The sequence below is a fragment of the Melitaea cinxia genome, chromosome 28 (assembly GCF_905220565.1).
Source record: "Melitaea cinxia chromosome 28, ilMelCinx1.1, whole genome shotgun sequence".
NCBI classification, from domain to species: domain Eukaryota; kingdom Metazoa; phylum Arthropoda; class Insecta; order Lepidoptera; family Nymphalidae; genus Melitaea; species Melitaea cinxia.
The window spans coordinates 3097509-3385866 of NC_059421.1; the positions used below are offsets into that span (position 1 = coordinate 3097509).

Below are 288358 nucleotides of genomic sequence, written 5' to 3' on the forward strand. Positions count from 1 at the left end.
ATAGTTGCCGTGACGACAAAGCTCTTCGAGATAAACTATAAACTAGATTTAGTTTGCTTCCTGGCCGATCACTTTTCTAAAACTCACTTACTTAGCTTCTTTCTCGTCTCCTCCAAATCAAACCTTGGACACCACATTTCTGCTTCCGTCTAACGTCATGTACCTAATATTATAATAAAACAACTTTTTCGGATTTTATCGCGGTTTATTAAGTTTTTAGATGCCCGACGTTGCATGTTATATTGATCATTTTCATGTAATTCAATCATTGTCATGTAATATTGGCCGTACCTACCACCATTTAGTGCATACAGGTTAACTAAAAACACGCAGACAGCTACTCGACCCATAGAATAGCTTCTGTTTACTAAGAGTTGTAGCGACATGTTTCACGGCCTATCTTTTTCTAGTTATTCGTCTATAACTAGAATTCATTTAAATTATTAGTGAAATCTTTTTAAGGTATATAAAGAAAGATGTGATATGTTATTAAATTTCGATATTCACTGTTTCTTATCGACAGCAATTTCTAAAAAAAGTACAGACATATTTAAATTTAATCGAGATCTGATTATAACTTTTGGAGTAATCTTTGATAATGCGTATTTACTTGACTATTTTTTCGTCTACCTACGTTGTATTACTCGTCAATGTAATTGAAGTCGGTTTTTTTTCGTTTCTCAGCAAACACAATTATTTTAAAGTCGATTAAAGTTTGAGATAACCTTATCACTGTATCTATTTAGTTCGCCAGATTTTTTTTACAATTAATTTATTTTTTTTATTTTCCAGGTACAGGTTGTTTGCCATGTAGGTAATTAGTCAAATTTGTTTCTTTTAAGCCGTAACGCTAGGAACTGTTTCTTTTATCTTAATTTGTATTTAGGTTGTCGTCTTGTCGGAGCGCTGTATATTATGTAGATTTGTAATAAAATTATCAGTTTGAAATTTTGTTTTATTGGAAGACCTCTCGGCTTTTTTTTCTAGAAAAAAAATCAAACAAACTCTTGTCACAGAACTGTTGTACTCGTAAGCAGGAAACGGAACCAGTTGCGAAAAAGTGATTAAACTAAGTGTTGAGTAGTAGTGGACTTAGGGAGGAGCCTTGTGTAACTTCAGATGTACAACTGACTTCTCCTGGAACTATGCTGTAAGTAGATGGAAATTATATAAAGGTAGCAGAAAATTTCCATTAAATTATAACTAGCATCATTATATGATTTTGGATGGAGACAAGGGAGATGGAGGAAAAATGAGGTGTTGAGGGGAGTCGCTGTGAACAGTTTGAACTTGACCGAACAAGTTACTATTAAAACTTGTAATATTTAATTTAAAAAAAATAACAATAAATCAATTAAAAGTGACAATTTAGATAAATGAGATCAGTCTTTACTTTCATATATTATATTCAGAGATATTACAAACAGAGTTTCCACGTAGTAACCAATATCATTAATTAGTTCACAAATTCAAATCAGTCTTTGATTGATTGATTGATTGGTTTAATGGCTTTCAGTTGTGCCAGAGAAGCACGGTTGATTCCGCCAATGTCACGTAGAGTGGAGAACACACGTTCTATGAAATATAAAATCGGTTTATATTATTGACTATTCACATCTTACCCTCAAAAAGATTTTATGACGAAAGTCATTTACAATACCAACATTGTATCTATTTTTAATATGTAACTTTAACGTTAATTAGTCAACTGTTAAGAAATATTTCATTATTATTATATATTTATTTATTATTAATTATCGTCCTTTAAACTATGTAACATCAATTTATATAATAAAAATGTAACGGGTTGCTGTCATAAATAAAAAAAGTTATGCCAATTTAAAGAATCACGTTGTAGGTACATATAAATACCCAAAACGCGGACGATGTCGCAGGTACAGCTAGTAAATACTATATTGTATGCAACGGTCTGGAAGATGTCGATGTGGGTGCTAGATGTCGCTAACAAAAGTTAAATTTTTAATTTCTTAACTACTGGCGTTACAAAATTCATAGTTAAGTCTCCCTGTGGAAAAACTCCGATATAAAATGTTAAGTTCCATTGGGGATCCTGATAGATCTATCTGGATTGAAAAATGCCCGGATAGTAATTGTATTTAACGTTATTACGTATCAAATTTGAATAAAGCATTTGGAATCCCTGTTTCAAACACAATAGTTTACAATAACTACCCAAGAAAGTTTTTTTTTTGGTTCTACTTGGAACTTTCAGTAGGGCTTCTAGTCATAAAGTTGCAATCCATGAGATAAAATGAATTAGCTTAAATTGTATAAATACAGCTGTCTTAAGTAATGGTATTCAATGACTATAATGTGGTTTATATCGTATATTTTTAAGTCAAATAAACTGCACGTAATCATAGTTCTAAGTGTAACAATATGTTTTTTTTTTGTTTATTTAATAGGCGTGTTACATACACTGAAACACAGCATAAGAACGTTTTTTTTTTTTTTTTTTTTTTTTATATAATTCTATACCTCCGACATGTGGGTCGGAGCACGTTTTCTGCAATTACTCTTTCATTCCAGTTCTCGCTTTCATGCCTCTCGTACTTTCATGCCGCATACTTGTTCTTTCTTTCATACATCTCTCTCTTACTCGGGGTGGGTTCCCCACTACTATTTGGCCTACTTTATTTTGGTTACCTTACTTATTATTTCTAGCTCTAAAGGTAAATGATTACACAGTTCAATTTATATATTATTTTTGTTTAACAGGGCTGTTTCTTTAGTTGTTATTTTGTACATTGTAATTCTTTATTTGTCTTGGTGATATTACCATTACAAACATTTTTAATTTTGACAATCTCTTAAAACTACAATTGTAACTCTTATTCCACAGGATCTTAATTCTATGCTTAAAGTTATTTTACAAATTTTTATATTTTTAATTTATACGTGTACTTACTTTCTAACAATTTATTTATTAATCTTAAACTTAGGTTTTATTACATTGAAACTTTGACTAAATACTAGAAACTTACTTGCAAAAACTGATGACTAATTCCAATGCTAACAATTTACTACTTAACCTATGCTAACTACCTATATACTTATTATATAGAAATAGCATAATTGCCTGCCTCTTTATTGAAGAGCGACTAGTTTAAATGCCTCCGTGTTATATTAAATATAGGACTCGTCACCAAGTTCGCAGACCCTTTGTAGTGTAAGCTGCCCTGTTCAACTGTTTGCAGGAGTTCTGTGCGGTGGTCGGTGGCCACGTGCTCCCCTCTTGCTCTGCGCGGGTCTTGTTCCGCAACAAACATATAAGTTTCCTCCGAAGCCAGGACCCACGCAGACCGTCCCGCGCGTATCTCGCCAGGGGGCTTGAGACTACTCGTTCGCATGCCACCGCGCCATAAGAACGTTTGAAGGTATCATCAGTAGTGAGCACACGTGTTACGCATTAAAAATGAACATAAAAAAATCTGAACAAATACACAAGACCTTTCAAAATGATGTTATTTATTGTGTATTTAGTTGAAACAAATATAAAGATTCTATTGTTCTTTATCACAGAGAGGATGCGCGACTCAAGTGCGTAATTAATGGTAGTTGTATCACGCGGGTAATTCTTGTTTTTTAGATCACCGACCACCGTTAAAAAGGAAGTTTATTCTTAATTCGATCGTATATATTTTTTATGTGTGTTCGCGGATAACTTCGTAGTTTGTGAATCGATATTAAGGAATCTTTTTTTGTTGGAAAGGAGATATCTTAAGGGAGGGTGGTACTATGATAAGGAGACCAGGATCTGATGATGGCATCCCAGAGAAATCAAAGTTAACTTCAAAAATCGTAGCGACGACTAGTGCGTTTGTTAATGTTGTTCGTCTATACTTACGTTGTATTACTTGTCGATGTATTTGAAGTCGGTTTATTCTTCGCGAGCAAACAATTATTTTGTTAATAAATCTTGTAATCATATAATGCGAAAGTGATTTTGTTTGTATATTTATTCCACTTAAATTTCAACTACAATTATAGTAATATTAATTATACAATTTTAGTAAGAAATTTTATCATATATTAATAATGTATAAATAATTCAATGATAAATAATCTACAGTAAATGTTAAAAACATAGGTACTTCAACACTATGTTCTTGCAAATAAACAATTATTATTAATCGCTCAATGACTTCCAATAGCTATGAAATTTAGGGATAAAGATAGATCAGGATCACGAAAAATGTCGTAATGATATTTATGTATCTTTTCTTATTAATATAGTTAAAGATAATGAAGTGATGGTTGTCTAAAGCAATAGGTAAAAGCACAAAGTTTTACAATATATTATCGTGGGATCATAAGGCAATAAAGAAACAATTGCTTGGATGTATTAGTTTATTAAAAATATAAAACACACATTAAGTACATCTAAGAAGGTAGCATTATAAAAAAAAAAAAATTATATCCGAGGTCCGAGTTCCGAGGTCTTGTGTCGCGGGTTGAAAAACACCCAAAACACAATCACAAACACGTTGGCCACGACGAAGTAACATTGTAAAGTATTTGGTCCAATAAATAAATCATTATTATTATAACCTTCCGTTATGTCACACGTGTAAAGTCTACGCCGAGATGTTTCACTTCTTTCTATTCCATACACTTCCGGAGCCATGTTCTGTTGAAAACGAAAATATTTAAAAACCAGTAATTAAAAAATGTGAGTCGTCACGTGACGGCTGGCAGATGTGAAACATTTAATAAACATTTATCTTCTTTATAAACAAAAAAAAAAAAAAATATCCAAAAATTTCTTTAAAATCGCGACATCTCAATTATTATATAGTAGGTATGCTAAATATATACTATTAAATAGCGTGGCGATTCGTCGCCACGGCCTGTATCGCCACACAATCAATCAAGTGTACCCTCGCCTATAGATGTTAAACAAAAAAAAAAAAACAAAAAAAACTAGTTACGAATCGCAGTACTGCTTGATTATTATTTTTTAATTGTGTTTATCGCTCAAGGACCGGCCATTTAGAATTGAACGATTCAATGTAATTATAATTTAAAAAAAGAATGTTGTTTTATCATTTGAAAAAAAAGAACAAGAATTAGCCAATAATCTATTAGATAAAAATTAGTTAGTTGAAGTTATGTGAACAAATAAAAAGTATTTTATTAAAAATTGAAAATTTAAATGAATAATGTTAGGTTTTAAAATCGACATCAACGGCGTTAGCTCAGCGAGATATTAAGCAATTTAAAATGACAGTATACATACCTCAGTCCTTTTGTTGAGCTTCTCACTGCACCACATTCTCGATTGCTGCTCAACATTCTCAACATCATTATATTGCACGTCACTTCTGTAGCGTCAAACCCCATCTGCATCACTATTTTCGAATTACTTTTCAATATCAATGTTCAACTTTAAATATGCGTGAGAGCTTTGACATCTGACAAGTCCCAGTAGAACCATCAATTGTGTAAGCTTTTATCCCGTTTAACGGAACCAGGTTTTGCTGAAAAAATGATTTATTATCAAGAAATTATGTAATGATTTGAGTTATTATAAAAAAATCGGCCAAGTGGGAGTTGGACTCGCGCATCGAAGGTTCCGTACAAAAATTATTGAAAATTCTTTTATTATATCGTCATATACCGTACCTAAAATTTTATGCTTTCCGGAATTTTCCCTTTATCTGTACTATAATTCGTCGCTTCGAAAAAAAAAAAAATTCAATATTCTGAGTGCAAGGGAAGTATTCTCTAGATTTTGATTCCCTCGCGAGTGTCAAAATGTGCAGCATAAACGGCTGTATCTTTTGATTGCGTTAACTTAGAAGTTTAATTTTTTTCACAGCTGCAAGGAGCAGTAGACTTGGGTATTTGATATAAATTTAAGCTAGACACCTTTAAGCGTTCCTGAAAAAAAAAGGGTCCTGACAGACAGACGGACAACAAAGTGATCCTATAAGAGTTTCGTTTTTTCCTTTTGAGGTACGAAACCCTAAAAACCATCGGTTTTGAGGTACGGAACCCTAAAATCATCGATATTATCAAAGCTTGGAAACCGATGATTGATTATTCAATGCTGGGCCAAGCTATCCGAGGCACGGTCGGCAGACCTAAAATGACAGGCATCTGGCAACCAGAACAGAAACAAATATTGTATAACCCGCGGTCGCCGGCGTTTAAAGCTCCTACACGCTCCCCTACACCAGCGCGGTTTTCGAATGAGATATTAAAAAAAATCATAAAATAATATACATACTGAAGGTCCTCTGCTGAGCTTCTTACTGCATCACATTCTCGATTGCTGCTCAACATTCTCGACCATCATATGACCATCTCGATCATCGTATCATGAAACACTATCTGCATCACTATCTTCTAAATGATTTCGTATACCGGTGATAAATATGGAATAAATATGCGTCTTTTATATGCGTTGAATATGTGCTGCGATGCATTTTAGGCGCTTTCAATTTTCCAAATGATTTCGGTCGACATGCAACCGCTTTATATACGCAAAGTAACATTATCAAACTACCCCACAACTCTTTGTAAAACTTTAGGTCTACCTACCACTTGTTTGTATGAAAAAAATCTATATTTTCTTTTTAGGTTCTGATGAGGTCTTTTATATTGTCAACTAAGTATTTATTTCCTTGAACTATCAGTTTGTTAACACCTATTTATATAGTGAATACCTGGGTAATATATCTATTTCAATTCCATCGATAGACAAAAGCTTATTCGCAAAAAAAAAGAAAGAACAAGGAACAAACAATAAGGAATTCACTTTTTAATTTAAATTACTGTTGGGATATTTTATTAAATATTGTATTTTCTCGAAATACATACTATTAAAATTAGAGTATTAAAACTGAATTTTACACTTTTATAGTTTGTTTAGAAATACCCACATTGTTACATGAATTAAACATATTATCAATATTATATCAATAAACAGTACCTAATCTAATTATGTTCGCTACCAGAAGGAAAAAAACTGAATTCAATTTACATCGACAAGTAATACAACGTCGGTAGTCGAGAAAATAATTAATTAATTGTACATTATTAGGGGATAGTCCAAAAAGTACCTACTAATCAGATTTCGACAAAATGTAAATAGTACAATACGTCACTGGTACCAGCTTTCGGTTAAAAAAGAATTAAAAATTGGTACACACAGTAAAAAGGTAATGAGTATGAGGTAAAACAAATAAAAAATAAAGCCGAATTAAGAACCTCCGCCTTTTTGAGGTTGATTAAAATATAACGGAATGGTTGTAGAAGATTTTATACAGATAATGTAATTAGTACGAACAAATGTAAAGATTCTTAAGCAATAAGTATTATTTCAGTACATTGTTATTGTAATTTTAATAATTTTTTGTAGATTGCGAGAATGCGAGAAAAGTGTATGTAATTAAAACTAATTTATTGTGTGGGTAGTTTTAAGTAATTGAAGTAATTGCACCCCATTGCAAAATACTTATAAGACAAAGTATAATTAGCCTTTGATTGCAAGCCTTGTTCAAAAGAGGATCTAAATCCATTAAAAATAATAGGTAGGTAGGTAGATATACATCGAGCAGGAAGTAGAATAGGCCATCAGGACCTATTTCACACCAATTAGTAAACTACAAGCTTAAGATTCATATTTTGTGAATAGAAATATTATATCTCATAAATACAATGAAATACGACAGTGAAATAGAATAATAGTATACATCAAAAACTTTTCTCTTTTGGATATCGTCATGCGTCAAAAAATAGCGTTATCAACAACTTGTGAAATAGACCCTAAGTGATTCGCGCTTTTTATTTTTATAAATAGTATACCTACATTTTTGAGAAATTTATATAATCACGGTAGATGGAAAAAGAAAATAAAAGCAATACGTATGTTTCGTCGTTGGTTAACTTTACTTAATCTTTAGTTTTGTATTTAAGTATTAAATATTTAGTTAAAATGTTAATAGAAGTCTATATTTTTTTTTTATATAAGGGCCGCAAACAAGCGTACGGCTCACCTGATGATAAGCGATTACCGTAGCTTATAGACGTCTGCAACACCAGAAGCATTGCAAGCGCGTTACCGACCCTATCCCCGATTTCCCCCAGGAGCTCTGGTCACCTTACTCAACAGCAGGAACACAACACTGCTTGAAAGCAGTATTATTTTTTTGTGATCTTCTGTAAGGTCGAAGTACTTCCCCAGTCGGACTGCTCCATATTTGAACAGGAAATTTCCTGCTGCGTCTTACCTCAGTAAAACTTACCGAAACTTATCGAAACAAGGGTAGATGAAAATGAAAGAAATATATGTCTACCAATAGTTAATTTGTGTATGTACCTATTACAAAATTAATAAAACCAATTTTAGCAGGAATTGTCTGTCAAGTTTGATGAAATTGTTCTTTTAGTAATTTTTTTTAAATAGTTCATAATTTTTATATATTTTTACTAGGAACATTACCTAAGTTTTTATGTATCTAAAGCTTAATAGATGTAACCTTTATATTATTAAAATTTAAATTTCATCGAGATCTGATTACAACTTTTGGAGTAATCTTTGTTAATGCGTATTTACTTGACTATTTTTTCGTCTACCTACGTTGTATATTACTTGTCGATATAATTGAAGGCGGTTTTTCTTCGTTTGCCTGCAAACACAATTATTGACGTTCATTAAGTGTGTGTTCACCTTCTGGCAAAATAAATATTTTCATTTCATTAAAACTTAATTCAATTTTATATTTGAGTATTACAAATTTAATGTAATCAATATTAATAGTGGATTAAGCTCTGATCCTTCTCCTAAATGGGGAAAGAGGCGTATGCCAAGCAGGGGGCTCTTACAGGCTGAAGCAAATCGATGGCTCCTAAGTATACTGAGTCAACTGACAACTTTTGACTATTTCATTTTTTTAAGATATTAATAACATTTACTTCATTTCCTATCTACCTATGTAACAAAAAAAAAAATAAAGTTATTAGAAGTAGAGTTGACTCAGTATACTTAGGAGCCATCGAAATGTTAATAGTAGGTTAATTACCGATCAAATCGCTTTTCAGAAAAGTATATCTCCAAGTACAATATATTATATACAATATCTTCTCTTTTCCACATCACACCTTATCTCTTCTACATGGAGGTTCTATAACAAACTGCAGTTTGATAATATAGTTTATTTTTTGTATTATAACATAGTCGATAAATTTGAAGACAAAAACATTATGGTAACGAGTAATGACGGTAGTTGGAAAACGAAAAGAAGAAAATAAAATATCGTAATAATTAGCTTTATGATTCTTATAGTATTGTAATTAATAAAATCAATTATTAAGAGATAGGCTATTTTATATTTAGAGTAAAACTCATCGAGGCGCCGATAGGTAGAAAATTAAAAATCAAAGAAATATGTTATATCAAACTTTATTTATTCATGCATGTTCAATAACAGAGCGACATAGTTGCCGTGACGACAAAGCTCTTCAAGATATACTATAAACTAGATTTAGTATGCTTCCTGGCCGATCACTTTTCTAAAATAATACACTTACTTAGCTTTTTTCTCCTCTCTTCCAAATCAAACCTTGCCCACCGTACCACCATATTTCTGCTTCCGTCTAACTTCGTGTAATATTATGAAACAACTTTTTCGGATTTTATCGCGGTTTATTAAGTTTTTAGATGCACGACGTTGCATGTTATATTGATCATTTTCATGTAATTTATTAATTGTCATGTAATATTAACCGTACTTACCATAATAAAGTGGCTGTTAATGCATACAGGTTAACTAAAAACACGCTGATCATCTAATACATAACATTTAAAAACGTATCAATCAAAGCCTTAAAATAAAATTGGAGTGTCTGTTTGTAATATTTAATTTATTAACCGCTTTTTACTTAATGCATGTGGATGTATACACGGTACATCTACCAAAATAACATTTTTTTACCATTTTTGTCAGTCTGTCTGTCTGTTTGTTCCGGCTAATTTTTGAAACGGCTGGGTCGATTTGACGGGACTTTCACTGGCAATTTATTTATTTTAAAACTGCAAACTGAACAATGACTTTTTGTTTAAATTCCATGCGGACGAAGTCACGGACACAGCTACTAAATAAATAAATTTTAAACATTCAGCCTGACTTCGTTTTATCTCTCTTAATTTAAACTTTAATGACAGCCAGACTAAAGAGATTCTATAGGAATTTCTGTATAAATATAAAATGTAGTTACTACATACTTTGACTAACACAAAAAGGTACAGAACGATTTATACTCGTGCCAGTGGCGTAGCGACCTTAACTCGCGCCCGTGGCACCACATCTTTTTAGCCAACAATTTTTAGATTTGTGGATCATTTGTCGCGCCGTTGAGTAGCGCCCGGTGCATGATGCCCCCTTGCCCCTCGCTACGCCACTGACTCGTGGATAACTTGTATAATGTGATGCACGTTTGAATATAAGCCGTTTGGTCATTTGTAGATATAAAAATTTTGAGGGTCGTTCGTTGATAAATCAACAACTTAAAGATTACTGGTATTTTTAAGTGTATTAATTGTTTTTTCCTCTATAAACAAAATAGAAATTAGTAAAAGAAAGACAAGGGTAACAATTTACCATGAAATTATTTTTAACAAATAACACGCGAGAAGCAGTAAAAGTTTAAAATAAAAACAGAAAATTAAAGTACCCACATCGTTGTATGAAAACAATTGTAAAGTTATCAGTAAATGTATTATTAAAAAATCGACACCTACTTAATTAAACATTAATTGAAATATTGATTGATACAGCCTTTAACATCAACAATAACATAACACAATTGAAAAATAATGAAACGAATATACAAGACCTACCATACCGGTATTTTATATTGTGTGCAGATATCTAAATCTTCCATCATCTTTAAGTAAATTACCATTTTTAACCGACTTCCAAAAAAGGAGGAGGTTCTCAATTCGACTGTATTTTTTTTTTGTTTTTTTTTTTATGTATGTTACATCAGAACTTTTGACCGTGTGGACCGATTTCGACAAATGTTTTTTTAATCGAAAGGTGGTGTGTGCTAATTGGTCCCATTTAAATTTATTTGACATCTAACAACTACTTTTCGAGCTATATCTAACAATGCGTTTTTACTTGACGCTTTTTTCGTCGACCTACGTTGTATTATACCGCATTCTTGAAAATCCGCAATAACTTTTTACTGGGTGTACCGATTTTAATAATTTTTAATTTAATCGAAAGCTGATGTTTGTCATGTGGTCACATATAAATTTCATTGAGATCTGATAACTACTTTTAGAGTAATCTTTGATAACGCGCAGTTACTTGAGTATTTTTTCGTGGATTTACGTTGTATTACTCGTCGATGTAATTGAAGTCGGTTTTTTTTTCGTTTGCGAGCAAACACAATTTTTTATGTGGATAACCACTATTGTTTTACAATAGTAAATGCGATTAAAACGCATAATTATAGTTAGCAGTGCCTATTTTATCATGTGGGTAGTTTTAAATTAATTATAATTTATCACATTATCTTGGATCATATGGAATTTTAATATACAATAAAAGTAAATTGTATGTATAAAATTCAAGGGTCTAGTCTTTCAGTATTATCAAACTCTTTTGACAAATTCGCTAATTTGTAAAGAACACTAAATTTGTAACTTTTTTTGAATTAATTAATAGCAGCGTTTTACCTGAAAATAAAACGCTTATTAAATACTTACCTTATTTGAAGCTTACTTGTTTGAGATTCACCTCTCTTTCTATCCTATATGTCTGTCTCTTTCGCACACATCCCCACCTACCACCAGGCAGGGCCACGACATTTGATGTAACGGTCGGAGGCCCGCTCGCGTTATTGGATCGAAAAACACCAGGCAGAGTTAAAAATGTAAGCTTCAAATAAGGTAAGTATTTAATAAGCGTTTTATTTTCAGGTAAAACGCTGCTATTAAAAACCTGACCGTTATTTGAAGCTTACTTGTTTGAGATTTGTTTGTTATCGCCTGGTGGTAGTGGACGCCAATGTGAATGATAGCCACATAAATTAAAAGGAACACAAGAGAAAGGTTCACGAAATGGGATGTGTGATAAAAAACTATTTATTGAAAACCAAGTATACTATATTATACCATATTAACTTTTACAAAAATAAATCTTTTAAGTTCTTCTTTTGAAAGCTAATAGTTAAATAAACTTTAAAATTGGTATTTAATTATTGTAATCGATGTATAACCAAAACAAAAAATACTCAATGTATTTAAAAAGTAATGTGATTCAGTAATTTTCATTAAAAATAATTATAATAATTAAAACGATATTACTTTAACAAAAAAAATCAGTCAATTGGGTTAAATAAACTGGTAACACTACTGTTAGCTGGTTGTGGTTGGATTTCGCGCTTATAAAACCGAGCAAATGTGTTACATGTCTTCCAATTTCCTCGTGATAAAATTTCGTCTAGAGGAAGATTATCAGCCCAATTTCTAGATGCTACCGCTGATCTTACGCTACCAGCCGAGGCAGATATACCAGCTTCTTTCAGCAACGATTTAAACCAGCCGGCAATTACGGTACGTGAGGCTGCTTTAGGTTTGCCTCTGATATTAATGAAAAGATTTGTACAGTTGCAAGCTTGACGTTTCGGTTCAAGAAGTTTCATAGTTTGTTTAACCCAAAAAACTGGATCTAACTTTTTGTTTTCAGAGTTAGAAATCAACCTCCAACCTGACTGCCTATGCTCAGAGCTATCCGTCTTTGACCCAAAAATTGGCCACATCACTAAACTATTATTGTTTTCGACTAAATGCTGTGAATCTATTGAAAGTAATGTTAGATCGTGAATTCGTCTACCGGAGCATAACAACAGTAGCGCCGCCGTATGTCTGGACGTATCGAAAGTATTGTTTTCATCTATGGGCATACTCTGCATGTAATCAACTAGCACGTTGATGTCCCATATAGGAGGCTTTCGATTAGCTGGTTTCTTTAAAGCTATCGACTTGATAATGTGTTTAACTAATGTATGAGAACTTAAGTCAGTAGGCTGGTTCGCATTACAAAGTGTAGCAACTACGGATTTATGTAGTAAACTTGTGTTATAAGACAATTTCTCAATTATATGCAAGTCAGCTAGAAATCTAGCTAATATAGAACCATCCGGTTGAAAAGGATCTAATTTATGTTTCTTAGACCAGCTTAACCATCTATTCCAGGCTGCTCGATACGTTCTGCGAGTTGAAGGACGCCAGGAAGATAAGAGTAGTTGCCTTTGATTTTTACTCCACTCGATTACATTCCTTGACCACCCCCACACTTCCAGACCTCCAAGGTCATCTCCTGGACTTTGGGAGGTGGAAGGTTGGTCGTTGTATCTATGAGGTTCTGTTCCAGTTTGTATATCGTGTACGGAGCTGCCAGCGCTCGTGACTTTAGATCGGCTCGCCAAAAAACTCGTTCCCAGCGTGGGACCACTATCAGGTACACTCCGATCGCCGAGTTCAAATGAGACAGGACTTTCGGAATTATGTATGGTGGTGGAAATATCCAAGCTAGGCTGTAGTTCCATACTTGAGAAAAAGCATCGTGATATAGGGCTATTGTATCGTTTATCTCCAGTGACACATAGTTGGCTACTACATGCGCCCGACGAGATGCGAAGAGATCCACTACTGGTGTCCCGAACTTGCGGAATATCTTTTCTACGCAATGTTCTAGGAGATGCCACTCCGGCGGTAGCCGGTGCCTCGATAAATGATCGGCATGGCTGTTGTAGAGACCGGGAATGTGATAAACCGACAGTTGAATCTGATTGAGACTGATTAGGTGAAAAACCCTGGCCGTCAGCTCCAACAGAGGAACAGATCTTGTTCCGCCTTCGTTCCGCAAGTAAGTCACAACTGTGCGATTGTCGCATTGGAGTAACGTCGTCGACTGACGCAGTAGGTAACCTTGGTTCTCTAGAACTTTCAGGACCGCAAGCATCTCCTTGATATTGCAATGTAAGGCTTTTTCTTCGTCGGTCCATGTCCCTGATATTGAATGTCCGTCGATTTGTGCTCCCCAGGCTAGATCGGAAGCATCTGTCGTTATGAAATGGGTCGGCGGTGGTAGGTGAATTGCTGAACACTGATGACAATTTTGGAGCCACCATTTTAGGTCTGTTATAGCTTTTTCTGGTAACTGTGCTACTACTGCAGGCTTGTTCAGTAAAGAGTTGAGGAATATTAGGAGTTCTCGAAAATGCAACCTGCCGTTGGGCACAACAAAACTTGCAAAGTTTAAGTGCCCCACAACACTCTGTAATTCTCGAAGTTTTACTCGTTTGCTTTTCAGCAAAGGAAGTATCTTGCTGGTTATATTCTTCATTTTTTCTTCTGGAAGGAATTTTTTGTTCTTCCAAGGATCCCAAAGGATACCTAAAAAGACTAGACTCTTTTCGGGAACAAGAGAGCATTTTTCTAGATTTATCTGCCAGCCTAGGTAACGCAGGTGGTCTAGGAGCATTTGTACGTGAATTCGTAACGTGGATCGATCCTGATGGACTATTAAAAAGTCGTCCAGGTACACAATTATTCGTAGACCCTTCTGCCTCAGAATTTGAGCAATCCAATTGGTCAATGAAGCAAATACTTTCGGAGCCGTACTTAGGCCGAAGGGAAGGCAAGTCATTTGTAGCAGTTTTCCCTTGTAAATCAGCCGAAGAAATAGCCTGTGACTTTATTTTATAGGTAGATTAAAGTAAGCATGTGAAAGATCCACTTTGCACAGCCAATCGTTCTGTTGCAGGAACTCTGGTATTCGAAATACATTTATCAATCTGAATGGTTCGGTTATAACATATCGGTTCAGGGCTTTTAAATTGAATATAGGCCGGTTCGAGCCATCGCTCTTTGCTATCAGAAACATCGTGGACAAGAAACTTGGGGAGAGCTGAGCTTTTTCTAAAATTCTCTGAGATTTCATCTTTTCTATTATCTCCGTCATTGCATCTGATTCTGGAGTGCAATAAGCTACGCTTGTGATGCTGGGGAAGACTAAGGGAGGTTTTTTGCGAAAGGGTATCCGATACCCTTTTATTATCTGTAGTAAAAACTTTGGAGCTCCCATTTCTTCCCACTGGCGGTAGTAATGAAGCAGTTGCCCGGCCTTGAACGTCGAGTCAGTATTTTCGTCTTTTGTTATTGGAGTCGAAGTCGGTTCTATTTCCAGGGCGCTTTCGTTCGTTTTTATTTTGACCTCTGCTGCTCGTGTTACCTCCTCGCGAACGAAAGGAACCTCTAGTCGCCTGTGCTGTGCGATTTGTTGCATTTAGCGAAGGTTGTCCCTGCGAGGGACGATTATAGTGATAGCCCTGCGAGGGCTGGTTACAGAAAATACCCTGCGAGGGTTGTTGATTACAAAAATGTTGCGAATGAGCTCGGGAGGAGCAGCATCCTTGATTTGTGGTACCCTGCGAGGGCCCATGAAAAGCAGCCGACCCCTGCGAGGGGTGGCGTATTGACCTGCTGGATCCTGCTTGCGAAACAGGGCCAGTATTGGTCTTGTTCAGTGGCATAAAGACTTTTTTGACACCGCTGTTCTTTTGCAGAAATGTAGTGAATAATTCCTCATTAAAAAGGTGCTTATTGGAAGGGGGTATTTTACGTAAGGTGTTTTTCAGCAGTGGGTCACGTACTGAATTAATCAAACCTTGCCGACGCATCTGTATGGCTTCGGCACGATGTCCACAGACTAATTGTAATAAATCCGCAGAAACTTTGGCATATTCACCTTTTGAGAATAAGTCGTTAATTTTATCATGCATATTTTCAACACTGAAATTCGTTTCATTACTAGCCCAGGAAATTAAGTCTTTAAGGCTGGCTTGCAGGGCCTCCCTTTGTTTAAGAATGCAAAAAGAAAGAGCCGCATAAGCTTTATCATTATATGACAAATTACGCAATTGATCATAAGATTTTACTTCATCGTTTGTTTCTAAATCTACAAAGCCCGGTGTGTGGTTGTATAATTTTTGTACTTCTGCATAACGCACTTCAGACCATTCACTTTTATTAAAATATTGAATATCATCAAGAATTTTTAAGAAATGTTGTGGTGTTTTAGGTATAGCAGATTCTTTTAATTTTGTTTCAAAGTCGAAGTTAAATTGAAAAGGCGATTGACTTTGCTCAGCAGGTTGTTCAAATTCGCTATACAAGATACCACTTACATTATCGTCTACAATTGGTTCTTGGTCATTGTAAGAACTTTGTTCGTTGCTAGGAGCACTAAAATTTAAATGTCGGCGCAGTTCGTCTATATCCTGCGTTAATTTATCCAGGCGGTTCTTATCATAACTATTTTTTCCTCCCTTCCTTTTTTTACCATGCTTGCGTTTACGGCGACGAGATCGTTTTGCTTTTGCATCGGAAGATGATGTAGACAAACTTGAACTACTACTACTTGAACTACTACTACTTCTTGATGACGCGCTACCCACTGACCTGGCTCTTTTAGATTTTGAAGCATCCGTGGGCTTAGTACACCGTCTATCTTCTGCTTGTTGCCGTGTCTCACGCGTTGACGTTGCACTTGTCGAAGCCAATGCAGGAACGTACTCCACATTTTGCTGCGCATCGATAAAGTCGTCCATCCTATACAAATATTTCCGTTAAATACATACTTTAAAATCACATGTATGGCTAAAAAAAATAATAAGAGACGGGTAGTAAAATATCGCCTTGAAAAATCTTGTTATAACATTTTAATAAAAATAAAAATTTTGAGGGTAGAAAGTAACATGTACAATCAAATTAACTTTTGCAAATTAATGACTAATTAATTTGTACCGAATGATAAAATTGTTATATTATTCTAAAATCACTCAAAAACTCAAAGCTGTACTTACATTTCACCGCAATGAACCCACCTTGAAGCACAGAAGATATTTTACACTTACGTTCAACCAGAATTGAACACTTTTGTAATACGCAGATAAAGGTGGTATCTGACTTCCTTTCTCGACGGAAAACAGGACGCCAATGACGCGAGCGGGCCTCCGACTCCGACATCAAATGTCGTGGCCCTGCCTGGTGGTAGGTGGGGATGTGTGCGAAAGAGACAGACATATAGGATAGAAAGAGAGGTGAATAAGACGGAAAACAGTGGAGGGGCCTATCTCAAACAAGTAAGCTTCAAATAACGGTCAGGTTTTTAATAAAAAAATAACTGAAAGAAATCACATAAGAAAAATCCGAATTGATTTATTTAATAATTTGAGATTTAACGATTTATTTCGATTTGCGATCGTATTGTTTGCATATATGCGAGGGTAGGTATATATGTTTACCTACTTATTATTTGTTACAAATCGTAAACTCCAGAAATCTGGCATCAAGTACCGTACTCGTACCGCATTCGTACAAGTAGCCTGTAAGAGATCACTTACTAAAAAGGCTGTCTTTGCACCGTTTACTTAGTTGTTTTATAATTTTAACCGACTTCAAAAAAGGAGGAGGTTATTAATTAGACTATTTTTTTGTGTGATCTTGTAAATGCAATAAAATTCGATGGTGAAAAACAATAATACATCAAAAAGTTATCTATTGGATATTGTCATCCGTCAAATAGCGTTATCCACAACTGCTGAAATGGATCCTAAATCTACCCGCGAGATTGTTCGCTTATAAGTTAAAGTTAGGTAACTTTATTATAATTTCTTTACTTGTCAAGTGAAACCTATCTCAATATTATACCACAAAAACGAGTGTGCTTTAGACCACACGACTGAAGTAAAACTTTTTTAGCAATAGGCCTGCACTGTGTCTTAGATATACGAAACGTAAACTGGCTATGAGAGGAAAAGGAAATGTGTGCTTGCATTTCTCTCTTGCTCCGTTCGCCTCGCCCGATCACACTTTTCGTAACGCTCGTCACTCATTCACCAGCATACTTCCAAAGTCATTCATTCATTCAGCGTAATGGCTTCCAACAGTGCCAAACTAGCACAGATGATTTCGCCAATGTCACGTAGAATAGAGAAGACACGAAGGAGATTAATAGGTGCGGTTGAGAATACGGCATCAATAGACTATTGAAGGTCGTAGTAATAGTAGGTATTTAATAGTTAGCCCGTAACCTAAAACGACACAAACATACAGAGTACAACAAACACATCCAAACATTGTACTTCCAAAGTCAAGCGTGCGTAAAGAAGTTTTACTTCAAAAATGACAAATGACACTTGTATGAGTAGAAATTAATGTCTAAATTCAATTATTTAAACTTATCACAACAGGTGACGCTATTACTGCAAAGGGGAAAGGGAACGGGATAAGGTAAACAGATGAAAGGATAGGTAAATTTGCTAAACTAGCTTTAAAACTAAAGGGTAATGCAATCTTAACTTGTACTAAGTGTGTAATTAGTTTTTTATGCAGAAATATATATCACAAAGATAACTGTTGACAGTGTCATCATTTTTTTAAATATTAAGTCGATTACCGATGAATGCACGAACTTTTTATATCAAAGTAACATGAAGTGTATATTTCTAGCTATAAACTTAGTTATTTACTTCAGAATACTATCATATATATTAATACGCTAAGGTTTAATGTTTGCCTCCCTTTTTAGAAAAAGCCTCACAATTATTCCACATTAATTATACATCATTTTATAGATGATTGCTTGCTCTACCGGCATCCGCAACTTAAAATTTATTATTGGTTTTGATTTTGTTAATTAATTATTAAAATTAGATATAGGACAGTTTTAATTTTGAAACAACCTCAATAATTGACGGTCGATAATTTTTTTTCAAATCAACTCACGTATACTATTTTGTAATTTTGTAAAGTGATAATTGTCATAAATAAATAAATTATAACACTTATTTAATGCAAAATATGCGCACGGGTATAGCTAGTTTAAAGTGTTGTTTAACCTTTTGACCGCCACGCCTCAAAACCATTCCCGTGCCCTGTACGCCAAGGCCTAAAATAAACAAAAATACCTACGAAAAAAATAGTGCTGCCAAGAGTCGTTATCGAGTACCACACAGTGACTTGTTTTTGCTGGTTTTTATGCAATAAATGACTACTTATATAATCTAGGAAGGTTTATTTTTTAATATTTTTCTTGTGTTATCTTGCACTCGTTATATATACTTACAACAACATAAATAAAAAACAAACATTACAAAAATAATCGTAATAAAGCACAACACTCTTTTCTATCGCCATGACGTCATTGTCACGACTGGACGACTACGGCGCAGCTGACCTACGGTTATGAAACTCTCTTTAGAGACGTGCTGTGTCGCACGCAAGGAAGCCGCAGGCTATATATCGATTTCGAATCGAATCGATATATACATGAAAAGTAATTTAGAAAAAAATTAACCGAATTCAAATTTGTAATTTTTTAACCGACTTCAAAAAAGGATGAGGTTACTCAATTCGACCGATTCGATATATATTTTATATTTTTTTATTTATGTTCGGGGATAACTTTGTCGTTTATGAAACGATTTTGATAATTCTTTTTTTGTTGGAAAGGAGATAACCCCGGTGTAGTACCATGCTAAGGAAACCAGGATTTGATAATGAGATCTCGAAAATCTGCATAACTTTTACTGGGTGCACCGATTTTGATGATTTTTAATTTAGTCGAAAGCCGATGTTTATCATGTGGTCACATATAAATTTCATTGAGATCTGATATCTACTTTTTGAGTAATCTTTGATAACGCGTAGTTACTTGACTATTTTTTCGTTGATCTACGTTGTATTACTCGTCGATGTAATTGAAGTTAGTTTTTTTCGTTTGCCTGCAAACACAATAAAAAAATAAAAATTATCAAAATCGGTACACCCAGTAAAAAGTTATTACGGATTTTCAAGAGTCCCTCGATTTCGCTGGGATCCCATCATCAGATCCTGGTTTCCTGGTTGGTACCAAACTAGGGATATCTTCTTTCCAACAAAAAAAGAAATCAAAATCGGTACATCCAGTAGAAAGTTATGCGGTATAATACAACGTAGGTCGACGAAAAAGCGTCAAGTAGCGTTTTTCAGTAGATCTCAAATAAATTTAAATGGGACCAAATGACACACACCACCTTTCGATTAAAAAAAAATTGTCGAAATCGGTCCACACGATCAAAAGTTCTGATGTAAAATACATAAAAAAAATACAGTCGAATTGAGAACCTCCTCCTTTTTTGGAAGTCGGTTAAAAATGGAATATTTTTCTATTCACAGTTCCATCGTTGTCACGCCGCCATATTTCACTACGTCCTAGTTTGACCCAGGACGCGCTGTAATTGGTCGAAGCGTTACCACACGAATTAGTTTAGAATTCAAATTTTTATCGACACTGTTCCATAGTGCTCCGTGTTCCATTGTTCCTCAACTCAGTAGTTGATCCGATGAAGCAAATTAATATAATTGGTGCGGCCGATGCCAGCCTTAGTTTGAAAGAAATATTTACATGTGTTAAATATTTTTTTGCTTAGGTAGCAAATAGTACTAAAACAGTACTGAGTAAGTAGCAATATTTCAAATCAAATATTTCACGACACACGACACGACATGGGTCTCAGAAAAAAAGCTTTTATGAGGGTTAGAGATGATATTGATGCTGCCAGAAGATTTTGATAATGAGAAAGAAAATCATAATTTCGCTCTTAGCCTCAGATAAAAAAAATGAAAAAAAATATTTTTTTTTTTAATTGGTAATTGTATATTATTAAAATCATCGACGCCTTCCAAAATGCGACGATGTTCTAAGGTATCGCTCGTCTTGCACTTCACTAGTTTTCTCGCTATTCGCTTATGACGTCATCAGCGTGTCGTCTATACTTGACAACGACGTGTAGAGAACGGATTAATGACTACGCGCTAGAGATGCGCCAGATTTGAGATATCAGATTTATTATGGCGATTTTATTGATTTTAGTTGATTTGATTTTTTATTCATTTGCTATTTATGTGTTAGCTGATGATAGTTTTATGTTTTTTACCTTTTGTTTTATTCAAATATCAAATTATTTATAGAAAATATAACACGTTTGAGTTGAATTTTGAATAGCTAATTGCAAAAATGACTTGTAATAATGATTTTTTTAAAGTGCAATAAAGAATATATAAATCATCTATACCATTTTGACTAGCCCGTTGGCGCAGTTTGTAGTGACTACAGGTCAGCAGGCTTTCTGCTCCGGAGGTTGTGGGTTTGATTCCCACCCCGAGTCTGGGTATAATATATATTTATTTATATATGTATTATTTATATGTATGCTTATCAAAAAAAAAATATAGCTATACCAGTCAGTTGTTACCTATAACACAAGCATTAAGTTGCTTACTTTAGAAACAGATGATCGTGGGTGTATGTTGTAAATATTTATTTATTTATACCTCTTGCGTCACATCCCTAGCGGTCAACTATAGACGACTTCGGCGTTCTGGACAAATCATTTATGTGGAATAAGAATGCATGTTTTTATTTCAATGTTTGTCAGTACGTGTAGCTCTAAAAGACTTGTTTTTTATACTCAAATGTTGCGGGGATATTCTATTTTCATAAATGTTGAATTAAAATACTAGAAATATTTTTTTTATAATTTTATTTAATATTTTTGTGGTCCGGGTTTTTTGTCACCTATAGACGTCGCTGGCGCACAGGACTCGCGAGCCTTTGTCAAGTATAGGTGACTACGGCGGTCAAAAGGTTAAAGGAACGTAAATAAATAAAACACAAAATATAAATATGACATTTTTTTTACGTCATTGAAGTAACAATACTTTGTAACATACATAATAATGCAATACGGAAAAGTTAATACATTTACGGGCATGTACGCGTTCTAAAACTTGTGCAAAATGCAATACTACGTGCTCAATACACAGAACGAACACAATAACATTTAAGACACTTGACGGCAATATAAAAATACCTCGATACTTGTCATTTTTTTTTGTATATATTCTCTGCACAGAGCTAAAAAACGTTTTCATCGCGCTATGCGAATAGGGCAAAGGAATAAAAATTTACTTTTACTTGTATTACTCAAGTACTTACAAAACGTTCGTTCAAAATAGATTACACTAAATATATTATGCTTTTATTATTTAAAAAAAAATATAAATGCATTTAGCATTGTATGTAGTTTTACCAGAAATAGAAACTAAACACATTTTTAAACTGTAATAAAAGTAACATATGTATAAAAAGCTTAATTCTTTGCAAGTTGTCTGTCCGCCTGCGGCATAAGGCAACCAACGTACACGCCGATTTATTTTAATAATATTTTTACTTCAACTTGAGGATGGTGTTCTTTAGCTTGTCGACGTTAGCGCCGGAGAATTCTTCGAGTTTCTGTGAACTCTTAATAAAGACGAAGGTGGGCATGGCGTTTATGTTGTACTCGGCAGCGACGTCCTCACACTCGTCTACATCGACCTGGAAAACAATATTATATTACATTATTCATTTGTAACATTTTTATCATTGGAAACCACAAATAAAGTACAAAAGTTTACATTAGAGATTGTGTGGTAGGTAAAACAAGGTTCGTAATCAATGGATTACGGCCAATTAACCCCTTTTTTATTTAACAAATGTTGAGAATAACTTAGCCTCTTTTTTTTTAGAGGTAATGAGGTAAACATATCTATTTTGTTATTAATCAACCGACAGATGCGATAAAATTTAATCTAATATAATAATTCATATACACATTACTTATTGCTGTATTCAATACTATTTTATCTTTCAGACTATACGTTCTTACGTATTATATTTATTACGTATATTTTTAAATATTTGTCTGTTGTCTACAATAAAACGATATTCCCTAATCTGTTCTAGCGATAATTGTTCATTCATCGAACTATTTATTGTATTTTCATTTTATTTGCGTAACATTATTGCGATTGATTAAGGAGTTTGTAGATTTTTCTTTTACCAGTAATGCCTAGTCATGTTTTAGTTAAAATAAAACAAGTCATGCTAGTACGAGACATTGATAAGATTTTTATGTACTAAGTATATAATTACACGCAACAAAATGTTACAATACTAGCATTTTTAACTACAATAAAATTACATGAAGCATAATTGCTTTTATTTTTATAGATATAGAATATGTAGGTCATAAGTTTTTTATATTTGCCTGAATTATGGCATGTACTCAATAAGGCATATTTCTATTCTCATGGTATATAGTATATACATGAGGAATTATAGAATAAGCTTTCGAGAGCAAATCGTATCCATCATCAAGCACATTTATCGATTTTCGAGCTAATATTCCCGACCTACATAACTATCTAGAACAGTGCTTCACAACCTTTTTTCGGTCCGTACCTTTTAACCATACTTTTCATTTTTTTAAGTACCCTGATAACTCCAAACGTACTCCTAAAATGTTAAAATATGGACTACGAAATATAATTAGTGAATAATAAGCGTCTCCTCTCTCATAGCCCAGCAGGTCAGTAAGTTATTAGTCATAAGGGTAATTTAAATTATTATTATAGATTGCAGACATTACTATTACGGTTCAACCTGTAACATGCTATGCCCAATGCTGGGCATAGGCCTCTTTCTCCATGTAGGAAAAGGACATATTATAATGTTTATACTATAAACATTTTTATTTTTGACACTTAATATAAAACTATAAACTTTATAGCTTTATATTAAGTGTCAAAAACTTCTCAGTATCTCCACTTATTACCAATATATAATTTTTACTTACCCTCCAGGGTTTTATTATATGGGGTACGTACAAAAGGCTCCAAGTATTCCCATTGGTGCCCATTCATTAGTTTGGAAATTGCTGCTATTTATATTGTTAATGTTCATCAGTTGTTAAGAGTTTTATCGTGTGCTCTTTTGATAATGAAACTATTAGTCATATCACATCATATAAAATTGTAATTTTTAATCTGATTGAGTGTGTTTTAGATAAACTTGGTCTAATCGTTATGGGTTTTGTAACTGCCTCAATTTGACTATCAGTTTAATACTTTTTTTATCTGGGATATTCTTTAAAAGATTTTTTCATAACTTAGTAGATAATTGTTAGTAGTTAGTTACATGAATATGCAAGATATATAATTTTCCATTTTGTATGCACGTGTGGCAATTTCGATGTTTATCAAGAAAATCGTTTAATTATATCACTTAAAATATTTTGATTATCTTCAGGGACTACGGAACGAAAAATTCATTTCAAAAAAAGGTATAAAACATTTAAAGTTTTACGGGTTTTACAGTTTACCAGACAGGGAAACGTCGGTCGGGGAAGGAAAAAATGTACACAAAAAAAACCTTATTTCTACATAAGTTATGTTATGTAAATAGTACAATACAAAATAAAGTAAGCTACACGTAATATACATTCCTTATACAGCATCGGGGCGTGTTTGAACAATTTAGGTCACCGTCATTCAATCTAGCTGACTTTCAATCAACCCCTGTAAATTAAACAATGAGACATTTACTTCTCGAGTCTAGCGATACTGTTTTTATTGCGTAAATAAATTCAAGACTAACAAAATTCATTTATCATTGTTTTATAACGCTTTAAGTACTTTTGATTTAATTACGATGATGGTAAATAGGTATTAAATTTTCAGTGACAGACTATTCTTTTTAACCGGCTTCAATATAAGAGGAGGTACTTAATTCGATTGTATTTGTTTTATGTGTTACATCATAACTTTTTATTGGCTGTAGTGATTTTGATAATTCCGGTGTTTTTCACGTTTATGTCCCTTTTAACTTTGATCGAGATCTGACGGGTAGTTTTTGAGTTATCCCTAGTAATGCGTATTTGAATATAATTTTTATTATTTGTCTTTGTAAATTGATGTTTATTCATGTGCGAGCAATTAATTATTTTACACTATAGAGGAGATTTGTTTGCTATCAAAATGTAAATCAACCGTACTTTCCGCCTGTTACCTCAATATCTTTTGAAGTTTCCCAAACGTTTTATTTAAATGGCATAATTGGCAATGGCAAATTACATATCTATGGCGTATATTGTGTCCATATAATACTTTAGTATTCTTAGTACAGTATTCAATGTACGTAAAAAGTTAGTTTTAAGTTACCTTAAGTACGACAATGGAGTCAGCCAGCTCGTTGGCCAGTTCCTCTAGTTTGGGCCCGATCATCTTGCAGGGTCCGCACCAGGTTGCCATGAAGTCAATCACGACGAGCTTCTCACCGGCTTCAGAGAGCCTGTTCTTGAGGTCGTCAGCGTCCTTGATGTGAATGGCCATTTTGATACTGAAATTTAATACGAAAAATGTATCATTAACATATAAATACAATATTTATCAGCCAGTTGGAAAAGTTTTTTTCACTTATAGAACTAGGTTGGAAAACAATCCTACGGCTCATCAGACGGTAAGCAATTATCGTAGCTTAGACGCCTGCAACACCAGAAGCATCGCAAGCGCGTGCCCTCCCCAGAAGCTCTAATCGCCTTACTCACCATAGGAACACAATACTGGTTAAAGAAGTATTATTTAAATCGGAATCGAACGCGCAATCGCCGCTGTCTGAGCGCTCACACGGCGAACGCAACATTGCACTAAGAGCCGCTGTCGATGAGACTAACACGGGCTTCTTTTAATCCCGACATTCCCATCAAAAATTACGCGAGTTTAATAGCGAGGCCTATACAGTAATTTATGAACGTTTAACACTCGTCATGATTTATTTTCATTATCTAATAAAACTTATCATTATATTGTGGTTAGTTTGCACAAAGATAAAATATCATAAGCTGTTTCACGTTCACGCGAGTGACCCTCACCGCGATTGGAACACATCATAGCTTCGTATTACACATTATCTATATTATTTGACTTTTAATAGATAAAGAGTCATCGTATTGTCTGAACGTTACTAAGATTATCTTTGAGATGTTTTTTACAATAAAAATGTAGAAAATGAAAAAGGGAAATGATCATGGGACAGTACTAGATATGTAATTACTAATACAAGATAAAATATTAAAATGCACTTGCATTGTTATTTAAATGAAAACACTAAACAAAAATGGGTATAATTAAAAATCCTTGAATCAAGTTCATCTTCAAGAACTAAAACTATACTTTAAAACATCGATAAAAAGATCACAAATAATAGTGCTAATAACAGCAGTTTTTACAAAACATTGAGCAAACTAGTTTCACGGTCAAACAAGCAAAAACAAGGTCGGCACTTACCTATACAAAATATATACCTAACTTGACAAAAACGCAATAACAATTATTTACGGTGGGTTTTATTAATAAAATTATAAAACTTAATAAAACAGGTCCTAATGCTACGAGTTTTTATTATGAACTGAGCGTTAACGGGATGAGATAGATATACCTATGTAGGAAAACACTAGACGAAATGACTAATCTACGAATTGTGACGTCATTGTTTAAAATAATCGTGACTGGTAAGTAATACATTAGCGTCTATACATTCATATACATATCCCATGATATAATTATATTTAATTTGTCGCGTCATTTAACTGTGTTACCGCATAACTATTCACTGGGTGTATCGATTTTAATTATTATTTTTTTAATCGTAAGCTGGTGGTACTTGTCATGTGATCCCATTTAAATTCGATCGAGATCAGAGTGCCTAGTGCGAGTTTTATTCACAGAAACATGAGAAACGCGTTTATACGTGAAGATTATTTTGCATGGGAATTTAAACACTGCAGCCTAGACGATAAAGAATAGTATACGATACAATCGATACAGCGTCATCTACCGGCAAACGCAAGAACTAGGTTGAAATCCCGAATTTCCCATACATAATTGTGTCTGCTCGCAAACGAAAAAAACCGACTTCAATTACATCGAAGAGTAATACAACGTAGATCGACGAAAAAATAGTCAAGTAACTACGCGTTATCAAAGATTACTCAAAAAGTAGTTATCAGATCTCGATAAAATTTATATATGACCACATGATAAACATCAGCTTTCGATTAAATTAAAAATTATCAAAATCGGTACACCCAGTAAAAAGTTATTGCGGATTTTTGAGAGTTTTCCTCGATTTCTCTGGGATCCCATCATCAGATCCTGGTTTCCTTATCATGGTACCAAACTAGGGAATCTCCCTTTCCAACAAAAAAAAAAAGAATTATCAAAATCGGTACATCCAGTAGAAAGTTATACAACGTAGGTCGACAAAATTTTTTTTGTCGGCCCACCCGGTCAAAAGTTCTGATGTAACATACATAAAAAAAATACAGTGGAATTGAGAACCTCCTCCTTTTTTGGAAGTCGGTTAAAAATGAAGTTAAAATTTACGCCCGTTATTGCGAGACGGATTAAACAAAACTCGCACTAGGCACTCTGATGAGTGCTGTTTGAGTTATGCCTAAAAATGCAGATTTAATTTACTGTTCTAATAACTACCTACGTCGTATTACTTGTCGGTGTAATTTAGTTTTTTTTTTTCTTTTTTTCAAGTAAACATAATTATGTTCAAAACTTAACATTAATCTAAACGAGACTTTTAAATTTAATCTCTATTCCGAAAACATAATACTGAAAAGCGTTTGCATGTTAAAGCAACATAAACTTGTTGTTGATGATTGAGAAACAGGGCCGGATCTACCATATGGCTTTTTGGGCTTTAGCCCAGGGCCCCGTATCTAAGTCAAAGACTAAAAAAAAACGATAATGTGAAAGAATCAATTATTTTATTATCCGTCTCGCAATAACGGGCATAAATTTTAACTTCATTTTGTATGGGAAATTCGGCATTTCAACCTAGTTCTCGCGTTTGCCTAGATGACTCTGTATCGATTGTATCGTATACTATTCTTTATCGTCTAGGCTACAGTGTTTAAATTCCCATGCAAAATAATCTTCACGTATAAACGCGTTTCTCTCATGTTTCTGTGAATGAAAATCGCACTAGGCACTCAGATCGTATGGTTTGCAGCTCTGCGAATCCTACGATTAATAAAACCCATTCAATTCATTTAACTCAAGCTACGTTCGGGTGTTGGTACTTCGAAATGACAGTTAAAATTTTCGGGTGCTTTTACACATTCAACTCAATCGTGATCAAATTAGGTGGGCCCCTAAGTAGTATTACCCCAGAGCCGCCTAAGCTCACGTTCCGGCCCTGTTGAATAAGATTTAGGCCTATATAACGTTACCGTGACTCATAGTTTTGACTAAGCAGAAATATCATACTTGTACAGTCATTTATTCATTTGGACTAATGGCTTTCAACAGCGCCAAAATAGTACGATTCATTTCGCCAATGTCACCTAGAATGGAGGAAATACGAAAACATACCTAATACTGCGTAGTATTACGTCATTTTTCACCCTCGTTTTATAGGTCGCGTTAGTTTAGGTTTCTAGTTACGGGTAAACTTATGACCCAAATACTCAGATTTAAAACAAAAGTTAAGTACTAAATAAATCAATGTAATCAATCACTCTACTTATATAATGAATGTAAAGTTTAGATAGATGTTTACTCTTTTTTTTTCGCATAATTTATAGAACCGATTGTAATTAAACTTATTACGTAGATAACGATTAGGAATATTCAGAATAATACATAGAAAAAACAAAAAAAAAATAGACGAATCTCTGCCTTTTTTTAAGTTGGTTAACAAAGAAAGATAGGGTCATTATTATTAAAATATTTATATTCGGAAAACTTTATGTAACCGACTATTAAAAATTCCTCAACACAGTTTACTTATCAGAAAACCTGTTTTTTGTTAAATACATCTGTGGCGACATCTATCGCGCGAAATACGAACGACTACAAACTACGTAATTAGAGAAAAACTGACGTATGCTACATCGCGCTATCAGAGTTTTCAAAGTGATTAAGTATATATACAAGATCCCGACAACAACCGTTGGGCCAGTAGCCCGCCAGACACAACAACCGTCTGGTTAGAGGATCCTCCCTTTTCGATGCCCGACGTGATTCTTCACACCATGTTTCTCACGCAACCCCATACATCTTACATTCTTTACCAGTGTTGCTAACGTTACTAATTAAATAAAAAAATTACATTGACAATTACGCGTTGTCGTACTAAAATCATAAACATAAAAATAGATTTTAAAATCACTTTTGAATCGTCATCCCACAAATTATGTTTAAAAATAAATTTATTATTTAAAAAAAAAAAACAAAAAAAAAAAAAAACGCCTGTGTGAAGAACGATAGAAAATCAACTGAACAGGCTGTCACTGTAAATGAGGGCTGTTTATGGATGTTTGGAACCTATATTCTAATTAACATATCTATAGCACACTGATATTATGTTTAAACAATGACATGCATATTATGATGGCATAGCGAAAATCACCTCAGAAGCAATATTACAAACATAAACATGCTGAGTGATAATGACATTGACTTAGTTCACAAATTGCATAATATTACAAAAAAAATCTTTGCTTTATTACATAACAGTTGACCCGACATAATACATGTCGTGCAAATGCATCATGTTTAAAAAATGATGGAATGTGTCACATTGCATAGTCTAGAGGCAATTTTAGTAATTAAGTTTATTTGATGTTGGGGTATACCCTTACCAACAAATTTATCAATACATTTTTATTTATATAGAAGCTTATAATTATTATTACAAATTAGTGTTATTTCAGTGTATCTGATAAGTAGGTTAACGAATTGACCACATCAATCTACTTAGTTCCTGTGTGTTAAACACTAACTGGCTTATGCTTGACTTTGTTTATATAAAAATTTTCATATGCTATCAAATGAAATAATTTTTATCTTATATACAAAATTCTTATCCCCAATGTTAGTTACAATACTGCTCCAAAACGGCTGGACAAATTTTTCTGAAATTTTGTGTGCATATCGGGTAAGTCTGAGAATCGGCCAACATTTATTTTAAATACCCTAAAGTTAGCGGGGGGGGGGGGGGGGAATTAATAACATATATGGCAAAATGTTTGCGTAGTCAGCTTAGTTTTTCTGTTTAGGTCATGGGGGACACCATGTAGTCGACAAACAATTTTTCCATTGGTGCCGCAGGGAACCATATGAACGCGTGCTAGAGTCTACTTTCAAAATATGACTTAGAAAAATATGTCATATAGTATAAGGAAAAATAAGTAAAATCTTTATAATTGGTATGGTAGTGCAATAAAAACTTTTAAGCTGGCCCCATAGACTAAACAAGTGAGGCCCCGCTGGTGTCCACTATGGCATTCAACATTTTATATTTATGACTCTTGCACTAGTGTCCTGCTGTAACATCCTTTCTCACCACCATGAATACGCTGGTAGAGATCTCTTTTAGAGATAAGCTCGTCCTTGCCAAAACCTTTGTAAAAATGATTTAAAAGTATATTTTTAAAGTGCAATAAAAATTATAGACTACGATTTCTATTGGTCTGAGGGTTTAATTGATATCGTTTTGCTTATAATCTTACATTATACATAAATTGTTTATTTCAAGAAGTGTCAGGTACATGTTGTTTTTCTATAGGTTATTTACTTCTTTATTGAGGTAGATAGGTAGGGAGAGATGAGGTAGGCTCTAAAATAGGAATGATATAAAATAATTACCAATTAAAAAAAAAAAACTGTTTTCCCTTTCCCTAGAATAGCTGTTGGCCGTTGTAAATCGATTTTTAAAACAACGTTTTTTATTTATTAAGTAATTTTATATTAATTTATACATCAATAGATTTTTGTAATAGAGTAGATAAGGATATGAGAAACTAAAAATGGTTTTTATGCTTTTAAGTAAAATAAAGAAACGCAATTATATACTTTAATTGATGCTAAATTGTGTAGTTAGTAACCAAAGTATGCCTATTAGAAACTTGTAATGTTTGATAAAAACTTACAAATTCATCATAAGAATTCATAATTAGCTGTTTTCGCCGTCAACGTAATAAAACCTCTTTACGAAAAATTCCGCAGAGTTCCGTATAGTAGTCGTCGTAGATTCTCTCATCATAATTGCTACAATGACTCATGCTATATCTTGAAATCCAACTATCATTTTGAAGTACCAATAATACAGTTATTCTACTCAATGACCGCATAATTCATATCTTTTCATCCATATCAAGCATATATTAAATAAAAATATACTTAATTAATGCCTAGCCACTATGCAGAACGCAATAGAAATAGTAGTACATCAAGCGTTGTAGGTATATAACTAAAAATCAATGGAAATTCCAAAGATTTGTTCCGACAAGGTGACAGTGTATGTCTTATAGAAAATAACACTTTTTTAATTATTATCTTGTAGATAGGTCTAAAGTCGTATAAAATACATACAAATCAAATGTAACATTTACCTTGTTTAAAAGTTTTTGCGATGAAATGCTTATAACCGGCCCGACACGCGGTAATTGACACAATCCACTAAAATGAAAACGCCATCGACAGAATTCACCTTAGGAAAATATATATCAAGCTCTATGGTCAGTTTTTTTAAGTATTTAAATATAATTATACCAAGATTTTATTCCAACCAATAGAATAGAAACTTATTAAATTACGACCAATTGTAGACCAATTACGGTACGACATTTGTTTTCAATCTCAGATTTGATAATTAAAAGCACCATGGAAGCACCTTAGAATGATTAGAAGCACTAATTTATGAATTTTAAAGACAGCAGGTTTTTTTTAGAATATTAGAGTTTAAAGCTATAGTAATAATAGAATATTTTTAAAAATTCAAATATAATGAATTAAGAAACAAATATAATTTTATAAGACATTTTTAAATATCCTTTAAAATATTCTTAAGGAGGTATTAGATGCTCACGGGATTATGTTTATCGGTTTATCCTCGTTCTGTTGATATACGTTATTATATATATATATATATATGTGTAGGTATTAAACTGTTTTTTACTTTTTAATTTCATTTTTAAAATGTCATCTTTTTATGGTATCAAAACCAGCTATCACTTCAGCCTATTGCAGTCCACTGCTGGACATAAGCCTCCTCAAGTTCGCGCCAAAAATGGCGTGAACTCATGTGTTTTGTCCGTACCCTGCTGAAAATTCCAAATAAAAATAAATGAGAATGATTTGTATGGGAAGTTATCGTAAACTATTGTATATTTGAAACAGAGATTCCAACATTTTCGTACAATTTTTATCTTTTTTATCTGAATCAATATAGCTCTAGATCTATCTGGAATCCAAATAGCCCAGATAACTGTGAGTTTTTAGTAACTAATAAATGTAATTTTATTCCTGTAAAACTCAATGCATTGATTATAAAAAATGGGCCAGGTAAACCATCGAACGTTAAGCTGAAATATATACAATAAAATAAATGAAATATATACAATGCTGAAATATACATACATACATACATATAATCACGCCTCTTTCCCGTAGGGGTAGGCAGAGACCACTTCTTTCCACTTGCTACGATCCTTACATACTTGTTTCGCTTCATCCACTTTCATTATTCCCTTCATACATGCTCGTCGGTTTAGGGTACTCTTGACCTGGCCTTTTTTCAAGACGTCCCCGATTTGGTCTTGAAATGTACGCCTAGGTCTACCCCTTCCAACACTTCCACTCACACTCGCCTTATACACTTTTTTCGTCAGTCGTTCTTCATTCATTCTCTCGACATGACCAAACCATCTCAGCATACCTTTCTCAATTTTTGTCACTACATCTTCTTTCAGACCACACCGTTTCTTTATCTCACTATTTATCATCCTGTCACTCAGTTTAACTCCTATCATACTTCTTAACGCTCTCATCTCAACTGCATTTATTCTGCTTTCATGTCTCTTCTGCCATACCCAACTTTCACTTCCGTACATGAGTGTCGGAAGCAACACCCCCTCATGCACAGCCAAACGAGCCTTTTTAGACACCTTCCGACTGCTCATAAAGGAGTTCAAAGCTCCGTTCACCATGTTTCCTGCATTCACTCTTCTTTCAATATCACTCTCACACTTTCCATCTCTTGTAAACTTCGAACCCAGATACACAAACTCATTCACCTGTTCAATTTGTTCATCTCCAATCACGATATTACAGTCTGTCACTACCTCATCTCTTTCAAACACCATCACTTTCGTCTTCTTTACATTCATCTTCATTCCCTTTCTAACAAAAGCTCCACTCATAGCAGTTACCATCTCCTGCAACTCCTCGGCCGAGGACGCAAGTAGTACTTGGTCATCAGCATAGAGAAGACATTTGACGAGTAACTCACCCATTCTCAAACCACTTTCATTCTCTTTTAACTCTGTCAAGCAATTGTCCATGAACAAGTTAAACAGCCACGGTGACGCTACACATCCCTGCCTAACACCTTTTTCGATATTAAACCATTCAGTGTATGCCCCGTTTATCCTCACACAGGCACTAGAATCCCTATAAAGAGATTGTAGTGCTCGCATGAGTGCGCCGCCCACACCGTACACGGACAATGCTGACCATAATTCATTCCTCACCACTCTATCATAGGCCTTTTCCAGATCCACGAACGCGCAATAGACCTTTTTGTTTTTTGCTAAAAACTTTTCGGCTATGCACCGCAAGGAAAAGACCTGATCCGTACATCCCATTCCCTTTCTAAATCCCGCTTGTGCATCCCATACTTTTTCATCTGTTTCATTCACAACCCTTTCAATGAACACTTTCGCATACAATTTACCAACGACGCTGAGAATGCTTATACCGCGGTAATTTATGCAGTCCTGCCGTGACCCTTTTCCCTTATACAGCGGCACGATTACGGCTTTGCACCAGTCTTCCGGTACTTGCCCATTTCGCTAGCACAAATTGAAAAGGCAGTACAGCTGGCTAGCCACTATACCCTGTCCAGCCCTCAGCATCTCGACGGTGATCCTGTCATACCCTGCAGCCTTACCTAATCTCATACTTTTCAGCGCTTTCACTATTTCATCCATGCTTATCTCACTTTCATCGACATTTATACTACTCTCAATGGAAGGTGCCGGATGTTGTACCTGCACTTCCTCTCTTTCAAACACACTTTCAAAATACTCTTTCCATCTCTTTAACACACATTCTTCTCCATTTATAACGCTCCCATCTTGACTCCTGATTGTGCTCAGCTCCGAGGGAGAAATTTTTCCTCTGGCTGTTTTGATGGATTTCCAGAAAAACTTAATGTTTGACTGGAAATCTTCAGTGAGCCTCCTATCAAAATCATCCTTTCGTTCTTCTTTCTTTCTAGACACAACTTCTTTCGCTACTGATTTCAATCTTTTATACTTCGTTCTTGCTTCCTTTACCTCGTCATCCGTTGCCTTTTGAACCTTTTGGTTAGCTTTTGTTGCTAACCAATCCAACCACGCTTTCTTCTTTTCTTGCACAGCCTTTTGTACATCTTTATCCATCCACACATTATAGTTCTTTCTTCCTTTCCTTCTTTTAGCTACCCCGCACACCTCAATAGCACTATTCACGACCCCTTTCTTAAAAGTCTCCCACAAATTCTCAATCACACCTATCTCTTCTATGCCTTTAAAACTTTCTTTCAGTTTCTCTACATACTCATCTTTCTTTTCTTTTCCTTGTAGATTTTCCACTTTTATTCTGGCTAAAACACTCGTAGGATCGGCCCGTCGGTGGCGCCATCGTTTAAAGAGGCCACGTATTCGGGCTATGACCAGGAAGTGGTCTGTGTCGAGACCAACACCGCGGTATGCCCGAGTGTCAAGCACTTTCTTTCTCAGTCTTTCATCCACAATTACAAAATCAATCATACTTCTAGACTCACCCTCATCTCTTGTATACAAATGGATCTTTTTGTCTTCAAACATTGTGTTGACCACGCAAAGATTGCATTCCAAGCATACTTCAAGCAGACTTCTCCCATTGTCATTCACTCTTTCGTCCCCAAACGTACCCAGAACTCTTTCATACCCATCACGCTTTACTCCAACCCACCCATTAAAGTCCCCTAACATTACGATCCGTTCATTTTCTCCGCATTTATTCAAGACCTCTCTCATGCTATCCCAAAATTCCTCTCTCTCTTGTTGGTCTTTTAATGACCCACCTCCGCGCAGATCCGTCGGTGCATAGACCCCAAGGATAAACAAGCGAGTGAGTCCGACTTTCAACCTAATCCAGAGGAGTCTTGGGCTTACACATTCATGCTCCATCACACATTCAACCATTCGAGAGGAAAGGATCACACCAACTCCCTGACAGGCTCGGCTGGTTTGGGGGACTCCCGACCAGTATGCCGTGTAGGGTCCATGTACCGTGGTGTCACACCCTTTCCTCTTGGTTTCATTCACGCACAAAATATCTATGAATCTTTCATCCATCATCTGACATACTTCATCTACCTTACCATCCATTCCTCCTCTTACATTCAACGTAGCAAAGCGGCTCTCCATGGGCCGCTTTTCGCCCCCGCGAGAAACGAGACGTGATGGGTGGCGAACCACACCGCCGCCATTTTTGTGAATAAAATTTTTTCGGTTATCCATTGCGTTCCCACGAGTAGCTAGGGAAAAGTTTGTCCACCCTGGCAGAGCCCCGCATGCCAGGGTAAGGCTGGCCTTATTCTGGGTCGCCGGTCCCAGGGCAATATGGCACGCTTACGACTAGGCTTGCCCCTAGCCATGCATCCATCCGCGCGGCAGACGTTGGATTGGCGGGGAGGGTAGGAATAGGGAAAGGGAAAGGATAGGTGGTGTGAACAAGGAAGATTGGTAAGTTAGAGTGGGAAAATAGGAAATGTAGGATATTACCACCCAGGAGTGCAAGGGATAGGGCAGTAATAGCTAGGGAAGCCGGGGTCGCATACCCGTATACCATACCACAACTACCGGACAGGTAAGTAAAGTGTAAACAGATTTTCATATTTGGGTAAGCCTGTAAGCATTAAAACAAGGATTCGTCATCTCTGCTGCAGCGATTCGTAATTCTTAACAATGATAATTTGTTTACAATTACATTATTAGCTTCAAAATAATATCAATCAATTATCTAATAGTATGATAGTCGCTAATACCAGAAGTATTGAACCTAATAAAAGAATATGACCTGGCGAACTTCATATCGCTTTATTGTTTTCTTAAATATAATAATAGGGGATCGGAAAAATTTTCAGAAAGCATTTTAAAGTAATCTTAATGGATATTTAATTCTAGAAAAAATAAATTTTTATTTATTTATAGCCTTTTAGGTACTCAAAATAATGTTTTAATATTTTTGGTTTAAAAATCCCGCCAAAACGCCACGTTATGTCATCTGAGAGCGCGTGACGTCATTTGTGATTATAACAAAGGCCGCGTTCCACCCACCCACAACGCCATCGATCGTGACCGCTGAAATTGCCGTTCCACTAAGACTAACGTAAAAAAAGCTGCTTGCATTGTAGTGGAATTTTATAAGTGGATCGCATATTTGGCTGCTATCAGGTGTCAGCTGTATGCTTGCAATATGGCTGCATGGTGGCAAATATTTCGCATAGACTGGAGTAAAACTTGATTGAACATGTATTCCCGAAAATATATCGTTGCATTTTTGCTGAATAGAATGAGAGATAACATTCACAACAGAGAAATAACACTGACAGTTATTTTTTAAAATTCCCGCTACGTTTTGCTGAAAGCCAACTCTGACCCACCTATATTTTATGGGCGAAATGGGCGCGACATGGTCGCGAAAAGTGACGTCATCTATGACGTCAAGTGATCTCTCGCGATGACCACGGACTTTAAGTAAATCGATAGAAAGGGCTTTACGGTCGTTGTAGTCGCTAAGTGGAGCGTGGCTTCTAAGTAATTCATCCTAGATTTTTAACAGTCAGACCATAGTCAGACTGTCATTGTATTTCATTGTAATTTGCATAGAGCAACACTCCGTGTTGCTCTTTGGTAATTTGTAAGCACCAACTAAGAACGGTCTTCTAGACAGGTCTTGCTACAACAGTAGTAGTGTTACGTCAGCCTAAGGCCTTAAAGGCATAAACTAACTGAATTTGGGCCCACTTTTTTCGATTTTTGAATATTTTAAAATATTTTACGATTTATTTATTTTGATATGTTTTATTTGTTCATCGTTTGTTCGTTATTGTTCGAATGTAACAATTGTTTGTTCGTCTGATATTTATAATAAGTTATTATAATTACTTAAATAAATGTTCATACTCAAGTTGAACTCCATTACAAAAACTATATAAAAAAACAATTTCGCTCAGAATAATTAATTTTTATTAATTATCGTTTGTTCGACTACTATTGATGATTATTCGATCATAAAGACAATTAAATCCACTGCGGAAAATAGGCCTTTTCAAGTTCACGCCAAAGGGCTAGCGTTGTCGCACCGAAGACGCTACTATCCGTCTTCGGCTTGTGTATTTCAAAGCCAACAGCTGGATGATTATCACGCCATCGGTTGGTCTTATAAGTTCCAAGCTAGTAGTGGAATTATCCCTTACTAGCTTCTTACGACAACCACGGAAGAGAGGGGATGGATATATTCTTTACTAAACCACACAGCACGTCCAGAGCCGAAGACGTCACGGAACGATATTTCATTACACAAATTGATGTTTCGAAGATAAAAATTAAGAATTTAATTATTTTCATGATTGAACAATCATCAATAGTGATCGAACAAATGATAATTTATCAAAATTAATTCATCTGAGCGACAAAAATAAAGATACAAAGCGACAAAAATAAAGATATAAAATAAGAAAGATAAGATAAATATAAATAAAAGACGAAAAAATATTTTTTTACATTCGAACAATAACGAACAAACTACGAACAAATAATTAAAAAATAATAAAAAAATCGAAATTAGTGGGGCCAAATTCAGTCGTCGGCTCGGCATTAGGCTTACTAGCTCTCACCATTGAAAATTTGAAATTGTACTCCGTTGCAAGACCTGTATATAAGACCGTATTTGTAAGTCAAACTCCTTGACTCTGGTCACAAATTATTTGTAATTTTGTAGCACTGCAGCTCACTTGTCAGATTGTATTACAAAAAATTCGAAATTTATTTGAAAACAAAACTTTGGATTGCGGACCCAAAACATTTAAAAAATAAAAAAATGACTCCAGACATAAATGAAATTGGATCTAAAAAAGTGAAAAGTATTCCTAGCGGTGAGGTGAGTAAAATTTAAATATTATGAAATAAAATTAATTAAAAACAGTTGATTTATTTTATTTTATTAAATTTAAATACTTATAAAACAGTTTTATTACTAGAAATCATGAATTTTAAGTTTTAGAAGTTTATTGAATATTGCATTTGGACGTAAGTTAGGCGTTCTTTGACCTAAAAATCTATACACCTTGAAGTGCAATAAAAATGTTTTCGTAATTATACGTTTGTTTTTCATAATTTTATTTTTATTGTGATAGTATGATTTTTATAATTATTGCGTTAGTGTTTTGAGAAATCCGTTTAACGCAGCACTTAATAATAAAATACTGTGATTATTATTATTTTTTTTATTATTATTTTCGTATTTTGTTTATAAATTAGTTAATAATAGCTTTTTGAAAATTATATGATTTTAAGAAAAATTATCTGTAAAAAAAATGGTGAATGACTCCAGTCTTATCAATAATTGTACTAAACAGCTCATATTTTATGCAATAGATATCTGATATTAGACATACTTTAGGCAGATAACTTTTTTATCTTGCTGAACTTTAAAATTAGGTCTCATAAACATTACTTAAGTATTTTCACGATAAAATTGAGCAAAATATTTCTTTATTAAATTGTATCGTGAGGAGGACCCAAATTAATTGTTGTTTATAAAAAAATTGAATTAATAAAACTTTATTTTTGGAAGCATTGAAAAGTATAATTTGTACTTTGGTGGTCACTTGGAGGCTGAGAAACCTCCTCACAATTCAGGCTGTTTCAAGCAACACTCCCTTTTGAATCTGACTCTTGATCTAACAGTCAAGTGAGAGTTTCTTAAGGTGGTTGAAACTCTTCTCTAATAGACCATTGACCGACACAACAATAGAAGAAACTTATTGTTGAGTCTACATTTCACATACACTAATCTCGTGGGCAAGGTCTAAATATTTACTTAATTTTTTTTTCTGTATTTACGAGATTACCATCATATGAAACTGTAACAACAGTTTTGTCAACTGTCAACAGTTTTGCTCGGTATGTTTATTGTTCTATTAGCATTATTATTTTTAAAACATATATTAATTATTTTTATTGTTATAATTATTATTATTATAGCATAATAAACAACACACTTAAGTCTTAATAAATTCATGATTACTTAAAAAAAATTAAAAATAAATAAACTTATGATATCCACATGTATAGGTACTTAAATATCTGTTTATTTTTGTGGCTATAATCCTCGAATTACTACATTCTTAATTTTTGATTACTTTTAAAATATCTACCTACCTTACTTAAGCTATTTTAAACATTATTTGTTGTATAATATAAATACTTAAAAAAAACAGGCTTTATATACCAACATGGGTAGGCCTACAATAAAAAAAGAATTATGAAAATTAGACTTCTGTAAAAAGTTATGCGTGGTCATACCTTACAATCAGTGAGTGAACAATCAATCATGTTTACCTACCCTTAGGGTTGGGTTTTTATTTTAAAATTTTGGGACCAACTTCGGGGTATACTCTTTCCAATAAAAAAAGAATTATCAAAATCGGACTACTCTGTAAAAAGTTATGCGTGGTCACACATAACAAAAATATACGCGTTGACTTGAGAACCTCCTCCGTTTTTTCGTCGGTTAAAAAAAGCAGGAGGTTCTCAATTCAACTGTATTTTTTTTTGTGTGTTACCTCAATTTTTACTGTACCTCTGGTGTACCGATTTTTATGATTCTTTTTTTTAAACTTTAAGCTGGTACTTGTCTTGTGGTACTGTGTGTAATAATGCGTATTTTATTGACAATTTTTTGGACTATCTACATTGTATTACTTCTCGATATAATTAAAGTCAGCTTTTTAAATTTTTTAGCAAAGAATTTATAATGTCTATGGTAGATGTATATAATACACAGGCCAAAGACGGGCAGCAGCGTCTTCGGTGTTTCCTAGTATAGCTCCCCCTACACCCTCCGCCCTCCACCCCCAAAAACCCCATAATTCGGTTTTACTTAATCTAAAGCTTAGCCCACACATGAGTTCGCGACATTTTTGGCGTGAATTTGTGGAGGCCTATGTCCAGTAGTGGATTGCGATAGGCTGAAGTGATGATGAAGTGATGGTAGTGCGTAGTAGAAAATACGTGCAAAAATGTTACAGTAAAACAAAGTTTTGATTATTTTTAATATCATGTAGTATCACGATAGTTAAAAGATCGATACAAATGTGATAGCCCATTATCTCAAGGTATGTGTCCAATGCCTGATAACTAGAGGTTTAAATTGATAACCGAAATATTTTTAACTAACCCATTTTACGTACCTAGGCGACTTCAATTTATTTTATTGGGATTACTTAAATTTTATTTAAATATCTGTTAATCCTTGTTATGTTTGTTTGATTGATTTATTCGGCCTATAACATCCTACTCTTGAGTATAGGTGTAAGAAAGATCTCGAAGAGCTTAATTTTCCACGCTCCTTCACTCCGGCTTGGCGGATATATTCCCCACTGTGAGTAAAGATCTATTTATCTATAGGTGTCTATGATAACACGTGGGAAGTATAACGTGCTCTCTGGCGTACAATGGGTCTTCCACAAGGATGAACATCCTGCCCGAAAATAAATATTTGTACAAATACAACTACACACACACTGTATACAGTCTCTCCAGCTACTACCGATACTATCCCAGCGTTCATAGAACTTGCAACTACCTTCGGCACTCGGTGTGAATAACACAAAGTTGTTATTTCCTTTTATTATTCCCAATAAGATTTATTTTATTTTCTATTGCAGTCGGTCGAGATAAAGAGTTTTTGGCAGGATCAAAATGTCGCCATTATTTTCTTTCGTCGCTGGGGATGTATGTTCTGCAGGTTGTGGGCTAAGGAGGTGAGTTTATATATTAGTAATAATATTTGTACATTAGATTTTGTTTTTTAAATCTAATTTCTGTCGAGAATTTAACTGAATGAAATTAAGAAAGAATGATATTATTCAAGTAGACTATAAAAGCCCTTTGTAACCGTCATTTTACAAATTAAAGTTAATATGTTTATATTAATAAATTATATTTTAAGTTAATTTACCACCGATTCGAAACGTAGATTCCGCAGAGATGAAACTCCGCAGTTACTTTTGTGAAAACTGTCTTCAGTTGAAGAAGACCTTCCGTAAAAAAATGTTCCAAGCTCGGCAAAAACCAGCTCTCTAGGAAAAGGGATGTAGCTATTCACCACGGTTCTACAGTGCGGATATTTGGTGGATTGTTTCTCGATCATATGTAATGATTGCTATCCGGGGTCTATGATAACAAAAGGGACCGACGGCTTTTAGTACTTTTTTAGCTAGGACCACTTAGACTTGAATACGAATATTGAAAGTGATACAAATTTTCTATGTTAAATTTCATAGTCCTTTAAAATCAATATTTTCGTGACATTTAATAATTAATTTATTAATTGTTAATTTAAAGTTTTCGTTTTTTTATGTATATTTTACGTATATTACAGTTGGGAGAAATCGCACCGATCCTCAAGAAGAATAACATAAGACTTATCGGTATTGGTGTCGAAGATGCTGGTTCTAAGGAGTTTATCGATGGAAAGTTTTTCGATGGAGGTTCGTATTGGGTAATACTAAAATAATTAAACAAGCTATAGGTATCGCCGTATCGGCACGGATATTGAACGCTTGGTGACAGAGTGATTTGTTTTTTTTATTGGTTTGCATCGGGCAGAGGGCGGAAAAAGAAAAAAGCTTTGTTCAGTGTTGTTTGCTCACAAACGAAACAAAACCAACTTCAATTAACATCGACGAGTGATACGATACAAGGTCGAAACATAATCATTGAAATACGCATTATTAGAAATATGTTGTTTTTGTAGTTTTAGGCGAGTTACACTCATTATAATGAAACAACTTTTTCCGAGGATTCCCGTGATAATTGTTGCTGTAAAGTATCCGAAACGTCGGGGATATAAAAAACCTAATAAACCTTATAGTTGTTTGAAAAAAATAATCGCCAATATCGGTACACTCAGTAAAAAATTATGAGATAGTTATAAAAGTTAGACCATAAAAACTAGTAACATACCTATTTATATTCATATTTAATTATAAACTAATAGTACGAGATCTGGCATAAGGAATATAAGTGTTTAATGAAAATGATCCTGTACGTACTACGTTAACTAAGGTAAGGGCACATCAGGAAATTTCCTGCTAAAAATATGGAGCAGCCTGACTGCGGAAGTACCTTACAGAAGATCAAAGCTAAATAATACTGATTTCAAGCAGTATTGTTTTTTGTTAGTGAGTAAGGTGACCAGATCTCCTGGGAGAATGGAGAATAGGGTCGGCAACGCGCTTGCGATGCTTCTGGTGTTGCAGACGTCTGTAGGTTAGGGCAACCGCTTACCATCAGGTGAGCCGTACGCTCGTTTGCCGACCTAGTTATATATAATATATAAAAAAAAGTGTGCAAGGTAATACGATCGACATATATCTGAGAGGTTGCCTAATGAACTAGCGTATAGGTTGCCTAGCGAACTAGGTAATTTAGTCCTACATAAATCGTCCCACGAGCGTGAAAGAACTGTTATGATTTAAAATGAAAAGACGGTTTATGCATGTCTAACTTACCTTTTTATCTAGTTTTTTAATTAATTTACGTTGTCTGAACGCGTTTCAATTAGGCAACGTATCAGATATATGTTGATACATGTATTATCTTGTATATGTTACTGGATTATTTTCATTAAATACATGAGGGTTTATTCCTTAAGCCGGATCCTAGACTATAAGTAGATTTATGACAGTCAGTGTTGCATGCAAGACAGAAAACAGGTTATTCTTTTTCCTAGTTAATTGTTTTTAATTGTAGCGCTTGCGCAATATGAAGCTCGGATAATTTAGGGCTGTCAGATATAAAAAAAAACAAGGGAGAAAATTCTGGTCATTGTATTTGAAATTTAAGAAATAAATTATCTAATATATAAAATTCTCGTGTCGCGGTGTTTGTAGTTAAACTTCTCCGAAACGGCTTGACCGATTCTCATTAAATTTTGTTTGCATATTGGGTAGGTCCGAGAATCGAACAACATCTATTTTTCATCCCCCTAAATGTTAAGGGTAGTCCACCCCTAATTTTTTTTTTAATTTTTAGATAAATTGTTTATTTTTTATTTTATTATGATTTGGTGTTGAAAAATACATACAACCCTAAATTTTCACCTTTCTACCACTAACCCCTATTTTTAAACAGCGTTTAGCGGCAAGATAACTTTTGCCGAGTCAGCTAGTATAGTCTATAATAAAATAAAGCTTGTAGCGGGTGGGGGGTAGTATTAACTATTAATCGAATCTGTTTTTCCTGTTTTAAGTTACTAATATTATTAACTTCAAATAAGTATGCTATTACTACTCTACTATATTTGTACTTTAATTTTAAATGTTAGGCAATCATTTTTCAAACATATTTTGTCATGTGTGCTACTTGTTGAACTATGAAACTATTTTCGCAACTTAGAGTCTGATAAGTTTATTGCGACAACCCTATTATTAAAAACGTTGAATCGTAATTAAAGCATTTAAAGTAGAACTGTCTGATGTTGATGGTATAGGTATCTAGTCTATATTTAGATTCATTAATGGCTCTGATAGGGAAAAAGAGGCACATTTACATTAGAAACAATAAAACTAACGCAGCGGTACAACTTATTCTTCTGTAAATGAGAAATGATAGTCACGGACACATGATTTCGGATCTTGAATCAAATAAAAAAAAACCTTTGTTGAAATAGATTAAAGCAGTTAGAAAGGAATAAAAAATGATTATATACAAGCTTATTAAAGTAGAAGTTAGGCATTTCTTTAACTGGCCAGAATATTCAATGCATCAGAACGACCAGACATGATACAGCGTGTGATATAAAATTATTAACATACAGATACATTCATAACAACCGCTAACATCATAACTACCGTAAGCTGTCGGTCCCTGTAGTTATCATATACACTTGATAGCGATCTTTACTCATAGTAGAGTATATATTATAGGATATATATCCGCCGAAGAGAAAACCGAGAAAAACGCCTATGCCCAGCTGTGGGATGTCATAGGCTGAATCGTGACTAGGGTTGCCAGATTCAAGCAATTCATTTTCGGGATAGTTCGAGGATTACGAATTCGATCGGTTCAAAAATATACGAAAATTGATAATATTTTTTGTAAATTGCTAGAAAACTAGTAGTATTCGAAATCCGCGACAATCAACTATAAATCCTGGACACGGAAAAAGACACGTAATTCCCGGCCAAATGGCAGCCGTAATCGTGACACATACGGTTTTCTGTTCCTAAAATATCCGGCTTATTGTCTGTGTTTTAGCCAAAAGCCGATGACCGATGTACATTTTTTGTTATATACATACATATATATATATATATATATATATATATATATATATATATATATATATTATTCCTAAAATAATGTATACAATATAAATATATGTAGAAATTACATCCAGCGTTAGAGCGGAAATCGAATCCATACATCCTAAAACCGAAAGTAGGGTCAGGACCAACAGATAACAAAAACTAATTGTTGTATTTTTTTTTCCAGATCTATATTACGTCGAAGATAGGTCAACATATCAAATGCTCGGATTTAAAAGATTCAACGTGGTTTCCATAATCACATCGTTGTTCTGGAAACAGTCCAGGGAGGCGATAGCGAAAGGGAAAAGCATGGGTTTGTACATAACATTATTATATTACATAACTATATTTATTTTTGCAATAAAATAGCCCAGCATATTAGTAGACAGGCGTGTATTGTGATCCTTCGTCCATAAACATTTATGGCCAGTTTCAATACTCTATCTATCTCTAAATTTGCTTACTAGAGATAGAATTTTGACGTTAACTCCATATAAATTGTGTCAAAAATCTATCGCTAGTAAGCAAATTTAGAGATAGATAGAGTATTGAAACTGGCCATTAGAGAACCGGAGATTAATCTTTGGTCCTTAAATGTGCTATAACTGATTAAATGCGATATACCTAGAATTACTCTTAGAGCACGCCTGCACTTTTTAACCGACTTCCAAAAAAGGAGGAGGTTCTCAATTCGACTGTATTTTTTTTTTTTTTTTTATGAACTTTTGGCCGTGTGGACCGATTTCGACAATTTTTTTTTAATCGAAAGGTAGTGTGTGCCAATTGGTCCCATTTAAATGTATTTGAGATCTAATAACTACTTTTCGAGTTATATCTAATAATGCGTTTTTACTTTACGCTTTTTTCGTCGACCTACGTTGTATTATACCGCATAACTTTCTACTGAATGTAACCGATTTTGATAATTCTTTTTTTGTTGGAAAGGGGATATCCCTAGTTTGGTACCATGATAACGAAACTAGGATCTGATGATGGGATCCCAGAGAAATCGAGGGAAACTCTCGAAAATTCGCAATAACTTTCTATTGGATGTACCGATTTTGATAATTCTTTTTTTGTTGCAAAGGGGACATCCGTAGTTTGGTACCATGATAAAGAAACTAGGCACTGATGATGGGATCCCAGAGAAATCGAGGGAAACTCTCGAAAATCCGCAATAACTTTTTACTGGGTGTACCGATTTTGATAATTTTTAATTTAATCAAAAGCTGATGTTTATCGTGTGGTCACATATAAATTTTATCGAGATCTGAAAACTGCTTTTTGAGTAATCTTTGATAACGCGTAGTTACTTGACAATTTTTTCGTTGATCTACGTTGTATTACTCGTCGATGTAATTGAAGTCGGTTTTTTTTTTCGTTTGTGAGGAAACACAATTATTATCTTAGTCTTCTTGCCCAAAGGTTGTTTTTCTGTGAAAATGTGGTTTTTTCTCTGTTAACTCAGTTTCATACGAGTTAATCTATATTTGATTAGCTTTGTAAAATTGAGGCCCATTTTGTACTTTAAAGTGTAAGGAGTTAATTTCAACAATGATAGGTTTATACAACGATTTGACGGGTGATGGATTACAAAATGGCGGCGCCATCTTGATGAAAATTGGCGGGAAAATATTAAACCATTACGTACAGAATACACCTACAGAACGTTTAAGAAATTTAGTTATTGCAAAGGTTATTTATTATCAAAGACCTTATTTTATAGAAGTAAGCCACATGGTAGTAAATTGGAAAGATTTTCAAATTTTAGTTAACCTTCTCTTATGTGTATAATACAGACTATGTTGGCGTATATCAAGATGTATACTTAGTTCCACAGAATATTAATTTAAGGCCAGTTTCACAGATTGTGGATAAAGTTTATCCTGCACATAAGCTACGAATAGAATCAAGGCAAGGCAATCTGTGAAATAGGCCCTTAGTATTTTTTTTTATATCAGTGGTATTATTAGTATAGACTCAATTTGTATGTAGTTTTTAAGTAGTTTTGTATTAGTTTTTTTTTTGTCTGTAATTAGGACTAGGTGGTGATTTAAAAGGAGATTGGGTGCAGACGGGCGGTGCTTTGTTAGTGGAAAAGGGCGGGAAAGTCCTCCGCCATTTTGCGCAGACGGGACCGAGTGATCATTTGTCGAATAAAGATATTTTGAAGGTTAGTAATGTAGTCTTGTATGCTTAGGTATAATTTTAGTTATTATTTTTTATTATATCCCTGAATTGTATAAATAGTTTTCCGTGTTTCATTTTATTGAGTTATTTTTTTGTTTTTATACATTTTTATTACTATGTACTGTGTGGGTACGGTACTAAGGAATATAGCCACTCCCTCTCTTCCCGTGGGTGTCGTAAGAGGCGACTAAGGGATAACAAGGTTCCACTACCACCTTGGAACTTAAAAAGCCGGCCGATGGCGGGATAACCATCTAACTGTTGGCTTTGAAATACACAGGCCGAAGTTGGGCTGCAGCGTCTTCGGTGCGACAAAACCAGCACTGAGGTCACCGACCCGCCTGCCCAGCGTGGGGACTATGGGCAACACACATGAGTTCACGTCATTTTTAGCGCGAGCTTGTGGAGGCCTATGTCCAGCAGTGGACTGTATAGGCTGTAATGATGATGATGATGATACATTTTTATTTTCTTTATATTGAACTACACGATTTTTTATTATTTCATTTGTTGTACTGTATACATTTACAGAACTTTTGATGTCTGTGACTTGTGTAATTTTTTCCAAAAAAAATCTTTCAAAAATTCTTTCAATCATCCTTAACTGCCCTAGATAAGTTCTGTCTGTGTAAAGCTTTGACGGTAAACTAGTATTTCTAGATGTATTTTGAAGACAATGAATGATATTTTTAAAATACTAAAAATAAAATCACAAATTGATCTAAAACCGTTTTTTTTTACAGCTATTCGATTTGGAAAATGAATATAAAGCAGAGACAATGGCAAACCAGAAACGAGAAGAGATGGAGTGCAATGTATGTATATTTATTGTTATCAAATTATTCTTGTGTCCTGCCAAGTTTTTAAATGCCTGATTCAAATCGGGATAAATATAAGTTTTTCTTTAATTTTTGATATTAAAATAAGGAAAAAAATATTTTTACGATTATAGTGATAATTTATGGTTCCGACGCTTCTCCTTTACAGGAATAGGACCTTGGACTAGGTGGGACATTAACAGGCTGATTTAGTTAAATTAATTTCAGTCTAATTACTTTTAATTATATCTTTAACATTTTAATTACAAAAAAATATCTACTATTAAATTAACCAATTTTAGTAGAATCATGGCATTAAAGTAGAAAATAAACAACCTTTCCTGTGGAAAAACTCCGATATAAAATGTTAAGTTCCATTGGGGATCTTGATAGATCTATCTGGATCGAAAAATGCCCGGATAATAATTGTATTTAACGTTATAACGTGTCAAATTTGAATAAAGTATTTGGAATTCCTGTTTCAAATACACAATAGTTTACAATAATTTCCCATAAATCATGGTTTGTCAGGGTCTATCTATCTTTATAACATGAGGTCGATTGTAGTTAGATAATTAACGTGGTATCACAAACTTTCCAATTTTCAGACAGAGGCGGCATCATAAGCCATGGCGAATGATTCTACGGGAGTGCCCTCTTACTCCCATACACAATATATGGGCTGAGAGACGATGTAAGCAAAGCCAGGTCTAATTACTAGAGTATTAATCTAATTTTATTAAAAATTAAATGTGTTTTATACGGTGATGGTGTAAATTATACATTTGTGGCCGTGCAAGTGATATCAAAGAGACGGTGTGAAGATTTAATATTAAATATAATGCTAAAATATTTAACAAATAATTTGAAATTACTTGCATCTATATTATATTCAAGGTAATGAAAAAATTAAAATGTGTATTATATGGCAATGGTGTAAATTATACAATTATGCATCTGTGGTCAGAGATCAAAATGTTTTGTATAAAGAAATGTATTGTATGTTTATTAATCAAAGAATTTTAAGTTGCTTTACCTATGTTTTCTAAATAGTCAATGTAATCTATACTATATGTACTGCTATCGACATTTATCGACTGTTATCGAGACCTATCGATTATAATTTTGACCTACTTGATAGTTTTCAATGAAAAATTGAAATGTATATTATATGATAAATTATGTAATTATACAAGTGTGGAAGTGATATTAAAGTGGCGGTGAAAATAAATATTTGATTTGATAATTAAAATTATTTACCAAAGAATTGCCAAATTGCTTTCACTGATTTGATAATGACTGATATGGCCAAAGATAATTTGTTTATGTTGAACATTTTAATATGTTTCAGCAATAAAAATTGTACTATTTTTTTTAAATTAATATACTATTAATTTTTATATATTAATTTTAACTTACCAAAAAAACAACTTCCAAATGTTTTAAATTGTTGTCTAAATACTTAATAAAATATATATTTTTTTTGTTTGAGACTGAATAAAAATTTTGACTAAAGAAATCATTTCTATAAAATTAATTAAAATTTTAGTATATACTATAGTATTTGTTGTGTTATTTAAAGAAAAAAAAAATTAAAATATATAATTGAGGATTAAATTATACAATTATACGTTCATGGCGGTATTGTAAAAAGTATTTTAAAAATGTTAGACTTGTTTTAACGGTTGCCGTTCGCTATTTGATGTATGACGATTCAACATATAAATGTTTATGAAGTATTTTTCTATCACACCATCCAATACCAGTTTATTTATTGGATATTTCTGTTCGTGTAGTTTATTAATTTTGATGAAATAGGAAGTAATGGTTTGTTTTACCTCCTGTTATTGTCTATTCGGAGCTTATATGCAAGATAAAATTTTCCTAGAACTGGTGAAACAGATCATTATTGATTAAAATATGTTACACAGCAGAATATACTTTGTAATAATGTTCTTGTTTCATTATTATTATAATAATAAAGGAATGAAATTGATGAATTTGATTATTAGGACAAAATTTTTATTATGAAATACTGTTGTAATTGATGGTACTATTTTGTATACAGGGCTATAATAAATAGTTTATTTGTTACTTCCTTTTTGTTTTATTTTCTATCCTTATTGCTGATAATTTAGAAAATTAAAATCTAGAAAATTAATCTATCAATCTTAAATTAATTTTTATATATTATACTAGCTGCTGCCCGCGACGTCGTCTGCGTGAGTGCTATACAGCACCAAAAATACCTACGATTATACCTTTTAAAATAACATTCATTTACCTGTTTCTTCTTTACATTTCATATCTACAGAAAAATCTTATAGATGGCGCTGCTTTAAAATTGTCTTGTCTACTTATATTTATTTAATAATGTTTATCGGTTTATTTACTTACTATTGCGTGATTTTTATAGTGTGAAGCTAGCTTATAGCATGGTTATTAACATAATAACAACAACATTTAAATATGCGTCGTTAGATTACACGTTGTTACAGAATGCGTTGAAGAAATAAAGGTTCACTGCTCGTTCCCCGTAGGTGATAGCGTAATAATTTGTAGCCTATATGTTGACCCGACTTCTTAGTAATATTCGTGCCAAATTTGAAGTAAATCCATGCAGTACTTTTTGAGTTTATCCCGGACATACATACAGACAACCTTCTAATCTCTTAAAAATTCTAAAAACTATATTTTTGGCTTCGGTATCGAGTCTAGATCACACCCCAAGTATTCTTTTAAAAAAATATTCAATGTACAGTTTTGACTTTCCTACTATTTTATTATATGTATAGATAGATTATTATCTCTGCATCAAATATTAAACAACGGAAATATGTGATTAATATTTTAATGGCAAAATTTTTAAAAATAAATATACAAAAAAAAAAGAAAGAAAAATTGCAAGTAAGTTATTATTCCTCACACGTGTTTCGGCACATTTTTCCTAAACTACATCATTGAAGGTTGTTTGGAAGAGAACGCTATAAGCGATAAGGCCGCCTTTGCATACTCCTTTGTTTTGTATCTAATGGTTCTAAATCATCTTTTTTTGTGTGCAATAAAGTTTTAATAAAAAAAATAAAAAAAAAAAATGTTTATAAAGTTATTAAATGTAATATATTAATGCTTTATTTCTATTAAATTTACATATAAAAATAAAAAAAGTGTGTGTCAGCTCAGCCGCACGACTGGAGTTTGCTCCTTTAGCTCAACTGTCTAAATAGGTACAAAAAAGGCTTGCTAGTTTAAGAAAAAGATTAATACCATACCAAATGGTAAATAAATGAATCAAATAACGCCATCTATCGGAACCCAATGGGTTTGCGTTACGAGAAACGCAACGAAGTAATTAGTTCAGTAGATTTTACTTATCATATTTTTTTTTCATACCGGGGGCCTTATATGATAATCGATTTTTATGAAGTAAACTTCAAAAATAAATAAATATTTTATAACATACACACGGTCGTCTATTCCTATGGTAAACTTTGTATTTACTGGACCGATGTTTTTTGCTAATAAATGGCACCTAAATATGTGCCCTACACACAAACATTGCAAGTAACAGTCAACCGACTACACATTTCAATGTATATTCTACATAATTCTTGGATATAATTATTTTGCCTCCAAGTCACAACACTTATATTATTTTAGTAATATTCTTGATGGAAGACGAATTGTCCTTTTTATGATTTTTGTGTTTCCGAGACGCAGTAGCAATAAACATTTTACGATGTTTACCTCGTGCAGCGACACTACACTTGTTCAACGTAGGCGAGAGATAGAATAAACTTCTATTCGTTGCGTCATAGTAAACAATATTATTGTCGCCATCAAAGACTAATTTGAAAGGCGATATTTTGTTAAATGCACCAATTTCTACTAATTTGCCAGTCCTATAACTTAAACAGTAAACACCTCTCGTGTAAGGCTGTATGAAGTAAGCGTTCCCATTATTATCTGTGGTTAAAGAGTATATTTCATCCTCGAATATTTCAGCTTTTTTCGCGCCTTTTCTCAAAACGCGTGTGACGTAATTGCTCATAAAATAAATATCTCCTTTTTTATCGATAATAAAGTCGTCGATTTGGTACTCAGCTAATTCTGGAATATCCTTGAATTTCCTATCTACATACGTGTATAAGCCTTTCTTTCGGAATTCCGTGTAATACAACTTATCTTCGTACTGTATATGCCATATTGTTTTATCTTTGATTCCGAACAGAGCTGTGGTGTTTTCTATAGGGTTATATTTATAAATTCCTTGGGCTCCTGATGTATACAGATCTCTCGTGGATTGGTCGACAGCTCGACCAAAAGTAAAACCTGTGTTGGGTATATTAGTTAATTTAACTTTTTCTAAATCGAAAGCTCCAGTAAAGTCCATTGATTGGTTGTTTTGATAATGAAAATAAAGAAGATTTACGTTCCTGTCAACGGCTAGTTGTCCTGAGAATTTGTGCCCTTTTAAAATTGTCGAGCGTTTGTAGCAAACCGAGTTTAAGCAAGCGTGACAGGATATTCTTCTGGCGGATGTTATGTATGTAATGTTGAACAGAATCGATAATGTTAGGAATGATTTCATTTTGAATCTGTAATAGAAAATATAATCATTAAGGTATAAATGAAAAAAAAAATGCGCAGTATGTATGGATGTGTTAGAAGAACACGAAAAAAAAATTAGTAAGAACAATTTATTTTTACATAAACTACTACAGTATTATATATTTATAAATAATGATGTAATGCCCTTTACATTCAAAGGTGACAACTAGTGGGGATCTAACTTGTGACCGCCAGCTTAACTGCCAGTGCTATTGCGCAGCGGCCAACGAGACGTCAAAATACAAATAATGACGTGAATGTTATTCGTCTACAAGTTTGATATACGATAGTTATAATTTTAAATTAGTATTTTGCTTAATTTAGGCGATACCATGCAAATACAAAAAAAAACTGAAACGATTGAACTTTTAAAAATTAAGAAAAAAACGGAGCAACTTACTGATACACAAATAAAAAAAAATTAACAATATTTCACAGAACTATTACACCAATTTCAATTTCCTTATAATTTATTAATTTAAAATTAGGACAGAGCGAACAGAAAAGGTTCCACAACAACGAAAAAAAAAAAAAAACAATCAACACTTCAAAATAAGAATAAGCAAATTTTAAAACTATCTACCATTATGCAGCGTAAAAATACTAATATTGAATACAATAATTCAAGATCAAACACGATACTAAACTATCAAAAGAACGGGAGTATTGTTTTGAAATAATATTTACTTGACATACGACCTCTGTGTTCAGCTTATCGTAAACATGTGTTTACTTTTGAATTTGCCTGTATTACAAAATAAATTATATATTGTTTAAAGAAGACAAATATTTGTAATTTTTTTATTATTATCGATCTAAATTTCTATTATCATGGCACGAAGTGTCGCAGGACCGATGGCCGTTGGAGCAGACGTGTCCTGGAGTGGAGACCGCATCTAGGCAAACTCAGTGTGGGACGTCTTCCGGCCTGCTGGACCAACGATCTACATAAGATTGCCGGTGTAGGTTGGATGAGGATTGCGGAAAACCGGGATGTCTGGCGCGAATATGGGGAGGCCTATGTCCAGCTGTGGACTAGGATAGACTGAAGTGAGTAAGTGATGGCGCGAAGTCGATCGAAAAAGCGCCATTTTTTAACTTTCCTTCATTATTTTTGTATACGTTTAACATCACATAGTCATCGTCTGTTGCTAGGATAAGCATTTTTTTAGTTGTGTTTTAGGTAACAGTCGACTAATCTGTCAGAAGAGAGAGAGTGAAGACTAATAAATACTTACTGTAAAGTGAAACAAATTAGTATCATGTAAAGAGTACCACAGCGCGCTTATAATGTATGAATTATCCACTAATTCAAAAGCGACTTGTCGCAGTAATCTCTAAATAATGTCGCCATAGTACAGCATGCTTTTACGACCCCTCATAACTCGTGCCGATGTGCTATCAACGCAGAAAACCACGTGAGTAGCAATCCGACATATGTTATATTTTTTTTCCAGTTCAAAGACCTTCTTTTATAATCTATTATAATGTTGTGTGTGTCTTTTGTTCGTTCCCAAATACCAAATTAAATTTATAGCGACAAGTGATAAAATGTGAAGATCTTAACATTGAAGTCAATTAAATACGCATTATTTTGAACAAAGCAAACTCTTATCTAGCTTTAATTTAAATAAGATCATAAATGACAATCATAATCTTTCGAATACAAAAAGAACCATTAAAATCGGAACACCCAGTAAAAAGTTGAGAAGTAACATACATAAAAATTACCATCGAAATGAGAACCTCTACCTTTTTTTGAAGTCAAGAACAGATTGATACAACTGCGTCGTGGGAATTGTATCTCAATTTTACTTTAGAACCTGGGTACTGGAACGCCGCAATGCAGTCTGTATTTGCAGTGTTCGAGAACGATCAATCAAATTAAACGCGACGTATCACTAACCAGTTAAAATGGTATACTATGGCTCAAACTGTATAAAGCAGTTTGTCAGCTCTTGGTATAAGCTTTCTTAAGACTTGTTTTTACACAACATAATTATATCTGCATAAGTTCATAGATAATACGAACAGCATATTTAATTCATAAACCCGCCCAAACGCCGCCTGCCTGCCTGCCTGCCTGCCTGCCTGCCTGCCTGCCTGCCTGCCGCCTGCCGCCTGCCGCCTGCCGCCTGCCGCCTGCCTGCCTGCCTGCCTGCCTGCCTGCCTGCCTGCCTGCCTGCCTGCCTGCCTGCCTGCCTGCCTGCCTGCCTGCCTGCCTGCCTGCCTGCCTGCCTGCCTGCCTGCCTGCCTGCCTGCCTGCCTGCCTGCCTGCCTGCCTGCCTACCTGCCTGCCTGCCTGCCTGCCTGCCTGCCTGCCTGCCTGCCTGCCTGCCTGCCTGCCTGCCTGCCTGCCTGCCTGCCTGCCTGCCTGCCTGCCTGCCTGCCTGCCTGCCTGCCTGCCTGCCTGCCTGCCTGCCTGCCTGCCTGCCTGCCTGCCTGCCTGCCTGCCTGCCTGCCTGCCTGCCTGCCTGCCTGCCTGCCTGCCTGCCTGCCTGCCTGCCTGCCTGCCTGCCTGCCTGCCTGCCTGCCTGCCTGCCTGCCTGCCTGCCTGCCTGCCTGCCTGCCTGCCTGCCTGCCTGCCTGCCTGCCTGCCTGCCTGCCTGCCTGCCTGCCTGCCTGCCTGCCTGCCTGCCTGCCTGCCTGCCTGCCTGCCTGCCTGCCTGCCTGCCTGCCTGCCTGCCTGCCTGCCTGCCTGCCTGCCTGCCTGCCTGCCTGCCTGCCTGCCTGCCTGCCTGCCTGCCTGCCTGCCTGCCTGCCTGCCTGCCTGCCTGCCTGCCTGCCTGCCTGCCTGCCTGCCTGCCTGCCTGCCTGCCTGCCTGCCTGCCTGCCTGCCTGCCTGCCTGCCTGCCTGCCTGCCTGCCTGCCTGCCTGCCTGCCTGCCTGCCTGCCTGCCTGCCTGCCTGCCTGCCTGCCTGCCTGCCTGCCTGCCTGCCTGCCTGCCTGCCTGCCTGCCTGCCTGCCTGCCTGCCTGCCTGCCTGCCTGCCTGCCTGCCTGCCTGCCTGCCTGCCTGCCTGCCTGCCTGCCTGCCTGCCTGCCTGCCTGCCTGCCTGCCTGCCTGCCTGCCTGCCTGCCTGCCTGCCTGCCTGCCTGCCTGCCTGCCTGCCTGCCTGCCTGCCTGCCTGCCTGCCTGCCTGCCTGCCTGCCTGCCTGCCTGCCTGCCTGCCTGCCTGCCTGCCTGCCTGCCTGCCTGCCTGCCTGCCTGCCTGCCTGCCTGCCTGCCTGCCTGCCTGCCTGCCTGCCTGCCTGCCTGCCTGCCTGCCTGCCTGCCTGCCTGCCTGCCTGCCTGCCTGCCTGCCTGCCTGCCTGCCTGCCTGCCTGCCTGCCTGCCTGCCTGCCTGCCTGCCTGCCTGCCTGCCTGCCTGCCTGCCTGCCTGCCTGCCTGCCTGCCTGCCTGCCTGCCTGCCTGCCTGCCTGCCTGCCTGCCTGCCTGCCTGCCTGCCTGCCTGCCTGCCTGCCTGCCTGCCTGCCTGCCTGCCTGCCTGCCTGCCTGCCTGCCTGCCTGCCTGCCTGCCTGCCTGCCTGCCTGCCTGCCTGCCTGCCTGCCGCCTGCCGCCTGCCGCCTGCCGCCTGCCGCCTGCCTGCCTGCCGCCTGCCGCCTGCCTGCCTGCCTGCCTGCCTGCCTGCCTGCCTGCCTGCCTGCCTGCCTGCCGCCTGCCGCCTGCCGCCTGCCGCCTGCCGCCTGCCTGCCTGCCGCCTGCCGCCTGCCTGCCTGCCTGCCTGCCTGCCTGCCTGCCTGCCTGCCTGCCTGCCTGCCTGCCTGCCTGCCTGCCTGCCTGCCTGCCTGCCTGCCTGCCTGCCTGCCTGCCTGCCTGCCTGCCTGCCTGCCTGCCTGCCTGCCTGCCTGCCTGCCTGCCGCCTGCCGCCTGCCGCCTGCCGCCTGCCGCCTGCCGCCTGCCTGCCTGCCTGCCTGCCGCCTGCCTGCCTGCCTGCCTGCCTGCCTGCCTGCCTGCCTGCCTGCCTGCCTGCCTGCCTGCCTGCCTGCCTGCCTGCCTGCCTGCCTGCCTGCCTGCCTGCCTGCCTGCCTGCCTGCCTGCCTGCCTGCCTGCCTGCCTGCCTGCCTGCCTGCCTGCCTGCCTGCCTGCCTGCCTGCCTGCCTGCCTGCCTGCCTGCCTGCCTGCCTGCCTGCCTGCCTGCCTGCCTGCCTGCCTGCCTGCCTGCCTGCCTGCCTGCCTGCCTGCCTGCCTGCCTGCCTGCCTGCCTGCCTGCCTGCCTGCCTGCCTGCCTGCCTGCCTGCCTGCCTGCCTGCCTGCCTGCCTGCCTGCCTGCCTGCCTGCCTGCCTGCCTGCCTGCCTGCCTGCCTGCCTGCCTGCCTGCCTGCCTGCCTGCCTGCCTGCCTGCCTGCCTGCCTGCCTGCCTGCCTGCCTGCCTGCCTGCCTGCCTGCCTGCCTGCCTGCCTGCCTGCCTGCCTGCCTGCCTGCCTGCCTGCCTGCCTGCCTGCCTGCCTGCCTGCCTGCCTGCCTGCCTGCCTGCCTGCCTGCCTGCCTGCCTGCCTGCCTGCCTGCCTGCCTGCCTGCCTGCCTGCCTGCCTGCCTGCCTGCCTGCCTGCCTGCCTGCCTGCCTGCCTGCCTGCCTGCCTGCCTGCCTGCCTGCCTGCCTGCCTGCCTGCCTGCCTGCCTGCCTGCCTGCCTGCCTGCCTGCCTGCCTGCCTGCCTGCCTGCCTGCCTGCCTGCCTGCCTGCCTGCCTGCCTGCCTGCCTGCCTGCCTGCCTGCCTGCCTGCCTGCCTGCCTGCCTGCCTGCCTGCCTGCCTGCCTGCCTGCCTGCCTGCCTGCCTGCCTGCCTGCCTGCCTGCCTGCCTGCCTGCCTGCCTGCCTGCCTGCCTGCCTGCCTGCCTGCCTGCCTGCCTGCCTGCCTGCCTGCCTGCCTGCCTGCCTGCCTGCCTGCCTGCCTGCCTGCCTGCCTGCCTGCCTGCCTGCCTGCCTGCCTGCCTGCCTGCCTGCCTGCCTGCCTGCCTGCCTGCCTGCCTGCCTATTTGCGAAGATGTTTTTATAAACATGATATTAATCCTTATCTAAATAAATACGTTATTCATCACAAGTATTTAATTTAAGACAAAATTGCCTTTTACATAATTCGATTTCAATGAGTATCTTAAGAGTTCTCTGTTCCACGCGGATGAAGTCGCGCGCAGAAGCTAGTATTAATCTATAACTTTTGTATTCCCAGAGTACTAGTAGAAATTTATAATAAGTTTAATTTGAGCAAAAAAAAGGAAGTGACCGGACAATTGTGATGCAATCTTGTGGCCTATTTTATCAAAAAAAGTGTAAGTGACAGCTGCGACATGTGTCCGTAGTTAACTCCTTAAGAATGATGACGGTGATGTTTAAAAATATATCTAACTCTTTCTCGCAAGAGTTGTTTCGTGGTAAAACGTAGGTATCTCTCAGTGATATACCATATAGTCTCTTGTTATTTTTTTTGTTGACTTATTTCCGGCTAGTCACACATGGCAGACAACATGAACGAATTCTTACATCTAGAGTTACCTGCGCACTTGCAAATGGCGGAATATTATCAACAAACAAACACAATTTTCATATTATGTAGATTGTTTATTTTCTATATCACAATTAGTAAATAGTGCCTATTTCAAATTAAGGGTAAGGGTTGACATCTGGGGACGACAAGTGTTTGTATTGCGACCATTGAGAATTGTAAGTCTCTATTTCTGTTATTAATTAATGATTGCTGTCTTCAACAGTCCTCTATTAATCTAAAAGTTATAGCAAAAAGAACCATAAATAATGTAATTTTCATAAAAAGGTCCATCCACGGCTTACCTGTCTAAATATTGATATGTAAAAATGTCGGTATAAAAACCTGTTGGGTATAAACCAAATTGCATCGAAATCCGTTCATTCTTCTGTCAACGTGAAACAAACAAAACATTCAATCTTTTGTGGTGGAAATCCAGCGTACGGTCTGCTTGATGGTAAACGATTACAGTAGCCTGTGGACTTGGTACTGGCTCTGTCATTCTTCCTAAAAATAAATAACAATAACAGTTGTTTAATGCTGCCAAAACTAAAGTGTAATAAATTTATTACATTGACCATTAATAATTATAAGTATTACATTGTTTTAATAAACGAAAAAAAAAAAAATTAAAAGTGCATTTCGTGTCAACATTCATACCGTAACAATGTTATTCCACGTTATTTTTATCGCTTAACATGAAATTTGTGTTAGTGTTCGCTATAATTAATTCACGAAAATTTCATAAAACGTTGGAAATAAGTCAAGAGATCCTTGTCTGGATTAAAACACGCCACGGTGGCCGCGTGCAGCTAAGTTCGCTGTTTTAAATTGAATATAATTACCAATAATGAATAAACTAACTATGGTACATAAAATGTAATAAAAATGCGGTTTTGAGTTATTGTTTCATGATTATATTGTGAACATTGGTCGCTAAGAGCGGGTACTTAACCAGTCCTTTACGGAAAATAGATGAGTTTTGTTCGATAACTAAGTAAACAGCTCCTGATTCCCATTATCAATTCATTCTTACATTCTAATTAGAATTAATGTATTTCACTATTAATAAGAAGAAGATGATTTCGCCAAAGTCACGTAGAATGGAAAAGACACAAAGGTAAATCTCCTCTTTGATGCGGTCGAGGCTAGAAGCTAGGCGAGAAATACCTAGTAGATAATTAGATATTATTTATAAGTTATTTAAAATAAAGTATTTAGTAGCTACAATATGTACCAATTAATCTTGATATATATATATACCAAATGTATACATATTTGTCAATATTGATTGGGTTTTTTATTTTATTTTTATACGTATATTTTTTATACGTAAACAGTATATTTTATATTAATCGTGAATAAAAAAGTGACATCAAAATTAAGCAATTCTTTTATTAAATTAGTTTTAACATGACGCTTTTATTATTCTGTTAAAAGGGTTGAATTATGAATGAAGAAAGTTTGACATAGTCTGTGCGGCTCATTATTTAACTGTAGGGTAACAAACAACATTGTCCAGGACATTTATTATTTTCGGTCACAAAAATAAAATAACAATTAAACAAATTAATTGGTTTTGTTAGGTTTAAAAAGTTACTTTAACACTACTATTTGAATTACAAAGTTGTATAACTAAATTAAATCAATCATAAATAAAATGTTTTGTCGGATTAGATTGATTTTTTTGTTGAAATTCTAATGAAAATATTAAAATTTCGTCAGTGACATAATATATATATATATATAAAAAAAAAAAAAATTAAAATTAAAAAAATCTTGATATATTCGTATCATTAAAAATGTTAAAGTTTTTTTGGACTTAAAGGAAAATCATGAGTTAAAATTTTAGAACCTTCATACTGCAAACTACGATATTTGACACTTTTTTATTCCTTTCCTTAGTTCAGTTCCAAGCCAAAACAAATAACTGCAAGCGATGTTGTGGGTATAGTTAGACAATACTGAATTATTATAAAGAGCACCGATTTGATACTTTGTTTGTTTGTCACCAGTAAATTTCACGTTATCTCTGAATCAGATAAGCTAAATTGTTTTCACGGAACAGCTAAAACTATGTTAACCACGTGGGCAAAGCCATGCGCGGAAAACTTATTTTAAAATAAAATAAACAACAAAACAATTAACCAAAACTTTTGACAAATTAAAGGCTGGGTATTTAGATCATTCATTTTCGTTTTTCAAAATAATACCAAACCATTAGATTAAAAGTCATAAACACAAATCATGGTGAAACTAAATAAAGGGAAAATCCAGGAAATGAAATTATTTCGGCCTCTTTCGTCGGTCCCAGAATTTTCAGTTTCGGCCAGTGCACTTGATGTGGGTCGAGATTTTAACGAATAACGTCGTTTCGTCGCGTTTCCATTACAAAAAATTAAAAAAAAAACTTGTAAAAGTGTCATGACATCAAATTTCAGAGTTCTAATTAGATAAGTTGGTTCTTTTTACAAGTAGGGAGTATTGCAATATTACCATACTCTTCGGATCCATGTATAAAGTTAGAAAAGGAAAAATGAAATTTCATTTAATTCATTTCAAAGTTTGAGCAGGCTGTAGAATGAAATGTCATACTCGTAATATGTTTTTTTTTTATGTCACTAGGTCGGCAAACAAGCGTACGGCTCACCTGATGGTAAGCAATTACCGTAGCTTATAGACGCCTGCAACACCAGAAGTATCGCAAGCGCGTTGCCGACCCTATCCCCAATCCCCCCCAGGAGCTCTGGTCACCTTACTCACGAACAGGAACACAATAGGTACTGCTTGAAAACAGTATTATTTAGCTGTGATTTTCAGTAAGGTCGAGGTACTACCCCAGTCGGGCTGCTCCATATTTTGAGCAGGAAATTCCTGCTGTGCCCTACCTCGGTTAAATAATAGAAGGTTAATTAAAAACAGCCTTAGGAGTTTTTTCGTAACCATAAAAGTAACAACGTAAATATAAACACCGTGACATCATATTGTCCGAGGTCGGGTTCGATTACCGATTCCGATCTCGTCCCGGTCAATGACGTCGCCATTACTCGCCAACGTGTCTTAATTTAGATATATATTCACAAATTATAGGCTCGTCAGGGTTGATGAGAGTTTTGAATAATTTACACACGTAGTACCGAATACAACAAAAGTTTTCCTGCGAAAGACAACCTATTAGGCTATTCCAATGTTTTTTTTTTTTCTGCTAAGATGGTAAACAAGTATACAGTCTGTCTATTGGTAAGTGGTTAGTAAAGTCTGTGGACGCTTGCACGCACCTTGTAACGCACTTGCTGACCCTAATACCCTAATGCTCTACATTGTCAAGGACCCGGGATTTTCGATTTCAATACACAGCATCCTCAGGAGCTCTTGAGAGTAGTATTGTTTAAGTAATAAGTACGGCGTTAAGGGTTATAGTCATGTTTCAAACAAGATCAAGAAAGTAAGACAAGAAAATAGTCTAGTCTTATCTATATATTAATACGTGAAGCAAAAACTTTGTACGCCTTTTACGATAATTGCGCGGACGGAGGAGTATGTCATTTCGCATACTTATAGTTTATATAAAGAAGGAGTACAGAATGTTAATTTTTTTTTAAATTATGCATTAAAATACATTAAATCAATAAAAAAAATTACAAACACTACCATGTATCTGATACACACACGTATATATACGTTCTTTTGTTTATTATTATAGTCTAATTTCTACCAGTGGACGATTACTAGTATATATAATAAACGAATCAACGAGAAACGTAAAGAGGTCATTCGTTAAGTAGATTTTACACCTCATATTTTTTTTTCACACCGGAGACCTTATATGATAAAATTAATTAAAAAGTAAAATTAAAAAATTTAAAAAGCCCCCGACAAAAAATAAACTCTAAAAATTAAAAAACTGACCAGATCATGGCTACCTTACCATGTACTTTCAATGTCATTGAACTAACACGGTACCAAATTTCGAATCGATCGGACATAAGGAAGTAAGTCAGATTCCCTAATCAACTAGAAAAGAGCTGGTCATCTTCAAACGGTCGAACAGATTTTCATGAAACGACTAAGAACACTCGAAGTAAAATTATCTATGACACAAAAAAAAAACTAAACGAAAATCGGTTCATCCGTTTAGGAACTACGATATCACAGACAGATACACAGACACGTTAAACTTATAACACCCCTCTTGATGCGTCGGGGGCTAAAAAGAATTAGATGTAAAACATTTCATAAATATTTATTTTATTTATATACAAAAATTTTTAATACAATAATTTCTTTAAATTGCGACAACTCAATTATTATATATTATATACATACAGTATAGTACATAATTATATATTCTAACATATAGCGTGGCAATGCGTCGCCACGTTCTGTATCGCCACACCAACAATCAGGTTTACCCTCGCCAATAAATGTTTCAGATCAAAAATAGAAAAATGTGCTAACCTAGTACCGATAAAGCAGATTTTGATATAAAACTTTTTTACAGACGCTTGACTTGGGGTAAAGTTGGTGAATGCGTGACGAGAGCGTTACGAAAAATGTGATCGGGCGAGGCGAATGGAATATGAGAGGGTGATATAAGTTAGATGGAGCTAAATAAGTCGTATGGTCTAAAGCACACTCGTTTTTTTATTTTTGTTTTAGAATAAAATCTAGAGACTTTATGAAAATTGATAAATTTTATAATTATTTTAGTAAACAATTGTAATAGACGCATTGCAGTATTATTTTTTGACTACTAATTAGGTTTCATTGTTACTAACTGGCTGAAGAAAAAATGATTTTCTAAAGCAATGCGGTACATTCGATTCGTAGTATCTCAGTTATTTGCAAAGCTATTTAATTAAAACGATCTGTATACATTTATTCATATTTCTGTCGTTTGTTTCCTTTTTATCTGTTGCATCATCACAGATTAACATCCTGCTTCGTGGACAAGAAGGCGAGAAAGAAATGAAACAATTTGTACATTCAAATTTTTTTTTATATTAGTCAACAGCGAACTTCTCAAAGTATATTTATCTTTTAAATAAAAAGAGATATGTTAATTTTTTCAATTATCGAAAAAAAATCCTAAAAAATTAAAAAAAAATATAATAAAAAATAATATTATTATAATATAATATATACATATAATTCCCTTATGATCTCTGCCCTATATAACGCAAGATCGATATTTCTAGAATCTTACAGCTTTCCTTTGAAAAAAATTCAATGCCTAAAAATATTATTGTCTCAAATATTTGGTAGCTTTTCAATGTCAATTTTTTTTTATACAACTAAGCAAGCAAGTAAGCGTTTACCGTAGCTGATAAACACCTGCAACACCAGAAGCATTGCAAGCGCGTTGGCCACTTTACCCCCAATTCCCCCCAGGAGCTCTAGTCACCTTACTCACCAACAGCATCACAAAACTGTTTAAAAACATTATTATTAATAATAGCTTTATGATTTTTGCTTGCAAATTGTATATTTGATGATAAATATATTTAATTATAGTACTAGCATGATTAAGAAGATGTACTTAATACTATTTATATATTTAATCAAGGAGGCGATTTAGATTCAGATATGGTTGGCTGTCTTCCAAGTCAGCGTCCTCTTGGCGATAATTCACCTCGTAAATAAGCGACATCTCATTTCATACATTACTTAATTCGGACGCTTTTTGAGAGTATAAGGATAAAAGGGGATAAAAGGAAATGATATCAGAGTCTAAAGTTGACTTGAGTTTGCCATTTTTTTAATTAAATTCTTGGCGACGAAGCTTAACACAGTTTTACATAATGTACTTATACAGAGTATGTACAAGCGGGAAGCATTGAATTAAACTATAAATACTACATACCATTTCTAAGCAACTTAATACACAATAATCAGTCTAAATTTAAAACTTGTATAATATGAAATTGGTGGTTTCAAATAAAAAGGTCATTAACTAAGTTTTTCATATAGACCGCACTGATAGACATTCTTTATACATTATTGACCTTGTAAGGTTTAAATTGGCGATATCATTATTTTGGTGCCATTAAACAACTTATTTTATACTATATTTATTTTATAAACTAGTTAACTCAGGCAACTTTGCACCACCACATATTTTTTCGTAAATATATCAGTTTTTCATTTTATTTTATACAATTCTTTTTCTGGCACACACAAACACACACACTCACAATAACGAACTAGAAAACATTGATCTTATTTGGTGCAGTCGTTCGTAAGATATATTCAGCCTATCACAGTCCACTGTTGGACACAGGCCTCCACAAGTTCACGCCAAAAATAGCGCGAACTCATGTGTTTTATATATATATATATATATATATATATATATATATATATACTAGCTGACCCCGCAAAAGTTGTTTTGCCATATATGTTATCAACCCCCTTAATCCCCCCGCCCCTAATAAGTTAGGGGTATGAAAAATAGATGTTGGCCGATTCTCAGATCTACCCGATATGCAGACAGAATTTCAGAATAATCGTCGTTCCAGCCGTTTCGGAGAAGTATTTTAACTAACATTGTGACACGAGAATTTTATAGATAACTAGCTGTGCCCGCGGCTTCGCCCGCGTTGAAATTAGTGTGTCACAAAGTTTTCCCGGTAAATTTCCAGTGAAACTTTCATCAAAATCGGCTTAGCCGTTCCGTAAACCTTCCTCTTGCCAGTGGTGGAGACCTCTCTCCAATGGTGAAACCGCATGAAAATCCGTTCTGTAGATTTTGAGCGAATCGATCACATACACTTTTGGGGACTTTGTTTTATAATACACTAACTGTTGTCCGCGACTACGTCCGCGTGGTTATGAAGATATGCATTACTATTAAGATGGTGAACGCAAATTATTTTTTTTATTTCAGTCACTTGAAATGCTTATCAAACTGAGTAACTTTTTAAAAGGCACAATTTAGTATAATTTAATAGTTATTTTTATAAAACCTCTCTATACACCACATTTTTAGTTTTGTTTTCAGGCTGTATATCTTTCATAAAAACTATCAACCCTAATTAAACCACCTTAGCGGTGGAATATTGTAAAATCCGTTCTTAGCGGACGTCTGCTAACTATAATCTACCTCCCTGCCAAATTTTATCTTTGTCCAACCTGGATGGATAGACCATCCAGCGGTTTTTGAGTTCTCGTGATGTGTGAGTTATTTACCTTTCTCTTTTATATATAGATAATGATGAATTATTTGGACACCTTCTCACCATCTAAAGAGCGTACATTTTATATTTCAAGTCTCTTACTTCAAAAACATAGGACTTTCATACAAACTTCCAACCCCCGTTTTATCCCTTTAGGGGTTGAGTTTCGTGAAATCATCTCTTAGCGGATGTTTAGGCCCTATAAGGAACCTACCTGCCAAATTTCAAGTTCAAATTCAAATTCAAATTCAAAATATTTTATTCAGCATAAAATTATTACAATTTCTTACTGAACGTCATGAGTCTACTACCAGTTCGGAAAGAAGAAGCCTCTGACCTGAGAAGAACTGGCGGAAGAAACTCAGCGGGACTAATATCATATTTTTTTTTTTTTTTTTTTTTTTTTTTTTTTTTTTTTTTTTTTTTTTTTTTTTTTTTTTTTTGTCAAGTTTGTAGCTGTTATAGTTTCGGAGATTTCGTGATGAGGGAGTCAACCTACCATCCCCCGTTTTAACCCCAAAAAGGAGTTGATTTCTAAAGATACATTATTTGGACACCTTCTCACCATCTAAAGAGCATATATTTTAAATTTCAAGTCTTTTACTTCAAAAACATAGGACTTTCATACAAACTTTCAACCCCCGTTTTATCCCCTTAGGGGTCGAGTTTCGTAAAATCATCTCTTAGTGGATGTTTACGCCCTATAAGAAACCTACCTGCCAAATTTCAAGTTTGTAGCTGTTATAGTTTCGGAGATTTCGTGATGAGGGAGTCAACCTACCATCCCCCGTTTTAACCCCAAAAAGGAGTTGATTTCTAAAGATACATTATTTGGACACTTTCTCACCATCTAAAGAGCGTACATTTTATATTTCAAGTCTCTTACTTCAAAAACATAGGACTTTCATACAAACTTCCAACCCCCGTTTTATCCCTTTAGGGGTCGAGTTTCGTAAAATCATCTCTTAGCGGATGTTTACGCCCTATAAGGAACCTACCTGCCAAATTTCAAGTTTGTAGCTGTTATAGTTTCAGAGATGTCGTGATGAGGGATTCAACCTACTATCCCCCGTTTTAACCCCAAAAAGGGGTTGATTTCTAAAGATACATTATTTGGACGTCTTCTTATCATCTATAGAGCATACATTTTAAATTTCAAGTCTCTTACTTCAAAAATATAGGACTTTCATACAAACTTGCAACCAAGATTTTACCCCCTTAGGGGTCGAATTTCGTAATATCCGTTATTAGCGGATGTCTACGCTCTATAAAGAGCCTTCCTGCCAAATTTCAAGTTTATAGCTGTTATAGTTTCGGATATTTCGTGATCAGTGACTCAACCTACCATCCCCCGTTTTAAACCCAAAAGGGGGTTGATTTCTAAAGATACATTATTTGGACGCCTTCTTATCATCTATAGAGCATACATTTTAAATTTCAAGTCTCTTACTTCAAAAACATAGGACTTTCATACAAACTTGCAACCCCCGTTTTACCCCCTTAGGGGTCGAATTTCGTAATATCCGTTATTAGCGGATGTCTACGCTCTATAAAGAGCCTTCCTGCCAAAATTTCAAGTTTATAGCTGTTATAGTTTCGGATATTTCGTGATCAGTGACTCAACCTACCATCCCCCGTTTTAAACCCAAAAGGGGGTTGATTTCTAAAGATACATTATTTGGACGCCTTCTTATCATCTATAGAGCATACATTTTAAATTTCAAGTCTCTTACTTCAAAAACATAGGACTTTCATACAAACTTGCAACCCCCGTTTTACCCCCTTAGGGGTCGAGTTTCGTAAAATCCTTTCTTAGCGGATGTCTACGTCCTATAAGGAGCCTACCTGCCAAATTCCAAGTTTGTAAGTGTTATAGTTTCGGAGATTTCGTGATGAGGGAGTCAACCTACCATCCCCCGTTTTAACCCCAAAAAGGAGTTGATTTCTAAAGATACATTATTTGGACACCTTCTCACCATCTAAAGAGCATATATTTTAAATTTCAAGTCTTTTACTTCAAAAACATAGGACTTTCATACAAACTTTCAACCCCCGTTTTATCCCCTTAGGGGTCGAGTTTCGTAAAATCATCTCTTAGTGGATGTTTACGCCCTATAAGAAACCTACCTGCCAAATTTCAAGTTTGTAGCTGTTATAGTTTCGGAGATTTCGTGATGAGGGAGTCAACCTACCATCCCCCGTTTTAACCCCAAAAAGGAGTTGATTTCTAAAGATACATTATTTGGACACTTTCTCACCATCTAAAGAGCGTACATTTTATATTTCAAGTCTCTTACTTCAAAAACATAGGACTTTCATACAAACTTCCAACCCCCGTTTTATCCCTTTAGGGGTCGAGTTTCGTAAAATCATCTCTTAGCGGATGTTTACGCCCTATAAGGAACCTACCTGCCAAATTTCAAGTTTGTAGCTGTTATAGTTTCAGAGATGTCGTGATGAGGGATTCAACCTACTATCCCCCGTTTTAACCCCAAAAAGGGGTTGATTTCTAAAGATACATTATTTGGACGTCTTCTTATCATCTATAGAGCATACATTTTAAATTTCAAGTCTCTTACTTCAAAAATATAGGACTTTCATACAAACTTGCAACCCCCGTTTTACCCCCTTAGGGGTCGAGTTTCGTAAAATCCTTTCTTAGCGGATGTCTACGTCCTATAAGGAGCCTACCTGCCAAATTCCAAGTTTGTAAGTGTTATAGTTTCGGAGATTTCGTGATGAGGGAGTCAACCTACCATCCCCCGTTTTAACCCCAAAAAGGAGTTGATTTCTAAAGATACATTATTTGGACACCTTCTTATCATCTATAGAGCATATATTTTAAATTTCAAGTCTCTTACTTCAAAAACATAGGACTTTCATACAAACTTGCAACCCCCGTTTTACCCCCTTAGGGGTCGAATTTCGTAATATCCGTTATTAGCGGATGTCTACGCTCTATAAAGAGCCTTCCTGCCAAAATTTCAAGTTTATAGCTGTTATAGTTTCGGATATTTCGTGATCAGTGACTCAACCTACCATCCCCCGTTTTAAACCCAAAAGGGGGTTGATTTCTAAAGATACATTATTTGGACGCCTTCTTATCATCTATAGAGCATACATTTTAAATTTCAAGTCTCTTACTTCAAAAACATAGGACTTTCATACAAACTTGCAACCCCCGTTTTACCCCCTTAGGGGTCGAGTTTCGTAAAATCCTTTCTTAGCGGATGTCTACGTCCTATAAGGAGCCTACCTGCCAAATTCCAAGTTTGTAAGTGTTATAGTTTCGGAGATTTCGTGATGAGTGAGTGACCTTTCGCTTTTATATATATTATTATTATAGATTATAGATAATATAAAAATTTCGTGTCACGATGTACCTATGTGGGCGATAAACACTGAAACTCTGAATCAATTTTTAATAAATTTTGTAAGCATCTGTAATTTCGTCTAACTTGGGAGATAGGGTAGTTTTTATATCAATCATTGACCTCAATATTTGCTATTGCAAATTAAATGTTCATTATACGGCTTTAATGTGTATTTATCGGTTAGTTCTATAAAACCGTTCTATAATAGAGAGCGGTTTGGCATCTAAGTTGCACAGATATCCGGAAGATGGCATCGTATTTCTATTTCTAGATTATAGATGGCGCGTTTGAATATAGAATTTACATATATTTTCATGCTTATAATATATTTGACCAATCATATCACGTATTTAGAAAATATTAATTTGATTGTATCAAAAGATTAGTAAAAAATTGAATCTATTATATTTACTGAGCCACAGCAACGCGTGGATGGGTCAACTAGTTAAAATATATATTAATATTACTTACTTTTTACGATAACATTACAATATTAGTTTTATAACAAAGTAAAACTTTCTAAATAAATAAAGCCAATGAATTGTGGTCACGGTTATTCGGTCTAATGGAACCATATTCTCCTAATAACGTTTGTATCCTTACTATGTCTTAAGTAGTGTGAGTAACAAGTCTTGAGAGAATGAATAATATTTGTACTAGACCCGCTTGAGATTTTGCTACGAAAATTTGGCTTAAAAAGGAAGTAAATATATCTGTAACCAATGGCAAGATAATGCTGAAGTTTACCTCATCTAATTTAGTAAATGCTTACTGTAGTTTACGAAACAATCTATTATAGATACTAAAACGTAAAAAATCTACGCTTAAAAAACTGATTTTAAAAACTACAAAGCAAAAAATTACTTAAAATATTTACCTTTAATGAAACACACAAACAATATACAAATTTTAGTTACAAATTATATATACAAATTATAGTTTGTACGTCTTATCTACTGCTAGGCTTAAAGTAGATAGGTTTGCATCCGGGGCCCGGAGGCTTTGTCCGGGCCTACCGCTGAGGCGAGATGGCGAATGCTAGCGCGACCCCATCTCGCCCCACCCAGGCGGATGACTGCTAACACGTGGTGGTTTTTAGTCAGTAGGAGTCTGACATAACCCTCTGGCGCCCCCGCGCTAGAGGGTATCCATGATGGATTTTCCCCACGTAAAAAAAAGGTAGGTTTGCATGAGAAGACGTGTTTTTTAAGTTTTCAACTCGGTTTTTTAAGCGTAGTTCTGGTTATTCTATTATATATAATACAAGGAAAAGCTATAAAAGTCCGATAATGTGTTCCCAAATAGTGAGCAACAAATAATAACGGTGTAAATCAAGCTTCGATACACGAAACGGCAATTTATCAAGCCGCATCTACCGTCGCCAAGTTTTCCGCTAAATTATTAAATATTACTTTAGCACACGAGACATATCATCGAAGAGCTAGTTATATGAGACGACATTTTAATTTATACTTATATTATAACGAAACTAAATTAAATGAAATGTAAATATTTTATTTAATTTCGCAATAAGGTACTCGTAATACACACTTAACTAAAGTCAAAAAAATAACTACAACTTCAAAACTGCTACAATTTAACATTAGGTTCGTTACAAACTTAGGTAATGTACCCGGTGTTATGCAATAAATACCGACAAAAGATTTGATTTTTTGATCGATTTAAAAAAAAGGGATGGGATTCGAGGTTTGACTTTATTTTTTTATATCACTCTAACCACCCACTCTAACTTCATCTATCGCAGTCCATTGCTGGACATAGGCCTTTCCAAGCTCACACGAAACATGCCGGTTCTTCGCAATCCTCATCCAGGCGTACCAGCCATCATAAGTACAATAGATCGTCGGTCCAACGGGCCGGAGGACGTCCCACACTGCGTTTGCCAACACGCGGCCTCCACTCCAGGACACGTCTGCTCCAGCGGCCATCGGTCCTTCGACACAGGTGATCAGCCCTCTGTAAATTCAAATTGGTAATTCTAAAGGCTATACGATTTAATTAATATTATAAGTTTTTCTATACCCATAACATTCCTTTTTCCGATATGTTCGATACGACTGCTTATCGTAGCGTATAAAGGTAGCTTTGTATGGAAGGATGAGCAAAATAAATTGAAGAGCCAGACTAACGACAATATGTTAGTTGCAGATCATCACATGTGTATACTGAATACAAAAATTTAAATTACTCATGGCTGGACTTGATTGTGATGGCTATGGAAAATTTTCAAGACTGAACAAGATGTGAGAACCTAAAAGAAACAACGTTTTACAAAATATTAAATAAATCAAAATATATATAGAGTACTAATAATAAAAAAATACATTCAAATTAAGAACCTCTCCCTTTTGAAGTCGGTTAAAAAAGTAAGAATAACTGCATAGACCGACTAGTTCTAAATAAGATAGTTTTTTGCAAACGAAAAAAACCAACTTCAATTACATCGACATTACGACACGACATACAACGAGTATATGGACGAAAAAATAGTCAAGTAAATAAGCATTATTAGATACCAAAAATACTCGCAAGATGTCAATTAAATTTAAAAAAGGACCACATGACAAGCACCACCTTTTGATTAAAAAAATAATTATCACAATCGGTTCACTCAGTACAAAGCTATATGGTAACACATAAAAAATATTCAGTTGAATTGAGAGCCTCCTCCTTTTTTGAAGTTGTTAAATAAATAAGCTTAATGTAATGTCAATTACAGAAGATTTCAATAAAATCAATCTATCTTTGATTTGATAACTGAAGATAGTTTTACGTTATTTTCTCTGCCGTGGCTGTCGTAAGAGGCGACTTAGAGATAACACAGTTCAATACCACCTTGGAACTTATAAAGCCGACCGGTGGCGGGATAACCATCTAACTGCTGGCTTTGAAATACACAGGCCGAAGACGGGCAGCAGCGTTTTCGGTGCGACAAAGCCAGCCCTGAGATCACCACCCGCCTGACCAGCGTGGTGACTGGGCAACATACATGAGTTCACGCCATTTTTTTGGTGGGAACTTGTGGACTGTGGTAGGCTGAAGTGTGTGAGTGATAGTTTTCTGTAATCCTTCAAGAGTTTACGTCAAAATTCCATCTCTATAATAGCAAACTAAGTGACAGACAGTTTATTCGCAGAGATTTCAATCAAAGATAAAAAACACTTAAAATACATTAAATTAGTACTTAAAGGGTATTGCAGTACTATATTTTGAAACGAAACAAAATTACGGACAATCAAAATGCCTATGTACGTGCAGACGGACAGACAAGAGCTACGTGTCACCCATTCTAAAGGATTGTGTAATGGTCTACGGAACGCCAAAATTGCCATGTATTTATGTCATAATACCATATATATATCTATAATATATATAAACGCGAAAGGTCATTCATCACGAAATCTCCGAAACTATAACACCTACAAACTTGAAATTTGGCAGGTAGGCTCCTTATAGGAAGTAGACATCCGCTAAGAACGGATTTTACGAAACTCAACCCCTAAGGGGGTAAAATGGGGGTTGGAAGTTTGTATGAGAGTCCCATGTTTTTGACGTAAGAGACTTGAAATTTAAAATGTATGCTCTATAGATAGTGAGAAGGTGTTCAAATAATATATCTTTAGAAATCAAGTCCCATTTGGGGTTAAAACGGGGTATGGTAGGTTGACTCACTCATCACGAAATCTCCGAAACTATAACACCTACGAACTTGAAATTTGGCAGGTAGGCTTCTCATAGGACGTAAACATCCGTTAAGAATGGGTTTTACGAAACTCGACCCCTAAGGGGATAAAACGGGGGTTGCAAGTTTATATGAAAGTCCTATGTTTTTGAAGTAAGAGACTTGAAATTTAAAATGTATGCTCTATAAATGATGAGAAGGTGTCCAAATAATGTATCTTTAAAAAGCAACTCCCTTTTGGGGTTAAAACGGGGGATGATAGGTTGACTAACTCATCATGAAACCTCCGCAACTATAACACCTAAAACTTGAAATTTAGCAGATAGGCTCCTTATAGGTCTTAGACATCCGCTAAGAACGGATTTTACGAAATTCGACCCCTAAGGGAATAAAACGGGGGTTGGAAGTTTGTATGAAAGTCCTATGTTTTTGAAGTAAGAAACTTGAAATATAAAATCTATGTTCTGTAGATGGTGAGAAGGTGTCTAAATAATGGATCTTTAGAAATCAACTACCTCTTGGGGTTAAAACGGGGGATGGTAGGTTGACTCGCTCATCACGAAATCTCCGAAACTATAACAGCTACAAACTTGAAATTTGACAAGTAGTTTCCTTATAGGGCGTAAACATCTGTTAAGCCCGGATTTTACGAAAATTGACCCCTACGGTGGTAAAACGGGGGTTGGAAGTTTGTATGAAAGTCTTATGTTTTTGAAGTAAGATACTTGAAATTTAAAATGTATGCTCCATAGATGGTGAGAAGGTGTCCAAATAATGTATCTTTAGAAATCAAATCCCTTTTTGGGGTTAAAACGGGGGATGGTAGGTTGATCCACTCATCACGGAATCTCCGAAACTATAACAACCACAAACTTAAAGTTTGGCAGGTAGTTTCCTTATAGGGTGTAAACATTTGTTAAAAATGGATTTCACGAAACTCAACCCCTAAGGGGGTAAAACGGGACTTGGTAGTTTGCATGAAAGTCCCATGTTTTTGAAGTAAGATACTTGAAATTTAAAATGTATGCTCTACAGATGGTAAGAAGATGTCTAAATAATGTATCTTTAGAAATCAACTCTCTTATGGGGTTAAAACGGGGGATGGTAGGTTGACTCACTCATCACAAAATTTCCAAAACGATACCAGCTAAAAACTTAAAATTTGGCAGGTAGGTTTCTTATAGGGCGTAGACATTCGCTAAGAACGGATTTTATGAAACTCGACCCCTAAGAGGATAAGACGGGGGTAAGAAGTTTTTATGAAAGTCCTATGTTTTTGAAGTAAGAGACTTAAAATTTAAAATGTAGGCTCTATAGATTGTGAGGAGGTGTCCAAATAATGAATTGTAATCTATATATATAAAAGAGAAAGGTCACTGACTCACTTATCACGAGAACTCAAAAACCGCTGGATGGTCCATCCATCCAAGATGGACAAAGATGACATTTGGCGGGCAGGTAGATTATAGTTAGTAGACGTCTACTAAGAACGGATTTTGCGATATTCCACGGCTAAGGGGGTTTCATTGGGGTTGATAGTTTGTTTGTATGAAACATATATACAGCAGCTATATGTTTGCCTGATAGGTTATTTATATTGCAGCCTGAAAATAAAACTAAGAATATGGGTGTATAGAGAGGTTTTGTAAAAATAACTATTGAATTATACTAAATTGTGCCATTTAAAAAGTTGCTCACTGTGATAAGCCTTTCAAGTGACTGAAATAACAAAATAATTTGCGTTAAACATCTTAATAGTAATTCATATCTTCATAACCACACGGACGTAGTCGCGGGTAACAGTTAGAGAATCATAAAACAAAGTCTCCAAAAGTGTATGTGATCAATTCCCTCAAAATCTACTGAATGGATTTTCATGCGGTTCAAGAGGAAGGTTTACGGAACGGCTAAGCCGATTTTGATGAGTTTCACTGGTAGTTTGCCGGGAAAACTTTGTGACAAACTGATTTCAACGCGGGCGAAGCCGCGGGCACAGCTAGTATTTATATATATATTATTTAATACAATATTGTTTATTCAGCGTTTGCATGTATTAGTTGCTATCCGTGAATTTGTCGTCGCTGAATTCCATTTTATCCGACTTCGAATAAAGACTGAATGAAATTCGACTGTGTTGATACGCTGTATCTTGTATACCCCTTTATCGTAAAATATGTTATAATTATTTCAATTATTATAATTACTAGTTGTTAGTTTTTATAAAGACGATTTAAAAAGTCAGTTTTTAATTCAGCTTACTTACTAGCTACTAGCTGTGTCCGCGACTCAGTCCACGTGGAATTAAAAAAATTGTTTAGTTAGCAGAGTTACTATATAGAACAGATTATATTATGTACCGCATATATACTATATGCATTTAGTAAAAAGCAGTTATTTTAATATTACAAAGAGACACTCCAATTTTATTTATTTGTTGTATTGCGTATAGTTGTATAGATATGGCATTATGACACGCCTAGATTTCAAAATCAAAATCAAAAATAGCTTTATTCAAATAGGCTCCAAGAGCACTTTCGAATCGTCATTTTACAAATTAAAATTAAAAATAAATAATTATTTTTGTAAAGTGAAGCTACCACCGATTCGGAATGTAGATTCTGCAGAGAAGAATCGGCAAGAAACTCCGCAGTTACTCTTTTGAAAATAATATATAAACTGTGTTTTAGTACAAAATTAGAAACATGTTGCATGAAATACAGCGTCACTAAGTCCACACATCTTTATTAACTACTAGCTGACCCGGCGAACTTCGTATCGCCTAACACAAACTTTATCGTATGGTATTGAAGTTCAAATTGACTTTTAAGTATTATCATAAATCTTTTGTATGGGAGAAAAGTGTTGTTTTTAGACTTTTTCAGGAAATTTTAAATTTTTTTTTAATTTTTCTCTCCGTAAGAACCATCCTCGTACTTCAAGGAATATTTTAAAAAAAGAATTTGCGAAATCGGTCCAACCGTTCTCGAGTTTTGCGCTTAGCAACACATTCAGCGACTCATTTTTATATTATAGATGTAATCCTGCACCGAGTAATAAGCTTTATCTATTAATTTTTTTTAATAAAAACTTTAAATTTATGTTGAGACAATTCCAAAATCGTTTGTGGTATTTTATTATACATGCGAATACCATGACCCAGAAAGGAAACGTTTACTTTGCGCAGACGAAAACTTGGAGTTACAATTTTTTATTCCTTCTCGTGTTTACAATGCGATTATTACTATTTATTTCAAAATAATGAATATTTTGGTGGATATACATAATATTGTTATAAATATACTGCGACGCGATCGTTAATATGTCCACCTTTTGGAAAACATCCCGTAGGGAGACTCGAGCTCCAAGATCGTAAATGCCGCGAATAGCCCTTTTTTGCAAGATAAATATAGTCTCAATATCTGCAGCATTACCCCACAGTAACAGCGTGCAGTTGCAACGTCGGTCAGTTGTCGTACTTTTCTAACTGCGAATGCCACGGAGCTGAGTCTACCATTCAAGGATGACAAATGGGAATTCCACTGAAGTTTTGAGTCCAAATGTATCCCTAAGAAAAATGTAGTATTTTATTCTAGATTTATTTCTTTTGAGATTTTAATTGCAGAGGCCGTTATTAACTAAAACTGACTTTTTTAAGTGGATTTTTTATTTTTGTATTGATAGTAGTAATTTTAGTAAATATGAATTATACAATACATATTATGTAAGTAAATATATAAATATATATTATAGCCAGGCTCAAAGCGGGAGTCGAACCCATAACCCCTGGATCAGAAACCAGGGTCACTACAGACGGTGCAACCTGCTGTTATTATTACCTTGAAGTATGAGGTCATTGTAGACTTGTTGTACAATGCACATAATATCTATTAAAAATATTGTTTTTATCATTTTCCAAGTGTAGTAGTTGTTTTTTACCACCTTTTCCTTTAATAGGCTTAGCCTTTTCAAGATCATATATTAGACATGCGATTATCAATATATAAACGTATCAAGTATGCTTCAGTCTGTGACATATATATTGATTCTGTCCTGGAAGCAATTTTAGGCTATTATTGTAATTGTCTTGTAGAGAACAGGACTGTTGGTTGTTGTTGTCATTGGTGATCGCAGCTTTGTTGCAGCTTTGTCGCACCAAAGACGCTCAAGGATATTAAAAATAAAACAAATATTAATTTTTACTCTTTTTTTTATTTTGTTTCCCTTACCTTTGCAATAAAAGGGATATGAGAAGGTGGCCTTTATCTTGTTTAAATGCCTATTATTACTGAAACTATATCAGTTTACTGTAGTCCATAATAATTCGGAACTTCATTATTTGTAAGCGTCTAGTTTTTTAAATCATAACCTATACTCCTACATCTTGTTAACGTCTAGTCTATTGTAATTACAAGTTCTGTGAGTTTGATAATTATAACAATTCAATGTGCCTATTATCACGAGTTTATAACATCAAAGGTCATCGGTGTACGCTAAGTTCGAACGCCCATACAAAAATTGGCCATGTCATTTAGATACCTTTTATTTCTCATAAGTACCTTTTTAGCGCTCTCCCCATTCGAAAACCATATAATATGTAAAAAAAAAAACTTTTGTTTTGCGGACCATTTGGCGCCCCTTTCGTGCGTAGCGCCCAGGGTATGCCCCCTTGCCCCTTCTCACTATGCCACTACTCTTGTTCGTCCTAAGGTTGACTAAAAGACAACGCTGTAATCAGTAAGCCTGCTATTTTTATTTACATTCAAGTGCATTTTCATAACAAATTAATAATTAATGCAAAGTTGTATAGCCTATGCAAAATTTATGCAATGCGTGAATTAGTACCACGAGCAAAAAATCTTTTTGTAAACTATGAGTAATGACAAATTTATCAAAATACCCTCATATAAAACAAATAGTCTTAAAATCAAAGCAATTAGGTCCAAAATTGCGTTACCTCTGCATTTATGACGGAATTTTCAAGGAGCACTGCTAAGGTCGATAATACGCGCGTTTAGAATTTAAATTTTCGAAGCTATTGTCTATAAAAACGATGCACACGCGCCTGTCCCGAAGCGAAAGTCAACGAAAATGAAGGTGATTACACGTTTTTATTGTTTCGTTTGTGTTTGTGATTGTGTGATAAATCGAATTTAAATAATACCAAGTGTCTCTGAAATCTTTTGAAATCTCGTTTTGATTTATCTATGGGCCTGTGTTACCGGTCCTGAACTGACGGTACCAAACAAATAGAAGTTTGTTTTAATTTTCTTTTTTACCATCGGATTCCAATTTATTATGTGTGATAATTCGACTCACAATTGTAATTCGATAAATTGTAGTTAATCAATAGAAGCGAAACAAGCCGTAAGGGCCTATTTACACCTTGCTGTTAAAGTCTATATGTAACATTATGTTTTAATGTATTTAGGTATCTGTTTTTTTTTGACAAAATGTCAGTAGAATAATGTCATCACTATATCTATAGTAGATAAAATACCAGATATGAAAATTTAAATATTGGGGCACGTAGCATCGGTTGCTAATAGTGTATCTTGTACATAACTGATAAGCTTTATAAATGAGAGACACGGGTTCATTGGATCTGAATATCTTTAAATAATTAATGACAACTCTTGAAATCACAGGTTACAAATAGAAATATCTCACAGATAGAGTTACCTTTGATGGTAAAACAGAAAAATTTATGAGAAATTTTCATCTGTCAGATAATAACTTTATCAGCAATCATGAAAAAGGCTCTTAGTCACTTATATCAATCAATGAAAATTAATAATTTTTACTCAATTATTATAAAAGTTTAATTATATAAGAGTCTAGCACATTTTAAATTTATGAACTTATTAAATTCCAGTATATTTTTTCTACTCATTCTTGTTCTGTATATATCGAAAACATCAGTAATACAAAAAGGGCTTACTTTCGAACGCTTTTGAACCCTAATTAATTTTATCTGTAAGATGATTACTTTATAGATACATTAGAAAACACTACTAGACTAAAAAAAAAACACTACTGAACTAGTACGGACTGAAAATCGCAAATATAATTCGCCGCCTAGTTTATAGATATTTTAGTAAATAGTCTTTAATAGTATTATCATATTAATTATAATACAGGTCCACATTTGTAGTTTAAAGAATAAATTTAGTGCAAAATTGTAAGTTTTTAAACTTTCACCTGTGACCATGGCGTCAGCAACGTCTCCGAAATATTGGGAGTTTTAAAATTACAATCGCGGAAAATTGTGTATAAATTTATATTTATGTGATATTCTAGGTTCTTCTGATATTGGTGTCGGTCCTACTGAGCGGTGTGGTGGCCGAAGCACCCGCTCCCTACGCACCGAGCGGCTGGAGGCCAAACGGACCAGCTTTCGAACTGCCGCAAAGATCTTTGGTAATTCTTAATATTTTTTTATTATCTGTGACCAAACCCCACTTTAACTTCTTTTAGTATAATGTTTTTTAATGCTGCACTGCATAGATGATTTCGTCAATATCACGTAGGATTGAGAATATTCGCATGAGCGGCATGAGATTTATTGGTACAGTTTTCGTTAAGACAAAAAAAGCAATGTAAAAGATTTGTAATTAATTGTCTTATTATGACAATCAAAGAATTCTATTTGTGGCAACATATACGTACTTTGGAAGCCATTAAGCTGAATGAGTGAACATATATGTACTTATTCATCGTAACTAAGAAGGCTTATAAGTTTTATGACAAATCGTCAAGCAAAGAAAAAGCTATTCTCGATCGACAGATCTCGATCAAATTTAAATAGGATACATGATAACCGCCACCTTTTGATTAATAAAAGAATCATTTAACCGGTCAAGTTAGGATTTAACACACGCATAAAAATACAGTTGAATTGAAAACCTCCTACTTTTTGAATTCGGTTAAAAATAAGTTTAACAGAGCAACATTTTTTATTTGGATTTCATAAATTCATGTCCATATTTGACATACTTTTGTATTAAACAGTAAACTAAATTAAAGTCAAAATACCCATACAAGATTTTAATTTAAATTAAAACTTAAAATATTATAAAATTATATATTTACATAAAAATATCACTTTTAAGTAAAATACATTTTACAATTGACTTCATTTTATTGTTTTTTTCACTATTAGTAAAAGATCTAAGTTAGATTTAACTAGTTTGATAAGTTACCTTATATAATTTTTTCATCCTTTTCAATATTTTTTTTCATATTTATTATTTCTGGTAGGCTCCACGAAATCAAGAATACTTGCCGCCACCAGTGGATCCTAGAAGGCCATTCATACCAAACAACTATGACGATAATGTTGACGTGTCCGTCCAAGGACTGCCAGTACCTGAACCACAGCCTATTTTCCAAGTGTCCCCCATCAATGGACAGCAGTATACGGGACCTAGCATTAATGCAGATATTAGCAAGTTAAATCCAAGCTTTCAACAAACACAGGTTTGTATTTATAATAATAAAAATATGATATAAGTTTCACACTAGTACATAATGACGTATATTCACACCAAACTCTTGCTAGTGGGATGAAAATCCTGTTCTGAAAACGTACATAACATTTATACAATTATTTGTAATGAGCCCGTGACTTATTAGACTAACAGTTATTTGATTTGATTACGGTGCTAAACCATCCTAAAAAAATAACTAACAACCATAATAGCATAAAATACGTAATTCTTTCTGCACTTTAATTTGTAGCAATAATTTTTTATTCCTTTTATAAAGTTGGTGAAATAATATAAATATAATACAATGGTGGTAAAAATTTTAAATAATATAAATATGTTATCTTAAATTTTTACCACATTACAAACACAATTACAAAATTATATCTGTTTTTAGTACCAGCAACAGTTAGAAAAAGCGCGTCAATTTGCAAGACAGAGAGAGTTTGAGGCTACCCGCGCCAACACACCTTCAAATGGACTGCCAAACCAGCAATCTCCAAGACAATTCGCTTTCCAAACTACATCAACAACAACAACAATTAAACCTGAACTTAAAACACCAAAAGCAGAAACGACAACGGAACCGATCGATTTAAATGAAGGTGAATCTTTTGGCGATGAAAAAGATACGAATGAAAAAAAAGAAAAGGTTTCAGTTGAAGTATCCAAACAAAACTTGCAAGAATATCCCCCTGAACTCTTCTTGAGGCCTCTCGCTCAGCTTAATGCCCAGCCACAGTTCATATCACTGGCGCAGCTTGGTCAATTGCGAGCTCCTCTTTATTATCAGCCGGAACAAGCAGCACCTGCTCCAGGTTTTGATGGTCCCACACATTTGTCAGCTTTGCCTTCAGTGATAGCGCAAAGGGAACTATTATCACAACAAGCTGTGGTTCCCAATCAAGGTTTTGCTCAAAATCCCATTATAGTTCAACAAGAGCAACCAGCTTTATTACAAGCACCTTTAAATCAATACCAACCGATAATTAATGAATACCAACCCGAGCAAGCACCGGTTCAACCATTACCTCAATACCAACCACAACAGGTTGTTGGTCAACCACAAGTTCTTAATCAGATCCAGCCAAATCCATTCCCTCAACAACCAGGTCAGTTTGCACAACCACAACAGCCAAATGTTTATGTGCAATCACAACAACCAAATCAATTTTTGCAACCCCAACAGCCAAATGTATATGTGCAGCCACAACAGCCAAATCAATTTGCACAGCAACCAAATGTATTTGTACAGGCACAACAACCTAGCCTTTTCGCACAACCACAACCAAATCAATTTGCGCAACCACAACAACCTGCTCAATTTCCCCAGCCACAAAGACCAAAAGATGTTGAAGAAATAGAGCAAAATGACCAACAAGTTGTATACCAAAACTACCAACCTCAATTCTACCAACCGCAACCAGCAAACCAGTACCAAAATTTCGAACAGCCGTTATATTTAGCTCAACCAGCTTTAAATTACCAAAATCGAGATCAAATTTATCAAAATCAGTTTATTCCACAACAGTACAATCCAAATCAATATCAAGTGCAACCTCAGCAAGTATTTCAAGATCAGAATGCATTACAAAGTGGTCTAGATTTAAATCAGCAAGGAAATGGAATAGAGGCTGATCAAGGCGAGACAACTGAGGAAGATGAGCAAGAAGAAGGGCCCAAGGTGACTGCAGTAGCTACGGCATTTGGCACAAGGTCAGTACTAAGATGGAATTTTAATAAGTTCATCGTATTTGGTAATGTTTCGAATGAGTAAGTGGTGCACATCGTCCTATATTTAAAGTGTCGCTGCGCGCATACTTGATAGATTGATGTGATTTCTTGAATATATATTATTGTTAAGGAAAACAAAAGACCTTGTATTACAAATTTCGTTTCAAGTCAAGTCATTGAAACTTACTTAAATGAAATTTATTTTGATGTTTATCTAAATATTAATGTAATAAATATTCCAAAGAATTTGTACAACAAAAACAAAGTGGTGCAATTAAACGCATATATCTTAATTATTTGGTAGTATTCTATTAAATAAGATTTTATGTAAAGATTTTTTCGAGGCTACTATTAAGATGTTATTTTCTATATAATATTTTGTTTATCAATGACTTTATTTGATTATTTCTTACTGCATTTTTATTTAAAGTAACAGTAAATTTAATTAAACGAAATAAATACAAGTTTTACAGTACTAAGTCTCTTGGGCTTCAAATTACAAAAACCAATTTAGTTTTTGCATGATAAACTATAATGCAATTTATTATAACTTTAAGTATCTACTAAACCTGTCTAAGTTAAAATTATTTTCTACAGAACTCAACCTCGTGTGTTTGCAAAGTATGGATCTCCGACACAAAAAGAACAGGAAAGAACAACAACTGAGTCTTCAGTTCAAGACGTGGTAAAAAATAACTACTTTATTCTAAAAAAAAAAAAAAAAAATTAAATGAATTATATTTGTGATTTCATGCTTTTATTAGTATGTTTGGAAAATATAATGATAAACATATGTGTAAACTTAAGATAATAAAATTGTGGAATATATCTTGTTACTTCATACAAACGTAACTGTGATTAATTCATGCGAGTTGAAGTTGAGCAACAAAATCGGAATCTTGATAAGTAGCGAGAAATTTAGATGGATAGATACTCTTTATTGTACACAACAACGATCAACACAATAACATATTACAAATAATAAAAAAAAACAGTGTACAAAGGCGGTCTTATCGCTAGAGTAGCGATCTCTTCCAGGCAACCTTTGGGCATAGCACAGCACACAGGCACAGCTTAGCATAAAATAATTTTTAATTATAATATTATTATTATTTACTCAAGGTTAAACTTACACTATTATAGTAGTGCCTATTATTAAATTCTGAATGAATTTAAATTTTTATAAAAAAATATCCGTACGGATATCCTGTTGAAAAAAATTATAAACAATTCTTAAATTATACATTATTAATGTTTATTTCAATTTTTCAAAGACTGAACCAGAAGATGGTCCAGCAATCGCCCAAGCCACAGCCGTCGCTTCAGGAAGAAGGAACGCAAGATTTAGGTAAAGTGTATTTAAATTTTGCATATCTAATATAATTTTAACAGTTACTTTTGCGATTTTATAAAATTAAAATTCTCTAAAGTCAATTTGTAAGTTCTTGAATACATTTTAAGTTTAATGAGATTTTTCCCACAGTCAGATCATGCTTGGATTATTAAGTTACATATTAATTATTTATTTACAGGAGTCGTCGTGTGAGGCCCATATTTACTCTAGACAGATCCGGTCATTTGGTCTTATCTCAAAACCAGTAACAATAATTTTACAGATTGATCAGAAGACACGTTTAATTAAAATCTACGTTTCCGCAAAATGATTTCGTTGCAAACTAAAAATTTAACGTTGCTACATTTTAAATAAAAGATCCATTTTGTTTTAATGAAAATTTAAGTTGCACACAGTAAATTTTCTAATACTGTAATAATAATAATAATAATATAATTTATGTTTACCAAAAACAAGAAATAATTCATAGCAAAATAGATTTTAACAAAGTATCATAAGGTACAAATGGCACCCTTATCGCTGAAAAGCGAATGTAGTTCGATATTATTGCCTTAATTTGTATTTATATACATATTTTTGTTCGCTGTTGTTTTATAATTACGTATATTGATTATAATTCTGACATTATTCTGACATTTCTGATATTTCTCTGACATTTTCTTGATATTCAACGTGAATAAAATTATATTTATGTATGTATGTATCTATGTATGCACTTGTATGTATATGTGCTTAAGTAAATATATTCACACGTTTATGTCACAATTTGTACACCTACACCGACACAATACCAGATGGTAGCTCTGCCCCTAGGTTACCTGGAAGAGATCGTAAGGCCGCCCTTTATACCTTATGATACTTTGTTAAAATCAATTTGATATGTATTATTTCTGTTTTGTTGTACAATAAAGTGTATTTGTTATGTTATGTTATTTTTTCGTCATTTTTGTAAAATTACAATATTCTACTTTTCAACTTTTTTTGTAACTAAGTAGGTAAAAAAAAAAACAAAAAGTAAAAACAACAAATTGTGTCAATGATTAAATATTCATTATTTATTTATTTGTTCTCTGAATAAAAACTACAGTTACTTTAAAATTTAAACTCGAATCGTTTTATTTGACACACAACACTATTTTTTAAGAAAATTCTGATATATAAAAAGTATGTAAGTTTTAACTAGATTATTAGTTTCCTTCACATCCTATCAATTTATATTTGCTATACCCGTGCGAATAATTGGTACAAAATAAGTATAATAATTATCACTTTACAAAATTACAAAAAAGTATTTATACGTGAGTTGATTCCCCTAACCTAACCTAACCCACCCCTTATAACTTAGGGGAATGAAAAAGAGATGTTGGCCGATTCTTAGACCTACCCGATATGCACACAAACTTTCATGAGAATCGGTCAAGCCGTTTCGGAGAAGTTTATCTACAAACACCGCGACACGAGAATTTTATATATTAGATATAATTTTAATAATTAATTAATTTACAAAAACAAAAGCAATAATTTTTTTTTGTTGTTGATGACGGTAGAGCAAGCGATTCTATAAAGGGAGGCAAACAAAACCTTAGTATTAATATATATGATAAATGAAAATTAATTGCCGAATGTATTATGTACATGTGTGAATGTTGAAGGACTGCACCAATTTGGATTATTTTTAGATTGATTTTTGTGTGTGTTTGTTATTGTCAGGTCAATATTACTATAATGTATACGTTGCATTTGTATAATTGCGTTAAAAAAACTGACTCCAAATACGCAGCATAAGAATTAACTCAAAAACTACACGTCAGATCTTGATAAAATTTAAATGTGATTACATGTCGAGCATCCGTTTTTTATACTGTTCCTCTTTATATTCTATTTTCTTATCTGATGTGTTAGCTAATTGATACAGTGACCAGTTTTGGAAATCTTTTACGAAGCGTATTAATTTTAATATTAATGAAGTATAAATAAATTAGAAGCTACATCTGACATCAGCTTAGTACTATAGAATACACTACTGAGTATAAAACGATCGATATAAAAAATATTTTCCACCCCATTATACTTTAAAACCTTAAAATAATTAAAATGTAAATTATAAAAATGTGAAAAATGTACATATTTTTTTTAGTTCGTCTCTTGCAAGGTGCCAAGATTATACTCTCTGAAGATTGTTTTAAATAAATAAAATAAATAAACTTTAAACACTTTAACTCAACAGCCGCCAGTAAGATTTTCTTCTTTGTCGGTGTCTTTGTCCAGGTCTACATACAATACACAAGAACAAATGCCCAGACCACGACAAACATCTGGCCAATCTGAATGTCTGTCGTAAGCGGGGATCAAACCCGCGACTGCGAGTGCACCAGCCAGTGATGTCACCGTTACGCCAACCCGTCGTCTAATAGTTTTATAGACAATGAATCGACTCGACAATTTATTTCTTTATTTATTTTTATTTTACACTTTATTGTACACCAAAGAAGAAATAAAATAAACAAGCATAATTAACAATAATTAGTAGAAAAAAAAGTACAAGCGAAGATCTTATCTCTATAGTGATTTTAATAATTTTTCAGAGGCCGAAAGTTGCGTAATTTTTTATTTTAACTGAATGAACCATTTTATTTTAATAGATTAGATTATTTTGTGTTAAATAAGTTACTATTTTAAAATTTAAAAAATATAAAGATATTTTTTTTATAGTTTGTACAATTAAAAAGGAAACACAGTTTAAAACGTTTACCAAAAGGTCTTTACTAAAACAAGAAAACTATAAACTAGAAACAAAACGAAACAAAATAGCGGAACACTGACAATGACTATCACATTTTCTTTAATAAAACGAATAGATCTTGAAGTTAAACGCATAATGCATTGGTTTTTAGAAGAATGTCTTACTTTTAAGCCTTCAGAAGACGACGCTACTTCTGAGTATCCTAATGCGGTATCTTTTGATAGGTGAGGTATCGGTGGCTTTATTATATCTAATTTATGTTCAGCTTTTTTATTAACTTCTGGTATGTTGTTTTCATAACTCTTGGTACGCGTTGGTTTGCATTTATTTTTTAAATTAAGTGCCAATTCATCAATTATATCACTATGCACCAAACGACATTGTAATCCTTCATTAACAGTATTTGGTTTAACAATTTTTATACTTAGACCAGATTTAGATTTGTTCGTGTCTGAAATGGGAGTATTAAATTTTTCAAATACAGTTAAAGCCTGTTTTAATTCGTTGCCAATTCTTTCTAATAGTGATTCTTCTAATCTGCGTATTGCTTTATCAAGGAATGCCGTTAGTTTTTCCCACAAATCTTCAACAGGAGTATAGTTATTAAAGTCCTCGGAGCACCTCTTTTGCGATTTTTCTGTTAACATTTCTCTTATAGTATTTTCACTAGGTAAGCGAATATGGTTGAGCCTGTCACCATCATCTTCTGTGCTTAATGGTTTTCTAAATGTACTTTTAGGAAAAATTTCAAGTGTAGCATTTTTGACGTCATTTTCCAACTTAAGTGTTGGCATTTTAAAGTTTTCATTCGCAATTATTACATCGTTTAAGTTATCCGAATTGTCTTGAATTAAATTGTTTTTAGGTACATCTGAATACATTTTCATATTGATAATGGTGTCCAATAGAACCGGTTTTAGGTCTTGATTGTTAAAATTTTTCAAATCATTTTTTGTTAGTTTTGATAAGTCATTAGCCGAGTCATGAATAATGAGCGTGCGATCAGAGTTATTTACTTTAAAATAAGAACTAGTTTTCGCTATAACAAATTTATCATTTACACTATTTACCTCATCCAGACCTTGAGCAGTGAGTGTTGCAGAACTATTTTCTTTTAAATTAATGTTTGGAGAGTTAACTTTGTTACTATTTGATTGAGACATTTCAAAGGACGATGAAAATGTTATTGTATCCGATTCACTAAGGATACTTTCGTCGCTTGTTAAACTATCTCGGAACACAAGATTTTCCCGACTTTTTATCGTATTCGTTTTTTTGTTGTAGTCCAAAATAGCTACATTATTCACTTGAGCCAGTACTACATTTACTGTACCAGCACAAAAATTATTCTCTACTACTTTTTTTATTAAACTTCTTTGAAGAGCAACTATTGAATCAGAGTAGAGATTTTTTATGATTCTCCTAGTACTGGAAATGTTCCTTTTAGTTTTATCATGATATGATTCTAGCTTTTTATTTATATTTTTATTCTGATGTTTATTCTTGAAGTGTATATTTTTGATTCCTTCGAAGTGGGTATATTTACGACGTTGTTTTTTCAGTATTTTCCCAATACTAGTTTTAGGAACACTTTCAACACTTAAGGTATCGCTTAAATTTGATTGTAAACCTATTAAATCAATTGATGAATTTGCGTGTTTTTGTGTATGATGTTCAAGATCTTGAAAACTTATATTAATTCCATCATTCTGTTTTTTGATTTTTAAATCAATATCACTTATAGTAATTTCATCCTTTGAATTTCGTTGTTCATTTAAATTCATTTTGAAATCTTCGCCAAGTCTCTATTTCAACGTAACTTACTCTGCATGTTCTAAAACAAAATGATATTTACTATAGAAAGTTTTACTAAAAATTACTAAACATGGGATAATGAGTTAGTCGTGGTAGTAAAAATATTGATTCTCACCGTTTATTAAAATGTAAATTAATTTTCTAGAATCCTAAATCCGCGAGTTCTACGGGGATATTATTAAAGTTATCAGCTGTGTTGTGTTTGGGTAAATATAATCTTCGTAGTATGTTTTGTTTTGGTTTAACAAAATCTTTCAAAACATGGATATAAAACAACCACGCGATCAGTAATAGTGGTATCCATAAGAAAAAACAGTAAATACACCCCTCCCAAAAACCCATACTAGAGCTGTTTCTGATTTTTATTTTCTTGTCACACGATTTGCTATCAATATCTATACAGATAGATGACCTAGAGCGATTACAAAGTCCACAGTCATCATGTGTTGATGTAAACTCGGTACATACAAAATCAGCATCTTCGTGACATATATCGTTATTACAATGAGTATCATGGTTGCAGTTCGAATAAATATAGAGTGGTTTTATATGTCGACACTCTTCCTTACACGAGTTCGCATAATATGAGATATTATGGTTACAGCGGTGCTCCTTAGGTTTAACAAAATCATCGCAATAAAATGCTAGTAATTTGTTTTTATCTGGTTCCATAGATACATCAAACAATGATTTCGATTTAGGTAAAGAGCAAGTTAGCGCTGCATCGACTACTGTTTCGGTCGTACGTGTAACATCTTGTGCAGCTGAAGTCATATCGGTTACTTTTAATATAGATTCACTGTCAATAATTCTGTATGAAGTACTTTTCTTTAATAAGCGTGGATTGTAATTTTTAACACTTTTAGACTTTGGTTCCTTCTTAATTTTTATTCCAGAAATTAATTCACTTCTAGGGGATATGCTTGAAAATTGTGTACATTTAGATGTTTTGATTGTATTAGCCAGGTTTTCATTTGATGTCTTTTTAGCTGGTTCAGCTAAAACATTTCTGGTATCCTTGAGTATGCTCTGTTTGCGTTTTAAGTGATCATTTGCAATTTTTTCCGTTGCAGTTGCTAAAGATTTAATTATGACTTTAATCTCATTTATTTCTTGAGAAATCTTTGTGTGTTTTACGTCATGCAAACTTTTTTCACTATTTACTTTGTTGTTTGTTTCAGACGTATCTGTAGACGTTTCTTTTCTAATTATATATTTGACTTGACTAACAGCACTGTCTAAAAGAGGGATAATATTTTGTTTTCCATATGAGTTTTCATTGTTATAAGCAGTCGTTTCGAATGTTAGTTTTTGATTACGATCAGTATTCAAAGTAGTAATTTGACTTTCTTCTACGTGATTACAATTATCTTTTTTATTTTCCTTCGATGGAAATATGTTAACATGAATATCTACTTTTACATCTTTATTGCCTTCCCAATTCGAAAAATATCTCATTATGCTTTGAAAATGTTTTAATATTGTTTTTTCCTGATTAATTAAGTTATTAGACTTCTTAAATAAATAAGTAAATTGTTTTGATTTTACGTATTTGTATTGAGATAGCTTTTTCTTACACTTACTATTTTTTCTGCATTTGGCTTTATAAGTATTAGGTTTAGTTGCCGTTTTAAATCCTTTTTTGTTTCTGCTTGGATATTCAAAACTCTGATTTACTAAGTCAATTGTTATCAATGGGTCACTCAAATCTTGGTCTTGGTGTGTTTCTTTCATATGATTCTTATTATCGAAAACAAGCTCCTTTTCTTGGTTCCTTGCTGAATTACATACATTCTCTTGACTACCACCACTGTATATATTTTGATAATAGTTTTTGATTTTATTGGAATTATTAGAAATTAGTCCGTTTTCTTTAATTTTTCTTACAATTCGGTTAGTTGAGTTGTTATTGGTAGTAGAATCGTCGACTAGGTTTTTAATATCTAATAGTGGTTGAGGTTCAACATCATTTATTTTAGGTTTTTTATTTTCATCATTATCATAAGTAACACAGTGTTTAGTCAGTGATTTTGTAGGTAACATCAAAAAATCTAAATTAGATGACTTAAAAATGTAGTTACTGGATTTACTAAGAGATAGTAGAATTTTCTTATGTCGTAATCTTTTCATGTGCTCACGTGAGTTTCGACATCTCTTAGTTTTGTGTGCATGTCGAGGAAGGCTCAGCGTTGATATAATTCTTAAATATTTGCCATTTAAAGGTATACTTAAGTTAGATGTGTCATTAATTTGTTTGGTGTTGTTTAATAAAGTATCTTTAAGGCAGGTATTTGATTGTACTTTAATTTTTTGATTTGAATCGTGATTAACTACCTCAACGTCAACTGTATATGTATACGACGAGGATGTATCATGATCATTTGCTTGCAGTTCTAACTTATGCAATATTGAATCAAGTACTGTATCAATTTTTTGTTTTGTTTCATTCTTTTCTAACAAATATGTTTTAATCCAATCACTTAACAAGGTTTTAAGATTATCAATAATTATTGATGTCAGATTGATATTAAAACAAGCGCTTGGAAAATTAACTTGTTGTTCGCTGTCACCACAAGCACTTGTATCGTGTTTAAATTCATCGATGGTCTCATTTTCTGTTCGATTAATAGAATATTTAGATTTAGTTGATACTGTTGCGCGATTAATAAGCTGATTTCTTTTTCTCTTGCAATATCTTCTCATAATACATATATCTGTTTCAATACTTAAATCTCTTTTCACGGTACCGTTATCTTCATAATAGTTATCCTTAGGCAAATTTTGCTTGAGCTGCAGTAATAAGCTTTTGGTGAAAATTTGAGATGCTCCAGAGTATGTTTTCGAATAAGTATGTAATGTATTCAAAGAATTTTTAAATAAAAGCTGCGTAGCTTTAGCTGCGTATTCTCTGCAATCTATATTTTGATTTCGAGTCATGATACTTCAATTCCTTTCGATATTTGGTCAAGTTCTTCTCTGCAAGCAAACATCAGTTCATCTCTTTCAGATACAATAATTTCACTTCGTACTTTTTGTCTTAGTAATGGGCGTTATGTATAAAACTGAGAATATATAAGACTTTTCACAAATTCTTGTTAAAAATTTTCTTTAAGTAATAAAGTACCTCAGCAACAAAATTAATAAACTTCAATTTTAATAAGAGGCAACAGGACGAATATTGTTTTAAGACATTTAATAAATATTTTACTTATTTTATCTTAACATTGAAGCTACGATAAAATTTATCGAGTTTTATATACAGCTTAGTAAAGGAAAATCTAATCAAGTTTTAATATTAAATTTATACAAAAAAATTTGATTCCTGTCTACTTATATCGTCATTTCAGCCTATTGCAGTCCACTGCTGGACATAGGCCTCCATAAGTTCGTGCCAAAAATGCGTGAACTCATGTGTTTTGCCCATAGTCACCACGCTGGGCAGGCGGGTTGGTGACCGCAGGGCTGGCTTTGTCGCACCGAAGACGCTGCTGCCCGTCTTCGGCCTGTGTATTTCAAAACCAGTGGTTGGATGGTTATCCCGCCATCGGTCGGCTTCTTAAGTTCCAAGGTGGTAGAGGAACCTTGTTATCCCTTAGTCGTCTCTTACGACACCCACGGAAAGAGAGGGGGTGGCTATATTCTTTGGTGCCGTAGCCTCACAGCACATTTTTATATGTATAATAAATTGTAATATGGAATATTACTACTCACCTTTTCAATGTGAAATTTGACCATTTTATGTTTCATTAAAATAACATATATAAATTTATTAATAAAATAAAAGTTTGAAATTACATAGTAAATAATTTTCGCAGATAATTTTATTTGACAAATGACACGTACAGGTCCAGCCAGTCTTTGTTATTGTCATCGATACTAATTTTTTTTAATATAATAGTTATCATTACATAGTATAAAACAAAGTCACTTTCCACTGTCTGTGTGCTTAGATCTTTAAAACTACGCAACGGATTTTCATGCGGTTTTCTATGTATAATACATAGTAGAGGAACACTAATCGTTTTTGCAACCTTGCGAAGCCGGGGCGGGTCACTAGTATTATACAAATTATTTTCGAAATCATAGTGATTTTTTTATTATGAATAAATAAATAAAGTAAACGATGTTTCATATTAATTTACTTTTTGTTAAATCAAGAGTATTCTTTATATAATAAAAAAATTAACAGAAGCAACACTTACAAGCAATTGGTGTTGTTATCGCTAAATAAAGCGACCACTTCAAGGGAATTGGTTATATAAAATGTGTAGATTCATCGAAATTGAAAGTAGTTTACATTATTGTCAAAATGCATAGCCCGATAGACTGAAAGTATGGTAAAAAAATGTACTTTATGTTTTGTCCCTACTACGATTATGCAGTTTGAATTAGTTGTTTTACTTTTTATACCATCTATAGTGAGTCCCAATGGTTTGTTATTGCTGTATCGGCCTAAGGATATAACAAATGAATGTGCCTTCTCTAGGCATTTACGGTTTGACATCTCATTTGGGATGGGAATGTCGGACACAACCACTTTGGTATCATAATATATATTGTTGATTTTTTTGGTTAAGATCATAATGAACTGATTACGTTTTGTCTAGAAATAATTTAGTCTAATATATATTAATTTAACAAGGTTTTGTGATGATGTGATGAAAACCATGAGCATGAATAACATCATAGCACTATATTGGTATATTTTATATATAACAACATAACAGCCTTAATAGATACTACTATAAGAACATAAGAATTCATATTGTATTTTCCCTCACTTTCACAACATGAGAATGATTCAATGCTGAGCAAAACCTTTGACATCCAAAGTAATATTTCAGGTGTTCCGCACGCTAAACGATATAGACTACGAATGTGTAGTCGAAGTCGTGGCATCGTCACCACAGTATCTTCTTGTTGTGGTCAGATACCCAACGACAATTGCGTTGAATTGTGCTGTGAACAGAGACGCTTTGACAGTCCTCAAGAGATGGCGCTGTGTTAGACTCTGTGATCTTTTGGACAGGGAAGTTTATTCACCGTATTTTGTGTTTACAGTCAAGAATCGGGTCCGATTTCTCTTCAAGAGTAATAGTAGTATCAATTCAGATATTAATGTAGGTAATAAATTTAATTTGGTCAATGTAGCACGATTAAGCACAGATTTTAAATATTTTAAAAGTGATTTAGTTGTATAGTAAGTTTGGTCAACTTTGGCCATAATTCAATTCATATTGTACGTTAGAAGAACAGATATTTACACTAACAGGGTATGGTAACTTACTATTAATTACCAGTAATTAGTAAAGTAATTAGAAGAAGAAGAAGAAATATACTTTATTGTGCATATTACAAGCTAGCATACATAGTATCTTTAAAAATAAAACTTACAAAATAATATAAGGTGTGAAAAAATGGTGATTTTAAGTTTAAGGATATTTCAGGCGAATTTCTACCAAGTAACGATCACGGCAGCTCGTCGCGCTCCAAAAAGTGGTTGTTTTATGAGAAATGAGACTATATGTACCGTCGACCACATAGATTACTGTTTCACTACAGGTGTGGTCTGTGACGGAATCAAAAATTGCGGCGTGGATGACTGGTAATACTGTAATAATTGTATATAGTTCATAAATAATAATCTTTTTTCCAACATTAAACATAAAAAAAAAAAAACTAAATAACATATGAATTGTAGTATTGTAGTATTGTATTGTTATGAATTGTTGTATTGCTGTGTGGTTACGGTAATGAAGAATATAGCCACCCCCTCTCTTCCAGTGGATGTCGTAAGAGGCGACTAAGGGATAACACAGTTCCACTACCACCTTGGAACTTAAAAAGCCGACCGATGGCGGGATAACCATCCAACTACTGGCAATGGAATATACGGGCCGTAGCCGGGCAGCAGCGTCTTCGGTGCGACAAAGTCAGCCCTGCGGACACCAACCCGCCTGCCCAGCGTGGTGACTATGAGCAACACACATGAGTTTACGCCATTTTCGGCGTGAACGTTTGAGACCTATGTCCAGCAGTGAACTGTGATAGGCTGAAATGATGATGATGAATGATGAATTGTAGTAAAATATGTATTTTTGGCTTTTAAACTTAACGTTTTAAAATATAAATGACATGAGATGCATTAGGCATTAAAAACAGAGTCTCGTTTATGTCTAATTACATATGATTTAGTATCATAATTAGATTTAAACATATTATTATGATATAGTTACATATTGATGTCAAATTAATTTTCAATCACTTAATGTCGACTGTCTCACTTAATGTTGACTGTGTCCCTCAGGTTCGACGAAAGAAAGTCGAGATGTAGTCTACCAGTGGAAAAGCTAGGCTATGCGCCAGTGATAGCAGTGATGGCTGCGTTGCTATGTCTACTCGGAGCTGGTGGTCATATTCTTTATCGTTGCTTACCACCAAATGCAAAGTCTTTCTTTATTTTCAATGCGAATGAAGATAACCGTCTTTGTATCGACCCCGTACTGGTGCCACGAGGTGTGGCACCTGATATTGGACCGTTTAAACGGACGTCTATAATACCGGTATATATTATAGTTTTTATATTAGACATTTTAACACATGTTTCTATATTTTTTATTCATCATCATCACCACTTCAGTCTATTGTAGTCCACTGCTGGACATAGGCCTCCGCAAGTTCACGCCAAAAACGGCGTGAACTCATATGTTTTGCCCATAGTCCCCACGCTGGGCAGGCAGGATGGTGACCGCAGGGCTGGCTTAGTCGCACCGAAAACGCTGCTGCCCGTCTTCGGCCTGTGTATTTCAAAGCCAGCAGTTGGATGATGGAAGATGGATATTTTTTATTAATTGTTTTTTATTTTATAGCATTGAAAATGTTGAAATTTTTGAACAGTAGGCAAGAAAATAGCCTTGTTTAATTAGTTCGAACAAAATATGTATTGATTCGGTAAACTTTATTTGGTGCTAAAGCCTGTTTTGAGCTTGAATTTTTGCTAAGTTATTATTATTTTGTAAATTAAATTTTCGGAGCTCCATAAAAGCTTTGCTCAACTGAGGTTTTACCACTACTTACATACTACACTGCAACCGACATTCCTTTGAACATGGCTTTGTGTCGCTCTTGTGTTTAAGATATTTTGAACTGTTTTGACTAAAATTAGGTGATTATGAAATTAAGTTAATTTGTAATATCTTAAGCTATAGTTGTGTAGTTGTTTATGTGAAATTTGCAATTTATTTTTGCTTATCTTTATGTTTAAGGCTGTTAGCAGCTTCTCGTCAGAGAGTGACGCAGTTATAGAAAATGTACAGGCTAATGAATTACAAAATTTAAGTGAGATACACGAAGAAGAAGTCGAAAATCAATTGGAAACGGTTCTTGAATCAGATGAAATTTCGGATATACATCTGAGTTTGAAAATGGTTATAGAAAAGTTTCTGCAATTAAATTTTATTAAAATTGGACTAGTTTGTATAAGATCGTTATAGCAATATGTAGTCCACCAGTATCTTTATACTTTTGACTTTTATTTTTATTTTTATGTGAACAACTATTCTTTACTAGTGCCACAATAGAATAGTTGGTTCTAAGTGATCATTTCACATCATTTAGGATACTATTATAATACTTGCTGAAATTGTGATGACGAGTTAATTGTTTATAAGATGATGTGGACATATTAGATACACAAAATAATTGCATCAAATAAGTTAATCTTATTATCTTTAACTAAGGTAGGGCACAGCAGAAAATTTCCTGCTCAAAATCTGGATCAGCGAGACTTGGGAAGTATCTCGAACTTACAGAGATCACAGCTAAATAATATTGTTTTCAAGCAGTGCTGTGTTCTTGTGGTGAGTAAGGTGACCAGAGCTCCTGGATTGTAGGATTGGCTACGCGCTTGCGATTCTTCTGTTGTTGCAGGCTTCCGCAAGCTACGGTAATCGCTTACCATCAGGTGAGCTGCACGCTTATTTACCGACCTAGTTGTATATAAAAAAAATCTATCCCTTACAAGCTGTTACCATTTGACTGTAAATAATTTGTATTCGATTTATAATGATCTGATATGATTTTTAGGAACAACCAGAATTTTCCAGAAAGAGTAAAATGAAATCCATGTCAGAGAAGTTGCAAGGTAAATTTAGATCTGTAAAGAAGTATGCTATAACGCAAAGGACAAGCCAACAACCGAATAGAATTAATGATGTTTAATTATTATAACACTTAATTTTAGTAATTGGAATTATACAAAAATATTCTTTTTAATTATATCATTTAGTTTTACGTTATTTATATTAAAATTTATTACAAACTCTTTTGTTTACTATTAAATATCGGTCCCGGTTGTTATCAATTATCATGTACACCTGATAACGATCGTCACTCATAGTAGGGAATATATCCGCCAACCCGCATTGGAGCAGTGTGTGGATTAAGCTCTGATCCTTCCCCTACACGGGGAAAGAAATCTGTGCCCAGCAGTGGGATATTAAAGGCTGAAGCGAAACTATTAAAAAACGTTTACCAAGAACTACTACTATTATTATCAAGATTATTTCAAATATTCAAAAGAGCACAAGTAAAAAAAACTTTCACTAAGGCGTTAACACAATTTGCTTGATGACCATCTCGCTTAAGCCTGATCAAACTGAATACCCTTAAAATTGTCCGACCTTCGAAAATGTTTCTTAAAATTTTCAACTTCACGTCGTATTTTAACAAGATAAAAGGGTTGTTGCGTATTGAAAACTAAGATGAGAGATAGATCTTAAAGATAAATTAAAGATTTGTACGTATGTAATTTGTATTGTAACGTCAAAGTTAGTTTTGATTTGACTAGCCCGTTGGCGCTGTTTGTAGTGGTCCTGCTTTGTGCTACGCTGGTTGTGAGTTCGATTAGCGTCTCAGTCTGAGTGTAATATAAGATTATATATTTATTCATATGTATTATTTATATGTGTATTTATCGAAAAAGAAATTTACCTAGTTGGCTGTTACCTATAACACAAGCATTAAGTTGTTATCCTTAGGAACTGATGACTGTGTGTGTATGCTAAAGATATTTTTTTAAATTGTATGTTTAAGTAATTTTTTTTTATTATACTATACATGCGAATTTTTTTGCATTACTTATCACGTATTTTCAAAATAATTTCGTAACGATTTAACTCCGATCGGACAAAATGGCATATTATGACATTTGACTTATTATGTTATTCGTCTTTTCGATAATAATCAAACAAAATGGTTCGCGACTAGTCTAGAAAAACAAACCGACAGGGTTGGAACAAAACCTCTATGGAAAAGAATCACTTAAGTAACCAATAAATTTATTGTTAAATTTATTGTATTATTTAAATTTATTGTAGTTACCTGTAACAAAAAAAAAAAAAAAAAAAAAAAAAAAAATTAAAAAAATTAAAATATTTAGATTCTGGCAGTAAAAGTATTCAACGTCTAAGCCAAAAAAGGCAAAATGTTTAAAATGTTTGTGCAAATGTGCAAAATGTTTTACGTTCGAACTCTTATTTGTAATTGACTGATTTTCAATATAAACTTGAGATGCCATATTGTCCATATGTTTGTCATTTTAGCCACGTAGGGTGGACAAAACGGTTTTATTTTAAGTATTTAGAAATATATGATATTTATTCTTATTGTATTAAGTTGATTGATCTCCTTAATTCTAGCTAGGTAAGTAGTATGTCATTTTGTACGCCTTTCCCCTAAGTACAATCTGGAATCCGTCATTTCATTAAAATTTTAATTGATATTTTATAGCATTTAAAGCGCTTAAAAGCGCTGTTTGAAGTGTACGATCGCTTAGTATAATTTTAAGTTGAAACAGTTGTGATTCCGCTAGAATTACTTTAAAATCTGCTTTCACGGTTTGGACTTCGTTTAAATGCGGTTAGTCTCTTCGAGTTTTATTAAAGTTTTGTAAATTATTCATTCTGTATTTTGTAGAAATGTTTCTTTGCTGTATTTTTTCACTTCAGCGGGCTTTAAATTTCACTGGGTTTACTGATTTTAGTCAACTTAGTTCTAAAAGAGTAAACTCTTGTAGAATTACAGAAAACTATCGATAGGAAGCACATCAAAGATAGATTTTATTGAATTCGTCTGTTGTTAAAATTATATTAAGCTTATCTATTAACCGACTTCAAAAAAGGAGGGAGGTTCGCAATTTGATTGTATTTTTTTAATGTATGTTAGTGTTACCTCAAAACTTTTGACTGGGTGAACCGATTTCGATGATAATTTTTTAATCAAAAGATGGTGCTTGACATGTGGTTCTATTTCAATTTAATTGAGATCTAACAAGTACTTTTATAATAATAATAATCATTTATTCATACTCACACACATACATCGATATACAGATAACTTAAAGACAAGACAAAAAATAAAAATCACAACATAACAACTCTATTAAAATATAACTATGTGGATAGTATCTATACATATAATAAAATGGTAGGAAAGTCAAAACTGTACATTGACTGTCCGAAGTCAAAAATATGATTTTTAGAATTTTTGTCTGTTTGTCTGTTTGTCTGTATGTATGTCCGGGATAAACTCAAAAAGTACTACATGGATTTACTTCAAATTTGGCACGAATATTATTAAGAAGTCGGGTCAACATATAGGCTACAAATTATCACGCTATCACCTACGGGGAACGAGCAGTGAACCTTTATTTCTTCAACGCATTCTGTAACAACGTTTAATCTAACGACGCATATTTGAATGTTGTTATTATGTTGATAACCATGCTATAAGCTAGCTTCACACTATAAATATCACGCAATATAAGTAACTTAGGCCGATAAACATAATTAAATGATTATAAGTACTATCAAGACAATTTTAAAGCAGCGCCATGTATTATTTTTTTTAGCCATATAACTATATTCATTATTTTTTCCATCTGCTTCAGTCACAACCTATAACTTAATTCAGCAGAATCACCATAAAGTCATTTATTCAAAGCGTGCTGAAAATAAGCACTCTTTGAAGGTCAATTTTACAAAATACAGTCTCCCTCTGTTACGGCAATTTCTGTAGATATGAAATGTAGAGAAGAAACAGGTAAATGAATGTTATTATAAAAGGTATAATCGCAGGTATTTTTGGTGCTGTATAGCGTTCACGCAGACGACGTCGCGGGCAGCAGCTAGTTACAAATAATTACATTGGAAACAATGAACATAATATACAACTAAAATAAAACATAATAAACTTAAAAATGATAATAATATGTAACTACCCACATAAAAACAACAATGATAATTAAAAAAAAAAAACAAAATGAATATCGAGTTTTCGAGTTATATCTAATAATGCTTATTTACTTGACCATTTTTCGTCAACCTACGTAGTGTTATACCGCATAACTTTTCACTGGATGTATATATAGATTTTTATGATTTTTGTTTAAAATGAAAGCTGATGCTTGTTTTGTAGTCTCATTTAAATTTGACCAAGATCTGATGAGTACTTGTTGAGTAATCTTTGGTAACGCGTATTTATTTGACTATTGTTTCGACTACTTACCATGGCCATATAATTGAAGTCGGTTTTTTTCGGTTGCGAGCAAACACAATTACTAATATTATTTTGTATATGTCGTAACATAGATTTTAAACTTAGTTTTTTTTTGTTTTTAAATACATTTGAAAAGTAAACTTCTTTTGTTGTGTATTTATTAGATCGTTGTGTAAGTAAATTTTTAATATTTTAACACAACGACAACTGCAACCTTAAGCATAAGTTACACAAGTCGCGCGCATCAGTCTAGGAATATCTCGAAAGCAGCTTATAATTTGTGACTAAGGAGCGTCGAGGAACCTCGAAACGTGACGGGAGTGGTCCAAGTGACAAGATCTTGTAAAAATTGTATTATTTTTGTAATAATTAAGTGAGGTAATAACATTTTTACTAGGAAGAGCGATATATGTCTTCCTATATGTCATTGTGATTTTCTTCATCTATTCAAATAAAATTGGCGTGTCTGTTTGTAATATTAAAATAACTGCTTTTTACTAAGTGCATATGGATGTATATACGATACGTATAGCAAAATAACATTTTTGGAAATTTTTGTCTGTCTGTCTGTTTGTTCCGGCTAATCTCTGAAACGGCTGGACCGATTTTGACGAGAGTTTCACTGGCAGATAATTGATGTAATAAGGAGCAACTTAGGCTACTTTTATTTGAGAAATTTATTTATGGTATAACTCTTCGAACTGAACAATAACTTTTTTGTTAAATTCCACGCAGACGAAGTCGCGGGCATAGCTATACTAGCTATGCCTAATAAAACAATGATTCAACATTAAGCCTAAAAATTTTTAATAGCTAAATCTTTTTTTTTTCTTAAGTTTCATTTCTTGATCAGTGATGAATAAAAGCAACTTAAGGTATCATGAATATTTCGGAGGGATTATCAATCTAATGCAGTATGTATATGATTATGGATAAAAGCCCACAATGGAACAAAAAAATAAATTTATATTTTCAGAATCGTGTTCAAATTTGTCCACAATAAAACGAATGTAATAAAAAATATGATGATAATAGATTGGCGCAATGATAGCAACGCAGCATAGTCAGATAATCTGCATTAAAGGTAAATAGCGCCTCACACTCAACGTCACCCGCTAGGACTTGCTCCTGTGTCGGGGGTCCGGAAACACACACAACATACAAGCACAAACGCACATACCACAGCATACATCAATATAGCCAGTACAAATGTATGGAAAGTATTTTAATCCTATAAGAAACTGTTGACTGGTAGGTGTTTATTTCATGAAAGATGAAGATTTGATTCGTTATATACGCAAACTAGCTGACCCCTCAAACGTTGTTTTGCCATAACACAAAATTTCAAATATTTTTCTCAGTTTGATCGCAGCACAAACTGAAATTAAAATAGAATAATATTTAATATTAGATGCTGCGATGGTAGCGCAGTCTACCGGATCCAATGTAAAACATTTCAAAATTAACAACTACTTATAAATGAAAAATTAGTTAAATAAACATATTCCAGTGGACCAAATTGTGAATCAAAACCATCCTCGAATCCTCTTGAACTCACACAAAAAATTTCATCAAAATCCGTCCAGCCGTCTAGGAGTTCAGTGACATACACACGCACACAAGAAATATATATATAAAGATAAATAGTTTGACAGATAAAATCCAAGTCTACTCTTTAATAAACGAATGGAGTTTCAACTAATAGGATGAGTAGAATCGCTTAAGCTTATAATCTATACCATAGACAAAGTTCTTTACACTAGACTTGCTCAACCGTATAAAAGGCATTGTCTGCACTGTGACTCACTGCAAGTGATATTGTTGGCTTATGAACGTAATAACTTTAGATGGGACTTAGATGTTTCGTTCCTATATATAATAAGTAATCTAAATTTTTTTAAATAAAATAACTTGTATTTAATATTGTCTTTAATATTTTCATAATCGAAATAAAAATGTTATTGTACTTTTTATTAAATTTGTTTTGCACTTCAGATTTTGTTGAGTCGATTTGTAATTTTTAATTTTTAAAGCTTAAACTTAACAATTTGAATGGTGTTATATCCGAGTTGATAGCTTTTGAATAGAGCTAAGTTAGATGGGTTGTTTTTCGTTGAAGTTACTGATCTCAAAATTACTACTTCCTTATTGGTAAAATTTAGGGTTGAAATTAAACTCGAACAGATCCAAGAAAACTGAAAAGTATCACCTCCTTAAAAGTTTTGATTCTTGAAATAATTTATTAAATGAAATAAAATAATAATGTTTTAAATGCAATTGAAATCTGTATCAGAAAAATGGTAGAAGCGGTATTACAACTAAGCAACTATATCTATTCTAAGACCTGAAACTCCTCCAACTAAAATACAATATAATTTGTCTAATACTTCAATATAATTTGCTTAAAACGTCCGTGGCATTGAAATTAATGAAATTGGCTAGATTGATAAGTGGACCTTGGTAACAGCTAGAATTTTAAATGAGGTAGAGCGCAGCAGGAAATATTCTGCTAAAAATCTTCAGTAGGTACGAGCGAACGATTGGGGGAACCTCGGTCTTACAAGAAGATCACAGTTAAATAATACCGCTTTCAAACAGTGCTGTTTTCTGTGGTAAGTTTAGTATTATGGGCAAAAGTGGGTAGGGCCGGCAACACGCTTACGATACTTCTGGTGTTGCCGGAGTTTATAAGCAATGGCAACCGCTTACCATCAGGTGAGCCGAACGCTTGTTTACCGACATGCAACATCGACAGTACTGGAAGATAATTTTTTACAAAAATGAGAATTTCATTTTTGATGTTTTGTTGTTTTGATGAACTAGAAAAACAAAACGCTATTAAAAATCAGTGCTATGTTTTAATAATATAACAGAAGTATATAATGATTTCAAAAGGCAAAGTCATAACCAGCAGTAGTAATGACTTTGCCTTTTGAAATCATTATGTAAACATACTCGAATTTCTTGAACCTAATTCAAGCAGTATTGAATATTTCAAGAATAAAGTTTATACTTATTATTCGTTAAGCTTATAATTGGTCAGAAGTTTCCAACTTTTCGTTCTTTTATTTCCGGAGTCGTTAACATAACGTCTTGTTTGAGAAAGTACGCTCGACCGCGATAAAATGGAACAATTAATTTCCTTTGGAAAAAAAACGACCATTATATTTTTTATATTAAAATTCTGTTTTTTAATATCCTAGCTGATCTGGCGAATTTCGGACCGCCACATCTTTTTGTGAATTTTGTTAATTTAATGTTAAAAAACCATATTTGTGACATTAATGCAATTATCCAATTTATATATCCAATTTGTTATGCTATATTTAAGCATACTTTTACGAAATTCCTCTGATCTACCTATTTGTTAATTTGTTTACTGTAGATGAACACAAACAGTTAATTGTTTTCTTTATTTCAATACTTTTAATTTGGCGATTTTAAAAATATATTTTTTTAAATTATGTTTGTCTTGGATTCATGTAAGTGCGTATGTATGTTAGCATGTGCATTATTTGCAAGTTGTTTTATTTATAGCAAAGAAAATATCAATCTAACAGTATCTGGATCCAAACGTTCCGGTTATATTTCACCTGTTAATCGACCACGCGTTATTACGCACAATACGTAGCATAAATAGCTTTAAAAAACATTAAGACCAACCAGACTATAACTGGAGACTGTTGTTGTGTTGTGTTCTTGAGTTGTATTCTAGATAAATTTCAAAGATGTGTTTGCTACTTTGTCCATCACCAACATTTCTTGAAATCATTGGATGATTGACGATTGATGATGATTATTAGAATGATATACAATAGCACCTATAGTCTTATCAGATCCCTATCTACACACATGTCAAACAAACAAACTCACTTTTGGATTTTAGATAATTTTTGTTTGGATTTTTGCAAATACAAATTAAAGTAGTACGCAGCAGAAAGTATCCTGATCAAAATCAGGAGCAGCCCGGCTAGAGAAGTACCTTAATCTTACAGAACATTACAGCTAAATAATAGTGCTCTCAAATGAGTAAGGTAGCCAGAGTTCCTGGGAAGGGTCGGGTTAGGGTCAGCAACGCGTTTGCGATGCGTTTGGTGTTGCAAAAAAATCTGGAGAGCCATATATTTGTTCTCATGCCTAGTTTTATATAAAAAACGAAGTGTAATTATTTAAATGTTTGAGATGAAAACAATGTTATGTATTATTATGATGCAGATCGTACAAATAAAGCAGGGTAAACCACAATGTCCTAGCCTGTGCGGTATTCTAGGATTCAATTTTCTGCTTGACTGATTGTCGACCACGAGCTATAAGCTTGTAACATGTGCTGGTAACAGCTGTTCCTTATAAGCAAGGATTACATATATATGATATTCCTGTTTGCCTTACGTGATAGTGACTACGTCTTACGAAATGATAAATGATATTTGAAAATTACACCTAAAATTATGGTATCAATCTATTTATTTTTGAAGTAGGACACGGAGAGAAATGTTTTGATCAAAATGTGGAGCAGCCCCGACTGGGAAAGTACTTCATAGTTATCGAAAATCATAGCCAATAACTCTCAAGTATGTGTTCTGTTGCTGAGTATGGTAGCCAGAGCTCTTGGGGAGGGTCACGGATAAGGTTGGCAACGACCTTGCGACGCTTTTGTCATCCACAAGCTACGGTATCTGCTTATGATGATAAGCAGATACCGATAAGCCGTCCGATGGGACAGGCGGACCGCTTGTTTGCCAATCTAGTGGCACAATAAATCGATAACCTTTCACGTGATTGAGATAATAATAAATAAAGTTTAACTTCAGCTATAGAATAAAAATCCTCCTTCGCATGCAAAAAGTATATACTTACATAACTAGATAAAATACTGGCTGGACATAACGAAACAAAATAAAAATGAATTGTCAATGCTATCAATAAAAAAATTTAATCTTCATAACAAATAAATTTAGTTATAAGATAAATATTTTTATTGTATTGCGCAACAATGCATTGCCGCAAGAAAAAGATTAGGCAACACGATTTGGTGTACGACAATACAGAAAGGGATTTGATTCCCAAGAGGGGTTATTATTCAGAGCTAGTTTCGAATATGATGAAGGAAGATCCCTCAAAACAAGTATTTGCTAAGAAGCGTATGAAACTACTTTTACAGGTATTTATTAGTTTTTGTCATTGTTTAAAAACTATTAATTTACATACAAAAAATTCAAGATATTTTATTCATTGCAAAAAGTAGCTTTAATTTTCGTAACCTAGCATTTTGTATCATACGAGTGTTATATTGCGAAACATACAAAATGTACTCGTGCCCATCATTAGAATAATCATAATATTATCTAAGATTTTTATTTTTGTGTTACCCACATTAGGAATTCTAAACATTTTTGAATATCATATCAAAAATTGACCGCTCCAGCGGGGGTGGACACAAAAATAAAAATCTTAGATATTAAAAATAGCACGGTGTCGTCTCCTGTCAAAGATTTTCATTGTAATATGAAACTTTGAATAGTTACGGGTTTCTGTAAAGAGCTCACTATAGACGGCGCCACGGTTCGCTTAAACCGTAATTTAAAATTATCATATCGAAAATTTCGCTCGAGCGGGTGTATCGTTCCATAGCTTAATTGGCTAGAGCGCCGACACGGTACGTCGGAGACGCGGGTTCGAACCCCGCTGGAGCGGTCAATTTTTGATATGATATTCAAAAATGTTTAGAATCATAATATTATTGAAGACTATTTAAACAATATATATACTCGTGCTGTGAAATATTGTATGGACAGTTTTAAGGGATATTTATTTTGTAATCTTTTTATTAAAGACTATTTAATCTTAATTAGCCTGTAAAAGTCCCACTTCTGAGCCAATGTCTATTTTACGTATAATAAGATATGGTACTTACTATACTATACTGCTCCATTACGGGTTTACATATAAGTATATCTTACATATAAAATTCTCGTGTCACGATTTTAGTTAAAATACTCTTCCAAAACGGGTGAACAGATTTTTGTGAAATTTTGTTTGCGTAGTACGGGTAGGTCCATGAATCGGCCAACATCTATTTTTCACACCACTAAGTTGCAAGGGAAGAGAGGATTAAGGGGATTAACATCATATACGGTAAAACAACCTTTGCGGGGTCAGCTAGTAATCTATACGAAGACTAACAATACAATAATTAGGGCAGGTAGTGCGTACTCTTTTAGGTACTGTGGGAGCCTCAGACAGACACACGACGAAATCAGAAACGAATAAATAAACGATTACAAATATTAATCTTAAAATTAGCTATTAGCAATAGTAATCACGCATTACAACACCAGATAGCAGAACTATTGTCATAAATTTATTGAATTTGTAAATATTCAATCGATTTATATGAAGGATAGTATATAGTTAAGGATATAGGGGTACAGCTGGTACAATATAAAATTAAATAAAGGGTTTCTCATAATCGCCAGTCATTTCCCCTTGTCTGATTTATCGTGCCCTATAATATGTTTTACATTTATTCGTTTTGTCAGCGGTCTTTTTATATTTCCTTTAGTGTACCACCCTTAATATAGATATTATATCTTTCGAAATGTATATTTAATATTTTAAGACAAAAAATAAAACTCTTTCCATCTCGAGAATCTCGAGCAATTTGAAACATATTAGTTAACAAATTAGCATGCATGCATTCAGCCTGTATTATCCCACTGTTAGGCTTATAGGCCTCTTTCTCCTCGTAGGAGAAATATTGGAGCTTCAATCCACCACGCTGCTCCACTGTCGGTTGTCGGATATGTTCCCTACTATGAGTAACGATCGCTATCATTTATTTATGATAACAATCAGCATCGACGGCTTGACGTACACTCCGAGGCACAGTGGGGTGACCCACAAGGACAGAGATCCAAACCGGAAAGGAATATTTGTACAAATACAAATAAAATATCAATCCCGAGCGGGATTCGAACTCATTGTATAGGCGACTACTCGCACCACTACACCAGGGCGGTTGGCGGTAGTTACATTTTTATTGTAACAAATTAGTATAGAATATTTAAACATTTTTACCAGGCTAAAACAGATAAGTTGGCTCCCATGGTGATGTCTCTGCCGAAGCCTCAGAGGCCAAAGTTATTATTGCCACCAGGCCGCTGGACGACTTATAGCGAAGATGAAAGTGTTGTAAGTAATTTATATTTCTTTTTAGATCTATTTAAACAGCATATTTGTACTAATAATTGAGTATGTGATCGTACGTAGCGTCGCCTATTTACTGGAACCAAAACGATCAACCGGTTTGAGTATGACGATTAAAATTGTATAGCCATGCCTTCGCTGGATCGGATTGAAACTTCATGAAAACCGTCTTGTAATTTCTTAGCAGCAATTATAAATAAATAAATAAATATTTACTAAAGTAAGCAACTTAATGCTTGTGTTATAGGTAACAGCCGACTGGTATAGCTACATATTTTTTTTTTGATAAACATACATATAAGTAAATATACCCAAAATCGGGATGAGAATCGAACCCACAACCCCCGGAGTAGAAAGCAGGGTCACTACAAACAGAGCCAATGGGCTAGTCGCTTATACACATATGAAATTTCTTTCCAAGACTAAAATCGGTTTTACATCATTGAACATACCTGATTTGATTTCAACCACTTGTTCATTTCTACCCTTTAACCTGGTAGTGAAACAGTAATAAATAGTGATATATTTTTTATTATTATTTTAGCAATTTCCTTTTGAGACATTTGTGCCGAAGCTTCAATTTTTGAGCGTGGTCTTGCCAAAAGAACTGCCGAGATTGGTCAAAATCGAGAGACTACGTAGAAAATTCTTGGCGGTTAACATTAAGGTGAAATAAATAAAATATTATTTTTTATCGGTAAACCTTTTTAATGTAATCATATCATATCATAGCAGGGTGGACTGTCATGTACAAATGTATAAAAGTCCCTAATAAAGATAATAAAAAAAAAAATCATAGCAGGGTTTTTTTACGAAAATAAAGAAGTCCAAGGTCTTATTTAGGTCTTATCTATTTGCTAGTCATGCGTATCAATTCTGAATGGATAGGTTATTTTAAGTTAGACCCGAAGTACATTAAAGAAATGAGAAATTAAAGAGGATATCTAAAATATCTATATATACATTTATACATATAAATAAAATTGATGTGTCTGGCTATGATTTCAAAGTACCTGTGTTTTATCAAGTGAATTTAATTATTTACACGATACTACGAGTAAAACACAAGCAAACGATTTTAAAAATTTTGTCTGTCTGTCTGTCTGTCTTTCTGTTTGTCTAGTCTAATCTTCAGAACGGCTGAACTGATTTTTATGGGACATTCATTAGAAGATAGAGGAGATTGTTGAGCAACATATAGGCAGTTTTTTTATTCCGAAATTCCTGCGATATCGGGGCAATTACGTGGGAAAAACTGTTTTAACCGCGCCCAAGTACCTATAGCCCAGGTAGATATGAAATAACCAAATTTTTCTATTAAGTACGAAAATTTTTCGAGCAAATCTATACGTCTATAGTGATATTATAAAGCTGTAAAGTTTGTTTATTTGCTTAAACGCGCTAATCTCAGGAACTACAGGGTTGAATTGAAATATTCCTTATGTGTTCGATAGCCCATTTACCAAGGAAGGCTATAGGCCATTCTTCCTCAAATTACCGCCGGTGAAACTGCGGCGCACAGGTAGTAATATAATAAATCGGATACTATAAAATCAGTTAAAAAATAGGGCTGGAAACATTTTAATTTGCTCAGCTACAGTGAAATTTCCTAGATATCGTAAAAATAATTATAATTTAATTCTAAAACATTATTATTTGTTCTTGACTTTTTATTTTAATTATCATTTTATTCTGAAATATACGTGTTGACGTTGATAAACACGGGCTGTTTTACGCAACTCGACGCCTTAATGTGCCTATTTTGCGTGAGTGGCTGTGGACACTATTCCTGCCAGTCTAGCTCCTTGAGGAAGCCTAGCAGACCCTTCACGTTGCCGACGACTTCCTGGAGCGACCTCGGTGTCCCGAGGTGTAGTGCCCTGAAATATACGTGTTCAATTAATTAAAATACAATTTTACTGACATATATTTCGTGTAACAGAAAATGCTCCGAGAACGCGAGGTCCAACCGTACTTACTGATACCCCCGGATGAGTATCCTTTATCGAACGAAGAGTATTACGGACTCTACAGTCCGTTCCCGAAAATGGACTTGGAACTGTTTGATAACACTGATTTTGATTGTAGGTAAGATAGCTGAAATAACAATAACATAATATAACAGGTAAAATGTGCAAATATAATAAGTGTGCATAGGCTAGAATTTTCCTGCACTCTATGATAATGTGGGATCCCTTAATGGTAATAAAATAAAAAAAAAAATAATATCCTATAACGTACACACACGTTTGCCTGTTCTTATGGTAAGCAACTTAATGCCTGTGTTATGGGTAACAGACGACTGTTATAATTATTTTTTTTTAAATATTCATTAAAATATTATATACAAAATGATCCAAAAGTCTTGGGTCAAACGTCACAGGGCACTTTTAAAGTGAGAAGTAATTATATGTAAAGCTTAAAAATTTACGGAAAAAAATTAATTGCTCGTTAAATTTGGTACCAAGAGCTGCAATACAGTTTTTGAAGTATTGATGCATTATCGAGTCTTAATACAACACCTTTTGTTTTGTTATTTTTAATCAATTTAATTTTTTATTGATTAAAAAATTGAAAAGTGTAACTAAGTTTCATTGAAAAACCAAAAATATTCATAACTTTTCGTGCAATGAAGTTATGGCCATGCTATAGAAAGATTTTTTGTTGGAAATTACCTCCTTTATCTCCCTGTTTCATTTGATCCACGACTTTTGGATCAGCCTGTATATAAATACAAATCACTCAGACTTAAACCTGCAACCCACGGAACAGAAAGCTGGGCCACTACAAACTGCGCCAACGGGCTAGTCGTAGTAATTTTGAAAGTGTTGTTCGCTCGCTCGCTTTAGCCTGTAATATCTCACTACTGGGCATAGGCCTCTTTCCTCATGTAGGAGAAGGATCAGAGCTTAATCCACCACGCTGGTCCAATGCGGGTTGGCGGATATATTCCCTACTATGAGTAACGATCGCTATCAGGTGTACATGATAACAACCGGGACTGAAGGCTTAACGTGCTCTCCGAGGCACGGTGGGGAGACCCACAAGGACTGTTAAAATAATAAATAAAATAAAAATCATTTATTTCGACCTTAAAGATCATATTTGTTAGTAACATATATAAGAAAAACACTAGTCTAATGTTAGTAAACTACCTTAATCTATATCTTATATCTAATACAGCCCTGATTTGTCAGCACGTGAACCATACGGCAGTGGTTCAGGTACTGACAATCCAGTCTGTCAGCAAATGCCCTCAGGATGCCACTGGGACTATCCCTAACCCTGCGCACCAGGGATGTGCACCGCTTGCGCATGGTCGAGTGAAAACAATCAACATGCGCATCAGCGAACACACCCGACGCACTGCAGCATCGAGGCAGTCCCATCAGCATCCTGAAAGCATTATTGTACTGAACGCGCAGAGCATTGTACTGTTTCTGCGTAAAATCGATCCACAGGCTGCTTGTGTAAAATGAAGTACAGTAAGCTCTAAAGAGCGTTACTTTAACCGGGGTGGAACAACGAACAAACCTGCGAGCTATCATGTTCGCCCTAACCGACAATGCTCTGCGCTCTCTCTCGATATCAGCATCGTCTTTCAAGTCAAAGGTTACCACATGACCAAGATATTTAAATTGCGACACCCTCTTTAACGGCGTACCATATAATTTAATGGGTGGTACAATTGATGGTAATGCTTTTCCTTTGGCCTGAAAGACCATACATTCGCTTTTTTTCACATTATAAATAAGGCCGTGACTGTGAGCATAGTTTTCACATATGCTCAACAGTTTCGCTAAGCCACAAACAGAAGCACTCAGCAACACCATGTCGTCAGCGTAACTGATGTTGCTAAGACATACTCCGTCAATGTGACAACCGACATGTGTGCCACTGAGCTCCTCTATGAGGGCATTGACATATAAGTTGAAGAGCTTAGGGGAGGTTAGGCCTCCCTGTCTAACTCCGCACTCCAACCTATATGGCTGCGAATAAGATTCGGACCATCGCACAACATTGACCCGGTTACGGTACCAATATTTGAAGATACTGGTTGCTTCTTCAGGCAGTCCAGTATTTTTCAATTTCTGCCATAGGATATCGTAACTTACCAGGTCAAAAGCCTTACTAAGGTCGAGAAAACAGGCATATACAGATGTACGTCTAACCGAATAGTACTTAACAGTCTGCTTCAGACATAGTATGGCCGACTCAGTTGATAAACCTGGCCTGAAACCAAACTGATTATCATGTAAGCTTATATATTTATCAAGGTGGACGCTAAGCAAACTGTCAAGAACCTTCGCAACAACCGTGGCTAGTGAGATAGGCCTGTAATTGGATTTATCAGACACATCCCCCGTTCTGTTCTTCACAATTGGCACCACCACAGTCCTCATCAGCGCTGAAGGCAAGTACGAGTGTGCCATGCACAAGTTATAAAACATGGCAAGCACTCCGGGCAGATGAGGACCCGCATATCTTAGATGTTCAATACTCAGACCGTCATGGCCAGGAGACCTGCCACGGGACATAGAGGCTATAGCATTATTGACATCCATTGCTGTAAATCGGATTTCAATCTCCTGACCACCCGTACAATCATCTCTTCCAAGCTGTGATGGTCCCAACGGTGACGTCACCGCAAAATGGTCTTTGAACATGTCCGCTATAATACTATGGTCATTAATACCCTCAACGCTCACTGGTAAGCCAGGTCTACCATTTAATTTATTGGTAGATTTCCAAAAGTTCTTAAAGTCATTGTTCGAATGCTGCGTAGCCGCAATGTCCATTTTAATTTGCTCGCTGTGGTTTTGACACCAGCGTAAGCGTGACTTAAATACATTGCGACTACGCCGCATTTCCTCATATACTTCTCCACTATCTGGTTTACCCCACCAAACCCACATTAAAAATTTAGATCTGGCCTCCCCGTGAGCATCGCGCACATATCTGTTCCACCCAACCACCGGCCGCCTCCCGCCACGCAATCTTACAGTGTTGGATTCCGTTGCGGCTACCGTCAAAATATCTATAATTTCGCCATATAATTTATCGATAAGTAAAGTGTGATCGGTAGACTCGCAAGTAAAATCACTACAAGAACGAAAATCTTCGGGGAAATCGATTGATCTCAATTTTTCGTGACATAATTTCGTGTATAATAAAATATCCTCCGGTTTTCTATTTCCCCATAGAATCTCGTTTACAACTTTATATGTACTCGTATACTTCGGTTTAACAATATCCAAATTACATTTAATTATTAAAGGGTAATGGTCAGACCACAACACATCGTACTTTACACTAACATTCAAAATAGACGATACCGCAGATTTCGTGGTTATACAGTGATCTAGCCACCTTTTCGACCCGTGGGCTTCACTAACAAATGTGTATGTGTCCGCGCTCACTCCTAAAAACTGTACATCTATACATGACCAGTTTTGTTCGTCACAGAAACACGTCAACTCTTCATAAAAGCGTTCGTTTGGATGCGCGTTAAAGTCGCCGAGTATATAGACACATTCTATATTAATATTATCAATAATAGCACTCACCGAGCTGAGGCAGTCCGTAAACTCCGCGAGATTTACCACTGTATCCGTCGGCATATATACGCTAAACACTAGGATGGACCTATCACCCAGCACTACTTTTATCGCACATATTCGCGGATTATCACAGTTTATTACTGACACATTTTGAAATACACTTTTATTCCACAATAACGCTACACCTCCGTAAGGTCGACCGCAGACCATGCCCGCCGCCGTATCTATCGCAGAGGTGCCCGTACTGCCGAAACGGTCATCAATCTCGCTAAGAAACTGAATATCGTGTGGAAATAACCACGTTTCTTGAAGCGCAATAACATCCGATGACTGACACAACTGCCTCACATGCTCAGCTGATCGTTTTATACTCTTACAATTAAAACTGACAAAAGTACACGGGAAAATTTTATCCATTACCATTTGGGGTCGGGCCGTTCACGGTATTCACTGTACCGTTCGTTCCAGAGCTATGGTTGCGCTTGAAGTTGACGAAGCGCCTAAAAATCACACCTTGGGGCCAAAGCGTTTTATCTAAGAAAATATCTATTTTCCGCTCTGATACAAAAAATTTGTAAGCGTTGTAGTCCTTGTTTTCTTTACTAAAGGAAATCTTTTCGAGTATTATCTTTTCTCTCGTTTTATCGTAAACGTATTGCACAATATCGTTTTCCGTCGTGTCCCGATGAATCATCGTTATAAATATGGGCACTTTTCGGTCTGCCGCTTTAAAATTACTTTCTTCGTTGGAGACACCCGCGGCTCCCGTATAACGGTATCTCGTTTGTTTCTGGCCTCGTCGCACCACTCTCCACTCCCCCTCCGCGCTCGCTACTTCGGCGAACGACCGCGCAATTGCACCCGCTGCCTGTTTCGACGCTGCCCCCGAGCTGGCTGGCGGGCTGGCTCGTGGCTCGGTCGGCGCGGGCGTCGGCGATGATGCAATACTCGGCCGGCCCGCACCCGCTACCGCACCGACTACTTGTTCCGCGACGCGCGCTCCTTCACCAGCTGAGACAACGCTGCCGACCGTTACTTGAGATTTATAATTACCCTCCATAAAATTTATATATCTGTAATTCAGATTACAATCTTTCGGAGATGACGGTTCCTCGTTAAGATGTTGACTTTGATTCGTAATAATCGTATCATCGAATTGCGACAATCCAATCGGACCACTGTCCCGATATGCTCCTCTTCGCATATTCACCTTTACCGCCGAAAAGGGCGGCGACGTTTGCTTAAAATGTTGGCACTCCCTTTTAAGCTCTTCCAGCTGGTCGACGGTTACGTATGAAGACTTGATATTTTTAATGTCAGCCTGCACAACAGCCAGATCCTTCAGTAGTTTAGATACGTCCAGGTGATCAAATGTAATCGGAGGCAATTTATCTAAATCTCTCGCCACGAAAATTGGCAAAACGTCAGGGTCGGTGACCTTAAAAAGGCCGATTATATCGTTCATGGAGCGATTTTCTTTGCCTTTACCCTTCCTCGTAGTTTTGCGCTGATCCGCCGGTAGGGAATTCACGAGCAAGTTTTTTGCATCCTCAATTTGTTCCGATGAGAACGTAGAAGCACATATTCTAACAATGCTGTCCTCATCTGCTACAGACAGCTTGTTTTGCACGTATGCTAATAACTCGCTAATAACTATATTACAACTATTACACTTTAACGTCATTTTCGAAACTTGTAACGCCGCCGCCGTAACGGTTTCACTGTAATCACGTGTGACACGACCGTCTCGAGACGCAGCGCGCGCGCAACTTAAGCGTTGTTACTATGAAATAATGATGTTAATTGTAACCTACCTATGTAAAATGTATGTTTCATTGAGGTCGTTCATTACCTATTTCGTCTACAGATATTTTCTAGCTTTCATACTAATAGTATTGAGAGTTATTCATATTCATTTCGTAGTGCGATAATTAGTGAGCTCACATTCACATCTTAAATGATAAGGTCTAGCAGGACAAGGTAGGATAAGAGACCCCAGAAACTTATTTTGAAAATCAATGTGACAACAATGGGTGAGATTTACCTCTCATCTCGTTGCGTTCTGGAGGAAAGTAATAAAATAGACGCCAGAGCAGGGATTTTTCGAAATTGTTATTTTTTCTTTAAATATATTATTTTTATTATATATATTTTTTAATTATTTTTATTCTAGCTACACTAATGAAACAAAATCTATTTATCAGACGAAATATAAGTCTAAACTATATTTTTTTATAGATTTTTCAATTTTATTTACTATCAGTTTTTATTTTTATTTTATAGATAATATTTATAGGTACCGCAAAGGTAAAATTACAGAAAAAAATCATAATGTAGCTTAAAATGTCTAGTATTACTACTAAAAAAGCGCATTAATGTAAAATGGGGGCAACTCCTTCAGAAAAATTAAAACTTTTTATGACCAGCATAAGAAATATATACGCTCATGTGTTTAATAAATAATAAATTACAAATAACAACTTCAGAATACCAGAAGAATGGCTAGGTCTCGGTCTCATAGAGGGAGAGCAATACCCCTGTCCAGGTTTGGCGTTCATACCGAAACTGGATATTAAGCCGCCTAAACCATCGATGGATATGATACAGATTCTTAATAACTTATATGAGGTAAGTTCTGACGGTAAAAATTATTAAAATTTGTTTATGTACTTTTTTTTCGTCCTTTTCTTATTTGGTATTGGCTTCTTATGGTATTGCTGATAGTGCGATAGATAATTTGAATTTTGAAGTCTCTTTCTATTTGTATACTCTGAAGCCCGTAGTAAATCACAGACAAGCTTAAGATGATGGTTGCTAAAAAAAATTCGATGTATAAAGTAAGTTTTAGAAATGCTATGGAATAGTATATAACTGAGTTCTAATACGTTTGAACTCTTAATTATAATTGTTTCAGTGGACAAACGTAGCTGCTTTTAGCTTTGATAAAAACACTGGTAGATGGGAGGTAATGGCGTTGGATGGATCGAAACGACGATTCAAGTATGAATGGATGTATCTTAATAATGTTTAGTATATTTGTTAGGTAGCAGGAAATAATGTTTAACTTCTATTGAATCATTATTGTATTAATTTATTATCTGTCAAAATTTTTAACGTCAATCAAAAGAAAAATCTCAATTGAAAAGTGTAACTAAGTTGCATTTTTTAATTATTTTTCTATATTCACTGCGTACACAAACTACAAACAGGCATAGCCTTTTATTTCGACGCGTTGGCGCAACGGTCACAGTACTGACTGTTGCGCTGGCAGTCGCGGGTTTGATCCTCGCCCACGACAGATATTTGTATTGGCCATATAGATGTTTGTGGTGGTCTGGGCGTTTGTTCTTGTGTTTTGCGTGTGTTTCCGGACCCCCGACACAGGAGAAAATCCTACTGAGGGGCCGTTGAGTGTGAAGCGTATTTATTTTGTTTCAATATTGCGCGCGTCTAAAATAATCCGATAATAGTAGCTTTTCCATGTGAAATAATAAAATCTCTAACAATGTACACTACTTAAATGGATCTGATGGTTCAGATCACCTCACCTGAACTTTGTACGATCAAACATTGTCAGCGGAGTAAAACAAACAGACCAAATCACTTACACGTTTCCGTTGGGTACGTTTCTCGAAATCGGTTGTCGTTTCCAGCATCCCTCGCATAAGATTGATGTTCAAAGCCGACGACCCCGACACGTTCGCCGAGAGAGTGAAGTCCGCAGTCAATTTACGAAGAGAAGTTGAAAATAACTTCAGGTCTAATATAAATATTTCCTGTTTAACTTTTGTACGAGATTTTATTTGATTGGGTTTATTTTGATCGAGTTTTGAAATGTTGAGTTATTGATATTGGATGTCTTAACCGTCTTGTATTTCAGTTGATCCTTAGATGTCAAGGAACATAAAACAAATGGTTCCATGTGCTTTATTTTCTCAAGAATAAGAGTTAACTTACTGGCTAACACTCAGTAATTAATATATAACTTAGGGTATAATGTGACTTGAGCTACACAATTTGAAAATAAACTACTTTTAGATACTACTTTACTACTTAGATAATATTTTTAGATATAATATATTTTTTTAAATAATATCAACATAATAATAACAATAATATTCTTTATTGCTCACCATTAAAATGATACAAATAAAAGTAGTACAATTGGAGGAAGATGTACGAAGACCCGTCTTATCGCTAAAAGAGCGATTTCTTTTAGACAATCTTTGGGTATAGGACAGGGCATAGAAAAGCGCACATGGCAGCCGTTTGAAAATAATGCTGTTAAAATATAAGCGTGTAATGACAAATGTAGAAAATAATTTTTTCCGTAGAATTATGTTTTGTTTTTGATTTATAGTTTTTACTATTATTTTACGACGCATGCAACTAGCTGATGCTCTAGCTGTTGTAAGCGCACACGTGACAAATATCTGTATATCCATGTAGATGTTTGTTATATTGTTTAAAAGGCGTTAGTTAGTGTATCTGTTGTTTTTTTATAATTATTATTGTTTTCAAATCCCAGGAATAGGTTTCCAATAGTGCTGAATCTGTTCAGTTTTGGGGCGTTAATTTCAGCTGATTTTTTTTTGTAATTTACTTAGAAATAAATAATTAACAATAATTTCCTGGTCAAGGTTCTACTTATATCTCGATTGTTTGATCCTGGATGGCTTACCAAGGATGCCCTTACACTTTATGCCCGCTGTCTTGAAGATGGTTCTCATCCATCGTCAAGCGAAGCAAGTTGATGATGATCTTCTTCAGGCTTTAAAACAAGAGGTAGGGAAATACATAAGTCATCGTTGACATCTTTGTTTATATTTCAGACATTATTTAGAAGCTTCAAAACATTCTTACAGAGTAAGAATGTGTATATACGAGTATGGATACAGCCTACAGATGACAAGATGTACTAAACTTTTTTCCCCATTCATTATAAATAATGTAGAATTTATGCATTCAAATGTTATATTATATTGTAATTACAAGGATATGTGCCGCACGCTTGACAACTATCGCTTGGTAACACTGTTGTCCAAAAAATATTTTTTCTGTGTGTGCAATTCACACACGGCAGAAGTGAAACTTTTGTAAAGTTCTCTATGTGGCAGCTTGTTATTAGCTTATTTTGATTTTTATTATGTATTAGTTATAGTTATAATAAGCTGTAAGCTATCCGAATAAAATAAAATAAAATAAAGTAGCCTACGAGAGACTTTTTTCATCGAGAATATAAAATACTGTCTAATGTATTTTATCTCTTTCTCTCGCAGACTTTATTCTATTATTATATAAACGCGTTTGTTTCTCTATTATGACGTTTTACGTTTCATCGAGTTTTAAATCACAACGATTCTAAGGAAGGTTGGTTAAAAACAAAAGTTGTTGTTGTACACCTATGCTGACGCTAGACCATTTCCTTTGCCCCAAGGTTGCCTGGAAGAGATCGCTTTTTAGCGATAAGGCCGCCCTTTGTACCTAATGAATATATTGTCAATATTTTTCTTTCTTTGCTATGTATTATTTCTGTTTTTTTTTGTGTACAATAAAGTGTATTATTATTATTATATTTTATTTTGTACGCACCCAGATCTTAAGGCTATGTATTGGTGTACTACCAGTTACAAATTCTTATTAACGTTTGATAGTTGATATAGGACTGTATTAAAAATGCTTTTGAAGTAATAGAATCTATAATTTACTATTTATAGTAAATTATAGGTTATAGATTATAGGTTAAGAGTAAAAAACATATAAACATACATACATACAAACATATAGTAATACATATATCCATCCTCATAAACTTTCGCATTTATAATATTTGTAGGATTCGTTGTTTCAGGCTGATCTTCTGTACAGGAAAATTGAGGGTAAAATGAAAATAATAAACACGATAAAGAAATATCCGACTCTGTACAACTTCATCGATCCTCCAAGCAAGGAATACGTGCCTCCTATCCCAGACTATGGTAATATAATATCACTCTTTTACACTATCATTATTAAACTCTGCATACTATCGTTATTAAATAATATTTTATGGATCTATAGAATGTATAATAAGTTTGCAACACGGTCAGAAACTTTATGGCTAGTCTTAAAGATTTACTGCAAATTGTTAAATTCTAAGTGAAAAATAAGCAACTTGCTGCTATGATTATCAATTATGCGTAAATAAAGAGAGTTATAGATACTTTCCATGTTAACAAAATTTTGTTTTATTATTTTCTGATTTACGAACTCTTTATCAGGTAACTTTACTTGGACAAACAATTTGGAGTGTTACTAAAACTTCTACAACAAAATTCTCCATATCGAGTTTAAAATTACCACACTCGAGTGGTGCGTTCACAATAACATAATTATAATTTATCGACATTTTTTAACCGTAGGCCGGTATCCTTGTGACATGGTAGACTTTTCCGGAAGAATGAAGTTCAACCAGTGGAACTCGCTGTATGTCCTCACAGAATCCGTATCCTGCATACATTTGGTTATTGAAGAATGTTTAAAGGTTACTAAAAAATATTTAAATATTTGTCAACATAGTAGTCATAGAACTGGATGACCATATGTAAGCGCAACGGTGAAATTAACTGGCTGATTAGCGGTCGCGGTTTCGATACCACACATAACACATCTCTCGGTCTATCGTGGTTGTCTTTGGTTCCAGGTTCAGGTTTCATATCTTATGGTTATAGTTTAAAATCAGGTAGATTTAAAAGTTATAGAAGTTGAATCTCACTGCTCCATCAGTATTTCCTAAATATATTGTACTTTTATCTTTTTTATATTGTAACAACTTTAAAACGTCCAATGGCTGGACATAGGTTTTACATTTTACTCTTTTGAAAAGAAGAAGAGATGACCTTATTTTTCTATAGCTTTAGTTTTGTCAAAATACATTTAGAAAATTATACAAGATTTAGGTTTATAAAAACAAAATACGATATATACCGATGAAAACTATTTTTATTTCTTTTAAGTTATTACTTTGTACGTTATTAATCAAAGCATGTATGCAGTCAATTACTTACTATTAAAACTATTAAGTGAATAATTACATTATTTGTAATATAAACACGAAGGTGGAATCCATGTTGTTCTTCACGACCAACTACGGTAGGAACGTGAGTCTTGCGGAGTTCGACTCCGCTCAGCAACATTGCACGTCTATGGTAAGAGTGTCCTCTTTATACGCCTCTTAATTTCAAAATATTTTATATCTAATATATAAAATTCTCGTGTCGCGGTGTTTATAGTTAAACTCCTCCGAAACGGCTTGACCGATTCTCATGAAATTTTGTGTGCATATACTACTGCTAACCTAACCTAACTAGTCTGAGAATCGAACAACATCTATTTTTCATACCCCTAAGTTATAAGGGTAGGGGGGGGGGGGGGGGTTAAGGGGCTTTATAACATATATGTAAAAACAACGTTTGCGGAGATAGCTTGTTGTATCTATATTATTTGATTTGAGTTATGGCACAACAGGACATATCCTGCTCAAAATTACTGAAAATCACAGCTAAATAATACTGCTCATTAAAAAAAATGTGTGTCTCTACGGTAACCACTTGTCATCAGATGAGCCTTGATATAGGTTGACACTTGCTTGCCATCCTAGTCGTATAAAAAAAGGAAAAAAAAAACGATTTTAATCTATACTCAATGCGAAAGAATAATTTTTTTAGAGTTTTAATAAAAAATGTTAAAAATAGTAATTTGAGACAGTGGCAAGATACATTTTTAATACAGATTTTTCATATATTTTTATTGAAAACTCTCTCATTTAAAGAAATACTGGTGTATGTTATTTTTGAAGTTTTACTTCTTTTGGTACGTTTCAAAAAACCGACACCTTGAAGTTAGCTAGTCAACGAAGAAGCGGTTAGCAACGCGAAGTTAGCTAGCCAATGAAGTATAACTTCTTACGTGCGTACATAAGTACACACACATTTTTTCCATAACTGCAGATGCTTAAATATCTTAACATAACCTGGTTGAACTCCACGGCGCACGCGATAAGAATGTCCTACAGGGATGTTGGGAAAGGGTAAGTTATTGCCAAAATACTTCAAAGACCATAGTAATTAGATGAAATTAATGTTACAAGGAATTCTGCTTCACTATGTGTTACGATAAATAGTACATAAAATTAGCAGTACTTTTGACGTGAGTTCAGATTACTAATTTTTTTTTGCAATTTGATCAAATAGGGTATTGAAAACAACCATTCAGGCGTAAAATATAACATAAAACCGAATAATTAAATATTCATTGGCCTTAGTGAGTCTATTGCAGACAATTTAGACAGTGTCAGACAGACACTGTGTCGCCTAGGACACTCTCAGGAAAACGCAGGGTTATTGAGAGTTATTGAGAGAATTAAATATATCTTTAACACACACACAGACACACACGGCTTTTTGTTCCTAAAGTAAGCAACTTAGCAACTTAATGCTTGTGTTATTAGGCAACAGGCAACTGTTGTAGCTAAATAAATTTTTCTATAAATATACATAAAAATAATACATATATAAATATATAAAACAAATATTACCAACATATATACACCCCTACTCAGGCGGGAATCGAACCCGCAACCCGTGGAACTGAAAGCAGGGTCACACAAGCTGCACCAACGGGCTAGTCAAAAGAGAGAGAAAAATTGAATGACTACTGTTCTATTGTATCTAACAACCATTGAACGGTAAAATCAGATAATATAATTGACACTTTAGACTATTATAGAGGAATAAATCGCTATTACGAGTGTTTCTATGTTCCGAAGTTCAACTTTGACTTACTTGACTTGTTATCTCTATTATCAAAGGTTGTCTGGAAGAGATCGCTCTTTCAGCGATAAGACCGCCTTTGTACATCTTTCATTTTATGTTTTTTTTCTCTGTTGTTTCTTTTAATGGTGTACAATAAAGAGTATTATTATTATTATTATTATTATTATTATTATCTCGTCTACATTGACCAATTTCCTTCGTGAGTTCTCCATTCTACTATTTTATTTATGTTTATAAAATATAGATATGTACTTTTCGTTTTTAGATGGTTCAACATTTATGAAAAGAAGTGGGAATTTTACGGAATCAGTAAACTGTGTAGGTTTATGCAACTCGTCAGATTTAGAATGCAGGTAATTTTATAATGTTGTTAAAAACATTCCACTTTTAATCCCAGACAGACGAAGAACGAATAATCAATTTTAGTAGTTTTAAGTAGAATTTTTCGTTTGTATCATATAGGATTTTTGTAGATTTTTTTTTTTATTTTTATCGCTGAGAACGAAATTAATGGTTAATGAGAAATTTGGTACGTCAGCGATGAAATGAAACTTCAGCATTGATTGTAGAAATTCACTACAGTATTATATTCATACCAAAGCTTGTACAGATACAGTCATTACGCGTAACTATATGAATAGAATAGACTTAATATTTTTTTTCAATATAAATGCATGTTAAATGCATGTTAATTGTGCATGTTATTGCTGTATCTGTGCAGTCTTATTAAATGGCGCGGTGCTTTCGCTATGTCTGTTACGTAACTGATACATAAACCAAACTTATATATTGTTACCGACACGGATATTGAGCGTCGATCTCCAACTTTACTTCAACAGCTAGTGCCCTCGACTTCGTCCGCGTGGAATTTGACAAAAAGTTATTGTTCAGTTCGCAGAGTTATAAAATAAATCTAAAGTAAAATAAGCCTAAGTTACTCCTTATTAAATCAGCTACCTGCCAGTGAATGTCTCGTCAAAATCGGTCCAGCCGTTTCAGAAATTAGCCGAAACAAATAGACAGACAATAATTATAAAAAAATTTATTTTGGTGTATGTACCGTATTATTATTATTTCTCGCTTGTTTCTTTTTCTTTTATGTTATTTGTATTGTTTTTGGTTGTACAATAAAGTATATTTGTATTGTATTGTATTGTACCGTGTATATATCGTTAATAAAAAGCGGTTGTTTTAATATTACAAACAGGCACACCCATTTTATTTATTTTTATAGATTACTGAACAAAACTATTTTGAGTTTGTAACCCGTGTCTAATGTGCAAAGTGATCCTCACTCTTTCACCGATCACTCAATATTCGTGCCCATATTTATTCATGGCGGATACACACACACATAAGTTCACGTATTAAGGTAGGTTGATACATTTTTTTCATAAGGAAAGAATTTACCTTTAAGATATTACCTTTTAGTACGCACTACGCTACTGTATCGAACAATCGATGGCGATGTTCGTCAACCTCTGTGAGACGCCTTGCCTATGTACGTACTGGTGTGAGGATGATTACGAGTGGGATGCGAGTGATCTTATCAACACGCCCTTCCGCTCTCCCACCCCCACCCTCTTCTACTTCCACTTGATGATGTCCGCCGATGGGCCGTATTACACAACACCGCCTGATCAGTTTGAAGTAACGTATTTATATGTTTAATTATATAATGAGTATGTGTACTTTACAAAAGCTTAACTGAAGAATTAAAAAAAAAACGTTTTTTGTTTTTTGATTAATTTAGGAGGTGATTTTCAAAAGTAGTCAAATTCAATTTGCAAAAATTGCTTTTACACCAACATTTGAAAATAAACTCATTTTTAATAAGCAATTGTTTTGAAATAAAGACAAACCTGGAATCATCCTTAAGATCATTTCATAACACTTAGTTTGTAACAAATTTGATTGGTTCATATCGTCAGTAAACTATTTGACAAATTATATTTATAAAATTTAAAGAGAATGATCAGCTTAAAATCACCTTCTGAATGTCATTCACTAGTCGTAAAATTAAGCAACACTTATTATTTCATCGTTTGCGTCACTATTACTATTGGTTTATTTTCCTTTTGCTAGCATTGTTATTTTTTGAAACAATTTGTCATGATATATTTCTGTACAGATTGTTATTCAGCGTCTATTTCGAGAAATGCTATATCGTTGTCACTTTATACCCCAAGTTCATCCCAAGATCATGACAGGGCTCGTTTTCGATAAGGAATTATTTCTCACATCTATCGGTAAGTATTTTATTAATGTGCTTTCGAGGTTTTACTTTTGGAGTATTATTTTATTGTACCAACAACGATTAAGTCTACTAGTTCACTTCGTAAAATTGAGTTCAGATCCTGCAAAATGAATAGGAAAAATATTTTAGAAAATAATAATACTTCTTTATCTAAGTTCAATTGAAATTTTAGCTATCTTACAATAGTAGTTATTTCTTAAAATGATACGATTGTAGGTTTGATGGAACCAAACGTTGTCGAGTATAGAGAGAGACTGCTAAAGGCATATAGGAAAGCAATAATACCATTAATATCGTATATGCATCAATACGATTGCTATAAAGAAATTTATATGCTGAATATCGAAGAATATGTTGAGTAAGAGCAAATAGTATCTCAGATTATATCTAAGTTTTGAAATATATATGTATTTTGAAATGAAAATATCGAGCTTGTAAAAGAATTCTTCCCTGTATTTCATACTTAAATAGAGGTTGCATTTGCTTTAATTTTTTTGAGAATCAAAAGGAAAATGCTCTCATTAAAACAAAAGTTATTTTTTTGCATCAGTTCATAACAGATAAGTTTTATGACAAAGAACAATTCAAGCGAATTGAAAACAGACTCATTTTTCACATAGTAAGAAGTAGTAAAGAGGTAAATATTTATACATTTTCAAGGAATTTCCGACAAGAAAAACATTCAGCATCTGAGACAAGGGAAGAAGTGCAGATGCATTATGATGCTAAACAAGATCTAATCTGGCGACTGCCGCAGTACATAAATATAGGACCGTTTGCAATAAATGTCGATACTTTAAAGGTTTTACTATCTTCTATTTTAATTAAAAAAAGATAAAAATTCAGTTAATCTACATGTAGTGCATAAATTTCATTTAATTTTGTCAGAATATATTGCCGCAATAATAGAAAAAAAAAACCAAAATCGCTTACAGAAATTATTTTTTAGATATTTCTGTAAGAAGCTAGATTCATTTAGTTGTAAGAAGGAATTAAATTTCAATCGATTCAATATAAAATTCTCTAGATCTGTATATAACGATTGTTAATTTGTAAAAAATTTGTTTTTGGTACTTGAGAACTAATTATTTTTTACTTTGTTTACCAAAAAACCGACATTTACAATGACGTCGTCTTCTTCTGTATGCAATATTTTAAAAATATTTTTTGAATGACGGTCACTCAAATTTCTAGCAAATGTTAGTAACAAAACGATCAGATATAATAAAAGCGCTGCTAACAATGTGGGCAGAAGAAGTACGTGTTGTGGTAGAGGATGTCATACAAGCATACAAGAATATTATGAGGAAGTTGGGAGAGAAACCGAATACAATTGAACACGTGTTTGAGATAAGGGAGTGGATGGAGTCAATACCATTTGCTTTAAAAACTCAAGATGATATCATGAAAAAAGTGCATACTGTAAGCAGTGCTCAAAATATCACTCCAATTAATCGTATTTGAAAGTTTGATAAGGGAAATACCTTCCACGAAAAGGCTCTTCTTTTTGTCTTTCTCTTCCTTTCCAACCAAGACTGCCACTAACATTCCCAATAAGATATTTTGAATGCTCACAAGGCCCATATTGGTGACCAGAATTTTTCTTTAATGTAAATTTCTACCTTGACCAGAATTTAGCGTTTGAAAAGTTTTTCATTTCGCAAAGGCAGTTTTCAATCTAACAATTATACATTTATTATTATTATTATAATGTGATCGATTATAACCATCAAATGTTGATAAACTTATTTTTAAGCTGCAATGACTTTTCAATTTAATTGAATTTCAGGACTATGAAGTACTTGATGTATTTTTTACACCACTTGAAAATGAAGATTTTAAAGCATTATGGGAGGCGATTGGATGGCCTCTAAATATTAACAAACAGGTACGTAATGTTAGAAGCATGAATTAAAAATTAAATTTGTGTGAAATATTTTTTGTAAATATTAATTGCAAGAATTGTAGGTGGAAGCAACGACAGATTTCTTAGAAGAAGAACAGGAGAAGTTCTGGAAACTACATCAACAAGACGAACAGACGCTATTCGATAAGATAGACATGTTTACTGCGCAATGTATGGCACTGACGTTACAGAATGATTTCGCAAGGGTAATGTGGATTAAGTATACTATATGACTTAAGTTATTATAGGAAAACTCAGTACGTAAGTACGTAGAACGTTGAATATACGCAACGTATAAGCAACGTCGAGCGCGGTCAGGACTTGGATGGGTGACCGCCTTGGAACACCGCGTGACGTTGGCTTTTTGTTTTTTTTTCAATTCGTTTTTTTGATTAGTTTTCCAAAGAAGTTACACTTCTGACTTGTGTACATTGTTAGCACCCTTTTATTTATTTATTTATGTTATTACAACAAGTAGTGTTGAAATTTTTGCAATAATTCAAAAATTTATTTCAAACAAAATTAAATTAACTATGGTTTTTAAACTACTATCTCATCAATAAAATTTATTATCATAATACTTTCCTTTACTCGATTGTACAGGTGCACGAGATAGCCAACGACATAAAGAAAGCATGGAAAGGCATGAAGGACGCGCAGGAGTGGGGCCGCGTCCTCAACCAGCGACAGAAGCTTTTCGCGCAGCCCGTCGTGCCCTTCGCAGACCTCAACCGCCTCGTAAAGGAGTTCGAGCCCTACCGAAACCTTTGGGTCACCGCCTCTGGTCAGTAAACTATTGGCTAGTAGTATTGGTTGGTTAAAAAAAAAGGCTGAATGACTTATCGAAAATTCAATTTTCATTAGAAAATAAAATGTATCGACTATAGATGTAATGTTTTTTTTTCTTTAAATTTCAACATCTATAGGCTTTTGAGTGCCCATGCCTTTTTTATTTACATTTTAATTTTCAAGTGTTGAGGCGTATACAGGCGTATTTTCAACAGTGCATGCTTCAAATTACGAACTAAAGCTTATTTTCTCTAGCTTATTTTCTTAGAGAACAGATGTAATGTTATCGCAAAGCAAATAACGACAGTGGGGAAGAAATAAAAAAGTAGTGTTTGGATGGATAGACAAATGAGACCCTAGTGGAACCTTTGGGTTACCGCCTCTGGTTTCTGAGTCACGGGTTCCAGTCAAATATATCTGCACCTAATTTACCTATACTTTTTATCAGTAGAATATAGAACGAGTCCTTAGGGTTTGTTGCAGCTTTTCAACATTATCTGATAAAATTATACATACATATATAGTTATATATACGATGAGAGTTTGATAGTGACAAAGAAAGTATTGTTTTTTTGTTTTCTGTTGCATTCAAATATAATGGGTCCTTTAATTTAAAAGTTTTTGGTAATAAAAACAATAAATACCATCAGATTTCCTAAAAGCGCGAGAAGTGTGGTTCGACAACCCTCTTATCTACGTGGATGCGGACTCCATCGAGTCAATCATCAACGAGTACTACAAGACCATCGTCAAATGCATAAGAGTGTTTGCCGACCTGCCCAAAGTGCAACAAGTTGCATTGACTATACGAGTAAATATTTAATAACTTTGTAACGGGTCTATTGTAGCACTCCATTTTTGATAGTTAGGCTGTGGTATTCTTTTATTTTACACTAGCTGTACTATGCGCGCGTTGCTATACTTTTTTTTTATTTTTTTTTTGGTCGTAACAACTCAGAAACCTTTCTGGGCTCATGCACAACACTTTGCAGATCATGACATGAACAAATGCACAGTTTACAATTCTGTAAAAGACATACAGACAAACATCATTTATAGTTTCTGTCCGTATCTTGGCCACGCACAACGAAAAGTTTTTTAAATATATTTGGATAAAAGTTAAATGGCTTGAGTCCATACTAATACTATAAGGTTGGAAGGAAAATCACTATTTATATTGTCTTGGAAAAGGGGGTGTTATTCAAAATATGTAATTGCTAACAAAGTAGCAGGTTCAGCTAGTATTTTATATAACTCCAAAACATGCAAATGTAATTTTTAAACTGTTTTTCTTCTAATTACATAGAGATACGTAAGTAATGTGTTTTAACAATGTTGTTCCTAATCTTCATTTTTGTTATCTATTAAGGTTTAAAATGATTGAAAATGATAACAGTGTAACTAATATTTTAGGATGATATGGATGAGTTCAGACCATTGATTCCTGTCATACAAGCTGTGAGAAATCCAGGAATGAAGGAACGTCACTGGAACGAGTTTATGGAGAAAGCTGGTTTCTATTTTATTTAAATATTGATTAAGTTAAAAATTGATTTGGTTTATTACTGCAAAACTAGTTTTGTTTACAACTTTAATAAGATAATTTTGACGAATGGATCACTCTATTACAAGGTAACTGCTAAACAGATCTGTAAGAAATTTTGCAGAGACAGGTTATATAAGCAGTTTCTTGGAAATTAGGACGACCAAGAAATTATACGCGACTGAAATCAAAGGACAAACATGACTGAAAAAAGAATTAGATAAACATTTAAATTATGTAAACTCTTACCAAAATAATAAAATATAACATAAACCAAACCAGGTATAACTGTAACGATGAACGAGAAGCAGACATTCGCGATGTGTCTGAAGCAAGGCGTGGCGGAACACGCGGAACTAATCGCGGATATCGGGGAGCTGGCGAGTAAGGAGTACGTCATCGAACAGTCGCTGGATAAGATGCTTTCAGATTGGGCTACAAGGGCTATGGAAATTACTCCATATAAGAATACTGGTAAGATGTGCTCTATATACTTATTGTTAATGATTGACTACATTTTTACTTTGCTAATATTAATTATTATATATTAGACGAAGCGTTGGTGCAACGGTCACAGCACTGGTTTGTGACTGTTGCGCTGACGGTTGCGAGTTCAATCCCAGCCCATGACAAAGACATTTGTATTGGCCATACAGATGTTTGCCTTAAAAAGGCCTATGTCCAGCAGTGGGATATTACAGGCGGAAGAGTAATATTATGCCTACTTTAAAACGCCATCTTTTGAGTATGAGGATAAAAGTCTAAGGCACAACGCGTCTGTGTCAAAACGTTGTTTTATCTATAATTTACTAGCTGACCTGGCGAACTTCGTATCACCTTATTTTTTTCTGAAATATAATAATAACATAATATATCAAAATAAAATATAGCCTATCTTTTAAGTTGGATCAAACTGCACACGGTGTGCAAATTTGACTAAAATCGGTTAAGTAGTTTAGGAGTCCATTGAGGACAAACATTGTGACACGAGATTTATATATATTAAGATTTTATTTGAAATAACTGACAACGGTACAAGTTGTATTAATCCGTTTATGATACCTTTGTTTTGAAATTATACATTTATAATATACAAAAATACTTTTTACTTTTTCCAATATTTCCTGTTATATATACTGACAATTATCGTTTACATTTTGATAGGTTCTTAATTTTACTGTCCACTCTTAAACGCAATCTCTTCGAGTCTAGTATCTAGCTCCACTCAAGCAAAAAGTTATTAGAACATCTCCATAAAAATATACTCAAATTGTTTGAAATTAGTAAAATTGACAAAAATTTACCTATTTCTTTATTTTAAAGTAAATCAGAAATTTAAACAAAAATGCAAATTACTTCAGGTTTACGTTAATTCCTTGTAATCTCGACTTTACGTGACATTGGCGAAATCATCTGTACTATTTCTTTGTTTATAGAATTAATATAATATTATTCAACCATATGCCACTGACACAACTAGTAGCCATTAAACTGTAAATTTTAATGATCGATCGAATCAATGATCGATAGAATTAATCATTAAAATTGTTCTAGAAAGCCCTCAAACTGAAATGATTTCGTTGAACGAAATCAAGTTTTTTTCACAACTTTGTAACTAAATGTTTCAACCCTTAAAACTAGGCACATTCATAATGAAGATAGCAGATGAAACTCTTCAACTACTAGACGAACACCTACTGGCTACCCAGCAGCTCGGCTTCAGTCCATTTAAGGCAGCTTTCGAGCTTCGTATCCAGGAGTGGGACGATAAATTGAGATTAACCCAAAAAGTTGTGGACGAGTGGATTGAATGTCAGAAGTAGGTTATTGGTCTCGAAAATTTTGTTTCTTATTTGATAAGAATGTTTTAGATAGCATTGCAGAGTTTTCTGCCTCTGTTTGTATTTATATGCTGTATGAAAGTTTTAAAAATTTACCCACGTTGTCATTTGTGAAATATAGTTAGTTGTTGTAATTTCTAACGTGATATTTTATAGCCTATGTTACTTATGAATAATAAGCTATCTAATGGTAGGAAATTATTAATAATCGGCTTAGTAGCTACAGAATGTATCAGCTGCAAACAAAACAGGCTTTCTTTATTAATACGAACTTACATCGTTCGTAAAAATAGTTGTTGTTATTGTAGTAAATGGGCTGAAAAAATTCTTTAATGATTCTTCCAGAGAATGGATGTATCTAGAACCGATTTTTACATCTGAAGACATATCACGGCAGTTGCCTCTTGAGGCTAAAAAGTATGGTACTATGGAGAGGATTTGGAGGAGAATCATGTCATCGGCAGCCGCCTGTCCAAAAGTGAGAAACAAGCAGTTAATTTTTTTAATAACTTTATTTGGGTAAATATATTGTAAATGAAATACAGGATACCTATACTGAGTGTGTGAATGATTGAATGGATTTATGAATGGCCCAATTATCTTAAAGCTCAGAATATCAAATGAGAAGTAGAAAAATGTTCAAAAAAGATAATCCTCACGAAAGGAGCGTGATGATTTGTGTAGTTATAGTAAAATAGAATGTACGACAGTACAGTACTGAGATTTCATTGGACTCCTCCCCCCATTCTGAGTTCACGTAATAAATGCATGTCCCCCGAATGTTATCACAACGAAAGCTAGTTAAAGCGATTGTTGTAGCAAACCGTCATATTAAAAAAACAAAAACTACTGACCAAAAAAAATTTGTTTCAAATTAGATAATGGTGGTATGCCCAGACAGTCGACTTTTAGACAGTCTAGTTGAAGCCAGGCACTTACTGGCAGTTGTGTCTCGCGGTCTCAATGAATATATGGAACTGAAGCGACTGAGGTTCCCAAGATTCTTCTTCCTGAGTGATGATGAATTGTTGGAGATACTGTCTCAGTCCCGTAACCCAAGAGCCGTTCAACCACATCTCAGGAAATGCTTTGAGAATATTGCAAAGGTAAATAGCTCGAAGGTCTAGGTTTTTTGAGTATACTGTTTCTAGGAGTACTCAATTATTTTTCTTTGGTCTTTTTAATGTATGTTATAACTAAATAATATAAAATATAATAAAAAATAAATAATACAAACCCGTATGCTTGGTACTCTTTATCGTTTTATTATGTATAGACAGACGGCTTAGTGCCCAAATTAATTATGGTTGGTTTGATGTCTGTCCTTGTGGGTCTTCCCACCGTGCCTCGGAGAACACATTAAGCCATCGGGCCCGGTTGTTATCATTAATACCTGATAGCGATAGTTACACATAGTAGGGAATAAATCCGCTATTCTGCAGTGGAGCAGCGTCGTAGATTAGGTTCCAATAATTCTCCTAAATGAAGAAAGAGGCTCAGCAGTGGGATGTTACGGGCTGAATGAGCACAGTTAGTAAAAGTAAGGTTTACTTAAAATATTACTTTCAGGTGACATTTGAACCAGATTTAAAAATAACACAGATGCATTCAAGTGAAGGAGAAATTGTGGAACTAAAGTATAAATTCTACCCCAGCAGTAATGTCGAACAGTGGCTCCTTCTGTTGGAAGATACGATGAGACATTCGAGTTAGTGCAAAATGTTTAAGCTATTTTTTCTTATCAGCTTAAATTTTATACTAAGAAAAGTTTGTGAGGGTAGATGGAAAAATACGTGAATGAACAAATGTTGAATATCACGCTGAAAACTTTGAATACTTTGATAGTCGAAAACTTAGAATTTTATGCTCCAATAACAAAGGATACTTTGTATCTTTATATACCGCGATATTGAGTAATATGTATTAATAATATATTTTTTTAGTTATATTATGTTAGTAATATGTTGGCGTCACAACCGGAAGAAAAATACAGTAAAAGTGATAGAACTCAGAGAAAAGTATCTACTACTATTTTTATATTTTTTAAAATATTTATACTTTGGTATTTTTTTTAATACAATGATAGCCTCGCGTTTAACCACTATTTCAACTGATGATAAGTGAAAATGCGGTCTAAGATGGAGCATGCTTATCTAGAAGTAACCTATTCACTCGCGACTTAAAGATCCCCAGGTTAGTTTTCTGGAAACACAGACGCTGGTAGAAAGTTCCATTCTTTGGCTGTATTATGTATGTACTTTGCTAGCGTTATATCAATTGATATACTAAATGATGAGGCAAATGATGATTAGTATTAACGCGAAATCATAGGTAAATTTGAATGCTCCAACCCACCAGTAAGCTACTAAGAGATTAGTAATTTTGCCGTCCTCTTCCCCTTCTAGTCCGCCTAACGCTAATATCAGCCATGGAGGAGCTGTGGACGCTCCCCCGCGCGGTGTGGGTGCTGCGCTGGCCGGGACAGGTGGTCATCGCGGGCTCGCAGACCGCCTGGACGGCGGGAGTGGAGCAAGCCATCGCCGACTACCGCATGGATCTGTTCTTTGAGGAGATGCTGCAACAGGTGTGTTTTGTATCTAGATTAGATCTGAAAAAGAAAGATGTGTTTTTATATTTGTTTGTATTGATCGTTATCTTCGCATTTTTCAATTACTAGTTATATCTTCGACCTTGTCTCGACCGCTTTTTTGGTCTTGTATTGCTTTAAAGGTGGAAGTTGTTTTGTATTGGTTGTCTTTTAATGAAACAACTTTTTTCGGATTTTATCGCGGTTTATTATTAACTTTTGATTCCCGACGTTTCGGATACTTTACAGCAACCATGGTCACGCGAGGACTGAGGTATCAGACGTCCCAACGTTACAAAGTTATTCGTAACTACCCGACATACATCAATATCTTATATAGTCCTATCTACGCAGAATGTGCTAATTGAGTCTTTAATCTGTGGTGAATTATGCTTGGTTTTTGATTTAATTATATAAATAATGGGGTCCCAAGCAGGTGGTAATTGCCAGCCATCTTCTCTATTGAAATTTGGATGTTTTTTAATTTCAATAGCCTCACGGATCATCCTTGGTTGGAATCGGTGTTCTTTTGCGAGGATCTGTGGTTTATCGAATCTAATCGTGGTGTTTATCGAACTTGAGCCCTGGCAACACAGCTGCACCTAAATGGTTATGCAAAAGCTGTAAAAACAACGAAGGGTGTGCAGATGCCCTTTTGGATGATAATAGCGTTAGTAGTATCGAAGCTATGACAAAAGCAATTGAACTCCTACGCACAGAGCTATCGGCTTGCACAAAGGAGATGTGTTGGTTTAGGCAGGAAATTGGCTCCATTAGATCAAGTTTGGTTGAGTTTAACAGCCGCATAGACGCATTTGATGAACGTTTGTCTAAGTTAGAAAGGGAAAAAGAGATCCTAGACACTAATGAAAACACCATAGCCCAGCTGAGAGCGGATATTAATGAGCGAGATCAGGAGCTGTTGCTAAATGACATAGAGATCACCGGTATAACGGAGCTCGACGGCGAAAATCTTACGCACGTAGTCAACCTGGTTGGTAATAAAATAGGGGTAAACATCGATGAACGCGATATAGTGAGTGTGCAGCGCGCCGGTCCCCGCCGAACTTCATCTCCATCGACTCGGCCTCGAACCCGCGCCATCTGTGTGCGCCTGGCCCGACGTACTGTCCGCGACGAGATACTGCGCGCGGCGCGCGTAAGACGGGGGGCGGACTCGGCCGGCTTCAACATTGATGCACAGCCACGACGATTTTACGTCAACGAGCGTCTCACCCGCACCAACCGTCAATTATTTTACGCTGCTCGCGCTAAAGCTAAGGAAGCGGGTTGGCGGTACGTATAGACGCGAAACGGACGCATATTCGCGCGCCGAGATGCTGGTTTAAATAATATTAAACATCGTATTGGATCTATTAATGACATTGAAAAGGTTTTTTGTATATAGTTTGTTTGTATAATATTTTATCCCTTCTATATATTGTATGTAATGGAAATATTGTTGTTGTTTTTTGTACTGATTTTTATGTTTTAAAAACTTGTTACCTGGAAATAACTATGGTTAAACGTTCATATCCCATATTGGCGGTGATTATTGCCTATGTCATCACGTCTCACAAAAATAGTGTGATATGCTTTATGGCTTTCGATGTAATATTAAGTATTATTCTATTATAATACTATGCAAACACAACGATTTTTATGATAAATTACTTTATTTTGGGGGTACTTCTGCTTCGTATATTACTAAACATTATTTTAATTACTGTTTACTTTATATGTTGATATGGTATATTGTGATAGTTATATTATTATATCTTATTATAAATATATATTATTTTATGTTTTTTATGCTAAATTTTATATAGAGAGGTATACTGCGTATTATGTTGTTAGTTTATTTTTTAATAATGGTTGTTATTAATGGCTCCAGATAAATATATTCGTTTTGGTTTAATTAACCCTCGCTCCTTGGGTACAGGTCATGAGGAACTTGTGGTTGCGTTACGGAAACATGGAGTTGACATTTGTGCATTGAACGAAACATGGCTTAAAGAGGGAGAGGACGCCATTGCCCCAAAGATAGCTGGATACCACCTTCAACACGTTCCTCGACCTTCTAGTATACGTGGTCGAGGTGGCGGTGTTGGTTTCTACTGTAAGTGTGAACTGCCCGTCCGCATCCTCAGGCATTCAATCACAGACACTGTTGAGCAAATGTGGCTTCAGGTAAGAATAAATTGTAAAAAGGTTGCTGTTGGCACCGCTTATCGTCCACCCTGGCTATGTGCGCAGACATTCGTTAACGCACTGAGTGAATCAATCAGTTCGTTTTCATGGCATGATTATATCATCCTTCTCGGCGACTTCAATATTAACGTACTGAACGCTAGAGAGGGTAACACGCTATTACTCAATGATCTCTTGTCCAGCTTCGGCCTTCACCAGTTCGTCACTGAGCCCACACATTTCTCCGCTCATGTAAATACCTTGCTCGATCTCGTTTGCACTGATGCAAGCGTGACGCGAGTATGGGTTGATCATATGCCTTCACTCAGTGACCATGCGTTGGTCGTGTGTGAGCTGGATATGCCCAAGATAAAAAAGCGCCCAAAAACCTTGTGTTATAGGCCTATTAAAGACATAGATCTATCACTTTTTGATAATTACATGGGATCAGTCAATTGGAGTGCTATGAATGATGGGGTGAGTATTAATGAAACAGCTAAAAATATCTCCTCTAATTTGCTTAGAGTTTTTGACTGTCTTGTCCCCAAAAAAAAGTTACCATTAAGGAAAAGAGCTACCCTTGGATAACTTATAATATTCGTATAATGATGAAACATCGCGATAAGGCCCATCGGGAAGCACGTTCATCTAATAGTTTGTCCAAGCTAAACTACTACAAGGAACTTAAGAATCTCGTAGCGCAGGCCATCAACGCCGAAAAAGAAGCCTATTTAAAAAAATATATTTGCTCCAACATACAAAACCCTAGAACCATGTGGAAACACATTAAAGAAAATGTAAACTTTAAAAATACTGATGTGCCCCTTCCTATAAATTTGCGTGATGCGGAGAAGTTAAATAAACATTTTATGAACGTTCCAGGTGATAATGTAGTAGATTCATCATATATAGACTACTATCTTACAAACAAATATGATTCGTCAAGTACTTTTAGTTTGCATGTTGTGACGGAGGGAGAGGTCGCCACCATTGTTCGGGAATTGCGTTCTAACGCCGTTGGCGTGGATGGCATTTCACTGGATATGCTACTTTTATCTATTCCGTACACACTAAACTCTTTTACCAACTTAGTAAACAGAAGCATCTTATCCTCAACTTTCCCCGAGATGTGGCGTGATGCTGTGGTGCGTCCTATTCCTAAAACTTCCCACCCTTCGGAATTTAAAGATCTACGTCCAATAAGCATATTGTTGTGTCCCTCAAAAATCTTGGAAAAAATTGTCTGCAAGCAACTCACTGAATACGTAGAAAGTAGAAGCATCCTACCCGTAATGCAGTCTGGTTTTAGGAAGCACCACAGCACTACGACCGCTCTTGTGAGTGTGATCGATGACATGCTTCATGCCCAAGATAGCGGAAATGTTACTATTGTTGTATTTCTTGATTTTTCTCGGGCGTTTGATGCTATTAATATTGACTTACTTTTAGCAAAACTCCGATTCTACGGTTTGGATGAGTCCACTGTTCTGTGGTTTGCCAGTTATCTACAAGATAGATACCAAGTTGTAGAAATAAAAACAGAGGAGGGAAATGTGATTTCCTCGCGACGTAGCCCAGTTAAAAGAGGAGTGCCTCAGGGTTCCATACTGGAGCCAATCTTGTTTAGCATTTACTCCGCCGACGTCACTAGGTGCATACAAAATTGTAAATTTCATATTTATGCTGACGACATTCAGATATATTTTTCTTTTCGATCCCATGACGTTGCACCCTCTTTGGGTAAAATTAACGGTGATCTGGATAGGATTTTTGACTGGGCCAAGTCAAATGCTTTGGTTTTGAACCCCAATAAAACGAAGTATATGATAATCGGTACGCGAAAGCAGGTACAGAAAGTCCAGGACTTTGATCCACTGATTACTGTTAATGGCTGCAAAATCGACAGAGTATCGGAAGCTCGTAATTTGGGGCTTCTGATGGATGAAAATTTGCGATTCGAAAAACATGTTTCAAAGTTAGTACGTAATTGTTTTTTCCGTTTGAAAGTTATGTACCGAATTAGGAAGTCGCTGAGTGAAGAACTACGCATTAGACTATGTGAAGCTTTGGTCCTCTCTCAGTTTAACTACGTCGATGCCGTTATAGGTCCAAGGCTATTACAGCGCACGAAAAGATCGATACAGCGGGTTCAGAACGCCTGTGCACGTTATTGTTTTCAGATACCGCTGCGGGATCACGTTACTCCTTTCATAAATCGGGCATCTATATTAAAAATGGAAAGTCGTAGGCAGTTACATCTTGCCACAATGCTGTTTGGCATAATTAAACACGGTGTACCTGTCTATTTATTCGAGAGGTTGGAGTGGGCGAGAGACATTAACACCACACATTTTACACGGTTTACTCGCTGCGCACTGTCTATGCCGGTTCACCGCACGGCAGCATTTAGGGGTTGCTTTAAATACGCAGCAACCAAGTGCTGGAACAACCTCCCTCCTCCTCTGCGGGACCTTTGTACTAAAGCAAGTTTCAAGCGTCAATATAAAAAGTATTTATTGGAGGTACAAAAGAAAGATTAGTTTTTTTTTTCTCTGTAGCTGTGAATTTTTTTTCTCTCTTTTCTTTTAAATGTTTATGCGAGTATAATGTTTATTTAAGTATCTATCTCATTTCTATAATAAGTATTTTATTCTGGAAGCGTTTTCCTTGTGGTGCCAGTATTTCTATAGAACCTAGTAAATCCTATATGTATCCATTTATAATTATGTGTTTATATAATAAGCAAGTATGTTTATGAGTATATATTTATATTTCAATTTATTCAATATAATTATGTAATAGATCGAATAAACGTATTATGCGATATACTTTTTTGTGTTGTTCATATCGCGTTTTTTTCCTTTATTAGTATGTATTATTTTACAATATTTTATATAAACTATAGATTTCTATGTTTATGTATGTATCCATGTGTATGTGTATTTCTATCAGAGTGCCGCCAAAATGAAAATTAATTACAAACTTAGGGTGGTCCTGAAAACCAGTGTTAGGACTAACAGTCCTAACGTAAACTGAGGTCACACCTTTTTGTGAGGCATGCTGCAAACTTATATAAACAATGTATTTTGTTAAATACTTTAAATCGATAAGCTTTTGTTGTATCTCTTTTTTTTGTTTTGTTTTACGTTTTACTCTTTGTAGTTAGTCCTTGTTGTAAATTATGTACTATGTGTTTTCTTTTTATATAATTTTAACCTGATGCAGTGTGTTTTCACAAATAAATTTATTATTATTATTATTATTATTACTAATATAATGGCTAGCTGTGTCTAGACTGTGTTCACAGATTGCGGACTTGGTATAGCGACGATGTTTTAAGTCAGCTATGTGTTTGTTGGTTGTCTTGTTTTTAAAACAGCGGAAAGAAAAATCTACACATTTTTATTCTCATTTCACTCAATACAATTATTTAATTCAATTTCTTTCTGATGTGTGAGATAAACGTTATGAGATAGACTAGCCCGTTGGCGCAGTTTGTAGTGACCCTGCTTTCTGCTCCGAGGGTTGTGGGTTCGATTCCCACCCCGAGTCTGGGTGTAATATAAATATTTATTAATATATTTATATATGTATTATTTATAAGTATGTTTATCGAAAAAAAAAATATGTAGCTATATACCAGTCGGCTGTAACCTATAACACAAGCATTAAGTTGCTTACTTTAGGAACAGACGACCGTGTGTGTATTGTGTAAAAAAAAAAAAAAAAAACGTGATTTCTCCAAAATAGATGTTTCTAAAAAAAATTTTTGTCGTTGGATAATACAATATTATAAAAACGAAAGGATGGTTTGGTTTCGAACTGAAATGACAGATTTCGAAATGATTACATTAAAATATTCTTTTTTTTTTGTTGCTATCAGATTAATAAATTAGTTTTGTTTGTCGTTGATTGAAGTGCACAGTTGAATCGGTTAACGTCACCTAAAATGCCTATACGCGTGTGTATTACAATTTGAACTAAGTTATGAAATTCAAGTAATTTTCTTTCTACCCTCATAGTTGGATAGCCTTCGTGCATTAGTGAAAGGCGAACTGACGTACTTTCAAAGGGAAGTTCTCTGCGCGTTAATAGTTATCGAGGTACACGCTAGAGATGTAACGAAGACTTTGGTCGATGAAAATGTTAAGAATGTTACTGATTTCCAGTGGATCTGTCAATTGAGGTAAAAATTATTACGTTTTAAGATAGTAAGACTACCTCGTATTTCTAATTTTAGTTACATTTGATAAATGGAGACTATAAAATTTTTGCAGGTTGTTTAAGTCTAATATTTTTAAACCAACGTGTAAATTAATACAATAACTAATGAACTGCTACAATTTCATTGAACTTATAATATATAAAATTCTCGTGTCACAATGTTAGTTACAAAACTCTTCCGAAACGGCTGGACCGATTTTTATGAAATTTTGTGTGCATATCAGGTAGGTCTGAGAATCCAACATCTATTTTTCATACCGCTAAGTTATAGGGGGGCAGGATTATGGGGATTAATAACATATATGGCAAAACAACGTTTGCGGGGTCAGCTAGTTGATTTATAAAAGTCATTAATATTCCAACTTTTATATGACAGGTATTATCAAATGATAAAAGAAATGATCCCGTTAGAGGAAGACGAGTCACCGGAAATATATCAAGATGAAGAGCGTCTGGATACTTCGATGTACTACCGGCAGTTTAGTCAGAACTACTGCGAGGTTCGAGCTCTGAACTCTATATTTACGTATCAAAATGAATACTTGGGGAACAGGTAAGTGAAATCTTGTATTTATCAGAAGACTTAAAAAAAGGGCTATAGATGTATACATACAATAAACAAAATATGTTTCATTTTCAAGAAGTCGTGCAATGTAGTTGAACTAATTGTATTATGGTTGGGTAATTTAGTAGATTATCATCATTAGGGCATTATTTTTGGCACGTTTCTTTTTTTTTGTAGGAAATCAATCCGCCAACCCGCATTGAAGCAGCGTGGTGGGTTAAGATTAGATCCTTCTCCTACATGGGGAAAAAGACCTATGCCCAGCAGTGAGATATTATAGGCTGCAGCACACGACCATTTCGTAATGAAAATTCAACAATAAGTAAATGATTATAATAATAATATTCCCTCAGCGGTCGGCTAGTGATTACTCCTCTGACGGACCGCTGCTACGTGACTCTGATGTGCGCGATGCACCTCAAGTTTGGAGGCGCACCCGCCGGGCCCGCGGGGACCGGGAAGACTGAGACCACTAAGGTAATATCTAGGTATTTTGTAGGTACCACCCACTTCGCTAATCGACGACTAGAACATCAGGGGTATTGCCAGAGCATTCTCTACCCTACTCATGACTTTTTCCTATGAGATCTGGCTACCTTACTCGGTACTAAAAATACAACACTATACGTGATCAGTATAGCTACTCATTTGTTGAGGTACTTAACCCCCAGTTTAGCTACCCCAAATTTTGAACAAGATTTTTCCTGCTACCCCACCTCATTAAAACAGATGTACAAGCTTACAGCGCTAAAATTATATAAAGATTTATCCATTTGACATATAAGGATTTTTTTTTTACTTCTGATAATTCTAACTACAGATGCAAGGCAGTTAAAATGAAAAATGTTACTATTCAGGATTTAGCAAAAGCGCTAGCAGTACAATGTGTGGTATTCAACTGTTCCGATCAACTTGACTTCATGGCGATGGGAAAATTCTTCAAAGGACTTGCCGCGTAAGAAATTTTGTATTAAAACAATCCTAGCTTATATAAAAAAAGTGCATGTGTACAAAGTATGCATGTCAGAAGTGAAACTTTTTTGGCAAACTAATTTTTAAATCTCGTTTATATTTATACAAATCTAAGTCTTTAGATTTCCGTTTCAGCGTCATCTAGTTAGTTTGCAATGCAATACTATCGATATTTTTTTTTTTTTATACGATGATAGGCTTGCGTTTGACCACTATTTCACCTGATGATAAGTGAAAATGCGGTCTAAGATGGAGCACGCTTACCTAGAAGTAACCTATTCACTCGCGACTTAAAGATCCCCAGGTTATAATTTTCTGGAAACACAGACGCTGGTAGAGAGTTCCATTCTTTGGCTGTACGGACCAAGAATGTACTAGCGATATTAATGTAACAAACTTTGTAGTTCTATAGTACACGCTAGGTGCCTCTGTTGTCATGAGTCTAAAGAAGTTTCACTTAAAAATATTTTATAAGTATTTTTTTAGTAATGATAATAGCAGAATGTAAAATTATTTTTAAGAATTTAATAATTTTTTTATTTCGTTTTATAATTTCGTACTTGAATTCTTTCATACCATGCTTATGCATCATTAAAATCTACAATAGTTTTAAACCTTGAGTATTTTCTATACTAGTAATAGCTTTAGTGATGAAGTGTATTTTTGTGTTCTAATCTGTAGTTCTGGTGCGTGGGCGTGTTTTGACGAATTCAACAGAATAGACATCGAAGTGTTGTCCGTTGTTGCTCAACAGGTGGCTATAGATAGTCATATTTACTTAATTTTTTTTTTTAATTTCCAAATAATTTATCTTCAAATCCTTCATTCTTGTGTATATATAGTAATGAAAAACTTTTTCGCTAAACTTTGAAGTTCAAAATGCTGTTATTGTTTATCAACAAATTTTTATAACAACATTTAATAGAACTATTTAATAACGAAATATGTACCACGTTTTTTACGACGAATGTCTTGTTCATGACACTGAAATTTGCGGGTAGATTTTAACGGCTTTAGCAGTGTCCTTACCATTTAATTTAATGAAAATAAAAAATATGGTAAATATCCCATTTTTGAATAGTTTATAGAAGTAGCCATGTTAATCTAAAATATTATATAGAATTTAATAGAATGTAAAAAAAAATGGGTACCTTTACTTAATCATTAACAATATTTTTTTTGCTTGCTTTGCTTTACCATTTAATGATAAGTACCATATAAAAATAATTCTACCTTATATATAAGGTGGTCACAATACAAAAAGCTCAGATCGCTCGCCAAGAGAAGTTCATGTTCGAAGGTTGTGAGTTGCCTCTCAAAGCTTCCTGTTCGGTCTTTATTACTATGAATCCTGGGTATGCGGGTACGTTTATTGTTATAAGTACATATTGGTTACAATTTTGAGTTAAAAAAAAACCTTTTTGTACCACTTGCTCAAAAAAGTGACATTCTATGCCAGAAAAAGCGAACTTAACAATAGTCATTTTTAATCTGTCAAAAACAGGGAAAGAAAATTGTACTGAATTTCATTCATCCTCTAGGAGGAGAATGTGATTTAAATTTGGAATACTTACCGAAATTTATACTGAACTACATCTGTGTTTACACCATTGAGTTTTTATATAAAGCATTATACATCTTTTTGAAAAAGGAATACGCATTTATTATGCAGTTATGATTATTAAATAAAATTATGAAAACCGACGAGGCCGTATGAGCTTGATGCTTTTGCTTTTCCGACAAAAAAATATTAGTCTAGGAATTTGCCGCGTTTTTGTTTTCTTCAAATACATAAACGTTAAGTTTATTTTAATTTATTTTTATAAATAAGTTAATGTTCTAAAAATATGTTACGATGTTAAATCAAAGCGACAGTGACAGTGGTTAATTTTTTCGCAAATGGTACGAAAATAGAGTATTTTTCTCAGTGATAAAGCTGTCTTACTCTTGGGTGAACTTAAATCCCTCGCTACGCTCGAGAGTAAACATCGAGTCCTTCGTTACGCTCGCGATTTAAATCGTCACCCGCGGCAGAAGACACTGCTTTATCGCCTTGGTTAATAATCTACTATTTTTTTTGTTGTTGTAATATTATTATTTTTTGCTAATTTTAGCATGTTACTAATCTTTATATAATATTTGTAATTTCGAATATTTAATTAGGTTTAAACTAGTTTTTTAAATTATGTTGTCTTCCGCAATATATTTTTTTTACTATTATTTTTCACTAAATTTTTTGTTCAATAACAATAAAAGTTAGCTTATATCACTCCTGAATAGTGTAGCTTTCTGGTAATGAAAAAATTTTCATGATCGGATCAGTATTTGCGAAGATTACCCCCTAAAAGCAAACAAAGTTAGAAATTTTACCTCTTTATAATATTAATATAGATTTAAGATGCGTTAGTAGCCACGGCAAGGGGCTGATGCGGTAGTAGTTGCGTATTTGATTATCGAATAAGACAAATATTTGTAAAGGCAAAGCAGATTTGTCACGGTCTGAGTGTTGGGGATTGTGTTGTGTATGTTTCTGGACCTTTGACAAAGAATTCATAACAAATTGCGGGCTTTTGAATGTGAGGTGTTTATTTTTTAATTTTCTTATGATATACAATTGTATTCGTAATATACTTTATACTATTCAGGTCGAACGGAACTACCCGATAATTTAAAGGCGCTTTTCCGACCAATTGCCATGATGGTACCGGATTACGCCCTTATTGCGGAAATATCATTATTCTCATACGGTTTTTACGAAGCGAAGATATTAGCTGGTAAAATAACTACAACCTTTAGATTGAGTTCTGAACAACTGTCTTCACAGGTGAGTTTAATAAAATGATTAAAGTAGTTAATATAGATGTTATTTTAGTTCGTAAAAGAAAAATAGATGGCGCTATTTATTTCATAATTTGATAGTTGACTTGGTGATTTGATATTTATTAGTTTTAAAGTAAGTTTTAATAAATTAATTAAAAATTACAGGGTGTCGAACTTTACTTTTTTAAATATATAAACTAAAAATATATTTTTATAATTTTTTCCATTCCTTACAAATTACCATACACTGGAATATACTGCATATTATTTCCCTTAACGCTTAATATGCAAGCGTAAAGTTTTTGACGAGATAACGAAGATAATAAATTCTAAAACGAGTTAGATTTATCCTACTTAGTTTACGTATAAACTTATATCTTAATTAACTTACCCACTGTAACATTTTCTTTAAAAAAAATAATCGATACATTTAGAGTAATAAAAATGAATTGGATCACTCGTAACTGATATACAGTAACCAGTATCCAGCCAGTAACCAGCCTATGAGGACAGGGGGGAGGATCTGGGTTACTTAAAGCTCAGATCACAACCACTTTCACCCCCTGTATGGCCAACTCTCGAGGAGACTGCTCTCAGTGGCTCGGAGCGACTGCAACAAAAGGCTGAGGCAAAAAAGAAAATGGAGGGACGACGCGACCCCGAAGATAATACTCAAAAGGCGAAGCCCCGACTGATGGCGATAGCAAAGTTCGTCCAGGCTACCATCTCCCCCAAAAGAGGTAAACGACTGTCCCACCTTTCCCCAAAATTGGCGGAAACGAGTGAGCTGCAAATGAAAGCAATAAGCAGATTTACCAAGGACGAAAGTCCGAGGTACTCTCAAGCACCATCAGCCACTCGAACGAGGGCCGACATGGGGCAAGTAACACCACCCAGACTTCGACCAGCATCCACACCACTACAGCATGCGGAAAATGCGCTGATCGAGTTCCTGGCCATAACAAATGCTAACCGCGAGGTAAGCCTGGCCATATGCAAGAAAATCATGCAGACCTACCAGTACAACCATGAAAAGTTGCTGGAGGTGGAACTCGAAGAAGCCGAAGCAGCCATTTATAATAACGACACCCGGCAAGTCCTCAAGGGCAACATGTCGGGAAGATATATGGCTGCATACAACATCACGTCAGGCTTCGTGGACGCAGTCGAGGACGAGGGGCAGAACGACGAGATTCAGACCTTTCACACACCGAAAGAGGACCCGTTGGTGGCGGTGGCCAAGTGCACGAGAGTGATGCTGGGTGATAGGGTGCTCGGGATGGCTAAAACCATCATGTGACCCGGACGCCGAAGGCGCTTTCGGGGCTTGGAGGCTACCGCAACTGAGATGGACAAACGGGGTACCCGGATGCGGCAAAACAGCTCACATAGTCAGGAACTTCGATGAGGACGGCGAAGTCGTAGTCACAACCACGATCGAGGCAGCGAAAGATCTTAAAGAGAAGTTGGCGCACCGCTATGGCAATAAGGTCAAAACGAAGGTGCGCACAATGGCGTCCATACTGGCAAATGGTTTTCGTGAGGGCGTTAAGATAAGCCGATTAACGGTAGACGAAGCCCTTATGAACCATTTCGGAGCCATAGTCATGGCTGCCCGGCTATCGGCAGCAGAAGAGGTGGTCCTCATCGGAGACGTAAACCAGCTGCCGTACATCGACAGGGAAAACCTGTTCGAGATGCGGTACAGTAGACCTTACCTGACAGTAGGTATCTCATGCGAGCTGTCCTGCACGCATCGAAACCCAAAAGATGTTGCTTTCGCCATCAGTGAGGTGTACAACGGGATCTACAGCTCGAGCCCGATCATCCACTCGTTGCGCATGGAAGGATTCACCGACTCACGAATACCAGCAGAACAGGACCGGACCCTGTACCTGACTTTCACGCAAGAGGAGAAGAAGGCGTTGATAGGTCGGGGATACGGAGTTGGGGAGGGGTCGAGAATCCTGACCATTCATGAGGCGCAGGGACAGACGAGTGAAAACGTCATTGTTATCCAGACGAGGGCGGAGAGGCTTCGAATCCATGATAGTGTCTCGCACGCGGTGGTCGCGGTGACTAGACACACTAACACCTGTGTCTATTACACCGACGACAAGGACGACGCAATTGGCTACTTCGTCAGAAGGGCGGTGGAGGCTAACCGTAGGCAAATTCTCGAGCACAGCCTCAAAATGGCGATCCATAATAGGGATGCGAATGTTATTGAGGATGTGCTCGCGACACTGGCGGCGGGCGCTGGTTTAGAAAAATGAGAGTGGCCGTCGACAATGCGGTAAATTAACAATGTAAATCACACAATGTAAATTATAAAGCATGTAGTGCATTATAAAATTAATGGAGCATGTAGAAAACAAACAAAAAAAAAAAAAAAACCATAGTCGTAAGTGATTATTCTAGTTATTGTTATTTAATTTAATTCTAATAATTATTCTAATTATTATTATTATATAATTATATATATCTCTCACGGTCAGTTTTGGACTCACCATCGAAATAGAGAAAATAAGCTTTAGTTCGTAATTCGAATGCAATGTTGAAAATAATACGCCTCAATACTTAGAGAGCCTATGGATGTTAAAATTTAAATAAAAAAAAAAGTAACCAGTATCATCATTTAAAGGATTAGCAAATAAACGTTTGCCTCTTTTATTCTCTTAATATATATTTTCCTCTCTCCCCTAACATTATCTCTTCTCATGTCATATCAGTTTCGTAAAATCTACGCAACTGTTGCTAAATTCTTAAACCATCTTCATCATAACACTTATCATTCTTTCCATCACGTAGTCTCCTTTTTCTTTACAATAATTGTGTTTGCTAACAAACGAGAAAAACCGACTTCAATTACATCGACAAGTAATACAACGTAAGTAGACGAAAAAAATGAACAAACACACTAGTCGATTTTCGAAGGTTCCCCTACACTTCTCTGAGATGCCATGATCAGATCCTAGTTTACTCATCACGGTGTCACTCTTGGAATATCTTCTTTCCAACAAAAAAAGAATCATCAAAATCGGTTCACAAACGAAAAAGTTGTCCGCGAACACATAAAAAAATATACGGTCGAATTAAGAAACCTCCTTTTTTGAAGTTGGTTAATATCGAAATTAAACATATGAATAAATGAAATTATTTTCCACCACTTATCAGGAACATTATGATTTCGGTATGAGAGCTGTGAAGACAGTGATACTGGTCGCTGGTAATCTAATACGCCAGATGCCAGACGGTGATGAAAGACAAATAGTTCTGCGAGCTTTACGTGATGTTAATGTACCTAAGTTTCTTGCTGATGATCTAGTTTTGTTCAATGGTTAGTAAATGTTAGATTCAAATAAAACCAATTTGATTTGTAAATAATTTTGCCATAAGTTAGGGCCAGTTTCACCATTTTGTATAACGCTATTTGACAGATGACGGTATCCGACATTTAAAAGTGTTTGATTCGTTATTCTTTATTACCATTGAATTTTACTATATTTATAAGATATTTCTATTCACATATATTAATCTTTAAGTTGTAGTTTATTAATGAAGGAAAAACGGTTCTAAATTGCCTATTCTACTTACAGCTGTCAAAGTCTATTTGTATTGTCATCGATCAAATATCCACAGCTAGTGAAACAGGTCCTTAGAGTGTAATTTTATTAAACTTCTTGATGTTTTTAATAAGGACGATGAGCGTATATTTAATAATAGTCCTGCTACTTGAAAACCGATAAAGCGCTTTGGAAAAAGAACATTTTTCAGAATATCTTATGCGCTAGGAATATTGGAGTAGCGTAGGGGTGGGGAGAGGGCATTGCCTCGGGTGGCATAAGAAAGGGGCAGTGCAATTTGTTCAGTAAAATTTTGAGATTTAAAAAAAACCGCTGTGGTTTAGTGGCGCGAGAAGTCGCCTAAAACACCGACAGTTTGCGGGTTGGATCCCGCTCGGGATGGATATTTGTTATACAAATATTTTTTCCGGTCTGGTTGTTAGTCTTTGTGGTTTTACTCGTCGTGTCTTAGAGAGCACGTTAAGCTGTTGGTTCCGGTTGTTATCTTAAATACCTGATTCGATCGTTATTCAGAGTCGGGAACATATCTGCCAAAGAGCAGTGGAGCAGCGAGGTGGATTAAGCTCCAATCCTAATAAATGGAGAAAGCCTATGCCCAGCAGTGGGATGTTGGAGACAGAATGCAACATTTTAAAACATAAATTTCCTGTTAGTTTCTTATCCAATTTTCTCTCATAGATCCAAATTAAAATGAAAATTACACTACTCAGCTAGGTTCGAAAACTATTCTGAGTTATCACGTCGATGTATGTACATATATATGTTCCATTCGAAGCACTAGTATTTTACTTAAACTTTCAATAAGTAACGATTAGTGCCAATTTTCGGTCAAAATTGGAAATAAAATTTGCGCTACGTTACTGGCAGGGAAGGAATTTTATATTTCTTAAAAGTTTTTTTTTTTTTAAATTTGTAAGTAATTGATGGCACACTCCATAGTTACTTGCTATGCAGTAGTAAATGTTGTTTTGTCATGATTCAGGTATAATATCAGATCTCTTTCCACGCGTGGAAATCCCGGTAGTTGACTATGGTATAATGGAGCAGTCTATTAGAAACATGCTTATCAAGAAGGGTTATGACGATCTTTACAGTGCGTATTATCTAAATTATTAATATATTATTATGTAATAATTATAATATTGCGTAATTTACAATTATTGGTGGTTGGTGTTTACATTAGTTGGTGGATTGATATTGATAATTCTAAGCACATATTGATGGCCGCCTTGAATAAGCGTGCAAAAAGTCTTACACGAATTTTTAATTTAATGTTTTGATAGCCTAATTAATCCAACTACGCTGTGCTTTAGACCGCACGACTGAAGTTAAACTTCTTTAGCACCTGCACAATAGGTCTGCATTGTATTGCAGATATACGAAACGTAACTGGCTATGAGAGAAAGAGAGAAAGCAAATGTGAGCTCGCACCTCTCTCTCTTGATCCGTTTGCCTCGCCCGATCACACTTTTCGTAACGCTCTCGTCACGAATTCACCAGCTTACTCCCCAAGTCAAGCGTGCTTAAAGAAGTATTACTTTAAAAATATATTAAAGAAATTAAAAGATATAAATATATTTCAGCATTCATATTCAAAATAATTCAGTTGTATGAGACAACGGTGGTCAGACACGGCTTAATGTTGGTCGGGCCGGCCGGTGTTGGGAAAACCAAGGTAATTTTTCTATAATGTCGTAAACGAACGTATGACTGACATATTTTGTCTGTGTTAGCAAACTGGTTATTTTTAAAACTTAAGTCATCAAACATTTAGCATTATCTGCGACTACTAGCGTAATAAGTAAATATGGTTACGGATAATTAATTACATGTAAAGAAGGTTACATATTAATTTTTTTTAAATTAACATCCACGAATTCGAAATGGCCATGCCTTTTGTTAAACATGCATATAATAGCACAGGTGATTTATCATTAGAACTACAAATCGACAGTCGTTTGACTGCCTAGTAAGGCTAGGAGGTCCGCTAATACAGGTTAATAATATACAAGCGAAAGAAATTATATACAAAAAACTCTCTAACTAGTCCTGGGGGGGATTGGGGATTGGGTCGGCAACGCGCTTGCGATGCTTCTGGTGTTGCAGGCGTCTATAAGCTACGGTAATCGCTTACCATCAGGTGAGCCGTACGCTTGTTTGTCGAACTAGTGATATAAAAAAAAAATCAGTCAAATAGAAAATGTAGTTTAGACGCAAGATCGGGAGAAATTAAGAAATTATAGACATTAACAAAACTTTGTATTTAGTATATTATGCGGATTAATTTAATACTTTTACCTATCATCACCATATTATTCTATGTAATTTTTTTTTTTATATTTCTGACCAAATAATTTTAAAATTTCTAAACCGTCCGAACTGCGTGATAGAGATACATAACTTAAATGTTTATAAATTATTTTAATAATATACGAAAGGGATGTTTATTAAAATGAGTTAATTATACAATACAGTGTTACGAATTCCTCCGAGACGCTCTGACAGCGATAAAGGGCAAGCTGGCCCCCGACGGGTTCCCTTTCACCCCCGTCCACACCTTTGTGGTCAACCCCAAGTCTATCACCATGGGTCAGCTCTATGGGGAATTTGATTTGCAAACTCACGAATGGTGACGTTTTAGCCGTTGTTTCTGTTAGATAACAGTAGGGTAGGTAAGAATTGTAGGTGTGTTTTATGGTTTTCGTAATAAAATGTAAAATGTAATTAAAATTAAAAAACTGAAAATTAGATAAATTGTTATTAGATGTATATTTTTATTTGTACGAAATAAATAAATGTACTAATTAGTGGTGACATTATAGCCATTGTTTCTCATAGATAATAATGGGGTTTAGATTTGTTTTTTAGTTTTGTTAGTTAAAATTTAAATTTAGAACAGTTAGTTTTTATGATTATTTTTATATATTACAGTACGTTACATATTTTATATTACTTTCATATTCCATTATTATTTGATAGCTTGAAATATATCAAAGCGATGTTGAGTAGAATCGATGTTTGAAACGTATTAACCTTACGGTGTAATGGAAGTGAATTAGTTTATCAGTTGGTTTGTTGGTTATTAAAAACTGTACGAAAAAAAAAGTATGTATGTACTTATGCACGCACGTAAGAAGTTATACTTCATTGGCTAGCTAACTTCGCGTTGCTAACTTATTCTTCGTTGACTATCTAACTTCAGGGTGTCGGTTTTTTGTAACGTTGTGTGCGCGCGTCGTAATTATTTACTCTTATCATTTTTCCCTAACGCGCAAAAAGAAGAACAACTTCAAAAAGTTCGAATTGTGTATTGATACATTTTAGTTAAGTTGGAAAAAGTATCTCTAATATATAAAATTCTCGTGTCATGGTGTTAAACATTGAACTCCTCCGAAACGGCTCTACCGATTTTAATAAAATTTTGTGGGCATATCGGGTAGGTCTGAGAATCGGCCAACATCTATTTTTCATACCCCTAAGGTAAAGGGGGGGGATTAAGCGGGTTAGTAACATATATGGCAAAGAAACGTTTGCGGGGTTAGCTAGTTTTCATACTTACAGATTCGAGGCCTAATGTTATATAGTCTAAAACTTTCTACACTAAGCAGGTTACCTAATCTAGAAATATTTTATACCATAATCTGCAGACGACGCGTTGGTGCAACGGTGACAGCACTGGTTTGTGGCTATTGCGCTGGCGATTGCGGGTTCGATCTCCGCACATGACAAACATTTGTATCGGCCATACATATGTTTGCCGTGGTCTGAGTGTTTGTGTAATCCTTGTGGGTCTCCCCACCGAGAGCACGTTAGCCGTCGGTCCCAATTGTTAACCTGTACACCTGATAGCGATCTTTACTTATAGTAGGGAATATTACGCCAACCCGCATTGGAGCAGCGTGGTGGATTAAGCTCTGATTCTTCTCCTACATACGGAAAGAGGCCTATGCCCAGCAGTGGGATATTACAAACTGAAGCGTAAGTGTAAATTTTTTTGTTGCGCTACAGTGTTGCAGACTACAATAGTTGACGGTAACCGCTTACCATCAGGCATCTGAACTCTTGTTTATCACCATACTGTTATAAAAAAAATTGGACTAAAACAAATATTTTATTTTGTTGTCAATTTCTATTGTTTTAAAGAACAACTATATAATGCTACACATAGGACTGATGGTATTCTGTCAAGTTTAGTACGAGCTGGTATAGCGGTGGAAGATATGGACAAGCGCTGGTACGTCTTTGACGGGCCAGTGGATGCAGTATGGATCGAGAATATGAACACCGTATGATTTTTCCTTTTAATTATATTACTGTTCATCACTTCAGCCTGATGCAGTCCAATGGTGGTAGGCCTCCACAAGTTCGTGCCAAAAATGTCGTGAACTCGGGTGTTTTGCCCATAGTCACCACGCTGGGCAGGCGGGTTGTTGACCGCAGTACTGGCTTTGTCGCACCGAAGACGCTGCTGCCCGTCTTCGGCCTGTGTATTTCAAAGCCAGCAGTTGGATGGTTATCCCGCCACCGGCCGGCATTTTAAGTTCCGAGGTGGTAGCGGAACTGTGTTATCCCTTAGTCGCCTCTTACGACACCCACAGGAAGAGAGGGCTATATTCTTACTGTCGTAACCACACAACTAGCCTATAAGTGGTTGTTGCATTTGTGTGTGATGTATTATTTCTCAATGCTAAATATTTATGAATCGGTGTCAACAACTGTTGGCTAACCTAATAAATAAATAAAAAAGTTCAAAGCCACAAAAATATTCACAAAATAATTCAAACTCAGTTTTCTCACTAAATTTACCCTATTTTTAGGTATTGGATGACAATAAAAAGCTCTGTCTATCAAGCGGTGAAATAATGAAACTGACAGATAGACAGAGAATGATATTCGAAGTAGCGGATCTAGCGGTGGCCTCACCCGCCACTGTGTCGCGATGTGGCATGGTGTATCTCGACACTCAGGTTGTAGGTCTTCCACCGCTTGTCAATGCTTGGATGAAGAGTAATTTACCTTCTGTAAGTATATATGTATTTACATTTATTTATTGTAGTATAGAAATTCATAGTGAGATGTTTGGGTGTGTGTGGTTTACATATCAGTGTGTTTGTGCTTGTACGTATGAATATTTGTGTCCATATGTGTCTCTGTGTGCGTGAGTGCAGGTCTCCAATCACTTGTTAATGCTTGGATGAAGATTAATTTACTTTCAGTTATTCTATTTACATCTAATATAGAAAATTTTCCTGTCACGGTGCTTGTTGCCAAACTCCTCCGAAATGGCTGGACCGATTTTAACGAAATTTTGTTTGTATGTTAGGTAGGTCTGAGAATCGGCCAACGTCTAAGGGGTTAATAACATATATGGCATAACAACGTTTGCCGGGTCAGCTAGTTTATTATACTACTGTCTTTGTCTAGGAGTTCCACCCACGTAATCTTCAAATATTTATCAATCCTCAAAAACTTTGATTTATAGTATTAGTAGGAAATAGAAATACTTTGCGTGGGGTTTAAGTGTGTGTAGGATTCGTGTCTGTGTGCGTATACTCGTTCCTAAGTATGTTTGTGTCACAGTTCATCTCTGGGTGCGTTGAGTAATTTACCTTCTGCGAATTTGTCCACATTTAATATACTAAATATAAATATTTGGGTTGAATTAATTGGGCAAGTTCGTGTACATGTGTTTTTGTAGTGTGCTTGTAGTAAAATTAAAACATTATAAAGAAATTAATTTGTAGGTAGTGAGATTTAAAAAAAAATATATATCAACAGTTTAATTTTTTAAAAAGTTTCGAAGAATCATTAATAATTATTTAGCAGTGTACAAAAAGTGCTTAAATTTAAATTTTTACAAAAAATATTTTTTCTTAGTAGATATTAAATAATTTATTGACAGTAAAAACTATCAGTAAATTGTTGAAAAATAATAAAATGATATTATAATCTTAACTTTCAGATAGCTGATAATATACGAAAAATTCTTCCAAAACTCATAACAACATATTTGTATCCAGCACTAACACTTTTACGATCTTCGTTAAATGAAATCGTGACTTCAATAGATTCAGCCCTAGTGCTAAAGTTTCTAGAACTTCTAGACTATAGATTAAGACCGCTCACCGGTAAAGACGACAGACCGCCACCAGGGGCCGCATTTATAGCGATGATGCGTTAGTGTTCATTTTTTCAAGACCCCATCAATTATTTTTTTATTCCATTCCATAAAAAGTTTCACATCTTTACATTGAAAAGTTGTTCTTTTGTTTCCATTTGATGACATATTGGTACATTGGTTACAATATTTCCAAAGTGCGTTGGCAAATATTTGAACAGTTCATGCAGATATTTGTAGTTTTCTGGGCAATTATAAGCGATATGTGTGTTCCTAAATCCCTGACATAGGAATTATGTACTACTGAGATTTATTTAGTGTTAAGAGTTTTATTTGGAATTAATTTTTCCCATATATTTATTCGTTAACTTAATGAAATGGCTTTAACAAAATACCATTATCGCTTCTACAAACATTTTTAGAAAACTTAATACACACTTCATCTATTCTTACTTCTTCATCACTTATGTTTCCTGTAATTACTTATTTATATTTTATAAAGTGTACTGTAGCATTATCAAAATAATTTAAGCCTATTATAACTGCACTATCTTGGTCTGTAGCGAAACTAGCGCCGTGTTGGGTGATATGGTCAGTGATATGGTCGGTCGGAGCCACTTGCGACCACAACGGACGCGCTGTGTTCTCAGACTTTATGCGGAATCTCATGCAGGAGAACGATGCTAAGCCACCGTTCCCTAAAGAAGGCAGAGTTTATGATTACACGTAAGCGTTTGATAATTTTTGAAATTGGTACTACTGGGGCGGATAATAATATTGCAGACCGCCTGAAGTATGCGGTTACCTCAGGTAATGGATGATTGTTAAACCAGGATATCTCCACTATAGATACGACACATTCTAAGAAACCGTGCCAAAGGAACAAAGCACTACTATATGTTAAAACTAAATAGAAAAAAACCTCTCTTTTCTCTACTCTTAATTTATTTTTATCGCAATATTTGAAATGCTTTTTAACATAGTGAACCGGATTATGCCCAGATCTTGCTTGAGGTAATAGAGGAGTGAGACTTTCTAAGGAATTTAAGGAAACTTTTTTACATATTTTGCTGATATATTGACGAATAAACTTTGTAGTATTTGAAATTCATAAATATGGGTTATTTCCAAATTCAAAACTTCTATCTGTACCTCTTACTATGTCCAATCTACTAAGCATACTAAAGCCTACCAAGACAATGAGCTGTTACATTTATTTATTACAAATACATTAAAGTATTAAAATAAACGCCGCGTTGGCGCAACGGTTACAGCTATGGATTGTACTTGTTGCGCTGGCCGTTGCGGGTTCGATCCCCGCACATGACAAACATTTGTATTGGTCATACAAGTGTTTGCCGTGGTCTGGGTGTTTGTGCAGTCCTTGTGGGTCTCCCCACCGTGTCTCGGAGAGCACGTTAAGCCGTCGGTCCCGGTTGTTGTCATGTCCACCTGATAGCGATCGTTACTCATAGTAGGGAATATATCCGCCAACCCGCATTGGAGCAGCGTGGTGGATTAAGCTCTGATCCTTCTCCTACATGGGGAAAGAGGCCTATGCCCAGTAGTGGGATATTACAGGCTGAAGCGTAATAAAATAACACTGACTTGACCAGTACGTTGGCGCAGTTTCAGTGGCAATGCTTTCTGCTTCGGGTGTTTTGGGTTCGATACCTAACCCGAATCTAGGTGTAATATAGATCGACAAAAATGTAGCTATATCAGTTACCTATGACTTTTTACCATAGGAACAGATAACAGTGTGTCTATGTTAAAGATATTTTTTTTTTAAATTTTAAAAACTAATTAGTTTACACGATGGTGGTTTCACCGACCCCACGGATGATGGCGAGCCAGCCAACCCCTACTGGTACAACTGGATGGCTAATCTTGAAGAATATGAAGTTGATCCTGAGTGGCAGTATGCAGGTAATGTTTTACGGACCTCTCTACAATATATATATATATTGTAGAGAGGTCCGTTAAATGCCCTTTATATGCCCTTTATGTGCCCTTTATATATATAAGGATAAATTAATGTTGAGAAAGAAATGTTAAGTTGTTACCGTCGGCCAAGTGCACATTAAAGGAGTTTGTTACTTACTCATTTCCGCACTACCTCCCCAACTCACTAACTTACTAACTAACTCGCTCATCTCTCAGACATCGAAGTCCCGACGCTAGACAACGTCCGCAGCGCGGCTCTGCTCGGCTACAAAATTACCAACTACAACCACGTGCTCTGCGTCGGACCCACTGGGACTGGGAAGACTGTCACTATTACATCAAAGCTATCTCGAGGGCTGCATAAGAAGTTTATTTGTGAATTTTTGGTTTTTTCGGCGAGGACTTCTGCTAATCAAACTCAGGTACTTTTTGATGTTATGACGATACACATTGAAACACACATTACACATTTGAGTCTTCCAAATGTTTTATATTACTTCTAGCTGACCGCGCAAACGTTGTTTTGCCATATATTAATCCCCTTCATCCCCCCTCCCCTTATAACTTAGGGGTATGAAAAATAGACGTTGGCTGATTCTCAGACCTACCTGATATGCACACAAAATTTCATAAAAATCGGTCCAGGCGTTTCGGAGAAGTATTGTAACTAACATAGTGACAGGAGAATTTTGATTTTGTCATAAGATTGAATTCGCTGTCTTGTATATGTTATCAGTAATTTTATATTGTTAAATAAGAAATATACTCCCCCTCTCTTCCCGTGGGTGTCGTAAGAGGTGAATAAGGGATAACACAGTTCCACTACCACCTTGGAATTTAAAAATCGACTGATAGCGGAATAACCATCCAAATACTGGCCTTGAAACACACAGGCCGAAGACGGGCAGCAGCGTCTTCGGTGCGACAAAGCCAGCCCTGCGGTCACCAACCCGCCTGCCCAGCGTGGTGATTATGGGCAACACACATGAGTTCACGTTATTTTTGCCGTAAACTTGTGGAGGCCTATGTCCAGCAGTGGACTGCAATAGGCTGGAATGATGATGATGATGATGAAATAAGAAATAAAAGTTTCTCCCCAATATTCATGAAAAAATCATAAAGCATAACTTTTATAGTAATTAAATAATATTTTAACACGTTTATTACGATGTATTTGATCAGGACGTAATAGACAGTAAATTGGAGCGACGTCGCCGAGGAGTGTTTGGTCCGCCTCCAACGAAGAGACAAGTGTTCTTTATAGACGACCTCAATATGCCCGCTTTGGAAGTTTACGGCGCCCAACCGCCCATCGAACTTCTAAGACAATTTATGGATTTCTCTGGTTATTACTTTAAAATTACAATTGTATACATTACAAGGTATTTTATAATAAATAGAGCAATGCCAGAATCAGATCCTAAAAAAACACAGTTATGATAATCAATCTTTAGAACTTAGAAATTAAATTGTTTGAAGATAACTAAATTTGAAGGTTGGTACGACCGCACCAACATCGGCGAGTTCAAGACGCTCATTGATGTGGGCATGGTGGCCGCCATGGGGCCTCCGGGTGGGGGACGGAACCCTGTCACCATGCGCCTTATGAGGCACTTTCACACCATATCCTTCACGGAGATGGAATACAACAGCAAGGTAAGCGTATATTTATTATTGTCTTTGAATCTCAAATAAGGAAGTAACAAAAATACATATATTTGGCATAGTAACGCATCGGTGGTCTTTTTAAATTTAGACAGCCCAGAAATTACAATTAATAAATAATTTTGTTTGCTCGCAAACGAAAAAAAAACCGACTTCAATTACATCGAAGAGTAATACAACGTAGATCGACGAAAAAATAGTAATACTTTGTTCGTATTCCATATAACGCGACATTATAAAATTGTAGAATTATATAATGTTCTACTGTTATTTCTAACATTTTGTTAGCGATTGTAGGCAGAAATTTCATAAAAGGCCCGTCGTCGATTCGCGCGAAGCGCTGACATCGCTTATTACGGCGGGTTTTTTAGTTGAAGCGGATTTATATTGAATTACGGTTTATGTCTTTTTTATTAAAAATATGTAATGTTCATGTTTTCACACAGCTCCGATGCACGACTGGAGTTTACCCCTTCAGATCAACTGTCTAAATAGGCACAAAAAGGCTTACTAGTCTAAGAAATATATTATTACTATATCAAATTGTAAATAAATGAATGCAATAACGCCATCTATCGGAACCTAATTGCGTTATTAGAAAACGTCTGAACGCCATCTCTAACAAGGTCATTCGTTCAGTAGATTTTACTGTTCAATTTTTTCATTCCGGGGCCTTAAATGAAAATCGATTCTTAAGGAGAAAACTCCAAAAACAGTCAAGTAAATACGCCATATCAGATATAGCTCAAAAAGTTCGAGTCAAATCTTAATTATATTTAAATGGGACCAAATGACAAGCACCACCTATCGATTAAAAAAAGAATCATCGATATCGGTCCACCCAGTAAAATAGTAATGAGGTTAATATAACGTTGGTCGACGTAAAATAGCCAAGTAAATACCCAGTATTAGCGATAACTCAAAAATTAAAAGCTCAAATATATTTATAACGAATAAACTGCTACTCTCTACTCTAGTGGAATATTGTAATTTAATCGATAGTGAACGAAGTAATTTCATAACATTTTGATAGATGGCGTTGTGGCAAAGTATTGAACATGACCACAGTCGTCTTAACATCGTCATGTAAATACGTGTCATCAAAGATTACTCAAAAATTGCTCATTATATCTCAATCATATTTAAAACGGACGACATGACAAGTATTAGCTTTTTATTTATACAAAAAAGATCAAAATCAGTGCACCCAGTAAAAAGATATAACGTATAATACAACGTAGGGTGACGAAAAAACCGTCAAGTAAATACGCAATATTAGATATAACTCACAAATTACGAATCAAATCTCAATTAAATTTGAATGGGACCACGTGACGAATAGTAGCTTTTAATTTATATAAGAAACGTCAAAATCGGTGCACCCAGTAAAAAGTTATGAGGTATAATACAACGTAAGGTGACGAAAATAATGTCAAGTAAATACGCGTTATCAAAGATTAATCAAAAAGTAGTTATCAGATCTCGATAAAATTTATATGTGACCACATGATAAACATCAGCTTTCGATTAAAGTAAAAATTATCAAAATCGATACACCCAGTAAAAAGTTATTGCGGATTTTCAAGAGTTTCTCTCGATTTCTCTGGGATCCCATCATCAGATCCTGGTTTCCTTATCATGGTACCAAACTAGGGATATCCCCTTTCCAACAAAAAAAGAATTATCAAAATCGGTACACCCAGTAGAAAGTTATGTGGTATAATACAACGTAGGTCGACGAAAAAAGCGTCAAGTAAAAACGCATTATTAGATATAATTCGAAAAGTAGTTGTTAGATCTCAAATAAATTTAAATGGGACCAATCGGCACACACCACCTTTCGATTAAAACAAAATTTGTCGAAATCGGTCTACCTGGTCAAAAGTTCTGATGTAACATACATAAAAAAAAAAAAAAAAAAAAAAAAAAAAAAAATACAGTCGAATTGAGAACCTCCTCCTTTTTTGGAAGTCGGTTAAAAAAATAATAACATGTTTAAATAATAAATGCCATGTTTAAATACTTTAGTTTGTTTGTTCATCTTTCTGCATGTTTAACTAAATAAACTAAAGCTACCTGAATTGAAAAATTGAGTATTATTTTCAGTTTCCATTACTTCGTTATCAATTTTCTATCCATTCCAGTATGGGATTTTCAACACGATCTTGAAATCTTGGACTCGCAACTTCAAAGATGTGACCATCCGTGAGGGTGCCTTCCTGAAGAGTTCCATCGAGGTGTTCAGCTCGTTGGTGGAGGAGTTGCTGCCGACGCCCAGCAAGTCGCACTACACGTTCAACCTTCGGGACCTCAGCAAGGTGTTCCAGGGAATGCTCATGATGGACCCGCTTGCCGTTAAGGTTTCTTTATATTATATTTTTGCTTTGTAATCAATACTTATAATAAATAATTGTGTTTGCTCGCAAACGAAAAAAAACCGACTTCAATTACATCGAAGAGTAATACAACGTAGATCGACGAAAAAATAGTCAAGTAACTACGCGTTATCAAAGATTACTCAAAAAGTAGTTATCAAATCTCGATAAAATTTATATGTGACCATATAATAAACATCAGCTTTCAATTAAATTAAAAATCATCAAAATCAGTACACCCAGTAAAAAGTTATTGCAGATTTTCGAGAGTTTCCCTCGTATTTCTCGTATCTCATCATCAGATCTTGGTTTCCTTATCATGATACCAAAGTAGAGATATCCTCTTTCCAATAAAAAAAAATTATCAAAATCGGTACATCCAGTAGAAAGTTATGCAGTAAAATACAAGGTAGGTCGACGAAAAAAGCGTCAAGTAAAAACGCATTATTAGATATAGCTCGAAAAGTAGTTGTTAGATCTCAAATAAATTTAAATGGGACCAATTGGCACACACCACCTTTCGATTAAAAAAAAATTGCCGAAATCGGTCCACACGAGCAAAAGTTCTGATGTAACATACATAAAAAAAATACAGTCGAATTGACAACCTCCTACTTTTTTGGAAGTTGGTTAAAAAGTAACGGTTCGCTGTCTCTACATTTAAGATATATGACAAAAAATATTATTGGGACCTTTATCAACGCAAATAGCACATAAAACAATGATTGTCGGAATTTTTGTCTGTTTGTCTTTTTGTCTGTGCAATTGTGCACTAGTCTCAGAAACGGCTTATCCGATTTAGATGTGGTTTTTACTAATATATCGTGGCAAGCTTAGCTTAATATAGTTGTTTCAAGTCAATAGGTTCATAAATAAAAAAGTTATGCCAATTTAAAGAATCACGTTGAACATGTAAAGTTACTATTCCACGCAGACGAAGTCGAAGCTAGTAATATAATAATTTTGTACGTATATCAGAATTGTATCAAAAAGATTGAAGATTAGAAACGAATAAAAGAGACACTGCTGCTAACATTATATTCTGTTCCAGGACGAAAATGACGTAATAAGACTGTGGTACCACGAACACCAGCGTGTGTACCAAGACCGACTCGTTAACGATGAAGATAGAACTTGGTTTGTCAAGTACGTTTGAAGTTTTAACTCTACATATAGGACACAATCTGGCAGTATATCTAGCAGTATAATGAGATTTATATCGTACCATGAGCAGAAACCACGATTGCTTGATCTTGGTATTGCAGAATATTTGCCTGATTGAGTGAACGAAGGAAATGTTTGGAAGTAATTATCAGAATGTCTACCAATTTGCCGTTAAGGAATTTGCTCAGACTTTTTTTTTATATTCATTTTTTGAATTAACGAGTTACATCGAGGCGTTTAAGTATGTTACAAAATTCTTGATAATACTTGAAACATTTAAATTTGGCATTTTCTAAATAATGTTAGTAGTTTCAAATCTATATTTGCAATGTTTTTATTGATTAATTTATAAGAATATATAGACATAGGGTTTTTTTTGTCTACAATATATATATATATATATATATATATATATATATATATATATATATATATATATATATATATATATATATTTAAACCTAACACCTTATTTCCTAAACACTTTATTTCCTTTTAACTGGCTTCCAAAAAAGGAGGAGGTTCTCAATTCGACTGTATCATCAGAACTTTTGACTGGGTGAACTGATTTCGAGAAAAAAAAAAATTTAATCGAAAGGTGGTGTGTGTCATTTGGTCTCATTTAAATTTATTTGAGATCTACTGAAAAACTACTTTTCGAGTTATATTTATAAGAATATATCATCAAATTGAGAATTTCAACTGCAACTATTAGAAGTTATCTTGGTCTAAAAAGCAATCGGTGAATTAATATTTTTGCAAAGAAATAAATAAAGAATGAGTAGAGCATAAAATACGCGGTTCATATGAATTCTAGTTTACTGAATAAGAAGATTCGTACTGAATTCAATAAGAAGCCATCTGATGTCATCGGTGGAAGGCTGATGCTGTTTGGTGACTTCATGGATATCGGAGCTGACGACAGGAAATATGTTGAGATCACTGATAAGGAAGAGGTTTGATTTGTTTAAAAGTAATCTTGTAGTTTAACAAAAATTGTTTTTAGTTTTTTTTTCGAAATTTTTATCCCTGATGTCATTCATTCATCGTAATTTCGGTTAAATGTTCGGAATAATTTCTCAAAAACGATTTTTTTTAATCTTAGAGTTAGATGTTTTAAGTCAGTAGTGAATATTTAATTTGGGTTGTAACTTTTGGTTAATTTTATTAGTTAGGTAGTGTATTTCTTCCAATGTAATTTTACTCTCTGATAATAGATGACCGCGTTGGCGCAACGGTCACAGCTATGGATTGTACCTGTTGCGCTGGTGGTTGCGGGTTCGATCCCCGCACATGACAAACATTTGTATTGGCCATACAGATGGCCGTGGTCTGGGTGTTTGTGCAGTCCTTGTGGGTCTCCCCACCGTGCCTCGGAGAGCACGTTAAGCCGTCGGTCCCGCTTGTTATCATATACACCTGATAGCGATTGTTACTCATAGTAGGGTATATCCGCCAACCCGCATTGGAGGAGCGTGGTGGATTAAGCTCTGATCCTTCTCCTACATGGGGAAAGAGGCCTATGCCCAGTAGTGGGATATTACAGGCTGAAGCGATAATAGATGACACTATAAGGACATTTATATTATTTTTCAAATGAAATACTTTAAATCTGATGGATATTTTAAAATAATATGCGTAGAGGTTTTTTCGCTAACTTTTCGTTTATTACATTTGAAATCTAATTGTTTGTAAATTTGCATACATATCATGTATTTATATATTTTTTAATTTTCGTTCATTTTCAGTTAATTTACGTTTGTTATTATTAGAAACTCTGAAATATTAATTTTCTCTACCAGCTCGATGAAGTTCTGTCTCACTACCTCAACGAGTACAATCTGTCGTCGACCGCTCCTCTGGATCTGGTTCTGTTTGAGGACGCTGTGGGACATCTCTGTCGATTATCTCGTATTATGAGGCAGCCGATGGCTAACGCCTTGTTACTGGGCATGGGAGGTTCAGGTTAGTTTTAATATCAATATTTTTTATTTTATTTTCGTTTATTCGTTTGGCTAAAAATTATTGTGCGGAGGAGGTAAACATTTATGTACACACACATACATCAGCCTATCGCAGCCCAAGGCTGGACATAGGCCTCCTCAAGTTCCTGCCAAAAATGGCGTGAACTCATGTGTGCTGCTGTTCTTGGCTTTGTCGTACCGGAAACGCTGCTGCCTGACTTCGGTCTGTGTACTTCAAAGAAGATTATGTACAAATGTCCATAAAATTTAACTTGACCGAAATATAAAAGTTATCTAGTCATTTTTTGTATGCCCATAGATAAAATAACCGTTCTAATATTTCACTCTCTCAACAAAAGACTAACTAACTATGAGTTAGAAACTTAACTCCAAAGTCGAATAGCACAAATTTTTATCCAAAGTAACAAAACAGACAAAACCATTTTTTGCGAAGGTTGGAGATCTTGTAAAATTACTGAGTTAAAAATAAACCTAACATTTTCCGTGAAAGTGTTAGAGCCATATCAGAATTACTTAGGTACGTTACTACTACGAGTAGTACCACCAACTACGCTTGTAGTAAGGCTTTGGAGTCAGAGCAAATATGTGTCATCATCATCATCATCATCACCATCATCAGCATCGTCAGCATCATCATCATCATCATATCATCATCATCATCATCATCATCATCATTTCAGCCTATCAGAGTCCACTGCTGGACATAGGCCTCCACAAGTTCGCGCCAAAAATGTCGTGAACTCGGGTGTTTTGCCCATAGTCACCACGCTGGGCAGGCGGGTTAGTGACCGTATCAACCGACCGGTGCAAATATGTGTGCATGCAAACAACCAAAACAATTAACACCATCCCGCGAGTGTTCGAGCCCTTTGCAAACTAGGTTAAAAGTAAACCCAACATTTTTGAAACTCATATTAGAATTACTTATTTAACAATATTCTAGAGTAGAAATATGCAAAATGCTTATATCAAGTAAATTAACCAACCAGGTCGCCAATCCCTGTCCCGACTGGCAGCCAACATGGCCGAACTTCAGTGCACGCAGATAGAAATAACGAAAGCGTACGGTCAGAGCGAGTGGCGGGACGACCTCAAGCAGGCCATGATGAAGGCGGGCGCTGAGAATCGAGGGATTGTTTTCCTTTTCTCTGATGCTCAGGTATATGAAGATTTTTACACACTTGTTTGAAATACATATAATAAAATTGTTGTCGTTTGATGTGTGATTTGTTGTGAATGCGAGGTATTCAGAAAAAAGGTTAAAGGAGAGAGGTGGTAAAAGTATTGGTTTTTGACACAATTTTTTTTAAGTGTGAATTTGGTCTTTATCGAGATAACGATAGTGGTCTAGTAAAGATAATAACTGATGTATATTATTATTTTTTTCTTTTTATACTTCCTTATTTTGTCACTACCAGAGGGGAACTATTGATAGCTTTTTATTTCTATACTATCTTATACATTGCATTTCTCAGCTCTTGTTCCTCCCAAAAAAAAAACCGAAAATAAAATAAAAATAATGTCTATCTACCGAGTGTTAATTTCACTCCTAGAAGATATATGAATTAAACCTACACCAGATTTTTAATAAGACATCCAGGATCACAAGTGTGGAAAGTTTATTTAATTCCACGTAGCGGATTTTGTAAGATGCTGAAACAAATAAACTGACAGACAAACATAAAAAAATAAGTATCTGTTGTAACAGTAAAAACTAAGGCAGAGTTTTTTCTTTATTCAAACCAGAAAAATGTCTGTTCACAAAATTGAATCGATTACAGTTTTATTTAAAGATGGGAGTAACTTAAGATTTCGTAACGTAAGTTCAAAGCTACAAGCGAAATCCAAAGTAAATCTTATTAGAATTACAAGTATTTAAAAAATAATAATAGTCTGAATCTTAACTTTAATCGTTTTCTTTATTGAGGACATCAGAATATTTATTGTAAACAAAATCATGTTTTGTGAATACAAAAGGAGGTCTCAAAGACGAGGCGCTCTAAATCTTTTCGCAAAGGATTCTAATTAGAGTCTCAAAATGATGCTCTGAAGACGTCTGTCACTCGTTTTGTTGTATTCCGCGTAATTATTGTACGGCGAGTACGAAACTGTGTCACGGTATTTCTTCACAGATAATGCTTCATTAACTCAGTAGTTCATCTTTGTCTTCAAGTATAGAAATTTGTCATTTATAAACATAATTTTGAGATGAAATAGCAGGATGTGATGATGTGATATAAAATAAAAAGAGAGAAAGAAAATATGTGCTCGCAGCTCTCTCTCTCTTGCTCCGTTTGCCTCGCCTGATCAAAATTTTCAAAAATCAAAATTTGTATACTCCGCAAGTCAAGCGTGCGCAAGGAAGTTTTACTTCAAATAATTGTGTTTGTTCGCTAACGAAAAAAAAAAAAACGACTTCAATACATTGACAAGTAATACAACGTAGGTAGACGAAAAAATAGTCAGTAAAAACGCGTTATCAAAGATTACTCAAGTTGTAATCAAATCTCGATGAAATTTAAACGTAACCACATAATAATCATCAGCTGTAATCAAAGTAATGCCAATACATACTAAAATAAAATATACATTATTAATAGAACAATATTTTAATTCAAACATTCAAATAAAAATGAGTCACTATAAACTAACAAGAAATATTACAAATCACACATTAAAAATACCTAGGCATAGTAATTTTTATGGAAAACGTACGCTTGAATATATTATTCCTTTCTTAATAAATAATCTGCCATCGAATTAAAAAAAAAAAACAAAAAACAACTAAGTATAAAAACATATTTAAAAAAATTCTTTTTAGACCAACATATAGAGAAAGATTGACATGGCCGCATTTATTATTTTTATTATGATTGTTACTATTTTTTAACCACTTAATGTTATTTTTTTTCTTTCCAATTATATTCACATGTATAATCTATTATTTGTATAGCTTTATATCATATTTTTATGTTAGTATATAATATCGTGTGAACTTTAGTATTATTACTTTAGAAACACAGTGCACTGTTAAACTGTTTATTGTTTTTGCTGCACTGTTTATCACATTAATTGTACTTTTTTTTTTCTGTAAATAAATAAATAAATAAAAATAAAAAAGCTTTCGATTAAATTAAAAATCATCATAATCGTTACAATAATTGTGGAGAAATGTAATTATCTTTCGTTATTCCGTGGTCCATCCCTTGTTCCTATCTAGATTTATGTTGTTTCATTTATTGTTTTTCGCATCAACTCATATCTTTATCCAGATAAAAATGGAGTCGTTCCTCGAGGATCTGAACAACGTCCTGAGCTCGGGCGACGTGCCCAACATGTACGAGGCAGAAGACCTCGACACTATCTACATGTCGGTTAGACACGCTGTCATGGAAATGAACCTCGCCGCTACAAAGACCAACCTCTTCGCGTGCTATCAGCGCAGGGTCCGAAGTAATTTGCACATCGTGGTCGTTATGAGTCCTGTGGGGGAGGTACTGTCCATATATATATAGATATATAATACTTATATGTACATGATTGTAATGTATTACAGTTTTATATTTATAGAATCGAGTTTCGACGTTACTAAATAAAACAACGAAGTAGTATTGTTCCAGAGTCAAAGCCTGATCAATGTTTATATTTTATTCGACCGCTTATAAAACGTGCTTATATCAAGCAACCGTATACAATACATATACAGTACATTGGCATACTTTTATATATTATCTCGATTCGTACATAGGGCCATAAATCAATAATTTATGTTATTAGAATAACTTATAAGTAATTGTAAAAAAGTAAGGCTTTTGAATAACATGTCATATGCAATAAAATAAAATAAAAAAGATTTAATGGCAGCGGTGGGATTCGAACCCACGCCTCCGAAGAGACTGGTGCCTTAAACCAGCGCCTTAGACCGCTCGGCCACGCTACCGATGACTGTTACTCGTGTATTTTACCACCTAGTTTCGGGAAATAAATATTTATTATAAGTATTAGTATATTAGTATTTAATCATTCATGTTCCAACCACCAATGCATACCTGCAATAAAACGTCTCCAATTGTTACACCTTTTACATATTTTTAGACGTAAATGACGGTATCTTGACTTTATTATAAAAACTATGAATGACTCACGTCACGTCGTGCGCTCCCCTTTTATAAAGCTACTAGCTGTGCCCCGCCGTTTCACCTGCGTTAATTTGAAGAAAAAACGTACTAAATACTATGTAACCTTCTTCGGTAAATGGACTATCCAACAAAAAAAAAAGGATTTTCAATTCGAACCAGTAGATCATAAAATTACTGCGTGTAAACAAACAAACTATTTAGCTTTATAATATTAGTATAGGTATAGAAAGAAGAAAAAAAACAATTTATTGGCCGTTCAACAGCTTAAAAATGACAAAAGTGAAAAGATACATAAATAACAAAATGATGCAATTATATAGGTAGGTAATTATTACTCGCTGTACAATGGCGGCGCACTGGTTATTCTGGTAGTACTATTTAGTCATTATTATTATTATAGAAATTTAATTGAAATAGGGAACAGCAGGAAATATCCTGTTCAAAATCTGGAGCAGCCCGACTGGGGATCACAGCTAAACAATACTGCTTTCAAGCAGTGTTGTGTTCCTGTAGTAAATAAGGTGACCAGAGCTATTGGGTTATTGGGGGTACGTTAGTGATATGGTGTCGGGGGCGTCTATAAGCTACGGCAATCGCTTACCATCAGGTGAGCCGCATGTTTGTTTGCGGACCTAGTTGTATAAAAAGGAGACAAAATATGGGCCTTTCTATCTCAAGTAACCCAGTAGCTATATTACTCACTTAACCGATTAATCTCAAATTTTGACTAAAGCTGTACCATATTAAATAGATCTTCAGAGCCCGTCTCCGTCAGTTTCCCTCCCTCGTCAACTGTTGCACTATCGACTGGTTCAGTGAATGGCCAAAATCAGCCCTTCAGTCGGTCGCGAGACACTTCTTCAACAACATGACTGAACTGCAGACCACTGACGAAGTTATCGGTTCTTTGGTGGTAAAGTTATAATATTTTCTTGTATTTTAGGTATGTAATATACATAAATGTTTTACCTATTTTAGTAATGATTTTCAGTAGTGATTTTTGGTACTTAGGTCCCTTGGACTTACAACTCTGGAATTATGACTTAAATATCTTTCAAATTCTAATTAGCATCTTGTCTGGTTATTGAGCAAACGTTTTTTGATGGTTTTTCTGATAACATACAGTTTTGTGCTATAGCATTATAATATTACAATAATTATTATAATATTATAATTAAAAATCGCTATGTGAAACACCTTAAACTTAAGAATGTTTGGCAAGGGCTTACAATGTATCTACTAAGGATCTGATGACGTACAGAATGATTTCCATTAAGTTCTATTTGATTAATATATGTGAATAAAAATGAATTATTGTTGAATACGCCCACAACTTTTAAATGACAACACCAGATTAGATCATTTTTTTCTTCGTGTTCGATATATGACCTAACAGGATATTTTTATATTGATAATAAAAAAATGTAGTGAGAATTCGGTCAGCTAGTATTTAATACATATAGTAAAAATGGTGATTGTGATACGTGGTTCAATCGAATGCCTCTCATTAGTATTCACCCAGTAAACTTCCTCCTAAATCACCTAATTTCACAAAGTCATCAATAATCCCACATCACTACGATCATAATCGTCTTAATCATAATCAAACTCACAATCATAATTACAGTCGCAATGACAATCATCACAATCACCATCACAATCGCAATAGTAATCACAATTACAACCATAATCAATAAAATCCCAATTATAATCATCACCATCACAATCACCACTACCACAACCACCACCACCACAATCACCACCACCACAACTACTACCACCACAATCACCACCACCACAACTGCTACCACCACAATCACCACCACCACAACCACCACCACCACAATCACCACCACCACAATCACCACCACCATAATCACCACCACCCCAATCACCACCACCAGTCGGTGTGCTGCTTCGCTCACTGGAGCGTGTCGGAGGCGAGCGCGCGCTTCCTGTCGCGGCTCGGGCGCCGGAACTACGTCACGCCCATGTCGTACATGGAGATGTTGGCCGCCTACCGCGACATGTTCCGCAAGAAGCAGAAGGCGATCCTCACGGAGTCTAATGCTCTTAAAACTGGTGAGGGGATTATTTTATACAACTAGGTAAACAAACAAACACCCAGACCACGGCAAACACCTGTATGGCCAATACAAATGTTTGTCATGTGCAGGGATCGAACCCGCAACCACCAGCGCAACAGGTACAATCCATAGCTGTAACCGTTACGCCAACGCGGCGTCTGGGTGTTTGTGCAGTCCTTGTGGGTCTCCCCACCGTGCCTCGGAGAGCACGTTAAGCCATCGCTCCCGGTTGTTATCATGTACACCTGATAGCGATCGTTACTCATAGTAGGGAATATATCCACCAACCCGCATTGGAGCAGCGTGGTGGATTAAGCTCTGATCCTTCTCCTACATGGAGAAAGAGGCCTATGCCCAGTAGTGAGATATTACAGGCTGAAGCGTAAGGCAAACAAGTGTACGACTCGCCAGATAATAAATGGTTACCGTAGCTTATAGACTGCAGCACCAAAATCATCCCATGCGCGTCGCTGACCCTCCTAGGAGCCACCGTATTCACCACAGGAACACAACACTACTTCAGAGCTGTGTTGTTTAGCTGTGATCTTCTGTAAGATCGCGGTACTTCCCCGGTCGGGATGCTCTAGATTTTGAGCAATTTGAGTAAGACATGAGCAATTGTCATTGCTGAGTAGTAACGCTAGTTTTAGAATTCTTGTTCTAAAGATATTAAGAAAAAAAAAACTCTTTTACACATTTTAATTATATTAGTTGGTAACGGTGAACTTATTTGAGAAAAAACATATCCGAGAGTCAAGTCATGATTATTAAATACTATGGTATCTACTAATCTATTAAAGGTTTTTTTTTTTTTTTAATACAGACAGTGCAAAATTCACCATAAAATTAATACACGTGTTATTTTAACACCGTGTAAGTGTTTACAACAAATCGGTTTTGCCTCTCGATTTCCGTCCCTACGTACGCACTTACATCGAATTAAAAGATTTTACACCTACATTATTTTGTAGAACTACCCACTATATTATTAAATGTATGAATTACCTGAAATTAATCCCTGCAAATTTTGGGAGTGCATTATTGTAATTCTTAATCGACTTCCAAAAAAGGAGGAGGTTCTCAATTCGACTGTATCTTTTTTATATATGTTACTTCAGAACTTTTATGTAACATGAGTTTAAATAAATAAATAAAATAAAACATGTGGGGTTATAGTAGTGCAATATACATATTGGTCACAGCATCTATAGTAGATGATGCGCAATCTACGTTGTTTCAGCATTGCGGTGATGCTACAGCAGCCTGTCTTTGAGAGAACTGCCTCATTGCTCATTTTGTATCTTCTAGAATAGATAGACAAAATGAGTAGTTCAATAGAATAGAATAAATACAGTTTATATATTATTTTCAAAAGAGTAACTGCGGAATTTTTTGCGTGTTGTTTTTTGCACAATCTACATTACGATTCGGTGGTAGCTTCACTTTTAAAAACAATAATCACTTATAAATTTAATTTGTAAAATGGCGATTAAAAGATGCCTTTGAAGTTTTTTTTTTTTTTTTTTTAAAGACAAAGAATTTACTACCTATTAAACATACATTCAACATATAAAATTGAAATAGCTTAAATACTGCAATCACATACAAATATTTACATGTACAAAACATTCATAATAAACATTCATAATATATTGTCATAACCTCCAGTTAGAGAAAGTCGGATAAGCGGTCGGTCCTAGCGGCCGTGTCTTTACAATTACCTGCAATTTACAACAATTGTTTATGACGACGATGCGTTTACTCTTTGTTTACACCCTAAATTATTTATTGAGTTGTTCTAGAGTTTTCTTGTTCATTGACTATTGTTATGTTCCTATAATAAATGCCAATGTAATAAATGTATTAAAATCGTGTTGCCTATATCTCATCACACGTTTCTGTTATCTGTATTCTGAAAATAATTGTAAATGTTTGGCTAAAATAAAGAATTTATAAATTTATTTGTAAAGAATAGATATTTAAAATTATACGATTTAAAAAAGTAACACTTTTGTATTTGTATTATGATCAATCGAACAGGTCTAAACAAGTTGAATCAAACCGAAGTAGAAGTGAAGCAGCTGCAAATAGAATTAGCCGAGTTGAAACCTATGATGGAGAAAGCCGCTGAAGAAACGAGGAAAGTTATTGAACAAATCGCTATTGACACTGTACGTATACTTTTATGTTGATTTTATAGTTATCAAATTAGTATCAAAAATATTCGTCAAACTGTAGCAGTGTTTAATGAAACTTTTTTCGGATTTTATCGCGGTTTATTATTAACTTTTGATTCCCGACGTTTCGGATACTTCACAGCAACCATGGTCACGGGAGGACTGAGGTGTCAGACGTCCCAACGTTACAAAGTTATTCGAAACTACCCGACATACATCAATATCTTATAGTCCTATCTACGCAGAATGTGCTAATTGAGTCTTTAATCTGTGGTGAATTATGCTTGGTTTTTGATTTAATTATATTAATAATGGGGTCCCAAGCAGGTGGTAATTGCCAGCCATCTTCTCTATTGAAATTTGGATGTTTTTTAATTTCAATAGCCTCACGGATCATCCTTGGTTGGAATCGGTGTTCTTTTGCGAGGATCTGTGGTTTATCGAATCTAATATAATGGCTAGCTGTGTCTAGACTGTGTTCACAGATTGCAGACTTAGTGACCATGGTTGCTGTAAAGTATCCGAAACGTCGGGAATCAAAAGTTAATAATAAACCGCGATAAAATCAAATCAATCAAAAAAAAAGTTTCATTAAATGAGTAAAATTCGCGTAAACATTAGAAAACAATATGTAGCAGTGTTGTTTCATAGATTTTGATAGTGTATTGAAGCAGATTTATGAATAATTACTGTTGCAATAGTTACAACAAATGGCAAAAGTGGTTACAGGTTTGTCAAATGTTTTTATAGGATAATAGATATGTTTATCATTGTCAGGGAATTTGTGTTTCGTCTTTACGGACAGATAGTCTACTCGTCCTGTTGTGGACGTAGGTATCGTAGCGTTTGTTTTCTTTACAATAACTTTAGGTTACATGTTTTATTTAGTAAAAAAATAACTTATGTTAGATTTTGAGTTTATTTATAAAAATTTCTATGGAACTAGGAAATTGCTGAAGACGCAAGAATTAAAGTGGAAAAAGAACAAGCGATAGCCGAAGTAATGGCTAAAGAAACTACAGCTATGGCTGAAGATGCGCAGAGAGATCTAGGTAATTCTAATAAATAAATTAGTATAAACATTATAACTACTAATAAATAGATACACTGAAAGATATGGAGTGAGAGTAAGTAATAACAAACTTCTAATAGAGTGCATACTGCACAGCGTAAATTAGCCTAGTCAAAAAAGCGATCAAAAGTATTTGTCAAATTATATTTCTCAGAAAATCTGATTTTAGTTTAGTTGCTTTTATTGAATAGTTTTTCAATAATAAACTGTAGATGACACTGTCGAGGATATGAGATTTAAAAGAAGTACAAACATAGTCGTATCAAATTTGGTTTGAGTTACTTTTCGTAGTAGTATCAAATTTGGTTTGAGTTAATTTAACTCTATGCAGAATTAATAATCTCCAAACTTAAAAATCACTTATTACTACAAAAAAATATAGAATTTAGATATTACCAATACGCAAATTTAATTAGGATACTAATATGACAGATCAAGTGATACTAATAACAGAAAAAAAAAACTATAAATATAACATCATTTCTCATAACTAGACGAAGCAATGCCAGCGCTACGAGCGGCTGAAAAGGCTTTACAGGAACTGAACCGTAACGACGTAGTGGAAGTGAAAGCGATGAAGAAACCACCCGCCGGTGTAGTGCTGGTCATAGAATCGCTGTGTGTGGTATTCGATATCAAACCCATAAAGGTATAAATCATATTAATAACTTATTGTTGTTCATTTGAAATATCTATATATGTATTTTTTTTTCAGAAGAAAGCAATTTTTTGAATACAATGTTTGATTTTAATATTAAATGTTATTAATTTTAACTTAAATCAAACAGTGCAAATATATTGATAGCATATTTATATAGATAGCAAGTAACTCAACTTTAATGATACGTTCAGGCTTGCTTAGACACGACAGTCTAAAAAAGTCTGAAAGTATTATCGTTACAGATCGCTGGAGTCTCACAGTTATCTTTTAGGATTCCAAGGGAACTATTCTGAATTTCAGAATTAAAAATGCTAGTTGTTATGTATTATTATATGCTTATAGTATGGACTCAATTAAATTCAGTTCCATTTGAAATTTTCAAAGTGTTATTATAATTATACCTGTGTATTTTGTCGGATCTTCTATCTGAATATAGGCATTTTTTGTTTTTGAATCTGAACTTTTAAATTCTACAATCTTCTTTATAGCTATAACAATACGAGATAACAATCTTCCAAACAAACAAGACTTTTATTCTATCGATACAAATATCAACTTAAAATCAAAAATATACCCAACTACTAGGAACCTGGAGCATCGTTTGGTCAGAAGGTCCTGAATTACTGGAAGCCAGGCTCTCAGATGTTAGCGGATCCAACCGCCTTTCTCGACTCGTTGATGAAGTACGACAAGGAGTCCATCACTGAAGATGTGATCAAGAAGCTTAAGAAGTACGTTACTGATCCGAACTATGAGCCGGCGAAGATCTCTAAGGTATTAGATTGGTACAGTTTAACGTTTTAAATTAAGTTTGATGATTGATTGATTGCGGATTTGGTCCAAATTTTATATATGATTTAAAAAGATGGTAGCAAAAAGCACATATTAACTTACTGATAGTCAGCGGGTACCGTAGCCTATAGACGCCTAAACCTGTTCTCTTATGTAATTTTGTGAATTGAAATAAAATAAATAAAGTGTTAAATTGATATCAAAATATACTAGGTGTCAAAAGCATGCATGTCGCTGTGCATGTGGGTGCACGCCATGTACAAGTTCTACCACGTCAATAAAGCTGTGGCTCCAAAGAAGGAAGCTCTTGAACGCGCTACGAAAGAATTAGCAGCCGTTGAAGGTAAACTAATAATTAACTATTTTTATTATAGATTTTTACAATGAAACTAACGCGTATATTCTTTACTGGCAAGAATTATCTTATCGATTTGCCAAATATGTCTTTTTTTGTCTGTATATAAAATGAATTTGGATGAATTTGGATTTAATATTTTTATTTGAAAATTTTGCCATAGTTTCATTGGGAGACGCTCAAGTCGTAGCTTTCAATACTTTCACAGAGTTTTTTGAAAATTTTCAATTTCTAGAAATTTTTCAGAAATTTTCTATAAATTTTAATTCTAATAAATAAAATGCCGCCCCCAGCCGTATTAGCCAACGCAAGAGCGAAAATGCAAGCTTTACTGGAAGGTATCGCGAAACTAAACGCCTACCTGCAAGAGAAGGAAGATGAGAAGCGGAAGATGGAGGAAGACATTAACCAGTGCTTGGCGAGGATGGATCGGGCTAACAGGTAGGTGACCAGGGGGGGGGGACGCCGATATGTGCTCCTTCGCCCTTCGCAACAGAGTGGGAGGAGGGCACCGCTCTTCCCACTCACCGCCGGGGTAATGGAGGGCTCACAGTGTCCGTTGGCGTATAGACGAAGGCGGCCCGCACTCGCGGCGTTGGGATGTTACGGTAGCTTGCTAAAGCGATCCCGTGGCGCCCGCTATGACGATGAGGGCACTGCTGGGTTTTTAGTGGGCTAACAGGATAGGAGTACCTCGTACCTTTAGTACCTCGACCTTACAGAAGACCACAGCTAAATAATACTGTTTTCAAGCAGTATTGTGTTCCTGTTGGTGAGTAAGGTGACCAGAGCTCCTGGGGGGATTGGGGATTGGCTCGGCAACGCGCTTGCGATGCTTCTGGTGTTGCAGACGTCTATAAGCTACGGTAATCGCTTACCATCAGGTGAGCCGTACGCTTGTTTGTCGACCTAGTGATGTAAAAAAAGGAGTTTGATTATCCTATATGTGGGCTAGAGTTTCTTTCCATAAGAAGAGGGTTATAGATAATCTATAGATATAAAAATCTTTTATCACGGTTTTTGTCGGTGTTAATCTCTGAAACTACTGAACTATAACTGTACTGCACTGATATGTAACTCTGTTCAACTTCAAATATAGGCCATATTTTATTACGATTAATGAACGCGATATTTTTAGTGCAAAATTGGAAAAAAAAAATATGGCGGTACGACTTTCGCCAGGTTACTAGACCTACGTTACTAGACTATGTAAAGATGGATAAAATAAGATTAAAAAAAAGTTTTCTACTAATATGACGTGAAGTATATATGTTTTAATGTAATATATCTTGTATTAACTCTGTATGTCGTAAAAGTTTCAAATGTAAAATTTAATCATCTAAAAAGTAAACGCGAACAAAGTTTTGACGTAATTGCCTCTCGGGCGCGTTCTAATTGATCATACGGAGCTTGTATCCAATTACCCATATGTAGTGGCTCGCTTTAACATGAATTTTTAGTTCGGTCTTAATAACGAGGATGAAATGCAATGCCTGGCCTTTTTTGTACGTAGTTTAAAAAAAGTTCCCATGAATCATCTAATCTACTAAGTAAAACAAATTAACTGCACGCGCTTAGAGGAATTTTGACATTAATGTCAAAATGTCCCTATGTATCTGTGGTCAATTTTATTATTGTCTATATTTATATATCTCAAACGCCATGTTTTGGAGTTTTTGGATAAGCGTAGTACCCTCTCTGTTTGGCTCCGAAAGTTATAAGAATGTCTTTAAAAAAAATATTCAAAATTGTCGTCATTGGTACAAATTTAAGATGTGCTTAAAATTGAAGTATATATTTATCCTTGTTCTGTTTATATTTAAATATATATTTTATATGATTTATTTCTTATATTTTATTCTTATATAGACGAGCTATAGTTTTCTTTTAAGTTTTTTTTCTACAAGTTCGCGCCAAACGTAGCGTGAACTTATGTCTGTTGCCCATAGTCACTACACTAGGCAGACAGTTTGGTGACCGCAGGGCTGGCTTTGTCGCACCGAAGACGCTGCTTTTTGATAGTATGCCCAGCAATGGACTGCGATAGGCTATAGATGAAGTTTTATTGGTCAGTTTGAGTTTTCGATATTTCGGTACTATTGCAAGCATTATAAATTTCCCGTTTTATGAATAAATCATAGTGTTAGTATGATAGTTTTAAAACTTATATTTCAAGTATTGTTTTCGACTGCATATTTGTTATCTTTCTATTCAGGTTACTGAACGGTCTCTCTAGCGAGCGAGTTCGTTGGATACGAACCATCAAGGAGCTGGATGTCGCTCGGGTGAACCTCATCGGTGACATCATGTTGAGCGCGTGTGAGATTACTTTATACTGTATATATATATATATATATATACGTACATATATATATACATATATATATATATATATATAATTTTTTTTTTTTTTTTAATTATAAAGGTGGAAATCAAATGTTGACTAGCCCGTTGGCGCAGTTTGTAGTGACCCCGAGTCTGGGTGTAATATATAGATTTATTTATATATGTATTATTTATAAGTATGTTTATCGAAAAAAAATGTAGCTATACCAGTCGGCTGTTACCTAACACAAGCATTAAGTTGCTTACTTTAGCAACAGATGACCGTGTGTGTATGTTGTAAATATTTATAAAAATAAATAAATGATCCACCTGATGATAAGCGGCTATATCAACACAACATATTCTCAAGAACTGGTTACCTGTCACACACAACAGATATAGAGTGAAAGCAGAATTATTCAACTGTTATTTTATGTAAGATATAAGTACTTTTTCAGTCTAATTGTTCCAGAATTAGAGAAGTACCATAATAAAAAAAAAATGCAAAGTTCATTCGGCGATATTTCAGATAATACGGGTAGAAGTACTGTACGCATACTAATGTACTATCGATATATTTGAAAACCAATGGTGCCAAAGATTCGAAGCGTTAAATATGAATGTTATTATATACAATTATAAAAATATAATTTAAATGTAACAAAGGCGCGGTGGGCTACATCACGCCGTTCACCGATGAGTTCCGCAGGGAACTGCTGGCGCAGTGGACACAGCATATTGTGGTATGTGTCTTAATATCGGCTGTTAAAGTTATCTTTTTTTATGTCACTAGGTCGACAAACAAGCGTCCGGCTCACCTGATGGTAAGCAATTACCGTAGCTTATAGACGCCTGCAACACCAAAAGCATCGCAAGCGCGTTGCCGACCCAATCCCCAATCCCCAGGAGCTCTGGTCACCTTACTCACCAACAGGAACACAATACTGCTTGAAAACAGTATTATTTAGCTGTGGTCTTCTGTAAGGTCGAGGTACTACCCCAGTCGGGCTGCTCCATATTTTGAGCAGGAAATTCCTGCTGTGCCCTACCTCAGTTAAACTGTATCTGTGATATATTTTGTATTATGTAAATATTTTTCGTTTTTACCATCAAAATTTATTTTCTCTGTTAGATATTTTAGTCGTAATCTATGAATAAAGGTCGTTGTGTGTCTTAAGGTTAAACCTGTCATAAACTTATTTTTAAAATAAACTTTATGGGCAGTGAAACAGGCCCCTAGAAAAGTAGTGCATACGTGTCAAGAAATAATCTCTTTTATCCCTTTAAAGTAAGTTTTCAAAAAAAAATGTGATGAAAAATTAGGAAAGCTTTTACTATTCGGGAAAACTTGTTTATTTATTTCTTAAATAATTTTTTCTTATTGAATATAATAATTGTTTGAATTCAATGTTTATATGGAAAACACGCTCGTAGCGATTTTTCGTATAGTATTATTAATGAACACATTAATTCTTTAAATATATAAACCATTGCGTATAACTACCTTTCACTTCTACTCAAGGAAGTGGCGCTGCCGCATACGGAGGGAGCGACGCCGCTCTCTATTCTCGGCGATGCAGTGGTCATTCGGTACGGTTGTTTCTATATTTTTTATATTAACATATTTTAATATTCATACTAAGTAAACCCGAGCCTCCTGGTTCCTTGGTTATTATAAAATATTCCACTTCAATAAAATAGTTTACTTTATTTTATTAGAATTACTAGCGGACCCCGCAAACGTTGTTTTGCCATAACACAAAATTTCAAATATTTTTCTCAATTTGATCGCAGCACCAACTGTCGGAACAAACTGAAATTAAAATAAAATAATATTTAATATTTGATGCTGCTATGGTAGCGCAGTCTACCGGATCCAATGTAAAACATTCAAAAATTAACAACTACTTATAAATGAAAAATTAGTTAAATAAACATTTTCCAGTGGACCAAATTGTGAATCTTAACCATCCTCGAATCCCCTTGAACTCACACAAAAAATTCATCAAAATCGGTCCAGCCGTCTAGGAGGAGTTCAGTGATATACACACGCACACAAGAAATATATATATATATATATATATATATATATAAAGATTTGAGTTAGTAATTATTTATAGTAATTATTTAGAGTTTACTAAGTATTATCAACAAATCTTGACGCGAGCACGTCGTTTCTTTTATTTCATATAATATATTTCGACGCAAGCGATGATTATATTTACGAAGTAATTACTGAAGTCGTTTCTAATTATTACATTACAATAACTTAGGAACTCTTTAATTAACACATACCTATTAAGAGCACGTTAAGACGTCGGTTGATATGAGTTGATAACTCTATCATGTGTACATGATAACAACCGGGACCGACGGCTTAACGTGCTCTCCGAGGCACGGTGGGGACAAGGACTGCACAAACACCCAGACCACGGCAAACACCTGTATGGTCAATACAAATGTTTGTCATGTGCGGGGATCGAACTCGCAACCGCCAGCGCAACAGGTACAAACCAGTGCTGTGACCATTGTGCCAACGCGTCCTCGATAATTCTTATGCTAATAAACAAATTTTTATCCTTTAGATAATCTGCCTTTCAAAGATATAATACATAACATTATACGATGAGTTAGTATATATCCATAATTTAATCACGAGTCTAGCGCTAGTGTAAGCGCTAACAGCGCTAAAGCGAGTTACGCGAACAAAGTTTAAGCTAACAATATTCAGTTAAATGTAACCGGACTTTATAGAGTTAATGTTTGCCGCTGGAAATGTTAGATTGTGTTTGAGTTTCGTTGTTTTTAGTTATTTAAAATTTACATACGTTTCGGCGAGGGTTATATTTTAGTTATTTCTACTTGGTTGTAATTTACCTAGAACAATTGTTGATGTTTTGCACAGTGACGTAGCGTGCTTAACTCGCGCCCAGGGCACAATACCTTTTTAGCCAAAGCCCCCCCCCCTTCATCCAGTATTTTTTTTGTTTTATGGACCATTTGGCCACTTTATGAGTAGCGTCCTGGTCATGATGCCCCCTCTTGCCCCCTCCCCCTCGCTGACACTGATTTTGCGTGTGCATAAAGGTATTTAAGTCATAATAGATTTCGTTGACAAGCCTCAAATTAGTTAGTATACATATGCACTCATATGGATACACTTTCACGCACACCTGCTCATAAAGACACATGCAAAGACATCCATTTCAGTTGAATTATCTATACAAGATTAATTAGTCATTTTGAGATGAATTTGAACAAAATCGCATCTTAAATGTCTCTGGTCCTCGACATAATAAAGTTATGTTTCAGGATAATTTGATTTTCTTATTCAATATAATTATATTAGTGAAAACGAGACTAAGATCCACACAGCTTACATTATTTAACATTACGAGTCGTTATAGATTCGTACATGGTCTGATAAAGTATTTTGAACTAAAGACAGTTCGTATTTTGTTCGAAATTTAACAATTCATGAACGCAACGAATCGTTTCTGAACATAAGAATTGGCTTACAAGATACTGTTTGTATTTATTCTATCTCACATATCACCTGATCGGTGTTTTATCCTTATCGAAATGGTGTGTAGAGATCTCAAGTCTATACAGTATAATATTACTACAGTATATATATGCTACAATCTAATATACAAAATTCTCGTGTCGCGGTGTTTGTAGTTAAACTCCTCCGAAACGGCTTGACCGATTTTCATGAAATTTTGTGTGCATATCGGGTAGGTCTGAGAATCGAACAACATCTATTTTTCATCCTCCTAAACGTTAAGGGTAGTCCACCCCTAATTTTTTTTAATCTTTACATAAATTATTTATATTATTATTTTATTATGATTTGGCGTTGAAAAATACATACAACCTTAAATTTTGACCTTTCTACCACCAACTCGTATTTTTAAATAGCGTTTAGCGGCAAGACAACGTTTGCCGAGTCAGTTAGTATAAGTATAATGTTGTAGCATTTCGAAACAAAAACGTAAAAATATAACCTCAACTGATATAATTGATTTATATATAAAGTTTAACTCATTCTTTGCTCAGTAATTGGCAAATGTACGGTCTACCGCGCGACCCCTTGTCCGTGGAGTCAGCGGTGTTGATGTCTAACTCAAGACGATGGCCTCTGATCATCGACCCTCAGACTCAAGCCAATAAGTGGATTAGAGCCATGGTATGTACTTTCTGTAGTACTTTTCTAATCTAGGTAATAATTCATGTTTGTTGATAGTACCTTGGAGTTCTCTATATTTCGACAATGGTTCAATCTAAATGGTTCATGGTTCAAGGGACGGATGCGGTTAAATGTATCGTTTTACGTAGAAATCAAATTATTTGATGACGTTAGACGTTATTGTTTTATAATCCTGGTTTTTCCTGCTGTTGTTTTTTTTTTTTTTAATTATGTGATATATCCACAGGTTTATTATGCCCGTGCTTTTGTTATTCCATGTATCGTTAGTGACTATTAACATCGTTGGAACTGCAAAATTGTATTTTTTTGTTTATTTCATAAAACGTTCCCAAATAACTAAGTCTATTATCAGCTGAAGAGAATTTTTTTATTTTATGCATATACTCGTATTATTCAGTTGTGGTACTTCTGACAAATCAGTACCTATTAATTTTAATCTGTTAAAAATGTAACAAGTGACTTTTCTAATATTTACACATTAAATACCGGCTAGTAATAATATGAAACATAAATAGCCTGCCTGTACAGCATTACTTTAAAATTTCATGATCCTGCTTAAAATAAGTGAAAAGCTACACGCAATTTACACTTTGAATCGCTCTCCTGTAAAGTTGCTGTTTTTCACATCCGACGTTTTTAATAGTCATGGGCGATATTATTATTTTTTAACATGCATCGGTACTTCACCATAACTTTAGAATCTAGAAGCCTTAATAACTAGTCTTAAAATTTCTTAAAGTCCCACTGTGCTTTACGTCAATAGGCGCGTCCACACAGAGCGAGCAACCTCGCGAGGCTAAGGCGTAAAGCCCGAGCCATTCAGTATCAGTTTTTTGTTTTGCTCGAAGGCGCCTCGGTCGTTTGCCGCGCGCGTCTGGACGCGTCCAGTCAGTGTTTCCATTATATATCCTGTTCCATTATGTATCCTGTTTTTGTATAGTCTGGATCCAATATCGTCTTCGTTTAAGTTTTTCTTGTCTTCTCTTTTTAACTGACTTCCAAAAAAGGAGGAGGTTCTCAATTCGACTGTATTTTTTTTAATGTATGTTACATCAGAACTTTTGACCGTGTGGACCGATTTCGACAATTTTTTTTTAATCGAAAGGTGGTGTGTGCCAATTGGTCCCATTTAAATTTATTTGAGATCTAACAACTACTTTTCGAGTTATATCTAATAATGCGTTTTTACTTGACGCTTTTTTCGTCGACCTACGTTGTATTATACCGCATAACTTGCTACTGGATGTACCGATTTTGATAATTCTTTTTTTGTTAGAAAGGGGATATCCCTAGTTTAGTACCATGATAAGGAAACTAGGATCTGATGATGGGATCCCAGAGAAATCAAGGGAAACTCTCGAAAATCCGTAATAACTTTTTACTGGGTATACCGATTTTGATAACTTTTAATTTAATCGAAAGCAGATGTTTATTATGTGGTCACGTATAAATTTTATTGAGATCTGATAACTACTTTTTGAGTAATCTTTAATAACGCGTAGTTGCTTGACTATTTTTCGTCGATCTGCGTTGTATTACTTGTCGATGTAATTGAAATCGGTTTTTTTTTTCGTTTTGTTTTGCTCGAAGGCGCCTCGGTCGTTTGCCGCGCGCAGTCTTGACGTGTCCAGTCAGTGTTTCCATTATATAATAATCTGTTTTTGTATAAAGTCTGGATCCAATATCGTCTTCGTTTAAGTTTTTCTTGTCTTCTCTTTTTTATAATCCTATTTATAAGGATAAAAGCAACAGCTGCCACCGCAACGCGTACGTGTGGGGCCATGATGTCTTAATTCTCAACTGAACGAGCGCGGCAGCCTCGCAATGATACCGAGGCTGCCGCGCTCGTTTGGGGATAGTTTCTCAAGGCTGCTCGATCTGTGTGGAAGCGCCTAATTGATAAGAAACTCAATATATCTATATAGATATATTTTATAAAAATTAAAAAAATGATATACTGAAGTCAAACCATTATTATCAGTAATAACATTGCGTTAGATATTTTGTAATTAATAAATTGTATATTTACCGCCGCGTTGGCGCAGCGGTTACAGTCATGGATTATACTTGTTGCGCTGGCGGTTGCGGGTTCGATCCCCGCACATGACAAACATTTGTATTGGCCATACTGATGTTTGCCGTGGTCTGGGTGTTTGTACAGTCCTTGTGGGTCTCCCCACCGTGCCTCGGAGAGCACGTTAAACCGTCGGTCCCGGTTATTGTCATGTACACCTGATAGCGATCGTTACTCGTAGTAGGGAATATATCCGCCAACCCGCATTGGAGCAGCGTGGTGGATTAAGCTCTGATCCTTCTCCTACAAGGGAAAAGAGGCCTATGCCCAGTAGTGGGATATTACAGGCTGAAGCGTGTCACCAAATTGTATATAATTAAAGTAATTTAACTCTTAAAAATACAATTTTAGTTCAAATTCAACGAATTTGATTAAGTTTCGGAATAAGAATTCCGCCAAATGTTTTCAGGGTAAAATCGAAGGTATAGTCGTTTGTAAGCCGAACGACAGAGACTTATTGCGGAATTTTGAGTCAGCGCTGAGGTTTGGTAAGCCGATTCTTCTGGAAAATGTCGGACAAGAATTGGATCCAGCGCTAGATCCTGTATTAAAGGTATGAAACATTTACAAATATATGAGTACAATAAAACCATTGGAATATTCACAATGTTGAATAAACAAAGCAATTATTTTAATCGTGCTATCATCGTTCGATCGATCTTGATTGTTCAATAAATATAAATATGCCAAAACAATTTATACATTTGATAAATTGGTCCGCAAAAGAGAAAATCTATGAAATATTTCTATTGTCACCAAAAAGTTTTTTCAATGAAAAACTTACTCCATCCTAAGCTTTCGAATAGCTATCAATCTAGTGGATGGTTTCTTGGTTAAAAACTAAAATGTTGTCCTTTATGTTATTCTCGACGCCCACATACATATATCTTCAAAGTTTCGTTCTGACGTAAGGAGTAGCAAACGACCATTTATCCATTCAGATATCTTATTCCATCGCCAATTATATACTTTTATTTTTACCTCAGTTACTGTTTATTAACCGACTTCAAAAAAAGAGAAGTTTACTCAATAGGAGATATCCCTAGTTTGATACCATGATAAGGAAACTAGGATCTGATGAATGAATCCCAGAGAAATCGAGGAAAACTCTCCGTACCAATTTTGATGATTTTTAATTTAATCGAAAGCCGGTGTTTATCATGTGGTCACATTTAAGTTTCATCGAGATCTGATTACAACTTTTTGAGTAACCTTTGATAACGCGTTTTTACTTGACTATTTTTTCGTCTACCTACGTTGTATTACTCGTCGGTATAATTGAAGTCGGTTTTTCTTCGTTTGCCTGCAAACACAATTATTATTATCATTATATGTTGCGTTTTTTTACCTCTACTACTGTTTCATTTTACCTTTGTTATTGTCGGTATGTATTATGTCTTTTTGTATAATATTATAGTCATATATACAATATACATAATACATATATATATACAATAGTCATTTCATCATTTCAGCCTATACAGTCCACTGCTGGACATAGGCCTCCACAAGTTCACGCCAAAAATTTCGTGAACTCATGTTGCCCATAGTCACCATCTGGGCAGGCGGGTTGGTGACCGCAGTAATGGCTTTGTCGCACCGAAGACGCTGCTGCCCGTCTTCGGCCTGTGTATTTCAAAGCCAGCAGTTGGATGGTTATCCCGCCATCGGTCGGCTTTTTAAGTTCCAAGGTGGTAGCGAAACTGTGTTATCCCTTAGTCGCCTCTTACAACAGCCACGGAAAGAGAGGGGGTGGCTATATTCATTATATAATCAATTAACTGGTTCATTTTATTTAACGCAGCGGCAATATTTCCGTCAAGCGGGTCAGTTGGTTTTAAAACTCGGCGACTCGTTGATACCGTACACGGCCGGCTTCCGCCTCTACATAACCACTAAGATACCGAATCCTAAATACACTCCCGAGGTCTCAGTTAAAGTGCAGATTGTAAACTTTGCACTTGTACCGAGGTGAGTCTGGTTTAGGGTTTTTTGGGTTAATATTTAAGTTTTTTTTTTTAATATATAGACTAGCGCTTGACTGCGATCTCACCTGATGGCAAGTGAAGATGCAGCCTAAGGTGGTGCGCGCTTGCCTAGAAGATGCCTATTCACTCTTGAGTTTAAAGGACTTAAGTGTATAGGACTTAGAGATAAAATTTATTTAAGGACAGCAAATTTTTGTCTGAACACGCCACGTGTATTATAAGTATTTGTCCGACATCATTTTTAAGTATAACGTTCTTTTATATTGTACTCAGTTTCAAACGAATATAGTATTTGCTAGGCTTTGAACGAGGAATAGACTTGTTGTTTCTTGTTCTATATGAATATTTAACTGAGGTAGGGCACAGCAGGAATTTCCTGCTCAAAATATGGAGCAGCCCGACTGGGGAAGTACCTTGACCTTACAAGACCACAGCTAAATAATACTGCTTTCAAGCAGTATTGTGTTCCTGTTGGTGAGTAAGGTGACCAGAGCTCCTGGGGGGGGGGGGGGGGGATAGGGTCGGCAACGCGCTTGCGATGCTTCTGGTGTTGCAGACGTCTATAAGCTACGGTCATCGCTTACCATCAGGTGAGCCGTACGCTTGTTTGCCGACCTAGTGATGTAAAAAAAGATAACTTTTATTGATTCAATAATTCTATGAATGTGACTGTCACAAAATTATTATAAAAACATACTTATCATCAGTCAATCTTTTTTTTTTGTGTTAATTAATTAACAAACTTTTACAAGACGTACCTATATTTGCTTAATGAGATATTTATTTCTTGGGACGTTTTAGATAATTTATATTTGTGTTAAACTTATTAACATCAAAATCGTTACAATCTGTGAGCATAATGATAATCAGCCTAACCAAGTGATTTTATCTAGTGGGTTAGCGGAACAGCTTCTGTCGATAGTAGTCGCTCAAGAGCGTCCCGACCTAGAGGAACTGCGCGGACAACTCATCGTATCGAGGGCTCAGCTCTCTACGCAACTGGCGGAAATGCAGTCCGACATTCTGTACGGTCTGTCCAACAGTGAAGGGTCGCCCGTTGATGACCTGCCTCTTATTTTGACTTTGGAGGCTATTAAGATCAAGAGCGCTGAGATATTGGTTAGACTTTAAATGTTCAGTTTTAATTTAGGAAACAAATATGAGGTGACAGCTTATAGAGTCGAAAAATGCGTGCGCGCACTGTCGCTGTCGCAAAAAAAGCTGGAGGAGCTCAATTCGACTGTATTTTTTATGTATGTCATAAAAATTTTGACTGGAGGGATCGATTTCGATGATTTTTTTTAATCGATATTGGTGTGTGTTATGTGATCTCATTTAAATTTAATTGTGACCTGACAAGTACTTTATGAGTTATATCTAATTATGCGTATTTACTTGGGTATATTTTCTTCGATCTAAATTTTATTACATCTTATAAGTTTTACTGAGTGAACTAATTTTGATGATTCCTATTTTAATAATATCTTTAATAGCGCGTATTTACTTGATAAATTTTTTCGTCTTTATGTTGTATTACTGTCGATGTAATTAAATTAGATTTTTTTTTTCGTTTATGAAATCTAACCATTGTGTAAATTTACCTAGTATTAATACAGAATAGTGTAGAGAACATGGCTTATACCTTTTTCAGATAAAAGTAGATGATATAGAGCGTACATCGGCTGAAATAGACGAAGCTCGGCAAGGTTACGTTCCGGTCGCCAACCGTGGACAAATATTGTTCTTTTGTCTGTCCGGTATGGCCAACGTTGATCCAATGTACCAATACTCGTTGGAGTGGTTCGTCAAACTGTTCATACGGAGCATGGCGGAGACTGAGCTTAATGGTTATTACTGGTTTTATTCTTTCAACACTTTTTGAATTTATTGATTTTTGTTTTTTAACTTACCTTAAACCAATTTACCTCGTCAAATTTGACAGGATGTACCGATTTTGATGATACTTTTTTTATTCGAAAGCTGGTGTTTGTCATGTAAAAAAAAAAAAAAATAACCCAGATCGTAGTATGACGAGTATTTTACACCGTATTATGTGTGTTTTGCATCAACTACGGCAACTTTGCGGTTTTTTTTAAATAAAATAATTAATTTGACAGGATGTACCGATTTTGATGATACTTTTTTTATTCGAAATCTGGTGTTTGTCATGTAAAAAAAAAAATAACTCAGATCGTAGTATGACGAGTATTTTACACCTTATTATGTGTGTTTTGCATCAACTACGGCAACTTTGCGGTTTTTTTTAAATAAAATAATTATTTTTATTTAAGCCTGGAAACGCGCTAGTTTAATACTTGAATATGTATAACTAAAATAAATATATAATGGATAGAACAATAGATAAACGCCTAACACTCATAGGTTATGTAGGATGAGAATGCAGTGTCTGTGATCTGGGAATATACATTTACATAATATCACATCTGCGTGACCTACAGATATTCATGTGCGGAGATTGAAATCTCGAATATTAATGTAATAGACAGTTTTTGAGAAACCTGTTACAAAAAGTTATGTTGTTATCTAATATTAAAATAATTTAATTAATAATATATAAGTTAGTGTAAAATAGTTAAGTTTGTTCTCAATAAAAAAAAAACTGACATCAAATACGCATTTGGTATAACAAAAAAACTTTAGATGTAGAACAAATTTAAATGGATAAAAAACACAATAAGCACCAGCTTTTGAACATAATTATAAAGAATAATCAACATACAAAGTTATGGGGACTATAATAACTATATATAAAAAAACGCAATATGTAGAATAGTCTTGATCAGTGGACTCGCGTCGACTTTTAGAAATTTTAAGACTAGTTATTAAGGTTTCTGGGATTCTAAAGTTGCGGTGAAGTACCGATGCATGTTTACACAAAAAAAAAAATGGAATAACAAAAGCACGGGCATAATAAGCCTGTGGATATATCACTTAAATAAAAAAATTAAATGAGGCCACTAAACAATAACTCCTCCTTTTTTCAAGTTGGTTAAGAGTCATCAAAATTGAAACAACACATTTTTGAATATCATATCAAAAATTGATCGCTCCAGCGGGGTTCGAACCCGCGTCTCCGACTGACCGTGTCGGTTTAGAATTCCTAATGTGTGGGTAACACAAAAATTATAAAATCGTAGATACTGAAACAACACAATTGAATTGAATACTTCGTTTTTTTTTAAAGTCAATTATTATCCTGAATTAGTCAAAATAAATGGTTCTACTCACTTTGTTATCCAAAATAAAATCCCCCTTCCAGACGATACAATCGAACGCGTCGATACAATAATAGAGCACTTTACGTTTCTCCTGTATCAGAACGTCTGCAGGAGTCTGTTCGAGAGACACAAGCTCTTGTTCGCGTTCCTACTCTGTGCTCGTATTCTACTCGATAGAGGAACCATCAGATATCAGGAGTTTAATTTCTTATTGAACGGCGCGAAAATTGAGGAGGTATTGGAATATCTTGTCCGTCGTATTCAATAGTATTGTGTATTATTAGCTTTAGAATTCGTTTTCATTTTTATTTATTTGTAATTTAAGATCGTGTGACATAGCTACACATTTGTGTTAGCAATAGTGGAACTTAACTATGATAGTTAGTAGCTTAACTTAACTGAGGGAGGGTAGAGCAGGAAAATTCCTGCTCAAAATATGGAGCAGCCAGACTGGGGTAGTACCTCGACCTTACAGAAGACCACAGCTAAATAATACTGTTTTCAAGCAGTGTTGTGTTCCTGTTGGTGACTAAGGTGACCAGAGCTCCTGGGGGGATTGGGGATTGGCTCGGCAACGCGCTTGCGATGCTTCTGGTGTTGCAGACGTCTATAAGCTACGGTAATCGCTTACCATCAGGTGAGCCGGACGCTTGTTAGCCGACTTAGTGACGTAAAAAAAAAGCTTAAGTTTAACGTGACGTGAATTATAGTTCTCCATTTTATTTAAAATGGTATTTCATGAAAGTCTAAATTTTTCACATTAGATTAAATTTTTTTTTCTAAGTAGTAGTTTTAAGACGTTCTATATCATCAACAAGCATATCTTAAATATTAAATAGACCAGTGTTAGATTTTTAGCTATTGAAAGTTTGCCATTGAACTTATTTCTATAAGACTTGTAGTTTAGCCGGAAGTCGAGACTAACCGTTTTTTTGTACCCTTAAAACCTTCCCTACCTCTTCCCGACCTCAGGTCGCCCGTAATTTATTTTCCCTTTTGTTTTAGTTGTATTCTCTTTCTTTTACAATGGGTTTTATCCTACAATCATTTTTTAACTTTTTACCATTTTCAAAGGCGTGTTACTAAGAACGATAATAATAAAAAAAAAAACAAAAATCTAAAGACAGATATAAAACGATAATCTAAAGACAGTTCTGTCGTATTGGCAGAATTTTATTTTAATTTTTTTAAGCATATAATTTAAATATTATAAATTATTTAATACTAAGCAAATCGAATTTGCTTAGTATTAACGTAAACGGCCACCCTCCCGCCTGCCCAGCGTGGTGGCTATGGGCAACACACATGAGTTCACGACATTTTTGTTGCGAACTTGTGGAGGCCTATGTCCAGCAGTGGACTGCAATAGGCTGGAATGATGATGATGATGATGAAATCGAATTTGAAGTTGTATCTCTCCCAGCTGTCTTCTAGAAGACTTGACTATCGCATTACGAATTCATTAAAATATTAGTTAATACAAAAAGGATTTAACACCCAACAGACCACTAAACTTATTAAAACCACCAACTTTAATACATAAATAAATATATTTATCAATTAAAAAAGGAGTTGGAAAACCCAGAACCCAAGTGGATATCGCCGAGAATGTGGCTCGACATGTTGCAGCTCGCGTCTCTGCCCACAATGAAACAGTTTGTGTTGGACTTCTCGCAGCAGACCAAGTTCTTTAAGACTTATTATGATGCCTGGAATCCACATAAGTATAAATAAATAATAAATAAATAAATAATAATAAATAAATATCTACACAATACACACTCGGTCGTCTGTTCCTAAAGTAAGCAACTTAATGCTTGTGTTATAGGTAACAGCCAACTGGTATATAGCTACATATTTTTTTTTTTCGATAAACATACTTATAAATAATACATATATAAATATATATAAATAAATATTTATATTACACCCAGACTCGGGGTGGGAATCGAACCCACAACCCTCGGAGCAGAAAGCAGGGTCACTACAAACTGCGCTAACGGGCTAGTCAATAGTATGTCGCTTTACTGAATTTTATTTTCTTTGGCCGTGTTTACATTGCAAAATAAATATATAAATAAATTAATATGTTTTACATACACACATGAGCGACTACTCCCAAGGTCATCAATAAAAATATATTAGTACTAGTATTTGAGGCGTCAGTGTGCTGATACAATCTTCATAAATATTTGTATATATGTATATATACTCGTATATCGAAGTGTCAAATCATCTTAAAAAATGAAACGTAGTTTGTAAGAAAACAGAATTATATTTTGACACAACCTTCTCACAGCTCGGTACAAAGTAAAGTGACTTGACATGTTTGCTGTCAGTTGATTCTGACAAATCGAATGACCGACATTAATCATTTGATTATTCGTTAGTCAATGTGCCTAATCATTGCTTACAAAACGTTAAAAAAACTTAAGAATTATACATTAACTAGCTGACCCGGCGAACTTCGTATCGCCTAACAGTCGATTCTTTAATTTTTTATTTTTTTAAGTTAATAAGTCAACAATTACATTATGTCAAAAATTAAAAATTATAAAACTCACAAAATTCTTTTGATAGTCACTAAAAAATCACAATGAATTTTTTTTTTTATATATATTTTCTCTCCGTAAGAACCATCCTCGTACTTCAAGGAACATTTTAAAAAAAGAATTAGCGAAATCGGTCCAACCGTTCTCGAGTTTTACGCTTGGCAACACATTCAGCGACTCATTTTTATATTATAGATTAAATTAACCTTATAAAAATTTCGAGTCAAAGTTTTTATAACAGAACATCTCCGAAAGGGCTTGACCAACTTTTATGGTTTTTTTTTTGTGTACATTCGTACATCGTAGTTCTGATGATATTTTTATACACCTAGGTTTATTATGTTGTCCTTATTCGGAAGGCATAGCAACGTTTGGCGGGTCGGCTAGTAATACCTAGATAAATAAATATTACACCTAGATTTGAGGTAGAAATCGAACCTGCAATCCCAAAGTTACTACAGAGCGAACAAGATGAGTACGTATAAAGTCAAACTAATATGTCCTAATCAACTTCGTCAAATCCGATTTTTTTACTTCTCAGAACATACACAGTGTGGGTAGTTTTAGAAAAGCTAAAATAAAATTAAGTTAATGCTGGTATTTTAAAGATGGATCTCAGTAATTTATTCATCAACTGTAAAATATTCTATTTATTAAATTTAAAATATTGCTAATTGAGGCGACATTTTATATTCAAAGCGATTTTTAAAACCTCGCTTTGAAAAGATTATTTAATAAAAATAATTATTTGACCTAAATTCACTTGAGCCCGATAGAATTTTCAATACAATACATAATAAAAATAATTCTCACAAAAACTCCATTTATATTTTATAAAAACAAGTAATTCAATATACCACTGCCCACTGGTATATATTTTTAAAAAGTAAAACAGTACATTTCAAGACCCAGTTTTTTTTTTAAACTTAGTCGGCAAACGAGCGTACGGCTCACCTGATGGTAAGCGATTACCGTAGCTCATAGACACCTGCAACACCAGAAGCATCGCAAACGTTTTGACGACCTTACACTCAATCCCCCCATGAGCTTTGGTCACTTTACTCACCACAGAAACACAACACAGCTTGAGAGTAGTATTATTTAGCTGTGATCTTCTGTAACTGACTGACGCCGTGTTGGCGCAACGGTCACAGCCATGGATTGTACCTGTTGCGCTGGCGGTTGTGGGTTCGATCCCCGCACATGACTAACATTTGTATTGGCCGTATAGGTGTTTGCCGTGGTCTGGGTGTTTGTGCAGTCCTTGTGGGTCTCCCCACCGTGCCTCGAAGAGCACGTTAAGCCGTCGATCCCGGTTGTTATCATGTACACCTGATAGCGATCGTTACTCAGAGTAGGGAATATATCCGCCAACCCACATTGGAGCAGCGTGGTGGATTAAGCTCTGATCCTTCTCCTATATGGGGAAAGAGGCCTATGCCCAGTAGTGGGATATTACAGGCTGAAGCGTGATCACTAAGAAGGGACAAACAAATTTGTTGTTCATTTTAGATTACCGTATCCAAAACCATTGGATACACAACTGGACGGTTTTCAAAAACTACTCGTTTTAAAATGTCTAAGACCAGACAAGCTTGTTCCTGGACTACAGGTGAGTAATCCGACGTAAAAAGTATTCTAAAGCCCTAGATGTTATATAAATATGAAGTTTGATTTGTATATTCATTACCGTTTAGACTCAAATCAAATCATTAATTTCTTTTGTCGAGGTTTTCCAAGTTCTAAATCACTTTTGAATTGTTATTTTACAAATTAAAATAAAATTAGTAGTTGACAATGATGTTGACCAATTAATTTATCTAAGATCCTAAAATTTCCTAGTATAATAAATATTCCACAAAGAAAATACGAGTGCAAATTACAAACGCATTTCTATAAGTTTCAAAATTCGATATTTTAAAATAATCATGTAAAAATAGTACGAAATGAAAGAGTTGGCGTCACCTATTCATTAAATGAATATAGTGAGGATAAAAAAGAAAAAAAAAAATTAAATATATTTTTGTATCCGATGTAGTGCTGCTGGGTGTAGAATGTATTAATGTAGGTCACTTATCGGAAGCTGGCACGTTCACAATCCTCGACGCAGTCTATAAAAAAGAAAATGTTCTTTATTTAAATATATTCTAGTTCGAAAAAATAAAAATAAATTTCTTTTGACGAATAAAAAATAAAACAAAAAGAAATGTAATATATTGTGGACTGGCCATATAAAAAAAGATTGATTGTTCAAGATACATTAGATTATATATTATTCAAACCTGTCGTGTTATCAATTATGGCAACGTCCTGGAAATCCTTATTGTGTGACATATCCTGGCAACGTTACACATTATGGTCGTCGCTTATAATAAGATTTATTTATTTACTACAATATTGTAAGCATGACATTTGATAGGTCACAGTACTGTACAGTACTGTGACGTCACACCGTTTCGTATACGTAATACAAGCTCAATGTATGTATGGGTAGCGTGGGTTTTGATAAATTTACCTATAATAACGTATTTTACTGTACTGCTGTAGTGGTTATTGTAGTTGCCTTAATACTATAGTAGTGGTATTTGTACAAACTTGTATCTGTTCTGGCTAGATATTCAAGTTCTTATCGTAGCACCCTGATAACGATTGTTACTCATAGTAGGGAAATTATCCGCCAAATTGCAGGTGCTCGTAATAGAGGATAAAACTGTAAGACTTCTCGTACATTTTATCTAGCAGAGGACATAGCTATACAAGCATAGAATACAGGTTAATTCGGTAAATTTTCCTTGATTTTTATTTAGGACTACGTAGTGGCCGGTTTAGGAGCAAGATTCGTAGAGCCTCAGCCAGCAGACCTAGCTGCTTTGTACGCTGAATCTGACCCTCTAGCACCGATTATATTCGTATTGTCGACTGGTACTGATCCTGCTGCAGGTAAGGAACTAATAATATTAACTAGAGCCTGGTTCCTATATTCAGAAAACGGTTTGTTTTCCTACACACCATTAAGCTTAGAACATGTCTCGTTTGAATTTTAAGGGTTCGTAAGAAAGTTAACGTTGTTCTTAATATAGCAAGTGGACCAGTCGACATACGTTGGTTCGACTACGGTGTGATTCATCATCATCATCATTACAGCCTATACAGTCCACTGCTGGACATAGGCCTCCACAAGTTCACGCCAAAAATAACGTGAACTCATGTGTGTTGCCTATAGTCACCACGCTGGGCAGGCGGGTTGGTGACCGCAGTACTGGCTTTGTCGCACCGAAGACGCTGCTGCCCGTCTTCGGCCTGTGTATTTCAAAGCCAGCAGTTGGATGGTTACCCCGCCATCGGTCGGCTTCTTAAGTTCCAAGGTGGTTGTGGAACCTTGTTATCCCTTAGTCGCCTCTTACGACACCCACGGGAAGAGAGAGGGTGGCTAAATTCTTTAGTGCCGTAGCCACATAGCTCTAGCCAATTAAGCTATGGAATGATATCAATTTTTGATATGATATTCAAAAATGTTTAGAATTCCTAATGTGTGGCTAACACAAAAAGCTTAATTGGCTAGAACGCCGACACGGTCAGTCGAAGACGCAGGTTCGAACCCCGCTGGAGCGGTCAATTTTTGATATGATATTCAAAAATTTTTAGAAAATAATTTATTTTTGCTAATATAGTACTTTAACACACTAAAATATACTAAAACCTTTAAAAATAGTGAACTAATACTTGAATATATTTTCAACTATGTGTACCCTGCGCGCGTCTCTACGCTTTTTTATTATTATTTTTTGGTTGTACCAACTCAGAAACCTTTATAGTGCAAAACACTTTGTTGAAGTTGTTGAAGATAATGACATGATCAAATGCATAGTTTACGATTCTATGAAGGACATACAGACAAACATTCATTTTCATATATATAGATATATATTGTTAGTTTGATATGATCCCTGAAATCGATTAACTATTTATTTCTGTTTTCTTCGTTATTAAATAAAGACTTTTTATGATCAGGCCCTTATTAAGACACTTTTCAGATCTGCTTAAGTTTGCCGATAAAATGAAAATGGGGAAACGTTTCGAGAGTATATCGTTGGGTCAGGGGCAGGGACCCATAGCGGAAGCAATGATGAAAGTTGGCTGTGACTTTGGTAATTGGGTATTTTTCCAGGTAAGGGTTTCCAGTTACCTTACAGTTATGATAACTTCAAATTATTATTTATACCAGCTGATACTTGGAAGGGACGCAGGCATGTTTTTTTATTAGTGTCTTTTATTTATGTTATAATAACTGTGTGGTGTCCGTTTGCGTACATTTCTTAGTAAAATAAAAATCGTTATTTTTAAACTTGTTCGGGACAGACCAAGGGTCTTGGAACACATAATTTTAAAGATTTAATTGAAATTCATCCGGTAGTTCTTCGTTCGTATGATGCGTCCACAATAGCAGATCTTATAAATGTATGATATGAAATTAATAGTCACATTATTTCAAAGTAATTTTAAAAACTTTGCGACATGACCATGCGACTTAGTTACTAATTTTGGTTTTACAAAGAGAATATCAATGTAATGTTAGTTATGATTGTTGTCGATTCCAACAAAATTATTGTAATCCTGCAAATTTTCCGTTTCCAAATTCAAAAGGGAAACGTCCGTTTAAATCCCAATGATGGCGATCCATTTTAAGCACTTTGTGTGACAGATGTGACGTGTACGTGGCGCGCATGATTATTAGAAAATTGGCTATTTGTGTTTAGGCCTGTAATAAAATTATGTTATGTGAGGTTTTCATTGTGATTGATGCTTTTATTTTTAAAATTTTCTACTTTATTTAATGGGATTACGGTTACCATATTATATTATTTAAGGTTGTCGTTTATACCACTGAATTTAGATTTAATAAAATTTATATATGTTCATTGGCAGTTTTCAGATTATCAGTTGAATTAATAATTGCTCTTATACAGCGTGACATAATATATATTTCTTTCTGGATTTGTTCTTTGGTCTTGTAATATGGTCACTGTGGTTTGCATAGCTTAAAATCAATGGTTTAGTGATTATCGTCTAATGAGAAGTCCAAACACTTGAAGAGATCAATTGAGTATATAGCGTGGTAGATTGAAACAAACTTTCTCCTATCTGAAGGAGATCTTTAGCTTATCTAGTATATTTACAGGCTGCTTAAATTTAGCTCCGTAAAAGTTACCAATTTTTTTATTCGTAGAATTGTCATCTGTCTCCGTCGTGGATGCCAGTATTAGAACTCAATGTGGAACAGATCATGCCAGAAGTGGTTCACAAAGACTTTCGACTTTGGCTTACCTCTACACCTTCACCTTTCTTCCCAGTAGCATTGTTGCAGAATGGTAATATTTTATTTCATACTCTGTTATCCTTACATCTGTAAATATTAATAAATACAGATTCTAAACTACACGATCAAATTTAGTGAACTAAAATTTTAATAAATTTATTCCATATATGAAATGAAACGAAATGAAAATATTAAAGGTGGTCGCCATAGGACGATTATATAAACTTAACGAACTTTAAAAAAAAATACATTCACAAAAAAAAGTTAAGGTAGCAAAAATTTCGATCAAAAAATTTACCTAAACATAAGGTGCATTACAAACTTAAACACGCATCCTTAGTTACAATAATTATTGAACACTAAATCCTAATATCTCTGTAGACATTACCTTCCTATTTATATACATTATATTCTCGGCTTTATTCAATACTAGCTGTGCCTATGACTTCGACAGACAGACAAAAATTATAAAAAATGTTATTTTGATATATGTACCATGTATATGGATGTACCATATGCATTTAGTAAAAAGCGGTTCTTTTAATATTACAAACAGAAAGTTCAATTTTATTAATTTGTATAGATAACAATAAATAAATTAGAGAGAAGCAGGGCGAGAGAAAAAAGTTGGAGAAAAAACACTCGGTACTCATCCAAAATTTAAATTGATATGCAAGACAAACGCTGCGTGGCTACGGCATCAAAGAATATAGCCACCCCCTCTCTTCCCGTGGGTGTTGTAAGAGGCGACTAAGGGATAGCATAGTTCCACTACCACCTTGGAATTTATAAAGACGATCGATGGCGGGATAACCATCCAACTGCTGGCTTTGAAAACAAGCCTAAGACGGGGCAACAGCGTCTTCGGTGCGACAAAGCCAGCCCTGCGGTCACCAACCCGCCTGCCCAGCGCGGTGACTATGGGCAACACACATGAGTTCACGCCATATTTGGTGCGAACTTGTGGAGGTCTATGTCTAGCAGTGGACTGCAATAGGCTGAAATGATGATGATGATGATGATGATGCCAGACAAATGAGTAAAAGACAAACAGTATCACCATAAAATGATCAGGACAAGCATGAGATAGCCACCCGTGTGTACCGAAATAACCACATGCCACCTGCTCACAATATTTGTAATTATTTTTATTGATAGAGCGGGTCATAGACATAGCGCTGGTCGAGCTTTATTCAATCTCATACCTTTTTAAACTAAGGTATTGCCCTTAGTAATATTATAAATACGAAAGTAAATAATTTGTCTGTCTAAGATATCTTTGTATAATTTAGACCTAGACTAGACTCTGGAAACAGACCAAGGCACCAACCTTATTTACTGAAAGTAATTATTCTGGTAAAGCTGGTTTCCTACAAATCGTATAATATTAAATATTAAAACTATAATTGAAAAATTAGATTGAAATGTGACAATCATTTCAGGATATAAAATGACAGTAGAGCCTCCAAGAGGTATCAAAGCAAACTTATTGAAGGCTTATATGAATCAGGTTCCTGATTTTCAAGACTATTTTAATTCGTCTGACGCTAAAGTTCCTAACTTCAAGGTTTGTAGAAGAAATTGAGAATTTTTTTATTAAGGTCATCATCTACAGCAATAATATGTCGAATATTATAATTTCTAAGACAATATACCTACATATTGTTTACATATACTTAGTTAATATCTATCATCAGATAAATAAATTGCATGTTTTATCTAGATTTTTTCTATGAGTAATAATGACCTTTTTGAAAGAAAAATTGATAAGAAATTATCTTACCAAAATATTACTTGGATCAATATTAGTTGTTAGTTTTATCAAAATCTATTCAGTATTTAGAACGTGTTCCGATAGTAAATGTGTAAGTTTATATTTGACTTAACAATGTTTCGGTATAACGGTAAAAGCAAGTCGCATGCACTTGTAGGCATCCTCCTACACATTACATTATTAAATATATAAATATATATACATAATTATATAGTATATACATTTACTACTTTTTTTTGTACTTATATCGATATAATATCGATATATCGATGAATTGGGTATCGACAGCCTTCACGCTCCGCACTAGTTTTAAAACCGGTTTGGCCGGCCCGAGTATTGCGTATGCGCCGGCCGCCCGCGCCCTCCAGTCACGATCCTTCGCTGACGCGAGACGCTTATGCTTTTGCCTATATAAAAATCTTTTGCTTTCGTTTATCTTATATTTTTGTTGGCTTTCTAGTTACAATAAAATCGCTAACCTTATCTGTGTTTGGTACTTTCGTCCGTGCACCTTCTGTGTTCGTATATTTGTAGTGTTGTGTTACCCAATGAACTAAATTTAAATTGTGCTAAATTATCCCGGTGAGTGCATTTAAGAACTATATATTAATCATACTATTACTACACTGGTGACCCCTAATACGAACATGAAGGACGAATTCAGTGACGCAAGCGAGTCGACACCCGGCCGTAGTGATGGGCAAGCATCGAAAACACCTATCGATGTTTTTAAAGTAGGAGTACGAGTGCCACCATTCTGGGCTGAAGAGCCGGAGATCTGGTTCGCTCAGGTCGAAGGTCAATTTGCCATTTCCGGTATAACAAATGATCTGACCAAATTTAATTACGTTATTGGCCACCTCGACAACCAATATTCGAGGGAGGTGAAAGATATCATTATCAAGCCACCGGCGACAGATAAATACGAAAAGCTAAAGTGCGAACTTATAAAGAGACTGTGCGCATCCAACGAAAAAAAGATGAAGCAGCTCCTAATGCATGAAGAGCTCGGGGACCGTAAGCCGTCACAGTTCCTGCGACACCTGCGTGACCTAGCAGGCCCTAACGTCCCAGACGACCTACTTCAGACTATTTGGATAAGTCGCCTGCCTCACGGTGTTCAAACAGTTCTCGCAGGTCAACCAGCTAGAACGTCACTGGAAGATTTGTCAGACTTAGCTGACCGTGTGAACGAGCTTGCTTCGTCAGTTCCGAGGGTTGCAGCCGTTGCAGAGGGCATTCCTAGTTCTGTTATTGCTGACCTTACTAGAGAAGTCGCAGAACTTAGGAAGCAGTTCCAGCAGATGACGTCAGAGAGAAGTAGGAAGCCGCTGCGTAACAGTAGGGGCTCCAGGCGAAACCGTAGCCGTTCTAGACAGCGATCAGACTCCAACTACAGGAAGCACCCATTTTGTTGGTACCACAGTAAATTTGGTGAAAAGGCCCATGACTGCATTCGACCATGCGACTACAAGTCGGGAAACCCCAAGGGCAGTCGATAATGGCGGCTGACGATTGCCCTTCCACGTCTTCAACTGGCCGCCTATTCGTCACCGACCGCGCCTCCAAGATGCAGTTTCTGGTCGACACCGGTAGCGACCTCTGTGTCTACCCGCGGTCGACGCTTCGAGAGCGCCGTGCCCGGACATCTTATACCTTGTGTGCAGCAAATGGCTCTAATATTGCTACATATGGCTACATAACTTTAAATTTAGACCTAAGCTTACGTAGAAATTTTGTTTGGCGTTTTGTAGTAGCTGATGTTACAAAGCCAATTATTGGCGTTGATTTTTTAAACTTCTATGGTCTTATTGTAGATTGTCGCAATAAGCGACTTATAGATAATTTGACATCTGTTTCAGCTATAGCCACTATTGCTAAATGTAAAGATGTGTCGTCAGTGAAGGTCGTGACTGGTGAGACTCGTTATCATAAGATACTTGACGAATTCCCAGAGATAACGCGACCAGCTGGTAAGCATCATATTACACCACACAACACAATACACCACATCCGCACCACACCAGGGCCGCCAGTTGCTACACCCCCCCGTCGCTTAGCCCCAGACAAATTAAAAATCGCCAAAAGAGAGTTCGATGCCATGCTAGCTAGTGGTATAGCTAGGCCCTCGGAGAGTCCTTGGTCATCACCCCTTCATTTGGCGCCGAAGAAAAATAACGGCTGGAGACCATGCGGTGATTATCGCAAATTGAATGCCCGTACCATACCTGACCGGTATCCGATTAGGCACATTCATGACTTTACCCACAATGTTGCAGGCTGTAAAGTTTTTAGTACCTTGGATTTGGAGAAGGCATACAACCAGATACCGGTCAGTCCGGATGACATTCCGAAGACCGCTATTACAACCCCATTCGGGTTGTATGAATTTCCATATATGACGTTCGGTCTTCGCAATGCAGGACAGACATTTCAGCGTTTTGTTGATGAAGTTACTAGGGGCCTCGACTTCGTCTATTCATATTTAGACGATTTCCTCATTTATTCGCGCAGCCAGGGTGAGCACGAGGAGCATTTACGTGCCGTCTTTACACGGCTCAAGGAATACGGTATGTTAGTAAATACTTCGAAGTGTGTTTTCGGCGAAGAGGAGGTAACATTTTTAGGTTATCGTATTTCTGCGAGTGGATGCAAGCCACTGGACTCTAAGGTGCAGGCAGTAAGAGACTTTCCTCTACCCACGAACATCCGGCAGCTTCGAAGATTCCTGGGTATGTTAAATTTTTATAGGAGGTTCCTGCCACGAGCCGCTCAAATCCAGGCTCCACTTCATGCTCTGCTCACGGGTTCAGCTAAGGGTTCTCAGCCAGTTACACTTACTGGTGACAGTTTGGCAGCTTTCAAAGCTTGTAAAGAGAGCTTATCTAACGCAGCGCTTCTAGCCCATCCAGAATGTTCAGCTAAACTCGCGGTAGTAAGTGACGCATCCGATAAAGCTATCGGAGCGGTGCTACAGCAATTTAGAGATGGTGCTTGGGAACCTCTGGCATTCTTTTCGCGAAAACTTACGCCTTCGCAGACGAAATATTCGCCGTATGACAGAGAGTTGCTGGCCGTATATGAAGCCGTCAAATACTTCCGGCATATGCTTGAAGCTAGGCATTTTATTATCTATACAGACCACAAGCCGATCAGTTTCGCATTTCACGAACGAAAGGCAAACTGTTCGCCAAGGCAATATAGATACCTAGATTTTATCTCCCAGTTCACTACGGACATTCGACATATATCTGGGAAAGATAATGTTGTCGCTGACACCTTGTCACGTATTGATGAACTGGCAGCGCCACCGAGCTTCGAGTCATTAGCCGAAAGCCAAACCTCCGATGCAGAGTTGCAAACCCTCTTACAAGGGGGCTCTTCGCTGCAGCTGCAAAAATTGCAGGTACCTGGTAGTCCGGTATCCCTGTACTGCGACGTCAGTACACCGATTACCAGGCCGTACGTGCCAAAGATTCACCGGAGATCGGTTTTTACCAGTCTACATTCCCTGAGCCACCCTGGTGCCAGCGCTTCAGCCAAGTTGGTTTCTGAGCGTTTTGTTTGGCCAGGAATCCGTAAAGACTGCAGGGAGTGGACACGAGCATGTACACAGTGCCAGCGAGCCAAAGTCACCCGTCACGTGACTGCCCCGCTGGGCACTTTTAACTTACCCCGCGCCCGTTTTAAGCATATCCACATCGATTTGGTGGGACCACTACCTTCTTCGTGTGGATATCGCTACTGCCTGACAGCTGTCGATAGGTTTACGCGATGGCCTGAAGTGACACCGATTGCCGATATCACAGCTGAAACGGTTGCAAAGGCATTGCTGTCCACCTGGATAGCTCGGTTTGGTTGTCCGGTGGACATCGTTACAGACCGAGGCACTCAATTCGAATCAGCTCTGTTTAAATGTCTGGCACAACTGACCGGATTTGAGCATAAAAGGACGACAGCTTACCATCCCGCCTGCAATGGCTTAGTCGAGCGCTTCCATAGGCAGCTCAAAGCAGCCATAGTGTGCCACGCAAACGACAGATGGACAGAGTCCCTGCCTTGGGTCTTGCTAGGCGTACGATCTGCATTCAAGCAGGATCTGCAGGCCTCCTCAGCGGAGTTAGTTTATGGAGAACCCCTCAGACTCCCAGGCGAGTTTTTCGTGCCAACTTCTGGTGGTACCACGGACATAGCAGATTTTTCTGCACGGCTCAGAAATTTTGTGCGGAATTTAAGACCCGTTCCATCATCCAATCATGGCAAACCAAGGATATTTGTTTTTAAGGAGCTATCCATGTGTAGTCACGTTTTCCTACGCGAAGACGCACCACGTGGATCCCTACAGCCTGCCTACTCTGGCCCGTACAAAGTCCTTTGCCAAGGGGATAAAGTATTTAAAATACTTTTAAATAATAAAGAAAAAACGGTATCTATCGACCGTCTTAAACCGGCATTTACGTTATCCGATCACGCTGCTGGCGAACCTCCTACTCCCGTAATACGCCCAGATTACGTAACGCGTTACGGGCGTAAAGTTAGATTCCCCGATTTTTATCACCCATGACGGTCTCTGGAGGGGAGTGGTGTAGGCATCCTCCTACACATTACATTATTAAATATATAAATATATATACATAATTATATAGTATATACATTTACTACTTTTTTTTGTACTTATATCGATATAATATCGATATATCGATGAATTGGGTATCGACAGCCTTCACGCTCCGCACTAGTTTTAAAACCGGTTTGGCCGGCCCGAGTATTGCGTATGCGCCGGCCGCCCGCGCCCTCCAGTCACGATCCTTCGCTGACGCGAGACGCTTATGCTTTTGCCTATATAAAAATCTTTTGCTTTCGTTTATCTTATATTTTTGTTGGCTTTCTAGTTACAATAAAATCGCTAACCTTATCTGTGTTTGGTACTTTCGTCCGTGCACCTTCTGTGTTCGTATATTTGTAGTGTTGTGTTACCCAATGAACTAAATTTAAATTGTGCTAAATTATCCCGGTGAGTGCATTTAAGAACTATATATTAATCATACTATTACTACACACTGATGGTCACGGGTTACTCATGGGTTGCTCATGTTAAATTTGTAGTAGGTGTTTGCGTTGTACTTTTGAACATTTCCAATAATTTAATTCTATTGAAAACTGTTTGAGTTTGATTCGTTTATTAAAATGAAATGTAGGCGCAGTGATCATACCTTAATCGTTGGCATTTGACGTAATCTAGACGTGTGTCTGTGTGATTCTATTGAGTAATTTTGGACTCACGACACTTCTGTGTATTCCTGTAAATCATAGTAAGAGCTGTATATTTATCACCATTTTTACTAAAGACATTTGTAATATTATAACTTGTTTCAAGTGGCTCTTGTTCTCGCTGTGTCTCTTCCACGGCGTCGTCCTCGAGCGTCGCAAGTTCGGTCCTCTCGGCTTCAACATCCCCTACGAGTTCACGGATGGAGATCTTCGCATTTGTATCTCACAGCTTCACATGTTCCTCACTGAATACAATGAAGTTCCTTTACGGGTGAGATGGTTTATCGTATTTTGGAATCTTTATCTCGATTATTATTTATTTTAAAGTCTAAATTTAAATTGGATGCTTTGAAATCTTTATCTGAAGCATCATTATTAATGTTATTTTCATCATCGTGATGTACAAATGGTATTGTTTGTGGTGTGTGGTTATAAAGTTCACTTTTTCATTGCATTCTATTGTCCAATTTTTCTTTTCGGTGTTTCTGAAAATTTATTACAATTTTGAGTCAAAAAAATATGCAAAAAAATCTGTTTTAAGACTGGCTTTTACTGTAAGATGCTACAAAGATATTTTTTCATAAAAAAAACAAACAATATTACAAACGTTCAAACAATGTTACAATCTTTTAGAAAGTATAAGATGCGATAAACTGTGCGCTATAGTCAATCATTTTAATGTTAAAAAAATATATTTTGAGAGTAAAAACGAACAACAGTTACTGTGCCATTTAGACATTTTTTCCATCCCAATTATATTTAGATGCTAACGTACACCGCGGGCCACATAAACTACGGCGGTCGCGTGACCGATGACTGGGACCGGCGCTGTCTCTTGTGTTTACTAGCGGACTACTACACTACTGCTGTTCTTAACGATCGATGTGTTTTTGATGAGAGCGGAGCTTATAAACAGGTTTGTCATTAAATTTCAAGTAGCTGGTGACGAGAATATCATAGATGTACATATATCGTCATAAGATCCAAAGGCTTAATTTATGGACAAAAATATTTAGAAAGTGTCAGAAAAAAAAAATTCAAAGAAGGTTGGGCTGTAATGTACTTTGCACAAAAGAACACATGATTTTGGGTAGGAGGGTCTTAAGTCTCATAACATATCACCAAAATCCCCCACAGCGCTTTGTTTGGGTGTTGAAAAGTTGCTTCAAAACATCACGTGATTAATGGACAATCCTTTACGTCGTTTCCGTAATGTAGCAACCATCGTGGTTCACTATCGAAGACTACACCAAGTACATCAGAACGCTGCCGCTCAACGACGACCCCTCGCTGTTCGGTCTCCACAGCAACGCTAACATCAGCTACGCCATGTCGGAGACCAGCGCCTGCATCAGTGAGAACTACTCCATACATCTACTAACACTGACATGCCATGATACTTCCCTTTCTGTGTCTTACACTTTAGTTGGAAATATTGATGGCAACAATACCTAATCTCTAAAGTAGTCCGTACTAACAAAAAAAGTGTACGAGTACTTTATGTACGTAAGAAGTTATACTTCGTTAGCTCCACGTTGCTAACTTCTTCGTTGACTAGCTAACTTCAGGGTGTTGGTTTTTGTGACGGTATGCGCGTAAAAGGAGTATAATTTCAAAAATTTCCAACCCGCGACGAGCCAACGCTATGACAGCTGCGCCAACGCGTCGTCTATCAATCACATTCATATCATCTTAAGTTAATGTAGAATAAGTGAAATACGCATATTGATTTATTGTGTTACCAAATTATTAGCTTTAGTTGATTAGTATAGTCAAAAATCTTATTAATATTAAAATCCTAGTTACACGAGTACAATAAATAAACTTAACAGGTACACTAAGTAACCTGCAACCTAAAGAAGTGAGTGGTGAGGGAGGTCTGACGGCAGAAGAGATGACAGAGAGGGCAGCGAGAGAGATACTGGACGTGCTACCTGACTTGTTGGATCTGAAGTACATCGCCGCTACGTTAGTTGACAAACTAATTTGATGATCATTTAAATTCCACCAGTAAGAAATCTTGTTTATGATTTGTGGTGAGTTGTTCTTTGAAACGAGACCAAAATACTAATTTCTGAGACTTGAAATTTTTCAAGAAATTTTGTAATCTTTTTTACTGAGGAATGGCACAGCATAAATTGTCTTGCTCAAAACCTGGAACACTCAGACTGAGGAAGTACCTTAATGTTGCAGAAAATCACAGCTAAACAAAAAGCATAGCTCTTGAGTAGTGTTTTGATCTTGTGGTGAGTAAGTGGGTCAAAACTCATGTCGTGTGGACAGCGAGGATAGTATTTTATTGTTGTTCAAATACATTCTCAAATTACAAATCATGACTTTGATTTTTTCTTACACTCGGTACGGCATATAAGCGTAGATTTCGCCTGATGGTAAGTGGTAATTTTGGCTTATAGATGCTTGTAATACCAGAAAAATTGCAAGCATGTCGCCGATCCCAAACTTGATCGTCCCCAAGAGCTCTCTACCTTATTTACTACAGGAACACAAGACTATTTGAGAACAGTGTTATTTTATCTGTGGTCTTCTGTAAGGTTAAGGTGTTTTCCCAGAAGGGTGAGAATTTTCAGAAAGATATTTCCTGTAGTTTCCCTACCTCAATAAAAAAGTTTCAAAATATAGTTTTAATAATTTAAACAATTAAATAGAAATTAAGACATAAAATATATAACTAAGAATGGTATTTCCATTAAATTACAGATATCCTGTATCATACAAGGAGTCTTTAAACACGGTACTGATACAAGAAGCGATCCGGTACAACAAACTATTGACAATAATTAATAGTTCTTTGCGGTGAGTTGTCAATCTATGATTTAATTCATAATTCGCTCACGGCGATCAACTGTATATATGACTAGCTGCCCGGACAGACTTCGTTCTGTCAAAAGTTTATATTTAAAAAAAAATGTATGAAAACCTTCCGTGGGCCTTAAATAACATTAAAAAATCTGCCGAATCGGTCGAGCCATTCTCGAGTAATGCGCTAGCAACATTCATTTTTATTTATATAGATTATTCAAATGTCTGTCATTGGACAACACAGGAGTGAAATTTAGCTCTGTCTGTTGTGTGTAAGACGTTTATTATTATTTGTTTAGTTATTTGGTTTTTATAAACCGACTTCAAAAAAAGGATATAATATAGTAATCTTTGTTTCAATTTTATTTTATAGAAACCTTTCGTGACAATAACGAACACAAAAAAAGAATAATCCATATCAATGCACTTGTTCCGAAGTTATGTGTGTATACATATTACAGAGAATTATTTTTATTTATATAGAAAGATAAGATATAGATAGAAGAAATATAGACAAAAAACGGAATCTTTATTGCATCAATTCAACACACAAAATTTTTACGTAGGTTGATTTTTCCTTTTGCGAACTTCCGCTGTGTGTGCTGCGTAAACAATTAAAGTTTCACGAAAATCATGTATGACAGAATTGTTCCTATTCCACGCGGACGGAGTCGCCGGCAGAAGCTAGTATTATAGCCTTCTCTATCGTTAAATGGAATATCCAACTCAAAAAGAGTTTTTCAATTCGAACGAGCAGTTTCTGAGATTAGCGCGTTCAAACAAACAAATACACAAATTGTTCTGCTTTATAATATAAATATCTTAGTGATAGATAAGTAATGTGTTATACGTAGGGACCTCCAAAAGGCCCTGAAGGGTCTGGTAGTGATGTCAGAGGCGCTCGAGAGTATGGCAGGTAGCTTGGCGAGAAACGCTGTACCGGCCTTGTGGAGTGCACGGGCCTACCCTTCGCTCAAGCCGCTGGGTTCGATGCCTTGTCTATACATGTAGTAATAGCCTACTTGATCCATTCGTTTCTCATTTTGTATTCAAACTTTTTACCTAACTACCAAAAGCAGGATAACGGCCACTTACATAGACTAGTAGATACTTGTGGAACTGTAATGGGGTCACTGATTTCCTTTAATAGCTCTTTGAAAAACGCTTAAGCTCGACTAGAGTTTGCAACTCAGAATCTACTCACGCTGTGACTTACCTCAGGCGAATAATAAGTGATTTTTGGCTAGGATAAACTTGTTTGTTCAAAATCTAATATATAATGTAACATAGTCTTAATATACATTTAACGCTCTTGTCGTATTCTGTCTTTAGTCCGATGTGAATATCAAGATTTGGGCAGAAACTTCTTCTTTTCCCCCTTTCGTTTCCTTATTGGGTCTTCTTTTAGATTCTTACCATCCGTGTTTAAAGAAATACCGTTGTTATTAAGTTAATATATTACGAAGAGTAAGTCTGAATACGAGTTCATTCTTTCATTAGAATATATTGCCTGGATGCCAGGAACACGGGCGTAAAAATAAGTTTAGTGAAATTTCTTCCTTTGTGTCACTGATTTGTTCTAATTGTATTCTCTAAATAAATAAAAAAATTAAGTCATGGTATTTTTTCCTTTTGTGTTAAGAAAACCAAGGAAACTATAAATTTTATGTTACTAATAATAACTAATGTACTAAATATCAAAGTTTGATAACTCGTTACAGTCATCTTAACCGTTAGTCTACAGATGCATTCTAACTAGCTTTTGACACACACCAGCTGCCTGGGTGAAGGACCTGTGTCTCCGAGTCCAGTTCATGCAGCAGTGGGCCGAGGGTGGTATCCCGAAGGTGTTTTGGATATCAGGATTCTACTTCCCGCAGGCGTTCCTCACTGGAGCTTTGCAGAACTACGCCAGAAAACATGTCATCGCTATTGATACTGTGGCTTATGCTTTTGAGGTATTATCTTTATTCACATTTTAATGTAAAAAATACAAACACTTTGTTCTGCTCTCCTGGTATATATTTAAGTTTATGATTTGATCATTTTTGATGAAATTTTCATTTGAAAATCTGTATGGATATTTGCAAAAATTAAATTTTATTATGCATTATAAAAATAAACGCATCCGTAATTGTTAACTTTTTCTATTAAATATTTTAAATTTATAAACAGTTTTCTTGTCCTCAGGCGCTACCAGGTCCCCCACAAAAGAAGCCGGACGATGGATGCTGTGTCAGCGGTTTGTTCCTAGAAGGTGCGCGATGGAATGCGACAGATATGGCCCTCGAAGAGAGTCGTCCTAAAGAGTTGCATACAGGTAAAGTGCCGTTTTGTAAAATATTATTAAAGAGAAATATGTCTTCTATAATCTAAATCTATGTTTGTATGTATGTATCTATGTATGTATTGTGCTGTATATGTATGTGTATTTGTACTCGATAGTTGATATTGTTCTAGGTGACACTAATTGTCACTTCTCTGTGTGCACTTCCCTACCGCTTTTTCACTACGCTGTGTCATACGTGCCCAAAGGTTGGCTGGAAGAGATCGCTATTCTAGCGATAAGACCGCCTTTGTACACTGTTTTTTTTTTTATTTATTTGTAATATGTTATTGTGTTGATTGTTATTGTGTACAATAAAGAGTATGTAAATCTAAATGTATCTAAAACCAGAACAGAATCACCGGCTGGTCCCAGGGCTATAATAAAGCACTATCCCTTCTCCACAACAATTCCACAATGTCCAAAACCCGTCTCCAGAAATGGCCATAGTCTACTTGAAACTACTATATCGCTGTCCATTCTTTATCCTTGTCCTTCTGCACAAATCTTTCACAACATTATTTCTCCCTAAGAATAATTCTGCGACTGTTTCCTAAACATTTGTGTGCTGTGTGGCTACGGCACTAAAGGATTTAGCCACCCCCTCTCTTCCCGTGGGTGTCGTGAGAGGCGACTAAGGGATAACAAGGTTCCACAATCACCTTGGAACTTAAGAAGCCGACCGATGGCGGGATAACCATCCAACTGCTGGCTTTGAAACACACAGGCCGAAGACGGGCAGCAGCGTCTTCGGTGCAACAAAGCCAGCCCTGCGGTCACCAACCCGCCTGCCCAGCGTGGTGACTATGGGCAACACACACGAGTTCACGTTATTTTTGGCGTAAACTTATGGAGGCCTATGTCCAGCAGTGGACTGTATAGGCTGTAATGATTGATTGATTGATTCCTAAACGTTTTCCCAGAAATGGCTATAATCTACATGAAGCCGGAGCAGAACCACCGACTAGCGCCCGGCCTGTACGAGTGCCCCGCATACAAGACGCTGGTCCGCGCGGGCACGCTGTCCACCACGGGCCACTCCACCAACTACGTCATGAGCGTCGAGCTCGCCTCGCACAAGCCGCAGGCGCACTGGATCAAGCGCGGCGTCGCGCTCTTCTGCGCGTTGGACTACTGAATGTTCTACAACCTTCTAGAACTATGTCTTAATAAAGCCTAATAAAGTCATTACTTATTCAAATGTTTATTTTATTTGCTTTGCTTTGTCTTGGTTGGATTTGGCCAATCCAATCCATTATTATTTATATGATCTTGCTTTGGACTACTGAACGATGACCGTTTTTCTAAAACTGTTTTAATAAACCAATTTGCTATGGTAGTTAATTCCATTATTTCCTTGAACTAATTACAAAAATTTTCAGAATTAAAATCAAAAATTTCGATTATTTTCAATTTTGTTTTCCTTGATTTCTAAACATTTTTTATTAAAATACTAGCTGACCTGGCGAGCTTCGTATCACCTTATTTTTTTTAACCGACTTCCAAAAAAGGAGGAGGTTCTCAATTCGACTGTATTTTTTTTTTTTTTTTTTTTTTTTTTTTTTTATGTATGTTACATCAGAACTTTTGCCCGTGTGGACCGATTTCGACAAATTTTGTTTTAATCGAAAGGTGGTGTGTGCCAATTGGTCCCATTTAAATTTATTCGAGATCTAACAACTACTTTTCGAGCTATATCTAATAATGTGTTTTTACTTGACGCTTTTTTCGTCGACCTACGTTGTATTATACCGCATAACTTTCTACTGGATGTACTGATTTTGATAATTCTTTTTTTGTTAGAAAGGGGATATCCCTAGTTTGGTACCATGATAAGGAAACCAGGATCTGATGATGGGATCCTAGAGAAATCGAGAGAAACTCTTGAAAATCGATTTTGATAATTTTTACATTAATCGAAAGCTGATGTTTATCATGTGGTCACATATAAATTTTATTGAGATCTGATAACTACTTTTTGATTAATCTTTGATAACGCGTATTTACTTGACATTATTTTCGTCACCTTACGTTGTATTATACCTCATAACTTTTTACTGGGTGCACCGATTTTGACGTTTCTTATATAAATTAAAAGCTACTATTCGTCACGTGGTCCCATTCAAATTTAATTGAGATTTGATTCGTAATTTGTGAGTTATATCTAATATTGCGTATTTACTTGACGGTTTTTTCGTCACCCTACGTTGTATTATACGTTATATCTTTTTACTGGGTGCACTGATTTTGATCTTTTTTGTATAAATCAAAAGCTAATACTTGTCATGTCGTCCGTTTTAAATATGATTGAGATATAATGAGCAATTTTTGAGTAATCTTTGATGACACGTATTTACATGACGATGTTAAGACGACTGTGGTCATGTTCAATACTTTGCCACAACGCCATCTATCAAAATGTAATGAAATTACTTCGTTCACTATCGATCAAATTACAATATTCCACTAGAGTAGAGAGTAGCAGTTTATTCGTTATAAATATATTTGAGCTTTTAATTTTTGAGTTATCGCTAATACTGGGTATTTACTTGGCTATTTTACGTCGACCAACGTTATATAAACCTCATTACTATTTTACTGGGTGGACCGATATCGATGATTCTTTTTTAATCGATAGGTGGTGCTTGTCATGTGGTCCCATTTAAATATAATTGAGATTTGACTCGAACTTTTTGAGCTATATCTGATATGGCGTATTTACTTGACTGTTTTTAGAGTTTTCTCCTTAAGAATCGATTTTCATTTAAGGCCCCGGAATGAAAAAATTGAACAGTAAAATCTACTGAACGAATGACCTTGTTAGAGATGGCGTTCAGACGTTTTCTAATAACGCAATTAGGTTCCGATAGATGGCGTTATTGCATTCATTTATTTACAATTTGATATAGTAATAATATATTTCTTAGACTAGTAAGCCTTTTTGTGCCTATTTAGACAGTTGATCTGAAGGGGTAAACTCCAGTCGTGCATCGGAGCTGTGTGAAAACATGAACATTACATATTTTTAATAAAAAAGACATAAACCGTAATTCAATATAAATCCGCTTCAACTAAAAAACCCGCCGTAATAAGCGATGTCAGCGCTTCGCGCGAATCGACGACGGGCCTTTTATGAAATTTCTGCCTACAATCGCTAACAAAATGTTAGAAATAACAGTAGAACATTATATAATTCTACAATTTTATAATGTCGCGTTATATGGAATACGAACAAAGTATTACTATTTTTTCGTCGATCTACGTTGTATTACTCTTCGATGTAATTGAAGTCGGTTTTTTTTTCGTTTGCGAGCAAACACAATTATCTGAAATATAATAATAACATAATATCTATACTTATTATAAAAATAAGTCCCCCGGCCGCGTCTTTCTGTCCTCCTGTCTGTCCTCCTGTCTGTCCTCCTGTCTGTCTGAACGCGATAAACTCGAAAACTACTGAACGGATTTTTATACGGTTTTCAACAATAGAAAGAGTAATTCTTGAGGAAGGTTTAGGTATATAATTTATTATGCTTTTATGTAAATTAGCTGAAATACGGCGACAAATGTTGAAGAGGTCGCAAAAAATCTCGCCAAATGGGAACTTTCCACGCGAACGCCGCGTAAACTAGCAAAGATACAGTTAAGTAATGTACTAGAGAATTCAAAATCTATAAAAATGCTACAAAAAAGTCCGCGATAGCATATCTCTATCTCTTACGGTTGACTTACAATAACCACTTTTATGTTAACATTTTTAATTAAAAACATTACGTTATTTTCAAAGCTATTTTCTTTAGTTCGGTATTAATCCTTATCCAAATGAATATGTTAGTTAGCTTAGTCATTTAATGCAGATTAAAATTGCTCTTTACACTAAATCAATCAGATGAATAGTTTTTGAGATATCGTTGTTAGAAGTAATTAGTAGCGAAACATTTTTAATGCTTGGCGAGCATTGAGATGCCTACGGCGAGTCCATCCCCTCTGCCCCGCATCGCTCGACCGCCTGCTCAAGCTATATAAACCGGGCGATGTAGCGCGCGATCCGCCATAGTAAACAGACTTTGGTAGCAACTGAACGCATTGCGTATATCGACTGTCATCGGCTTACTACGGGTATTGCTGTTCGGCATTAAATCTTGCTATTGGTTCCTATTATTATGCTATTGTTAGTTTTAATTAATTATTTTCATACTTAGTAGGTGGTGTAAGAAACCTTTCAGTTTACTTTCTTCTTTTCGTTTGGTTATTTCGTTACTTTTTAAATAACCAAGTACCTTACTTTTCCGTACTTGGTTGCTATAAATAGATTTTTGTAAATAATTTTCGTGAGTCTATTTAAGTTCATGTATATTCCTTAATTAATTATTTTCATACTTAGTAGGTGGTGTAAGAAACCTTTCAGTTTACTTTCTTCTTTTCGTTTGGTTCTTTCGTTACTTTTTAAATAACCAAGTACTTTACTTTTCCGTACTTAGTTGTTATAAATAGATTTTTGTAAATAATTTTCGTGAGTCTATTTAAGTTCATGTATATTACTTTTTTGTTACTTGGGTGTTGTAGGGAAGTTGTTGTAAATAAATATTATTTAGATTCATTAAACTGTTTCTATTAAGTACCTCTTTATTCAATTTCTTATTAAACTTAGGTAGATAATCATGCCGAGAAGAAGGCCAAATATAGGACGCAGTACGTCTGCTGCTAAAAGACTTCGTTTGAATCGGAATAGTGAAAATAATGAAGAGAGAGAACTGCGTTTATCATTGGACCGTGAAAGACATATTTCGCAAAGACTGCGAGAGTCTTCTGCGGAACGTAACGCACGTTTGTCGTTGGATCGTGAAAGACATGTTTCACAAAGACTGCGCGAATCCTCTGCTGAACGTAACGTACGTTTGTCGTTGGACCGTGAAAGGTATGTTTCGCAAAGACTGCGTGAATCCTCGGCAGAACGTGATTTACGTTTGTCGTTGGATCGTGAAAGACATGTTTCACAAAAACTGCGTGAATCCTCTGCTGAACGTAACGTACGTTTGTCGTTGGACCGTGAAAGACATGTTTTACAAAGACTGCGCGAATCCTCTGCTGAACGTAACGTACGTTTGTCGTTGGATCGTGAAAGGTATGTTTCGCAAAGACTGCGCGAATCCTCGGCGGAACGTGATGTACGTTTGTCGTTAGATCGTGAAAGACATGTTTCACAAAGACTGCGTGAATCCTCTGCTGAACGTAACGTACGTTTGTCGTTGGACCGTGAAAGACATGTTTCACAAAGACTGCGCGAATCCTCTGCTGAACGTAACGTACGTTTGTCGTTGGACCGTGAAAGGTATGTTTCGCAAAGACTGCGTGGATCCTCGGCGGAACGTGATTTACGTTTGTCGTTGGATCGCGAAAGACATGTTTCTCAGAGGCTACGCGAATCCTCTGCTGAACGTAACCTACGTTTATCTTTAGATCGTGATAGACACAATGCTTTAATGGAAACTGAAACATCTGAGAGAAGACAACTCCGACTACAAAACGATCGTATTCGGCACATAAATTTTAGGAATAATATGCCAACTAGTGGAACACAAAATAATAATAGATGGTCCAATAAAGAGTACTCGGCAATGAATTACAGTACAACAATTGATTATCAAAATTATCGTATCGTTTGTATAGGTTCTCCTTCCATTGTTTGTCAATACTGTTCGGCACAGAGATGGAAAGATGAGTCAAAAGGTTTATGTTGTTCAAATGGTAAGGTAAAATTAGATGAAATAGGTGCTCCACCTGAACCTTTAAATTCTCTACTTGATGAAAGTCATCCAAAGCATACAGAATTTATGCGTCATATTCGGCGGTATAATAATGCGTTCCAGATGACTTCATTCAAAAGTCAACGAGTAGTTGAAAACGGCTTCATGCCAACATTTAAAGTCCAGGGCCAGGTTTACCACCTTGCAGGTAGTCTTCTTCCACAAGTTCCTGACGACCATAAGTTTTTGCAGATATATTTTATTTCCGATCCTGAAGTTCAAGCAACGACTCGATGTAATATTAGTAATAGTAATTCAAGAACACCACTTGATAACTCTATAGTCAGGTCATTGCAAAACATGTTGCATTTGCATAATAGATACGTACAATCTTTTAAAACTGCAATGGAAAGTATCTCTCTCGATGTCCCAGATTACAATGTAGTAATTCATGCCAGCAGGGTACCTGACGGTGAACACCGTGGACGGTATAATGCTCCTTCTACCAGTGAAGTAGCAGTTGTCATTGCTGGACAACAATTTGACAAAAGGGATATCGTTCTTCGAAGCCGCGACGAAAATCTCCACATAATTTCCGAACTACATCGTTCATATGACAGTCTTCAATATCCATTGATGTTTTGTCGAGGTGAAGACGGATACACAATTGATATTCCCCAAGTTAATCCTTCTACAGGAGACAGAGTACAGAAGAAAGTTTCATGTATGAATTATTATTGCTATCGTTTAATGGAACGCCATAATCATTATAATGTTTTACTAAGGTACGGAATGTTACTGAATCAATATGTTGTAGATCAGTATGCTAAACTAGAATCAGAACGTTTAGCTTTTATACGAAATAACCAAACACAATTACGCGCAGAAAATTATATACACTTACAGGATGCTTTACATTCTAATGAACACACGACAAACAATATTGGGCAGCTGGTAATATTACCGTCATCTTTTACTGGCGGACCAAGATACTTACACGAAAAAACTCAAGATGCCATGACCTATGTCAGGAATTACGGGAAACCTGACCTCTTCATTACTATGACCTGTAATCCTAATTGGAAAGAAATAAAAGATAATCTGCATTCCACCGCAACACCTCAAGACCGATATGACATTTTAAATCGTGTGTTTCATTTAAAAGTACAAAAACTATTACACTTAATAAATAAGGTAAACGTATTTGGTCCGACACGCTGTCACATGTATACGGTGGAGTGGCAAAAACGTGGGCTGCCACATATACATTTGCTTTTGTGGCTGACAAATAAAATCAGGCCCGACCAAATTGACACAGTTATAACGGCAGAATTACCAGACCAAGACGAAGACCCAACATTGTATGACATCGTGGTAAGGAACATGATTCACGGACCCTGTGGAGCTTTAAACCCTAACTCGCCATGCATGCATGAGGGAAAATGTTCAAAAAAATTCCCAAAACCATATCAGAGTCAAACTTCAACTGGTGATGATGGCTATCCAAAGTATAGAAGATTATCACCAGAGGAAGGAGGACGTAAGGCTGCTATTCGTAATTACGAAATTGATAACAGATGGGTAGTGCCTTACAATAAACTATTATTAAAAATTTTCGAGGCGCATGTTAATGTAGAACTTTGCAGTTCCGTGAAATCAATAAAATATGTCACTAAATACATCAATAAAGGAAGTGACCAGGCTACGTTTAGTTTACATTCTACAAATGAAGTAGAACAATTTCAATCTGGCCGCTACATTTGTAGTTCTGAAGCACTATGGCGGATTATGTCCTTCAATATTCATGAAAGAGCACCAACTGTCACACACCTCGCTGTTCATTTAGAAAACGGACAGCGGGTGTATTTCACTGAAAATAATGTAAATGACATTGTGAATAATCCAAGAGATACTACTTTAACAGCGTTTTTCAAACTATGTGCAGAGGACGACTTCGCAAAAACTCTGACCTACGACAAGGTGCCTGCCTATTATACCTGGAATCAAAATACGAAAAAATTCCAACGACGAAAGCAGGGGGCGGTAGTTCTCGGGTACCCTGGCGTGAGAAAAACAGATGCTCTTGGAAGGGTGTACGTGGTACACCCTAATAATGCAGAATGTTTTCATTTGCGGTTGTTACTCCACGTTATAAAAGGCCCTACTTCGTTTAGAAGTCTCCGCACTTTTGAAGGTGTAACTTACGACACATTCCAAGGGGCTTGCAAAGCTATGGGCCTCCTCGAAGATGACAGTCACTGGGAGAGTACGCTCTCTGAAGCAGCCATATGCTGTTCACCAAAATCACTTAGGTGCCTTTTTGCCATTATGATATCGTTCTGCCAAATCACGGACCCGCATCTTCTTTGGCAAAACTATCAGGAAAGTATGTCCGGAGATATACTGCAACGCAGACGACAAGAACTGTCATCAGATGATATAGAGTACGACCAAAATATTTTTGATGAAGCTTTAAATGAATTAAATAAAGAGGTCGAATCTCTATCAGGTAAAAGTATAAAAGATTTTGGTTTTAACTTGCCGTTAAATTCAAATCTTTATGCAATGAACAACATCGAGGATTTACGAGAGACTGACTATGATTACACCCAACTCTTACAGACAATTCAAGATGAACATCGCTTAAATCCAGAACAAAAAATTGTTTACGACCAAATATTGTCATCAGTTAATAGTAATGAAGGGAAAATGTTCTTTCTAGATGCACCCGGGGGCACGGGTAAAACATTTATAATTAATTTATTATTAGCAAAAGTAAGGTCTGACAGAAAAATTGCTCTTGCCGTGGCGTCGTCCGGTATTGCAGCCACACTTTTGAAAGGCGGGCGAACTGCACATTCCACTTTCAAACTACCTTTAAAAATTTGCAGTGACGACGTCTCTAGCATTTGTAACATCTCAAAACAGAGTAAAACAGGTAAATTAATGCAGGATTGTAGCTTGATTATTTGGGACGAAGCTTCCATGTCCCATAAAGCATCAGTTGAGGCATTAGACAGGATAATGCGCGATTTACGCAACAGAAATTGCCCAATGGGTGGCTGCACCGTTTTGTTTTCTGGAGACTTTCGTCAAATTTTGCCAGTCATAGCAAGGGGGACTAGAGCTGACGAAGTCAATGCATCACTCAAAAGATCTTATCTTTGGCCACATATTACAAAATGTGAACTTAATACAAATATGAGAATTTTGTCCTCCAATAAAGACAATAAACAATTTTCAAATAACTTACTTCAAATAGGTAATGGTGCATTTCAATCCGGAAATGTTAAAATCAATCTTAGTAACCTATGTGCTTTGGTTCAAAATGTGGAAGAATTGGTTGAGACCGTATATCCCGATATTACTAATATAACTACAAAGACTTTATGTTGGTTTAAGGAAAGGGCTATATTGGCACCTACTAATGAACAGGTTGATAAAATTAATCATTTAATTATTTCCAAGTTTGAAGCACCATCAGAGATATACTATTCAGTTGATACAGTTTTGGATACCGCAGAGGCAGTACATTATCCAACTGAATTTTTGAATTCTTTAGTTCCTCCCGGAATTCCTCCACACAAGTTAATATTAAAAGTGGGTTCACCAGTGATATTACTTAGAAATTTAAATCCCCCAAAATTGTGTAATGGCACGAGACTCAAAATAGTTAAATTAAAAAACTTTCTAATCGAATGCACTATTTTAACTGGCTGTGGTACTGGTGATACTGTTTTAATTCCCAGAATACTGATGATTCCCTCCGAATTACCCTTCCAATTCAAAAGACTGCAATTTCCAATCAAATTAGCCTTTGGTATTACTATTAATAAGGCACAAGGCCAAACTTTAAAAGTTGCAGGAATAGATTTAACTGATCAATTTTTTTCTCACGGCCAGTTATATGTTGCCCTTTCAAGGGTGACATGTAAAAATAATCTGTTTGTGTTTACTAACAATCCGTCAGAAGTAATGAACGTTGTGTATAAGGAAATATTTCAATAGAAATATTCCTTATACACAACGTTTCAAGTAAAAAGTATTCACTTTTAAATATCCGGTGCCTACCTTACAGCTTCATTATCAACAATGTGTAGATATCTTTGTCATCACATATACTTCTTTATCTATACCTAAAACACTGGATGTGTCTATAATATGCGAGGAGTTATTTCAATTACTCTAGGCTCCCATCACCACATCCTGACCTGGTTACTATAGGACCAGCTGCAATGTTTACTCTTTCAAACATAATAAGAATTATCCAAGTCGATACACTGGCCTCGAAGTAATAGGGAAACATAGTCATTATTGGGGAGTTTCGACGATGATATGATATACCTAATCATCGTATTTTTAAAAACAGACAAACAAGTTACACATAAAAATACCAAAATCGTCATAGGTTTGCCTATAATATTTAAGAAGTTCCTGCGATTTCACCAGGATCCCATCATCAGATCCTAACTGGACAATGGGACCACCTGCATACGCACCATATATTAAAAAACATCCCTACGAATTGAGAACCTCCTCCATTTTTGAAGTCCGAAATCCACACGGGCGAAGCTGCGGGCGGAAGCTATCTATATAAATAAAAATGAATGTTGTTAAGCGCATAACTCGAGAATGGCTCGGCTAATTTTTTTTTTTTTGTATGTTCCTTAAGGCCCACGGAAGGTGTTAATACAAAAAAAAATTTACTATTGACAGAACGAAGTCTGTCCGGGCAGCTAGTATCAAAATAAAATATAGCCTATCTTTTAAGTTGGATCGAACTGCACATGGTGTGCGAATTTTATTATAATCGGTTAAGTGGTTTAGGAGTCCATTGAGGACAAACATTGTGACACGAGATTTATATATATTAAGATTTATTTAGAAAGCGTAGTTGAATAGATATTAAAGGTACGGAATAAGTCCAAAAGCAATGTTGACTGAAATTAAGTATGCATTTTGTTGAATCAACACTCTTAATCTAAAATACTTATACAAGTAAATCGTCTGATAAAATCTCTTAAAAACCTTTTTACACTCGAGAAATAAAATATTTATCTTTATTTTCGTTTAAATTAAATATTAGTAGTTTTGTAAAGAGATTTATTCGTCCAAATCGAGAAATTATCAAGGGAGCTATTTGGGAAACGATGCCGTCCATCATTGTTGTGACCATTACCATCCCACCCTCGGGGCAGTTTTGTCTGATATTTCGAATATATTTAAATTCCTGTCTTTTTTTAAAGCTTGACGTGGTATAAGTCAAATGTAGCTATCAATCGTCTTTAAAATTTTGTTAGTATAAACTTTCACGGTCACTATTTATTTATTTATTTATGGATTACAAGTAAAAACTATACTGAAAAGATATACTGGTATAAAGTATACATATACAGGGTTCTATCATTATAATATAAGTTACTAGCGATCCGCCCCGGCTTTGCACAGTTGTAAAAACTATCACTGTTCCTCTACTATATTATGCATGTATTATACATATCAACCTTCCTTTGGAATCAATCAAAATCCGTTGCGTAGTTTTAAAGATCTAAGCATACATACAGAGGGATGCGACTTTGTTTTATACTATGTAATGATGATAGCTCTAGACTAAATGATCGCATTATCTTCTATTTGAAAGTACACTTATATTCTTTTTGAAATTCAGTTAAACAGAGAGAGTGTCAAAAGTGACTATAACTAACTTCAAACTGGAACGTCGGTACATTAAATTTTTTATAGGTATATATTGCTTGGTTATTGGTTTTTGATCTTAAAATAAAATATATTCAATAATAAATAATTATCATCATTAAGAAAAACCTATATGAAAACAGAACTGAATGAGGGCTTATTTGACCACACGACGCACTGTAAGAAGGTCCTCTATGAGTCAATATAACCACATGGCACACCAACGAAAAATACACTAAAAATCCTTACGCAGTGAACGTGTTAACGTGTTCATTGAGTCATGGTGGGGAGACCCACAAGGACAGATATAAGAAAGAAATATTTGTAGAAATCCAATATTATTTCGAGCGGGAATATAACCCGCAAAACGTCGCTGTTTTTCAACTAGCACCATTACACCAAAGCGGTTGTTACACCAGAGCGGTTGTATATCCTACGCTTAACTGTTACATTAATTTCTATATAACGAAATTAAATATAATTTAAAATACGAGATTCTGCGCTAACAATAGTCATCCGCGCCGGGTCAGCTGGATGCCCAAGTTATGAATTGGTAATTCTAGTCTATGCAAAGCACCCGCCGTACATAATACCGTTAAAAGCAATCGATCGCGCAAGCACTGCGGAATTATCGCAAATTACTTAGATAAAGTTAGCAATTTGGGAGGATTTCTATAACTAAATAGCCTCAACGGGTCTCTGAATTACCGGTTTGTTCTTAGGTTTATTTTTTATAGATTTAAAAAAAGGAGAAGAAACTCAATTCGTCTGTATTTTTATGTGTGCTACCTCGTAACTTCTTACTGGTTGTAATGACTTAAGACTTTTTTGATTCAATAGCTACTAGTACTTGCCGTATGGTCCCATTTGAATTTGAGTAAGACATAAGAAGTAATTTTTAAGTTATTCTTAATAATGTGTGTGGTAACTATACTTGTTAATTTGTGTGGTACTACGACGTAAATCAAAGTTTTTTTTTATTCGAGAACAACCAAAATTATTCCAGGTACCTTTAGCTTTGTTATGCTTATGCTCACGTTATGTAATCTTAAATTTAAACTAAAATTTGTTTGTTTAAACGCGGTAATCTTAGGAACTGTTTAAATTGAAAAATTCTTTTGTGTAGGATAGCCAATTTACCGACGAAGTTTAGAATTTTTTTAATTGAGGGGCATAGCTAGTAAGTCCGTTCAATACGAGACTCAGCGTATCGAACATATTATTAAAATAATTGTGTTTGCTCGCAAACGAAAAAAAACCGACTTCAATTACATCGACGAGTAATACAACGTAGATCGATGAAAAAATAGTCAAGTAACTATGCGTTATCAAAGATAACTCAAAAAGTAGTTATCAGATCTCAATAAAATTTATATGTGACCACATGATAAACATCAGTTATCGATTAGATTAAAAATTATCAAAATCGGTACACCCAGTAAAAAGTTATTGCGGATTTTCAAGAAGTTCCCTCGATTTCTCTGGGATCTCATCATCAGATCCTGGTTTTCTTATCATGGTACTAAACTAGAGATATATTCTTTCCAACAAAAAAAGGATTATTAAAATCGGTACACCCAGTAAAAAGTTATTGCAGATTTTCAAGAGTTTCCCTCGATTTCTCTGGGATCCCATCATCAGATCCTGGTTTCCTTATCATGGTACTAACTTTGGGATATCTCCTTTCCAACAAAAAAGAATTATCAAAATCGGTAAATCCAGTAGAAAGCTATGCGGTATAATACAACGTAGGTCGACGAAAAAAGCGTCAAGTAAAAACGCATTATTAGATATAACTCGAAAAGTAGTTGTTAGATCTCAAATAAATTTAAATGGGACCAATTGGCACACACCACCTTTTGATTAAGATAAAATTTGTCGAAATCGGTCCACACGGTCAAAAGTTCTGATGTAACATACATAAAAAAAAAATACAGTCGAATTGAGAACCTTCTCCTTTTTTGGAAGTCGGTTAGTTAAATTTGTTTTTGATTTCTAGGTAATTAATTATATATATTTTTTAAATACTTAGATTGTATCTAATTTTAACGAAATCTTTGCATATAGAAGTAGAGCCCGCAGTGAAACGAGAATACCATTAGTATGTAAAGAGCTCTTTAGTTGTGTCTTCAAATTGTATATTCAGCGGATTTTCTTCTTGTCAGAGTAAATATACGCATATTCAATGCAAAATGAATTAAATATGTTAAAATTTCAAGTTTTCGTTATTTTGGGGTAGCTACTTTTACTTACAATATTATGTGGTGTCATGGGACACCAGGTAGGAACAAAGTTCCTACGGATAGTATAGAAGCAACACAATTTGAAAAAAAAAAAATGTTGAATTTTATATATTATATTTTCTAGTTCTTGATTTTTTTTTTTTTAATTTTTGTTGATTGGTTTTTAATTAAGTACATAAAAGTATTTAGGAAATTTAGTATTTTAGAAAATAACAAATACCGTAAAATAAAATAAACCAAAAAAATAATAATAGTAATAATAATTCAAACTATTAAGTGAAATAAAAAAACATATGTCTTTATTTATTTTTATCGACAGTATAAAATTACATAAATAATTTAAAAAAAAAGTTGACTAGTAATATTTTAGTTTTAAAAGTCATATTATACAGTCGTGTGACTGATATTACGTCACTTCCGTTATATATTTTTCTTACGGTTTTAGTATCACATTTTTTTCAGTTCGGTCGCCCAGTCAAATGTCAAGCCTGCCGTAAGGAACTTCGTTCCAAAAATATTTGTTTTCGGTCAAGATGTATGGCTTCATGGGTCTTCCCACCTCGGAGAACACGTATAACGATCGGTCCTAGTCTTTATCATGAACACGTGATAGATCGTTTTTCACGGGAGTAAGACATCAACCAAGCCACCAAAAAGCACCACATTTAGATCCTGTTTTAGTTTATAGATAAAATCTGCTTACTCTGTTATAGTTGCTTATTATGTTTTTTTCTAATCTTTCTTAAATGACAGATGTCGTCAAAATAGAAGATTATAATTTTCAATTTAAGAAATTATATTCACCATGAAATATTGAAGAAACAAGCAAAAAATGGCTCGTAAAGGACAAGTTACTATTCAAGAAACGGTGGAAACGAATGAAGAATTTGAGGAAGTCCTTAATGCCAATTATGATAAGCTTATTTGTAAGTTTTCATTGGGACTATGTTAGGCCTGTTCTATTCCCTTCACATTAATTATGTTCAGTTTCATTATTACAGACTTCAAAAATCTATATAATATATATGTCCATTGTTATTCACGTAAAAAAAAGTAGTGACTCATCGCTGTGACTTGCCTTAGTCGTGCCCCTTGACCAATAACATCGTAACAAAATTTGAAAATGCAGTTAGGTTTACCGTCTAAAATATACATTTAAACATTTTCAAATGTAGGTATGGAAGTGTATTCTGACTTTTGTGGACATTGCCTGGCCACTGGTAACGCTATCCGAAAAGGTAAACTTGAAATAGGGCAAGATCGTATAGCAATGGTCAAGGTTCGTAAAATATTTATTTTAGAGCAACAACTTTAAAAAAAATAGCATTAAAAAAATCATGGGCTAGTCTTTAGATTGAGAGTCGTCGAATTAATTTTGAAGTTGGTTGCTAGGATTTTTTTGTAACGAAATTATGCCGACAGACTCTCAAATTTTGAGCTTAGATAGGTTAGGTAAAGTTTTTTATTCGACGGCTCTTAATCTAAATACTTATATATATTTTAAGAAAATATTGTGACGCAATAAAAAAAAATATCGATTTTTTGTGTATTTGAAGTTTATTTAACAACATTTCAGGCACTAGCTGATAAGATAGATGCTTTATCAAGATTCAAGAACAAAAGTGAACCAACATTTCTTTTCATTTCGGTAAATAAATACAATACATCAACATTACATTTATAATTTATTTATTTATTTATTAATATTATTTTAATATAATAATATAATAACTGAGTAGAAGTTTGCTTGAATTTTTACTCTGACTAAATACAACGGAAACTTCCAGAAGGGTAAACTAATACGTGCAATGTTTGGAGCGAATGGATTGGAATTGTGTCGAATAATAGAAGAGGAAATGTTACAAATGCAGCGTGAAATAGACACTGGCATAGAGCGACCAAAACAAGAGATAAATGAATTATTACCAGAAGAAGCTGTAAATATTATTTTGTCTAAGACTTTTTTAAAATCAAAATATGCAGACTACTTTTAACCAGTTCTAAAATTCGCGTGAATTTCCAGGCAAAAATTGAAGAAGACCTAAAAGTTGAAGAGGAAATGCGTGAATCCGCTGAAAGACTTCGTGTATTAACGCTAGCTGCTAGAAAGAAGAGGGTCTGTGAACGTCTCTCTAGATACGTTAAAGGATTGAACTTTATACTCTATTGGCCACATTGCCATAAAGCGCATTTAGATTTGTATGAAAAGTGGGATTTGATTAGTAAGTTATTCTAGTCAACTACTAACGCCATATATTTTCGTTATACTGTTACTTACGTTTTACTGTTATAAGCTTGTACCTTTTTTTTCAAAGCGTACGGTACACGAGGGTTTGCTCAAGTATAACTCATCATCATCATCATCATCATCATCAACTGAGGTAGAGCACAGCAGGAATTTCCTGCTCAAAATATGGAGCAGCCCGACTGGGGTAGTACCTCGACCTTACAGAAGATCACAGCAAAATAATACTGTTTTCAAGCAGTATTGTGTTCCTGTTGGTGAGTAAGGTGACCAGAGCTCCTGGGGGGATTGGGGATTGGGTCAGCAACGTGCTTGCGATGCTTCTGGTGTTGCAGGCGTCTATAAGCTACGGTAATCGCTTACCATCAGGTGAGCCGAAAGCTTGTTTGCCGACCTAGTGTCAAAAAAAAAAAACTGAACTGCCCAAATGAACTGAATGGTACGCCTTATAGTGAGTGGTTACCGTAGGCTATGGATGCCTTCGTCACCAGCCTGTAAATGCGTTGCCCTTCCCAGGAACAAGCATCTGCCTCCAGCGATTCCTACTCCCCAATCCATGTGGTCCGAATTTTGATTCGCCGCGGTCTTGTACTTCCACTTTAGCGTTTAAGTCTCCCAAAACAAAGTTGTAGAAGGCCGAGTAGTACCATGTATGCTCCCATCCATTATCTTATTTCTTGGTATAGGTCTGTAGTATTCTTATTATCACAATGTCGATATGTTACGCCGTATATTTTGCTTTATTTAGAACTATATTAAATTGCATTTTCCTAGATGTTCAAGTGGCGGGTAAGGAAACTATGCAGATGACTGAAGAAGGTATTAAAGAGGCGTTATACATGAGTGATGTGGACCCAAACGAGGCCTGCATCCATGCACTGATGAACGGAGAAGCTCTGATAGTCCTTTTTAAGATGTTTGATAATGATGATCGTGACTTTGTCAGTTAGTTTGATAAATAATGATTTTTATTGCATTTTTAAAGATGTAACTTTTTAGATAGGTGGAATCCTTTTCCTGGTGATAGGTTGAAATATTTTGTCTTAATGAATCTTTAAATTTTCTTTGAGTTAAATTAATATTGTAGCTTATTACATTATTGTTAAAAATTTATTTTCTACTCTAAATTACTTTCTTTCTAGAATTATTATGAATCTTGTAATAAAGACATTAGCCTATTCTAACCAGTACAATTTTTTTTCATGATAGTGAAAGTTTATATTATTATAAATTAATGTTCTAAATAATATGATACAATGCATTTTGTCTCATTAAAATTAACTGATTAACTCATTCTCTCTTTCAATTATAATAACAGAGCTAATGCGACACACACTTTACGAAGAGATCCCAGTACCTAAAGAGGACGTTCCTCCAGAGAAGCAAGTTCCACCAATACCAGCCTATGAACGTTATGCCACTGTCAGCAAAACTGCGAGGGAAGTACGCAGAGAGAGATATGAAGCTAAAATGCAGAAGTTGGTGCGTATTGTACAACATACACACATATTAATAAAATTCATGTTACCCCTACGATCACAGTTATAATCTCTCCGTATGACAATTTTTTTAATAGGCCATACAATTTTTTGCCATGATTTGAGTATTTCTTTTTCTCGTCGATTCTCGTCATATTGATTCAGATTAAAGGCATACTCATCCAAATTATGAATCTTTGTAAATGTCTCGATAAGCAAAAGAAAAAATAATAATAATTTCCAAAATAGATTTCGTAAAAAATAGTAAGCGAAAACAACTTCGTCAGCTATAAATTTTCTTCAGGCATATGATACATTACTCATTCACAAACTTAGTTGAAACTTTTTACGTCTTTATTACATTACTTGGAAAAGTTTCTTTTTATCTTTTTTTTGTAATAAAAATACTTTGTAGTTTGTGGACCGTGCGAACATATTCTTAATTACACTTCTCACTAACAACATAAGTTCAACTAAATTTTCTTAACTGTGTAACACACCAACATATATATAACAAAGTAAAGTAGTACACAGCTATGATTAATTGGATAGTCTGTAGATGCAAGGTTATAATATAATTTTAAATTTGTTAGCAACGGCTACATAATTATATGGGCTACGTCGTTTGTACACATACAAATTTTAATACCTATGTGATGTTCATGTGTCATTAATGCTCGATAAGAATTGATAATAAAAGCACATAGTAAGTTGTAAGTACAATTTATTAGACTAGGAAATAATAATAATTATTTTCTATATTTTAGAAATATCACTAATACATAGTTAAAATAAAAATAACTTATGATTAGCGTGAAGAAAGAGAAGAACGGGAGCGATTGGCCGCCGAACAAGCTCGACTTGCGAGAGAAGCTGAGGAAGAGAGACAGAGAATAGAGAAGCAGAGACAAGAGGAGGAGAGAATTGCTAGAATTCAAGCTGGGGTAAGCTTTGAATAGTTTATTTAAATATTTTTAATTTTATAACTGTTACATTCTTAAACATCTTCTAGATAAGACTCCACATTAGCCTATTACGTATTTATACATAAGATAAATAAAGATCTTAATTTAATTACCTATATAATAAACTTTTTCAATCGATATACCATTCTGATACTGGCAGATGTGAGATCTGTTATCAAAACTTGATTTATTATTACTGATTTATAATTTTTTCTTCAGTTGCCAGCAGAGCCCGAACCAGAGCCGGGGGAGGAAGCTGTTGAAGGCGAAGAAACAGAAAAGGCTGAAACTGAAGCGACGGAAGAAGTAAATATTTAGTTATCCTAATCTTATATAATCTTTTCTCAGTATACTGATCTTTTAATATTCCAATAACTAAATTTGATTAATTTTAATTGTTCATAAAATAAGACATATTTGATGTTAACAAGGACTTAGAAAAGTTTTATTGGGGACTTCTAATGGAATAATTTAATGAACGATAATGATCAACATATAATATTCGTTGTTTGAAATATTGAAAATTGTGCTTAAACTTCATGAGAAAATTTTCACTTACCTAGCAAGAGCAGATAGAAGAAGAACAAGTAGAAGCAGAAGAAGAGTTTCATTCTGACGTATCTATAGAAGGAGAAGACTATATTCCACCTGGCGGGCTCTTAGTGCCAGGATTATATTCACCGCCGAACGAACTAGCTAAAGCCAATGGATTAGCTTACTTTTATCCAAAGGTATAAGAAATTGTTACATTTTTTTATTATAGTGCTTTTTATTAGGCTTACACACGTGATGTGATAGTTACATTACTTACCTGAAAAAAAAAGATATGTAGGTATGTAATGGTATTTCTAAAACGAATTATAGTACTAATTATCCTCCCTTGTTCCTCACACTCCCAAAGGTTCTTTATATAAGTGTTCTTTATACGTTTGGGTGAAAATCTATTATTTAGCACTTTGCATTCTTTCTTCTTTAAAAATATCAGGAATGGTAAATAATTTGCATGTTTATAGTAAGTATAAGTATAATTATAGTTTTTAAATATCCCAAAATAACTTGGATCTTACATTAGGAAGTAATTATTTTATTATTCTGCTGTTTCTCTCAAGGTCGTGGAACAAATAACACCAATAGAATCAGAATATCTTCCTCCCCACGTCCTGGTGATGTTCACTATTGACAAGCGCCAGGAAGTTAAAGAAGTGATGGAACAGTTTCCCGGTGAAATTCTTAACGTAAGTTTTCCGACACTGACAGCTTGCAATAAATATATTAAACATATAATAAATATGTAATAATCAGTGTTTTTTTGCTTGTTTTTTTTTTAATTTTTGTTGACAATAATTATTGAGTCAATAAAAAATAGCAAGATGGTAACTAAAAATTAGTTCAGATTACCAAAATATTATTAAATCTATGTAAGTTTAATTTTTTACAGTACGGCATCTTTGTAGGAGACGACCCACATAATGCAGAACATCTTGCCTATACGATAAAACAATATGACAAGATTACGAGAGTTCGAAAACAGTAAGTGACATATAAGTTTTAAAGGTATTAATAAGGGACCGTGAAGTCACTAATCATGACTAATCGTGATTGCTATTTTGAAGTTTTTTTTTATATTTCGTGACGATATAATAACGATATGACTGTTTTTATCAATGTTAAATAAACTATAATATAAAATGTTGATTCATTTAGCATAAAAAAAATTAACTGACTTCAAATAAAGCAAGTTCTCAATTCGACTGTACTTTTTTTTTATGTATGTTACCTCATATTTTTTACTGTGTCTACGATTTAGATGATTCTATTTTCATTCGAAATCTTGTGCTTGTCGTGTCGTGTGTGGTGTGGTTTTGAGTAATCCATGATAATGCGTATTTGACCAACTATTTTTTGACTACCTACGTTTATGATATACTAACTCGTCTTATTCGTTTGCGAGTAAATAATTATCGATTTCAGCAAAGATCGCCTCGCGGTGATGGTGTCACGAAAACGCAGTCTCCCGCTCCTTCAGCTCGCAGGTCTAAACCCTTGCTACATCAGTCACGACGTGGTCTCAGGAGAGAAAGACTGTCTGACACTCTTTCCAGTGGGTTATGGAGACGATTACGAGGATGAAGAAAGTGTAAAGGAAGAAGAGATTAAGGTAGAAGATATGTGTATATATATATATATATATATATATATATATGTGTGTGTGTTATATATGTGTATATATATGTGTATATATGTGTTATATATGTGTGTGTGTGTGTGTGATATGTAGTTATGTAGGAAAAATTGTTCGATGTAAATTTTTTAAATGTGCGTTTGTTTTGTTCTTCAACTTAATTAAATGAATAAGTAAAATCAGACAAAATCACGAGCAAAATCTTGTTTATTTATATATATTTAGTTATATATAAGTATTTAGAATACTGAGATTCAGATGACGAGTGTAAATTTACTACATTGCGGTAAGGTTGGTAACATTTGACGATGAATAATAGCTGTTGGAGAAATACTTAATTTAATGTACAATTTACTGGAACATGTTCAGCCATTAGAATAGTATTACAATGAAATATAGTATATGCAGAATTTATTACTGCTGTTTTGACATCTCAACTCACTTAAAAAAGGAGAAGGAAATGTGTGACTGTTTTTTTTATGTGTGTTACATCCTAATTTTTTCTGTGTATCATTTTTTTTTATGCAAAGTTGGTGCTTGTGGTATATCTATAATATAAAAATGAGTCGCTGAATGTGTTGCTAAGCGCAAAACTCGAGAACGGTTGGACCGATTTCGCTAATTCTTTTTTTTAAATATTCCATGAAGTACGAGGATGGTTCTTACGGAGAAATATTAAAAAAAAAAAAAATTAAATTTACTGAAAAAGTCTAAAAACAACACTTTTCTATACTCCCTATTTCTATAAAGATTTGTGATAATACTTAAAAGTCACTGTTAGGCGATACGAAGTTCGCCGGGTCAGCTAGTTCCTACTAAAATTTTGTCGAAATATTATGAGTACCTTTTTAATTGTCTTTAATAATGTGTGTATCAAAATAATTTTCGACAGCCTACGTTGTATTAATTTTCGTGTAAATTTAAATTGTTTTTTGTTTCGTTTACGAGCAAACAAAATTATGTTAAGTTCCTGTGTACAAAATTATTATTTAACATTTAGAAGTAGATATATGATTGAAATGATCAAATTAGCTGCTGGATGATAACGTAAATTATAAATTGTTTCAAAATACTTTAATCATGAATGTGTATGTCAAAGTGTAAACAATTTTTAATTTAAAAGTTGAGTAAAAAGAAATTAATACAAAATCCCTTATAAGAATTATTAATGAAGTCTGATGATAAAACCTTTGAGAATTTTACCTTTAAAATTATATTTATTAATTATTATATTTTGAAATAATTAATAACGAATTTTCACATTTATATTAAATTGAACTTTTTGAACGTCATTCATTTGAAAGTAATTAAACAATGTCAAATTAGCGAGTAAATATTGTTGTTTCAGGAAATTGTGGCGGAACCGGTCGCGGAGCCCGAGGTATTTGTTGATGAAGTTTCATTGAGTTTGTTAAATTTCGTAACAAAATTAATAATATTATAAGTGATAGGTCTTTTAACGATTAACGTTTGAAAATGTCGCTGTCGTTTAAGACCCTTTTGACATTCTACATTATCATTTCATTATTTATCAACTGTTTCAAGAATAGATCGTTCAGTCAATAGCAGTGCTTGGCCTTAAATATGTGTGCGTGTTTTTATAAATATACAGTTTTCATTTGTGAATCATTGGAATATAATATCATCGGCTTGTACTAAAGGTCTTACAGCGAATAATTGAATAAGCTCTCGCTTTGTTTTTCAATGAAATATAATGTTCAAATAATATTATATTACAAATAATATAATTTATTTAACAACTAGCTGTGCCCGCCACTGCTTCCGCCTGGCATTAAAAAAAATCTTGTTCAGCTCATAGAGTTACAAAATAAAAATATTTCTACAATAAATGTAGCCTAAGTAACTCCTTATTATGTCATCTATCTGCCAGTGAATGTCCCATCAAAATCGGTCCAGCCGTTTCAGAGATTAGTTGGAACAAACAAAGACAGACAGAAAGACAAAAATTTTAAAAAATGTCATTTTGTTACATGTACCGTGTAGTAAAAAGCGATTATCTTAATATTACAAACAGACACTTCAATTTTATTTATTTGTATATTTAAGAATATTTGTAAGGCCATAGAAACAACTGTGAACGTAAGCTGATTGCTGTAAATAGTCCAATATGAATTAATAATAACTCAATCTGCCCGCAAACTTTTAACTATATTGGCAACCAGGTCTTTTGCATCCAGGAGGAAGGTTGAAGTTTGATTACTCTGCTCTACTGTGGTTGGCGGATATTTTCTTATTATTACTCGCTATCAGATGTCTATGATAACGACGGGTCTTTAATACGTACACTGTAAAGACGATTGGAAGTTATTCGAATTGAATCCGTGATTGTCAGCATTGAGGTTTGCTCAATATATCGATGTCATTGATTGTTTCCATTTAATTAAATTTATTATAGTAATTTGACATTGCTCGCACCAAAACGGTTGTCTATATAAATAAATATAAATGTTGCTAAGCGCATTACTCGAGAATGGCTCGACCAATTCGGATAATTTATTTTTTTGTATGTTCCTTAAGGTCCACGGAATGTTTTAATACTTACTTTACTATAAACTATTGGCAGAACGAAGTCTGTCCGGGCAGCTAGTTAAATAAATAAATCTATAATTAATAATAAATTTACGTTACAGCAAGAAGAGGTGGTAGAACCAACAGGAGAAGAAGAAGAGGAAGAAGATGAAGACTGATCTAGAAAGATTTATAAAAACGTGATTTTGACTTCGATGGGGTTTATTTTTAGTATCTTAAATTAAACAGCTTAGTATATTATTTTAAAATAAAATAAGTTGTTACAAATGACATTTTCATTTTTTCCTGCAATTCGATTTAGCCTGTAACATACCACTGCTGCGCATAGGCCTTGTTTCCATGAAAAGTCGAACCTGAATCTACTACGCTGCTCTACTGTAGATTGGCGGATATGTTCCCTAATGTGAGTAATGATCGATGTCAGATGCCTACGATAACAACCGGTATCGACAGCTTAACGTGCTCTCCGAGGCTATATGGGGAGACTCATAAGAAAAACAAAAAGAAAGGAAAGAAATATTTGTACTAAATACAACGAACGAACGACTGGTTCTTTATTTTGTTTTCTTATTTTGTCATTACAATGTTTGTATGAAAAAAAATTAACAAAAAATCGATTTATTAACGAAAAAAGGCGACAAGAAGTTCGCTTCGTTCTTGATTTTAATTTAAGGTTTAACCGCTTATCTATTATTATTTGGCTTATAGACCTTGTGTTGGCTTGGCAACATTTAAAAATATACCCCGTGGTTTACTCCCGTTAATTTGAGGAAAAATTCACTTAAATATTTTATAGTCATAAATCTACCTCGGTAAACGGGCTATCCACACAAAAATAATTTTTCAATTTGAACCCGTAGTCCCAAAGATTAGTTCAAACAAACAAACCCTTCAGCTTTATAATATTACAGATAACATTTTACAGTGTTAAATAACTTAATACTTCACCCTCAAAGTAATAGTTTATTGAAACACCTGAGAGGAAATACATTTAACAGCGCTTGTTTTCATTAATATTCATGAACGGGTCCACGAAATGTGTGAATTATTCGGAATCTATGAATCGGAAACAATTTATAAAGTTATGCTGTACAAATTGAATTCGAATTGTAGATTTTAGCTTGAAGATATCGCAAAATCACAATTACACCTTTGCCGTGAAGTTTTATTTTTCTATTCTTCTATTTTGTTTACGGTACCCTTTATATTTTTAAATGCTTCTATTTACTTGCAATTTATGTAGGTATTTTTGTTAGGATGGAATCTTGGAACTCAATTTTGAAGCATAATTATATCTTCAACCGATTGAGCTGAATTTTTTTATAGACGTTTACGTTTGATGACAACGCATAGTATGCTAATTTTTTTTTAACTGAAGTAGGTCATAGTAGGAAATATTCTGATCAAAATCTGGATCAGTCCGACTGGGGAAGTAGCTCGATCTTACAAAATATTACAGCTAAATAATACTGTTCTTAAGCAGTGTTATTTTCCTGTGTTAAGTACGGTGACATATACTGATTGTGATGGCCAGAGCTCCTGGAAGGGATCGGGGGTCGTCCCAATCCCCCTGTGAAACCTTTCCATTGTGATATCATTCTTAATCTAACATGGCGCAACATCCAATATCGCGGACAAGTTATTTTTAATGTGTGACGGCAGTAGATTTATTAATTCGTTCTCTCACCATATATATTGTTGGCACGTGCTGTATTGAACTGATTTCTCGCTACGGCCCGTGTAAATGTAGGGTGCTGAACAGGCTGCCTAAACTATTCTAGAAATATTATTCCAGAAATTATATCTATAATATTCCAGAAAATTTCTTTTGGAATACTGTACTGAAAGTTTTTATGTGCTGGTAATTTAGACACTATAACCACATAAAGTCATACAATATCATTATTATCATCACTTCAGCCTTTCGCAGTGCACGGGTGGACATTATAGGCCTCCACAAGTTCGCACTCAAAATGGCGAGAACTCATGTGTTTTGCCCATAGTCTGGGCAGGCGGGTTGGTGATCGCAGGGCTGGCTTTGTCGCACCGAAGACGCTGCTGCCCGGCTTCGGCCTGTGTTTTTCAAAGCCAGCAGTTGGATGGTTATCCCGCCACCGTCTATTTAAGTTCTAAGGTGGTAGTGGAACTATATTGATTACACAATATATACGATATAAAAGCTTGTAGCGAGATCTTTTACGTATATTTTATCTAACAAAATATTGACGTAATCTATTCGTATGTAGCGTGCAATTTCACAGTCGGTTGTGGAGCTTATTCGTTATAATTTCTTGCGTCATTTACCAGTTCGCGGGCAATTTAGCATTTAAGAGTTACGTAATGCGAGGGTAGTTTTATCCGCATTTATTATATTTACGTTTTATTGAACAGAATTTACTTAATAGTAATGAAAAATGTATTGTATCTACGATGAAATAATTATATTATTAGTAGTATTATCAGCGTTTGCATTACTCTTAGGGCCTTCTTCACAGGTTGTGGATGAAATTTATCTTGCACGTAACGAATAGAATTTAACAGCGGGATGCATGGGGACCTGTTTCGCTTCAATTGAGAATTCAAAACTTTTATATTATTTATGCTAATTTCGTTAAATGAAATGAGGCATAAATACCATAAATATAAATATATTATAACATACTCGCACGGTCATCTGTTCCTATGGTAAGCAATTCAATGCTTGTGTTATAGGTAACAGCCGACTGTTATAGCTAAATATATTTTTTAAATAAATAAACATACAAATTATATGACGGCAGCCACGTTATTTAACAGTTGGGAGAGACGGCGGCTAGATGGTGCTAGTGGAACGTGCACCGGACGCACCATTGAGAGTACAATATTGAAACGAACCGACAAATTCGAACGCCGAATCCGACATATACATATATAAATATATAATTACACCCAGATTCAGATGGGAATCGAAATTCGATGGTAATAAAGAATGATATGTCATAAGCTTGTATTAGTTGGATGCATTAATCTGTCAATTAGCGATAATGGCAACTAGTGAAACAGGGCCTTAGTGATGTAATCTGGGGGCACGGTAGTGCCCCCGCCAAGACGAGCCAAAAAAAAAAAAAATGAAAAGCACTACCTATCTTTTCTCGAAGCGCTTCGTCGCTTTTTTGAACCCTCATAACTGAGGTTTGGATTATACCAGATAAACAAAATTCTGGGGATATGATGTCAATAGTAGACTTATTAAACATATAAAGTTTCAATTGCATAGCTGTTATACTTTAGATTTTATTGATATCTAACAAACCCCGATTTCGTCACTCACTGATGATCATCAAAATTCTTAGGGTACTTCCTGAAGTCCCAGAAAGCTGAAATTTGGTATGTAAGCTAGTATTAGTACATAAACAACAAAAAAATTCTAAAACTTGGAACTTTTGCCCCCCAAACCTTTAAACTCATTCACTCACCCCATTCATAGTTTTACTTCATTCGAAAGCGGACGTGTTTTAAATTTGTCTAAATTATATTTCTGAGTTTTTGCGCATAATTAGCCTTAGTACACATCATTTATAAGTGCTACATTTGCGTGTCGTATAGCAAGTCCAATTTACGCCAACGTTGCCGCGCGCCGCCAGTGCTTGCTGAGGTAGGCTCCTCCTCGCCGCGAGTAAACGAGACGGGCTGCGGAAGAAATAATTCATCCTTGTCGCACCAGTACTCTTCGTTTCATCCTGCGCTGTTATTTTTTTACAAGTGAGTCAACGCAACTTAGTTTGAACTAAAATCACTATAATAATTTGTTCATAAAACATACGACGCTGATATAGACAACGAAAATGCACTGTTCTGGGTGTCAGTCGACTATTACAGACGATTTATACTTGAAATGCCGGTCGTGTTTATTATACTTTCACACTCTGTGCATCAGTATATCCGATAAAGAATTTAAGAACCTCACTACTGATACCAAATCAAAATGGTTATGTCCTGCCTGTCGTTGTAAAGCACCTAAGAATGATAACTCAAACACGCCAGTCCGGCCGTTGTTGTCGCCTACCTCCCGTTCAAATATTAACGTGGCTAAGCGCGGTACTACTGAACTTAGCGATAATGAGAGCGAGAGTGTTTGCTGCATACCCTCTTGTCTGTCGCATTCGGATCTTCGTAGTATTATAAAGGATGAACTGCGGAACTGTATTTCTGATTTTAAGAGTGATATCAATGCCCAGTTGCGTGAAATGAAAGATGATATTAGAAATTTTAACGATTCGATTGCTTTTATGAACAGTCACTTCGAAAAACTAAATGCCGAAATAAAGGCATACAAGGGTGATATCGATCGTATTAAGAAAGAGAACGAATCTCTTAAAAATGATCTCATGGCTGCCTCTGCTCGCTGTATCCAATTAGACCAACTAATGCGTTTATCGAATCTGGAAATTCAATGCGTACCTGAACATAAAACGGAAAACATAATTACAGTTGTAAAGCAACTGGGTAAAGTGGTAGCATGCCCCATAAACGACTCAGATATATCTTACTGTAGTAGAATTGCTAAAAAAGATCCTAAAAGCCTACGACCTCGTGCTATCCTAGTTACACTGAGTAGTCCCCGTCTACGCGATACGCTCTTGGCGGCTACTATAAAGTATAACAGGCAACATCCTAACGATAAGCTGAACTCGAGTCATCTGGGTCTCAGCGAGAATAAGAAGTCTGCAATATATGTGACAGAGAATTTATCACCCGAGAACAAGTCACTTCACGCTGCAGCGCGACTTAAAGCCAGGGAACTAAACTACAAGCATGTTTGGGTGCGCAGCGGTCGTATATATATATGCGTAAAACAGACACATCTGAATACATCTTTGTTCGTAATGCCGCCACCTTAGAAAAATTGTCTATTAGTTAGTTTGATTTTTGATTTTTGTTTTTGTGAAGTCATCTTTAATCAATGTTACACTTTTGTTAGAATTCTCTTCTTTAAATGTATATTTTCAAAACGTTAGAGGCTTGCGTACTAAGACTTTGGACTTGTATAAAAATGTATTATGCTGTGATTATGATGTTATTGTGCTGTGTGAAACATGGCTAAACCATACTATATATAATTCAGAATTGTTTAATGATCGCTATGAGACATATAGACGTGATCGAGAGACTAGTGAATATCATAAAAATAAGTCGGGTGGTGGTGTCCTAATTGCTATATCTAAACGCTTTAAGTCGCGTAGACTAACCCAGTTCGAGAGTGGTTGCGAAGACCTTTGGGTAGAACTAGATATGTGTCGCAGCCGAACATTCCTAGATAAGTTATACTTACGTGCAGTCTACCTACCCCCACCGATTCAAACGCACATTCTTGAACATTTTATTGACAATACTAATCGTATCTCAGAATCTCACTATAACACACTAATATTAGGGGATTTTAATTTAAGTTCAATAACATGGCCTAGCAATAATAACACTCTAATCTTGCCGGCTTCTTTACGTGACCCACTCTGTAGCAAGTTACTTGACTTTATAGCTCTCAACAATTTAAAGCAACAAAACACAGTCCTCAATAACCAAGGAAAGATTCTAGACCTAATTCTTTCGACCGAAAATGTTGATCATTTACAAGTAAGCAAGTACATACTCAGCAATGTTGACCCATACCACCCGCCTTTGGAATTTGTTCTGTCATTTTACGATGCACCTGGTCTTCCTCCCATGATTCCCAGTGACAAGTTTAATTTTCACAAGGCGGATTTTGGCAAGATTGTGGGCGAACTTAACTCTATTTCGTGGGTCGATGAATTCTCAACCTTGACTAATGTTGATGATATGGTGGACATGTTGTATAAAATAATTAAAGAGGCAATCAAGAAGCACGTGCCACTAAGTAAAACTACACATAAAAAATATCCCTGTTGGTACAGTAAGGAACTTATACATATACTAAAGGAAAAATATAAGATACGTAAAAGATATCGCAAATATAAAAATCCTTTGGATGAGCTGTCTTTCTTGTTACTAAAAAAACGCTGTTCATTGTTAATCGAAACATGTTACAAGAACTACATTGATAGCATAGAGGACTCTTTATCCAAAAATCCAAAGATATTCTGGACTTACCTAAAAAATAAGCGTCAGAATAAAGGTACGTACCCGTCGTCGATGTATCTGGATGATAGACGAGCTTCTAACGGCTCTGGCATTTGCGATCTCTTTGCGTCATTTTTCGCATCCGTTTATAGGACACCCTCTTCTCCTTCAAAATTTTATAGTGACGTTACATTCCCAACCTCTTCATTTGCAAATTGTCTGACAAGTTTATTCTTTTCACAACATGACGTATTACTTGGTTTGAAACACTTGGACCGAAATAAAGGAGCTGGATCTGATGGTATACTATCTCTCTTTGCAACGGAATGTTGTGATGCGCTCTCGTTACCACTCTCAATAATATACAACAGATCAATAAAGTCTGGATATTTTCCTGCTGCTTGGAAAGAGTCTAGGGTTGTACCCATCCCAAAATCTGGGGATATTGCGTGCATAAAAAATTATAGACCTATTTCTATTTTACCTGTATTCGGTAAAGTATTTGAAAGACTAATAAGACCCACACTTTCCTGGCATATAAAACAAATGATATCGGAACAACAGTCTGGTTTCTTCAAGGCTCGATCCACAACCACCAACCTTGCTTCATTTGTGACCTTTTTGACCGATTCAGTTGATTCTAATATCCCAGTTGACACAATTTATACAGACGTAAGCAAAGCATTCGATACCGTGGACCACGTTATTCTTCTTCACAAGCTTTCAACCTTTGGTATAGCAGGTAACTTGTTGGAATGGTTTCGCTCGTATCTGAGCAATCGGAGTTCTAGGGTAGTTGTCAGTGGATACTCGTCTCAAACATTTTTAACCCAATCAGGTGTTCCCCAAGGATCAGTTCTGGGGCCTATTTTATTTAATATATTTGTGAACGATATTGTAGGAATATTTAAACACAGCAAATGTTTTCTTTACGCCGACGATCTCAAAATTGCAAAACAAATAAAAAACCAACATGACACTATCCTTTTACAAGAGGACTTAAACAGCTTAGTCGACTGGTGTGAGAGAAACGGTTTAGAACTGAACATCAGTAAATGCAAATATATACGATTCTCACGTGGAACTTACCCGAACTCGCAGTCTTATACTATCAATAATGAGACGTTGCAGGAGGTGATTACTGTCAAAGACTTGGGAGTTAGTTTGGACAGTAAAATTAGATTCCACACACACATTGACAGAATAACAACTAAGGCGTTTCAAATGCTGGGTTTTGTAATAAGGAACAGTAAAAATTTTAAAAAATCGCAGACCAAGATTAGCCTTTATGCGGCCCTGGTTCGATCTGGTTTGGAGTACTGTGCTCAGATCTGGTCACCACACTACGAGGTACATATAAAGCGTATTGAAAGGGTCCAAAAGCGTTTTCTATGGCACCTTTCTTATCAGTGTAATAAAGTAAAACAGTTGCCGACATATCATAGTCGTTTACAACATTTTAAACTTAATAGTTTGTTCGATCGGAGACATTTATTGGATCAGGTTTTGCTGTATAGATTGGTTAACGGTATGTTGGACAGCCCCGATCTTGTAGAAAAAATATATATAAATGCGCCCACCAGATTTCCCCGTGTAAGTAAATACGTTCCATTTTCGATTCAACGTTCAAAAACAAAATTAGGTCAGAACGCTACCATGAATAGATTATTTGAACAGTATAACCGAATAACAAAAAACAACGACATTGATGTGGATATTTTTTCAGACAGCCTCCCAAAATTTAAAAATAAACTTATTGCAAGCTTTACTTCTCTATCTTGACATTAAATGCATCACTATGGCTTTCAATATCGATCATGTTCTGTATGTTTTTCATGAGATGTATGAGTGTGTATATTTCTTCTCTTTAAAAAAATTATAGTTAACGTTAAGTTGTTATTGTTTATAGATAAATTGTATTTTTTTTTCTTTCTATCTTTTTGTAAATTTTAATTTATGTAAGAATTAGTTATTTGGAGTTTTTAGGTTTTTGGTTTTTACATTTATATAAATTTAAAATAAATAAAATAATTACTACTTAGATGGAACTGTCCTTAAGCACGCCGTGGCAACTTGTAAATAAAACAACACTCAGCAAATTATTGTAAACATTTATTTTTAAAATCTGTATTAGTGTATGTTTTGTAAGTTGTCCTAAAAAATAAATAAATAAATAAATAAATAAACTAGGGGATGGAAGTTTGTATGAGACTTCCGCAAATTTTGATGCTAGAGGTCTGAAAATTGATATAGGGACTCCTTGTTATTAATAATAATAATAAAATACATAAAAAATAAAAATCGGTTATTAGTTTATGTCGAAAATTTACATTTTGTAATTTTGGTATTTAAGTTTTGGCGGAGGTCACTGTTTGCATATCAGTTCAACATAAAATCAAAAACAGCGTGCTTAAACCGAATATGGTGAAGATTGGATGATATTTATGGTATAAAATGTGTCGGAGGTAAAATGCAGCTATAATATTGTCATAAGCAACTTACAAAAAGAAGTGAAGTCCCACCAAAAACATTTTCATGTAAAATGTTGCCAAGACGAGATCATATGGCTCGCACTGTCAAAAAGTTATCAGATCTCATGTAGAGCCAAGCTTCTAACTCTACACGCCCTAACTCTACAAGCCCAAACTTCACAAACCCTACACCTTAGTCAAAATATGTGGCTAGATGGTGGCATCATCATCAACATCGGCAGCCGGTAGTAACGAAACGGCCAAGCCACATATTTTGACTAAGGTGTAGAGTTTGTGAAGTTAGGGCTTGTAGAGTTAGAGCGTGTAGAGTTAGAAGCTTGGCTCTACGTGAGGATCTGATAACTTCTTGACAGCGCGAGCCATATGATCTCGTCTTGGTAACATTTTACATAAAAATGTTTTTGGTGGGATTCAAGTGTCCATATTTATGTAACTATTTTCTTTGTCACTTTTTTGTGTCTTAACAGAATAAAGTGGATCTAACTATATCTATATAAATATCCATGAACGATACGATATAAATAATGTTTCGTTAATTAGTTTAATTTAGTTTTTTACATTATTTATTATTTTTAATTAATTTAGCGTGTAACATCCCATTACTGGGTTAATCCACCACGTTGCTTTATTGCGTGTTGGCGGATATGATCCCTAATCCCTACTAATAGTAACTATTACTATTATATGGCTACGATAACAACCGGGACCGATAGCCTTTACGTGGTCTTTGAGGCTCAGTGGGGAAACACAGAAGGACTTTCTTTAATTATTAAAGTTTGATTAAGCAGCAGCTTGGACCTTGTCGTGGACTGTTGCATAAAATATTCCAAGTTTGAGTTTCAAAGAGACGATAATTATATAGCGAGTTCATCGTTTAAATCTCAAATTCAGTCACAAAGGAAGCGTAAAATCCATTCTTTGTTCGTTGTATTCCCATTTGTACGCTTTGTGTTGAGGAAAGGTGAAATAAAATGCGAATTCTTTTACTTTTTTACACAGAAATTGTCGAATCCAAATAGTGTTTGGTTACTTTATAAAGATACCGTTATAAATTTTTAGTATTGTTTCGTGTAATGAAGCTGTAAGTTTTCCTTTTTTATTTCAGTTACTTAAAATTTATTTATTTATTTCATTTGGACAAACAGTAGTTTACATTACAATTTTTACATAAAAACTATAGGTACTACAATTAAGCGTAAATGCGCAACATTTTAAGTTGTCACAACGTGCACAAAAAGAAATATAACACTAGTTTTATTAAAATATTATATCTACAAATTGAAATACAAAATGAAGAAATGAATCATTTTATAAGTTGTGTAATAAAACTATATTTTATTGTTAATATGCCAAGTGATCCCATTTAAATTTCATCGAAATCTGACGAGTACTTTTTGAATCGCTAAGAATGCGTATTTGAGTATTTTGCCGACTACCAACGTTGTATTAGTAGTGATCGATGTAATGTAACTGAAATTGTTTTTGTTTTCGTTTGCGAGTTAATATAATAATTGGTAGGTTTACGAAAGCATAGGAATAGTTTTTATGGCGAAACTATTTCGGAAGTATATAAAATCCAACGGTCAAGCTTAATAATTAGTTAAAAGATCTATTCTAATCACTAATTACCTCCTCAGACTCTAGTTATTGAGGTGACTACGTTTGCCGGTAAGTTTCTTAAGAAGGTAGTTTTAATTAGAATACTTACATTGTTTTCTTGTTCTTAGTTGTAATTTTAATTCAGATAGAAACTTGGGTAATTTATAAAGAAATATTTAATAGCTAGGCCGCGGTATTGACACGCCACCAAACTATTTAGCTGTGTATGAATTTATGGTTGCGCGTAGCTTTTAAACTATTTTTTTTTTTGTGTTATCTTTAGCTTCCCTGACAAGTCCTAATTTTTAATTTTTAAAATAACTTCTAAAGTACTCTCGAAGCCAGCTTAAATAAAAAACAAAAAACTAATTCGATTTGTATTGTTGCTTATTCTATTTTTGTTTAATTTTATAATGATCTCATAATTTTTTGATTGAGTACAAAAGTTACTGAAACATTATTACCAACTACTTCTACAATAAATGTCACACAAATACCAAAATATCCCCTATTGTCATGAACTGTAACTCGCCTCTTGCCTTCAGCTGTATGCATTCTGGCAGTCTACCAAATTGCTAACAATTGTAAAAGGAAACCAAATTAGCCATTGTTCCACTTCGGTTGTGTTCAATCTGCCATTTGTTCTACCGTTTATATTAAACTTTGTTTCTCGATTTAGATATTATCAACTGTCTTAGTTATTAAATTGTTGTCCTAATAACTATTAATATTACGAAAATAAACCAACTGACCTGGATAAATTCGTAGTAATATAATTTTTAAACATTTAATTTTTTTTGTAGTTTTTATTTTATCGGAAACTTGTTCTAATAATAAGGAATACAATAATAAAGAAGAATTAATCCTATTTTGTGCAGTAATTCGAAAGTTATGTGCATTTATATACATTTCGACGAATTATTTTTATATTAGGCTTCTTTGGATCTTCAAACGAACTTAGTACTCTCCTGACGGTAAGCGGTTACTGTAGCCAGTAAACGCTTTAAAATGCATGCAGATATAAGCAAAATTTCATGTCGTGCAGAATAGTAAGTACCACAAGGAAATAAGAGCCTGTGGACCCCTCTCAATAAAAAAAAATCAGAAATAATCACCTAATACCCGTTGTAAGGATTTTCACTTTTTTCAGAACAGGAAGTACGATAAAATGTTTTGTTCAACATCAAGTTGAGGAAATGAAAATAATTCCGAATTTTTCCCGCGGAGGAAATTCCAAGTCAACACGTTTTGTGATCGGAGATTGTTCGAAGTCAATTGTGAATTCGTGAAATTATTTGAGTTAAACATTGAAATGCTTTTGTTAAGGACATCACTTTTTTTTGTATCGTGAAATTAACTTTTATTTTTTAATAATAACATAATAAAGAATACAATAAGTCAATGGCATGACTCGAAATTCTGATTTTCTTTTTAATACTAATATAATATGTATTCTTAATTGTACACCAAAATATGAAAAAACAGTAGTAACTAAAAAAAGATGTATAAGGGCGATCTTATCACTGAAGAGCGATTTCTTCCAGATAACCTTTGGGCACAGGACACGATATAATAGTGACGAATAGGATTTTAATAGATTTTTTTAGAATAACTGTCCTTTACAGTTGTGGCTGTGCAAATAAATTAATTGTATCTAACAACTTATGTTCTATGTTTAAACAAATAGTATAAAAATAATGTTATGTACTCCATGTATTTATAAGTGTTAATATTTTAAATAGCTCCTAGTCCCAGTAGTATCATAATACCCAAATAATTTTGGTAAAGTTGCGATTATTTCAAAAAACTTAAAAAGAATATTGAAAAGAATAAATCTAATAATTTTTCCCTTTTTTTCCTGCCATAACATATTATGAATTAATGTGAATTGCCTTGTCCATAAAGTAAAGAAAATGCAATAAAAGATTTTCGTAAAAATCGAATATTATTTTTATTGACTGCCCCGTAAAATCGGTAAAAGATCGACCTTCGTGCACCTTACAGCGTTGAAGTTTTACGAGTACAATAAAGTTGGAAATATATGTTCTCTTCTTATATTGATTGAAACTTTTTAAGATCAGAAACTCCTTGAGATATGTTATAACATCTAATTAACAAAAACTTCATAATCAGCGTTTGTAAATGTGTATAGTGTGTTTTCGGAACCCTTATATAGGACAAAATACCACTGGATGCCGTTGAATATAAAAATGTTCATTTAATTATTTTTGACGTGACAACGTCTAATAAAGGATGATTCTGAAAAATAATGACTCATTGTAGCGTTACGCTCATTGTCCCGCAACACTTATTGTACGCTTGCGCCGTATCTATCTCTCTTCCACTCGATTGGTCTATGCGTCCGAGGTGATGTTTTGTTATGACGTTGTCACGTCAAACTGTCGTCCCTAAACCAACTTTACAGCCAGTAAATTTTGTTTTAATTAAAATAAATTAAACAAAAAGGAAGAAATCACTTGGTAACGCAATACTGCAATGCGGTTTCTGTTTAAGGCGACAGTTGACATCCAGGAAACTGTATTATATATCAAAACACCAACATTAATGTCGTTTTCTATTAGTCTGAAGTTGTTAATGTTAAACAAACTGGACTCCGGCTTAAATCGATTACCATCCCTCGGGTTTTTGAATAAGGGATACGAATTTAATTCCAATACAATTTGGTGATTATGTTTATCTTGCTTTGCTTGGTTTTAGTATTGTAATATATAATTGTGCATGTTCTCAAATGAAAATAATCCTACTTCAATTTATATCGACAATTATAGTATCGCTTCAGCCTGTAATATCCTTTTGCTGGGCATAGGCCTCTTTCCCCATGTAGGAGAAGGATCAAGGCTTAAATCCACAACGCTGCTCCAATGCGGGTTGGCAGATAAATTCCTTACTATGAGTAACGTGAACTCATGCGTTTTGCCCACAGTTACCACGCTGGGCAGGTGGGTTGGTGACCGCAGCTTTGTCGCACCGAAGACGCTGTGAACACATGAGTTTCACGCCATTTTTGGCACTAGGTTGTGGAGGCCTATGTTTAGAGTGGACAGTAGGCTTAAGTGAAGAGTAACGATCGCTATCAGGTGTAGGTACATGATAACAACCGAAACGGAAGGCTTAATGTGCTCTCCGAGGCAGAGATTACGGCAAACATATGTATGGCAATACAAATGTTTGTCATGTGCAGGGAACAAACCCGCAACCGCCAGCGCAATAGCCACAAACCAGTGCTGTGACAGTTGCGCCAACGCGTCGGTCAATTATAGTACAAATTAGTTGTTAGATTAGGTTTAAATTGAAGTGGAACCGACAACAATCACCGCCTTTCGAAGTAAATAAAAATCGTCGAAATCAGTACGCCCGGTAAAACTTATGTGGTAACATATAAAAAATACAGTTGAAACGATAATTTCCTCCTTATTTCAAACTTAGTTAAAAATTAAATACTCAAACTACTACATAAAAAAGACTCGAATTGGTCAAGCCGTTCTCGAGTTTAGCGCTTAACGCTACACTCATCGAATCATTTTTATTTATAAAAATAATTAGCAATTTGAAATATTGATGTATCATAGGGTAGTTTCGAATAACTTTGTAACGTTAGGACGTCTGACACCTCAGTACTCCCGTGACCATGGTTGCTGTAAAGTATCCGAAACGTCAGACATTTAAAAAACTTAATAAAGCGTGTTAAAATCCGAAAAATTGTTTCATTATAATAATTAGCAAAGATTGGCACGTTATAACAATCTCTTAAGCTTGTAATATCTGTACTAAACAGATAAATATCAAAGTTCTAAAGTATGATGGATTGTTATTGTTCGAATAGTAGAAATTATTTGTATCTGTAACTTGATATATCATGTTACTAAGAAAAATATCTTTCATATCCCGTAAGGAATAAGTATTTACGGTCTGACGTGTTTTTTGTTGTGACGTATTCAATTTATTTGCTTTCAATATAAGTTATTCGTTTAGGGAATAAATTATTTTTAGATATAAAATGTGTTTGATATTGATATTATTTTAGCTACTACATGTTGTAAGCAGGTTTTTTTAAACTGGGGTAGAGAACAGCAGGTTATTTCCTCGACCTTACAGAAGATCACAGCAAAATAATAGTGATTTCAAGCAGTATTGTGTTCCTGTTGGTGAGTAAGGTGACCAGAGCTTCTGGGGGAATTGGGGGAAGGGTCGGCAACGTTGTAAGCAGTAAGTTACTACTAGCAGACTAATTTATTTTATAAAATATATATATACGGTTGAATTGAGTAACCTCCTCTTTTTTCAAGTCAGTTAAAAATTAAGTCGCTCTTTGATTCACTAATTCCTTCACAAATATACAGTAAAAGTACCTTGTAAAATATTAAAATGTCTCTACAACTAATCCAACACAATATCAACTACCGTATTTTAAATATTTAGCAAGGGCGACCTGACACTGCAGAGTACTCTTAAAAATTAATAGCAAGCAAGTTTCCCGCAAGGTAAGCGACGGAGCCGAGATCCGATGACGTTCTAGTTCGTACACAACTGGGATATAATTTACTTCATTTTATTCAGCCTTCGAGCGGAAGCTTGACATATTTATCCGATAAAACTGCAATTTTACAAATATAAATAATATTTTTAAGTGGAACATTTATGTTGATAACAAGATTGTTTGGTCTACGAGTATCTAGCTGATTTTGTCAGAGCGAAGTTTATATTATTCTTTGTCTATATATATATTTGAGTGTGTGTGTATGTATGTACGTTCATGGATAGCTTCGTCGTTTATGAACCGATTTTGATCATTCTTTTTTTGTTGGAAAGGAGGTATCCCAAGTGTGGTACCATGATAAGGAAACCAGGATCTGATGTAGGAATCCCACAGAAATCGAGGAAACCCTCGAAAATCGTAATGACGACTAGTGCGTTTGTTAATTTTTTCCTTCTACTTACGTTGTATTACTTGTCGGTGTAATTGAAGTCGGTTTTTTTGGTTTGCGAGTAAACACAAACATCATAAAAATATTTATTTCTGTAAAGCTGCAGTGGAGCAGTGTGGTGGATTAAGTTCCGATCTTTCATTGAGAAAGAGGCCTATTTCCAGCAGTGGGATATTACAGGTTGAAGTGAATTTCAAATTGTATTGTATTGTATTGGACAGATCACGCTTAAATCGTATGTGAAAGACTTCAAGGACTGCTATCAAAATTTGATATAATCAAGCGTAAAAACCCATATAAAACTCTGATTCATGATTCTGTTGTGTTGGTAATAAGTCGAATATCTTATTTCATAATATGGTCTATCTATATTTGGGAGAGCATACAAATACACTTTGATAATGTCTACTCACTACAGCTGCGTTTTTTTTTTTTTTTTTTTTAAATATATAGAAATATATAGACTAGCGCTTGACTGCGATCTCACCTGAAGTCAAGTGAAGATGCAGCCTAAGGTGGTGCGCGCTTGCCTAGAAGATGCCTATTCACTCTTGATTTAAAGATACCTAAGTTATAGCTCGTTGGAAAAACGGAAGCCGGAAGGGCATTCCAAATTTTAGCGGTGCGAATTAGGAACGAGGAAGCAAATCGTTGCAATGCGTATATTAAAAATAGTACCTGATAACATTAAAAGAAAATATAAAGATGCAAATTATTATAATCTTCTTAATCAGTGCAACAAATTTAGCAACTACATATAACATATAACATATAACATAACATATAAAACGAACATTGGAATTTTTGATTTCAGATCTAATAAATTAACTACCAAAATCATTAACATCTAAACTAAAAAAATAAAAAATCAAATTAAAACTTGAAAATTACTTTATTAATTGTGTATAATTTTAAATTAGCCTATTAATATTAAAAATGCGAACGTTAGTAAGGATAAATAGATGTATGTTTGTTATATTTAATCAATATAGTCAAAATCATAGCAGGAAATATCCTGATCAAAATCTGGAGCAGCCCGACTGGGGAAGTACCTCGATAAAAGACCAAAAGATCATTTTTAATACAGTAATTTTAAGCAAGTCATGGAGTATGTAATATATTCAATAATAATAAATAATTGAAGATTACAGCTAATATTGCTTTCAAGCAGTGTTGTATTCCTGTAGTGAGTAAGGTGACCAGAGCTCCTGGGGGGATTGGGGGTAAGGCTGGTAATGCGCTTGCAATGCTTTTGGTGTTGCAGTCTTTTATAAGCTATGGTAATAAAATAAGGTAAAAGCCTCTGTCACATATAATACATACGTTGGCGGACATAGGGGGGAGGATATTAGGTAATAGGAATGTAGGTTATTTTGAGCTTTGAATAAAGTTCTGTTATATATTCAGAAACCGCATTTTGTCTCAATTGGAGTGGGTTAAAACATTTATCTGTGAACATAAATTGAGATCTTAATGCTGAGTGGGTGGTCCTGAGAACAGTAGACGTAATAGAAATGTTATATATGGTACATGGTTCATAAAAACTTACGTCTTACTTAAATCTTATAACCCAATGCGTTAGTCAAAATGATTACAAAAAAAAAAAATATCATAACAGATCCACAAAATTTTTGTATATCTATACATATAAATAAAATCTGTTTGTAATATTAAAATAACCGCTTTTTAATAAATTATGAGATGTATACACGGTACATATACCAAAATAATATTTTTTACAATTTTTGTCTGTCTGTCTGTCGGTCTGTTTGTTGCGGCTAATCTCTGAAACGGCTGGGCCAATTTAGACAGGACTTTCACTGGCAGATAGCTGATGTAATAAGGAATAACTTAGCTACTTTTATTATAGAAATTTATTTATTTTGTAATTCTGCGAAATAACAAAATTTTTTCTTTAATTCCACGCGGACGAAGTTGCGGGCACAGCTAGATGAAAATAATATATACGTAATAAGGTGTAACTTAGGCTACTTTTATTTTACAAAATTTATTTTATAACTCTGTGAACTGAACAATAACTTTTTTGTTAAAGTCGCGGGCACAGCTTGTGTAACATAGTTTAACATTAAAATACAATTCAATTTAAATAGTCTAATAAAATCAATTAAAATAATAATATACACCATAAAGTCAATCAAACATATCTAATTGGTATTAAGATAGTTTGAGATTCAGAAAAAGACACAGGATTTTTTTTCTACTGAAAGCAATATTTTTTTACCGAAATTACCAGAAAATAGAAAGTAACGCAGCCAAACTATCAGATGTAACTCGTGTTCAAATAAAAATTAATGAAACATTTTTACTAATCCCTAATATAATATTATAAATGTGAAGGTAAGTTCGTCTTTCACGTGAAAACTACTTATTTATTTACTTATACTTTTTGCAAATCAATACATTATTGACAAAATACAGAATTACAATTATAAGTAACACAGTTGCATTACTTGCAACGGGCGGCCTTATTGCTAATGCAGCGATTTGGGCAGAGGACTGACTGATGATACTTCACCGATCATCATGAAACTTTGTACTCATATTTTTGTAGATATTAGAAGTAACATAGGATACTTCTTATAAAAAAAAATCAATGCGAGCCAAACCACGGGTAAAAGTTGTAAAATTATAAATCATTTTGATGTCACTTCCATCATTAATTGTGTTCTTTACTCATAAGCCTACTCAAGTTTACTCACACGCGTTATAGATAAAATGTGTTTATTACGCCTAAGAACGTCTTTATTATCGGTAATCGGTTTTATATCGGTAAAACTTACTACATAGTGCATATATTTTATAATATTTATAGTTTCAACCAATTTTGTGCTACGCTGCTTTGAGTATCTTTCGAAAAACGTGTGACAGTCCACCAGTTTGAATGGCTGACCACTGTTTGTGCGATATTTGTCATCAATAGACCTATTAGACGCCGATGGGTATTTTTACCCGATAACGATTATTTTATTTTATTTTATTTAGGAAACAAACAGTACAATAATACAAGGAAAAAATCTTATACAACTGTACAGAAACCAATAAAGTTTCTAATAGTAAAAAATTATTATTATTTATTTTTTAACCGACTTCCAAAAAAGGAGGAGGTTCTCAATTCGACTGTATTTTTTTTTTAATGTATGTTACATCAGAACTTTTGCCCGTGTGGACCGATTTCGACAAATTTTCTTTTAATCGAAAGGTGGTGTGTGCCAATTGGTCCCATTTAAATTTATTTGAGATCTAACAACTACTTTTCGAGCTATATCTAATAATGCGTTTTTACTTGACGCTTTTTTCGTCGACCTACGTTGTATTATACCGCATAACTTTCTACTGGATGTACCGATTTTGATAATTCTTTTTTTGTTGGAAAGGAGATATCCGAAGTTTAGTACCATGATAAGGAAACCAGGATCTGATGATAGGATCCCAGAGAAATCGAGGGAAACTCTCGAAAATCCGCAATAACTTTTTACTGGGTATACCGATTATGATAATTTTTGATTTAATCAAAAGCTGCTGTTTATCATGTGGTCATATATAAATTTTATCGAGATCTGATAACTACTTTTTGAGTAATCTTTGATAACGCGTAGTTACTTGACTATTTTTTCGTCGATCTACGTTGTATTACTCGTCGATGTAATTGAAGTCGGTTTTTTTTTCGTTTGCGAGCAAACACAATTATTACTATTAGATTAGATTTATAATTCAGAGTATGAATTTGAAACCATACCGGTGTCCTCACATATTTTGGCATCTTATAAAGAGGTACCTCAGCCTTGTATAAATAAATAAAAATATCTGTGTCGTATTGACATGCCTTTATTTTACATAAAACCTGATAAGTTTACCTAAAGTGATAAAACTACTCACTGGTAAGTTTTAGAACCCCTACAGAATATTTTTTTTTTTTTTATTTATTTATTCGATCACCAACAAAATACACACTAAAAACATTGCAGTTACATAAATAGTGCAATAAAAAAAAAGCAAGTGGTATCTTAATTAAAGGTGATAACAACATTGACAATATTTGGTAACAAACAACAAAAAAAATAAATAACGTTGAGTTCCAGATAAAAAATAAAAAATAAAACAATTACAACACAAAATTACAAAATTAAATTCTAAGAAAAATTACATAAAGTTTACCCAAAATAACAAAAAATAAGAAAAATTAAACAAAAACTAAAACTAATCAATAATCAAGCAAGATATAAAACAAAAAATGAAACAAAAAACTTAAAAAGAAAAAAATATATAAGCAAAAATTGACGAAATCTAGGTTAATAAAAATTATCAATAATTAACATTTAAGACTGCTCAAAATACGCATGATTTCTCTCTTAAATTTAAATACATTGGAATTAAATATGTCAATTTCATTACTCCTACTTATAATACCATAGGACCTCATTATCCTGTTTAGCGGGGAATTATGGCCCAGGTTTGTCTTACAAGAATTTACTGAGAAAATCATGCGTTTACTCATTCGCAAAGACTTGGATGGTGTTGTGATTAGTATCTTTGATAACAATTCTGGACAATCCAGAATGCCATTAATTAATTTGAACATGAACATGTTGTCCAACAAGCATCTTCGATCGGCAAGAGTATTCATTTTAAAAATCGCTTTTAAACTTCGCTTAAAATCGCTTTTTATTTTGGCCATATTTGTACATTATATTGTAACATACTATTGTAACATAACGCTGTCGGATTGCCTATAAAATAAATAAATAAATAAATTGTAAAATCTCGAAATAAATTTGTACTTACAATTAAACGCTTTCCAGTCTCTTGACATAAATGTTATAGTGTGGGTTCCAGACTACACTCGTATATTCAAGCCCACTACGCACCAGAGCGTTAAACAAGGTAATTAGGTAATTATTATTATTTTATTATATTCGCATATTATTATTATTTTATTATACCCAATTCATGAAATTAAAAAATGTGCTACCGCGATAGTATTATATGTTACCAAAAAAACCTATTGACTAAATAAATTCACATAACTACATATAAAAATAAGGACAATCTAAGTCGCGCTCAGCATGGAACCTCCATCCACGTTCACAAATGTCTGCATTTCGATGCAGTGTGTCATTGGAAATGGACATATAATCTCAAATTGCAATTCGTGCTATAAAAAAAATATGTAGAGAACATAGCATCCCCGAAGAATGTACTAAAAAGTGAAATCATGTAAACATTATTAACATTTCTTCTAAAATACGCCGTTTTTTTGTTATATTTCGGATATTTCTTTAAAAAAAGTCAAATAAACACATATTACAATTATTTCCATAACTAACAATATTATACATTATTTTGATAAAGAACTCGTTTTTTTTTAATATTTTCATATGTTTAGTATAAAATTTATGTTTCATTATAAGACATGTATATATATATATATATATATATATATATAGACATGTATATATTATATATATATATATATATATATATATATATAATTGTATTATTATTAGAATGTAGGATCTACTTTGTTTTTAATTTTTTGTTTTGCCTTTTGATAACCCTACTCTTTTTATTTTAAAATCTCCTCTACCCCAAGGTTGTCTGGAAGAAATCGCTTACCTAGCGATAAGACCGCCTTTGTGCATAGTATTGTTTTGCAAATTTTATTTTTAAAGATGTATGTTATGTAATATGCACAATAAAGTATATTTCTTCTTCTTCTTCTTCATGTGCAAAAAGCAGTTAATTGTACACAGTAATTTCACTAACAAAAATAATACATTACGTTACCAAATAAATACTCCATCCACGCATTACTACATTTTATTTTATTTTCAAATTTCGAAAACTTACAGCTAAATTACAAATATAAAAAAAAACAATGATTAAGTTACGGCCAATTTCAAGTTTTCACAAATAGTAATAATGGGTATAAGGAATAAAATTAATTTAATATAAGATCAAAAACAATAATTATGCAAACAACTCTATACAAAGGCCAAGAACACCTCACTTTTGAAATAAATAGACCTTTGATATGCGAAAAAATCGATACTCATCGCTCTTTTTAGTCCTGTCAAACTCATGCTAAAGATAAATTTACCTAATAGAAACCATGTTAATATGGTGCGCCTTGATGATGATCCTTCCCAGAAGCTCTGCTTACCTTACTGACCATAGAAACACAACACTACTTGAGAGGACTGTGACTTTCGTTAATTAGTGTAATTATATGGATAACTTTTCAATGTCAGTCTTATCTTTAATTTAGTAAAAACAGATTATAAACCTGCATCTTATCTCGATAAGGAAGATAATATTGTTCATACTTCAATTAACAATTAGAGTGTGTTTATCGCACTAATTGACATTTTTAAACGATTTGACAGCGTCAAGTGACGATAAGATTGAGTACCGAAAGTTACCTCGTTATAACAGTTATGGTCAACTGGAAATGAACTTGGTCGAAATCCTACACGATACAAAAGACAACATAGGGTTTTAAAGCAAAGTATAGCAGGAAATACACTGTCCAAAATTTGAAGTAGGTCAACTGGGGTAGTATCTCACTGAAGATCTCACCCAAATAATATGGCTCCCAGGTCTCCAGTGGTGAGTAATGTGGTCCAGGGTCGCGGGTAGGATGGGAAATGCACTTGCGATGCTTCTGGTATTGTGGTCGTCCATAGGCTACGGCCACTATCAGGCGTATGCTTATTTGCCATCCTAGTAGTGTAAAAAAAACTGCATCGAGCTTTTCAATACGAATATTTGTACCCAAATCCACCACGTTACTATGGATTAGATTTGGTTGATACTTTCGTTTCCAAGTAATATTATTGATATCATTGCGTGTTGAAAGAGGCAGGGTTAAGAGACCCAGATAATCGAACAACCGGGCAAGAAACAAACTTATTAGTACAAAAATTGTCTTCGATTGGAAATCATCAGTCACCAGAATTGCAGTTAAAGTGATACGTACTTTAGTAGAGAGAGAACTAAATTATGACATTTTATTACTTTGCATTTTACATTACAAGAAAGTTTCACTTATTTTATTTTATTTTTAGTTTATTTTTTATTTTATTTTTATACTTATACATTATAATTGCTGCGATTCATTATTTAGGTTTAAATTCTTAATTTCCAAATATTATAAGATATTCACAAATGGCAGGTATATGCAAAAACATTTACTACCAGCCAACCCTAGGACGTAAACGAGAGGATGTTTCTAGAAGAAATTTAAATTTAGAAGTCGAGTTATCAAAAAAAAAAAAAAAAAACGTAAAGGTTATTCAATAATGATGTTTACATTTTAAATTCTCTTGACATTAGTACATTTAATTCCAATTCACACATACACAATTACACACACATACTCGCGAAGGAATATAAATAGTCATACGGGTACGGTACCTAGTATAAAATAAAGTTCAAAAAGAAAAATAATCTAAGTTTAGCTACATTTCTTGAAGTTCTCAGCTCGTTTATCTCACCCTAGAAGCGTGTATAGAATTTTTTATAAGTCTTCACAATCGAGGTTCACTATTTTCCCGTGTTATAGCTTTCCCGCCGCAAAGCACTTCACAAATTGAAAGCTTAGCGCTTAGTTTTATAAAAAGACGAAACCATTGTTATTTCCTCTGCGTTTTTCTTGTATTTTTATTATTATGTGATTCTGTTTCTTAAACACGACTTTTCTGTTAGTAAATTAGATAATATTCTTGGAGTTACTTTAAACACCTTTGAAGTACTTTTAACGCCATGATGATGAGAGTTTTATTCTTGTGCAAAGTAAATTATATTATATTTGTTCAAATATTTGTTTCTAGTAAAGGATTTGGTCACCCAATGATACTTTGAAGATTATTTGTAACTTATGTAGCTCTGGGAGGGTGGTAAATAAGCCTCTCATTTGATACAACACTTTGAAACAGAATTATTTCGCAATGATTTTCTGTAACGTTGATATACTACCCCAGTCAAGCTGCTCCATATTTTGAGCTGAATATATCCTCTAATGATCTACCTTAACGAACATGAATATGTGTCATCGTTGATCATTATGGCTAGGAAAATTAAACGAGAATACTACTAAACGAGCAATTCTGAATCTCGGAAACATCTCCAACGATTTTCATGAAATTTAGTATGCAGGGAATTTCGGGGGAGATAAATAAATCTAGTTAGGATTCATTAAAAAAAATCGTTTTATCCCAGTTTTTAGACAATGAAAGAATGGCTACAATATCGTTAGAATACGAAGGTAAACTTCGCAATTGTCAATAAAGTTGTAATAAATAGCTCGGTAGAAAATCGGCCGGTCGGAAACGTCCGGAAATACCACGGTTCAAATCCTCAAATATCCAGAACGATATTTTTTCTTTTTTTTTTCTAATTGCACTCGTTATTTTTTATTTAAATAACCAGTTCCTAATTTTTATTATTAATACATATTTTATCTTTATTATTTTGTAATTATTTTTTTTTATTTTTGATTTTTTATATTAGTTTATATTTTTTATTATTGTCAGTAAAAAAAATATTATTCATATTTTATAAATATGTAACTCGTATTTATGATTTCGTATTCGACACAATTTACTAAAAATACCGAGCTAAGCTCGGTCACCCAGGTATTATTTAACTCACAGTAGAACAGGCAAAGGCCTTTATACACAAGTGGGATTTTAACAGACTGTTTTATAAGTAGTTTATAAGTGTAGGTAAAGTTAGGTGTAATGTCTGTGATGTAAAATAATAACAAATATAATATAGTATAATGTAAATAACAAAAATAGACGGGCATAAAATAAGACGTCTAAAATATATTATACAAATATATTAAAGTAGATTAGCCTTACCTCTCGTTGTCTATAAAGTTCAGTCAGTATAAGCTGCTTCTGCCTTATCATGCAGTGCAGGTCCACATAAGACAAATGAATGCTTTATATTTTAAAACTGTTTGAAACGGTGTATCCGGAGCTCAATTTTCTATTTGCCCAAGGAAAGCCTTTAAAAGAAAAATCGATCTGGTGTAGTGTCCGTAGGCGCCTAACGCATCGACGGTTTGCTGATTCAATTCCCGCTCGGAACGGATGTTTGTTCATTTATCCTTTACCTTAAATACCATATAGCGATCGTTACTCATAGTAGGGAATGTATCCATATATCCGGCAACCCTAAGTTTAAGGTGTTTTTGTTAATTAGAATTGCACAGAATGTTTATATCTTTAGTTGCAATGTATTGCGGATTTTTTTCTAATGGACTTAGTTGATTTTCTTAGAAATTACGCTTTAGCCTGTAACATTCCACTGCTGGGCCTCTTTCTCCATTTAGGAGAAGGATCAGAGTTTAATCCACCACGCTCCAATGCGGGCTAGCGGATAATAACTTAGACTAGCTTAACATACTCTCCGAGGCACGGCATGGAGACTAACAGCGACCGAAAATAAATATTTGTATAAAAGCAAATATTCACTCCGAGCGGGAATTGAACCGCAACTGTGGGTACCATATCACCATTACACCAGAGATTATAAATTGCTTCTCATAAACTAAAATATAAATTATTACCAGCTAAATACTTGCTGTATATAATTTAATTTTATTATCATCTTACTAACAATAACTAACATAGATTATAACTAAATATTGTTACTAACACAATACACTATGGATGTACACGTCTTAAATAAACGTTTATTATTATTATTATAATTATATTTAATTTTACTAACTACGTCACGATAATTAGTAACATTAAAAATACTTAAAAATATAAATATGTTTAACATATACAAAAATGTAGAGGTATGGACTGTTATTACATATTTTTTAGGTATTCAAAATACACAATTCTAATCTACATATTATATACGTAAGCGTAATACGTGACGCAAGAACTTGGGACCCCTTTTTACGAAAATTTGCGCGGACGCAGGAGTATGAAATTTTGCACACTTGTAGTTTATATAGAGGAGGAGTGCAGAATGCTAATATTTCTTTAAAATGATGCATAAAAATACATTAAATTAATAAAAAACAAAAAATAACACACACGACCATGTATTTGACACACATTCGCATACTGGTTTGTTTATTATTATAGAAGTATAGTTTTTGACAACAGAACCTTAAAAATGTTCAAACTTATAATTTAAATTAATTATAGTCGAATTTCGACCACTAGGCGACCACCAGTACAAATATATATATTACATCCAGACACAAACGGGAATCGAACCCACAATCCCCGGAGCGAAAAGCAAGCTTACTACAAACTCCGTCAATGACTTAGTTAAAGTAATTCTAAGAAGTTTTGTGTCATTGTTATTTCTTGATCGCGTTTGGTTCTCTGATCTGCATTTAAATTGTTCGTAGATTACGATCGCTCGCTGCCTTTTTGTAACTCGATCAGGTTGAGAACACCTGCTGCGGGACGGGTTTTTATACAACTAGGGACGTTATCGAGTATAACAAAGTGTTGTTTTGTTGTAAATAACTAAATAATATCGCAAGAAAGAGGTTTCTTGTTAAAAATAATATATGTAATCATTTCCTTTTTTTTAATACTGTGAATATTATATTAAAACGGTAAATTAATAATAAATATTGTTATGGTAAAATTGTTTTGTAAATTATAGAATTTTTTTCTATTTAATTATTTTAGGATTATAAAAATAAATTATATATATGATTAATATTTATTAATTTATTAATTTCTATTTTTAAATTCAACGTTACAAGAACTTTTAAAAGTTGTATATGTATGTTGTATATTTGTATTGGCCATACAGGTGTTTGTCGTGGTCTGGGGGTTTATGCAGTCCTTGTGGGTCTTAAGGAAAATAATAAATTTCTCAATCCCTAATTTTTATTTCAAACTAGCTGTTCCTCGCGGTTTCACACGCGTTCGCATTAATTTGAGGAAAAAAAATACCTGTAGCCATTCTCGGTAAATGGACATCCAAAAAGAAAATAATTTTACAATTTGAACCAGTAGCTTTTGAGATTGGAGCGATTAAACAAATAAAATTTTCAACTTTGTGATATTAAGTATAGATATAACTTTATACAAGTTTATATTGGAAATAATAAAAAAGTAAACATTATTTCAATTACACAGAAGCATTTCCTCCTAATTTCTCATTTTTATTAGAATAGTAAAAACAAAATATATCATGTATTACTCGTCATACGTATTTTATATCATTTTTATTCTCTAAACGACTTACTAATTTTTTTTAACAAATAACTCACTTTACGACTGTCATTATCATTTCATATAAATCATAGACAATTTTTTTTTTTTAAATTTTGGTTGATGTGTCCATACGCGTCCATACGCGTCCTATATTATTAATATTTAATGACAAAATTGAAACATACAAAGCTCGATATCGATAAAGAAATAAATAAGTACAACACTCAAATATACAAAAGCCATTTTTTTTTAACTTTGCGATTCCATAATAACCAAGTTTTAAATCAATTTGAAACCGCGCTTTGTAAAAAATCCATTAAAGTTAGGACGGTCGTATACTTTAATGTGTATTTAGGACTAGTTGTGCACCGCGGTTTCACACGCCTTAATTTGAAAAAAAGCCTTCTTTGGTAAATGGACTATCCAACATATAAAGAATTTTTCAATTCAAACCAGAGTGGTTACTGAGGTTTGCGCGTTTAAATAAACATCCAAACAAACTTTTCAGCTTTATCTATAATATATATAAACGCGAAAGGTCATTCATCACGAAATCTCCGAAACTATAACACCTACAAACTTGAAATTTGGCAAGTAGGCTCCTTATAGGACGTAGACATCCGCTAAGAACAGATTTTACGAAACTCAACCCCTAAGGGGGTAAAATGGGGGTTGGAAGTTTGTATGAGAGTCCCAAGTTTTTGACGTAAGAGACTTGAAATTTCAAATGCAAAACGGGGGGTGGTAGGTTTACTTACTCATCACGAAATCTTCGAAACTATAACAGCTACAAATTTGAAAATTGGCAAGTAGGTTCCTTATAGGGCCTATACATTTGCTAAGAACGAATTTTATGAAACTCGACCCCTAAGGTGATAAAACGGGGGTTGGAAGTTTGTATGAAAGTCCTATGTTTTTGAAGTAAGAGACTTGAAATTTAAAATGTAGCATACATTTTAAATTTCAAGTCTATAGATGTTGAGAAGGTGTTCAAATAATGTATCTTTAGAAATCAACTCCCTTTTGGGGTTAAAATGGGGTATGGTAGGTTGACTCACTCATCACGAAATCTCTGAAACTATAACAGCTACAAACTTGAAATTTTGCAGATAGGTTCCTTATAGGGCGTAAACATCCGCTGAGAACGGATTTTACGAAACTCGATCCATAAGGGGATAAAACGGGGGTTGGAAGTTTATATGAAAGTCATATGTTATTAAAGTAAGAGACTTGAAATTTAAAATGTATGCTCTATAGATGGCGAGGAAGTGTCCAAATAATACATCGTAATCTATATATATAAAAGAGAAAGGTCACTGATTGACATCACGAGAACTCAAAAACCGCTGGATGGTCCATCCATCCAAGATGGACAAAGATGGAATTGGGCAGGGAGGTAGATTATAGTTAGTAGACGTCCGCTAAGAACGGATTTTGCGATATTCCATCGCTAAGGGGGTTTAATTGGGGTTGATAGTTTGTATGAAACATATAAAGTAGCAACAAGTTCGCCTGATAGGTTATTCATACTGCAGCCTGATAATAAAACTAAAAATGTGGTGTATAGAGAGGTTTTATAAAAATAACTATTAAATTATACTAAATTGTGCCTTTGAGAAAGTTACTCAGAGTGATAAGCATTTCAAGTGACTGAAATAAAAAAATAATTTGCGTTAAGCATCTTAATAGTAATGCATATCTTCATAACCACGCGGACGTAGTCGCGGGCAACAGTTAGTGTATTATAAAACAAAGTTCCCAAAAGCGTATGTGACCGATTCCCTCAAAATCTACTTAACGGATTTTCATGCGGTTTCACAAATGGATAGAGGGCTTCAAGAGGAAGGTTTACGGAACGGCAAAGCCGATTTTGATGAGAGTTTGACTGGAAGTTTGCCGGGAAAACTTTGTGACAAACTGATTTCAACGCGGGCGAAGCCGCGGGCACAGCTAGTAATTTTATAATTAGTATAGATTGCGAGATCTTAAAAAGTATCATAGTCAGTTTAGCCATTTGGGTAAAAAGTCTTAACTTAGAAATATAATAAATAAATAAATTGGGAATCGAACCCACAACCGCCGGAACAGAAAGCAGGCACTACAATCTGCGCCAACAGGCTAGTCAAAATCGGATATAAGAAATATATCCGATTTTGTCGTAGTTAAGTAGGTACATAAGAATGACAAACTCTTTTTTAAAATGAAGGCTTTAGTAACATTAAAAAGAATATTTAAAAAAACAATTTGTACTTAGATATGGAGACAAAAACTTTCTACTTCTGTAACTTTTTAGGCTATAATTCGCCCTTTTCGCTTAAAACCATATTGTACCTACATAAATAATTAAATTTGTAAAATTAACTAGCGTAGTATTTATTGCCGTTGGATGTCGAAATAAAAAAAAATGAAATAAAAGTCAGGCCGGCAACCTTTTAACTTGTTACACGCCTCTAAAAAGACTGCACCACCTTAATCTGGATTTGGCCACGCTGTGTAAATTATTCTTTTTTTGTAACCAGTGTATTGAGAATTTAGCTTTTAAATGAAGAAATTGAAAAGTACACGTGGATGTCGCTTTATAATGTTTTTTTTAAATTTTTTTAAAAAAAAATAAGTTTGACTTTTTTGTATGTAAATTGAACGCTTTCCTGAGGTAGCATAATTATTATGATCATAGTAGCAGCGAGGGGCGCAAGGCCGCGGCTTTGTGGTGGTCATACGCCAGGGTGGTCGCATCAAATGAGTTCCATCATCGGTGTGGGGCATTTTATTTCGGTCGCATCTTTTTTTAATTTGTGATAACTAATAACATTTTTATTTAAATTATCTGGTAAGGGATGTATCATAATATATGTGAAACGATTAAAGTAATAATAATAATAATACACTTTATTGTATACCAAAAACAGAAATAATACATGGCAAAGATAGAAATTTTTTAACAATATATTCAAGTAACTAGCTGATAAGGATTTCTATTGTTAGTTTTAAAAGCTATATGTGTATATATATATAAATGCTCAAAATCTGTAGCAATCCGTCTGGGGAAGTAGTTCACAGCTAAATAGCACTGCTCTTAACTAGTGCTATGTTCCTGAGGTGAGTAACATTGCCAAAGCTAAGCCAAGGATATTCAGAGGTACGAGGTCGGCAACGCGTTTGTGATTTTTCTCGTTTTCTTACCATGAGCTAAGAGCTAGCGTAAATAGCAAAAAGAGCAGCAGCTAGAAAAAAATATACACAATTCAAGCTGATTTTTAACTTTCCTTTATAAAAATCTTATCTTGATAATTTGCTTTAGAGTGTCTGTCTGAGTGTACGAAAACGTGTTGAAATATGTATGAAAATAATACTGAATAGAATTATTAAGAACGTCAATTTTCATTACGCTATTTGATCGTTTTCGTATTTTAATGATGATTGAGAAGTAATATTTTCAATATTTTCAATATCGAAGTAAATTTGAATAAACATTATTTGTTTTAGCTTTTGTTAAAATGTTTTTGTCCACTGGAGCGAAACGGGAATAAATACGCCTTTTTCCTTGTTATTTAAAAATGGTTTACGACTACTGTTATTATTTTATTTTTTTCTTAATGATATATTTTTATCGCACCGAAGACGCTGCTACCCATCCTCGGTCTGTGTGTTTCAAAGCCAGCAGTTGGATGGTTATCCCGCCATCTGTCGGCTTTTTAAGTTCCAAGGTGGTAGTGGAACTATGTTATCCCTTAGTCGCCTCTTACGACACCCACGGGAAGAGAGGAGAGTCAGCCACATGAGTTCACGCCATTTTTGGCGCGAACTTGTGGAGGTCTATGTCCAGCAGTGGACTGTGATAGGCCGTCGATTAACCGTGTAAAAATTCTCGAAAACATATTTTTCGGATATTTTAAAAGATTTAAATCTCGAAAACATATTTTTCGGATATTTTAAAACATTTCAATCATTCACAAATGTTAATTTGTGTGAATTGCTGAAGAAACTTTTGTGCTTACTTGCAGCGCCACCGTAGAAAGATTATTTTGTGCTATACATATTATGAACACAAAATTCTTCACTTCTTCACTACACTAAATTCTCTCCTTTTCGCATGAGGCTTCCTCTCTTCTATGGCTTCCGCGTTAGCGTCAACAACAGCTGATGGCTCTTTTTGTCTGAAGACAAACCACGGAGACGAGAGCAGTGGTTGTCGCTTCCCCATCGATCGAGCCATCCTGTACGCCAGAATAGAATAGAAATGGAATAGAAATGGAATAGAAATGGAATAGAAATGGAATAGAAATAGAATAGAAATAGAATAGAAATAGAATAGAAATAGAATAGAAATAGAATAGAAATAGAATAGAAATGGAATAGAAATGGAATAGAAATAGAATAGAAATGGAATAGAAATGGAATAGAAATGGAATAGAAATAGAATAGAAATGGAATAGAAATAGAATAGAAATAGAATAGAAATAGAATAGAAATAGAATAGAAATGGAATAGAAATAGAATAGAAATAGAATAGAAATGGAATAGAAATGGAATAGAAATGGAATAGAAATGGAATAGAAATGGAATAGAAATGGAATAGAAATGGAATAGAAATGGAATAGAAATGGAATAGAAATGGAATAGAAATGGAATAGAAATGGAATAGAAATGGAATAGAAATGGAATAGAAATGGAATAGAAATGGAATAGAAATGGAATAGAAATGGAATAGAAATGGAATAGAAATGGAATAGAAATGGAATAGAAATAGAATAGAAATAGAATAGAAATGGAATAGAAATGGAATAGAAATGGAATAGAAATAGAATAGAAATAGAATAGAAATTGAATAGAAATGGAATAGAAATGGAATAGAAATGGAATAGAAATGGAATAGAAATAGAATAGAAATAGAATAGAAATGGAATAGAAATAGAATAGAAATAGAATAGAAATAGAATAGAAATAGAATAGAAATAGAATAGAAATAGAATAGAAATGGAATAGAAATGGAATAGAAATGGAATAGAAATGGAATAGAAATAGAATAGAAATAGAATAGAAATGGAATAGAAATGGAATAGAAATGGAATAGAAATGGAATAGAAATGGAATAGAAATGGAATAGAAATAGAATAGAAATGGAATAGAAATAGAATAGAAATAGAATAGAAATAGAATAGAAATAGAATAGAAATAGAATAGAAATAGAATAGAAATAGAATAGAAATAGAATAGAAATAGAATAGAAATGGAATAGAAATGGAATAGAAATGGAACAGAAATGGAATAGAAATGGAATAGAAATAGAATAGAAATAGAATAGAAATAGAATAGAAATGGAATAGAAATGGAATAGAAATGGAATAGAAATGGAATAGAAATGGAATAGAAATAGAATAGAAATGGAATAGAAATGGAATAGAAATGGAATAGAAATGGAATAGAAATAGAATAGAAATAGAATAGAAATAGAATAGAAATAGAATAGAAATAGAATAGAAATGGAATAGAAATGGAATAGAAATAGAACAGAATTAGAATAGAAATAGAATAGAAAAATATCGACTTAACTCATTAAATCTTCAAATGAGTAGCAATCGATTAAAGCCGAAATAACTGATAACTACTCATTTGAAGGCACAAAAAGGCACATAAAGAATTTTAACAACAATGTGTATGATTTTAAGAAGGAAAATGTGTCTGTAAATACTTAAGATGAGGCAATTGAGGATGAAAGTGAAAAATAATGTTACTTTGATTTTTGTTTTTTATTATATTGTAATCAATAACAATGTATGTGAGAGTCCTGATAGCTAAAATAATTATTATAACTATACGAGGAAAGTATGCTGTGCTGTGTGGCTACGGCACTAAAGAATTTAGCCACCCCCTCTTTTCTCGTGGGTGTCGTAAGAGGCGACTAAGGGATAACAAGGTTCCACAACCACCTTGGAACTTAAGAAGCCGACCGATGGCGGGATAACCATCCAACTGCTGGCTTTGAAATACACAGGCCGAAGACGGGCAGCAGCGTCTTCGGTGCGACAAAGCCAGTACTGCGGTCACCAACCCGCCTGCCCAGCGTGGTGACTATGGGCAAAACACATGAGTTCACGTTATTTTTGGCGTAAACTTGTTGGTCCAGCAGTGGACTGTATAGGCTGTAATGATGATGATGATGATGAGGAAAGTATGAAATCTACCTTTTTTACTTTAACCTACAGTTTTCTCCTGTTTTTTTATTGGTGATTTGCTGTTTTTTTTCTCTTGAGGTTGGGAACACAGTCCACAGGCTTGTATGCCCGTGCTTTTGTTATTCCATATTTTTAAAAAAAAATTTAAACATGCATCGGTACTTCACTGCAACTTAAGAAAACTTACTAGCCTTAGAATCTCTAAAAATCGACGCGAGTCCACTGACCAAGACTATTCTACATATTGTTTTTTTTTATAGGTATTTATTTTTATACTTATTACAGTACTCAGGGTTGGAACTTTCCTTTCTAGTAGCTTTTTTTTCTAGTAGTCCAGTAATGACTGGACTACTAGATGGCGTTGAAGTAGCTAGATATTGAGATTTTTTTACAAACATTTTTTTTATTTTCTGTAAAAAATATTTTTTTTTAATAAAAAATATCCTATGTTACTTTTAAGACCTCCAAGAATATGTGTACAAAGTTTCATGATGATCGGTTGAGTACTTTTTGCGTGAAAGCGTAACAAACAAACTTACATTCACATATATATTAGTAGGGATTGTCTTGCCAATACCGAATACAAAAATTTTTTTTATCTAATTTGAGTCGTTCGGAATTTTTTTTACTGAGGTAGGGCATAGCAGGTAATTTCCTGCTCAAAATATGGATTAGCTCGACTGGGGTAGTACCTCGATCTTACAGAATATTACAGCTAAATAATATTATTTTCAAGCAGTATTGTGTTCCTGATGGTGAGTAAGGTGACCAGAGCTCCTGGGGGGAATTGGGGATAGGGTCGACAATGCGCTTGTGATGCTTCTGGTGCTGCAAACGTCTATAAGATACGGTAAATGCTTACCATCAGGTGAGCCGTACGCTTGTTTGCGTACCTACTTCGTTTTTGCTTGTTTGTCATAAGGTTTTAAACAAAACAATTTTTATTAAAACTTACGTAGATTTTACGTAAAGTGTTACCAAATACAAAATCGAAATATTAAACTATTTTATTAAATTTTGGATATTTTACCGTTTTTCATTTTCTGTTTCTCGTTACACCTCGTATACAGCAAAACATAACATTAATAATTCCCTAAAAAGGGGCGATGTTAATAAAAATACGAGTAAACAGGAAAATCAGTACTTATTTTCTCAAAAACAAACCGAGTTTCTTGGGAAAGCATTTCATACATAAATCAATTTGATGTAAGAAATATTAAGAAAATATTAAGAGCGATACTTTTGAGCTTGTATTGCGGTGGTTACATATTTGATAAAGCTGTGTGGACTAAGTGACGCTGTATTCCATGCAAGATCTTACTAATTTTGTACTAAAAAACTGTTTATATGTTATTTTCAAGACAGTAACTGGAGCGTTTCTTGCTGATTCTTCTCTGCAGAATCTACATTCCGAATCGGTGGTAGCTTTACTTTTAAAAACTAATACCTAATCACTTTAATTTATATGTATCAGCTTTGAACAACGGTATTAACGGATTAACGGTACACTAAGTAAAAAGTTATGAGGAATTGAGGTAATTCACATAAAAAAATACCGTCGAATTGAGAACCTCATCCTTTTGAATGAATATACGAAAGACATATAGTTGGTGATAGGTTGGCGTAGTGATCAAAGCAATTGATTAAAAGCATATCAACATAGCCTCCACAAGTTCGCGTCAAAAATGGTGTAAACTCTTGTGGAAGCCTAGTAGAGTGGACTGGGATAGGCTGAAGTGATGATGATGATGATGATATTAACATAGCAAGCAGCAGCATACAGGCACAGCATAAATTGAGACAATTACACATCAGATTTTTAAATTAAATTCGTAGAAGAAATGAAAAAAATTTGAGGGAATTTTCATAGGAGTGAAATAGGTAGGAATTTGAATAGGAGTGATATTTCACAATTGTTTGAAAAGAAAAGTTCTAGAACAAAAGATTTGAACAGGAATTTCATTCAGGCTCAAATTATTCATTCAAACAAAGAGTTTGAATTTCGAGAAGGTTTCACTTTTCAAGGCGAGGATTGAAACTAAAGCTAATTCTTTAGTAGTAATCTTATGTATAATTTTTGTTTATAGACTTACGAGTATTTACTAGTTTTTGGGAATTTACTCCTCAATAAACGACGGTTCGTGGTTTGAAAACATGAGGAGTGAGTTCGTATGAAACAATGAAATTGTAACGCTGGAGTAACGCTTTACAGCGCTTTTTGCTGTTATCGAGATATAGATAAAATATCCATACCAGCATTTACTGTATCCATACGAATCGCAAGCATAAATTTATGTTTTGTCTTTAGAGTTTTAATAGTTTAATTACTTATAACTTGATTAATTTAATGGAACACTTCATTTTTTAATATATGAACATAGTATAACACATTTATTATGTTATATGTAACATAAATTATACAATATTTTGAGTAGCACTTGATGCCGTTACTGATAGTACACGTTATTTAGTGTTCAGAATACAGGATGATAATGGACGAACATTTTAATTTTTTTAAATATAATATGAGTCAACTTCAGTCGCGTGTCCGACCTGGCATACACACATTTTTATTTCGCTTCAGTCTGCAATATCCCACTGCTGGGCATAGGCCTCTTTCCCCATGTAGGAGAAGGATCAGAGCTTAATTTACCACGCTGCTCCAATGCGGGTTTGCGGATATATTCCCTACTAGAGTAGCGATCGCTATTAGGTGTACATGATAATAGCCGGGACCGACGGCTTAACGGCACGGTAAACATCTGTATGACCAATACAAATATTTATCATGTGCGGGGATCGAACCCGCTACCGTCAGCTCACCTTTAAACCAGTGCTGTGACCGTTGCGCCAACGCGTCGTCGTTTTTATTTACAGTCAGTTATTTACTTTCAAAAGTTTTCGCCGTGAACAAATGTCAAACACAATTTAAGATAAACTGAAACGTTAAATCGGATCAAATGCACAATCATCTTCATTAAGAACTGTCTGAACTTTGTAATTCTCATATTGAAATATAAAGTTTCACTAATTATTTGTCTTCGGATGAAGAAAATTAACTAGTACCTACAAGTTTGTGTCAAAGTTTTAATTGTTAACGTTAATTTAACAAACTTGTTTTCGAGTTTCAATTTTTTGGTAATAAATGAAACTTGATTAAATAACATGTAAAGTTAAAAGTAAATATTGATTTTAGAAATATCATTTTATTTATCCGTATGTTGAGTTGTACTTGTGATTATGACGTGTTATATCTTTAGCGGAAGCAGGACGGTAAGCCGGAAACAGGTAAGGATTATGTAAAAGACGGAGTAATAAGTAGCGTGTTAAAAAAAAATTAAAATCGGAAACGGCTCTGTAAAAAAGAAGAAATGTGAATAGTATTGTAAAATCTCGAAATAAATTTGTATGAACAGATTATTTGCAACATTTTACAATTAAATTTCACATTAATTTACGCGTACTATTTAGTGATATGAGTAATATATTACTGAAATTAATTAATTTCACCTCTCGTACGAATATACGTATTAACATTGCTCTCGAATTGTCAAATTTAGTATAATGATTTCGTTTAGTATCTAAAACTGAAATTCATTAATCATTTTATACAATTGCTTCTTGTGGTAAAATAATTAATTTATAACATTTGAATTAGATACTATGTAATTTCACCATTTTTATTTTTTGTAATATTACACAGAAGCGACGTTACATACCATAACATACCTACATTTTTTTTAGCAACAAAACAAGCCAAATTTATAGTTATGATGAATTTTTCTACCCAATGAAACTCAAACATCTTAATGTTCGTCATCCATTTCTAACATACACAAATAAAGTTGTATTTACAATTTACAACTTAATAATTAAAATTTTAGAGATAGTTTTGATATCAATCATGCTATGAAATATGATCAATGAATTCAATTTATTTGTTGTATAATTAGATGTTACCCGCAGTTGCGGTTTACGTAGATCATGTAACCACCACTGGGCGGTTTGTGTTATTAGCAATGTTTTTTTAAGTTCTGCACCTGTTACTATATGTATTACCCTATATGTTTGTAATATTTAGTCTTTATTTTGTGGAGTTGGGGCACAGCAAGAAATACTTAGCTTAAAGTCTAGCGGGTGCCTGACCGGGGAATGAGAATAACTTCAAACTTGAGGAACATCAGAGCCAAATAATATTACTCCTAGTAGTGTTGGTCTCCTGTTATGAGAAATTTAGCGAGATTTTCTAAGATTCCGATTTGTTGGCAGTGGTAGTAGAATTGGCAACGCACTTGGATTATCGTGGTGTATAACATGGCCCTTAGCCAACTCTACTACTTACTAGTATTAGATTTATTTTCACAGGGAACAAAAGTCAAAATTAATTATTCAGTAGTGAACTGAATCGCGGGTATACCTAGTCATTTTATTATTAGTACCTAGGCATTTTATAATTTATGGCTCGCTTAGATCTTATCGAGATATTGTTAGTAAAACGTGATCGTGATCACTGAGATTAAGCCACAGAGCGTGCCAAGAAAATGATCATAAATAAAATTTTACGTACTTACGTTCAAAAATCCATTTAGCCATTTATCTATATGAAATTTAGATCTCATTTTATGATTAAATTAATATTATTTTTTAAGTTAAGGAAGATCTGAAGATTAAATAAAGATGTTTTAATTATATATTAATTACGTCTTTCAGAGCAGATTTTTATCAAAGTTTGGTTAGTTGTGTTTGCGATCAGCGTTTCCAGAGTACGTTTATTCAGAGTTATTTCTAATATGTACGATTTTATTTTTGTGTTACCCACAATTAGGAATTCTAAACATTTTTGAATATTATATCAAGAATTGACCGCTCCAGCGGGATTCGAACCCGCGTCTCCGACTGACAGACTAGAGCGAAATTCAATCGCGAAAAAAAGCGAAGGTCAATTTTTGATATGATATCAAAAATGTTTAGAACTGATTTTTGTTATAAATTTAATATTATACTAAAGATTAATAAACGAGTTAAAAGCTCTAAATAAACAAAAGAAATCACAATATTTGGTAATAGGAAACTTTGTTGCTGATTTTTGTTATAAATTTAATATTATACTAAAGATTAATAAACAAGTTAAAAGCTCTAAATAAACAAAAGAAATCATAATATTTGGTAATATTTATCGTAACCATTGTAATCAAAGGTAAGATCGTCAAACGCATTTATCGATTACAGATCTACGACAACCATAATATTGTTTATGTAAATCGATAATGGCGCAATCATTGCTAGTTAGTGGCGTTGTACCTGGTCACAATTAATCAAACGTTGGCGCCAATATTTGTCACACGCGCCGCCATTACGTTGAGTTAGTGCGGCAAACGCGTCCTTTGCTTTATGAGATATACCGATAAGGAAATGAAAGTACGATTTGCGTTGTGATTTGTGGTGATATTGATTTTGTTATTGATAATATCTGATTTATTGTGAGTTCAGTCAAAGTATTAGATGAATTTTTAAACGCCAACATTTTAGCTTATTGATTACAACTTTACAACTAAAACAATCATTCAAATAAAATGTGATGAAAGGAAAATATTTATTTCACAATATGGTGATTACAAACACTTAACTTAGCTGTGTGGCTAAAAATAATTATTTTCACAAGAAAAAAGTTTGTGTGTACTTATGTACGCAAGTAAGAAGTAATAACTTCATTGGCTAAGTTCTTATTTGCCGACTTCCAAAAAAGGAGGGGTTCTCATTTCGCTTGTATTTTTTAATATATGTTACCTTAGAAATCTTGACTGGGTTTACCGATATCGAAGATTCTTGTTTTAATCAAAATCTTGTTATGTGACCCTATTTAGTAGTAATTTTAATCATTCTGATTATTACTTTTTGAGTAATCTTTGATAACGTGTATTTACCTTCTTGGCTATTTTTTCGTGTACCTACATTGTATTACTTGTCGATGTAATTAAATTCGTGTCTTTTTTTTTTGGTTTTGAGCAAACACAATTATTTTCTTTTATAATTTAAGATGTATTGTAATCTATGCAAAAACATTCGTATTACAGAATATTTAGCATACAACCAGATACCAGAGGGCTAGTTTTTCTAAGTTGTTGAGTATACATAATATTTATGATACCTTTAGCGATTTTTTTTACAGTTTGGTGTATTTTTGTTCTTTATATATTTGTGTATATGGAATAATTTAAATTATATCTATGGACTGTTGAATGTTTATTATGCAATAGTTATTTGTTATCGAAAAAACCAAACGAGTGAGTTAATGTGAGCTTAAATCAATGATTAATGCAAATGTATATTACAATCAATAAAACGATATGAACTATGAATTATTGACTGATTGGTGATTGATTTGATTAATCCATTCACGAATTAATGAATAACTGTGGTATTGAATGTATTATTGAAATAATGATTAATTTATAAAATTTTTACTGCTTTAAAACCCGAAGTTTACCACAATCGCATAATAGCAGCTTAAGTTGAACCATTAATTGGAAAACAATTGCCGCTTGAAAGGTATAATGCGGCAGATAGTGCGGATAACGCGTTGAGAACTTAATTATGTCGGCTTTCCCATATTTATAGGATCGTTTTCCATTGAAATCAAGTTAAAAACAATTACTTAAGTTTTCAGTAAAATTACTGATTTGTGATTTTAAATTAATCATATTTTTATCGTATCTTAAGCAAAACCTTTCTCGTCTCAGGGATAGGTACAATACATTTATATTTACTGGCTATGGTTATTTGGATTTGGTATGATTATTTGGCTGTTATCTTCTGATTACTTGAATTAGTTATAGTATTGAAATGGTTAGTTGTGTTGCTCAGAGTTTAAGCAAGATATTTGTACACGTAAATATTATGAAATTGTATATTAAATAAATGAAAGAATGAAGATTTTTCATCTATGCACTTTCGCAATTTTGATAGGTAGGTAAGCATTTAGATCTATAGGTCTATACTTACATTGTGCTGAAAAAGTTGTGCGAGTAACAATCAATAAGATTTTGAAACTATATTTTTTTGCAATAAAACCTAAATTTCGTAAAAACACGTAATCTGTTGAAGAAAAAAGTTAGCATACATAAATAACGCAATCATTTACGTTTTCTGTATCATGAAAAAAAAAACGATGTCCAACAAAAATTTAAAAAACGAAAACAAATTAATCTCTCAATTCGAAACACAAATACGCGAGCTTAAATTCGAAATGAATTTGAATTTGGGATTGCTTTCAAACGCGAGAATATTCGAGATCAAAGTGGCCAGTTCGACAGCAACCCAATTTCATTGCCTATTAAAATACTATTTCAGTTTACTTAAAAGGACAAAATTTAATTGTGTTTGCTCTGCTCACAAACGAAAAATAAAATGTGTTTTTTCAATTAACACACGGCAGAAATGTAACTTCTGAAAAGTAGCGTACGAGAAATTTTTTCCCTGAGAATAGAAATTACTGTGTAAGTAAAGTATTTTATCTCATTCTCTCCACTTATGTGTTTGATTCTTTATCGTGACGTATTTTCGTTGTATCAACTGTCAAATCACAACGATTATAAAGAAGTTTTATTTGAAAAACAGGTTAAATTAATGAAATACCTTATTTAACTTTATACTTAATGATTGGAAGGTAGGTTGTTGTGATTTGTTCAATCGGTAATGATGACGATGGTCTCGTGAAAAAGGTCGTATGCGTCATGCAAAACGCGTCGCTTACGCGTTTTGAACAGGAATGCATTTTATCTTATTCTCGCCTAAACATTTACGTGCTTCTTTCTTAATCGTAACACATTTTCGTTTCATCGAGTTTCAAATCACAACGATACTAAAGAAATCTCACTTCAAAAACCGACTTCAATTTTCATGGATAAGTAATGCCTACGACGTAGGTAGTCGAAAAAATAGTCGATTATATTTGTATTATTAGGGATAATTTAACAAGTACTTTAAATGGGACAACGCATCAAGCCAATAATTTGATTGAAAAGATTTATTATCAAAATCGGTACACCTACCAAAAATCGATGAGGATGCACACATTGAAAAAATGCCAAAGAATAAACAATATGCTGTTTTTATATTTAAAAAATCAACATATAGCAAAACAATAAAATATTTTCATAAATATATATTTGCAAGTGAACGTTAGAATGTTTTATTTACAATAAGCTTTTATTATTTTACATCATGTTTGGCGATCATAAATAAATGATATAAATCGTTACAGTAAGAGGATAAGGAAGTCGGAGAAACTGGCAGACAATATATTAATGTTATTAATTGCTTGTCTTAATATTTTAGATGTGCTTACAACATACTCTATAATACTTGGCCAGTTTTTGAATATCATATCAAAAATTGACCGCTCCAGCGGGGTTCGAACCCGCGTCTCCGACGTACCGTGTCGGCGCTCTAGCCAATTAAGCTATGGAACGATACACCCGCCCGAGCGAAATTTTCGATATGATAATTTTAAATTACGGTTTAAGCGTGACGGCGCCACGGTTCGCTTAAACCGTAATTTAAAATTATCATATCGAAAATTTCGCTCGGGCGGGTGTATCGTTCCATAGCTTAATTGGCTAGAGCGCCGACACGGTACGTCGGAGACGCGGGTTCGAACCCCGCTGGAGCGGTCAATTTTTGATATGATATTCAAAAATGTTTAGAATTCCTAATGTGGGTAACACAAAAATAAAATCTTAGATACTTGGCCAGTGCTATTAATATTTCAACTTTTTATATTATATCTCGTATTGCTTAATCAATGCTGTAATAAAGTTATCAGTCTTTCACTGAGGTGAGGTATAGCAGAAAACTCCCTGCTCAAAATATGGAGCAGCCTGACTGGGGAAGTACCTCGACTTTACAAAAGACCACAGCTAAATAATATTGTTTTCAAGCAGTGTTGTATTCCTATTGGTGAGTAAGGTGACCTCTCCTAACGGGAGATCAGAGATTTAGTTGGCAACGTGATTGCCATGCTTCTGGTGTTGGAGGCTTTTATAAGCTACGGTAATCGCTTACCGTCAAGTGCGCCCTACGTTTGCCATCCCAGTTATATATAAAAAAAAGTCTATTAGTGTACTTAGTGCCGGGCAACGACTGTATTTTGATAGAATAATTGTGTTTGCAGGCAGACGACAAAAACCGACTTCAATTATATTAACAAGTAATACAACGTAGATCGACGTAAAAATAGTCAAGTAACTACGCGTTATCAAAGATTACTTAAAAATTAGTTATCAGATCTCAATAAAATTTATATGTGACCACATGACAAACATCAGCTTTCGATTAAATTAAAAATTATTAAAATCGGTACACCCAGTAAAAAGTTATTGCGGATTTTCAAGAAGTTCCCTCGATTTCTCTGGGATCCCATCATCAGATCCTGGTTTCCTTATCATGGTACTAAACTAGGGATATTTTCTTTCCAACAAAGAAAGAATTATCAAAATCGGTACACCCAGTAAAATGTTATTGCGGATTTTCAAGAGTTACCCTCGATTTCTCTGGGATTCCATCATCAAATCCTGGTTTTCTTATCATGGTACCAAACTGGGGATATTTTTTTCCAACAAAAAAAGAATTATTAAAATCGGTACATTCAGTAGAAAGTTATGCGATATAATACAACGTAGGTCGACGAAAAAAGCGTCAAGTAAAAACGCATTATTAGATATAGCTCTAAAAGTAGTTGTTAGATCTCAAATAAATTTAAATGGGTACAAATGACACACACTACCTTTCGATTAAAAAAAATTGTCGAAATCGGTCCACCCAGTCAAAAGTTCTGAAGTAACATAGATAAAAAAAAAATACAGTCGAATTGAGAACCTCCTCCTTTTTTGGAAGTCGGTTAAAAAGGAAGAAGAGCATTTGAGAGCAAACTCAATATTGAGAAACGAACGATTGACAAATTACCGGTGCCAGCTAGAATTTTGACCTGCGATCGTAGTCAATACGACTGCTCTTTGCTCTAACTAACCTTCTAAAAAACTAACTAGTAACATAACTAAGTACTCACTATGACAAAATAAAAGATTTCGCACTCAATAAAAGGCTCTGTGCTATTCATCGTCGGGATCGAGCGCCTGTCGCGGAGATCGTTTACGCAAATCGAGTCATTAATATTACGGGATAAAGCCGAGACAGAACTGCCTATCACTATTCGAGAATGTCCTAATGGTGTCGGTCATTTTAGATATACTTAGGTTTAGACTGACTTTAAAAATTGAAAGTGTTTTAACGTAAAATACTATGTCAGTGATGTTTGAGGTGTTTTTCTACATGTAGGTGTAGTGTTATATCGAAGAATGAAAAAGAAGATATGTTTGATTTTTAAAAATGTTTATCTAACTATGTGCCTGTTTACCCTCGTCTAATAAATTTAAACTTCTGGATTTACAGGTTGCAAATAGAAATATCTGACAGATAAAGTTCAGTAGAATAGCGAAAGGAAAAACATATCATAAGCTTTTATCTGTTGGATATCGTTACACGTCAGATAGCTTTATGAGTAACTAATGATACAGACCCAAAAATTTAGTAATTAAAACTAGCAAAAGTTGCAAATATTTACTTAAAAATTTCTCTTTTATAACAATCATTACTTACTAAACTAAACTTTAAATAATTGTGTGTTTGTTCGCCAACAAAAAAAAAACTAACCTCAATTACATCAACAATTAATACAACGTAGACGAAAAAATAGTCGACTACAATAAAATACAATACAATACAAATACTCTTTATTGTACACTATCAGAGAAAAAATTTTACACCGAAAAAGAAAATATAGACATGTACAAAAGGCGGTCTTATCGCTAAAAGAGCGATCTCTTCCAGACAACCTCTAGCATGAAAAGGACATGACAAAAGAATTAGACGGCATGGAGGTGTACATACATAATATATACATATAATACTACTAAATGTTTTATCAAAGATTACTTATATCTTACTTATCAGATTTCGATCGAATTCAAATGGGACCATATAAAAAGCACCAGTATTTGAGTTAAAAAATCCACGATAGGTCGACAAAAAATAGGCAAGTAAATACACGTTATTAGATATAACTCGAAAAGTACTTGAAAGAACTTAATTAAATTTAAATGAACCGATGATAAGCCACGATCACGCCACTTTCGATTAAAATCATCGACATCGGTCCACCCAGTATTAAGTTTTGAGGTAACATAGATAAAAAAATACAATCGAATTGAGAACCTCCTCCGTTTTTTGAAGTCGATTTAATGGCAATAATAATTTTAATTTAGAAAAAAATGTAACAACGTTTTATAAATATTAATCGTAGCCAAATAAATAACTTCTAAACTTTTCACATTTACACTACAAAATATAAATTGAGTTTTAAATTTTAAATTTAATTTGTAAACTAACGTCATTCCATCTTAAAGTTTATACATGAAAATATTGTAAAATTGGTGTTTGTTCGTCCAATTTCGAAAACATTTTCACCTCACGAATAAAATATTACAGAGGATTGTATAAAATACTTGCAACCAAAAATAGTGGATGTGATAAGAAATTATAGCGAATATAAAAGTCTAACAATTAAAAACATTTAAGACAAAATTAGACAAAGTTACAAGTTTGTTAAGTTAATATAAGGGCCTGAGAAGCATTTTGAATATTATTATAAGTAAATGGAAATTTTTAAATAAAACCTATATGTACAATTTTTTTTTAATTTATTTATCAAATAAACAATATTGTAACTTATTTATCATAAATAGCATAAAAAACCACGCATGGTTATAACAATGATATTTAGAAACCAATGGGACAATAAATATAAAATAATCACACATTTACACACCCTCCTATTAGAAGCAAGAAGAGACTTATCAAATCAAACAAAAAGATGCTACAATCAAATATATCACAGCTATCGAGTCACAATTGTATCGAGAAAGTGACTTTTAAGTTGTTTTTTAAATTAATTGGCATGATACTTTCAATCAATTCAGACGGTAGATAATTTGTTAGTCAAGTGACTAAATAAGCAGTAGTTCGCTCGCCATACGTGTTTTGTACGCTTTTTACCCGTGGTAAGGCGGTTAAATCTATAAGCATTATAATTAAATGGGTCACGTAAATATATTCAAGGATAATCAGAAGGCTGTATTTATGTTTGTATAAAAAAAAGTGTGTGTGTGTGTGTGTTTGTGTGTGTGGCAGCTCCGTCGCAGGACTGGAGTTTAAGGAGTTTACTCCTTCAGATCGAATGTCTAAATAGGCACAAAAAGGCTTACTAGTCTACGAAAAAAATTTAATACCATATCAAATGGTATATAAACGAAGTTATTAGAAAAGTCGTAGCGCCATCTATCGGAGATACAAAAACGTAAAAATACAACAAAAACGTAACGAGGTCATTTGTTCAGTAGGTTTTACTTCTTATTTTTTTTTATACCTTATATGAAAATCGATTCTTTATTTTTTATTTATTAGGTAAGCCAACAGTTGTTTACACCGATTCAAAAATGTTTAGCATTGAGAAATAAATACACCAAACATATTCATAATTCTGCATCTGAGTTATCACGCAACATTGTTGATTAAGTCCCTTCTCTTCAACTGACAAATGACAAAGAGCTGTTCAGTTTAGTGCATGATTTGGGTCTTTAGTAGCGCTGGCTTAAACGCAAAAGTGTTAAAATAAACATGCAGTTTATAAAATTGTACAATTGCTAATATTAAATTTGTGTAGTTTAGATAGACGAACGAAGAACCAAGGAAAACATTAACTTTAGATTAATCACAGCCATTGTTACTTTGTGTGCTACTGTGATGGGATAAAAAAAAAATTGGGTGTACAAATTAATTCGGTTTGTTTTTAAAAGATGGTTTGAATTGTCATGTATGTTGGCTAGGGACAGAAGAATGTGGTGTTTCTGTAAGGCTAAAAATCCATGTATAATTAGGTTACAAATCACTACAAGTATTAATAAAAAATATTTGCTTTTATTGGATTGAAACTGTACAAAATTAGTGATAATCATTTGTGGCATTTGCGGAAAATTTTACTTTATTATCTTTAGGGAAACATCGTTATATTGAAGATTTTATCATTTCCGCTATGTTTGCAGGACGTGGTTCTTTCAGATTAGTGGTTGTTCCAACGGATGTGGCCTGATTTGACAGGATAATAATTCACATCTTTCAGAAAAACTTTAAAAATTATTATAATTCGCATAGCCTCAAAAGATATGATGTTTTTTGAAATGGAATTCGAAAATTAACCGAGAGACGGGGAAAATCAATAGCTTTCGTAGACAGTACTTCAATCAATCGATATTTACACTGTTTTCAAATTAACACGTTTTTAAACCCGAAAAACGAACCAAATTTTGCAGGCTCAATAATATAATAATTAATAAAACATTCGAAACGCGGTTTCCAGCTAGGTTAAAATAGTTTTTCCTTTAAATCGTAATCGATAACATTTGGCAATCGTCCAAAAATAATCTCGTGAATCGGTGATAACTGGTATCTCACGGCGATGAATATTTCATTTAACTAAATTTTATATTTAACAGTTTATAAAGCATAAAATATACCTAGTAAAATGAATTATTCATCACTATCGAACCCTAATGTTTATGTAAAGAACTGAAACTAGATCTTTTATACGTGGTAATATTTTTTCAGAGCTTAAATTTTTCACCACACTTAAAACGTAATTTTATTTCTTCTCTCTGTGGAAATATATCCGTCTCTTTCACTCTTTCCTGACATAATGTGGGTACGTATAAAATCTTCAATTCAATTTAATTAATTTTTTAAATACACATGTACATATCTATTAGATCTAAAATCTGTTTCGCTAGTTGCTGCTTAAGTTATCTGACGTATAACGGTATCCAACAGATAACGGTGATATATTATTATTCATTGAAGTTATCTATATCTGTCACATATTTATATATGCCTGTGCAACAAAAATATACAGTTTTTTAGTTAACCTGTTAAACCTGTTTTCCTTACTGATAAAGCCTATCAGAATCTAATGTGTAAGATAAAATTTATCAGCAATCGCTAAAAGAGGTCCTGACACTTACATAAATAGATATATCGATAAAACACCTACAAATCCTTATCAATACAAGAAAAGATACTTATATAAACAAAATAAGTCAATATTAAACACGTTATCACAGAATATCGACGTTATTTTAAATAAATTAAGAAATAACTTTAACATACGGTCGTCTGTTCCTTAGATAAGCAACTTTGTATTTGTTACAGGTAACCGCCGAATGATATAAGTAGCTCCTTTTTTTCCATAAATTGATATCTAACGGTTTGCTGTGTGGTTACGGCATTAAAGGCCTCTCTTCCCGTGGGTGTCGTAAGAGGCGACTAAGGGATAATACAGTTCCACTACTACCTTGGAACTTAAAAAGCCGACCGATGGCGGGATAACCATCCAACTACTGGCTTTGAAATCTACAGACCGAAGACGGGCAGCAGCGTTTTCGGTGCGACAAAGCCAGCCCTGCGGTCACCAACCCGCCTGTCCAGCGTGGTGACTATGGGCAAAACACATGAGTTCACGCCATTCTTGGCTCGAACTTGTGGAGGCCTATGTCCAGTAGTGGATTGCGATAGGCTGATGTGTATGTGATATCTGACGGCGCCGCCATGTTGCAATGAGTGAAAATTACCCACCTATATAAAAATAATAAAACCAAGATGTCGGCCTTGTGTTTAAATACATTCTCGGGGTATGAATTTTTGAAATTTTTTTACGTTTTTTTTTCTTGTTCTTTGTAAATCTTCTTGCACTGTTTGCCTCGCTATATTAAACACTTACTCATGACCATGGGTTGACTGGAAGAAATCTCTTACAGAGATAAGTCCACCTTTGCCATAAATATTATTCTTATGTTGTTTTTACATGTATTTTTTTGAGTGCAATAAAGTATATAGTAATGAATTGACCCACAACCCTCGGTGCAGAAAGCAAGTTCAACGGACTGTTCAACAATGATCGGTGGCGATATTATTTTAACTGCTTTGTAACAATATTCAAGACTTCTAACAATATTTGTTTTATTTGCAGATTTCATAAAAAAAAAAGTATTTTTTGTTATTTAAGCAATGTTTTATAATATTAATTTAATATTAGCAATGTACGAATTATAAGATATATAAATAGCAACTAAATAAAGATTCAGTAATTTTATATTTTATTTAGCACAAAAACATTACTTTGTCTTTGTAGTAAACAATCTCGTGTTACAAAATGTCGTCTTATTCTAGAATTTGAGCGAGCCAATTATCTTTAAGCCCACACGAACAATTATTTCAGCTTTCAGCTTTCTCAAGAAATCTCTTAAATTAAACTTATCTTCTTAGTTCAAACCGCTGCACTGATAATGGTTGGGCGCGACTGACAAACATTGTAACGATATATCTTCATAAAAACCTACATATAAATTACGCGTCACGTTGTTCGTCCGCGGTGGATTCCTAAGCTATTTAACCAATTTTAATTAAATTTGCACGTTTTGTGCAGTTTGATCCAACTTGAAACATAGGCTATATTTTATTTCGATATAAATAATTATTATATTCAAAAAAGAAAAATTAAAAAAATAAGGCTGTACGAACTTCGCCAGGCCAGCTAGTATTCTATATATTTTTGTTATACATTGAATTTGATTTGTTTACTTTGATTTTTTGAAGAGACTTTCGTATTTTATACTAAATTTAAAAAGCAATCAACTGGTCTAAGTTTTAAAAGTATTTTAAATTAGAATTAGAAAATATGAGAGATTTTATTTTAGAAAATTGGTTAAGTACTGAAGTTGACATAAAAATTATTAAATATTACTATTCTCGTATGGGAATAATAATTACTGACAGATTGAATGACATGATCGTAATTAGAGTATTTTAACCGAAAAGATAATAAGCGTTCTAACGTCCATTTAAAAAATGGTCCTTCACTTAATCTTTTGTCCCTAAAAATAACAATTATACAGCCAAATACACTAAGTAGAAAAAAAAAACCGTGTGGTGTCGTGTGACGCCAGATAGGAACGAAGTTCCTTATAACATATTAATTTCAAGTTCTATTCGAGGTATAAAGAAAATAATTATTCGGGTATAAAATTTTTATTATGATTTTTTATGGATAAACATCATAAAAACTACTTCATATAATTATTTTACCACCTATATTTTATTTATAATGATTTATAAAAATATATAATAATTATCGAATGATATAATAATAATAACAAACTGCAATAATAATAACAGTCATCACGTAGACTATATATTCGACACTGTACCATACATGACTATACATAAAAAATCTAACGCTTTTTTTAACGTTTTTTCGTTCTTCGTTCCAAAAATATTACATAATAAGATTTACAATCTTAATCTTAAAGTCACAATGTGAAAAATGTGGTCGAAATAGTTTATGATCGTTTAATTCATTGTTTATTTTGTTCTCTTAATATTTCTTTAAACAAAATGGCGTTATATGGCAACAAAAACTCCTTGCGAATGACGATAATGTCAATTAAAGACGATATATGGCTCTTTTACGTTACATAATGCGAATTGGCTGGAAAACGCTTTAAATATTCATGGACAAATACTAGATACTAAGTGATACGATTCCATACATTCTTGGGCCAAAATGTAATGAAATGAAAATGGTATCAATTAATGCATTTAGGCTTATTGCTTCCTCGCTGAAAATTATCTATATTTTGGCTATCTGAGAGTGGAGTTATTAGACTTTTTGTAAAAGTGAGGTTATGTTACAATGTCATTAATATTTGTTATATTTAGTGAAGACTGTTTGAAAACTCACTACGAATATTGATATACACTTGAAACCATAAATAAATATCAGGAATGGACTCAGAATTCATCGGAAATAGTAAACACGAAACGAGTGACGGACACAGTATTATTGTTAGTCAGCTTTCAAAGCTGTCATTAAAAATATGATTTATTTTAAATCGATATGAAATCGATAATCATTTTGGTTTATCAGATATTAATTGATATTGTCCATATTAATGTAACTTTATTTAAATGCACTTTATTGTTTACAGCTTTAATTGTGCATCTGAATATCTTGAATTAATTAACTAGTGCAAACCTTTTTTTTTTAATTCTGTAATCGATTATAGTTGAATCGATACCCAAATAAGTTGATGAAAACTATCTTTCTCAATTTTTTTCGCTTCTAGATTCAGAATTGAGCTGATATTTTATATTTTAAAATAAAAAAATATGACAAATTTTCTAAACAATATCTCTACTCATTACATTTTGGCCCAAAAGTCCCATTCTCCTTTATTTATTCAAGTCTAGTAGTCTAAGTAGTCTTCAATAGCAATTCTTAATCTTAATTGACTAGCCTGTTGGCGCAGTTTGTAGTGCTTTCTGCTCCGGGGGTTGTGGGTTCGATTCCCACCCCGAGTCTGGGTGTAATATCCGAACCGTGAACCGTCGAAAATCGTAGTGACGACTAGTGCGTTTTTTAATTTTTTTCGTCTACTGACGTTGTATTAATAAGTTTTGGTCGATTTTGAGTTGCTAGAGAAAATAATATTTAACCCACCAATCACTATATACTTTTTATTATTTATATAAGCAAAAATAAAATATTTACACGTGCCAGAACAAATCAAATGGGAAATCGTTGAGTGTGGAGGAATTCCAGACTCGAACGATATTTGCACTCGTCCGAACCCTTCCTATCTCATTGTATTGAATATACACGATTGAGAGGATTTCCATGTGAACGACTAGATGCGGTCCATAGAGATAGGAAGTGTTTGATTGTTACAATTGTTTGAAATGTAATATTTTGTTGTAGTTCTCTATAACAATACCAACTTTAGAATCAAATATACCTACATATGAATATGCTAAGGTTAATGTTTGTCTACCTTTTTAGAAAAAAACCTTACAATTACTCCACATAAATTATATATCATTTTATAGATAATTACTTGCTCTACCAGCATCCACAACTAAAAAGTTTATTATAGCTTTTGTTTTTGTAAATTAATTTGTTATTAAAATTATATTACAAAAATATATGTATTTTGCCCATTCTTAGCAGTAGAATCAATCTTAACTACAATTAATTTATAAAATAATATTAATCCCTATAAAATGACGATTTAAATGTGTTTTTAAACATATTTGAATTAAGTGTTTTTCGATATTGGTATTATTTTATTAAATGTTTATCCTTGTCAAGTCTAGGTCTATGATTAAAGGTTAATAGGATCCTGGTACTACACCTGGGGTATTTCCTTTCCAACAAAAAAAGAATTATCAAAATCGGTTCACAAACGACGAAGTTATCCCCGAACATACATAAATATATACATAAATATATAAATATGTATGGTACGGTCGAATTGAGTAACCTCCTCCTTTTTTTGAAGTCGGTTAAAAATATAATTTTATTGAGATCACGAGTGGTTTTGAAGTCTCTAATAATGCAAATTTAATTGACTATTTTTTTTACTAAGTTGTCTTATAATTATATATTAATTATAAACATAGATCTGTTTTTTTAATGCTTGCGAGTAACACAATTGTAAATTTCATGTTTTATTATCATATTGTACTGCCGTGCAAAAGTAATAAACAAACATATAAATAAAACATAGCTTACAACGTCGACAAGTAAAACAGTCCGAAGGGTTTTCATTATTTCAATGTTATTTTAAAATCTTTGTTAAAGTTTTGTTTGTTGTAAAACGACCGTTGGTTTACTAAATTATTTATCGCTGTAGCTGTCCCGATTTGTAAGTCAAATTCCCGAATAATTAAACCTTCTGTCCCAAAATTTTACTCACTTGACCTGGCAACCAGGAACGAAACTTTAAACTTATACCCTTTGACGAACTGACTCAACTCAAACAGTGTACCTAAATATCAAAACGTTGAATATTCTTTCCACTTTATAGAAAAAAATTCGAGCTAATTTGATACTGTTTCACGTAATGTGGATAACTTCCATGCTAAGATGCTCAATCGCAATTAAAAACGAGTTCGTATATTAATAATTGTGTTTGCTCGCAAACGAAAAAAAAACCGACTTCAATTACATCGAAGAGTAATAAATACAACGTAGATCGACGAAAAAATAGTAATACTTTGTTCGTATTCCATATAACGCGACATTATAAAATTGTAGAATTATATAATGTTCTACTGCTATTTCTAACATTTTGTTAGCGATTGTAGGCAGAAATTTCATAAAAGGCCCGTCGTCGATTCGCGCGAAGCGCTGACATCGCTTATTACGGCGGGTTTTTTAGTTGAAGCGGATTTATATTGAATTACGGTTTATGTCTTTTTTATTAAAAATATGTTATGTTCATGTTTTCACACAGCTCCGATGCACGACTGGAGTTTACCCCTTCAGATCAACTGTCTAAATAGGCACAAAAAGGCTTACTAGTCTAAGAAATATATTATTACTATATCAAATTGTAAATAAATGAATGCAATAACGCCATCTATCGGAACCTAATTGCGTTATTAGAAAACGTCTGAACGCCATCTCTAACAAGGTCATTCGTTCAGTAGATTTTACTGTTAAATTTTTTCATTCCGGGGCCTTAAATGAAAATCGATTCTTAAGGAGAAAACTCCAAAAACAGTCAAGTAAATACGCCATATCAGATATAGCTCAAAAAGTTCGAGTCAAATCTCAATTATATTTAAATGGGACCACATGACAAGCACCACCTATCGATTAAAAAAAGAATCATCGATATCGGTCCACCCAGTAAAATAGTAATGAGGTTAATATAACGTTGGTCGACGTAAAATAGCCAAGTAAATACCCAGTATTAGCGATAACTCAAAAATTAAAAGCTCAAATATATTTATAACGAATAAACTGCTACTCTCTACTCTAGTGGAATATTGTAATTTGATCGATAGTGAACGAAGTAATTTCATAACATTTTGATAGATGGCGTTGTGGCAAAGTATTGAACATGACCACAGTCGTCTTAACATCGTCATGTAAATACGTGTCATCAAAGATTACTCAAAAATTGCTCATTATATCTCAATCATATTTAAAACGGACGACATGACAAGTATTAGCTTTTGATTTATACAAAAAAGATCAAAATCAGTGCACACAGTAAAAAGATATAACGTATAATACAACGTAGGGTGACGAAAAAACCGTCAAGTAAATACGCAATATTAGATATAACTCACAAATTTCGAATCAAATCTCAATTAAATTTGAATGGGACCACGTGACGAATAGTAGCTTTTAATTTATATAAGAAACGTCAAAATCGGTGCACCAAGTAAAAAGTTATGAGGTATAATACAACGTAAGGTGACGAAAATAATGTCAAGTAAATACGCGTTATCAAAGATTAATCAAAAAGTAGTTATCAGATCTCGATAAAATTTATATGTGACCACATGATAAACATCAGCTTTCGATTAAAGTAAAAATTATCAAAATCGATACACCCAGTAAAAAGTTATTGCGGATTTTCAAGAGTTTCTCTCGATTTCTCTGGGATCCCATCATCAGATCCTGGTTTCCTTATCATGGTACCAAACTAGGGATATCCCCTTTCCAACAAAAAAAGAATTATCAAAATCGGTACATCCAGTAGAAAGTTATGTGGTATAATACAACGTAGGTCGACGAAAAAAGCGTCAAGTAAAAACGCATTATTAGATATAATTCGAAAAGTAGTTGTTAGATCTCAAATAAATTTAAATGGGACCAATCGGCACACACCACCTTTCGATTAAAACAAAATTTGTCGAAATCGGTCTACCTGGTCAAAAGTTCTGATGTAACATACATAAAAAAAAAAAAAAAAAAAAAAAATACAGTCGAATTGAGAACCTCCTCCTTTTTTGGAAGTCGGTTAAAAATTAACGAGGAATTTATCGCGCGGATATTGCGAAATTTTTGTTAACTGCGATACGTTAATAATCGCCCTGCGGGATCGAGTTTATGTGCTCTATGCTAGTTACAACGTGAAGTAGGTACCTACCACAAAAATGAAACACATATTACTTACCTACAAACATTGATTTGTACACATATCGAAATCGCGATTGTGTTTTAATGAATGTTTAGTTACCTTCACTATACTGCTTATCTTTACTGACTCAGTAGATTTTATAAATAGTTAGTTATTTCCTTTTCTCCACTCCATACAACATTGACCAGTATTCAGTAGATAATAAATAGTAAATTAGTTCTTTTCTTTTTTACACTCCATACAATATCATGAACTTATGTTACAACTAACTAATAAATTCAAGTGTGAACGGTCGTGTTGTTTCTGAACGAATGTTCCTGTATCAAAGTTGTACATATTATGTAGGTACCAGTGGCGGCGCGAGATCTAAACTTAATGTGGAAAAAGTACATTTTGGGGGGGCGCTATAGCCGCTATAGAAAACGGGCTTATATAAAATAAAAAATTAAAAAAAAAACATTTGTAATTGACAATTTTTTATTCATAATCAAAAAAACTAAACTTTTTATTTATACTTCTACATTAAACAAAAATTGAAAAAATTTAAAAAAAATGTCTAAGAAACAGAAATTTACAACCTTTATTTTTACTCAATTCCTAAATGATTAGTTCAAAATTTTATTATAAATTACTAATCTATAATGGGGAGCGATCTAATAATGGGGAGCCACTGACTATGGTTATATTCCGATATGCACTGCGACCACTGTACAGTGTGACGTCAGTTTATTATAGGTGCTGTGAAGCTGTTCCTTTACAGCCAGTTCTACTGGTTACTGTTAAAATGGAACGCAATGCCGTATACTGTCAGCCGCATTTTTTTGACGCAGCATTCAAATTTCAAATAAGTGTATTAAACAGTTTTCTAGTTCATTAAAAAAAAAACTGTTTTTGAAGTACTATCAAATTAAAAATATTTTAATTAATATCAATTGTAAATTTAATTTCTAATATAATAAAAGTAAGTAGTTTTTCATTAAAAAGAATATTTTTTCATTACTCAACCTATATGAACTTTGTGTATAAAAGTTAATGTACAAAGGTTATGAAGGGCAAAATTTAGCTTATTTTAAATTAATATATACAGTGGCAAATTTACCTGTCTTTGCACGATCAAAAATTTCCTGCGTAACTTTCAGCTCGTATTTAATATTTTTAACACAGTATAATATGGCTAATTATTGCAATTCTTCCATTGTTTTATTTACTAATCTAAAATAATTACAGAACTTTATAATTTTATGATTAAACTGGAGGTATTGTTTAAAAGACAATTGGCAGTTGACTCTCGAGTGGTTTTGACTGATTACGTGACCAAAGTACTGCGAGTACCTTACCTAGAAAACGCCAGTGCTCACAGTAGAATATGGCGGCGATTTATGACGTCATATATTTCCTTAGGTTACTGCGACAGTATACTGACAATCCATAACGGAACGAATTTTTCTACAGTGTTAGCACTGAGCAGTGCTCGCAGTGCATATTGGAACATACCCTATGTAACGTCTGTGACCGGGTACTCCCCGCGATAGCAGCTTAACGCCAGTCAATGTTGCAAGACTAAATATAAACGAATGAGCAGAAACGACGAAAATGAGTAATTTTTAAATAAATAATTTTATAATAATTTTAGCATAGCTTTTCATCTTTTTAAGAATATTTTCACGAATTTTTCATTCATTTGCTTTCGTTGCCAAGGAGTCTCTGCATAAGACATTCTTATCAATTATCCAATCAAGAGTAATTTTTAAGGTCGTTAATTCAACTATTACATTTTTAAACGTCGAATGCGGTCGCAAAAGTTTCTTTATATTTTTTTCGCTTTATTTGGCTACTACCGCTCTCCGCTGTCGCTAAGTACGTTATTATTTTCTAAACATCTTTATCGTTATAAAATATTTCAAAACTATTCTATAATAATAAATGAAATGATAATTTAATATATATATGTAAAAAAAAAACTAAGCTACATACGCAAATGTAAAAAAAAACGAGTGTAATTTAGACCGCAAGACTAAAGAAAAACTTTTTTAGCTCCCAGTCTCCTACACCTACAGTGATATACGAAATGTAAGTCTCTCTCTTTCTATCCTAACTTTTTTCTCTCGCTCAACTTCCGTTCGCCTTGCCCGATCACGTTCTAGTCACGCATTCACCAGCTTACTCCCAAGTCAAGCGTGCGTAAAGAAGTTTTACTTCAAAAAAGAAAATATCATTAAAATAACGGTAGTAGTCAATTAATATTCCTAATTCTTACACGAGTAAATAATTTGATTTTGAATTTTCAAATTCGAATTTCGAACGTTAGGCGCTAACTCAGCAGTCAGCAGTCTACGCCTTTGGTCTACGCTCTACGCGCGTGAGCGTTATCGTGTCAGTTGCGAGCCGGCCGCCGCTCATTGTTGTTGTATTTAAGTGTCGTTCATATTTTTTGTTGTTATAGATCGCGATGCTACGAGTCTTACTTATTTAGTGTGTGGTAAAAATAATTTATAAAAAACAGTTAATATGTTCGTAATTTGTGTTATTTAAACAAAAGTGTTGTGCATAGAGGATTACATGCAGATTTATTTAAGGTACGTAAAGCACAAAAGTTTTTTTTTTAAATATATAAATTGTAGTTTTTTCCGATATTGGAATATCTTAAGAAAGTGCCACTATTTGTTCAAATTCTTTTCGATGAAATGTAAGGTTTGAACCTTAATAGGCATTACCATAGCGGGTTGACAGAAAAAAAATCAAATTAGTGTCTTGTTACTATTTAATAGTTATTAAAAAGTGTCTCTTTAAATGAATAATAATGTTTTTGACTTTTATTGTCCTTTTGTTACTCAATATTTTTCTCACGCACCGTGTATGATAACATTTCGTATTTTATCCCTGATTTTGGTTATTAGAGATATAATTTTGATAAATGTACAAGGGTGTCAATCAGTCAATCGCTGGTAATTAAAGTCAGAGCGCGAAAGATTACTAAAATCGACCGTTATTTTGTCCAAAAATTTAAAAGAATGATAAATCGAAATTAATGAAACCGAATCGCTAAAGTATGGTTAACGATAAGCGCAAAACTCTTTTTATTGTCTAATACTTTGTAGGAGGTTCTTACGGAACACACGGGGTTTTACAGATTAAAAAATGAACAACTTAGGTAGAACAACCCATGTCAACTAACCGGTATCTTAAAGAAACGATGTTTATTTATCAAAAACATTCAGAAATATTTTAGCGGGATGAAACTGAGAAATAACCCCTAATATTTGCAAAAATTATCAGCTCTCCCCAAATTGTATTAATGGCTTTTGACCGATTTTAACTTTTAGTACACCTATATATATTATGTTGCGCTTATCGTTGTCGTTCCTTTAAAATAATGAATTTTGATGGCTGTGTAATATTATAATTTGAATGGTTTTTAGTGTGAAATTAAAAGTGGTTAATAAATTAACTAAAGCGCACTCACTGGGTCAGCGCAGAGTCACTGGGTCGCTGTTATTTGGTGGTCAACTGAAATGGTTTTTTTTTTGTTGGTAATGCCTTTAAACGGCTTCAAAAAAGGAGGAGATCACTAATTCGACTGTATTTTTATGAGTCTGAGTATCTCATAAAATTTTACGAGGTGTATGTTGATGGTTCTTTTTAACCGACTTCCAAAAAAGGAGGAGGTTCTCAATTCGACCGTATATATATATATATATATATATATATATATATATATATATATATATATATATATATATATATATATATATATATATATATATATATACGGTCGAGAGTCGATATATATATATATATATATTTTTATGTATGTTACTTCAGAACTTTTGACTGGGTGGAGCGATTTCGACAAATTTTCTTTTGATCAAAAGGTGGTGTGTGTCATTTGGTCCCATTTAAATTTATTTGAGATCTAACAACTACGTTTCGAGTTATATCTAATAATTCGTTTTTACTTGACGCTTTTTTCGTCGACATACGTTGTATTATACCACATAACTTTCTACTGGATGTACCGATTTTAATAATTCTTTTTTTGTTGGAAAGGGGATATTTCTGGTTTGGTACCAAATACAAAACATAACTTTTCTATCCAGTAAACTCTATGTCTTTGCAAAACACAGTATTCTGTAAGTATTTAGAGTGCTATTACAGTTATATTATGTAGGTATTTACAGTTAATGTGGTTACCACACAAGCACAAGTTTTTCGATAAAAATAATTGTGTTTGCTGGCAAACGAAAAAAAAAAACAACCAATTATATCGACAAGTAAATACAACGTAGGTAGACGAAAAATTAGTCAAGTAAATACGCATTATCAAAGATTACTCCAAAAGTTGTAATCAGATCTCGATGAAATTTAAATTTGTCTACATGATAAACATCAGCTTTCGATTCAATAAAAAATCATCAAAATCGGTACACCCAGTAAAAAGTTATGCGGCTTTTCGAAAGTTTCCCTCGATTTCTTTGGGATCCCATCATCAGATCCTGCTTTCCTTATCATGGTAACAAACTAAGGATATCTCCTTTCCAACGAAACAAGAATTATCAAAATCGATTCATAAACGACGGAGTTATCCCCGAACATACATTAAAAATATATATATACGGTGGAATTGAGTAACCTCCTCCTTTTTTTAAAGTCTGTTAAAAAAGTGCAGTTTACATTTATGTAGCGCAATTTTTAACCCCCAACGCAAAAAGAACGAACGAATAGACCAATTTTTATCAGTTTTTTACCTGAAAGCTTCTAAGCTGTGTTACAAGTTTGTGTTGTAATTAGACTTATTGCTAAGGGTTTTTTTTTAACAATCGGTATGGTTTATTGGTGCGTGTAGTCGCTTAAAACACTGAGGGTTTTCGGGTTCGATTCTCGCTCGCGATATTTGTACAATTACTATTCTTTCCGGTTTAGATACCTGTCGTTGTAAGTCGGAGTGTGCTTCGGAGGGCACGTTAAGCCGTCGGTCCCAGTTGTTATCGTAAATACCTGATAGCGATCGTTACTCATAGTAGGGAACATATCCGCTAACCCGCAGTAGAGCAGCGTGGTGGATTAAGCACCACACCTTCTTCTACATGGAAAAAAAAGAAAAGGAGGCCTATGCCCAGCAGTGTTACAGGCTGAATCGCGACTGTTATGTGTGGCCAGTTTGTGTATAAACTAAGATTACCGTAAACCTGTCATTTTAAGTAATTACTATCGATGATTTGTGTATAGTGGTCGCTACATAACTCTTGTGTAAATACTCGCTTAGTAATTAGTCGTTGACTCAAGACAATCATTAGTTATGGAGTATGGACATAATGTGCTGTTACTTTATGGTGTATTTGACAAATATTTGTATGTGTCATACGTGTCCATTGTACTGTTTGTATTATCGGACACATAAGTATGTATGTGTTTTTGCTTTAGTGAATTTTTGGAATATTGTTTTTTGTATAATCGCGAAAAATAAAGTTGATTTTGATGTAAAATTTTTTTACACAAAATTACACTGGTTGGAAAAATCAAAAAAACATTTTCGCTATAATTTTTGGCGCGAATTTGGGGAGCCCTATGTCCAGCAGTGGATCGCAATAGGCTGAAGTGATTACAAACCTTGTCAACACAAAAAATGCTACCCAATTTGGTGTAATCTTTGAGAGTTACGCCCTTACACATACGAGTATATTTTATCAATTC

At 34.6% G+C, this 288358-nt stretch overlaps 8 protein-coding genes and 1 non-coding gene across 10 annotated transcripts; 6 read left to right on the plus strand and 3 right to left on the minus strand.

Annotated features, from left to right (window-relative positions):
* Positions 1-21768: 21768 nt before the first annotated feature.
* LOC123667634 (thioredoxin-2) lies at positions 21769-31492 on the minus strand. 2 transcript variants are annotated; one of them, XM_045601494.1, is made up of 3 exons: positions 31378-31492; positions 25130-25307; positions 21769-22466 (listed from the first exon to the last, which is right to left on the minus strand). In XM_045601494.1, exons 2-3 carry the CDS (start codon positions 25298-25300, stop codon positions 22317-22319), a joined length of 321 nt encoding a protein of 106 aa, XP_045457450.1. In that variant the 5' UTR covers positions 25301-25307; positions 31378-31492; the 3' UTR covers positions 21769-22316. The 2 variants fall into 2 exon arrangements, with proteins under 2 accessions (XP_045457450.1, XP_045457451.1); XM_045601495.1 differs by lacking the exon at positions 31378-31492 and adding an exon at positions 26255-26417.
* A 6624-nt stretch (positions 31493-38116) lies between these two features.
* On the plus strand, positions 38117-48494 carry LOC123667413 (prostamide/prostaglandin F synthase-like). Its single transcript, XM_045601317.1, has 7 exons — positions 38117-38176; positions 40968-41063; positions 41684-41792; positions 44800-44928; positions 46655-46788; positions 47549-47620; positions 48232-48494. Exons 1-7 carry the CDS (start codon positions 38117-38119, stop codon positions 48247-48249), a joined length of 618 nt encoding a protein of 205 aa, XP_045457273.1. The 3' UTR covers positions 48250-48494.
* A 2373-nt stretch (positions 48495-50867) lies between these two features.
* On the minus strand, positions 50868-52214 carry LOC123667414. The gene has a single exon (XM_045601318.1). It carries the CDS (start codon positions 52212-52214, stop codon positions 51270-51272), a length of 945 nt encoding a protein of 314 aa, XP_045457274.1. The 3' UTR covers positions 50868-51269.
* Positions 52215-77039: 24825 nt separating this feature from the next.
* On the plus strand, positions 77040-82947 carry LOC123667415 (putative mediator of RNA polymerase II transcription subunit 12). Its single transcript, XM_045601319.1, has 7 exons — positions 77040-77063; positions 78267-78386; positions 79227-79445; positions 79851-81169; positions 81785-81872; positions 82462-82535; positions 82720-82947. Exons 1-7 carry the CDS (start codon positions 77058-77060, stop codon positions 82787-82789), a joined length of 1896 nt encoding a protein of 631 aa, XP_045457275.1. The 5' UTR covers positions 77040-77057; the 3' UTR covers positions 82790-82947.
* Positions 82948-87177: 4230 nt separating this feature from the next.
* On the plus strand, positions 87178-95319 carry LOC123667416. The gene is made up of 9 exons (XM_045601320.1): positions 87178-87181; positions 87407-87414; positions 87576-87612; positions 91501-91640; positions 91944-92219; positions 92547-92704; positions 93407-93662; positions 94365-94526; positions 95185-95319. The coding sequence occupies exons 1-9, from the start codon at positions 87178-87180 to the stop codon at positions 95317-95319; spliced, it is 1176 nt and encodes a 391-aa protein (XP_045457276.1).
* Positions 95320-103648: 8329 nt separating this feature from the next.
* On the plus strand, positions 103649-207150 carry LOC123667501 (dynein axonemal heavy chain 1-like). The gene is made up of 86 exons (XM_045601392.1): positions 103649-103816; positions 105736-105846; positions 106406-106528; positions 107804-107949; positions 113909-114050; positions 114337-114422; positions 115076-115180; positions 116063-116207; positions 117274-117400; positions 117824-117945; positions 118520-118609; positions 119411-119490; positions 120501-120588; positions 121667-121885; positions 122367-122484; positions 122709-122850; positions 123153-123294; positions 123687-123914; positions 124282-124380; positions 124461-124604; positions 125002-125182; positions 125838-125998; positions 126601-126700; positions 127013-127204; positions 128372-128549; positions 128917-129049; positions 129450-129677; positions 130141-130279; positions 130977-131155; positions 137371-137534; positions 137949-138125; positions 138491-138614; positions 138995-139092; positions 139791-139863; positions 140355-140472; positions 141755-141933; positions 145107-145269; positions 146499-146609; positions 147100-147191; positions 147991-148145; positions 149685-149802; positions 150334-150537; positions 151479-151692; positions 152198-152360; positions 153445-153563; positions 153798-154003; positions 154764-154926; positions 155077-155237; positions 157391-157606; positions 158673-158767; positions 159603-159741; positions 160588-160750; positions 161760-161929; positions 164043-164264; positions 165661-165822; positions 166814-166991; positions 169037-169167; positions 170120-170225; positions 170740-170894; positions 171492-171680; positions 171912-172041; positions 172347-172494; positions 174269-174372; positions 175045-175121; positions 175901-175968; positions 178438-178567; positions 181072-181215; positions 182467-182633; positions 183544-183769; positions 184302-184497; positions 185931-186124; positions 187459-187613; positions 189954-190053; positions 191249-191381; positions 192476-192609; positions 193669-193810; positions 195201-195325; positions 200910-201074; positions 201567-201719; positions 202022-202157; positions 202636-202771; positions 203522-203617; positions 204478-204608; positions 205400-205581; positions 205814-205943; positions 206873-207150. Exons 1-86 carry the CDS (start codon positions 103649-103651, stop codon positions 207085-207087), a joined length of 12561 nt encoding a protein of 4186 aa, XP_045457348.1. The 3' UTR covers positions 207088-207150.
* Trnal-aag lies at positions 164629-164710 on the minus strand. Its single transcript has one exon. It is a non-coding gene; the product is annotated as a tRNA-Leu (tRNA).
* Positions 207151-211352: 4202 nt separating the features above from the next.
* Positions 211353-215704, plus strand: LOC123667417. Its single transcript, XM_045601321.1, has 3 exons — positions 211353-211388; positions 211820-212843; positions 213027-215704. The coding sequence occupies exons 1-3, from the start codon at positions 211353-211355 to the stop codon at positions 215702-215704; spliced, it is 3738 nt and encodes a 1245-aa protein (XP_045457277.1).
* Positions 215705-220465: 4761 nt separating this feature from the next.
* LOC123667419 lies at positions 220466-229211 on the plus strand. The gene is made up of 15 exons (XM_045601322.1): positions 220466-220559; positions 220809-220912; positions 221210-221281; positions 221421-221570; positions 221657-221855; positions 222653-222823; positions 223197-223360; positions 224169-224300; positions 224541-224627; positions 224885-225052; positions 225431-225556; positions 225760-225851; positions 226293-226479; positions 227852-227884; positions 229155-229211. The coding sequence occupies exons 1-15, from the start codon at positions 220466-220468 to the stop codon at positions 229209-229211; spliced, it is 1836 nt and encodes a 611-aa protein (XP_045457278.1).
* Positions 229212-288358: the final 59147 nt, after the last annotated feature.

Bases quoted from the DNA above. Each gene is read 5' to 3' on its own strand.
- LOC123667414 (XM_045601318.1), bottom strand. From the start codon at position 52,214: ATGAAATCATTCCTAACATTATCGATTCTGTTCAACATTACATACATA.
- LOC123667419 (XM_045601322.1), top strand. From the start codon at position 220,466: ATGGCTCGTAAAGGACAAGTTACTATTCAAGAAACGGTGGAAACGAAT. The intron at 220,913-221,209 runs GTTCGTAAAATA...ACAACATTTCAG, and splicing joins ATCGTATAGCAATGGTCAAG to GCACTAGCTGATAAGATAGA. The intron at 225,852-226,292 runs GTAAGTGACATA...TATCGATTTCAG, and splicing joins ATTACGAGAGTTCGAAAACA to CAAAGATCGCCTCGCGGTGA.
- LOC123667634 (XM_045601494.1), bottom strand. From the start codon at position 25,300: ATGGCCATTCACATCAAGGACGCTGACGACCTCAAGAACAGGCTCTCT. The intron at 22,467-25,129 runs GTAACTTAAAAC...ATTGTTTTCCAG, and splicing joins ACTCCATTGTCGTACTTAAG to GTCGATGTAGACGAGTGTGA.
- LOC123667416 (XM_045601320.1), top strand. The intron at 92,705-93,406 runs GTAATACTGTAA...TGTGTCCCTCAG, and splicing joins AATTGCGGCGTGGATGACTG to GTTCGACGAAAGAAAGTCGA. The intron at 94,527-95,184 runs GTTATAGAAAAG...TATGATTTTTAG, and splicing joins TACATCTGAGTTTGAAAATG to GAACAACCAGAATTTTCCAG.
- LOC123667415 (XM_045601319.1), top strand. The intron at 78,387-79,226 runs GTAATTCTTAAT...TATTTCTGGTAG, and splicing joins AACTGCCGCAAAGATCTTTG to GCTCCACGAAATCAAGAATA. The intron at 82,536-82,719 runs GTAAAGTGTATT...ATTTATTTACAG, and splicing joins AGAAGGAACGCAAGATTTAG to GAGTCGTCGTGTGAGGCCCA.
- LOC123667417 (XM_045601321.1), top strand. From the start codon at position 211,353: ATGTTTCTCAGAGGCTACGCGAATCCTCTGCTGAAC. The intron at 211,389-211,819 runs GTAACCTACGTT...AATGCGTTCCAG, and splicing joins ACGCGAATCCTCTGCTGAAC to ATGACTTCATTCAAAAGTCA. The intron at 212,844-213,026 runs GTGTGTTTCATT...TTATAACGGCAG, and splicing joins CCGATATGACATTTTAAATC to AATTACCAGACCAAGACGAA.
- LOC123667501 (XM_045601392.1), top strand. From the start codon at position 103,649: ATGCATTGCCGCAAGAAAAAGATTAGGCAACACGATTTGGTGTACGAC. The intron at 126,701-127,012 runs GTTTCTATTTTA...AAACCAAACCAG, and splicing joins CGAGTTTATGGAGAAAGCTG to GTATAACTGTAACGATGAAC. The intron at 166,992-169,036 runs GTGAGGGGATTA...TCAATCGAACAG, and splicing joins GTCTAATGCTCTTAAAACTG to GTCTAAACAAGTTGAATCAA.
- LOC123667413 (XM_045601317.1), top strand. From the start codon at position 38,117: ATGACTCCAGACATAAATGAAATTGGATCTAAAAAAGTGAAAAGTATT. The intron at 41,064-41,683 runs GTGAGTTTATAT...CGTATATTACAG, and splicing joins GCAGGTTGTGGGCTAAGGAG to TTGGGAGAAATCGCACCGAT. The intron at 46,789-47,548 runs GTTAGTAATGTA...TTTTTTTTACAG, and splicing joins CGAATAAAGATATTTTGAAG to CTATTCGATTTGGAAAATGA.